The following is a 264,569-nucleotide window of genomic DNA, read 5'->3' as shown; positions in this document are numbered from 1 at the left end:
CAGAGCCACCAACTCTCCCCCTTTCTCCTCTCCTGGTGGCCCAGGTGGGGAGAGAGCCGACGGCAGCAGCTTTCTGTACTCCAAACCTTCTGTTTTGGCTCCTCCTGGTGACCCATCCCTTGCAAATCCAGCAGCTCAGACCTCCACTCCCAGCATTTGACCTCAGCTCTGCAGTGTCTTTAGCCGAGGGTCGGTAGAACAGGCTCTTCCCTTTTAGACCTATGCTCACGGATCAGACGGAAGCAGTGTACGGCCCCGTTGCAGGGCACCCTTCCAATACCAAACTGTAAGGAATGGGAAAGATGCCAGCCTGGGGGGGTGTCCTTCCTGCCCGGCTGGCACTGCTTCCCGCTGCTCCTGCTGCTGGACAGACAGATGCTCGCTGTGTGTCTGCATGCGTGGGACCACGTCGCCTCCCTGGGGATGACACAGGAGCACAGAGATCAGGCTGGGCCCTGACACACAAAGAAGCCATATATTTTTTTCCCAAGCCATCACAGCTCAGAGCATCTAAAATGAAAGTGTCTAACACAACCCCTGGCCAGTAGGGCCTGCTTTTGGGAGGCTTCCCACTGATTTTTGCAGTGGGTTCAGATACGGTCCAGGCAGCATCCAGCAAGCCATGGCTCTTCCCTCCACACACGTCTGGTCCCCCAGTCCATGAGCATTCTCGGCATGGCTTTCCTTGGCAGGGAGGCACAGGGTGACCATCTCTCCCTTCCAAGCTGCTGCCCCCTTTCCCCACCTCCCCTTCCCCCGGGGATCCCTCGTCTGCCTTTATTTATTGGCTCCTGGGAACAGCTGTGTCTGCAGCACCGGGCTCCACCTGAGCCGAAGCCGCTGCACCGTGAACCTGCACTAAGACGTGCGCGTATGACGTATCTTTGGGTTTGTTTGTCGTCTTTGTTATTTTTTTTAATATAAATATTCTGTTTTTTGTATTTTTGTATATTTTAATCTTAAAGAGAGAGAGAGAGAGAGAGAGGACAGAATTACTGCAACTTATTCTCAGGTATTCAAGCAATCTCAGGGATGAAACATCTCTGTGGCCTGTGGGCCGGACAGAGTGGATTTTGTGGGGGTTTCTTCTTTTTTGTTGTGGGGGTTTGTTTTTTAACAGCACAAAGACAGAACAAAGTTTGTATGTAATGCTGGAGTTCTACCTTGCAGCATGTCCCTCGGGGATGGGGTCTTTTATTAAGCTGTATTGTAATGGTCTCTTCCCCGCCCCTCTGTGTTTACCTGCAACTGGGGGCTTTGTGGCTGTGGGTGGGTGATGGGAAGTCAGGCAGGGGTGCCAGGGGTGTCCATGCCGGGGCACTGAAGTCCAAAGACTGTGCCAGCCTGGGGTCCTTATGCTGGCTTTGGCCCGTCTTTCTTCCTCCCTCTCACCGCTGGCCGGGAACCTTCCCCTCTCCCTAGTTTCTGCCCCAAGCCAGCATCTACTCACGGCCCCTCTCATCTCTGTCTCCCCACCACAAACTCCAGAGTCTATCCTGGAAGCTTTTCTGTCTTCTCCAGCTGTAGGCTCTGGAGACCCCTCTTCTGGCCCAGGTCTGTGCCCAGTCATGGGTCAGCAATCAGGCACGGGACCCTGGCCCATGACGGAGGGGTAATGGAGGTACTATGGCTCTGGGAAGGAGGCAGGGATTCATCTGGACTGAGGGCAACAGGGAACCTTGTGTCCTTGCATCCTACAGCCCCTCTCCCTAAGGAAGCAGGAGTCTCCTACAGCACAAGCAGGCGATGAGGTCTGCCCCTCTGAGAGCTCATTCCCTGCCCTGAGGGGAAGTGTTGGCCCCGAGAAGCCTCCTCGTGCCCGACCTCTTCTCCCCAGACTCTTGGGATCCCAGCTGTGCCTGAGACAAGGCCTGTTTGCAGCAGCAGAACTAGGGGTGGGCGAGTGGGACACCGCCCCGCCGGCTTCAAGGGGGCGCCAGAATGGAAGCCCCCAGGGAGCCTGTGCCCAGGGAGCAGGCGCTGGCTGTAGGGACCCTCTCATGCCCCTTCATGCAGCTGCTGCTTCTCTCGCCACCAAATCCACCCGAGCATTGCTGCTGGCGACAGTGATCCCAAGGGCAGTGGCGGCGGCTGCAGGAGCAGGGGCACAGGAGCGTCCACCAGACTTGGAAAACACTGACCTGGGAGCAAACTTTCCTAGTGACACCTCTGCCCCTGTCAACCCAGGTCTAATGGGCTTTCATCCTCAGGGCTACTCTGTGGGAAAGAGGTGACTGGAGCCATGCAAGAAGTGCCCAGGGCCAGTCTTTGAACCCAAGCTCACAGCAAGTCAGGTACACTTGCTCCCTTCCCCGCTCTTACCCCTACCTTTCCCCAGTTGTTACCCAGCCGGGGCTGGGAGGGACTATGGACTCCTGTTTGTATTTCATGAGCTCTGGCTGCAGGCGTGGGGCCTGCTGTGCCCTGCCCTGCCAGGGACAGGACCGTACTGACACAGTGGGATGTTTCAGAGCGTGCGTGTGGTTTTGTAGGTAGTGATAGGCTAGATTTTAGAGCTGGGCAGGAACAGTCAAGGAACGGCTCCAACTTTCCGAACAGGAAGCAGGTGGGCAATCTCTTGGCGGGGGGTCAGGATTGATTTCCCTGTCTGAGACTCCATCGTGCTGCTGGGAGTGTCATACTCGCCTCGCAACCCCCAGTGCTCTGGGATCTATCGGCAGGGGGCCCGATCCTGATCCTGTGGAAGTAGAGAGCCACATTTCCCTTCCATAGGAAAAGCAAGGTGCCCCAAGGGGAAAGGATCAGGCTAGAACACGCGGCCTTGCCCAAGAACAGGGAGAACTGAGCAGCCTGCCCAGATGGCAGGATTGCCTCTCCCACTGGCAGGAGAGACATTTCACCAGCTAATGAGCCAATGCTGAGCTACTTAGATGAACTTGCAGAAGCATAGCTCATTTCTGGACTTGGTGGGTGGAGAGGGTTCCTTGGCTGGGTTCCTGCCCTGCTGCAGCAGTGTTTCTGGTGAGGTGGTGGTGGATCCTTTTGGAGACAAAAGGAATTATTAGGATTTTTTTTTCTTTTAATAGTAACAGGATCGATACAAATCTGCTTCAGGATAACAGCTTCTCTGCCTGAACAGGGTACATGCCATCAAGGGCATTGGGCTGTGTGTGTCTAACCCTGGGTTCTGGCATCCACAGGTGATCCATGGAGGAAACTGTTGACCAGCCCCTGGTGCCCTGGGTGTGCCAGAGGGTGACACTGCCCCTTGTGGGTTTTGGATCTGTCTTGATGAATCGTGTAGAAGTATTTTTTTTCCCATGTAAGCAGTTTGGTGATTTCTAGTGTCTAGTGCGTGTAAATACCTCTGTAAATCTCTCCAGTTCCTTTCAGTATTCTCAATTATTGTTTACAAACTTTAAAAAAAAAATAGGCAAAGCATCTAATGGTTTTTTGGACCAGGAAGACAGGATCTCCCCTGTATTCTCTGCCTTGCACCTCTGCCTCTGCAGGGAGATGGCTTCCAGAGCTGTTGCCCTCCTGTGCTCTGGTAACGAAGCATATCTTAAATGCCACTGCAAGAGAGAATTCCTTGGGCTTCTCCAGAGCAATTGGCATCTTGAGCGCAGAGAACAGCAATTTATTTGTAAAGGAAAGCCACACAGGGGGGATAGATGGACTTTGACACTGTTCAACCGCATCTCCTGTCCTTTCGTCCAAGGCTTGCCAAATACCTCACACTCCTCTCTGTACCTCCATCTGCAAAATGGAGATCTCTGCTGTGGTGCTTCCTACTCCTTGAGAATAGCTTTGCAAATAAATTGCTGCTAGAAGCGTAGCACATCACCCTCTCCTCTGCCGGGGTTGAGTTTGCAGGCGCTGGGTACTATGCATTGGGGGACAGAGTGAATTGCGGGTATTTGATGCTGTCCACGCTCAGGGTCACTGTGGAATAAGGGAGCATTTGAATGTATAAGGGAAAATTGTCCCTCAGGGGATTTCTCCTGCCCTGGTGCAAAAACCTTGAATCAGGTGGCTACAAGATTGTCTACTAGGAGACGGAAGAATGTAACTCCATGTTTACTGCTAGCAACCAAAGCTTGTTTGTGTCAAACTCTTGAATTTTTATGAAGCGGGCGGATGGATGGGTGGGTGGGTGGGTGGGAGGGCATACGAGGGCAATTGTGTTGGGCGTAGGGTTATATCTGAGCTGCAGGACTCTGCTTTCCAGAGAGGCAGTTTCCTGCCAAAATGTCTGCAGTGAGATGGAGAATTCTTATCACTGCCTGATTGGTTTTTTGGGTTGTTTTTTTTTTCCTCCTTTCATTTTTTTGTACCAACCATGTAAAATTGTGGGTATTTTTTTCTTTCCTGGGGAAAAAAAATAAAGAATCTGGGTAAAGGCTGTCAGCGTGCCTGTCTGTTTTTTTACCTTTCTTTACTTCCAGGGATCTGTCATGGTTTCTGAGAAGCAGGTTCCTGAAGCCACAAAAGGTCGCAGGGAGTCAGTTGTTCTTGGTTCTGCTCTATGGAGAAGATCCCACGCTGTTTGTTCTGGATCTCACTGCTGCAGTATCTGAGTGCCGTAATCTTTCCCGGCCCTGCCCTTGCAAAAGAGAGCTCCCTGCCTGCGAAACAGGAATTAGGGTCTACATGGTAGGTTAAGTGGCCTGTCCAGATGCACAGTCTGAGCCAGGATCGAGGCCCAAGTCTTCCGCATCCTATTCTGTGCCCTTCCTGTGAGATCATCCACCTCCTCCATCCTCGCGTTTAAACCCTCATTTATTAATGCAGGTTCCATCTTCTGTAGCATCTACCCCTGAGTCCGCTGGAGTCTGTATGTCAGGGCCTCACTCTCCTCCTGCCCGGAAGGATGCCTAGCCCACCAAGATCTTTCCCATTAGAATTTAAAAGCTATCAAGGGCCTGTCCACTCTGCCTGGCAGGTCTGATAAGAATGTAAGTTTTCCCCAGAGGCCCATGTGGTCCCGCGCTCCATTCCAGAACTGGCTTAATTTTGGCACTGCCCTATTTAGATGCTTATGTGAAGCACCCTGGGCTGAAAGGTGTGAAAGACGAGATCTCTACCGTGGCCTACAAATTAAAACGCCTAGGAAAGCTAGGAGTTGGGAAGGGAATAGCCCATAAAAGGACATTTTGAACAGTACTCAGAACATCCCTACTTTTCTAATAACCACTTGGGAACAAATGCATCCATTTTGAAGTCAATGGCGTTTCATGAAGGTGTCTTTTGAGGTGTGGATTGAGTCTACTGCAGTCCTAGAGCCCAAACCCATACATACCGGGGCCATGATTTTGGTGACTTACCCGAGTCAAGTCTTTTTCAGTGTAGTCTGCTTAAAACTGAGCAAGTTTTCTTAATTGACAGCAATTTGGGTCCTTTCTAGATGTGTGTCGTCTCAGACCACCCCTCACAGCTACTCACGTGGCAGGGAATCTAATTTGCATACATATTTTGTTGTTCTTATATTAAAAAAGAGCAAGGACATGGTGTTGACACGTAGCCTTAACTACAGCCAGTCTAACCACAGAAGGATCTGCTTCCCTTGCACACGTTGCCAGCCCCTGAGCAGCGTGGAAAACATCGAGAAGGGACTTGGTGGAAGCAGGTTTTAAAAAGCAAGATCACTGCTTGTTTTCAGAAGTCAGGTCAGCAAATCTGCTCAGGCCTGGGAGACGTCTCTCCCAAGGTTATCAGGTCCTTCCCTCTGTCAGACTCCGAATGAAAACACATCTGCCTCCAGCATGCAGGGAGGCAAGCTCGGCTCAGTGCTCCTTGAAGCAGGGCCAGGGAAACTTCTGGCTACAGATGAGCCGCTCCCCTGCTGGGCCCCTCTGTGCAAGGGAAGCGCCTTGGTAGGCGCAGCTCAGCAGGGGAGGAGCCCACCCCTCCTCGACCCCTGCCAGCGACTGAGCGCTCTGGATCCCGAGTTTGGAAAATGTTTCTCAGCTATGACTTTCTTCCAACAGAAAATCCCAGACAACTGCACCCAGCCGTGTATCCTCCCCACAGAAAAACGTGGGACAGAGGCCAGAAGGCCGTACCCTAGTGTGCACAACCTCCCCTGCCCTTGAGGGTCCTTCTCGCACTGGATTCAAGCTCCGTATCCCCAGTTGCAGGTCCTCCAGTGTGTGATCTCATAATCAGCGTCACCTCTAAGAAATGTAAATCGCAGAACTGGGCTAGCTAACCTGCCAACCCCCTGGCCTGAGGGCTGCCAACAGCGACTGGGGATTTAGGGGGGGCACAGAAAGGAGCCAGGGCCAAAGCTGACACAGAAACACCCCCTGGCAGGTTTGCCCAGCCCAGGCTGCGGCTGCCAGAGGGGGGCAGGGGCAGTCCCAGAACCCAAAGGGAGCCGATGCCACTAGGGCCCTCCCACGTACAGCCCACCCCACCACGTGGCCGCTTCCCGCCAGCGGGCTGTAGGGGGGCCAGGCCACGCCCCCTCGCCGGCTCTCTACCGCGCATGCGCCGCCTGCCTCCCGTGGCGCGCGGTGATGACGTATGCGGAAGGACACGTCACTCAGCGAGACTCGCGGGCGGTGGCGGAGCGGAAGGTACTGGCGGCGCCGGGTCGGGTTGGGCGGGGCCGGGCCGGAGTCCCGCCCACTCCCTCTTCCCCGGGTCTCGGGATCGTCTGTCCGCCCATCTGCCCTGGGGGGGGGACGGGGCCTGGCGGGCGGGCGGGCTCCGGGCTGTGCCTCCGTCTTCCTGTCTGTGAAATGGGCTCAGGCAGCAGGTTTCCTTGGCAGAGGGGCCGGGGCTTGCTGCTCCCGTGGCTGGCGGGGTTCGAGTTTCCTACGCGGCGCAGCAGAGGTCAGTCGGGATTTATTTGCTGCCTCTGGGAAGAGCGGAGCCGGGGGATCGGGGAGTGGAGCCGGTGGGCAGGGAGGTGACCCTGGCCCCGGCCGGGGCACAGAGCTGGCGTGGGGCTGGTAGCAAGGGAGCGGACACGTCTCACTATCGAGCACGTCCTCCCCCCAGAAGCGTCTCCCGGCTGCTCTGCTCGTCCCCGGCCGAAGGTAAAACGTTCCCCACCGCTGCTTGGGGGAAAGCCGGAGACTTGTCCCATGGTTCAGCGAAGTGCCGCGTACACGATAAACGGGCTCCGCATTCACCGAGCCCCTCTTCGTTCCGTGCGAGTTAGCGCTGGCGGCACAAAGGCTTCACCGCCCGGGAGACTGGAGTCCCCTCCTCCTAGAAAATGGAAATGGCGCAGGCCTCAAAAGCGGCTGAGCCCATTTCACAGAATGGGCCGCTGCGAATGGAGGTGAAAGGGGAGTTCAGTCTCGGGCTGGACGGTACTTGCCTCCTCCGTTGCCCTTTACTGAAGACCGAGGTGGGAACTTTTGTGCTGCCAACGTCTATTCTCTGGGCTTTGTACTGAGACCCGCCAGCTAGTTCTGTGCAGGCGATCACATACGGCGATTACAACTTTCTGGCCGTTCCCAGCCAATACCAGACTTGGCCTGATAAATGGTATCTTGAGAACCCTGTAGCACACTCCTAAGCTTTCCATCCCCTCTAGTTTGTGGACTGTATGTAGTAGACCCACAGCTGCTCGTCGCTCACACATTATGCATTAGTTTGCACCGACTTGAGAAGAAGCAGCAGAGATGAGAAAGCAAAAAATGTAGCTAAAAAGAGTTCAGAAGGCAAAAGAAAGGTTAGGAGAAATTGGCTCAGAGTCTCTTAGAGTTCATGTAGTGATTTTTTTATTTTTTTTATGCTAATAGGATCGTGTTGAAGACATGCACAGCATTAATAGGTGATTAGAAACTAGGCATTTCTACCAGACAGCAACCAGAGTACGCCCTATACCCACACGAAGCAGAGTCCATTATTATGAAATACTCTATGAAAAACATGTCTGTATTTGCTGTCCTTATTTGCTAAGCTTATGGAGTTGAGCCAGGTAATGGAGTACAAAAACCCAAATCCACCTCAGAGTTCTTGCTTTTCAACCTTGAACTCTGGTTCTTACTGAATTGCGGGCCTGTAGGTGAACTGAAGTCGGTGGTTGTTTGAAACTTAGCCTTTGAAACCTAGGTAAGAAGTTCTTTTCCCTCCCAGGCTGGCCACCTGTTAGAGGCTTTTAAGATTTTAGGGTTTGGAACATTTAAGACATTTTTTTTTTAAGATATAATGGCTGTTTGTTATTTTTTTAGGTTATGAGCGTTTGATTATTATTTTTAACCTGTAGTTTCATATGTTGTATATCCCCTGTTTGGTCATGTATGTAACTTCTGTATCTTATTGTTAAGCTTGCTATTAGTATTTTCTTAAATTTACTTCTTGGAGTACTTGATTTTTGTTTTTTTGGGATTTTTTGGTGGGACAGGCTTCTTGGACCTTTCTTGGTCACTAGAACACCTTTAGGGGTAAATGGGTTGCCTGGTCTTTTTCTACTTGTAGTTATTACGTGTAAAATCTCTTATCTGGCTAACTAAAGCTTATTTTCACAAGGTGACTGCTGCTTCAGGTTCAGACAGAATCTTCTGTACGCTTTGCCACTCTTCTCATTTCCATCTCAAAGGAAAAATCTGTCCCTAAGACCATGTCGTGGATCAGGGAAGGAGAGCTGATCCTTGTAGAAAGGTTTTTTGCCAATATCATAAAGGTAAGGGGCAAATCTTAGCACTGTTTATGGTAACCAAGAATCTCAGGCTGGCTTCTCAGCGCTAGAGAACAGAACAAACACTGATTGCTGTTGTGTAAAAATGTTGTGTACAAGAATACATGTTAACACCGACACTGAATGTAGGTTTCAGGGATGGAAAACTCTCTCAGCTTGGGTCTTGCAGAGTAAGCAGGGTAGTAGGTGATGCATGCTAACGGCAAGCTGGGACTCCAGACTTCCAATGTTTTGCAGCTGTTTCTGATCAACACATAGTGGAATTTGAGAGTCTCTTGTTATCCTCTGCTCCTTTATTATCACATCACTTCTTTATTCTCATATCGCAGGCATTTAGCAGCTGACATCACTGGATCTAGACATGCATCTTTTGATTACATAAAACTAGTTTTTCAAATGTTAGAAAACACTCCTATTTAGTCGTTTAGGAAAGAACTGAAGAAGGAATGGAAACAAAGAGGCCAATCTGAATATAATTCTGAAATGTCACCTTATTCTAAAACAAAATATCATAAGAATGCCAGGAAAAGTCTGTGCTGTATGTTGTTGGTTTTGGGGGGGGAGGGGTGTTAAGTTAGTTTTGAAACCTATGCTGTCCTCTCTGTACCCCAGAAAGAGTTGCCACGCCTGGTGAAATTAAATAGAGAAAATACCAACCTTAAGGAAAGTTCTTATATATTTCTGTTTAAATGTGTTGGGTCTATGTAGCTTCTTGTAAACTCTGAAATAGAAATGCTTATTGTGTCAGAAGCACAGAACTTTTAACAGTTTCTTTTTGCAAAGACATAGTAATTATAGTGTTGCTTTATATCCTAAATACATTTGGTTGTCTGTCAGGTAACAGGGTAAGGAAAAGCCAGAGTTGGCTCTTAGCAGATTCTCCTAATGCCTGAAGAAGAGTATTTGTGCCCAAAAGCTTGCAAAGAACTTTTTGCCAGCTATTTAGTTAGTCTAATAAAAGAGATCACATCTGCCCAAAGAACCTTGCCTGCCTATGTCCTTAGACCAACACAGCTACATCCAACAACCCTCTTAGCTGCTAACACTGAGTGCAACTGCTGTAGTGTTTTATATGGAACCTAAACTAATTTAATGAAGATTTTATATATACACTTATATCTCTGCCCTTCTGACTTTCTCTTGTTACCTTTCCTGCCTGCTGCGCTTTCCATCCTCCATCTTTCTGCCACAAACGTACACACTTCAGGGTGGAATCTGCCTAATGCACTTGCCTGCAAAGGGCTGACCCTGCCAGGAACAGGTAGTTTAAGTAAACTAGTTTAAGCTAAGAAATTGGTTGTTAGCTTTCTGGTCTGTCTGGTCTTTCTCCTTGCCATCTAGGCGGGTCCAATGCCCAGGCATATTGCCTTCATCATGGATGGCAATCGCCGTTATGCTCAGAAGTGCCACGTGCAGAGGCAGCAGGGGCATTCGCATGGCTTCGACAAACTAGCAGAGGTGAGGAGAACGTTCTGCGCGGCAGCTTCTGGGTCAGAGAAGTTTGGATATTGAAAGCTGGGATAGAGTTTTCATCAGTGTATTCTCTCCAAGGGCGTCAGCAGGATGGTGGAGATTATCCCCTTAGCTGGAGTAGGGTCTTGCACACAGACCTTGGGGCTCTTGTGTTCCCTTCTCAGGTCTACAGCTCTTTGCCCTGTGGCTTTGGAAAAGTCACTTAATCTCCTAGTTACTCATCTCTAAAACAGAAATAACACCTGCCTTGCTGATCATAAGGCTTCTGTTGTCTGTAAAGCAACTAAAAGCTGTAATGAAATGCAAAATATTATGTACTATCTCCTTTACTCTAGAAGCAGAGCTTTCCCAGGCTGAATGAGAGCTAGGTCTGTTCTGAGATTGAGGTTTGTGGTTTAGGGAGAGTAAACGCTTCCAGTCATGTGTTGAAACATGATGTTGCAGAATCAGACTGTGGGACTCATTACCAGAAGACCTTATTGAGGCGAGGAACTTGCCCATATTCCGAAGATGATTTGGTTGAATCTGGAATCCTTTTTTGGATGGACATCTTTAACTCCTTGTTTCCACTTATTCTTAGCATGGTGATGACCCACAGTGACATTAATGTGTGTAAGGAGGTGCGGTTCTGTGGTGTCCCTGGTGCTTTGGGTAATTCCTCTTTCCTCTTGCAGACACTGCGATGGTGCTGGCATCTGGGTATCCGGGAGGTCACCGTCTATGCGTTTAGCATTGAGAACTTTAAACGTACCAAGGAAGAGGTAGATGGACTGATGGAACTGGCAAGACAAAAATTCATTCGCCTGCTGGAAGAACGGTAAGATCCTCTCAAGCCTGTAAGAGGGTATAAAAAAAATACTGGGCAATAGCCATGAAAGATGCTAAAGGATTGTGGCGTTAAGTCAGTAAAAGCAGCTGTAAATATAACCACAACTGTGGAGCATTTCAGTTGTCTGGTGTGTGACAACTTACTTTCCCTTATGTATCGTGGGCTAGAAAAGTGAAAGCTCTAGCTTTTGTAGCCCAAACAGTTTGCCAGAACTGTACAGACAGGATTGGAGTAACTGGGATGGAAATGCCATCACTCGGGATCTGGTGCATAGGGGAAGCAGGAGAAAGACTGAAATAACAGGGGTTGGTTAGGTCTAAGGTATTCTGAAGATCTGCTTTGCATTGAATTCTAGCCAGTGTTGTCATTCCTCACTCAAGCTCAGGCTGGAACACTCCAGGGATAGTGGTTTTTCCATTCAAAACATCTGTGGTCACATTTGTTTCCCATCTGCATTTGACTTGTCTTCATTGACATTAATTTCTTTTCAGGCTGGAGACTAACTAGGCTGCTATGTAGCTAGCCACTGCCAGTTCTATTCTCCACGCTCATAATTTTTTTTCTTAATTAGTAAAATGGTGGGGGACTCTCAATCGTGGCTGCTTTGTTCGTTTTTTTTTAATGTCATATGCTGGGTTTCAGAGCTAGATGAAAATGCCTTGTCCTTCAGCTAAGATCCTTTTCTAGGTTCTCTTTGGACACTTACCGAATCGCTTCTGTTTGTCAAATTGGTAGTGCTTTTTAATTTCATTTCAGAGGTGCCTGGAGCACTAGAAACGATCACAATCTGGCCATCTATAAGCAGCAGCAAGTGGCAGCAAAGCCCAAAGTATGCCTGATGTTAATTTGGCCTGTGACATCATGACATTCTTCCTCTTAATAGATGTTACAAGTTTCAGGTGTAATTTGAAGGCAGTAGGGTTTCAGCCTGCCTCCCATTAAGACCCCTGCTGTTCTCCTTGTGCTTAGGGACAGCTTGAAGAAGCACGGTGTGTGCATCCGAGTCATTGGGGACCTGCCGCTTCTGCCACTGGATCTTCAGGCATTGATGGCCAAGGCTGTGTTGGCAACCAAGAACTACAACAAGTGAGTAGCAAACAACCATAAGCAGTCCAGAGTTGCTAAAATACTGTATCCACCCTTGGCAGCTGAGATTTCCCTGGACACAGCACACTGTTCCTTTCTGCTTTTTCTGTACATCCTAGGAGTACACAATCATCCATGACAGTTTCTTTTCTCTGTTGCTTTCTCTCTGCTACCTGCAATGCATGGGCGTGGCAGTGTAAGAGTTGTTGCTTTAAAATTGGAGTAGTTTCTGTCATCATTAGAACAGTGGTATAAAATAAGTTTCCTTCATGGTTCTTATTTTTGCTTTTTCAGGTGTTTTGTGAATGTCTGCTTTGCATACACATCAAGACATGAGATCAGCAATGCAGTGAGAGAGATGGCCTGGGGTGTGGAACAAGGACTACTGGAGCCCAGGTGACTCATGTGCTTTCCTAATGGGCTTGGTCTTCCCACTTTCTCCTCGTAGCTTCTGGCATTCCTGTGCAATCTCTTGTGAGCAGGATGGTATAAGAGTTCTTGCTTTAAAATTTGCAATATTTTTCCTCATTTAAACAGTGGTATGAATAAAAGTGGGGAAGCACAACTGCTTTTAAGCAAAAGACTTCAAGGTGAAACATTCTACGCTTGGTATCAAAGAACATAGAAGCAAGATCTGTTAAACAGTAGTCACTCCTGTCCCTCCACCAGAGCTAAACACAAAGTTGGGCGGGGCACGACCTGCAATTTAAAACATGCTGAATGTGATTCTAAAACTAGTCCGTGGAGCACCCGCAAGAGTTGTGCAGAGAACTGGCTGGTCATACACTGGCTACCCAGCAGTGTACTTTATAAAAACACAACCCAAATTGTATTAAAACATTTTCTTAACATTGAGACAGACATTTTTTTTCTCCCCCTGCCCTTTTCAATCCATGCTGTTAATACTACAGACCCTAATTTCTTTCAGAGGCTTCCCTAGCCTGTAGATGTGCCACCTATCATTCATGGGGTGCATCCTCCCCCTGTCACTCGGGTCTGCAGCTGTAGGGTGCTTGTGGATCCTTTGCGTCACCTGGATTCTCGGGTGGTAGCAGTGGTTAGAAGCACCTTTCACCAACCCCATCTGGTGGGAAGACTGTGACCCTTTATTTCAGATTTGGATCTGGCCACCAGTATCCATGCTTTCCTAACCTCAAGGTTAGATTACTGCAGTGTGCTCCAGAGCTGCCCTCAATGACCATCTAGAAGCTGCAGCTGGTGCAGAATGTAGGAACCCACCTTTTGACAAGGATGGGTTGCTGGGACCTCATCACTTCAGAATTCCATCTGTTTTTCAAGTTTTCTTAGCAAAAACACATGGGAAGTTGTTCTCAGCCATTGCTCCTTAGCTTTGGAGCACCTTTCCCCTTGAGGACCACCAGGGCCGGAGCCTGGACATCTTTCAGAAGCAGTATTAGCATGTGGGCAGGCCTTTAGCAGCTGGGGGTTAAGTCCAGGGTATTGTCTAAGGAATTGTGTTATTTATTTTAGCTAGTTTTTATGACTGGTTTCTACTGTAAGCTGTCCTGAGCCTTTTTGGGGGGACAATGACTTGAAAATCAAACCATTAAATGACAAGTAAAGTTGTGAAGGAGACAGTTTTGCCATGTGGGTGCCCTCAAGTAACTGAAACCTGTTTTAAATTTGTAACGTCTGAGGTTTTACTCTGCTTGGCCAAGCTAAAAGTATACCCAGCCAGGAACGCTAAAGCAGTCCGCTATTTTATTGGTATATATGGCTCCATAAAACACTAGTTGTTACTCTTTAACCAAATACATCTGTAAGTGCCTTTTCAAAGTGACGGTAGGCCCACAGTGGGTTGATTTGGTATGTAGCTGACCGACCAGACTAAAGTGGTACAATAAGGGATAATTCTTTGCACATCTTATCCAGAACTGTCGCTTTTTTTTTTTACTTCCATTGGTTGTGAGGATGGCGCACATACCATTCACTAGTTCCAGAGGTTCACCAGCAACCAAATGTCCCTATGATGATATGCCTTTTGCTGGCCCCAAGTGCCATGATAATGAGTTTGGCTTAGAGGCCCGAGTAGGAAATAAACCAGAGTGCCATGTCTGAATTGCATTTGTGTTTATGGCTTCCAGTCTGCATTTGCAACAGGCTTCTCTGTAGCTAGCTATGAAGTCAAACCACAAACGTACTGTGGAGATGGCTCCATCCAGGGTGGAGAAGGGAGTTTCAAAGTGTGTGCTATAAGTGGAGATGTATAATGCTTGTTGACACAATTCTGGACTATTTTATAGAGCACATAGGAGAGGTTTTTAGGGCCAGAACAGCATAGGCTTTTGCAGCTGATCGCGTGATGTCATCCCATCAACTTGTGATTAATGGAATGTTTGTCTGTTTTAGCGATGTCTCAGAGTCATTGCTTGATAAGTGTCTCTACACGAGCAACTCCCCTGACCCAGACCTCCTGATTCGAACCTCTGGAGAAATCCGGCTTAGTGACTTCTTGCTCTGGCAGGTAGGTAATAGCTTTGTCTTATGCAAGTGTAGAATATTTTCAGGCACAATGAAGTTCTTCTGAGCCTTGGGGCCCCCTTCAGAATATCCTTGGAACTTGGCACATCTTGGTAATATGTTGGATGGGCTGTGGCTCCTGTGGTCCTTACTCTTGTGGTCTTTCCAGATTTCCTACCTTTCTTTCCCAAAATTGTGTCCAAGTGTGCAAATTATTGTTCCGAAAGCATTAAACTAGGAGAAAACAAACACAGTCTGCTTCTCAATCTGATGAAGCAGCCAGTTCGCACTTTTTTTCTTCCCTTGCTCATATTCTCTCATTTATGTCATCAAAGGTTTTGTTTTTGTTTTGATTTGTTTTAATGAGTTAGATCCTGGTATTTAATCAGTCAACAGCATTCCTTCCCAAACATCCAGGGTTCACATGTGACATCTATCAGCTAGGAATGTTTTGGAGGAAAACTTTAAAGGGACATTATTCACTTTTTATGAAACTAAATCATACGCAGTAAGTCTCATGAGGTTTAATCTGATGAAGTCCAATTTCATATTTTTCTACTTACTAATATACTAGGGCAGTACTATAAAGTGTGGGCTGCAAACAGTGCAAAGGGATGTTGGAATCAAACTGCTTTCACTTACATTTGTTGTGTTTTCCTTCGGTCCAGATCATTTATAGTTTGTAAACATTAAAAGTCCCTGTTGTCAGCTGTGCAAACAGGTTTGTAGCTCTTCTCTAATAAATTGTGACTTGCTACTGGATTACTCTCCTTTCCCTTTCCAAAGTTCTAGTTACTGCCCAGAAATATATTTCTGACAGGTACTTCTCTGCATACAATTGCCATGTGTCTGCAGTAGTACAAGGAATTAGTTCAATCTTCTGCTTATGTTGGAGAATGGGGGAAATGGCCAAGAAATGGACCAGACATTCTGGAGAAGCTACCAAGTTGGGCTGAGGGCTTGTGTGTATTATTATCAGCATCTCCTGTACAGCTAGACAGCCCCAAAGCAGCAGTTATCCTGATGCTGGCGAAGCTTATTGTGCAGTGTCAGAAGGAAGTGTCTTTTAAAACATGTTTGTGTCGGTGCAACAAAAGGAAATATTTAAATGCTTAGGATTTGACATAGAGGTTAAAACCTTCAAAGAATTTATGGCCATTAGGGTGATCTGGAGAAATAAGCCTCATCCATATTTTGCAGAAAACATGGCAGAGAGGTTAAACAACATTAGAGTTGATGACAAAACCAAGGTTTAACCTGAGCTCCTGGTTCCCAGGTCCATTATACTGCCACTGTATTGGGACTCTCATATTCAATATACAGAATAAATGATGAGTGGATAGCTAGGAATATCACAAATCGTCTTGTGAAAAATGACCCTCGTGTAGAGTCCGTCATATTTTCCAAATGCAGGCTTCAGGAGTCTGGTGCTGCTACAGGTTTTCCTGTATAGCTGTTCTCTTAGAATAGTCCAGAGACAAACTAGATAACATTGAGTCTAACCCTTCCTGTGTATCTTATTAGCGATGGAGAATTCTTGAAATCTCAAAACTGGAAACAGAATTGTATTGACTCTGATTTCCCTGGCTATTTTGGTTTGAATTGAACTAGGGTCCAGTAAGCCCCTGCTTGGGCAGGTCCAGCCTAGACTATGATTGCAGAGCCACATCTCGGTGTGTCTTTCTTCCTTAGGTTATTAAATTTTTGGTAATCTTGCTTTCTGCAGGCAACCCATTCATGCCTGGCATTTCAGCCGGTATTGTGGCCAGAATATACCTTCTGGAGCTTGTTTGAGGCTATCCTTCAGTTCCAAATGAACTACAGTGCCTTAAAGGTAAGTGCACTAGAGAGAAAAAGTCTAGAGCAACATATGTTGTCTATACAGCTGCCCAGTAACATGCTAGAAGCCAGGTGAGCATGGCTTACTCTAATGTTCCCAGCCATACTTTATAATTGTTTGCATAAACCAGTGTTGCATCTAGCTGGAAGATCTTGTTTCAATGATGGGTCATGCTGGAAGTGTCATAGTAATACTCCATGCCAGTAACCCTTTGGTGGACCCGTCAGTTTTGGCAGAACGTTTTGCAAAACCGTGCCTAGCCAACATCATGGCAACTGAGCGCATCTACACGTGCATTAATGCGCTTTAGTTAATGTGCATTCAATCCAGTACCTCCATTGTGAGTACTAGGAAAATGCGCATTGGTCTGTCTTAATGCACTTTAACTAAAGAACACTTTTTTTTTAGTGATGCTTTAATGTGCGTTAAAACGCATATGTAGATACATTCAAAGTTGAAGCCATGATGGTTTGGCTCAATTCAGTTCTAGTTGTCTGACAAAAATTACAGTCTGGAGAGCTGAGGAACTGCCCCATTCAGGTCATTAGCATGTTCAGTCTGAAGCACAACCTTCAAATGCAGTTTGGTAAAAAGATCAGCAACGGAATTGTTAACAGAAGTGTTCCTCGACTTTGGGATTTTGGATAGCACATGACTGTTCCAGCTTCTTCCATAATAATTAGAAAGTGAAAAGTCTCTGTAATGCATCGATAGAATTTGAGTTGAGATACGATTTGGTGATGGAAAATGCGTAAGTAACTAAAACAAAATGTCCTAATCCCTGAGTTGGTGGTATAACAGTATTTGATTACAATGTTTCTTAGTCTAGCTAAAATGTCACTTGCTTGTAATTAACCCTGTCATCATGGTTTTAATCATATATATTTCCAGTTTTCTTGGAGCATTTTTATCCAGGCCCTTCTCAGTTACTTGGAATACTAAAAAATATTGTAAGTGGATCCATGTCAACTAGTTGTCTTCCTGCCTTCAGGTGTGGGGGGGAGGGGGATTTCTTTCAGTTTTAATAGCTGTCAAGTATGAATTAGTAAAACAGTGAAACTGCCTGCAGTTTGAAGCTAGTAGTTAACACCTTAATTTGTTAGACCTGGGCATATTAAGACTAAGGTATTGTGCAGCAATTGGAAATCAGCAGGGGAGTTTTTGCTGAAGAGTGTTAGATTTTATCCAAAGCCTGTGTGGATTTCTCCTTGGAGTTACTTGATTTGTGTTCTTATGTGTTGTTAACCAATATTGTCCTTGTCAGGAAAAAATCTCTAGTTAAAATCAACTACTGCATCTGCATCAAGCTTTGCAAGAACTCCACCTTCCTCAGTTGACAGCACTGTCACTTGTTCTAATTTCCATTGTCTTTACTATTGCCTTAATAACCAAGGTTATTTAACAGCTGCTCTTAATCTTGGGTTAGTGTCCTGTACAGTTATGTAAAACTAATTCAGTTTTCAAGGCCAGCTTTCTCTACACAAGGCATCTGGGGCTGCACATACTGCTGGGTGTGCAGACGAGTCAGGCACAGGAACACATCATTATAAAGGAACTGCTAATCTTAGGAAGGAGTTGAATTCTTGGAGTCCCTTACCACAGAAAGTGTCCAGATGCTTTGTGGAGATGGAGGCTTGCCAGTGGGGATGTAATAATGTTTGGTGGCTTGCCTTAACCCGCAAGGCAGGAGTTATATATTAGGGTCTAGTCAGAACTCTACTTTGGGAAGAAGGTTTCTGCATTTTAGAGGGCTATAACTGGAGACTGTGGAAGCGTGGAAGAGCTGGTGAAATTGAAGATTTTACAGCTAGCAGAAGGGGGATGTATGTTCAGGGCACTTTTTCTTTAGATGTATTCTTCTTTTCTCTCATCTTTGCCCCTCTGCCTCTGCTAGGACCCAGCTGCTTTATTTTTGTCATTTGCCCTTCCAGCCTTGTAGAGCCTGGGGCGGTCTAATCCTAGATGGTGAAGCATGAGGCTGTAGAATACCCCATTCATTGCACTATGAATCGTATAATCATAGGGCTGGAAGGGACCCCAAAGGATCATTGGGTCCAGCCCCCGGCATGAGCAGGAAAGACATCTGGGGTCAGACGACCCCAGCCAGCTGTCTGTCCAGTCTTCTCTTGAAGACCTCTAGGGTAGATGATTGCACCACCACTGGGGGGAGCTTGTTCTATAGTCTGGACACCCTAGTTGTAAAGAAGTTTTTCCTAATGTTCATCCTGACACTGTTTTCCAGGAGTTTGTGGCCATTGTTTCTAGTTTTCCCCCAGGGCGCCCTGGTGAACAGTGGTTCACCAAGCCCCTGATATACACTTCTGATATAGTTGTAAGCTGCAATCAGGTCCCCTCTCAGCCTTCTTTTCTTTAGGCTGAAGAGTCCGAGATCCCTCAGCCTCTCCTCGTATGGCTTGCCATGCAAGTCCCTGATCATGTGGGTGGCCCTTCTCTGGACCCTCTCGAGCTTTAGCACGTTCTTGTTAAAGTGTGGCACGCGGAACTGAACACACTACTCCAGCTGCAGCCGCACCAATGTTGAGTAAAGTGGGAGAATCACTTCTTTGGATTGACCGGAGATGCATCGATTGATGCATGCCAGAGATTTATTGGCCCTAGCGGCTACTGCATCGCACTGCCAGCTCATACTCATGCTGGGGTCTGTTGTTACTCCCAGATCCCTTTCGTTTGTAGTGCTGGGCAGGTTAGCGTGCCCAGCCTGTAGGTTTGCTGGGGTCTTCCTTCCCAGATGCAGCACTTTGCATTTCTCTACGTTGAGCCTCATCTGGTTCTGTTCTGCCCAACGTGCCAGCCTGTCTAAGTCTGCTTGTATCTGCAGCCTATCTGCAGGTGTGTCCGCACAACCCCATATCTGGGTGTCATCCACGAACTTGGCCAGTGGGCTTTTCACCCCCTCATCCAGGTTGTTGATGAAGATATTGAACGGCACTGGACCAAGTACCAACCTCTGGGGTACACCGCTGCCCACATCTCACCAGGACAACACCATTTGGACATCATTTGGACTTTCTTGTGTCCTACCCTGCAACCAGTTTCACACCCACTTGATCCCACAGTTGAACCCAATTATCTATCAGTTTTCTGAGTTAGTACCTTGTGGGATACCAGGTCAAAGGCTTTCTGGAAGTTGAGATATATGATGTCAGCTGCTTTTCTCTCATCCAGGTGACAAGTCACCTGACCATAGAAAAAATGAGGTTGGTCAGACAAGACCTGCCTGTAGTCTACACCTGCAGCGAAGCCATGCTGGCTGTTGTTCAGTATCATGCCTTCTGCAAGTTTGTCACATATAGCCTCTTTGAATGTTTCTAGGATTTTCCCTAGAATAGAAGTGAAGCTAATTGGCCTGTAGTTTCCTGGTTCTTCATACTTCCCCTTCTTGAAGATAGGCACAACATTGGCCCTTTTCCAGTCCTCTGAGATTTCTCCAGAGGCCCATGACTTTTTAAAGACCTTTGCCAGGAGCTCTGCAATTACTTTGGCCAACTCTTGCAGCACTCTTGGGTGGAGTTAATCCGGTCCTGCTGATTTATATGTCTAAGTTCTTTAATTGATCATACACCAGTTCTGTGGCAGTGGTGGGAACAGTGTCAATCCCGCCCTGCTCATTCTGTGCCCCACCTGACATGCTGTTCCCCTTGGTCTTGTGAAAGACCAAGGCAAAGTAGTAATTTAGGAGTTCTGTCTTTTCCTGAGTGGTAGCGACCAGGTATCTTGAGGTATTGAGCAATGGCCCCACACTTCCATTAGTTTTCCTTTTACTCCCTGTGTAGCTAAAGAAGGACTTTTGTTGTCCTTGATTCTTGCAGCTAGTTTTAGTTTGGTTTCTGCCTTAGCTTGCCTAATCTGTTTTCTACAGGTGCGGGCCATTGTCAAGTAGTCTTCCTTAGAGCCTGTCCCAGCTTCCATTGTTTGTACGTCTCTTCCTTTTTCTGTAGGAGGGCTGCAACTTCCCTGCTTAGCCAAGAGGGGTTTTGACCCTTCTGCTGCTTTTTCTCCGTAAGGGAATGGCTTTTCTCTGAGCCTTATGGATTATATCCATAAGGAATGACCATTCTTCTCGTGTTCCCTTTACTTGTGCTTCTTGGTCTCTCAGGGCAATCTCTACTAGTGACCTGAGCTCATTCAGATTTGCATTTTTGAAGTCTAAGACTTCGAGCTTGGTATCTGTTTCGTGAGTCTTGCGGCAGACCGTGAACATAATGATTTCATGGTTTCTATCGCCTAGGCTGCCCTCTGTTTAAGTTGGTCACCAGGTCATCCCCTTTTAGACAGGACCAGGTCAAGAACTGCATTGCCTGTAGTTGGCCTGAGCACCTCCTGAGTCAAAAAACACTCTTTGGTGCTGGTTAGGAAGAATCGTGATCGATCCGAGCTGGCCGAGCACTCCTCCCAGGAGATGTCTGGGTAAGGTGATGATCATGTCCTCTGCACGCGCGGCCTCCATTAGTTCGTGGGCGAACGCTAGATCAAGTTCCTCCTCTTGGTTAGGCAGCCTGTAGTCTACACCTACAGTCGGGTCTCTCTTGCCGCGCCTCCCCCAGAGCTTGACCCAGAGGGTTTCAAGCTATTCTTTTTTGGGGCCAACATCAGCCTGTAGGGAAGTGTACTGCTCCTTCACATAGAGGGCAGCACCCCCACCTGTCTTCCCTACCCGATCCCTTCTATGAAGGACCTAGCCCTTTATGGCTATGCTCCAGTCATGAGAGGAGTCCCACCAGGTCTCTGTGATCCCTACTAGATCATAGTGCCCAGTGGAAAGCAGAAGGACTAATGCCTTCTGCTTGTTCCCCATGCTTCTGGCGTTGGGGTACAGGCACCTAAGTCCTTCTACTGAGGTCACTGGCCACTTGTTGCATTGAAGGGGAGCTGTTTTCTCAACTCCCGTAAGAGCCGCTTGCTTGGTTTCATTGTTGATGGAGCTTTCCTGTATATTGGTCCCCAGGTAGGCTCCAGTTAATGTTTCCTCATCCCCCTGTGATCTTAGTTTAAAGCCATATGGGGGGCTTACACTTCAAAAGAAAAGCTCATAGTTAGCACCTAGCTGAGGGGTGCAGTGCCAAGGCAACTAGAACCTGATTGACTTTATAGCAAGCTCTGAAGATTGCATTGGAATTAATTAGAAAGCTTGTGGTCAGTAAGTCACTTAGAGTGAAATACCAGGTTGTTCATGGTAAAGACTGTAGCATCCTGTCCAGGGAGAGGAATCCTGTGCTGAAATGTGGTTGTCTGTATATTTCAAGCCCACAGCATTCAGCCTGGGGAGCCTCCTCTCAACAGGATCACTTCCGCTCACACCGCCAGCAGTGAGAGAGTTAACAGGCCTGGCATTTTGAATATATTCAGACTCATTGCAGTAACTTGGGGGGAAGTTCACACTTAGGGTTCTTGTTTCTGTCTTGATGCTTGTTTTAAAAGGGTAGCAGGCTCGTGTTGGACAGGTTAGCATCTCAGCTGCAACAGTTAAAAATGCGTTCCTAAAAATACGCTTGCTTTTTGTGGATAATGTCGAAGAGACCATTATAAACCCTCCATCTCCATCAGCACAGTTTTCGAGTGTTCAAAGGCATCAGGACTGCAGACTTCCAAATGGGTTCCTTGCTGCAGCACAAAATTACTATTCTACTGGAACATTTCTATTCTTAATAGTTAAGTGTGCTACTAGAAGGTACTTTTCCATAGCCCATCAAGCTGAGCCTTAAACAGATGTTTTTAGTTTCTGGTGAAGCAAACTGGCACAGGCAGCCGGCCATTTGGTGACAGAATTCCCTTTAAATCATTGCTCTGAATCTTAATAACACCACCTCTGCCCTACTGTGTGAACAGGTCACAACAATTCTGAGATGGCTCAGATAAGAATCACTTGCACATACTTTTTGTAGCTTGCAATCTCTGTTTTAAGCCTGTGGCTTAGGCACCTGAGTTTCTACCACTGTTGGTCAGAGCTTTTTTGAATTTAACTGCTAGTCAATACTATCATCAGACCTGTGTCTTAGCGAGGGGTTCTGCAAAGATTTCCCAGCACGTTCACCTGCCAGTCAAGATTCTGCATAAAAGTACAGGAGATTCACACATGGCTTATTTGTAATTTAATCTACAGATTGATGGCTAAGTAAGCAGAGGCTTATTTCTGCTGCAACCTGTGCTGTATGTCTGGGCATCACGAGAATAGGGATGACCTAAAGGACCAGTAAAATGTTAACACTGCTGCTTTTCACTTTAGAAAGCCAGAGACTTGTACATGGAGGAAAAGACACGGCAGCAGCTGGAAAGGGACCAGGCTTATGTGACAAAGGAGCTGCAACAGGAAGGAGCTGCATCCCGTGGAGATCCTCGGCGCCGACGAATCCTCTTGCAGAAACACACTGCCCTGCGGGAAGAGAGGATCCAGGGCTTTCTGGAGGCTCTAGAGCACAAAAAAATGGACGTCCTTAAAAGACTGTGTACAGTGACAGTGTCTGCATGATCTACATGTTGGGCAGACCTTGTGAGAGGGAATGGCAACAAGGTTAGCAGTAACCCACTCGCCACCCAGAGGATGTGGTTCCACCATGGTCATGTAGGACTGTTTCAATATTTTACAACCCCAGTGGCACTCCCTGAAGCGCAGGAAGCAGAGTACTGTGAAGTGTTCTTGCTCTGTGGGTGCCACTGAGGAAGGTAGCATGTCTAGATGTCTTCCCTCCCTGCCACTAAAGAGGAGAAAGGAATACATGCCAGGCTATATTGTTTCTGCTGCCTAGCACTTTGCAGCTGTGGACATTTTTGTGATGAGATGACTAGACCTAATTTCCAACTCTGTTAGCCCCCCTCGTGAATTGGCTGAGGTAGAGCAGTTTTTTGGCTTTTTTTGTGAAACCTGCCCTGGGCCTTTGTGTCAGCTCCTAATGTCACTTTGCAATGGCAGATCTTTCTGTGAAACGTCCATCTAGTTAGTAACAATATAGATGAACAGCTCTTTAAATGAGATGTGCTATTCCTATTCTGGGTAGAGAACATAATTTACAACATAGAAGAGGAACATGCCAAGTTATGGGAAAGATCATCCACAAGCCAGTTCCTTGTAATTTTTTTTTTCCCTTTATTTCCCCTCCTTGCCTTTTTGCCAGTTCTTGGTATACTCACTACCAGTTTCTGAAAAGCTGTAGCAAATGTAGGTTGCCACAACTGTATTGCAAAGAGGAAAATAAGCAGCACCTCGATTCACATTCTTGTTCCACCATGCTCTCAGCAGTGCCTAAGCAAGCAAGGGTTCATCTTGGGCACAATGTTTTGGAGGAGATTGGGATAAGGGTCAGGGGTAAGGGAGGGCGAGACTGGGAAAGAATCTGATCTGTAACAAAAGAAAATTGTTGCAGAGAGAACGTCTCTAAAGCCAGAGAGATGCTTATCATACACTAAATCATTTAAAAATATTTCCATTCAGCTCCTGAGAGCAAACACAGCCTCAGGTCACGATGCTTTTGGTTCAAGAGAGCAGTCCCTGAAACCACCTCAGTTTAGAGGCGATGTACTAAATTTCAGCAGAGAGATTTTAGGTGGCTGAGAAGTAGTTTGATAAGGGCTAGACTCTGTTTGATACTATATTACCTGTTTTCCAGTCTCCTCCGGCAGGGAGATGCATGAGTTTACCTCCTGTTTTTTTTCCATCTCTAATTTCTGTGCTTTTCTACGGACAAAATCAACTTGAAAATGTCTCCACAATTTTTCTGAGGCACACTCAAATTCACCAGCTCTTGCTGTTTTTTAAAGTGTTCCTTTTTACCTCCAGATGAAAACTAGAAAATGCAGATTTTAAGAGTCTTAAGTGCTGCAAACTCAGCACTTTGAATATGATTGTGAAAAGGATAATTAAGTTGTCAAACCATGAATAAAGCATTTTCATACCAAACATTTTTTAAATAAGCCCAACATTTAAAATATATGGAGCTCTTCTCTGCGGCTTAATGAAGATGACATCAAGATTTAACAAATGCCGTTCCTTAACCTGTGTGCAACTCCCCACTTTATTCCTGTTAAATGGAAAGGATTAGCTGATTTATTTATTTTTTAATCTGAGTAATTTGTGGGTATCCCAAGACCATGTATGAATAAATTGCTTTCCGGTGCCGCCACTTACGTAAGTAGTGAATGCTGTCCTTAAAGAATGCATGGTGAAATGAAAAGGTGGTGGAAGTTGTCACTTCTTATGCCCATATCTAACTGGATTTCATTTGTGGTATGTTTGGTTTTTTCCCCCTTTGTTTTAAGAATTCTTCTGTGGAAATGGTTCTGAGTCTCAGGAAGGTGGATTCTTCTGGACTCTCTTTTGGGGCATCTAGAGTCCTAGCACTGTATTTACGGAAGCCCGACTCCACTGTATCTTTCAGGAGTTGGGGTGGGTGGGGAGGAGAGAGAGGAAGAAAGGGAATGAGTGTGTTCTATGTAATAATATATCTTTTGGCCAAATAAATTATATTTTCAGGTTTATAGTGGAAAGCTGGACAGTCATGAACAGTAGACATATGGCTTCTTAAGATAAGGAAGAGACTGGAAATGGGAAGAGACTGCAGGCAAAGACTGTAAGTATTGTCTTTTAGAAAGTGCCTTTCCAATGAAGGTTAGAAAATGAAGTTGCAAGTCTTTTGCAAGAGTGCAACTTACCTAACTTCACAGTGATATAGAAACCATGAAGACAAATGATGGATACACGTGACTGGAATGGTGTGTTGTGTAGTTGAGAAGCCCTGCTGTGACCTGTAAAGCTTTGTACACCCCTAGTTGTCTCGAGGAGAACATTCTGCTAAGACTCAGAGGAATGAATCTGTGTACCTAAAACCTGGACACACAAGTGTAGCAAACCCGCCTCAGTGACGCTGTCTCTTTCTCAGCGTGGAAGGCGGCAGACTTTACACGTCGTTTAGAATCAATAATAGTCTTCGGCTCTCAAACCTTACCATTTAGATAAACTATTAAAAACAACCTATCTAGTTTAATAGTTTATCTATTTTTTCCACCCATCTTCTCTGGGTTTTAAACACTAGACAGTGACCTCCCTCACTTTAGCTTGAAAACATAAATTTCTTTTTTCAGTTGTGTGCATGTGTGTGTTCTCGTGTGTGTGTGTGTGTGTGTGTGTGTGTGTGTATCCTACCTGTATCTATGTAAAGAAATCACTTTCCACTGCTGCCGCTTATGTAAGTAGTGAATACCGTCCTTAAAGAGTGCATGGTGAAATGAAAAGTTGGTGGAAGTTGTCACTTTTTATGCCTGTATCTATATATAGCTATAGATAGATAAAATTCTTTTTTTTTTATTGTGTGTGTGTGTGTGTGTGTGTGTGTGTGTGTGTGTGTATAATCTAGTACTATATATGTGGTATAAAACAAGAATGTTGTGTGCGCACGTGTGTACGTACACACGTGTGTGTGTGTGTGTATGTAGATGTACACCATTGTGTACATATGGTATAAAACTGTGTGATAGTAAATACGTGTGTGTGTGTGTACATGCACACCACTGTGTACATATGATGGTATAAAACACGTGCGCGTGTGTGTGTGTATGTATTCTCTCTCTTACTGTACACAGACAGGTCTATCTATGTGTGATGCTTGTTTTCAAGTTTCCCTAAGAAGCATCCGACCCACGTCTGGTACCCCGGTACATTTTCTCTCGTGGTACAAGTACGTCCGTGGTGTTTGGGCCTTTCACAGGGATGTCGGTGTCAGCCACGGGGCCACTTCACTGGCTGAGAGATTCCTCCTAAAACGGCTAAGCAGGCAGTGTTTGGTTTGGGGGGGGGCTCTTTTTTTTTTGAAAGGGGGGGAGCATGCTGCCCTGCTCCCCTGCCCAGCGCTGGCCCCCTGGGACAGAGCCACAGCATCTCTGCTTGGCCTGGGTGCTGCTCTGCAGCCCCCCTGCTCACTCGTTGCTCCCGGAGGCTGGTGCTGAAAGAACAGCTCCGCCCCCCCCCCCCGGGCCCCTGCCCCTGCCGAGCTTGGGGGGGGGGGGGCTCCTCTGCAGCGCCATCGCGCTCCTGCCAGGCTGCCCCCACAACCCCGGGGGGGGGGTGCATTGGGGCCATGCAGGGGAGCAGGCAGGGCTCCATCCTCGTTCCCAAACCTCGTGCACGGCGCCCTCGGGGGGGGGGGGGGCAGGGAGGTGGATGCCCGCACCCCCACCCCTAGGGTCCTGCTTGCACCCAGCTGCTTGCAAGGAGGGAAGGGGAAGGGGCAGGAGGGGGCTGCGCGCGCACCTCCCTCCCCTCCGTCTCCCCCTCCCTGCCCGCCTCCCCCGCCCCTCGCGGCTGGGCCCCGCCCCACGTGACCCGCGCGGGCCAATGGGCAGGCGGGGCGGTGGGGATCCGGCTGGAACCGGTTGGGCCGCGTCCGGCTCTATATAAAACTTTATAAACACCCGATTCAAAGCAGTGGGGTCGGCAGCCCGAGCCGCGTGCCCACCCGTCCTCCTGCACCGCCGTCCGGCCCGCACCGAGCTCGCTCGCCCGCCCGCCCGCCGCCGTCACCGCCGCCGCCATGCCCAAGAGAAAGGTACGCGGCCTCGGCCTCTCCGCGGCCTTGAGGCGGAGTGTGAGGAGACGGCAGCGGGGGGGAGGGGTAGAGAAGGAGCGGGGGGGGGGGGAGCAAAAATCTTCATTTTTTATTTATTTATCTATGTATTTTTATTTATTTTCGTACCTCAGGCCGCGGGGCGGGATGGGGGAGGGGCGCGTCCCTCCGGCAGGAGGCCCCAACGGTCGCGGGGGGGGGCGGGGCGGCGCCTAGCGACCGTTACCCTGTGGCGCGCGCGGGGGGAGGGGCGGGGCCGGGGCTGGCTGCAGCCGGTTGGTTTTGGCGGGAGGCGCGCGCGCGCCAGGGGGAAAAGGGCGGGAAGTGGAGGCCCCTGCTGAGGGGGCGCGGGGGGGCGAGTTGCCGCCAAAACCGCCCCCCCTTCACAATGGCGGCTGTTGCCCCCCTTCCCCTCGCGTCCCAGATGCGGGCGGCGCAGGTGGGTCTAAGGGCTGACTTTCTCCTCCCCAGGCTGAAGGAGAGAGCAAGGGCGATAAGGCCAAAGTGAAGGATGAGGTGAGGAGGAGTTCGGGGGGGTCGCTCGGGCGCCACTTTGAAAGATGCGCTGCCGCGGGAGGCCGCAAGACGCGCTCGTCGGTTGTGGGGGGGGGGGGGGGGAGCTTGTTTTGGGTCAGTTTTCTCTTTAACCAATAAATGGCTCTTTTCCACAATTTTAACTCGTTTGTGTGGTGTTTTTTTGTGTGTGTATTTTGTTTTGTTTTGTTTTTTCTCTCTTTTTACAGCCACAGAGGAGATCGGCGAGGTTATCCGCTGTGAGTATCTCGTTCTCGGCGTGCAAGTTGCACAGAAAGTTTTTGCGTGGAAATAGCGGCGGGCTGCGCTGCGCCTCGTCCGCCCGCGTGGGGAGGCAATGCCGGTGCCGGGCAGCTTGGGGAAACGTGCCCGGGGTGTGGTGGTCAGCGCGGGGCGCTCGGGTGCTTCCCCAAAGTTATTTGGACTGTGGGAAAGCGAGGTGTGCTGGGGAAACGCAGAGGAACAACATCTTCTGTCTGTTAGTTTTATCTTTTTAAAAAAGCAACCCGACTTGTTTGCTGTTCCTCACTTCTAGAAACCTGCTCCTCCGAAGCCAGAGGCTAAACCTAAAAAGGCAGCTCCAAAGGTAAATTAGCACCGTGAAAACGCAGCCTGTAGGTACGCTCCGGATTTTTGTGATCTCTTTCATTTTGAGGCCTGGTCCAGGAGTAACAAGTGATTTTTGAGCTTCCAAGCAGTGGCTCGTTAAACCGTGGCGTGGCGACATTCCTGTCTGGTAGATTTAAGTTTTGCTGTCAAACTTTTGTAAGATCTGATCCAATGCTTCGAGGAAAACCTGTTAAGGCTGTAATAAACGCGGTCTTTGATTAAAAACTAAATGTGTGCGTGTATTACACTGGTGATGCTACTCAGCTCTGTTTTCCAGGGTTTTATTACCTCCTTGTGTCCATTAATGGACCGCTTGTAACTGTACAGCTGTACGTTAACGATGCTTATAATTCTAGCAGTGCTAATATTGTCCCACCATTTCTCAGAAGGGTGAGAAGGTACCCAAGGGGAAGAAGGGGAAAGCTGATGCTGGCAAGGAGGGAAACAACCCTGCAGAAAATGGAGATGCCAAAACAGACCAGGTATAAACACAGGTCTAAGAATTTTAGTTCTTCTAATAGGAAATGCTTGTGTAGGCCTGTTCTACATTTTAAAAAAAACATGTTACTTGATTAATTTAGGCCATTTACTAAATAAATAGCTTGAGAGTTCACTCTGGGCTCTGTCCCTAGTCTCATCTTGGCAATTGGTGCAATTAGTTTTTGAAGTTTTCTTATTTACTGTATTGAATTGTTACTGATGCTATATGTGGCTTCATTTAAAAACAAGTGGTATTAGTCTTATGGTAATTTTCAATCTTGCTTCTAAGGCTACCCTTTACATGTGCATCTCACTTCCAAGTGCCATATTTTTAGATCTATGCCACTCCCTTCCCCCCCAATTAAGGCACATACTTTTTTGTTTTGGGAAAGGCAGGATGAAGAAAGGATTTTTCCAGAGTTGTAAGTTGCATAAAGCAGGGACACAGCCTAACCTCAAGTTGGTCGCCCTCTCTCCTGCTCAGGAAAAGGTTACAGTTTTAACCCTTTCACAGTTGAATTGTGAGCAGCTCTTAGCTGCTCAGCCAAAAGCTGAACCTAACAGCTGCTGAAGAATGGATTCTGCGGACAGATCTAAGGTTTTGAAAAAGCTAAGCAATCTGCAAGGATGTGACATGGAGACCCCCAGAGTAGCCAATAAAGAGCCAAACTGCCAAGAAACAATCTAGTAGTGGAACATGAAGTTGATTGAAAAGGAGAGGGTGGTTAGCACTTGTGGAGTGAAGAGCCCGTAGTAGGAATCATGTTGATTATAATGTGCTATTAAGTTGCCAGTGCCCTGCCCCCCCTCCATCTGCCCCTCCCACCATGCAGCTGCTAGAGAGGAGAAGGGGGAAAATGAGCAGCCATCTTACAATGTCTCCATGCTTCTATTCTGAATAGAAAACCAGCTTCCCTGCTTAAGACATGTACCCTCATTTTGAAATGCTAATTTTTGGGGGAGAGGTGTGTGTGGTACGTAAGCAAGTACAGTACATCATTATTTTGACATTGCTGCAGGAAAGCACAGCTTTAAAATCTCCTTAACTTTTGGACACTAGAATGTCTTCCTTCCAGAATCATGTGAAATGAGTGGAAGTCTGTGTATTATTAACAGCTTCTCCTTTTTTCTTTCAGGCACAGAAAGCTGAAGGTGCTGGTGATGCCAAGTGAATTGTGTGAATTTTTGATAACTGTGTACTTCTGGTGACTGTACAGTTTGAAATACTATTTTTTATCAAGTTTTATAACAATGCAGAATTTTGTTTTACTTTTTTTTAAGCTATGTTGTTAGCACACAGAACGCTTTGTTGTTGTGTTTTGGGGGGGCAGTGGGAGCAAATGTCACTTAGTCCATTTCTCAGAACCTGTTTTTAAAAAGGAAAAAAAGACCCCTTGTTTTTTGGAGAGGGGCTCTTCCTGGACACGAGGAGGAAGGATTCCCTGATGTTGCCCATCTGTTTCGGTTTGTGAAATGTATTAGAGTGAACACTGAAACTCCTGACATGCCTGCTGCCAGCTTTAAAACTGCAGTTTGTAATGCCGTTTTCTCATTCCCTTTCTTTGCCTAGAGCTTATCACTCCTAACTGTGGCAAAAGGGGCATGTTTGGGTTTCATCCTAAAATCTAATGCATTATCATTGTTGGGCAATCTAGAATTCCGGTGTCAAAATTGGGAGGTCATAACTCCAAAGGGAGAGTTAGGCTTTCTCTTTTTATATTGTGGATCTTCAGATTAAGGATTCTGCGGTTCTAATTTTGTTTTCTTCTAAAAGTCAGGGTAGGCTCGTGAACAGTTGTTAAACAACATGCTAAATGTGAAAGTGTCCACCCTCACTCTAAACTTTCCCTGTTCAAATATGAAATGAAGATTTTTCATTGGTTTTATAGTAACTCTTACGTTTTGGTAGTCCATGGAGGAGGGGAGTTTGAAAGTTGTTGTAAAATGTTGCAGATTGTAGCCCATGTCCTGCCTGAATTACCATGATTGTTTATGAAAAGTACCTTTAATAAAGCTGGATACGGTTTGGCTTGGACTGTTCTCAATGTATTCCTATTTTCATTGCTTCTGTACTACATTTGATGTGGCAGTATGCCTAAACGATGTACCTGCTGTGTGTATGTGTGTATTTGCACAATCATTAACAAAGTGCACGATGATATTTGTTCTGAATATATCTTTTATGTAAATGCATGAGCAAGTCTACATTCACAGAAAATGGATTTAATCACCTTTTTGCGTTCAAATACAGACAGGTTTCTTCAAGTCGTATCAACTTCAGGTTGCGTTTCAGGGTTATGTGAAGCAGGTAGTTGTAGCGCAGGTTTCTTTTAGTCGCAGTTTGCTTCATGCTGCATTGTTGTGCCTATTGTCTAAACAAGTTAGTGCTAACTAAGATAACAATATCAAAGTCTTAACTTTAATTTTTAACTTGGATTATGCAAAAAATACTAAAATCTATAAATCAGTTTACAATAGGAAGAACAAAATGTTTTAACTTAAAAAAAGAAGCTAAATTTTCATGGTTCATCAGTATTAGTGGTGAACATAAAGCAGGCATGTTGAGTTCAGAAGTATCAATTTGTATGTGCTAGGGCAGTGGTTTTCAAACTTCTAAAGTCATGGATCCCTTTTGCATCACAGAACCCTTACTGCTGAGCTAAAGACTGAGGTGGATCCAGGCAATCTGGCCTGGCCAGGAGGTTGTTGCATTACCCCAGTCTCTGTGGAACCCCGAATGACCAGTTGCAAGGCCCAGGGCTCTGCGACACATACTTTGAAAACCACTGTTTGATGGGTGACCAAACTGAGTTTAAATCCAGAAGAAATAGCTAAAACTTTTTTCTCTGTTATTTATAATCTTTAATTTCCTTCAATTCTTGCTGCTTACTCTAAGAAGTCTTTAATCGTAAATTATTACATGAATGTGGGGGCTGGATGCAGATTATCATCTCTGGCTTGAATAGTTTGAAAATTGTCCTGTAGTCTTTTGGCCTTGTCAGTATTTTGGATTGTGACTAGAAGGGCTGGGAAGTTTGTGTCCACCCCTTCCTCCTCTGCCTTCTGCTCTGTATATTTTTAGGCTTAGTACAGATAGTCAAAAAGACAGAGGCTGAATCCATCCCATCTTTGCAGGTTGAACTGATAAGTGTGGGGATCTGGTTTGTTTTTTTTCTGATTTTCAAAACCCCAGTTTTCTGATTTAGAAAAATGTGGATTTTGGGTTACTTTTTATGATTAAAGTGAAACACCACTAATAGATGGATAGCTATATATAGTGGTTGTTTCATTTTAATCATGGAAAAATGTGGATTTTGGTTTGTTTGGGTTTTTTTAATCCAAAAATAATCCCTGCTGATAAGCAAGGGAACCATGCATTCACTTTTTCATAGATTGTAGAGTTGGAAGGGATCACAAAGGATCATTGTGACCACCGCCCTGCTGCTGGCAGGAAAGAGAACTGAGGTCAGATGACCCCATCTGGGTGACTATCAAGCCTCCTCTTGGAGACCTCCAAATTAGGTGATAGCACCCACCTCTCTTGGGAGCCCATTCCAGATCCTGGCCACTCTTACTGTGAAAAATGTCTTCCTAATGTCTAACCTAAATCTACTCTCCACTAGTTTGCACCCATTATTCCTAGTTACTCCCTGGGGTGCTTTGGTTCTAGAAATGCAGCCACATGCCTGCAGTGGCCCAGACTAGAAGTCGGGCCACTAGAACATGCCTCCCTGCTCAGCTGGAGCAGGTTCTGGGGGAGTGGATTGCAGGGGAGGTCTCAAAGCATCCTGGAAGTCTGGGGGACAGAGTTGAATGAGGAGGGGATCCGGGACACAATAAACGTTTAACCTGAATAAGTTAAGTCTGATACTATATCCATCCAGGTTTATCTTAAACTGGTTTCGGCCATTTTGAAAGCAATTTATGTGCATTGAACAACTGTTATGTTACAGATTTGAACTGGTTTCCAATCACTTATACTGGTTTATGTGTAACTTCTGTTCCTAAGTAGAACACATAAAGGAGACCCTTAGATATGACATCTGCCTCAAGTCTTTTCAGTGGTCTTTTTAATGCTTACAACTGAGAGAAACATCTTAATAAGAAATGCTAATTGTTCAAGTGTCTTGTTCTGGATTTTGTTTTTAAGTTGACACAACCCCCGGCTAAAGTGTTTCAAGTCGGCTCCAGTCTAGTCTTACCTCCTAGTGTCCTGATCTATTTTCTAAGTAAATAAATGTTAGCAAAGCAAGGTAACTTCTTTGTAAACTATCCTCAAGAGCAGTGTGTTTGTATGCTGTAATTCTTTATGCTTTTATTTAGGGGGGCACCGAGGCAGGAATATTCCATATAGGGAAGTACATCCACAGAAATTACTTTGCTTCAAAAATTCCAGACTATTCTACCTTAGATGTTTTTCATGGTAATATATATTCCTTTAAAGCAGGGGTGGGCAAAATGCAGCCTGCCAGGCCAATCTATCTGGCCCGTGGGGCCCCTAAAAGATTTAGAAAATTAACATTTATCTACCCCTGGCTGCCTGTCATGTGGCCTTCAATACCTTGCCAAAACTCAGCAAGCAGCCCTCCGCCCGAAATAATTCCTCGCCCTTGCTTTAAAGGGCACTGCACCTTGGTTACTTCTGGCATGTAGCACTGATAAAAATGATGTTCAGTGTTCTATTGGATGACTCTTGGGCTAGAAAGTGCAAAAAAACATGTCTGTGCCACTTTACTGGTCATTTACCATGTAATCCAGATAGGATAATGAAAGTCATGTCACATGCAAGCTATACTCAGTAAATGGTTGAGAAAAATGGATCTGCACTTCAGATATAAAAATTACCCAAAATCTACTAACAGTTAGCCAAAAGTATTGCTTCCTCTGCTTCTTGAGATTTGTTTGTTTACCAATTGTAAGCAAAGAGGGTTTCACATTAGGAAATTAAATACTCTGAATTGGGTTCATATCCAACTGATTTAATTCTGTGTATCTACTGTTCTTAGGTTGGTTTTACGCTGTCGGCTAGCCTTCCCACTGTTGGAGCTATTGCAAATATTAACAGGTGTATTCAGTCAAAAGTGGCAGCCCAGAAAGGGCTCGAATACAGTCAGATTACTTTCCCCAGTTGTGAACAAGTCAACTATAGAAACAGCTGCTATAAAGCATGGTGAACCAACCAGAAGGGAGCTAGAGGAGCAGATGCTAGAAGCTGCCCTGGAAAAGCTTTGGAGATAAAGGCTGGGAGAAATTTTGGAAAACTTCCAGAAAGTATAGACAGGTGGGGAATGGGAAGGAATGGTCCTCAATTGCTTAACGTGGGATTGCTGGATTGAAACTTCAAAGGGAGGGTGGGATTTGGTTCTCTTCCTTTGCAGAAGGTAAAGTGGCATCAAAGGAGCCAAGAAATAGGGGAAGAGTCCCAAGATTGGGCATGTAGCCCTTTTGGCCTTGAATATAAAACTTCCTGTTACCTTGAGGGTTGTTGGTTGTAGCCATGCTAGTCTGAGGATGTAGGCAGACAAGGTTCTTTGGGCAAATGTATCTTATTAGACCAACTAAGCAGTTGGAAAAATTCTTTGCAAGATTTCCTTTTGGGCACAAACGCCCTTCTTCAGGCATAGGGAGAGTCAGCTGATGTGTGTGTTGGATTCTGTTCCACCCAGGACAGCGCATGCACACCAGCAGACTCTCCCTATGCCTGAAGAAGGGCATTGTGCCCAAAAGGAAAGCTTGTGAAGAAATTTTTCCAACTGTTTAGTTCAGGGATGGGCAAAATGTGACTGTGGGCTGGATGCAGCCTGCCAGGCCCCTTAAAAAAATTAGAAAATTAAATATTAATCTGCCCTAGGCTGCCTGCCATGTTGTCTTCAATGGCTTGCTGAAACTCAGTAAGCAGCCCTCTGCCCAAAATAATTGCTTGCCCCTGGTTTAGTTGGTCTAATAAAAGATACCACATTTGCCCAAAGGACCTTGTCTGCCTGTTACCTTGAATGTTTTTAAACCGTAAACTAGACACATGACTGGTGATAAGACTGCTGCTATGCCAGGCCTGGCCATAAGGAGGTGCCACAGACATGACAAAATAGCGGGGGGGGGGGGGGGGGGGGGGTAAATGTTAGACTACATGGGAGTTCATCTTCCTCCCTGGAGCTGAGTATTTAGGCAAGATCTATCTCTTGACAAGCTTTTGCGTGGTAGAAATTGAAGCATGTATGGGAAGCTAACATGACTTAGGGGGCAAGTCTTTCATATTGTGTTGCTCAGACATTTTCCAAGTTTGTCAGGTTAGAGCCAATCTATCCAAATATTTACAGAAAGATGTGTAGTTTGAATCTTTTAAGTTCCTTTTGGAAGTTTCCCTGATTCCAGCTCTGGAAAATTAATGGCTTGGTTATCAAGTAATGGAAGGTTCATGGTGTGAGTTAAAATTGTAGAGGGTATCTTGCAATAGGATCCTTAAAATCCATGCATCTTCATCTTACTAAGGCAGGAGCTTTCTTTTTAATGAATGATATTAAGAGTGATCTCTAAAGGTGGAGCTGACTTCTGCTTAACAGTGCCTACTTAAATGTTTTAAAAAAATAATAGCATTACAACTGCTTGATTTTTAATTTTTTAACTGAGCTAAAATGTGAGTGGCCTCCCCTTGTCTGTTGCAAAACTGCTGATCAAAGTCCCTGCAAAATATGAAGGAAAAAATCCTGATTCCCTGCCCTCCACCGCACTTTGTATTGGCTCTATCTCCTTAAAAGCACCAGTGCATCCTTTCAGTGCTCTGTATAGGGATGTGTTATATAGATAAAAATCTTAAATTTAAGAAGTAGAAGGAAGTCTAGGGAAAAATCAGTATGCTGCCCACACACACCACATCTTTAGACTGTGATAAATCTACTTCTGCCTTGTGCATCTGTCAGGTGGATTTTGCACTTATGTAGCACCTGGTGTTAAGGATTTCCGCCATTGCACCTGAATTCAGTGGGCGGTTGGGCTTTTGCTGTGGTAGTCTGGAACATACGGAATTGGTTCCCATCTGGAATCCAGCATTTAATCTCTTCCTACATTTATAAAACATCTGAGGTCTTGTTTTGTGGGTGTGTGTGTCCCCCCCCCCCCCCCCCAGACGCTTGTAAGTTGCTCACCGTTTCATTGGGGGTCTTTTAAAATTTTATTTTGACCTATCCTCTTGTAATTTAGGGTCTAGTTTTTTTAGGGTGCTTTTTAGTGAATGAGAAATGGTCTTCTAGTTTTTTTAGCCTCCATGCTTTTACTAAAGTGGCATGGCATACTTTATAAATTATTAACTATTTTCCGAAAATATATTGGGAGATAACTTTTAAAATACCCCTTGCCTACTCAAGAATCCTGAAGCACTTAATACTTGGAGAAATCCTTTAGCTACCTTTGCCTGCCGTAAACGGTCACGCTGTACTCAGCTGGCTGCATGTCAATGTGGAAGACTTCTGAATGGAGAATGTGGGGGACATTTAAGCAGAATGCACCAGCTCTACTCTGAATTTTGTCGGGCTCTGCCCTGACTGAAGTTGATCTCTCAATATTCCACAGGCTGTTTAATCAGCAGTTCTGCATCTTACATTGAAGAAGGAAAAGACAGGCAATGCTCATCACAATCCCTCTTAAAAATAATTACGTTACTGTAGGGACCACCTACATTTCAAAGAAACAAAGAGCTATTGTGCGCAAAATATGGAATGACATTTTTAAAGGGACAGCATTCCCCAAAGTTTCAGTCAGCTTGTGTCCCAACACAAACCTTTAATGATGCAAGACAACGAGTATTCTAAACTGCTTCAGAATGTAGGCTTCGGGCAACAGTCGCTTCCCTCAAAATGCGCCACAGGTAGTTTTCTTACCTGCAGCGACCACAGAATTGGCAGAAAGGTCAAGGACTAAAAATAGAATTACACTGTGGTCTGAATCTTAGAATCATAGAAAATGAGGTTGGGAAGGGACCTCAGGAGGTCACATCTAGTCCAACCCCCTGCTCAAAGCGGGACCAGTCCCAACAAGATCATCCCAACCAAAGCTTTGTCCTGCTGGGTTTTGAAAACCCCCAAGGATGGAGCTTCTACCACCTCTCTGGGTAACCTCCTGCCAGTGTTAGGTTGCATAATTGTCACTTGTATTTTATGTGCAGAGGACCTTGGTCTTTTCTATTTACCTGTGTTGGTCCCAAAAGCAAATAATTATGGAAACAGTGCAATGTTGTTTTATATATTTAAGTGATTAAGACTGGTGATATAGCAAGTCGTGCTATATTCAAGTTCTCTTACTAGTAGCATCTACTTTCTGAGGCTATTGCAGGCTTTCTGAGGCTCTTCCTGAACACAAGGCTTTACTAAGTTCCCAGGAATCTCTGATCGTGTGCTGCTTTTGAGCTTTGCAGATGTATTTGATTCCAGAGCTTTAAATCGGGCTTCTCTTTTCCCTGTAGGTATCGGGCATGCATGGATGTTTGCAAAATCGGAGCCAGGCCATGAGCTTCCAATATAGTCTCATTTTGACTTCGAAATCAAGGCTCTTTGTCCTTGGTTCTTAAGGATTTTCTTATTAATTACCATTTGCATGTTTTGAAAGTGAACTCTACAGGTCAGGTCTTTTTTTTTCCCCCCTATGATAGTTTTTTTTCTGAGGGGATATGAGAGACTTTGCAACATGATTATTTCTCGCTAATGTTCTCCATCTTAATTTCATCAGTCTCTTTCATTAAGAAAAAACATCCTTTCTTAAGAAAAATATGATATTGTCCTTTGAACTTAAAAACGCTGCTTCTACTTGCCACTTATCAGTACCACTGGGGTCTTCGACTGTCTTACACAGGCCAAGGCAGTCACATCTGAGAGTCAATAAGCCAGGACTGAAAAAAGAGGCAAGAGTAGGCCACACACTTTTCAGGCTGGGCCTTGAGGGAGGGCTTGTGTTTGAGTCATCATGAAGGTATGGAACTGTATTGCTATATTTGTTTTCTGCCTTTAATCTGACCATCTCCTCTTGCAATCTCCAGAGTGGTTCAAAGTAGAACTGTCGCCCCCTTATTCACCATCGTGCTCATCCACAGAGCTGGCTCAGTGCTTTGAGTCTGAGCCTGGTCTCCTGCTACCTGATTTTGTGTGAAGGGCAGCTAAAAATGGCTGAGATCTCAGTCCTCCCATGACAGACCCTGAATTGTTCTAGCCTCTATAATAATTTGGTTTGTGCTCAAGTCCCAAGAGCAGTTGAGCCACCGAGGCTACAGCAGCACCATTTCTTAGTTCTCTGGGCAGTGTATCAGGATGTACCTAAAACCTGAATAATTAAACCTAGCGTGAATCATTCTTCCAAGGGACCTCTGTGTCATCAAAATTCGTAAGGTGTTGAAAGCAGGAAAGGTCCTTAATTCAAAGTGTTGGATCTCAAGGCAATTGAATGACACAGTGCTGCTTTACATCTTTCCCATCTTTCACTGGGTTAACCTGCAACTTACTAATAAAATGGTGGGATGCACCAAACAAGCTCTAAGGACAGATGTAAAAAAAAGAACAAGGGAGAAATGAACATTAAAATTCAGTGCAGTTGCATGGTGAATATTGAAAGGTAGGACCATTTGTACTGGAAAGAGTATCAAACTATGACAGAGGGATTTCATTATCCCTGTATCATTCCAGATAGTGGTATCATGCTTAGATGCCAATATCTCCAGACACGGTTGCAGAGTATAGATACACTGACAAAGATTAGCAAATTGAGAATTAAAGCTCTCTTCTTAAGTAGACAATTTATGACTGGTGTCTATTTTCAGTGCAGGGATTGTAAGGAAGGGGAGAGTTGAAACAAGTTCAGCTGGGGCTACTTAGAAAATTAAATAGGATATGAAGAGCTTTGTATAGCAAGAAGTTTGGAAAATCTCTTAAACCAAGAAATAGGGTGGGAAGATAGTTTGGGTCTTTTAATTCTGAGGGATTTTCTTGTACAAGGAAGTGTTTAAAATGCTAAAAAGGGGTATAATGAGCAATTACATATTGAAATTAAGAAGAGTAGAATAAAAAATCACTGGTGGTGGATACAGCACCATTTAAATAGGTCCCTAAAGGAGAACTGCCAAATAAATAAACCGTTGCTTTAAATGCTTAAGACTAGGGTGAAGAAAGATCTAGGAAAACCTGCCATAAGGAGCAACTGCAGAGTAGCTGGCGATGACCTTTGATGTATTGTAATAAGTATTTTCTTATCCTAACTTCTACTGACCTAGGGTACCTGAAGCTGCTTTACCTTTTGCTGTCTGGACTAGCTTTTCAAAATTACACTTTAAAATGTGCTTACCTTTCTAAATAGTTTTTACAGTATAAAGGCAGTGTTTGCTGTTGTTTACTTTCAGATTTCTAATCAAGATTTTCTCTGGTGCCACAGAAGTCCTAAGATCTGGATTCTTCTCATTGTTTTCATTGGGCAAATATTAGCTTGTCTAGGGAGGCTATAGCACAATAGTCGCAAGGAGGCAAGGACGGGGTTACTACTTTAGCTTTCTGGAAATGGGACTAGCAAGGCGCGTCCAGTGACTCGCTGCTCATGGCTGGGGGCCAGTTCAGTGCAGATCCCTGTGGTGGCCCAGGACATCTGGAAGTTCATCTGCCACTGCTTGTCATCCCAGGTGGCCAGGACAGTGAGTACTCACCAGTTCCCACTCTTTTCTGGTCTAGAAGGGCCAATACACAGTTTGGAGTTGCTCCCACAGCAGGTCAGCCTGCCATGTGCTATATGGCCTCAGGCTTCTAGGACATTAAGGTGCTTTGGGAGAAGAAAATGGGGAAGGTTGTTGAGGCACCTTGCCATGGCCCCGGCCATGGGAATCTAGAGACTAGGCCACTACAAAGCATGCTGCAACATGTGCTCTTTCTGACCATCCAGTAATGCTCAACAGCCACACATCTGTCCACATCTGAAAGCACTGCAGTTTGTGATGGCTTCAAACCCCATGACAATTTGTCCCACTCCAAATATTACACCAACGTAATTAGCTCTGTCATCTGTAATCTCCACAAAAGAAGCCAACGGTTGAATGGGTCTTTGGGACTGAATGAAACTTCCTCGCTTCGGAAGTGCAGGCATCCTTGGAAGTCAGATCTGAGAGGCGTTTTCAGGGAAATGTTATATCTGGCAATCTCATTTTATTGACACAGTTTTGTGTAGTCAGGGTTATACTGGGTAGTAGTACTGCTTTCTGATTGGGAGCTGTTTTTATTCCAAGCTTATTCCCCATTTCACCACACGATGGTGCCAGCAAACGTAGAATCACTGCTTGGAGCCATTATAGATCCCAGTCTGCACTTGTGCAGAATCCAAACCATTTTTATAACCAGCTAATGTGCGCTGGTTTTTGCTCTTTATTTTTTTTAGGAGGAAGAAAATGGAGTTCCCTTGACTACTCCCATACTCTTCACTGGGCTGAGTCTGAGAAGAGCAAAACCAGATAAAGGATAACCATGCAACAATGTGAATCTCCATTATGAAACAGATGGTCTGTCGACCTAAGGTACTTAGATTGCCGTATTATCCGAGCATCACACCATGGTTAATGTGTTTACCTTGCAACATGCAAATAAGATGGGAAGTGGTGTTAATGTGTGTTTTAAAGACTCTCCTAACATCATACCGGAAGTCTACGATAGAGCAAGTATTTGAACCCAGCTTTCCCTAAGGGAGTTAGCATAGCATCCCAACCAACCCTCTTCTCCAGGATTTACTACAGCTACTCTCCTGGCACACCCAGATGAGCGGGAACATGCGTTTCCCCAGGGACAAGTAGCAACAGCACACCTTGGGAAGCACCCATGCTACACGCTATGGTGTGCAGCAGGTTCCCAGGTGGAGCAGGGGAGGCTGGGGGCCCCCCCCGGCAGCCTGTCCTGGGGGCCTCAGAGAGCTGCAGCCATAGCACTCCTGCGGCGGGAAGCCTGGCTGGCAGCTAGACCATGGCTTCAGCCAGCCAGGGTCCGGTTTGGGGTGGTACACACTGCTGCCACATGCGCTTCCCTGCTTTTTTTTGGTTTGGTTTTTATTGTCCCCAGGGTCTCCCAGGATCAAAAAACCCCCCTGCACTGCAAGATAGCAGGGCCGGGGACACCTGCATGTGCAGTGTGTGGCACCACACATCTGTGCTCATCTGGACGTACCCTCAGAGTTCAGACTTGGAACTCCTGCTATCCTAATCATGTGTCTTCAATTAGTAGGGGATCCTTTATTTCACATCTAGGCCATTCCAAATATCTCTTTTTGAGATATCTGTGTCACTTTCATGCCAGCTTTTTTTACAAAATAAATGCATTACAACATGTAGGATTTTGAGTTCATAAGGCTTACTGATACCTAACCGAAGCAAATTTTGCTTAGACCTAACTATTCCAGTGATGCAGTTGCTCCAGTAAAAGATATCACCATAAGAAGTCCTTGCCTCTCGCTTCATTCCTGGACTATCATGGCTATCTCTCTCTAGCGCTACCACTAACAAATGTAGACAGCCAATATGAGTGTCGAGAAAGAAGCTTCTCTCTAGTTTCCTCTCAATTTTACTTAAATCTCATGTTTGGCTTAATGTATAAAGTGCTTGTGCATAACTGATGTTTCTTGAGGACTGTACAACAAATAAAACCTTAATTTATTTTAAATATTGCACAGTTTTAAAGGAGACCTGCAAAGGACACCTGGCAAACTTAGGGAACTGGTATTGGAACAGAGGGACTTTTGCCTCTCAAGCACAAGTTTAAGTTCCAGTCTTGAACAGGGATGGTAGTTGTTGCCATCTGATGGAATTAATTTGATAAACTTCAGCCCAAGATCCAGTAGAAGGGCACCTACCCATTTCAGACCTCTCTGGCTGTTAGCATTAACTGTTCCCCCTTGACAGGTTTGCAAAAAGGATGAGGATTGAAAGGGTAATGGAACATTAACTCACCGGCAGGTGGGATTGTCTCCAGGTCAGGGTGGAGCCTGTTCAGTGATCAGCAGCACCTCCCTGAGGCAAACCAGGACAAAACTATTTGTCTTGTACCTACTGATGAAAGGGATGGCGTCAATCCCCAGAGCTGTCAAAACAACAACTTTTACCAGCGCTACATTCATGTGTATTTTCTTGTAAAGTCTATCAAATCAACATGCAGAGGAAATGTGTATTGCCTTGAATTAACCTAACCAATTTGCCCTTCAAACTCTGCTTCCTGAAGTACCTGACTCATGGGGTTATCTCACTGTGATACATACCTTCCTTTGTTGTTTACTGTTTCTAAGCAGCAGTGTACACAACTTAATAAGGTACAAAAGGAAGTGACTGCTTTCAAGAATCAGAGAGATTTTAATGAGACAATTGTGACTTAATCAAACTTCCTCAAAAGAAATACACAACAATGACATGGGCTCTGGATAGACCCAGCTTGCCACTCCCTTTCTACAATTCTCAGCACTTGATTGGTGCAGACATAAGCGGTTTCTAGGCAGGAGGAAAATGATTTTGTAGAGGAAAAAGGAAAACTAAAAATGTGCAGGCTAGCAAAAAACAAGCTCACAGAGTCCCAGGTACTTTGCTATTGAACCCGTGACACAAAGGCATGTTAGACCAAAACCATCCTCAGATGTGAACCACGTACATGCCTCTTACTGAAAAATACTCAAAAAAAATGTAGATCCACTGAAGTGGGTGCCTTGCCATTTGCTGTTATAACACAAATAGCTAGCCTGTGAATATTCACCGTTAACAGGCTGGCGTCAGGTTCTTTTGCATGGGAAAGCTTTGCAGGTTTAAGTGTCAGTTAAATTCATGAATGTTCCAGGAACAGAAATAGCCCCAAAAGGAGCAAATGTTATGCTGGTGGACATTCTGTATTTTTAATGCATGCAAAATAGTTGTGCAGGCTGGCTCAAAAATATGTGTCCATATAGAGCCGCAAAATATTGCTGCACTCTGTAACTGCGTGTGATATCGATAGGATCCTAGAGTCAGCCTGGCTGATCATTCTAGATGGGTGAAAGTGTATAACCTGTGCCCCCACCCACCCAGCCCTGCAGGATTATAATTTATACAGTGCCCAACTTGGGTATAATTGAATCATAAAGGTGAAATGCCCCAGTGCCATCCAGCTCCTTATCACATGATGTTATTCAGCACAAGGTTTATGCACCCACAGCCTGTGTGCACCAGAGCAGGAAGAAGAGAATGATTTATTCTCTAAGGCACTGGATTCCTGCCCAGGTATGGAGCAACTGCAGCCTGGGTATGGAACAGATAGTTCAGAGATTTGGCTTCTTTGCCCTTGGCTTCTGCACAATTGCACCCAACTGCTATGTGCTCTACACCCTTCAGCAACCCTCACATAGTTTGGCCTAGATCAGTGGTTCTCAAACTTTTTTTTTTTTTGCGGACCACTTGAAAATTGCTGAGGGTCTCGGCAGACAACTTAATACACTTTTTTTTGTTCTATAAATCAAAGCACACAACTCATATTTTAATATCAGTAGCCTTATCTTACAAGTACAGGTATTGTTGATTGTTCTGCAACCTTTTTGCGGACCGCCTGAATGGAGCTCGCGGACCAGTGGTGGTCTGCAGACCACAGTTTGAGAACCTCTAGCCTAGAGAAGTTTGCCTTGAAGGTCTCCCTCTATTCATCATACCCAGGGGTATGCTTTACAATACAATTACTACAACACTCTGGCTCTGTTGCAGCTCTCCTGTATTGGAGATAGAATTCACACCCTACATAGAGAGGCCATTCAGAGGCTGCAAATGCTCAACAGTAAGAACTACAGGCCTGGGACCAGAATAGGGCACATACTCCAGCTTCCAAAGCATCTCAAACTGGATTATTATAGTGACTGGGGTTCACCTGCTTTTGCTCTCTTTTATGCAGGTATTTTCCAAGTGAATATTTAAGGACCTAGTATTTTTCCAGTCTCATGTACATGGCAGTGTCCCAGCCTGTCCTTTTCATTACCCATTCATGTCTTTGCTGTGACTGCTACTGAGAGATTGGTTAGTGTTATAATTGGCACCAGTGGTAATGGTGGCTTTGTAAAGGCAATACTTAGCCTATACAAACTGAAACCCACTCCTTCATTTCACAGGGGTCATTTTCAATGGTTCTTATAGCTATCTGAAGGATTTTTACCATACTGCAGAATCCTAACTGATTGAGTAAAGACTCTTGAGTTAAATGACATCTGATACCCAACATTATGTATTACGTTTCCAACACACAGGCCTCATTTCCACTGTCTTACACTATGGTGTTGCTGCAGGACATTTATCTTGACTGTTATGTTTGTGGATTGTCAAGATGAAAGGGGGAAAATGATTCCATGCAGACTTTGAAATAAGTGAGTAAATAATATTGTGGCTCTGGCCCAAGCTCAGAACCAGAGTGCGGGCAAATGTCTCACTAAGCTGCCATAGAAGAGAGTCTTCATTTTCCTACCTTGTGAGTTGTGCTTAAGGCTCATTCCTTTTTCTCATTGAAGTCAATGATAAAACTCATGTTGACTTTCATGAATGTAGGTTTTATAGAACATTTGCTGCCTCTGGCTAAGCTTTTCTCTATATAAAGGAGTGTATATTATGTGGCAATGTAAAGTAAGTCCAATGAAGCTTTTATCTAATCCACCAGGTGCCAAAACATGTGTCCCCAAATTCATGTTTTGCAGATTGCCCTAAGACAAATGGTAAATGCACGCTATTGGCTGAGGACAAGACTGGGAATTTGGAAGATACTGGTTTTACTCTGCAGTTTGCCACTGACTGCCTGCAAGCTCTTTCCTTTGGCCAAATCCTTTCAGGTTTGTGCCATTTATAAAATGGGGACAGTGATATCACCCTTATGAAGCACTTTGAGATCCTTAAATGAAAGGTGCTAAATTAATGCAATATATTATTCATTAAAAAACACACATGCGCACCCCCGATTGTTTTGTTGTATGTGTCTCTTTCTTTGAGAGGTGGTGTGTTTACTTTATGAACTTCTGAATATGAGCTGCAGGGCAGATTTTTATAAGATTAAAAATATATAGTAGAAATTACCTGTTGGACAAATACACTATCAGTAAAACCCCACTAATAGATCTATGTTGTACTTCCCTTCTGGTAACACGGGGATAAGGAATGGAGGCCCAAATGTGAAGGCAAGCTAGCCAAGGAGGGTAAATGAGCTTGTGCCCTTTTTAACTTAAGGTAGGGAAAAGAAGCCTACATTTTTGTACACGTACGTGTGTACACACACACACACACACACACCCATATCCATTTGCTTCCTATCTTTGAAATTCAAGTCTTCTCTACCCTGGGATATTATATAGTGCCTGTAAAAATAGTAGAATGATATTACAATGAGCAAGAAAGAAGGTAGAAGAGAGAGAGTAGTTTTAGTCAAACCTTGGGCTGATTTTGTTGACACTTCTTTAACTTTGCTTTCTACCAGATGTTTTTGAGCTAGGACTTTTTCACTAAAGATTCAACAGTTCCACTTATTTGGTGGATGTATAAGAGCTCAGGGTAAATACTTCTGTGAAATGCAGCCAGCAGATCTTCTATCAGACTTGGGGAAGGCTGGGCTGCATAGTCCTTAGATTTCTAATATAAAGAAACAAGGGGAGAGGGCATGAATCAAGCTATTTTGGGATGAGAAAGGGGACTGTTGGAGACTGTCCACACATCCCTTCCTTTATCCATCAGAAAGAAGATGGCAAAAGACGAATTAAAAAGCAAAATCCTGTTTTAATTTCAGCAAACTTTTTGATCCAATCCCTTTGGGAAAAGCAGCAGCAAAATACAAGCATTGTGTTTTTTGCAGCCACTTTCCCGGTCTGGTGACAGACACGCCTTTGAACCTCAGCAGTGCCAGACAGGAGTCTCACAAGCTCAGCTGTCTTGTTTTGGAAGTAGTGAGGGACTTAGTCACCTGTGATTCTTTCACCAGGTCAGTATATTTCCAGTGTCTTTATACCTGTTTTTGTATCTTGCTCTTTACGTAAGAAAAAAAACCCCACTGTGAAGTGCCACAGTGCACAGTTTGGTCCTAGATACGGTATTTACCGATACTGCCTTTACTTGAGCAGTTCAAGCAGAGATGCACATATGCTGTCTCTGAATCATTTTGGGCAGCTTCTAAAACACTGAACACAGTGAGTGTCTCTGGAGGTCTCAGAACTATTTAAGTGGCACTACCCTATTCCTATGTCTGTCTTTTAGGGAAGGGAGGCAATATGAGCAGAGGGGAAGGACAAGAGGCCGCTCTTGCCAAAAATATTCTCAGTCAGGATCACTACTGGGACTCTGAGAGTGTGATCACTTAGAAAGTGACTAGTAATAACTGAGGGTAGAATCACAGCTCTGTCAATCAGGGAATAAAGTTATTTGCTCTGTGATCTCATTTGCTGCCCAGGATAAGTGGGCAGCGTCTACTCCATTTACTTTGTCATGTAGCTTTCCACTGCAGGTTGAGTTGAGCCAGTCTTTATTGTACTGCAATGCTAAAAGCAAGGAGGGAAAAAGAAAAAAGAAGTATAAATCATGTGAATGTGCCAGTGCAGGGAAATGCCCTGCTGAGACCCATGTGTTTATTCTGTATGGCTGTGTGAATCTGGCTGTCTACACTTAAAGCAAATAAAATCTCTCACCCAGTACCAAGTTATTAAAGCTACAAGAAGATTACACATGGAACATACTTTTCATGATTTGAACAGTTTATCTTGTGGCCAGTCTGGGGACAATGAAAGCAGGGCGTTCAGTTTCACTTTTCTTCATTGCTACTCACAATGTTTCCTTCCCTGTCCTCGCTCGCTGGCATCATCTTGCAGGGAAATGTATGATGAACACATCTGTGTTAATAATTCAACAAAATTTGCCAGGCTCGTTGAATAAATTCTATGCCCTGAATAACTGACCCAGATACAAGATCTGTGCTGTAAATACCATAGGAGAATGCTGACTGTAAAACAATAAAACCCAGGCCATTTCCATGGGCATTGGCCCCCAGTTCTATAAAAACTTCACCTCTGTAAAACCCTGGGCCCTTGTCCACATAACGAGGCCACACTTGATCCAGCTTTTTCCCTTTGAAGAAGAGGCGCTGCAATCAGCTAGGACCTGAAAAAAGCTTTGGACAACTTTTATTAGTTGATAGGGCTAGCCTGAACTTTCCAGTGAGCAGTGAAGTACACACAAGTGTGTGCAGTCAGCAGGCATCCAGGTGAATCCACAGTGATTTATCATGGATCCAAAAGGCTGAATGAGAGGCAAAAAAGCTGATTGAACTATGAAAACTGTCTCTGAAGTCCTCTGAAGCATCCAAGGATAATGGTAGCACTGAAACGCAATTGGTCAGAGCATTGTCAGGCTCACATAGCTGAAATACCAAAGCAGCAAGTCATCTTCCACTCTTTGCTCAGACAGTGCTCAGGAGAGATGTCCAGGCTCTGGATAGATTTGTTTCTCTTTGAGTTTGGATAGCCAGGATTCTGCTCTGAATGGAAATAAGACCAAACCACTCCTCGTTTCGTTGCATCCAGGAAATGGAAGGTAACCGATATCGGGGGAACCTGATGGAGAGATTGTATCCATGACAACCAGCAGATATGGCCTTGGTGTCCAGACAGCTCATGCCTGATTGGTTTCCTTGTAGGTCCCTTTCCATGGGGCACCTACTGCCTCCAGCCTGGGGTTTTGCTCACACAGATGGAAAATTCCCAAATGACAAGAGGCTCTGAGTGGGAACAGTTTAACATATGTGCTGTTAGCAAAACCCTCCTCCTCCTCGGGCTGCATGTGTCCAAGCAAACAAACAAAGCCCCTGGTCTGTGAGCAGGATGCCTAGATGCTATGGTGATACCAGTAATAACAATGACGTACAAGCAGGGGATTGAGTGTGCTCAGTGCTTTGTTTGCACACGCAGAAAGAGCTGGCAGAAGGTGCAGGGATCTGCTCAGTTGATTGGCCCTCTACAAACCAAATACCCTCTTCTAAGGGAGCGAGAGCACAGCGGCCTGGCTTGTGTTCCCCACGATGCTCTGCATCTCTTCATCTGCGGTGATGTATTTTCCGCATTCCAGGGGCTGCCTGGACCTGCCTCTGAAGGCACGGGCATCTCAGGCAGCTGCAACTGCACGCAGCAGGGAGAATGACGGAAAGAAGTTGGTCACAAAAGGAAAAAGCAATCGGCCGTTAAACACGCAGCCAAAGTTTCTCATTTACAGAGCTCCTGTTTTATGTCTCAGATGTGACGCCTGCACCACCACACAAAGGAAAAACGTGTCTCGGATCAAAACGAGGTGACAGATCATCCCACCATGGTGGAAAAACAAAAAGCAGAGCATGTCAGAAACTGTGGTTTCAGGTTAGGATGAGGGTCTGAGGACAGGACCCCAGCTCTGCTGCTGATTTGTAGGCAACCGTCTGGATCGTGGTATATGCATAAGAGACCTAGTTACCAAAACCTTCAGTCCAAATACCTCATGGTATTTTATAGGAGCTACCCCGCTGTGAGTAGCCCCACCATGTTGTCACCAGGCCCTAAAGTCAGGTGCAGCTTATGGTCCTTCCCCAGGACCTCTGATTTAATGCATGACTTATGCCTCAGTTTTCTCAACTACAATCAAGAGGATAGCAGTGCATTAGGAGACTAATTGATTAGTGCATTTTAATAATCACAATTCATAAGGAGTACCAGAAGCTATAATTAAATTAATGTCCAAATGTATGAATAATCCTGACTGTGCTATGTTAGCAACAGCCTAAGTATGAAGACTCATCCTCCAGATTCACGTGTAATCCCATGACACTGACACGAAAAAATGCTTTCAGGATCTGGCCCGCAGTGCAGAAGAGTGCATAGATGATGCCATCTTCAGTCTGTCCTCACATGAACACAGCACACACTGAGTCGCATTCCCTGTCCTCTTCTTTCTGTACCAGGCAGCATGGTTTTTATCTGCCTGTAGCACTGTATGATTGTGTTGTAGGCTGAGAACTGCATGGAAACGTGTGTCTTCCTGAGGCTCACAGGAGAAGGGGCAGCTTGTAGTGAGCTTTGTAACTGCACAAGCAGTGAATATGAAGGTCCAGTGCTTTGGGGGGGTCAGCAATTGGAACAGGGACCAGCCTCACATCTTTCTCTTTGACAGTTGTTTTTTAGTGGCAGTGGTTTTAGTTGGTGCGATTGTCTCACATGTTCCAACTTCCCGAACGAGAAAACATTGTAAACCAGAAACCAGCCAGCCAGCCAGCCAGTTGCAAATGTTGTAAATAAGGCAGATTTGAATATTTAAACTGGAGAAAACAAACAGCAGTGCAGCACTTTGATTGTTCTGTGAATGTAACACTGACAGAAGGAGCTACTTCGCCCTGAAGACCTTCCTTTAGCCATACAAGTAATAACATAACCGAGAACAGCAGGCCTCAGCATTTACCTGAGGAAAATGTTTGGGGAAGGGAAAGATTGTTGAGTAATTGTTTAACCTTTTCCCTCTTAAGTGCTAGGTAAAGAGCTACTTGTTATATAGTATCTTTGTAGGCAGGAAATATGCAAGGGGCCACTTCCTCAATTGAGCTACAAAGAGCACTTTCAATTAATGTTGCCTGGGCTTGCCAGGCAACCAAATAGCATCGTGGTACATAATGCCAACAACCTCTGTTTTGCCTACTGGTTACAGCTGTAGACGGGGATTCAAAGACTATGGGTTTCCGTGACCAGCTCTCCCACAGTTATGTAGCCTTTTTGTGCCTCATCTGTAACTTTGGGGATAATATATAGCTGCCTTTTCAAAGCTCTTTGAGTCTGTAGGTCAAAGGACCTCCCTAAATACAGAGTGCTATCATGTAGGCAGCCTTTCTTGAGTCCAAAAAAAAAAAAAAAAGAAAATAATGAATTTACTGTTATTGTGAGCTGGGACCTGTGTGCTTTAATATTTCTGTTCAGGCTCTATGGCACCCCTGGGTGCAGCACTTTCTGTTCCCTTTACTTTAGGAAATCATCATTCCTGTAAAGCTCTGTAATTTCTGCCTTTTATCAAGCCCACGGTCAGCTTGCCAATCTTTATGCTGCAGAGCATGAAAGACTTTCAGCATCTCAATGAAGCCAATAGGCGATGGAGGCAGGAGCAGGCTCCTTTCTCCTCTCTCTAGTTGAATTACAATATGCTTTGCTCTGTGTTTCAAATACAGTCCCTCTGAGTATTGTCCATTAACCTCCCAATGTGAGCTTGAAAAATTGTCTTATTTTCCTACTGGGTGCTGTGCCACTGAAGTGCTAGAAAAAGACTGTGCCGTAAGCAGAGCACCCCATCCATAGCCACATGCTCACCAACGTTTCCACACAAAAAGAAAACTCGCTTATTTTTTAACATCTTTCCATTGTTTACAACAGCAAAAGTGACCTCTGGGTCAAAGACTTCCCAGCAGTTAATGACCAGCTGGCTTAAGGTTATATATCCTCAGCTGCTCCAGAGGATTGCGAAGGACCTGATCTTCCAGGACCTCCTCTTTGAAGTCAGTAGGAGCTGTGCGCACCAACTGGTGGGAAATGCCCTCTCAGCCTGTCCTTATGATTAAATCTAACACTTTGGTTTGACAGCAGAGTTGGATGAGCCGTGAAGTGCGCAGTGCCTCCTCGACGGGCTTCTCAAAGGTCACTTCAAAGAGACCTAAATATGAACACGGGTAGGTTTGAAACAGTGAAACTGGGAAATGGCTGTTCTGTTCTACTCAGGGTCCTGAGCGCGCCACACCAGGTGTTATTCTGTATGGGCCCATGTATTACAGGCCAATTAAGGAAACATAAAGAAATACAAAAAACGGCATGGACCCCGCAAACAAATCAAAGGACAAAAATCGGACATTAGCTTTGCCGGCTTCCCACCAGTTTGGCGGCACAGCTCTTGTTGACTTCTGCACAGAGGTCCTGTGAGATCAGGTCCCTCTCAATCAACTGGAGCAGCTGAGGATATAACCGTAATCCAGCTGGTCACTAACTGCTGTGAAGTCTGTGACCCAGAGCTTGCTCTTGCTGTTAATAAATAGTGGAAAGATGTTAAAAAATAAGTGAGGGTTTGTTTTTGTTTTTTTATGTGTGGAAACATTGGTAAGCACGTGGCTGTGGATGGGATGCTCTGCTTACAGCACGACTCTTTTTCTAGCGCTTCAGAATGGGGTAGTAGAAAAATAAGACCAGTTTTCAAGCTCACAGTGGGAGGTTAATGGACAAGACCCAGAAGGATTGTCCAGCACTGAGGCTGTCTCTTAACTGATGCTATTCAAAGCAGGTTTGATTCTGCCCCAGCCGAAGAGTTATCATAGGGAGGCCACTATCTGCACTTCTGGCCATGAATGAAAGCTCTGGAGTTAGATGAAATAACCCTACGCGAGACTCATCACAGCTTGCTCTCACAGTAACTGCCATGAAGCCTGGATGTCTATAACAAGCCCTTACCCATATCATTCTGGTTCATTCAGCCTCCCAGGTTTATCGCCCAAGGGGTGGCTTTGAGGAATTATCTTCTTCAGATGACCTCATGCGTGAAACAGATGATACTAACTGACCACATACGATGTTGTGAAGGCTACTTGGAAAGGCCATTAATCTATGTTTTGAAGTGTTTTGAAGATTTACAGTGGGATTTTCAAAAAGCACTTGGCATTGAGCTGATTTAGCTCTCCTAGTTTGGGCTGAATAGATTGTGGGTCTGGGGGCCTTAGGTTGTTAGCTCTTTGGGACAGGAACTGTATCTTTGTGCATTGCACAGAACTGAGCACATTGCTTGGGCTTGTTAAATAGCAAGAGAATACTCTTGGCTGCCATGTTGATGAATATGCTTCTAATCTGCAGCTTGTCTTTTAAAACATACTTATTTAACAAGCAGCTTTATAATGAAATGCAACGGTGGGGTCGCAGAAGACGAGTGTTGAAGCAGTGCAGTACTATGCTCTGCTCAGTACGCATTGTATTTAACAGGGCATTTCTAAAACACCTTTCATCTGAAGATCTCTAGAGCCCCACGAACTTTAGATAAGTCCTTCTCCATTTTATGGAGAGACTGGAAAACAGAGATGTCATGAAAAACAGGGACTGGAAAACAGAGTTCCAACCTGTCCTGCGTATCATTCAATAATCCTCCAGACCCCTGCTTTCTGGTGGCCTTCTCCAGTGTTGGTATATGCAGCGAAGGCAGCAAACAGCTCTGTAAACGCACAGGAGAAGCACCAGGCTCCGGTTGGCTCTCAGTAGGTGCCGGGTGTCTAGCTGCCCTGTGTGCTTCTGGAAATATCCTCTATAAGCAATAATTTTTGTGTCAAGAAGAGAATGTTTAAAACCACCCAAAGCCACAAGGGGATTTCGAATGTAAAACTCCAGGGCTCTGTATGTTCAGGCGTTTTCATCTATATTAGGAAAGATCCTGTCACTGAGGAGCTACCAGTCAAATGGTGCACGTAAATGCCTGTGCATTATCACCAGCTTCGTTGGGATGAAGTGTTGCCACGTGCTGAGAGACTGGTCTGTTTAATGTCCTTAGCTGTATACATCTGCTGACAGTTTGATTTGATCCGTCTTCCTTCCTCTGCCTGTCTTGCACAAGCGAACATGAGGCTTCGTCCCAGCTTCCCTCATAATTGTATCCCTTGAACGTGCTTATCCTTGCCAGGTGTCTACACATTCATAGATCTTAGGGCTAAATAAAACAATTGCGATCTTCTCATCTGACCTCTTCTATAAGTCAGAGAATGACTTTTACCTGTAACTTATGTATGAAGCCTTTGTCTTGTTCTCTAGTATGGGGTTCTGTTTTGGGTTGCTTTCTTGGGAAGCACCCAGCCATAATTTCAAAACTTTAGGAGGTGGAGTCCACCACTTCCCTTGACACCACTTGGAATGACTTAATTGCTTTCACTATTCGACATTTGATCCTTATTCCTACCCTATCCAGCTGCACCTTCAGTTTAGCCTGGTTATGGCCAGTTCTGCAACATCACCCTTGTTTGAAATGTTTTATGGATCTGTCCATCCTACATGACAGACATGCACTCTCCAAATCTTCCCCGCATCGCTTTTGCCCTGGCTTCTTCCCTGTCCCTTCTCACCACCTTCCCAGTGGTAGCATGCAAAAGCCACCTCCGCCGTAGCACCTGTCAGCAAGCACAGCCTTCCCACTTCCTCAGCAGCTGGTTTTTCACAACTCTGTCCCACCACACCTCTGCCTGTTGTCGGGATATTGTGTATGCCACCGTCTTCCCACTTGTACAGTTCTGGAGACCGGTCTGGGTGGAAGACCCTTACACTGCATAAGGCTGTGTGGTGCTGTGGTAGGCGGGGGATTGTATGTTAGGGGCAAGGTGAGAAACTCAGTGGAAAGGGCATGATGCCAGTGGAAATCAGCTGTCCTAAAAGCATAAGAATTGCTGTTTACTGGGACAGACCATAGGTCCCTCTTTGCTGTGGCAGAGAGCGGGGGCTGGAAGGGAGAGCGACCTGGGTCTGACCAGGGGTTTTGCCCCCTGTTCCTCTCTCCCTTGCAGCCTCCAGCATTTCGGGTCTGATTCGGAGGTCGTGCCCCTCACTCTCATGCTCAATAGTGACCCCCAAATATGTGTCCAGTCCCTTTGTGAATGTGGTTGAACTCTCAGCGTCCACCGCCTCTGGTGGCAACGACCCCCAGCCTTTAATGATGCGCTGGGGGAAAACGAACTTCCTTATGTTCATTTTAAACCGACGACCTGCTCGTTTTACCGTGCGACCCCTCGTTCTCATCTTGCGAGCGAGAGCCAGTAACAAATCCCCGTTGACTTCCTCTTCGCCATTTAGTTTTGTGTAAACCCTCGTCATGTCGTCCCCCCCCCCATGGCCTCTCCTTCCCGCACTGAGCAGCTCTGGCCTCATCGGGAAGCCCCTCCATGCCGCTCATCATCCCCGTCGCCCTTCTCTGGGCCTTAAACAACCTGCTGTGAGGCTGGGAGAACGGGCTGGCGTCCAAAGCAATTCAGATGGGAGAGGTTCATAGATTCATAGATGTTAGGGTCGGAAGGGACCTCAATAGATCATCGAGTCCGACCCCCTGCATGGGCAGGAAAGAGTGCTGGGTCTAGATGACCCCAGCTAGATGCTCATCTAACCTCCTCTTGAAGACCCCCAGGGCAGGGGAGAGCACCACCTCCCTTGGGAGCCCGTTCCACACCTTGGCCACTGGAACTGTGAAGTTCTTCCTAATGTCCAGTCTAAGGAGAGGGGTCTAAAGCAGTTCAGGTTGGAGAGGGGTCTAAAAATTCAGATGGGAGAAGAGTCTAAAACAATTCAGGTGGGAGAGGGGTCCAAAGCAGTTCAGGTGTGCGCGGGGTGCCGCGGGGCCGGGGGCACGCACGCGTGCAGCGGGTCCGCTTCCCCACCGCCTGCCGGGGCGCGCCGCGACGGGACGGGAGCGCTGCCAGGAGAAACCCAGAGGGTTTTGTACGAGTCCCAGGTCGAATGAGCCCGCTCGGGTCCGACCCGTGCGAGTCGCCGGTAGCGGGGCCACGTGCGAGCATCCTCCGCTCCGCTCCCCTCCGCTCCCCTCCCCCGGCAGCTTGCGAGGCCGAGGGCGCCCGGGCGGGAGGGCGGGCGGGCTGGCAGCCGCGCTCTGCTCCGCCGGGGCCGGGGGCGGGGCGGGGCGGGGCGGGGGGCGGCGCCGTGCCGGCCGGGCGGAGCCGGCTGCAGCCAATGGAGGTGCGGGGGCCGGCGCCGGGCTCCTCCCCGCCGGGGGAGGCCGGTGCCCAATGGGGGCAGCGGGCGGCGGCTCCGAGCAGCTCGCCGCCGCCGCCGCCGGGATGCCGCTGGCGCAGCTGGGCGACCCGTGGCCCGCCGCCGCCGCCGCCGCCGAGGAGCTGGTGCAGCTGGACGCCGAGGTGAGCCGCGCGCCCGCCGCGAAAGTTTGCAGCGGACAAAGGGTCGGGAGGGAGGGGCTGTGCCCTGTCCTTCCCTTCCCTTCCCTTCCCTCTGCCCGCATCTCTGCGGACACCCCCTCTCACCCCCGCCCCCCACCCGCTTCCCGGAGGGCTTTGGAGGGACGGCGGCGTCGCGCCCGTGTGTCGCCGGCCCCCAGCACCGCGTGCGCCCCGAGGCGCCCGCTTCCCTTTACGGAGGGCAGGACGTCTACCCTGACCGCGGGCCGCCGTCGGGCTCTCGGGCGCGTCCAGCGGAGTTTGGGCTGGCCCCCGCGGCGCCGAGTCGCTTGCTGCGGGGTGGGTCGCGTCCTTGCCTCGGGCGCGATCGTGTCTCGCCGTGCCCGCGGTGCCCCCCGCCGCCCCCTCTCCCGAGCGTGTTCGCGGACACGCGCTGGCACCGGGGCACGTCTCGCGAATCTCCGGGGGGGCTAGAAGCCCCGGGGAGGCGCTCGCGGGTGCACGCTCTCCCCTCCCGCTTAATTCAGGCCTCCGATCGAGGTCTTCAGGGACTTGAATGCCGTCTGCCCTCTTAAGGGTGCCGTAGACCACAGAACCGTCCAAGGCAAAGCGCAGGCGTGGGCAACCACCGTGCCGTCCCACCGTGCTCCTTTGCCCGGTTCCTGCGAACGCGAATCGGCCTCTTCGTGGCACGGTCGCCGCGCGTGGGGTTTTTCGTAAGCCCGGATGCTGTTTCTTCCATCTTGCAAGCTGCCCCTGGACGCGGCAGTGTCGTGCTCTGGGCTCGCAGGCTTTCTCACTAAGGTCGACTGGTCCCGACTCTTTGAGAGAGACTCCTCTGTCTTGCAGGTTTGGGAGGGGGAATGGGTGGTCAGAGCTGCTTTTTCACCAGCCACCTCGCAAGACTTGGACTGGATGCTTCACCCCGCTTGCCTGGCAGCAGGGTCACGGGGCTCCACCTGCCGTGGGCTGGACGGGCACCTGCAGCGGGCTACCAGCATCTGCCGTAAAGCTTTTGGAGCCATTAGGATGCGTGTGCGCACCAGGGTGGGAGAAAAGAGTGAGAACTCATTCTGCAACGATTCAATCTCCCTGCCTGATATCACAGAGTGCTTTCAGGCCTGCCCATTGTGGTGAGGCAGCACAGATCCACAAGATAACAGCGTCACAGTAAAACACGACGGCGCTTTAGGCTGTTTTTTTAAATTTTAAGTTGGGAGGCTTCACGTGAAGCCAGACGACGCGATAAAAATAATGGGAGGGGAGAAGCGAACATCCGTGCCCAGTGCTGTTGGCAGGAGTGAGACTTCTGCTTGATCCTACAGACAGACTGTGTTTTTGTGTCTAATGTCTCGCTGCGGTGCCAACACGGGCAATGCTCTGCGTCTGGTCTGCAGGGGTTGGGTTCTTTTGTCTGCTGCATTTGGCGGTTGGAGGTCTCTGAAGTTTGAGAGAAACAGGGCAGAGAGGGAGCTAATGCAATGGCGCATTCTTGCCTATTGCCTCCCAGGTAGCCTACCCAAAAATGCAAGGTCTCCCTTGCGCTTGGCATCTCTAAAACTCAGTCCTATAGCTTCCGGGATCATTTTATTCTGCAGGCCTGAGTTCATTTGCTAACATCCCAACTAGCTCGAGAGGCGGTAGGTATACCCATGTGCTGGATCTCACGTTGCAGAATGGATGGTGTCAATAGCTTTTTGTTTTGCCTCCAAGATTGACTGCCATCTTCTGCGCCGGATGTCAGCATGTTCCCTCTGCGGCAGCGGAGTATCTGTCTGGCCGTGATTGAAAACCTGAGTCTGAGCCATGCCCTGCATGGGCTGAGGTTACTCCAGGGCAGCGGAAGCAAGTGGTCCCTGCTACGGCAGGAAGGTAGTTAAGAAATGGAAGAGACTTTTCTGGAATGTGAGTTACGTAAATCCCCCTGGGATCCTTGCCACAAATGGGCCTCCTCAAACCTTTGCTCTCTGAGTCACGGCACAGAGGTGTTAGTACGGTGCCGCTGGAGAAATCAGCCCCATTGTTCTGTCACGTTAGTAATCTGGTTCTCCGGTGGTCGCAGTCGGGCCTGTTTGGCACAGCAAGCTGGGGGGCTCCCGCGTGGAGCCCTGAGCTGCCTCCTGGGAAGGGGGACGACTGCACCCCGGGAGCCAAAGTGGAGCACGCTTCAGTGCTGGGGAGCTCCCTGGCAGATCGATCCCCCCCTCACACCACCACCTTCTACCCCTGTGATTCGCAACGCTGTTCTGCGCTCCGGCTGGGACAGCGTGCCAGCACTTGAAAGCAAAGTTGAATGGCTTCATTACCATAGTAATGAAAAGCAGCAGTGCTTTTCTTGAAACTCTTGTTTCATTAGACAAACACACAGCCGCGGAACCGATGTGAAGTTACAACCAACCCCGGTAACTTCAACCTCATTATTTTGCCCATTATACACGTCTTCGCCGAGCACAAGCTATTTGTGCTTGACTGTCTCTTTCAAGCATCTTTGCTGAATAATACATAAAATAACGATGGAAATATAAAGGAAGAGGCTATGCCCTCTCAATCTCTGATACATTTCTCCAGCTCAGCGCAGCCAACTTATTAGTCCTGCAAAGCCCACATGCTGTGTCTGCTTGAATTTTTTTTTTATTTAGTAGGGCTGTTTCTTGTCTCAAAGCCACCCACAGCAAGGTCCTCAAGTTCGATTTCAAAGGCAACGGCAGCAAAACATTTTTTTGTTGTGTCAAATTAGCAAAGACTTCTGACTTAAGGGCTTGATCCTCATTAGAGGAAGTCAGGACTTTGTACAGCCAGGCTTAATTTTAGTGAACAGTGAAACATTTTAGTGAGGAGGTTCCTTTCTTTTGGCTGTGGTACCCTATTTAGACGTCTTAATCCTCTGAAGAGTGACTAGTTGAAACAGGGCTCCAGAAATAGCAAAGGATGTCTTTCCCCACTTCCCCCGCCCCTTACAGCAAATCTGCCATTAGTTCAAGGCTCCACTTTTGCTGACCGCACTAACGAGAGAGTAGCTGTCTTAATGGCAATAAGAGAGCAGGCTTTGTGTCTCTCCTGATCCGGTCTAGGGTAGAAATCTTGGTTCAGAATCGCCCTGGCTGCTGTGTCTAGTTCTGCATATTGCCTTTCGACTCTGCTAAGGCTTACGTTGCATGACAGATTTAAAAAGCAAGATGACCTAAGACAAATATCTCCAAGTTCAGCCTAGGGTGAGAGTTACATAACTATATACATCTGCTTTCTTAACAGAAAACCGTTCTGGAAAAACATCTGGGGAGCGGGGGGGTTAGAGTTCTGTGTGCCTAAAAGGGGCTCTCTGGTGCCTTGCCTTTCAGAAATGAGCTTTGCAAGTCAGGCATCTCTGGAGCAAGTGGCATCTGCAGCTAACACAACAGGTGGCACATCAGGATCCTTTCTTGATCTGCAGTTTGCTCACAGTGACAGCCAGTAGAGAAGCTGTACAGACAAGTCACCGACTCCCAGCAAGATGCTGGTGAGCTGCACTTCTGGGAGTGTGAACTCCTATTTGACCAGTCGGTGGCAGCCCTTTCCAAATTCCCCAGATTTGAGGTCAGAAACTGGTTTTTTTATTTTATTTTTTTTTTTTAGAAATTGCCAAGTCTTTATCTACAATGCTATCACCAGCCCTGCTCTTTTTCTGTGTCGCCTCACCATGAGATCTTTTGGTAACTCTTTGTTCCTAAACCTAAGAGAACAGTTTGTAGCATGAGCGGTGTCCAGCATAGCTTGTGTGTAATATGGTATGAAGGATACAGCATTGAAATAGGGCATTTTAAAGACAAAGCCATTAAACCAGAAAATCCCACAAGCTGTTTGAGCTGTATCTATACAGCAGTGAGCTTACGTGTTATCTGGAGAGGCGGCTGTTCTGTTGGGTACCTGTCTAGTGGAGCTTGCAGCAGATGCAACCGAATGAGGAAGTGAAGGGGTGTTTTGGCTTGGGGTGGGAGAGGAAAAAACTTGGCTGGAAGATGCAAGCTGCTTGAGCGAGTCTAAGGTATACAGCGTTTTGAACAATGGCCTTGTCGGCTAGGTTGAGCTCCTGGTATGAGCCTGCATGAAACAACCCCAGGAACATGTGCTGGCCTTGTTTCTTCTGCTTCTGGGCAGGATTATGTTCCTTCACAAGTAGTGTATGGCAGAATATGTGTGCCCTGATAGGGAGGAAGTATGTGGAAATGCAGCACACCTGTGTACCTGCCAAATCCTTAGGAAACAGGTAGACCCAGAGTGAAAGTTCACCAATGACACCAAACTATGGGGGGTGTGGTCGTGCTCAAAGACAGGCTGGCAGCACAGGCTGACCTGGACAGGCTCGTGAAGTGGGCAGACCTCAACCTGATGTCATTTAATACAGAGAAATGCAAAGTGCTCCATCTGGGGAGAAATAACCCACAACACACTTACAGGCTCGGCAGGGCTCTGCTTGCCAGCACCACAACTGAACGAGACCTGTGCGCCATGATTGACAGCAAAATGGACATGAGCCACTAATGCGATGCCATAACTGGCAAAGCTAAACAAACACTGGTATGCATCCACCGAGGCATCTCGAGCAAGGCAAAGGATGTCGTCCTCCCGCTCTACTCGGCCTTGGGGAGACCGCAGCTGGAGTACGGCGTTCTGGGTGCCGCACTTCAAGAAGGATGTGGGGAAACTCGAGGGAGTCCAGAGGGCCACATGCATGATTAGAGGCCTGGAGACCAAGACATGTGAGGAAAGGCTGAGGGACTTGGGATTGTTCAGCCTGGAGAAGAGAAGACTCAGGTGGGACTGGGTTGCAGCCTTTAAGTATATCGGGGATACAGATCGGGGCTTGGGGGAACATCTATTCACCAAGGCTTCCCAGGGGAGGACTACAGGTAATGGGCACAAACTGCCTGAGGATCGCTTCAGGCTAGGCATAAGGAAAAACTTCTTTACAAGCCAAGTGCTGAAGGTTTGGAAGGGGCTCCTCCCAGATGTGGTAGCCACCCTGGCAATCTTCAAAAAAACATCTTGATGCCCATTTTGCTGGGGTCATTTGATCCCAGCAGTCTTTCCTGCCCAAGTGCATGGGGGCTGAACCCAATGATCTGTAAGGTCCCTTCCAGCCCCTAAAAACTAGGAAAGGGAGAGAAGCCGCTGGGATACACCATCTTCCCTCTCAAGTGCTGCTCCAGGCAAAGTTCAGCTGTGCTTGGCTAATGCCTGCCACCCAAAGACCTGTCTTTAACCCAAAGGCCAACTTGCCTCTACCTCCTCCTGTGGACTGTGGAGGCAGAACTGCTCTTCGAGAGCTGAGTCCCAGGTTGAACAAATCCCGGTCTCCATTACCCTGGAGTTGTGTGCATCAACAAAAGCGATAGGTAGCCCATATTTCAATCCGGTTGTCTGCCTGACGTGCTCAGCCGGTCTCAAATGACTGCTAAATAAGCAGTACTTTCTTCAGCTTAGAAGGGAGCTTCCACCTCTTGTGGGATTCTTTGTGCAGAAACATCCCGGACACAGCTATGTATTTTGAACGCTGATTTATTATTTGTAGTGTGATAGCCAAGCCAATAAACACTAATGCACTTCCAAGTCTTGCTATCCCTAACACAGAGACAGAGGCACCATCTTCTGTGCCAGGAACATACATAAACATAAGATCTTGCTGCATTTCTTAAATATTTTTTTGGTGAGTCAAAGGCCACAGTCCTTCCTTATAAATAGCAGCTTTTGCAATGCCTCGTGAGCACCTGGCTCACTCTTTAGCTGTGGTTTGCTCATTGCTTTCTTCTGACTCTGTGCGGTTGAAAATCCCCTTGCAAGTCAAACCCTTAGACCTGTGCAAAAAGAAACAAAACATCAGCAAGTCCTTTCTAAACAGCTGACTTAAACAAGTACTGCTTTGGCCTCCCTGACCCACACACGCGGGGCCAGCTCATGTGATGGGCAGTTCCAACAGACCTCAAAGTCTGTGCTTATTGAATTGGATGGCTCCTCAGCACATGCTTAATGGGGTGGGGGGGGCACCTACAAATTTGGAGGCTTGCAGCAATTGTCTTCAGAGTCTTTAATGCAGTAGACAAAACTTGGACAGCTCTACTCCAGTGCAAAGCCCTTTGTCAAGAGTTGCCTACAAGCTGGTGCATCTATGTAATAAAACTAATGTGGAAGGTAGAAGAACTGAAACCTAAAATACCTGTTAGATGTGGTGGAAATAAAACCTCTGGAGCATTAAAGGGAGGCTTTTATAGTATCAGATTCTCAGTCATATATGAAGATGAAACAAATGCAAGCTTTTTGCTTTCTTCTCCCCCACCCTTTTTGTGTGCGAGATTAACTTTAAAAAAATGTAGGCGTTCTAAACACCTGGTACGAATCTTGGAAAAGTTATTTTTGCTCTAATTGATTGAAACTTCCCCTGCAATGTTTACTACCCAGCCATTCAAGCGCTGAAGCCCAGATTCCCAAAGGCATGCAGGTGCTTAATTCCCTATTGATTTTCAGTAGTATGTTGGGCATCTAAATAACTTTGACTGGGCCATGAAGACCCTGAAGGTGAAATGAGTATCATTGCTTTGTAGTCCAAACTGAGATGCAAAAAATCTGTTGGAAGAGCACCCACATTGAGCTTCTAAACACCAGGCATCCGTGGTTAAGCAAACATTTCCCACCCATCTTCTCCCCGTTTCTGCTCATCCGTACAGGTTTGGCATCTTGCTGAATTTGACTCCACTTCCATTCCCAGAGCAGCCAGCTGTTTTGAGAAGCCTTTGGTCACTATAGACTGCTAGTCTATGTCCGGACGAGCAAGCACATGCCTGTTGCGGCACCTCAGTGCGGTTTGAGATGCCACAGGAGGCATACCATGAACAAAAACAGTGTTCCCCACACTGCATATTTGCAGCATGGACTCTCAGTTTGATACTGGGAAATCCCGGTACCAAAAAACATCCTGGAAAATCTCTATGGCTGCTGCGTGCTCCTGCTGCTCCACCATGCTGCCTCAGCGTGCTGGGGGAAATAATGGTGGGGCAAGGCTGGAACCAGTGTCTCAGACCCAAGTTCTGTCCCTGGTAAGCAGGGATGTGAGGGTGGGGGTACTGTGGGGTTTCTGAGGGGGTTTGTGGGGGAGGGGTTTGTGGGTCCAATGACCCCCCCGCAGCACACAGCCCCTGGCATTGGCAGCAGTAGCCAGCCAGGCCCCTGGGACGCTCATGACCTGCTGCAAGCACAGCCCCACAGTGGGGCGGCACTGCCTGAGACCCAGAGGCTGCACATGGCCAACAGAGCCAGCCCGACCCACTGGCATGCACCTTTAGATGGGACCAGGAAGGCTCCTGCCACCACCCACAGCTCCCAGGTGCAGTGCTGGGATCCCTGGTTGTGGCAGGAGCCATCCCGTGCTCTTCAAAGGTGGGCATCAGTGGGCCGGGCCAGCTCTGTTTGCCATGTGCAGCCCCCAGGTCTTGGGCAGTGCCGTGCCACCATGGGGCTGTGCCTGCAGCAGGCTATAAGCACCCCAGTGCCCCGGTTGGCTGCTGCTGCCAGCACCAGGGGCTGTGCGCTGCAGGGGGGTAGGCACATGGCAGCCCCCACTCAAACCTACCCCACATCCCCACCCACAAACCTCACATCCCCTCGCACCCAGACGCAACCCCTCCCACACCCTACACACACCCCTTCCCACCCCCCTCCTGCAAAACCCACATCCCCCCCACATCTCACACCCTGCATGCCCAGCTATTAGACATGACGGGACCTGCTGGTGAGAGCTGTGCCTGCAGGGGCAACTGTCCCCACATCTTGGTTAGCAAAAGGGTCAGGGGAGCTCTTATTTTTCTGTGATTAAAAAAACCAAAAGCAAACACCAAAGCATATAGATATTTAGAATGTATTTTATTATGATAATAAAGGTACCGATAGGCTTCCAAATTGCTTTAAAATTGTAACTATATCAATAAACCATTGCCCGACTGATCTCTCTCTCGATCTAGATATAGTGGTGTTTCATTTTAATCATGGAAGAGTGAATTTGGGTTTTTTAATGAGAGAATTTGCAATTTTTAAACAGGGAATACCAGGATTCCTTCTAGTAAGTCAAGTGCTGGGACCCAGGCAAAGGAGCCTGCCCAGGACTGGCACCAGGGGTCCAGCTGGAGGGTAAACGAGGTGGCTGGCCTCCTGGCCATTTGGAGGCAGGAGGACATGCTTCGACAGTTCAAAGCGGGCCACCACAATGAGCACATCTTCCAGGTGATAGCTGCACAGGTGACAGGGCAGGGGCACACATGGCAGCAGTGCTGTACAAAGGCCAATTGTGCAGCCACTGGCAGCTGGCCCAGAGGTGGAGGAGGCTCTGCTGCAGTGCCTGTACCACAGCCCAGGCAGCCCCCGTCCAGGTCTGGCAGATATGGGGCTGCAGATCCAAGGGGTGTCACAGGTGACAGCAGGTCACAGCCAGGCAGCAGCCCCCGCTGCCAGACTGCTGCAGTGGGTAGAGGGTGCAGGGGCCACTCTAGGTTAGGGCTGCTTCAGCAGTCCAGCTGGTACAGGGGGCTAGTGTCCCCATAGATTCATAGATGCTAGGGTCGGAAGGGACCTCAATAGATCATCGAGTCCGACCCCCTGCATAGGCAGGAAAGAGTGCTGGGTCTAGATGACCCCAGCTAGATACTCGTCTAACCTCCTCTTGAAGACCCCCAGGGTAGGGGAGAGCACCACCTCCCTTGGGAGCCCGTTCCAGACCTTGGCCACTCGAACTGTGAAGACGTTCTTCCTAATGTCCAGTCTAAATCTGCTCTCTGCTAGCTTGTGGCCATTATTTCTTGTAACCCCTGGGGGCACCTTGATGAATAAATACTCACCTATTCCCTTCTGTGCCCCCGTGATGAACTTATATCAACTGGCCAGGCCTCAAACTCCTGAGGGCAAGTAGCCCTGAGCTGCTCACCAGGGCAGCTTCTTATACTGCTGGGATCAGCACAGGTGCTAGCCCCAGCCTTCAGCTCCCCCTGACTGCAGATCTGGGAGGAGCTGGGCAAGGTCAATTTGCCTCAAGTGGCACAATTTGCCCCACACCAAAGTGCACGTTTAGGCACGTGTGCTAAGGCACAAATTTCCAGCACAAATTTGTGCCTCTGCTATTTGAGCTGCTGCAAGCGCATGTGCCTGTATGTGTGTTCAGCCATTGTGCCCTCAGTGCAGAAGCCTGGTTAGCAGGATAATGCTTCATGAGTTACAAAAGGCCAAAAGTAACTGAAGTCAAGCAGCTGGGGTGGAAGCTCCATGGAGCAAAGTCAGCAGTGATGTAACTACTATTACTTTTCAGCCTTTCTTAAAATGCATTTACGTAGTAACGGTGTCCCTCCTGGCTTGGGATTCATGCAGTGCATGGTTGTATCCAGGCTCTGTAGTCACTGAGATCTGCCTGCCGGCCAGAGGGGATAAAGCAGTAGCAGGTCCCCTTCTAGTTCAACCTGACACCGGGCTAGCCCTTGCTTTGCAGGCATGCTGAATCTCGAAATGTCACTTGCTTGTGCCATCTTGCAGGGAAACCTGCCACCAAAATACAGCCAGAAACCTGTGAGCAACTTCATTTGGTTTGAAACGCTGAGTGTTTGATCCCCTCCATCTCTCATGCCAGGTAGATGTGGCAAGTGCCGTATCGCCATATCAGTTATCAAACAGCTTCTGATGCGCAGGTAGAGCTCGTTGCTGACACTCCTTAATCCAGGATCCCTTTGCTTTGCAGAATGGACAGGCTGCGCCAGAAGGAGGGAATCATCCATCAAAGGTAACAATCGCAGTATATCCCAGTCTTAAATATCTACTATGTGGGAGTTGTATTGCAGAGCCGACCAGACCACCCTTTCCATAGGGGGGAAAGGGGTGGCTTAAAGAAAGTAAATGTGTGTGGTAGAGGGGCCTGGGTAGGGTCAAATGCATGTGCCTGCCTCCTTTCTTCCCTGCTCTCTCTTTCAGACTCTTCTCAAATTCAGCATCTCAGATGCTCACTCTAAAGAGCTGCTTCAAAATGCCCTGGAGAGGGGCCTAGTGGTGAGACACTTGAGGTGATAGAGCCTCTTTACTTGGCACTGGTTAGGCCTCATCTTGAGTATTATGTGCAGTTTTGGGGTCCGAGTTTTAAAAAGGATATGGAGAAGCAAGAGAGGGTCCAGAGGCAGACGACCAAAAATGATAAAGGGGCTTGAAAGGTAAGTCATATGAGGAGAGGTTGAAGGAAATAGGCATGTTTAGCTTGTGGAAAAGGGGACATGATAGCAGCCTTCAGATACCTGAATTGCTGCCATAAAGAAGCAGGAGAACACCTTTTCTCTCTTGCTGCAAGGAGCAGGACACGGACCAATGGTTTGAGGTTGGGGCAAGGTTGGCTTAGACTGGATATCAGGAAACACTTCTTCACTGTGTCTTGGTTTTTTCATATGGTTTTAGCGCCTTGACCAGACCACTCTGGTTTCTCTTCAACTCGCCAGTCTGGTGTGGCCTTAATATGTGGTCGGGCATAGCAAGCTCTACTGTAACCTGTCCATCTCTGCTAAGGATAGGGTTGTCTGTTGGTGGGTTGCAGAGCTAAATTCCTTTCCTGTTGTCTCAGTTCCTCTTGGCTTTTGAAGGCTCATTGTAAGACTTGCTTCTTTCATCTTCAAACACATGGCTGAGCTGTCTTTCTCTAAATGCATCCGAAGGACAGCAGCTCTCGCTACCCAAATGGTTTTTAAAATGACTGGGATGCCTCTTTGAAGGTGGCGCATTGCACAAAAACCTAATGGATTCAGTTCTGAGCTCAGCTTTAGAGAAAATGAGGTTATAAGGCTTGTGTCCCAAGGTGACTGAAGCTTAATAAAGCTTTCTCCCAGCTTCTGAGCCATACACCTCCCATTATTTGTGCGGTTCTGCAGCAGATGCCACTCTCCAGGGGAGGAGCTGAGGCAGAGAAGGGAAATGGTTGCCTAAGGGCCCCTAACTTGCAGTTGGGAATGGAGCCCAAGGGCCCTGTAGTCTAGTGCCTTGCCCTGAGTCTTTCTGGAGTTGCCCTGGTCTGCATGCCCGAGGCATGGCTAAGAACAGCCCAGTCCGTGCTCAGCAGTTTACAAGTTTGTTTGAAACCTGTCTTCACACGGTCCTGCCAGAACAGCTTCGTAAACCTTGTGTGAACGCTCTTCTGCTAAACAGGAACCATGAAGTACCTGCTACTGAACTGCAAAGTGAATTCTGAAATGCCTTAACCAGCTTAAAACCTTCAGGGAAAGCTTGCAAGTGGGCAGAAGAATCTCCACAGACACTTCCTCGTGTCCCGAGTTTCAGCTGATGCTGGCCCCCAGAGGAGTTAAGGGAGAGAATTTCCCCTTTGTCTGCGTGCCTTGCTAATCTGGATCCATTGAAGGGGAAGAGGTGCAGCACTAGCAGGCGCCTTACTCTGGGCCTTTATTTGCTACCCTCTTGCTGCTAATTCTGTGATGATGACTGCTAAAAACAGCCTTCATCAGCAGACAACAGGGGTTAGTCAAAACCCACAGATGGGTGCGGCCTCTCCCACAGAGATGCAATCTCTATTTGTGGTACAAAAACAAGGGGTGAAGCCTTCTATCCTTGCAGGTAGGAACCTCACCGGATTTAGGGACACATCTTGTATTGCTCATATGTAGCTCTCCTCTCCTTCCCTCTGGCTCTGAGACAAGGCTGATGCTGATGCTGCTTTGCTCGGAGCCCAGTGAAGTGTTCAGTGGACATGACGAGGAGTCTGTATATATCTTTAGCTCTGCTACAGCCTTGCAGTGTGACCTTGACTGAATTGCTTCGCTTCTGCACCCCCACATCTGAGAAAGCATCAGCCCTCTTATAGCTCTAAGACGCATCTTGCGATCATTGTATGTTTTGGCGTCATGCTAAGAACTACTAAACGTGTCACTGTGGGACACTGCGTGGCAAGGGTGTGCTTCTCTCCTGTCCCCCTGAGAGGGTGCCTGCTTGGGGCGAGAGGCAGCCTCCTTTTCCACTGGTCACAGGCAGATGCCTCTTGAGATTGTAGCTGCATCTCGCCTGGTACCCTGCCAAGGATGCACGCTTCGTTTCACAGCATGCCGGGGCTCTTCTTCCTGTTCTCAATGGCAGGAATCCATCAAAGCTTGTGATCATATGTCCCTGTGAGCACCATGTCTTGGGCCCGTTCTGCGAGTACACTGGAAATCCCTGACATGGGGCTGTGGTGCTGGGAGGGGGTCCACACCTCCGCTTCTGACTTCACACCTCCTTCCCCCTCTTGTAGCTAGGGAAATGCTAAGAAGAAGCAAAGAAAACCGCACTGTTTCAGCCTTCAAATCCTCCTTGTGAGGCCCCCACGGGCTAAGACGACAAGCCCTGTGCTGCATAAATGAGCCCGAATCCAACCGGAGTTGTGCTTGCTCTGTGTTGTACAGTCTCAGTCCCTGCCCCAAGAAACTTGCAGTCTGTTGGATGATCCAGTTCACATCCACAGCACTGGGAGATGCTGAGCAGAGCAGGGAGCTTTAGAAAAAGAGGGTTGTATGGATGTGTGTTGCCTTTAAGGAAGGCTGTAACTGCCAGTGCTGCTATTCCTATAAAGGCCAGTATTAAAAATGCAATGGGGCTTTTGCACAGACCACAGCACACGCCGCCAGTGCGAGGGAGTTAATACGCTCCTATGGGATTCTGGGTCACTTGGCAGTGTTTTGTATCGGTGGCACAGGGCTTTCTTTGATGGCTTGTGGAATAGTACCGGCTAACCCCACCATGTCCAGGGCACCCCCCGCCAGCCAGCTAAACTGCTTTGAAGAAGCAAGGTTAAGAGGCCACCATTTCCCCTTTTATCTCCGGTTCCTTTGACTTGCCGCAAGCTACACCCTGGATCAGGGGAGATCTTTTCCACAGCAGTCTCTGGATTAATCCCGTTGTCTTCCTGAACTGGTTCGCTTATCGGTATGAGCTCAGCGCAGATGCTCAGACTGCAGGAAGCTCCCTCCACTGTGGAGTTCGTGCCTGCAAGGGCTTTCCCCCTGCCTGGCACAGAACCAGCTTCTGCTGCTACGGACCAACTTCACAGCTTGCTCTGGGAAATGGAGATGCCTGGGGGGCTGGGCCCGAGGGGCCTTTCAGAGAAACTAATTGGCAGTGTCGGGATTGGCTGAGTGGCAAATCCCGCTCACTTACCTGCTCTTCAGCTTGTCTAATTGCCAGCTTGGCTTGGATGGGTTCTTCCTCAGGGGGCTGGTGATTCCACAGCTGGTTAACAGGAGTCGCAAAGAACTTGAATTCAGCCCTTTTAAGGAGCCTGCATTAAAAACCCTGATTAACGTGCTCAGCTGAGGGCAGGTAGCACACTTGAGAGGCACTAAGTGCAAGGAATTACGCATGGAACAACAATACCCAATTAGTGAAATCACTTCATAATGAGCAGTAGAGGAGCTGACGTACAGTGCAGAGGCTATGCCCACTCATTGCTCTCTGAAAGCAGTGCTAAGGCAGACTGCAGGAACTATCACAGTATTTTCCAGGCGATAATGATCATGCCTCGTGGAAAACAGGGAAAGCAATTGAACAACCCTCGCAGTCTTCAGCTCAACCCTGCAAGAGACCTTTGGAGCCTCAGGGGAGAGGCAGCGCCTGAGCACGGCAGGTACATCAGTGCCGCACCTGGTCTCCATGGCTGAACTGGCTCTCGCACCAGTTGCCTGAGCTGTTGCACACTCAAGGAGCCATAACTGGCATGTAGTGGGGCACCAGAAGTCAGACCGCACTGAGATGAAGAGTTGTCCTGACCATGCAGTGGCCACTCTGGCCACTTGTGCTCTGTTGTGATCTAATTCCAGCCAGGAAGTCACTTAGTCCTCATGTAAGTCCCCCAAATGACACAACTGTTTGACAGAGGAGAAGGCAATAGCTTCTTTCACCTTTTAGCTGATTAGCCTATTGGTTAGGGTAGTTAAGCAGGGAGTGGGAGAACCAGGTTTTATGTCCCCTCCACCCTCAGCCCAGACAGAAGGGGTTTTGAACCCACATCAGGTGACCTATCACCTGAACAAGGGAGAAGAGATTGATGTCATATATCTTGACTTCAAAAAAGCCTTCGATCTGGTTTCCCATGATCACCTCTTGGAGAAACTGGCCAATTGTCGCCTTGGGTCCTCCACGATCCACTGGCTGGAAAACTGGCTCCGTGGTCTGACCCAGAGGGTAGTCATTGATGGAAGTCACTCATCGTGGTGTCCTGTGACCAGTGGGGTCCCCCAGGGCTCTGTCCTTGGACCCATACTGTTCAACATCTTCATTAATGATGTGGACACTGGAGTCAGAAGCGGACTGGCCAAGTTCGCAGATGACACCAAACTTTGGGGCAAAGCATCCACACCAGAAGACAGGCGGGTGATCCAGGCTGATCTGGACAGGCTCAGCAAGTGGGCAGGCAAGAATCTGATGGTGTTCAACACCGATAAATGCAAGGTTCTCCACCTTGGGAAGAAAAACCCGAAGCATCCTTATAGGCTCGGCAGTGCTATGTTGGCTAGCACTATGGAAGAAAGAGACTTGGGGGTCATCATTGACCACAAGATGAACATGAGCCTGCAGTGCGATGCTGCGGCTAGTAAAGCGACCAAAACGCTGGCTTGCATCCATAGATGCTTCTCAAGCAAATCCCGGGACGTCATTCTTCCCTTGTACTTGGCCTTTGTAAGGCCGCAGCTGGAGTACTGCATCCAGTTTTGGGCTCCACAATTCAAAAAGGATGTGGAGAAGCTTGAGAGAGTCCAGAGGAGAGCCACGCGCATGATCAGAGGTCAGGGAAGCAGACCCTACGATGACAGGCTGAGAGCCCTGGGGCTCTTTAGCCTGGAAAATGCAGGCTCAGGGGTGATCTGGTGGCCACCTATAAGTTTATCAGGGGTGACCACCAGTATCTGGGGGAACGTTTGTTCACCAGAGCGCCCCAAGGGATGACGACTAGGTTGAACGGTCGTAAACTACTACAAGATCGTTTCAGGCTAGACATAAGGAAGAATTTCTTTACTGTCCGAGCCCCCAAGGTCTGGAACAGCCTGCCACCGGAGGTGGTTCAAGCGCCTACATTGAACACCTTCAAGAGCAAACTGTATGCTTATCTTGCTGGGATCCTATGACCCCAGCTGACTTCCTGCCCTTTGGGCGGGGGCTGGACTCGATGATCTTCCGAGGTCCCTTCCAGCCCTAATGTCTATGAAATCTAAGCTGCCCTACATAAGTAATCATCCTCTGCCCCAGTCCAAGCTCTGCTCAGGATACCTCCCAGTCTACTTCACTGATCCCTTTGCCTCCTTTAATTCAAGGCCCTGCTCGTTTCCTCCCAGATGGACGTGCTTCTTTCTGTTTGGTAGCAGGGGCTGCCCCTGAAAGCTGGCTGGTGCGGCTACAAGAGGAAAGGGACACAGAGGCTCCTGCTGCTCGTTGGCAGAGGAAGGACGTTTGCCAGGCAGACCGGCACGCACTTTGCTACGCTGGGCCAAGACACGCGCGGCCCCTGCTGACCGAGGCCTCCTGAACCGGAGATGGTGGAGCCCAGCTCTGCCGACTGTATGTGCTGTCGCTGCTGGAAGTGGCTTATCGTTCCGGTCTCAGCACAAATCCTGCTGACAGAAGGGATGCCCAGCCCCACGGTCCTTGCCAATACTGGATGGCTGCTCTAATCCTGGCCTCTTAAAACTAAGGCTTCAAAACCACGCAAACCTAAAGTCCCTTCCCCTCCCCTGTGTTGGGGCAGAGGCCCAGCCTGTTTGTGCAGCTGCTGCAGCTTTCTCCCGGAGTGAGTCGGGGCGTCTGATCCTGCTTTTCGGCAGCTCCGTTCTCTGTCCCGTCACCCACCAGCAGCCCGGCAAAGGTTGATGCAAGGTGCATTCGTCAGGGCCTCTGAAAGAACTGGATGGGACCTGCTATTTGAGCAGGTCAGCAAGAGGACAGCATGAGGCTTTTCTCTGGTCAGACCCAGAACCGGTGGGTGCTTCAGTCCTTATTTAGTCTCTGCATGTTCATCCTGCCACAGTTAAAGCCCTTTGTTTAAACTGGCTGTTCCTTACTCATCGGCTAAAGTAATCAAGTGATCATGCTCTTAATGGGCCTGTTATGCCTGACAGGCGCCTGGCTGTATCCCTGCCAGGGTGTTTGCTGGCGTCCTCGGCAAGCTTGGGCCTTGGGTAATGACGAGGTTCTCCGCGCTATTAGAAACATAACCGCCTGTGCGAGGAGCCTGGCCCCCGAACTGCAGGCTTGCATGAATAATTGAGCAGGGGTCGGTTTACAGGACTCGCACACGAGGAATGCAGCAGCGTTAGCGGCACGGCTGGCAACGCTCGCCCTCCCAGGACTGTACACGGCTAGCTTGACAGCTCAGTCCGAAATTGGGAGCATTTTCCACCCCCCACCTCCCTCCTTTCTTCTGAACATGGATTCACCGTAGCGGCCTCCGCCTGTCTCCGAGCAATTCGATTTACTCTGCTTTCTAGCCGCTGAGGAAGCGTCACTGATGTGCTGTGGCTCTGACGCCATCCTTCTCCCAGGGAGGCAGAGAAGAGAGAGGCTTGAACATGTCAAGGCAGCAGGGTCCCTCCTTCTGGCCCTTCATCCTCTGCATTCCCTGAGCCTGTTCAGCTTTGCTGTTTTGAGGACAGACTGGCACTTTCGCAGAGGGAGCTGCTTGCATGTGCCGTTTGATCTTGGGGAGGCACTCTCATCAATCAGCCTGCGGACTAGGAAGGAAACGTGACCGAGCTGGCACAAACTCTGCGCTTCGCCCCAGTAGGGCTGGAGATGCTGGCACTGGCCCTTCCCTGGGCGAACACGTCCTGTCGCTGTGGCCGTGGTGGGGAGGCAAGGCTGGGGAAGGGTCTGAGCAGAAGTCCGGTGTCCTGGGAAGAAACTGAATAACTCCGGGGTAACGTTTGTTCAAACAAAGGTCCTTGGCCTGGGCCTGTTAGCTGATGCTGCCCAAAACAAATGTACCCTGCCTTGTGCCTGACTTCAGACTAACACAGCTAACGACTTTTCAAAGCCATTCGAGTCCTGAAACTTTCCAGAGACCCTGGTGGAGCCAGATCCAGATCTCTGAAATGTTTTTGCTGAAGATTAAAGCATGTGACACTGAACAGGTGTATGCTACGAACGCGTGCTTTTGTGCCCTGCACACTAAAGATACCAGAGGGTCACTTGGCTTTAATGCTGGCTATCAAGATACCAAACTCGGTGAAGCTTTCACAGTGTTAGAGACGTTTGGCTTTTTATGGAAGCAAAGCATCGTTTATTATTATTATTATTATTATTATTATCATTTATTTTTTTTTACAAGTGGGAAATATCTCCCTGCCCTCTCCCCTGACAGTCGCTGCAGGTGAAATCAAAATGGCTTGTCCCCTCGCTGTGTTCTGCCAGCTGTCAAAGGCAATGCTAAGAAGTCATATGCCAGCCACAGAATCTGATTGAAAGAGCCCGTGGCAGTGAAACGGCACAGAAAGCAACTGGGCAGACAGGCTTGTGCCAGGTGAATAGGGTGATATGCAAACAATAAGCTCAGACTTTGCATTAGCTCCTCTTCTGTACAGCGCTTGTATGTTATAGCCGTGACTCTCTTCATCATGGCTCACTAGTCCTTAGTAAAAACTGTTCAGACCTTCGCCTTCTGTGGACTCTCAGCAAAGGGACTAGGGACCGCTGTGCTCAAAAACAAGCAAACAAATACCCTGCCCACCCTTGCATTTCTTGCTGTGATGATGCTTGGAGGCAAAAACACCATCTTGATCAGCAGCATGACATCTTTTACCTTCCCAATTCTAGCTCAACTCGCACTACAGGCTTGCAACTGAAACAGGAGCGTTCAGTGTCCCTCTTCTAACCACGCTTCGTTAGACTTGGACGCTAATGGCCGGCGTTGTAAGATCCATGACCTCCCTGGAGGAATGACGGCTGCAGAATCGGTTTCAAGAGACAATCAAACTTTTATTTAATTGATCTCCCCACAAGTCCCGTTCGCCACAACTCAGCCTAATGTCAAAGGATTTCTATTCTGCTGATGGAGCCATATTGCAACGGAGCCCAGTCGAGTAATGCATTCTGCAGGACTCTGTTGGAAATAAGATGTTGCTGTAGCTTGTAACTCGGCTTCAGGAATATCAAATTGGCTGATAAAAGGAAGATAAAAGGGCCCTGTTAAACAGGCATTGTGATCTGAGTATTGATTCACTGGGCTAAGAGAAGCAAGGCATTTAACTGAAAAGCTTGAGTACAGGCTGGCCTAGATGTGAAGTATCTGATTACAAAAAATGAAAGGGGCAAGTCATGTTCAATGTTGCTGCCATCAGAGCCTTCTTGCTGGCCTATATACTGAACAGTGCAAGGTCCAAGTGAGCGTGTTGTCTGCTTCTAGCCTCCCTGACCAGCGCTGAACATATCAGAATTTACTTCCTTTGCAGGGAGGGGGTCAGCTTGTGCCAAGGTGCAGTTTGCTCTGCAAATGCTGAGAGAGCTTCCAGCTCTTGTTTGCCAGGAAGGGAATTGGAGACTGCAAAACTTATCTGAAGTGAAAGTTCCCAGTTGAGAGGAACCAGGCAAAACCCACTTGCTGTTACTGTTTTCAAGCCTCACTATCTTCCCAGCACTGGCTGGGCCCTTACCAGGTCTAAGTCCACCCTATCCAAAGTCCTGCATCCTCTTCCTTCAGCTGCTCAGCAACGAAGGGAATAATGTTCTGGCCGTGGGTTGAATTTCACAGCATGGCTTCTAGGAGCATTACCGACAAGGCGTCTGCCATCATGTCACAGCCTGGCAAGAGTGTGCCAGCTCATCTGCTCTTATCAATGCTTCGTATCGCTCGGCCCCGCTCTACGCTGTTCCGGGGAGATCTCGCCGTCTGAGCCGATGGGAACAGTGGGGAACCTGGGCTTGCTTAATTTCCTGTATGACTTATTCATCTACCCGCTGCAGTAGCTCTCCGAGCTGCAGGAGGGTGGGAGAGCAGGAGGACGGTGGCGAGCGTGTGTGTGCAAGCATGCACACGGCTAAACCAGCTAGATAACCTAGGCAAGATCTGTCGGGGCCAAAGGACATTCTTTAAGCGTCCTGCAAGGAACGCTGTCTTCTCTGCCTGTTGTGGGAGGATTATGGCATTCCTACATTCTTGCGATGAAATAAATTCCACATCCCACGGAGGCACTTGGCTAATTTCCCAAACTAGTCTCAGTTCTAGTCGTGCAGCTAGTGTTAGACTCCTTTTTTCTTTTTCCCCATTGCCTTCAGAGGCGCTGTTTCTCCAGTTAGGGCTGGAAAGTTGACAAACTAAATCATGTCCAGACTGAGCCTAGCTTTGCCGTACGGGTGTTGAAGAATAATTCCCCAACGTTTCTCGTCAGGAAGAATCAGGCTGCGATCTTCCTTATCCTGCTTTGCACAACTGAATTTGAGACCAGCCTGACCTTGTTGCCTCTTCAAGTAGTGCCAGTTTGCACAATTCAAAGTCTATCCTTCAGGCTTTCTTAAAATGGAGGGCAACTTCCCTTCCAAAGGTGTGTAATCAGTCGCTCAGGCCTTTCCTTATCTGCAGGCATTTGCAGGTACTTTCCACTACAGTTCCTCACTTTTGTTGCAGGACTTTGCACCTAGCACTGCTCTGGCACAAGCAAGCTGTTAAGGTGGGTGCTTGAATAAACACTCCCTGCAGTTGTATGTTCAGGGCTGACCTTATTGCCAGCTGTTCCCAGCCAGGCGTGGCTGGCAGCACCTTGAAAGGATCACTCCAAACTTGCAAGCGGGAGGAAAGGGACAGGATGGGAAGCTGCTTTCTCTAGTCGTGGTGTCGCTGAGTCTCAAACAAGTCTCAAGAACCTTCTGTATCTTCTTTCAGGTTTCCAAGACACCCGTTTCCCATTATCCGTGACAAGCTGCAGCTTCTCTTCTAGAAAAGAGAAGGCCACTTGGGGGGACACTAGCATTCCTGCCGGCATAGCGCCGTGGCTCACGTGGCCCAGCTGGAGGGAGCATTATGCACTACAGGGGATTTGGGTTGAATACGGAGCTTCTGCCCTGAGACCTCGCGTGGGATTGTGGCCATCAACGTTGCAGGGGGTTGTGGCCTCCTCCCTCCAGCCCTGGGCTGCAGCTGTTCCCTAGGCGGTATTGATCTGCTGATGAGGGGATTTAACAAATCTATTTCCAGAGATGCTGAATCTTGCCACGAGGCCGCTGTAAAATGGGTCCTCTGGCCTTGCTTTAGCAGACACTGCAAAGGTTGCCGCTGCTTTTAAAGCGATTTAAGACTGCCACCTGCTGGCATGAACAGTTATTGGCCTGTATGATCCTGGGCCCAAATCTTGGGGGGTAACATCAGTGGCAGGGACTGATTCATCGAGGACATGTATTTGTCCCCTGACTGCCAGCGCTTGGCATATGTCAGTCCATCCCAAGGCTCCTTGCTTGGAAGTCGTGCTGGTCCATGCTTGCTGTCACGCTGCTTTCCGCTCCTTGCTCAAGAGTGAATACAAGCATCTATTTGTAGCCTCCAGGACTTTACAGCTGTGTGCATTTCCTTCCTGTGACAACTCGATCAGTCCTCTGTGTAATAAGATATTCGGCTTTTTCTTGATGATAAAAATAGCCAACTTTTTCACTGGAGAGCTTGGGGAGGGAGAAAGGAGGGAGTGAGTGTCCAAACGCCATGAAAAAGGGGCTACAACCAGGTGTCTCAGTTTGGCTCTTTCATATGCACACCCAGTTAAAGTGATGCCTACATAATTTTAACTGGACTGGCAGAAAAGTCATTCAAGGGAGTGAGTTTGACTTGGAACATGTCAAATTCCTCTCTGAAAAAGCAGTTATGTTTCCAGTATTATACACTCCACGTGCCCTGGGCCCAAAGCGATGGGTTTTCCTATAGATGAAGTGCATCAGACTGAAAACATAGGACTTCTGCACAAAATGTGTGGTTTGTCTCCTTAATATCAAGAGCTCCTGAACTGCTGCAGCACGGGGACCTAAGCAGTACTTTATTCCTAAGAGTTTGTAGGGAAACAAAACCTTGAGCCAGGTTTCTGATCCAGTCGAAACCTGGAATGACCGACTTCTCCCTTCTTGGTTCAGGTGCTGTACGTGACACCGGAGCGTGCCCTGCGCTCCTACGGAAATGGGGCGCCTTTGCTGACGTCTGACAAAGCCTTGCTATGAAACCTATGCGTGTTTTCCTTCGGGCGCCGTAATGCAGCTGTTCTCTTCATTGGAGGCCATGCTGAGTGAAAGGTGCCTCTTCCTATAGCCGTGCTATTCTCAGTCCTTCCTCCTCATTCTTTCAGGCTAGTAGTGCTTAATCTGAGTTCATAGGCAGGAATCCACCCCTGAAGGCTCCAGCGCTCTTTCACTTGTGTGTTGACTAACAAGAGACTTCTGTCTCCGCAACCACCTCTCCTTGCCCTGCGTGCTCTTCCTGCCTTGCAGTGGTATGCTATTGCTCATCCTGGTGGGGATGGGGACTAGGGCTGCAACCCTGGCAAGTGAAAAGGAGAGAGGGTTATAGTAAGCTCTCTAACTGGAGCGAACAGGCCTGCTGCGGTGTCGTTTAGGAGGATGAGTAGCAAATCCAGGCACTGCAGGCATGTAACTACTCACCAGGGAATAAATCCCAACATGGGAGCAGCACGGAGGCAGCTGCTGCACAGGTGTAGAGCTACCGCAGAGCAAGCCACTTGTGTGGCAAGAAGGGTACCTCCCTTTTTTTCCTTCACGGTAAGAAGCTGTCTGCGTTCACATGCTGGGGTTTTCCTTTTAAAGAGTGCACGCAAGCAAGTCTCCTTTTTTGCCCATCCAGAAAAAATACAGGAGTCTACACATTTCTCCCTCCCCCTCTTTTCGTCACAACTAGCTTCTTTTTAAGAGTTTGGTATCTGAACTAAAATTTAGAAAAGCAGTTGTCTCAACTCTGTGGGAGGCAGGAAGACTCACCCACCCTTGAAGCACGTGTTTGCTAGCAGAGAGATAAGGGGGTTATAACTTTAACACTCGAATGTGGATGAGGGGTTTATGTGGCAACGACCCTGTTAACATTCATCTTGCTCTGCTACATGGGAGTCCAGGGCTTACCTTGACCTGGAAATGTGTGAAACCACAGTTAGGAAAAGCCTATGGCATGTGGTGGTATTTTTCTTCTCTCTCTTCTGGCTTTAAAACACACCATACATTGAAAGTTAGGTCCAGTATCTACGTTTCTTTTTTTTTTTCATTCTAGGCTTTCCAGCCCCTTTCAATCTGTTTCAAAATGAAAAAGCACTTTAAAAAAAATCTGTTTGTACTTTTGGGGAGGGGAACCCCCCCAAACAATATGAAACGGATGTACTTTTGCCAAAGCATCCTACTTAACCTGATTTTTTCTTTGGACATAGTTGCTTTTGGGGGAAGGGAACTTCGCCTAGTTTTAGTGAAAACTGCCTTGTCAACTTGAGACTCTCAACCCCTGTAGCTACCATGTGTTCAGCTTATGTGGCTAGCGAGAAAAAACCGCACCCTCTTTTTTAAGATCTAGTGAAGACAAATTCTCAAAGGTTCAGTAAACAGGATCGCTTGTCCATGCACGCTGCACACCACGGGGAGGACTCCTTCAGGACCACAATCGACTGTCTTCAGGCAACGAGCGTTTCCTAGCACTGAAGGCAACGTGAAACTCTTCCTGGCAAAATAAGTGCTTGAAAGCTCCGGGGAAATCTCCCCTCCTGTTGGCTGAGGAGGGAGCAATTAGCTGCCTAAATAAAGCAAATTGCTATTACTTTTAAGTTGTTCCTATGTGAAGACTCTCTGGGGAGAGAAGAGTTCAATTTTTTTATCTATCTATTTCTTTCTTTCTTTTGGGGTGTGCAGTGGCTGAAGGCTCAAGCCCTGCGCTCTTGCGGGGCAGGGGGGCCAGCATTGAAACGGGAGCAGACGCCGTTCAGTCTCCCAAGGCGGCTTGGGCTGGAGTAGCAGGGGTATGTGGGTAGTCTCCCACAGCTGTGAATCCAGCAGCTGCCTGCACTTTCTGTGGCTTTACTTCCTATTTGTTGCTACTTTGTTTGAAAGCGTGTCCTTGCTTCCTCTCGCCTCCTTCCCTCCTTCCCTTCTAGTTCAGAGAAGTAAAACCTGTTACTTGAGGCCACCTCGCTGCTTCCTCAAGCTCACTTCTCTCTTGGGTCTAAAACCCCCTCTGTGCAAAAGTCTCTCCTTGAGGCCCCGTTCTCTTCTGGTTGGAAGTCATTTGCTAGCCCCTTTCCTCCAGGCAGGCAGACCGACCGACCGGGTATCTATGGATCTGGGTGTGGGCAGCTTCCGCTCAAGCTGTTTAAAGCCCCCAATAGTAAATTTTTTACTGGTTGCACAAAATTTATGCGTGGGCTCCAAATCATATCTGTTTGCCGAATGACGAGTGCTCTGGACCCTGCGTGGTCGGGCTTGAAGTCGACACGTGCTCCTGCTGCTCTGCTTTATGCCTGTAGCATCTTTTACTCGTGTGCGAATCACACAGACAGTTCTTGGGACCCTCTGACCTCCACGTATTGCAAACGACCCTCCTAGGAAGCCTCCTCTGCCGGTTGTTTCCTCTTGCAACGTATTGATCTGAAACAGCTCGCAGGAGCGTGATGGTCTGAAGAGGCCTAGCAGGGATCGGCATCTTCCTGACGCCAGAGCTGCTGTGAAAGTCCCTGGGGTTACTGTCGCCCACCTGGGAACTCTGAACCTCTTGAGGTGTTTGTTTTTTTAATCGCAACCCTCAATAAGCGACGCTGCGTCCAGACCGCACGTGCAATGGGAGTCTCTTGTCCAGTCGCCGCGGCGGAGCTGAACTAGTGCTGCGTGGCTTGCCGCCAGACTGTCTGCCTGGAACATCTCTCTCTGGCATGGGGGCAAGAATCCCACTCCTGGAGCCGGCTGCAACGGCAGCAGATGTCTCCTCTCGGAGAGCAGGTTTTCACACCCCCCGTTTCCTGTTTACGACATGCTGATCCTTCCCCGTTCTCTGCCTGGAACCGATACCGTGATCCCAGCGGAAACTGGATCCCAGCAGGAGACAAAAGTCGTTCTCATTTTGGGGGGGTATTTTTTCCTGATTTTTTTTTTTTTTTTTTTTTAAATTGGGGCTTAGCAAGGTGTCTCCCTTCTTAATGACCCGATATTGCATTGTAGCCTGAACCCCTCACCAGCTGGAATACGGAGTTTGGGCTGGGATGATGGCCGTAGGTCTGGCTGAGCTCCCTGATATCAGTGAATCTACGCAGTTTGCTGCTTAAATGGTCCTCGGATATTTATTTTTTTTTGTCTGTTTCCAATATTTTAAGCAATTCATCCTAATTGTCTCAAAGTCACCAACATCAGAGGTAGAGGGGCAAGGAGTGCCTGCTGTGCTTGCCTCTTGCTGTTGTCCGTGTCCCTACAAACTCACAGGTGGCAGCTCTGCCTTTGACCGCTCCCCTCCAGGCCCACAGCTGCCGTTACGCTGTCACTGTTGTGTGCAGCAGCCGGCAGTGATACGGGTGTCACAAAACCCGACCACTTTTGGCCCTGCCTCCTCCTGCTCTCCCTCCCCTTCTCTGAACCTGCTCCATGCATAGGTGTGTCCATACGCCGTCTGTCCCGGCACAAAAAAAGAGTTGAGATATTCTTAGCCCAGACTACCAAAGTAACTCCCTCTTTGGGTGCAGAAGTACAATCATTCATGCAGCACTAATGCTTGACACGTTCGTAGTTGCTGCCTACTCAAAACGGAGCCCGTGTGTGTTTTGGAGTCTGGTTTTTGTTTCTGTCCCTTAGCAAGATGAGGTGGACCGTTTGCCTTGGAGGACAAGGAGCCCTTTGCTGGATATATCTGGGCTATTTTCCTATTTCTTGTATGGGAAGGGGACTGTTGTATCCCACGTGCAGGTGTGATTGCACAACCGTTTCCGAGCTACTGCATCCCAACTCATGGGATTGCCACTAGCGCACGCTCCTTCTAGAGCTACTTTTACCACAAGTATAAGGCTTGGGAGCTCAAAGCTGAAGTGTTAAACTTGGACTAGTTCAAGTAGTGGACAGAGAGATCATTTAAAGAGCTAGGAAAAGTAGCCAGGTTGGAGTTGTGTGCTGCTGCGGCTAGGCTGCTTCCACAGCTTACAGCACTGGAGACATGCTGATGCTGGTTATTGCCTGCCAGTTTAGTTCAGGACTAGTTGAATTGTGACACTGCCAGGTCATTGCACAGCCTGAAGCCAGGTCCCCGTACTAGAAAGTGGAGCTGGAACTTTTTGCTTTTGGGGAGGATTATTAAAAGGAGCCAGTCCCCCATGAAGGCAAGTCTCTTGCCTTGCAGGCAGCACTGCCAGGGGCATTTGTGACCTTGCATTGTGCAAATATTGACGAAACAGCTGCCTAGCTGCTGACCCCGGAGGGGATTGCTCTTTTGCATATCTGAAATTCAGATGGCTCCCACAGGTGGGAACTAGAAGCGAGTGCCCGAAGAGTTGGGCACAAGCTTCCTCTTGGCAATCCGTGTGAGCGACCGGGGAGGAAGGACGTGTGGGTGTGGGTGTGGGCGGGTGTGCGGGCCCAAGATAAACCCTGCGCAGGGTTGTGAAAACAGATCTTATGACACTCACACACTTGCAACCAGTTAGCCCCCCTGCCACTGAATGGCTTTGAGAGTTTGATTTCTGAAGGGATTTCTGCTTTTAACAAAGACCCCAGGAGGACCCTGGACACAGGGAAACACCAGCTGTTTTGGGAAGCTGCCTTCTTTTCTCCAACCCTTTGCCAGCAGGCTCAGTGCAAGGTGTAAACGCCCACGCGCCCAGGGAAAGCACTTCCTCTGGGCTCTCAGAGCAGGACCGCTCGAACTACTGCCCTCCGAGGGGTCCCCCTTCTCTAGTAGGGGCAGCGTGGCCCATTGGGTGGAAGACCTGGGTTGTAGTCCCAGCTGTACCCCATCTGGTTTCAGCCTTGCTTTCCTTCTCTGTATTGCAGTATTACCACTTTTATAGATAAGGCGGGGGGAGGAATCGTGAAGGATTTTAAGACGCAAAGAGCCATACAAGAGGTTGGTGTTGTCACAAGCGTCTTCATTTGGCCACTGGGTTGTGCAGAGAACGCTCGGTGTAGTTTCCCCATCGACAAACCACAGTTTCCTTTGTGCTGAAACTCCCAAAATACATCCAAGCGACACGCTCGGGTTCTCGGGCCGGGCTCCGGGCTGGGGAGAGCTCTAGGTCAGAGGCCCGTTTGTGAGCTATGGAAGAGTAACCTCCGAGAGTGCTGGAAATGCTGAGGCTTCTCTTTCGCACCAAGCCAAGGATCCAAGAGGCAAGTGCAAGGGTCTGTTTATCAGCTTCACAGAGCTGCTTTGCTCGCAGGGTCGCGGTCTCTCTTTGGTAGGATCTAAGAGGGCAGTCGGACTGGGCAGATACCGGCAGCCAAGTTGCTCTGAAGTTAATTTATCACTTATCTTTCGAAAGGGCTTTTCTCTCCGTGAAAGCGGCTCTCTCTCGAGGACTCTCTTCCATGAGCTGCCAGAGTGCCGAGTGGGTTGGGACCCGAGCGTTCGAGAAGAAACTAGAAAGCAGAGGCCTCTTTCTAGCTGCCTGCAGGAAGGCTGAGCTAGCTCCTAGGGCTTGGCTCCTTGTTTTCCTACGCTCAGATTCAGATGCCCACCGCCGACGTTTATAAAAACGCACAAATTAATCCCTGTCTCTCGCCTGTTTTGTCTTTAAAACTCTAAGAAAAAGGGAAGAGGAGAGCTTGAGAGATTTAAACTCTTTGCTTGGGAAGGCACAATCTGCATCCACAGCCCTTGGTAGCAGGGGCTTGCTAGAGGATGACTAAGGGATCTTAGGCTGTGCAAAAGCAGCTCAGAAGTCTCCTCCTCTCAGACATGCGGGAACTTCCTGGTTTCAAACCTGGCTGCAAGAGGGTGCCACTAATCTTTGGGGAGCAGCAAATGGTCCCCCAAGCCTTCAGGGACTCGATGTAACTGGCTGCAAAAGATGTGGCTGTTAAGTAGCACGTTAAGTTATGCGAGCTTGTGATGAGGCAGAGGTAGCAGGGGCTCTGTTTTACTGCGTTCATTCGGGTGCATCTGTTTTACCCAGTGGCTCGAGAGCCAAGGAGTTAGGGAGCCAGCCAAGCCGACACAAGAACCCGTCTCGTCATGGGCACGACTGGATAATAACCTCTATAAATGGGGGATCACGTTTACCTCCGTGTGGGTGTCTGTCTTGGATACACCTGAAGGAAACTCTTTTAGAGGCTTTGGTTATGACTGTCCAGATGTGACGGGAACCGACAGCAGGGGCTTAAAACTCGGTGAGGGAAGGGCGCGGTTGGTCTCTTCTCCGGATCTGCTCCTGGGCGGTAATCCAGCGAGAAAGCAACGGCAGTGGGGAAGGCTGGGGAGATCTGAAACGAGGCCTCTGCTGTTTGTATTCTGCCCTTTTTCAAGCTTAACTTACCTATTTTTAATTTCCCGTCTCTGCAAACCTCCCCGCCTCCCACCCCGGGTGTGAGTTTCTCGTCTCTCACCCTTCCCAGCGAGTGCCCTACTTTGAAGCTCGGTGTTGATAAACTGCAGACTTCCTGTTGGTATTTGCAGGCCAGGGGAGCTTCTCCTTTCATCAGCTGCTTGAAGGACCTTGAAACTAAGTAGTTAGGCCAAATGGCAGGCCACGCGCTGCCTGGTGCTCTGGGGCACCATACAGCAGCCTCACGGAGGGGAGAAAACAGAAGTTGCAGCTTGTACATCTCTCTTAAGAAAGAAAGCAAGGAAACACAAAAGAAAAGACCCGTGTGGCAGCGCTGCTGCTAATCTAGACCTTGTGACTTGAGCCCGAGAGAGGAAATGCCTCCAATCTGAGAGATTTCTAAAATTATGATTATTTAAACTTCAGCTCATCCTCTCTAGACAGGCTGAAACAGCTGTGCAGGGACTCCCAGATGTGCGGTACCCTTTTACAAAGAATTTCTAACCTTGGGTTCTTCAGATTTTAACCTTCTTGCCTTGAGTCTGTCCGGGTGCAGTCCTGCAGGGCAGGGCAGGCCGTGGCACCCCGGGGTGGCACCGCTCAAGGGTGCTGCGGTACGCCACGCAACGTTAGCACCATTGGGTGCAGAAACACAATTCACAAGGTTAAACCCAGAGATTTCATGTAGGAATACATGGTTTTAAAACAATTCTGACCTGCCGCTGCAGGTTTTGCAACTGCAGAATTGCTCTAGTCTTTTTCCGTAGTTAAAAACGGGGTGAATGAATGTTATTAGTAGCTGTTTAATTAGTAGACTAAGAGTAGGTTATTAATAGACTAAGAGCTGGCATTTTCCAAGTGGTGCCCTGAGCCTGGAAAGAGAAAACCAGTGTTGTAGGGGCAGAGGGAAATGGCCTGCTCTGGAGTGGAGGTATGGCTTAAGCCTTTTCAAATCATTACTGTGGCTCTCTGCGTAAGGGTTCCTCGAACTGGGCCACGTCTGTTTTAAAAGGCCGCCTGGATTGGTACGTCTGCTGCCCAGATGTGGGCTGGAAGCCGGCCAGACGGAGCCACCTCCCCTGCCTGACGTTGCCACAGGGGATGCGCTGAGCTCTGACCCTGAGGTGCTCTGGTCTTTCCCCAAAGAGAAGCCATTCCCCAGTATCCACGTCCCAGATCCCACTGTTGGGCGGGTGGAAATTCAGGCTGATGCCGCAGAGACCGGGAACGGCTCTGGAAGTGTGGCTGCAAGCAGAATTTGGCCCCTAAGGCCAGTGGAAGAACCTAGGACTCTCCTCTATCCCCCAACAGCAGCCGTGATGCTGAGACAGGCGGGTGTGAATAATTAACTTGTGACAGGCTTGTGCCCCTCTCCCCGCCACCCCTGCTGCGCAGAGAAGTCCATAAAGGCCTCTTAAACCCAGCAGCCCCATCATCTTCCCTGGCCGTACTGCAGAGCTCTGAATTGGGGCACCACTGTGCGAGTCCATAAACAGCCTGACCCCTTCTCTTAAACAAGTGCATTAGGAAAAGGTTAATTGAAGATCCCAGACCCTTTGTCCTGACTCTCGTTCTTTGTTCCACAGGCAAAGTCGGACATCACTTGGGTGGAGAGAGACCTCGTGGACTTGGCAGACAAGGTTAGAGCCTGCTACAGCGCCGTACCTCGGAGACCTGTGCGTTAGTTTGCACCTTATCCCATGAGCAAACTCCAGCAGTTTATTTCTAGGCTCTCAGTTCACGTCAGCTGTGAACCATCCTCTCCTCTGACGCTGCGTATAGCCAGCGCGGGCAGACGCCCTCTTTGGACCAGGCTTGCAAACTCCAGAAAGCCTGACAGGCTGGTGGGAGAGCGTGAACAGTGTTTTGCAAGGTGCTCGGTGCAGGGTTTTTCTTTACGACACACCTTCCGTCCCAGTTGACTAGGTAGAGTTGCTAACACGGAAAGCAGATATGAGTCAGGCACTCACGTGACCTCCCGATCATGTCTTCACCCTCCCCCTCCTTCCCCACCCTAACCCTCTTCCCGTGTTGTGAATGTCATCTATTTTTTGAGGTTTTTCTGAAATACTGAGCTGACTTCTATCTCTGTGTCTAAGAATAAAAATACAGCAAGCTAGCTGGCCTGGCAGAGAGAAGGACTGAATTGTTCCTTCATCGCTATCTGCTCATACTTGGTTCTACATCTGATGACTTTTTACTAGAAGTAATTAACCAAATATGAAACCTTTAGTCCTTTGACATCATTTTTTCTGAGCTGGTTCATAACCAGCTTTCTACTGAGGTTTTAGCAAAATACACCAGTCTCTTGTCTCCCTTTCCCGGTGAGGGTTGTCTACCTCTGCACTGCAGCTCAGATTTGATGCCTCCCAATCTTTTCTGGTACCTACGAAACCTCATGGGCCTCAGCCCCTACCTCTTCCCTCTCTGTTGTGCCTTTTGGGGAAGGGGGCATGTGGATTTGAAGTGCTTGTACAACATGGAGCATAAAGGCGCCATTATTCCAGACTGGTCTCATAGCAGAAAAAACAAAGTCATTTAGCTTTTTTCATTATTAGTTAAAATATATCATCGTGGGTGTAGGGAGAAGGAAGGTGGCAAGTGGTCCCAAATGAACAACCCAGCTCCAAACCCTCTGGGGAATTTCCAGCAGTGAATGCAGCTGTTGGCTTGTTTCTAATTGCAACCCGAGCTTAAATTTGTGTGTGTGTATGTGGGGGGGAGGAACAATAGGAGCAACCACCCACCAGAGCAGGTAAGCTGTGAACATCTGCTTAGCCGGTGTGTGGGAAGGCTAACGGGAACGCAGGTAGGAACAATGCCAAAGGCATCGTAGTATTACACGGGGAGCAGCCTTCCTTGAGCTGCGCTGAGTGAGCCCGGACACGGGGGCTGGCCCGGCACAGCACTCTCGACCTTTGACGTGTCTGCCCCTGCCTGCGACTCCCAGCCACGTAGCTACGGGCCTTGCGGTCGACCGATGGGTGGCCGACAGCCTGCAGAGGTGCCTCAGCCTCTCGAGGAATGCATTGGGAGACGATGAGCAAAGCCACCTCCACCTTGGCCACGCGCGAGTCCCTCACGTGGAACCCCAGGGACCGACTCGATCTCGTCCGGCTTCACTGAGACCTCCAGTAGGAGACCACGTCCCTGAGCAGGATACGAGGACAAAGACCCAGACTTTCTGAGCCAGAACGTGCTGCTAGACGGGCTCTCTCTTGACCTGTGGTTTTTATCCCCTGGTCAAAGGATAAGTGACGTTTGAAGGGGGGGACCCCAAATTCCCATCCGGTGGCAAAAAGAGGCCCCAATCCGCAGCCCAGACTGCACACGATGGATCCTGGCAGGGCTGGCACAGGGGCGGGGGGCTCTCTGCACTGGAGGAGGTCCTCGGCACCAGAAGCTGTGAGGTGTGAAACTAACCACAACCTTGACTTGCCGGGGAGTGGGAGTACGCTCTCGCCTCGCTCTGAGCTCCCACACCGTGCACGCGCTGTCACTGCGCATCTGCAGGCTGTGCTGCCACCACCGGCCTCCTCCGTGCTCTCCGGCACGAGTGCCTGAAGCTGCCTCTGCTCCTCCATGAAGCTGTGCCTGTCCCGGCGGCCTGCCATGCTGCTCTAGGAGGTGCCCTGCTGCTGGCGGAGGTGCTATGTGGAAAGGGATGGGACCATGGAGCGGGACCCCAAGTTTCCTCGCATCTGCGCCTTGCTCGCCTTGTGGCTGCCCAGAAAACACCGAGCAAAACCATGCAGCCTGCAGCTGCCCGCCCCTGCCCAGCTCTCCAACTCGGTTAGTACTGCAGCCCTCGGCTGGGAGATGCACTGTCTGTCCTGTGTCTGTTAGCCTGCAGCTCCGCTGAGATGATGTTGGTTGGGGGAACAGTTGCAGCTAGAGAGGGAGGCAGCCTTTTGGGTTTTCTCTCCATCCTTTCCTGCAGGCTTTGGTTTAATTGCATTGCAATAGGAAGCTTCCTTTGCGCAGGTGGAAGCCTAGTGAATGCTGGTGTGGGGATTTAAAGATCTAGTTCTCAGATGGCTGCAGCAGTTGTTGCAGAGCTACCTGACCAGCTGCTCGTTTCGTGGTTTGCCACTAAACAAGTTAAGAAATCTGGCCTCCAACATCCTCAGTGGGAGGCTAACGGACTAGACAGGAGAGGAGCCCCCTTTCAGTAAGGGAGCTTCTAGCTGTTCAGCTAAAGCATCGCTTCGGATAAAAATCTACATTTATCTAACATATTTATCTAACACAAATTGATGTGCTTTAGTTGCCAGATTGTGTGTATGCAAATCTTGAACTGCTTGACTGCCTTGTGGCTCTCCGCGCTAGCTGTGCTCTCATCCAGCTGAACAAATTGGGGCTTACTGTCAGATAAATGGTTTTAAAGCAGGTCCTAACAAGCGTACGCTTCTGCTGGAGGGTCAGTCTGGACTGGCAGCGAGTGTCGCACATCCATAGTGGATTCCTGGATTACAAGCAGAGTGAGTTTGGGGTTCGCATGCCTGAGCTTTAAAGGGATGGCTATTTTAACGAGAGATCTAGTGTAAATTGGTAGTTAAATATTGGCACGATGTTGGTTAGGTTTTTCTCTGGAGCATGTTCATGACACTCCTGCTTTCCTGTTATCTTCAGCTGAGCCAGACTTAAACTACTCCAACAGTGCTGAGCTGGACTAGTAATCTGTCCAGGAAAGGGGATGCTTGCTATGTTTTGGTCACGTACAGCTCAAACTGTTTCCTTAATCATGGGTAGCAAATAGCAGAATAAGTTCAGTCCAGAAAAGTGACTCTGGCCACAAAGAACATGGAAATCTCTGACATTTCCAACTGGAGCCTCTCTTTCTAGATCTTTCAAAGAGCTTGGCTTTTGGGCTCCTTTCCCAGGCCATCTAGATGCTGAGACCGGGATACGGGGGAGCTGTAGGCTACAGCTGTAAAGCAGATTGGATTGCTAGGGATGGAGAGCTGCTTTTCACTGCTGGCTATGCAGCGGTATGAAGAAAGGAGCTGGTGGTTCAGGGCCTGGTGGACTGTTGCCAGCAGTATAAAAGCCACACACTTAATTGACCATGTTATTGAGTCGTCATGAAAATTGCAGACCGAGCGGACTAGGGGGACTGTCTCATCCCTTTCACACCTCTCTGTTCCCTCTGGAGCAAGGCTTGGGGTACACGCTTAGGGAAACAAGCTGGGGAAGCTTGTCGTACTGCCTGGCACTCTGCTGTACCAGTGGCACAGTTAAGGACTTCAGTTTCCACTAGAAGTGAGTGGTTCTCAACCTTGATTGACTCCAAGCACCTCTCAAGGCAGCCGGCTTGTGTTTTGCCCCCATAAAAATGGAGCAGTTCTCCTGGTGCAAAGAAGGTAGGAAGCCCACAGCAGGTCAGAACACTTTTAATCCTATAGGTTCCTAAGTGACATCTGTGGGTTTATCTGTGTCTCCTGTTTGCACACCTCTCCGTGCTAACATTGCGTGGTACCCCGCAGCACCCTTGAAAGGATCTCGAGGCCCCCCCAGGGTGCCATGACCTGCCCTGGTTGAGAATCACGGCTCTAAACAGTGTGGGCTCTTGAAAAAACCAGGCTGCCAAGAACATGAAAACAAAGGCACTTCCTAAACTGAGAGAAAACAGCAGCAAGGGAAGGAAAGGATGCACAGTGCAGCACAGCAGGTCGGCAACCACTTCCGTGGTAAGTCCTTGCTCTCGTCAGCCTGTGAGCTCGAATCCAACCCACGTTGCAGAAAGGGGTGTTGAGCTTTCTGTAAACACTGCGGTAGTAAAACATGGTGACCTGGTCGAGGTTTCCCCTGGGCCAGAGTTCAGTTTCTAAGCACGGCTTTCCATGTGGGGGGACTTTCTTCTCCCCCCACCCCATGGAGAAAGTCAAATATATTATCTAGAAAACTAAAATGTGAAGGGTGATGTCCCTTTTTTAGAGATTTGTTTTGCTTCGTATGTGTATGAAGCGTCTGGTCCAGGTGAGCCCAAGTTTCAGGTTCACCATCTTGCAGGAGGCAGTTCCTCAGGGCTGTGGGTGGGAGGACAGGTGGGAGAAAGGAGTGTTGAAAAGTTGCTCTCTGGCGTCTGCACCTGCCTTTTTTTCCTCGTTTCGTGTTTAGAAGGTAAATGGAAGCTTCTGACTTATCGTCTTCGCTCCATCCTTTTCGCTCTATACAACCGTCTCCTCCGAGTTTCCAGTTCAATACAAGAAGGTGTTTAAACAAATCGTGTGCCAGCGACAGGCTTTGGCTTCTCTTCAGCCTTGAAGTGATGAAGGGTTGTGGCTGTGTAAAAGCCTCCTTCTGTGCAAAAGATGCGCGGTGGCAGAGCTGCTCAGATTTCTGAGCAGATGGGGTTCAGGGAGGATGATCGCTGCCAGCCACGTCCTTGTTTTGACAACAGTGCCTTGTTTTCTGTATAGTGGGAATTTTTTAATGGCATAAACATTCCTAGTTTTGCTACTAATGCTTAACAAGTGAAGCACTCTCAGGAAATGTAGAACAAAGATTGACCTCTGTCGATGAGCAAAATCCAAAGAGCAGGCATTTGAGGAAGAGGCTGTCATGCTTGTAAGATGCCAGGCTGGTTGCTGAAAGCCTTCCAATGTTTCTCGTCCTGGGTACTGATCGGAGGAGAGGCTGCTTGACACAACACAAATAACTCGTTGGCACTCTCGGCTGGGCCAGGCAGCCTTCTCCTCTGCTCTGGAGTGGTTCCTGCTCATGCGTGTGTCTTTCTTTCAGGGCGAAGGCATCGTGAAGGAGATCAACATCACGCACCATGTGAAGGAAGGCTCCGAGAAGGCTGATCCTTCGCAGTTCGAACTTCTCAAGGTCCTGGGACAAGGCTCCTTCGGCAAGGTGAGTGCGCCGCTTGCTACATTTCAATCCCTCAGTCATTTTTCTTTCAGGGCTGCAGAGACCAGGGTGTATTGGGGAAGGCCCTGCTTTCATGATTTCCACCAGCCCTCCACACCTGAACTGCTCGGGTGCAGCCTGCTCAGAGGGCCCCTTCTCGTAGTCCTGGTACCTGCAGAGCTCCCATGAACTCCAGTGTGAATTCTGACAGAGGGGGATGGAGGGGAAGGGATCTTTGCTTGCAGGAGCCTGTATTGCACAGGACAGCGACATCCGGTGCCGTGCAACTGAGTGGCCGCTCAGCTGGATAAAGAAAAATTGGGAGTGCTTTAGTGATTATCGACAGCCTTGACCTCGCGGTGTGCGTAGTCCTCCTTTGTCCACTTTGGAGGGAAAGGAAGCAGCAGCTAAGCCCTCTGCTCTTTCATAGTCCAGATCTATCGAAGATGGTCTTCTGCCTACACCCTGGAGACTGGGTGGTATTGGCCAGGGGCAGTAGCCATCACGATTCCCCAGGTCTGTGAGGATGTGCCTGGCAGTGCGAGCCCTGTCCCTTTGTGCTCTCCTTCATAGTGAAGCCCATGGCTCTGCCAGATGTGCTGCTGTTGTCCAGAGCCAGGCAGCGCTGTGCTGGGACAGGGAAAGAGAGGAAGCTCCAGTGATGCCATTAATCGTGACTCACCATCCAACCCACGCACAGCAGGAAGCCTCCTAGCACAGCAGAGCATTAGCAGACATTGTGTCAGTGCATGCCCCTGTGCTGCACAGACTTACCTGGGCCTGGTGGTACAGGCACCTTGGCCTGGTGGTACAGGCACTGACCTGCCACTTCATGCGAGAGGTAGGTAGTTTGTTCTTAAATAGCTGTCACTTCCCCACTAGGAGTAGAAAGGACCTCAAGTCCTGTCCCCTGCTGTCGTGCCCAGCGTGCCCCACTGGGCGAAGGCTTGCACAGCAGGCAGGGTTGGGGAAGAGCAGTCTAGGAAGTGATGCAGACAGGCTGGGTGAGGGCTGGGGGAATCGCAGTCCTGTCCCCAGCCCTTCCTCGGAGCCCTGAGGGGTTTGGCTTGCAGAGCTTGGTGTGGGACTCCCGGGCCGCAGGCTTAGCTGCCTTTCTGGGGCCACTGTGAGGCTTCTGCTCTAGCAGGTGCTACGACTCCATCCAGATGAATTTTACCACTGGTTGATGTCTCCCTCCTCTGCATGCAGGTCTTCTTAGTGAGAAAGATCACCCCCCCAGATAACAACCACCTCTACGCCATGAAGGTCCTGAAGAAAGCAACCTTGAAAGGTGAGAAGGGCTTTCCCTAGCCTGGTCCTCTTCTGCATGCCAGAAATGAAATGGGAGGTCTGCACTGGCTCCCCACCTTTCCTGGAGGTCTGGAGAGAGCTACCCCTGGCCCCTCCATCTTGGGCACATTTAACAAGAGCTGGTAAAGGCCAGGAGTGTGCAGGGCCCCATGGCCGATTTGGGGGGCACCATCTGTCTGACCTGCAGGCCTCTCTCCACAGTGCGCGATCGGGTGAGGACGAAAATGGAAAGGGACATCCTGGCTGATGTGAACCATCCCTTTGTAGTGAAACTGCACTATGGTGAGTGTGGGGCTAGGTGGGGGCAGGAGCAATGGCACAGGCAACAGCTAAGATGCCTTGAATTCATTCAAAAGAGAAATGAACTGCTTTCATGAGCCTTATCCCAAGCCGATTCCTCCAGGGGCAGCTTGCAGCCGCAGCTGAGATAGCAGATGTTCTCTAGATGGCCCAGCAGCAGGTTCTCATCAAATGCACTCGTGCATCCTCATACCTTCTGGCAGGGGCATGTCGCTAGCAGGAGCAATGTGGAAGGTGCTCTTCTCTGACGAGCAGCCCACATGCCTCCTAACACCTGAACCGCTGCTCCCACCGCCCTACACATACTCTGTCTAAACGCATCTTCCTCTGGGGCTGGGATCCTCTGCCCAGGATGGGGAGATGGAATAATGCAGGAGAGGAAGCTGAGTTTCAAATCCTAGGACGATGTGTGTGAAGCATGGCTGAGTTGGTTGGGCAGCTGCTGCTGACTCCATCCTCTGGACCCTTTGTCTTTCTGCTGCAACTTCTCAAGCCTGATCTCCCACCCCTTCCTTTTCAACGTGGCGTTGGGCTCCTCAGTTTGCTGCTCCTGCTGTAGCTTTTGCTAGAATATCCCATTCCAGGGGTGGGAATAACTAACCAGGCCAGAATTTAACTCCTCCTTTAAAGCAAGGGATCACAGGGACTTCATCCACTGCAAAGCTGCCAGCACTTTGGCATCCCCTTGCAAAAGAGCTGAGCACTGATGCACTGACCTGGAACTGATTTCAAAGACTAAGCATCCTCTTCTGAATTGCCCATGCCCCTTCCAGGATCATAAAAGTCCTGCTGGGAAGGGGCCTGGCAGCACCATGCTAGTCCCCAAGCCTGCCTTGGTTCTGGAGCTGGGAGCAGCGTAGCTGCACGAGGTTGGCACAGTGTTCAAGCAGGCTCAGGGATCTCTCTGCGGTGCTGCCCTGTGCCATCTGGACAACACCCGAGGGGCTCTTGGCAGACATCCAGTCCGAGTGCTGAGTGTGCAGGGGATCTTGATGCTTGGATCTGTCTGCCTTGGTGCCTAGTCTAGTGGGAAGGCAGGACACTAGAGCAGTGGTTATGAACTGTTGTACTAGGATCCATTTGTAAACACGAATGACCAATCCTGACCCAGTGCCCCTCATTCCCGCCCCAGCCCCCCAGTGCCTGGGGTGGGTGTGAGACGTGGGGGGTCCAAGCAGCCCTTTCCCAGCTGGCACTCTCCCAGCCTGCAAGGACAATGCTACGGTTTCCTGGGTTTTTCCCCTTTTAAAGGAGAATCCATTTTTAAAGTTCGTTTGCGACCCTTTCATATATTTTTTGCGATGCACATCTGGGTTGCGACACACGGGTTGAGAAACGCTGCTCTAGAGAACCACTTTGCGCTGGGCCCCTCTGCTGAGGGTGGGCTTAACTGACTCGTGCCGTGGCCTGCGTTTTAGCGTTCCAGACGGAAGGGAAGCTCTATCTCATCCTGGACTTCCTCCGCGGTGGCGACCTCTTCACTCGGCTTTCCAAAGAGGTGAGCGTGCCTGAGCATCGGGATGCACTGCTTGCATCCTCTGTGCCCATGGCCTGAGTCTGGTGGAGGGGAGAACCCGTCTAAGTCAAGGAGACACGTCTGCCAAAAAAAACCCCCAAAAGAACCTCTCTGGCTAATGCTTGTTGAGTTTTGCTTGAGTTTGCAGCAGTGAGGGTCTTCTGTAGGGGAGCAGTGTCTCCTGATGCATCAGAGCAGGGAACAGCAGTCACCTGGATGAGGTGAGGCCTTGCTGAGCAGAGTGGCAAGACTGGCACTTAGGTTCCTCTGCTGCCTTATCCCCTAGCTGCTCAGACTACTTGACTTCCTACAGGGGTCGGGGCGGGGGTGAGGGCAAAGAAGGTGGCTTCAAATAGGGAGCTGGATCACAACAGGTTAATAAGGAACTGCAGCAGGTAAAGATGAGGGGGAACAATAGCTCATGTAAATGAAGATTTTAACGAGCGCAGCCTCGCTGCTTAGCAACCTTTAATTTTGCTGTTTAATTGCTACCTCAGGATGGTGGGGAACTCCAGGCAGCGGCAAGCCTGAAAGGGGTGAGGGGGAGCAAGCTGGCTGGGTGTGTTGGAGGCTGACTGCTTCCTCCAGCATGGCCCAGCGTTGTAACCAGGGGGGCATCTTACCCTTCAGGTCATGTTCACCGAGGAGGATGTGAAGTTCTACCTAGCGGAGCTGGCGCTAGGGCTGGATCACTTGCACAGTCTGGGGATCATCTACAGAGACCTCAAGCCAGAAAAGTACGTGTAACGGCCTCTGTCACGACAGAGCACTGGGCCGGCTTCCCTGCCACAGCCTCCCGCCTGGAGCAGGAGAACAGTCAAGGCTTCTCCCATTAAGGCTAAGCTGTGTAGTACACGTGGGCCGGGCTGCTGGGTAGTAGTAACACACACATTTTGTGTGGAAGCAATCGAGGAGGAGGAGACTCCAGCTGCCTCCCTGCTTCTAAGCAGTCGGGGCCTGGGAGCACCCTGGAGACCACACAAAGCCAATCTCTGGCGGTAACAGTCTCCAAATTCAGCAATAACAGCATTCAGAGCATAGCGGGATACGTAATGCAGGGCTCTGTGCAGAGGCGCACATCAGCTGCACAGCTGAATAACCCTTGTGTGGGAAGTGGTTGGAACGAGGTTCACGGGGAGTCCTGTCCCCAGGGGCTGGAGGGGAGGGAAGCAGGGTCTCGCTGTCCATCGCAAGGACTGAAACGCTGAAGGCTAAAAGTGACCGAGTGACTATTCTGCTTCCAAGTCCTTAAAGCTTCCCCCTGAGACACCGGTTAGGAGACGGGGACAAGCCATATCGCTGATGCACCACATCTGTGCTGCTCACGTCAGTGTTTATTTCTCTTCTTCCTCCTGTAGCATTCTCTTGGATGAAGAAGGGCACATCAAACTCACAGGTAAGGAGATATATATTGTAGCCCTGTTGGTTCAAGAAGTATATATGAACAAAACTCTTGGGTTAGAGGTGATATCTTTTATTAGACCAACTAGTTGGAATTTCACCACTGGTTGATGTCTCCCTCCTCTGCACGCAGGCCTTCTTAGTAAGAAAAATCTTACTAAGTTGGTCTAATAAAAGATATCACCTCTAACCCCAGAGTTTTGTTTGTCAGGTAAGGAGACGCAGTCTCTGCTATGGCAAACTTGGAATGCACAACGCTGGGATTCCCGTGGGCCTGCGCTCTGCCTGTGCATGTTGGCAGCAGGCAGGTACAAGCTCGTGGCTTTTTTTCTTCTGCAGATTTTGGCCTGAGTAAAGAAGCCATAGACCACGAGAAAAAGGCCTATTCCTTCTGCGGCACCGTAGAATACATGGCACCAGAAGTAGTCAACCGTCAGGGTCACTCCCACAGTGCTGACTGGTGGTCGTATGGCGTGTTAATGGTACGGGAACTCACCCTGGCCTTGGAACCCAAATTTCCTGGAACCTGAGAGGTTAAACAGCATGCCTGGGCCGGATGCTCTGCCTCAAACAGAGCTTTCCCAGCTCGGGTCTCGTGAGCGCATGGTTGTTTTCAAGCCCCTTCTGCCAAGCCAGTTGGTGGCCAAGTGCAGGGAACGCTGCAGGACTCCAGGTGCATTCATATCTGTATAAAACTGGCTTTCACCCCCATATCAAGGCACCGGCCTTGCATGCTGGACTGCAAGTGATGCTTGCATATGGTGCTGCCACCTGGCGGACAGTCGGTCCAGGGCCGGTGCTGCAGGCGGTTGCAAAGCTGGATGTGGGGGAAGGTTGGGAAGGGAAAACCCTTCCCCTGCGTTTCTGCAGCGCCAGGCAGTGCTGTGCTGATGCGGCGCCTCTCTTCCCACGCACAAAGCAGTAAAGCTGCCTTAGAGCTCCTAACTAGTCCTTCTGACTAGTCCTGCCGAGAGGCAGAGCGCATTGACTCATGCAGCACCAAGCTAATGCAGCTGTGCAGCTTCCAGAGCTGGTTTGAGCAACATGGCCCAGCGCTGCTGTGCGTCCCCACAGCGCAGCTGTACTGTGCTGCGGCTGCTTCCAGAGATCAGGGGAACTCTGACCCTGCAACCACTCGCCCAAGGGCAGGGGCCAAGAGCTGTTATTCTACGGCTCATCTGCTCTGCGCAGCATAGGTCTGTAGAAGGAGATCCCAGCCAGCTCCACCGGTGCGAATTGACCCCCCCTCACAGCTTTGTGAATCAGGCTAGCTAGAGCACTCCGCTGCTCCTGGCATTTGAGTGAGCTCGGGTATCTTTAGGAGTATATCCCCATGCTGTGTGGACATACCCCTAAAGAGGTAGATGTTGGGCTCCGGTCAGCCCCACTAGAAGGTGGTTGGAACAGTGTTTCCTAAAACATTTTCAGCCGTGAGGATTTCTGAAACGCTTTGCACAAACCTCCGTTAACTGTATTGAGGCTTAGCATCCCAGGATTGTCTGCATAAAGCATGTTGGAGTTTGGAGCCTGTAGCTCTCACTCAAGCATTTGACCTTCTCTTGCTCTTCTTTCCAGTTCGAGATGCTCACGGGTTCCCTGCCATTCCAAGGCAAAGACCGTAAGGAGACCATGACACTCATTCTCAAGTAAGGGAAGCTGGTGTGCCTCGCTGTGTGTCTGAATGGGGGGTTGCTCCTTGTTGCGCTGCCTGTAGGAATGTTTAGGCTTGGCAGAATTTGATTTTTAGGATTTTTTTTTTTTAATAATTTCAATGGATAATCTCGATGTTGATTTTTAAGCATTTATTTTGACTTTTACATTTTCAGGATTGGGGTGTAACTAATGTAACTGCTGTAGGACTGTGGCCAGCTGAGTGGCAGAGCTGCCATCAGTCCCAGCTCTGCTCGCCCATAGCTCCCTCATCCCTTTTGGCCCTTCCTTTTCCTTAGTTCCCGGTCCCCTGGGATGTCTGGGAGTCGCCGGCCAAACTCCAGCCAGCACGGGTCTGTAGGACTGCTCTGTCTGTTGTCTCACGCTCCATCAGCCATCGTTTTTCTTTCATCTCCTTTCTATAAAGTTCAATTATTATCGATGGAAACATTTGTTCTTCAGTCTGCGGCAAAATCGAGGTTTATCAACATTGACTGATTAAAAATTGAATCCTGCCAACCCTAGGAATGTTGCTTGCTGCAGGTTCAACACCGATGTGAAGTACTTGTATTAAACCAGCGTATGTGGAGGGTACCACATTAATGCCCCAGAACAGACTGGTGCTATCCCATTCCTCTCGCCCCATCCTCATCAATACATTAAGTGACTGCGGCATTGATGCCTGCACAGTTGAATGGGTAAAAAACTGGCTGATGGGGCACACCCAGAGAGTGGTGGTGGACGGGTCGTACTCAACCTGGCGAGATGTGAGCAGTGGGGTCCCCCAGGGCTTGGTTCTCGGGCCCGCACTGTTTAACATCTTCGTCAGCGACTTGGACGAGGGGGTGGAAAGCACGCTGTCCAAGTTTGCTGATGACACTAAGAAGTAGGGCGAGGTGGACACACTGGAAGGGAGAGAGAGGCTGCAACTAGATTTAGACAAATTACAAAAGTGGGCAGACGAGAATAGGATGGGGTTCAACGTAGACAAATGCAGGGTGCTGCACCTGGGGAGAAGGAATCCACCGCACACATACAGGCTGGGGAGCTCCCTTCTTGAAAGCACAGAGGCGGAAAGGGATCTCGGAGTCATTATCGACTCCAAGATGAACATGAGCCGCCAATGCCAGACGGCAGCCAGCAAGGCCAGCCAGACCTTGTCGTGCATCCAAAGGTGCATCTCAAGCCGGTCCAGAGAGGTGATCCTCCCCCTCTATGTGGCTTTGGTCAGGCCGCAGTTGGAGTACTGCGTTCAGTACTGGCACCGCACTTTAAAAAGGATGTGGCCAGCCTGGAGAGGGCTCAGAGGAGGCCACCCGCTCGGTGAGAGGGCAGCAGGACAGGCCCTACGAGGAGAGACTGAGGGACCTGAACCTGTTCAGCCTCAGCAAGAGGAGGCTGAGGGGGGACCTGGTGGCTGCCTACAAGCTCATCAGGGGGATCAACAGCAAAAAGACAGAGCCCTTTTCTCGCCAGCACCACCTGGGGTGACGAGGAACAATGGTCATAAGCTGATGGAGAATAGGTTTAGGTTGGAGATCAGAAGGCAATATTTTACAGTTAGGGTGGCCAAAATCTGGAACTAGCTTCCCAGGGAAGTGGTCCTTGCCCATACCTTGGGCAAATTCAAAAGGAGGTTGGACAATCACCTTTCTGGGGTCTTGTGAAGCCAGCATTCATTCCTGCCGGTGGCGGGGGGTCAGGCCAGATGATCTGCTCAGGTCCCTCCTGACCCTAGCTACTATGAAACTATGAATCCCCCCGTGCTAGAGGGAAAGGGCTGGGGTGCTGCAGGTGGATCCTGTCTACTTATTTTTCTAACAACCGATGCATCGCTTCTTTTTTTTTTTTTTTTTTTTCCTGTCTAGAGCAAAGCTGGGCATGCCTCAGTTTCTGAGCTCCGAAGCGCAGAGTCTCCTGCGAGCCCTGTTCAAAAGGAATCCAGCCAACCGATTAGGTAAGACATTCCTAGTCTCTTTGTTTCCAGGCGTGCCTGGCGCTGCATCTTCGCTCCGGTTGTCCCAGCAGGTCCGAGGCACATCTAGACTTATTTTGGCTTCTGTTCTTCTGCCCATCCTGGTACAGCTTAGATGTGAGCTCATCCAGGGGCGGGAAATTATTTCGACTGGAGGTCCACCTAATGAGTTTTAGTGAGTTGTCGAGAGCTGCAAGGGTAGCCCCGCCCCTAGTTGCCATCTTGAGACCAGAAGCCCCACCCCCTAGCCCCTGATCTTTGCCGCCAGAAGTCTCTCCCCTTGCCCCCAGAACTACTCCTTTTGGGAAGGGGGTTTGCCATCTTAAAACTGGAAAAAAAGCAAATTATATACTAAAAATCAAACATTGACCAGGAGTGCAGTGGGGCTTTCTAAGCAGCCCAGGTAGCAGCGGGTCCCGGGTGGGGACTGCACGCGCAGGTCCCCACTGGTACCGCAGCGCTGGGGCCAGTGCCGGCGGCAGCTGGATGGAGCCACCACCACCTGGGCTGCCTAGAAAAGCAGTCCTGCTGTGCAGCTGCCCCAGCTCCGCTGCGTGCCCTTGGGGTGGCAGGACGTGCCACAGCTGGACAGTGCCTGGGCAGGCGGGACCGAGGGACCCGCCATGGGCCGAACGGAGTCCTGCCATGGGCCACATCTGGCCCTCAGGCCATGTTTTGCCCACCCCTGAGCTAATCCCTGCTCACGTTGCTCAGGGGTGACAGCTGTGTTGTGCCGGCTGACAGTAGCCTATCTAGCTGTAAATCCAGAGTGGTTTCTCTTTCAGGTTCTGGTCCCGATGGGGCAGAAGAGATCAAGCGCCATCCTTTCTACTCTACCATCGACTGGAACGTGAGTGCAGAACCCTTCTTCCTGGCTCTGGGATCCTGCGTGTTCTCGAGTGTCCTTCCCACCGACCGGGGGTGGCACACGCAACCGACTCTTACCCCTGCAGTCATATAGCTGGGCTCGGCTACAGATAGAGAGAGATAATCTCATCTATTTCTAAGCATTTCTTTTGATTTTTATTGATTAAAATGTTCAGGGTTGCATGAAATTAGGGCTGTGGGGGGCAGACAATTTATTAATGACAGTATGCTATTATTATAGTGCGGTTTAGCTGCCTGCCGCAACAAAGGTAACTGGTGTAAGACTGCAGACAGCAGAGTTTCCATCAGCCCCAGCTCCACTCGCCTGCCGGTCCCTTGTCCGCTTTGTCACGTCCTCTTCTTTTGTTCCCAGTCCTCTGAGGTTTCTGGGAGTTTCAGTCCAAACCAGTCAGCACGGTTCTGTAGGGCTGCTCCCCCTGGCATCACACCTCCTTCAGCCATCATTTTTCTTATGGCCCCTTTCTATAAATTTTGATTATTAAAGACGGAAATATTTTTTGTCGGCCTGCGAGCGTGAGGCGAAATCAACTTTTATCAACATTTACCAATAAAAATCGAATCCTGCCAAGCCTACGTATCACACAGGCTCGAGGCTATGAACCATCTCTTGCAAGAGGAGGATGTGGAAGTTGATCCGGGGCTTGGCATGGCAGGGGGAGTGTTGAAGACTCATTCCTTTCCAGAAATCTGTCTCCATGGATCTACCAGGGGAACGGCAGGGTTGTACTTCACAGTTCTCCAGTTGAAAGTGTTGGTGGCTCCCACTGGGATATGGGAAATAAGGATTCAGTTACCTTCCTCCCAGGAGCAAATCCAGTTTCTTGGTGCCTCGCTTCCCCAACTGTACTCCCCTCCCTAGCAGGGCTCTTTTGAGGCGTTCGGGTCTTTAGGAAGGGAAGGCATCAAACCATTAGAACAAACCACCACTGATGATAGCAGGGTTTCTCTCAAAGTTATCTTCACAAAGCAACTCAAAGGCTGTGACAGGGAACTCTGTGCAGTTTTGGGCCCCCATGCCAGAAAAGAAGTGGACAAGTTGGAGAGAGTCCAGCGGAGGGCAGTGAAAATTATTTGGGGGCTGGGGCACACGACTGCTGAGGAGAGGCTGAGGGAAATGGGCTGATTTAGTCTGCAGAAGAGAAGACCGAGGAGGGATTTGATAGCAGCCTTCAACTCCCTGCAGGGGGGCTGCAAAGAGGATGGAGCTGGACTGCTCTCAGTGGGGGCAGATGAGAGAACAAGGAGCAATGGGCTCATGTTGCAGCCAGGGAAGTTGAGGTTGGATACAAGGAAAAAAATTATCACTAGGAGTGTGGTGAAGCACTGGAACAGGTTACCTCGAGCAGTTGTGGAGTCTCCATCCTTGGAGGTGTTTAAGACCTGGCTAGACAAAGCCTTGGCTGGGATGATGTAGTTGGGGCTGGTCCTGCTTTGAGCAGCGGTTGGACTAGATGCGACTCCTGAGCTCCCTTCCAGCTCCCATTTTCTATGATTCCTTCAGGGACGGATCAATCGGGTGTAGTATCTGATGCTAGTGTGAGGTGGGAGGAGGTGATAGAGCAGGGACCATCGAGCTTCCTGACCCCCTAGCTTCAAACCAACATCTTGATGTGGGTGAGAGCCACAGGATGCACAACTTCGAAGAGGCGCATCCCCCAAACTGCTGATCTGAGTGCAGCTGCTGCCTTCTTCAAGAGCTGCTTTAAAGCTGGGAGCTGCAGTCTGGCGATGGAGACCGGTAGTGTAAACCACTAAGTGGACCGCTGCTCTTTCCCTTGTCAGCAACTGTCTCCCGGGTAGGGGGAAGTGGGGGAGAAGGGAAGGCAAGCTCCTGTCCCAGATGTGACCACAGATAAACAAAAAATCCTTTCCAATGAGTTTCCCCCTTGATTGCTGAGCTCTAGTCGAACACTGAACTGCCAAGGAGGTCCTGGAAAATCCATCCTCTTGTGAGCATGTGGCCGTATCTACAGGGAAAGTCTCAAACTGCATCCGTGGCCTTTGTTTTCCAGAAGCTGTATCGCAGGGAAATCAAACCCCCCTTCAAACCTGCAGTGGGCCGGCCGGACGACACCTTCTATTTTGACACGGAGTTCACGTCTCGAACGCCAAAAGGTTAGCGGGAGGCTGCTGTGCGGGAGCCTGACACAGGACGCTTTGGCTTTGCTGCCCGTGGTGCTGGGGGGTGCATAACATTGGCTCTCCTGTTCTAGCAGCGCTGGAGAGTGAGGGGCACAGACTCCACACGGTGGAGGGCGAGGGGGCAGAGGCAAATCTGCAGGGTGCTCCCTCAAATAAATTTCCCCGTCACTTAGGGACTAGCCTGAAGTGTGAATGTGGCCTAGAGGAGCTTGGGAGCCTTTTAGTAAGGAGGGGGCGTGGGGAGCGCACTGGCTCTTGGCAGGATGCCGTCGCAGCAAGGTGAATCCTCTCCCTGACCCATTGCAGACTCCCCTGGAATTCCCCCCAGTGCCGGGGCCCATCAGCTCTTCCGTGGGTTCAGTTTTGTGGCAACCGGCATGATGGAGGATGGCAAAGTCAAATCTACCCAAGCACCTTTGAACTCCGTGGTCCAGGTAAGAGGCACAGACCAAGGACAGTCCTGTCTTAAACTGCGGTACTTCCAGCGGGCCCGGGAGCTCTGCATGAGGTCTTCGGGAAAGGCTGAGGGGGAGTTTGGTGTCTTGGAGAAGGAGGAATTTGCTCTTGCGAGTTAAATGGTCGGTTCTTCTGCAGATTCCAGAACGTGTCAGAATTATTGTGTCAGTGGCTGAGCAAGGCTGTGGGTGAGAGCCAAAGAAAAGACGGCTCCTGATCACCCACTACAGGCCAAAAGGCACGGCCCATACTTGGCAGAGACAGATCTCTCCCTAACCACCTGCAGAGAGGTTCAAAACCAAACTTCAACATGCTATAAGGTTCCAAAAATACCCACGGGACTTAGCTAAATCATGCATGTCAGACGTATGGAGCCAGGAGTTTTGAGTCATGCTAGGGCCAGAACAGTCCTATGTCCTGCAGAGAGGCAGGTTGTCAGGGCTCCTGCCTCTCTTGTGTACCCTGGGATTTTTCAAAAGCGCTTTGAGGGAATTAGAGACCCAGATCCCACTGGAAATTCAAAGGTGCCCGAGGGAGTTCAGTACTTAAATCCTGCTGAACATCCAGTCTGAAAGAGTAAGCAAAGCACCCTACATGCTGAAGATCTAGTGAGTCTTCTATAACTTCCCTTGGCTGCTGTATTATATAGCCAAAGCCCCTTCATCTCTGATGTGTGTCACCTGCCCACTGTCCTGGAGGTACACCACCTGCTGATGTGTGGCCATGGGCACAGTTTGGAGCTGGAAGATACTACAGATGCACAAGACGTGATGATGCTAGCACAGCAACTTGTTTGCCCTGGCTTTGCCTCTTTCTCCTACCTGCCGGGGAGTATAAAAAGTCGTGGTGGGGAAGTTGAAAGCAGCCAGTCAGTCCATTCCTATGTTGTTTGTGCTCAGTCGTTATGGTGTAATGAGGTTCTTGAATGTTAAATCTTCCCCCTCGTTTCATTGTCTCGTAGCAGCTGCATGGCAAGAGTCTCCAGTTCACCGATGGCTACATAGTGAAGGAGGCCATCGGCGTGGGCTCCTACTCTGTGTGCAAACGTTGCATTCACAAAGCAACCAACACGGAATACGCAGTCAAGGTCTGAGACCTCCCATCTCACATCTGCACTCCCACGGCCGGGTTTCCTTCTTGCTAATAGTGGCCTGAAGAAGATCTAAAAACAAAGCCTTGCCCTCTTGAGTGCAATGTCAGTGGCTTCTCACGTGGCAGCGTGCTGGATGTCTGCTCTGGGAGGGATGGGGAACCGGCACTCTAGGAGGAGAGTTCAATACTGCGCCTCACTTTGTATTACTCAGGCTCCCTGTCTCGGGTCTTGGGGAACACTTCCAACTTGTCCCAACCTGAAGACAGGCTGCTTGGAACCAGGGGGCTCTAGAACTGGTACTAAGCAAAGAAAAGTTCAAAAGCAAACGTAAAGCAGGCAGTGGGGAGTGGAAGTTGAATAAATCCCTCACCGGGTAGATCCTGCAGCGCGCTCCACTTCTTTCTCCCCACGCTGCTCTGTCCCATCTCCTGCCTTGCAGAAGGACCCCAGCTCTGGCTAACCTTTTTACGCTCGCTCTTGCAGATCATTGATAAGAGCAAACGAGACCCTTCGGAGGAGATGGAGATCCTGCTGCGGTACGGGCAGCACCCCAACATCATCACACTGAAAGATGTAAGTAGAACCTGCGCGGATGGGTTCAGGATACGCCAGAACAGTTGCCTCTTCTAAGCAACCCTCCTCCCTGTCCCCCAGCAGTCTGGTCCGTGGAGACCTCAGAGCTGCTCAGCACGTGCTGAAGGGGAGGGAGAGAGGATTCTTCCTGTGTTGTGTGTAGACTGTGGTGAAGCTCCAAAAGGGAGCTTCAGAGGCACCCGGCTATCCCCTGCCTGCTGCAAAGACTGGCTCAGAGTTGCAGATCTCCTTCCAGCTAGAATCCGGCCGGCTTCCCCTGTGCCCTAGTAGAAGAAGCCGCTCTACAAGGTTTACAGGACAGGGGACACCTGTTATTTTTTGTTGCCACCAGGTCTTCCAGTGCTGAGCTGCGCTTCTTTGATCCCCGCTCTGCTCTAAGTGAGCACGTGCACCATTAAACCAGTTGGTTTCTCGGTGTTGCTTGGTAACCGAGGCTGGGGCAAAGGAAGCTCTCAGCTTGAGCTCGTCAAAACTTGGATTGACTTCAGGTTTTTTTAAGAGCTCGTGAAAGTTCATTCCAACTACCTGAGGCTGAGCAGGCCGTAGTAGGATGCACATAATATCACTCGCTCCTTGTGTGGCTATGAGCAACGCTGTCTGCAGGACTTTGGAAAGCGTGTGTGATCACTTCTGTTTGTAGTGACTCTTCCCTGTATATCTGCCTTGGCAGGTGTATGAGGATGGAAAGTATGTTTATCTGGTGACTGAGCTAATGAGAGGAGGGGAGCTGTTGGACAAAATCCTCCGGCAGAAGTGCTTCTCTGAGCGGGAGGCCAGTTCTGTCCTCCATACGATCTGTAAAACGGTGGAGTATCTGCACTCTCAAGGGGTGAGTAGGAGAGGCTGAGAGCCTGGCCTGTTCCCGTTCAGCTTGGTGAGAAGCAGGCTGGCCCAGAGCTGCTGTTTCCATGAAAGTAGCAGTGCATCGTGTTAGGGTTGATTTCAGTCGTGGAGCCAGTCTGTGCGGTCGCTGTGCTGGAAGGATGACTGTAGTTGCTATGGGAGAAAGATGTTGCAATGGCACCTTCTGCTTTTTCCTTTGCAGGTAGTTCACAGGGACTTGAAACCCAGCAACATCCTCTACGTGGATGAGTCGGGAAACCCGGAAAACATTCGCATCTGCGACTTCGGCTTCGCCAAGCAGCTGAGAGCAGAGAATGGCCTTCTCATGACCCCTTGCTACACCGCAAATTTTGTGGCCCCTGAAGTGAGTGCCTTGTAGCCCGAAACTCTTCTCTATCTCTTGCTGCCTTCCCTCAGGCTGCAAGCCTCCCTGCCTACATCAGCTAACCTGTTAAATATAGAGCAAGCCTGGATCTCATGTTCTGCCAGCGTGGCTGCTTTTGGAGGAGGGGGTAGTAACTCCGCACTGAGGATTTTCACTAATGGATGTTCTGTGACTCCTTTTAACCCTCTCATCCGATCCATGGCGTCTCTAAAAGAGAGACTCATCTATTGTCTTTGTTCACATATATATTTTATTGAAAGCGTTATGCATCTATTGTCTGAAGTGATGGCTGGATTTAAAACCAGAATGAAGATGCTGCAGGATTCACTGATTTTTCTTTCCACCTTCACTCCCCTCTCCTACCCACGCCCGCACACACAATACGACCCCACTTCTGGGTAGTGGTGGGGCTATCGAAGCGGTGCCTCTGTTCCAAAACTCTTGTGTTAAAGGGCAAGTACACTTGCTGTATGCCGTGTGTCATTCACTTAGTCATGATTATGAAGACAAGCTCTGAGTTTTGTTTTGATGCATCTAGGAGGCTCCTTTGGCATCAAAAATCTGATTTGAATCCTTGACTGCGCCTCTGGTGTCATTACATGGCAGAGCCCCAGGAGGAGCCTTGTGCTCAGTTGTGCGAGATCAAACCGCTGCTCAGTTGACGCACTAGGAGCTCTGGTCAGCTGAAGCACCTGAAATCTTTCCCTGTGCTTCCTCTGTTCAGGTACTAAAGCGTCAAGGCTACGACGAGGGCTGTGATATCTGGAGTTTAGGGATACTCCTCTATACGATGCTGGCAGGGTAAGTACCCCCATCTCTTGTCATACAGGTACAGTAAGCAGTGTGATTGCTGCAGTGAGTGATATGTGTCCTTGTTTGTCATTTTAATTCAGGCTGAACTTTTGGTTACTTGGCTGTGAGCAACCTGCAAACTTCTTTTCCCTTTCAGGTACACACCATTTGCCAACGGGCCCAATGACACTCCCGAGGAGATCCTGCTGCGAATAGGAGGCGGGAAGTTCTCTCTCAAAGGGGGAAACTGGGATACAATATCTGATGCAGCCAAGGTAGGATTTAATGCCTGAATAGAGGTGACCAGCTCCAGTCAAGAATGGACAGCCGTAGCTTCCCCACCATTAGCCACTGAGGCTCAGCTACGTCCCCCAAGTATCTCCTGGGCACATCTACCTGGGCAAGCTGTTGTCATTTCTTCTGGGCAGCTGGGCATATCTACGTGGGCAAGCTGCTGCACCCCAGGCCTGGTGGATCTCTCTCCTCTTTCTGAAGTCTTATTCCACGAATGTTTTCTCCAGGATCTGGTATCCAAGATGCTCCATGTTGATCCTCACCAGCGCCTGACTGCCAAGCAAGTCCTGCAGCACCCGTGGATAACACAGAAGGACAGCTTACCCCGGAGCCAACTGACTCACCAGGATGTACAGCTCGTAAAGGTACCGACCGTGGCGTGGTGCTGCTACTCTGGTGCTTTCAGCCTTTTCTAGTCAGAGCAGAGCTCAGGTTTGGGGGTGGTGATCAAGTTTTACCTGCCGGAAGGGCATGAGGCGGATACGGGGGAGATGTGCAAGGCAAAAAGCCAGACTTTGCACAAAAGCTGTTAGGAGACTTCTGATAACCGTTCTCAAAAGGGCTGAACTCCTTGTCCGTGGGAGAGCCTGTCCTGCAGTCATTTTCAGTGGGCTGACATACCTGCATGCCTCTCTCTGGCTGGGTGGGGTCCCGTGACACACCAGTGACCTCTCTTCATCCTTCTCTCCAAGGGAGCGATGGCTGCAACCTATTCTGCATTGAACAGCGCCAAGCCAAGCCCCCAGCTGAAGCCCATTGAGTCCTCCATTCTGGCACAGAGGCGGGTGAAGAAGCTTCCCTCCACCACACTGTAATAAGAGCCTGGGGCAGTCCAGGGCCATGTTTTACGATGCCTTTGCTCCTGATTTTTGCACAAGCTACTGAAGACTGGGAGTGGAAAGGCAGGAGTCAAATAAGGCCTGGAAAGAAGCCCACGTGTGGACTCTTTACCCAACCCATGTCAAGGCCAAGTGCCTTTCTACTTCTGAAAGACCAGCTCCTCTTGTGAGCACGCCTTTACCTATAGGAGCTCACTGTAAAGCCTTTTGTTTAAGGGGGGAAAAAAGTGTAAATTGACGCTGTTTTTAAAAGGATTCTTTTGTGTATATGAGAAGTAGAATGTACAATCCATGTAACGTTGGCACTAACGAGCAGCCCTGGTTCTTGCCTCCTGATGAAGAACCAGGCCTTGATCCTAGATGCATCGCCAGGGCTGGCACAGCTGCAAGTCTGTCTGTCTGTTCTCAGCTTCTCGTCCCCTCCCCAAAGCCAAACCCGTAGTTCTTTCCAGCGCGACCTGTTGTCATAAACTACTCCCCATCTTCACCCTCCTCCCCCTTTGTGTAGAGAGTGTAAAGCCAGTTCTTGAATTCCAGCCTTGTCTTGGTTTGTTTCGACTTTCTTCCCTTCTCCTCACCAAGCTACGTGAGTGCTGTACAAGTGTGTAAGAGTCTGACTCGTGATCAACACCTACCTGGATGTCTGTAGGGTCTGGGTCGTTCCTCCATCCACATGTCTATTCCACCATCACCTCCAGCATTCGTTCAGGATTTTGTCTGCTGAGCAGATGTGGATGTGGCAGAACTCTCCTCTGTAGCAGTGTTGAGGTTCTGGGTTGGTGTTGGTTTCTCTCCCAAATGTTTTGCTTTGCATCACCGATTCTTGCAAAGAGGAAAAAGAAAACCTAATATTTTTCTTATTTAACTTTGTTCTATGGCTTATCTCAGGGTTTCTTTCTGAACTGTACAATAAACTTGTAATTCAGTTGAAGTTTATTTTGCTGACTAAACATTAACTTATTCTGTCGCTAAAGGAATGAACAAGACTAGCCCCTTCCCCTCTGAACTGGGGATGATGGGGATTTTCCCCCTGCCTTTTGAAACTTACACAAAGCTTTTCATCTCTGGAAGCACATCTCCTCCCCATAGATCTCTCTGTGACGAGATAACAAGACATTTCTGCTCGCAACACTGCTTCTGCCACCTTCCCTCCGCAACCAAAAAAATTAGGACTGAGCCACACGAAAGGTGGCGGAATATGGCCTACGGAGGGGAACTCTCGTTTACAAATTAGATCACAATCCTGATTGAAACGAGCCCTCGGCAGGGATTCCTAGCTTTGTTCATTTGAACCTCTGAGACGTTCCGATACAAATAAGAAATGTGTCTGGGATCCTGGCAGCCAGGTCCTCTCCAATGAGGGTGGAAGGGAAGTCTTGAAACGGCAGATGTCCGAGGATGTGGCTGCTATCAGAAAGGGAGCAAGTCTCTCCTAGTGAGTGATTATCGGGTATAGTGGCTGCTCCCATGAAAAGAAGGAAACCTCTTATTTCAGTTTGTCCCAGTAGACTTTAACAGGTCCCTCCAGATTTTTAAATTCCCTTGCAGAAATACACCACTACAATTTTCTTCTCCCTTCTTGATTCCTCCGTCACTTACTATTGTTTTCAGCTAGTTAAAACCTGAGATACTTTAATTAAACGGTGAAAACAGCTGCATTTCCCTGGTCCCCAGTCTCTCTTCTCTTTATAGCGGTGATTCTCAGCCAGGAAGCCATGGTGCAGCAGGGTGCCGTGAGATCCTTTTAGGGGGCTTGCACAATGTTGGCACTGTTAATTATGCAAACACCTCCACAGGATGCAGAAGGTAAACCCAGAGATTTCAAGTAGGCATCCAAAGGGCTGACGTCTTTCTGAGGGTTTTGCAACAGAAGAGTCGCTCTGTTATTTTTCCATAGTCACAAAACAAGTGACAGCCAGGAGCTGGCATTTTCCGAGGGGGCCTGGTGTCTAAAAAGGTCGAGTATCTCTGCTTCGAGGAAGCGCGGGTGTACTTTCCACAGTGACGGATTTGCCTTAAGTTGCTCAGTTCCTATCGGTGCCCCGTGGCCCCACCACCACAGCCGGGCGTGAAGCTTAGCTGCTGAGCTGATTCCTCCTGATGGTCGCCAACAAATGTATCGGGGAAGACCTGCCTCCCTCGGGAAAACTGCCTAGCAGTTACGGCAGAGCAACGATTCACTGTTGTTTAACTGGGCGCTGTATCAAATCTGGACCCAAGGAGTTTTAATCTGGAATTAATGACTCTTTTCCAGAACAGTGTCCACACCAGGTTGTGACGGGATAATGATAATGCCCATCAGGTTCCTCCTGGGGCAGATGTTGGTGACTCTCTTGGGACAGCAGAAACTGAGGTCCTGAAGTCACTGGAGTTATGACCACTTAAAGGTCTCTCTTTGGCCTTGATCTACTCCCTTGTATGTAACGGATGCTTTAAAATGTCTTTTGCTCCAGCTCTGGTGCACGCTATCTGCCCAGATCCCAGCTGAGGAGGCTGCCTTATGTTTACAGCAACTTGCAGAGACTTTGATGTCAGGGACCGTCCCCCCTGCGCTCTTGATGTCTCTCTCAAATGATCTACGTCCTGTACGACATTTTTGGCCCTCAGGGAGCCGATCACAATTATTCTGGAACGCAGCAATGCTTCCTTCCGATCTGGAGTTGAAATATTAGCTGCTAACCAGGCTGGCTGTGTTGTGAAGTGCTGCTCTTACTCGCCAGGCCCAGAACAATACGGGGGGTTTGCGTCGCTCTAGAAACCAAATGTTGGGGTAAGAGCCTAGAGCATGGAGAGAGATGCAAGGAGCCTGCCGTAGCACTCCCCAGCAGTGCTGCTAGCCATTGTCTGCCATGCTGGGCACTGAAATCCGCAAAACTAATTTTGACTCTCTAACTGCCTTGTTAACTTTCTTCTGGCTACTTCTTTATATCTACAACCCCCTGCAATTAAACTGTTTATATACACGCTGAGCACAAGACTTTGCTTTGCTCAGCCAACCAGGGAGAGAGGAAGACCTGTGCTTCAGGGCACGCCTGGTTGGCAAGCTGCCCACGGTTGGGAAGAAATTTTTATTTTTATTCTGTGGATTATTTTGAAACTGCTCTGCAGCGTGTTGCTTATGCCAGCTCCTTCGGGAGCTGGTGCTGGTCCCAGGCGAACAGTAAGTTTCCTAAATGTGAGGGGTACGCACACCCTCGCCCGGAGTCCTGGCTGCAGGAGAGTTCGTGCAGTTCAAGCTCTCGCCTGCTTTGTGTTTGCACGGCCGACCTTCTAGTGCTCCGTCCTCGGAGATGCTTTTAAAGATGGATGGATTCGTTTCTCTGCTTCCTCTCTCCGCCCTGGTACCTGCACGCACTTTTTGGGGAATGGTAAGTTCCTGTCTGTCTTTCGTGTGCACCATTACCCTCTAGCGGCTGAAACAGCCAGCCTTTACCATCCTGTTAGAGGCCAACAGTAGCTCTCAGCCTTTTCTGGACTCGCGGCACCCCTCCGTAACTCTGCCGTGCGCTCTAGTTGGGAATCACTGGATGAGCCTGCTTCAAGTTCAAGGAGAAGAGGCTTTGTTGGACACTATTGCTGTCCTGTGAGATTCAGCAGCTTGTTCCTTTCCTTTTATAAAAGCATCTTACTTTGCACATTTTCTTTCTTCCTCTTAATTTTTTTGTTTCGGTAAATTCTGAACAAAAACCTCCCTTCACCCTTTAGAAGCTGGAGGCCTGTTGCCAAGACCATTTCCTGCTCTGGTTATTAAAATATTATGGTGTTGTGGTCCTAAAGCTTAGCTAACTCAGTGCATTGTTCCTTTGGAAAGTAGCTGCGCTTGCACCAACCTCATTCAGTGAAGAGCCTTCCTTTGACTAGCAGGCTGGTCTAGAGACCTGGGGAGAATGAACAGACATGGAAAAAGCTCGGTTTCGTAGAGTGGGTGCAGCGCTGGTGTCGGCAGCTGATCATTTAGAACTGAAGAGGCGCTTATTTGTGTCATTATAAAATTTGCAGTGGTAAGTGGCTGGATGGTGGGAAGTGGGAGAAGTAATTCTGAGCAGAGAGGGTTGCGTGCTAGGGACAGGTGAGCGGTCTCCCTTTCACGGCTTGTTTTCAGGCTTGAACACGGTGGGGTGGTGGTGAGGAGCAGAAGGGGCAGATCCTTGGCGGGGGGGCATGTAGCTGGAGTCCCTGGAAACCAGACTTCAATTTTTCTTGTAAAGTTTATTTTCATGCTTTTTTATCATCTGGGTCAGGGCAGGAGAGAAGGCCAGTATCCCCATCTTAGGCCTACCCATGTAGTTGTTCCTGGCCTCAGGCTGTCCTTGAGGTCCCTTCCAGCCTTACTTTTCTATGCGTCTACGAGTCTATCGTGTCAGTGCTTTTATACTCAAAATATTGTTTTATATGGACTTTAGAAAGGAATCTGTCCTTTTAGCTACCACAGACCTCTCCTCCCTACACTATCATACCTCTTCTCTTTAGCTAAGCAAGATCTCTCAAGCACGTGTTAACAGCTCGAGTGTCCAGGGTCTGGAATAGACTCTCCCCAGAGGTGGTCCGCTCGCCTACTCTGGATATCTTCAAAAAACATCTGGCCTCTCCCCTTGCTGGGATCATTTGATCCCAGCAGTCTTTCCTGCCCAAGTGCAGGGGGCTGGACCTGATGATCTCGAGGTCCCTTCCAGCCCCTAACATCTGTGGACCCGTGAATCTACGAACCTTACCCCAGCAGGACTTCGGCCACTGAGATCCCCTGCTTCACCTGTGCCAGGGGTGTTATGTCTTGCGGTTGTGTCAGGGTTGGCTGTGTAGTTTTGCTAAGAGATCAGGCAGTGGATTTGCAAGGGATGATCTTGCTTCATGCGAGGGGATAGACTAGATGACTTCTGGAGGTCCCTTCCCTTCCAACTTTTCTAAGATTCGAAGGCTGGAGTTGCAAGGTCAGCCAGCTGAGAGAGGTGATGAGATGGGATGGCAGAGGAGGAATAACTCTTACAGGTATGAACTCTGGCTAATTTTCCAGACACGCAGTGTGGAGCTCCCTGCAATTCTGCGAGACTTCCCAGAACAGCTCTCTGCTGCTCGCGGCATGCAGAGTTTCAGGAAGACAAGTTTGCTTTTTCAAACTTTCTCTTGAACTGCCCCTGCCCCACCAGTCTTCTCGCTGGAAATTGGCTCTGGCCATAGGTGTGCTATAAACACTGTGGCTCCAATCCTGGTGCTGCCTGTCCATCTCCTACAGCAGCCCAGAGCAGGAATAGATGCCGCATGTACAGATTTGAATTTCTGGAGAGCCACCCACCCCTTCAACAGAAGAGTGAGGCCACAGCAAGCAGCTAGCCCATGAGCGCTAGGTTTGAAGAGTTCATCTCAGCTGCATCCTACAGTAGTTTGCAGTTGTGTCCGCAAGAGGGTGTGATGAGTCCGGCTGTTTGCTGCCTGACTGGCCTACAGAGCTAAGAATTTGGTGTGTGGCGCTTCACCGAGAGACGTGACGAGCTTGGGAGCAGGTGACGTACCTCCAGGGAGAGCCCCCAAGCTCAGGTCTGACAAACAAGCCAACCTGTCACTACCCCTACTTACCGGCCATCCACTTTCTCAGTCCTTCCCTCTATCAAAAGGGGGCCTGCCCAGCTCTTGCACACCACAAAAGATGAGCTGCAATGTGTGCATCTTGGCCCGATGTGAAGTCCCCTCACAATTGGGTTGTGCAACCTCCTTGCCGACTTACCTCCTCGGTGAGATGTCCAATTAGACTGTCGTGGAAGCGCTCGTGTGGCTTCTACTGGAAACCCCAGGAAACCTACCCTGTCGGCTTTTCAGAGCAGAGACTTCATCCTGCATTTTTGCCTGGTGCCTCGCAGGCTAGCCCTCCTAATCCTGTCAGCATTTGGATGATGTAAATAATAAATTTGCACAGCAGGGATGGGAAGGGAAATAGCTCAATTAACATATTCATTCCAAGTCAGTGTTTAGAGCGACGGTATTCATTTATAAGCCAGTCATACTCCAAGGAATATATTGCTCTCCTCCAAGAACACCCTTTTGCACCAAGTTTGCTTGGACTTTGCTACAGTACCAAGAAAGCAGCTGGTGAAGGGGAAGAAGCCAAACGGAGTAAGTTTTCTCACCTTGAAGGATTACTTGAGAATACAAGCCAAAATCCTAGTCTTGGGATACAGCTTGGGCCATCAGAATATTCTTAAGAACCCCTATCATCTTCCATTTGTCATATTCGGCCATCAGATTTTCTCGGCAACTCGGTGAAAGCAACTACAGCAGCCCTTCCCATTAGCAAGGCCAAGTTTAAATATAGTTTAAGCACTGAAAAGAACAAAAGGGAGGGGGAGTGCTAATTATACAAAGCCTTTCTACATCAGCTGATCTCACTGATAACTTATCAACAAGCCTAAACTCTGTGTGCCGGGTTGCTCAAATGCCGTCTTGTTGTTTAAACAGCAGATGGTGCAGCAAACCTACAACAGGTGCAACCTCTTCAGCTTAATACAAGAGATCAGAAGAAACAGAAATTCCTCTTTTCCCCAGGGGTGTGTTTTTTTTCTCCAGGCAAACGGCAAGCTGGTCATCTTGGATATTTGCAACAGGAGGAAGGGGGCGGAAAACAAGTTTAAGCCAGGTACATTAAGATAGAAGAAAGCACTTCTGGGTGGGTTTGGTCCCATTCCCTTGGCAGCTTCTTTCTACTATGAGTCTCTGGAAGAGCGAGAGGACGGGAGAAATAGATCGCGGCGTTTTCTCGCACGCTTCAAAATTCTCTGACACCCTTCAGTCATCTCGTGTTCTTCTCAACTCAATGATAGCGCTTTACATCCTCAAAGTACTTTCTACATGTTTAATTACTTCATCATTTAGATTCAAGCCAGAATTCCTCCACTCATCTTTATGACTCAAAATTTCTTAAACTAGTTCAAATGATGTAATTACAGGTAGGGCTTTGTGAGGGCTTCCTTTAGAGAAGCCTCAATTAGCAGGGCCTTATCAATACTGCAGGTGGTGGCTTTGAACATCTGCAAAGTGAAATTTCACCACTGCCCACCCAAGACCATTTTAGTCTGCTCTCCACGTTGAGAGGCTGTCTCCGTCCCAAGATAGAGAACTGGTATTTTCACTGCGTCAGGCAGAGGACAACCGTGTTGTGCTCGTCTCCCTTGCTTTTTACTTACGTGATTTGTACAGTGGTTTTTATTTTCATAAGGTGCTTTTACCACATTTCTAGGACTTTTGGATGAATGGTTGCCTGTAAACACAGGAGATGCTCTGGTCCAGGATCTCTCTTCACGTCCTAGGGTTGTTGCATTTGTAGCATAGACACAACCTCTGGCCACGTCTACCTTAGACCTGAGCCACGTTTGATACCCAGTGACAACCATGACGCCTGCTGCCTTATGTAGTAGGAAAAGTCAGATTTTTGATTAATTCCAGTCCATTTAGAGAAGCATGCAAACACAACCCAAAGGGAAGAGGTAGATAAATAACTGATACTTTAATTTTTTTTCCACAAGTAACTGATGAAAGGTGCTGACTTGACAGGCCTGGAGAGGAAAGTCTCTGCTTGTTTAGAGATCAGGTCTGGCACAGGCAAGCTTTCTCCTGCTTTCCCATTACAATACCTCAAATCAGACTTGCAAAAACCACTTCTGCCTACTGCACCCCCTTCAGCGTGTTCAATGTTTGGCTTCTCTGAGCCCGTAGGGAGGCCTGTTGTAATGATGGATTTTGCAATGTGGATTGAAAGTGGCAACCTAAAGGTGAAAGCCTCTGTATCAAATTACCAGTCGCCTGAGCCATCCAGCCCCCCAGAAATGGACTTTTCACCATCAACAGTGGAAAGATTTGAGTCACATGTTTTGCTTGTCAAGTATCTGCACAGTGAATTAATCCATGCTGCATGGCTTCGTGCTTCAGCGAGAGTTAATGCAGCTGGACAGTATGTAACGATGGCGTTTGTTCTGTAAAAGGGTTTCTTAAAGGAAGACATTAAGCTTGGAAGCAAAATGGTTTTATGGTTTCAGAGCAGGAAGAGGGGGGGGAAAGGCTTTATAGGTCACATGCACATTGTCTTCCTGCAAATGTAATGATTCGATTATAAAGCCTTTCATGGCAATGCTCATTTCTCTATGTTTGTGCAGTGCCCAGCAAAACAGGACCCCACATCTGACTGGGACCTTTGGATGCAGCGGTCATATAAACATTTCCTAACACTGTTCCAGGAACATGTGTGTATTTTCTGCCATTTGGGAGAATTATGTTCAGATTTTACCTTTTTTCTCCTTTTCAGTAACAATAACAACTTAAAGAAAGTTGCCTCGCGGTGGACTCTCAAGTGGTTATATTCTCAGGGTGATGCCTGGATGGTTGTACATAATTCCTCCTGCATGTCTGTAGCAACCCCACATCAGAAGCAGTTTTCCTACAAGGGATGTGCACAATCATCAAGTCTAGATCTGTCCGCACAGTGGTTTTCCACCAATGTAACCCTGCAGAACTGAGCAAAGCGAATCCAGATGTGCAGAGGTGCGACTGAGACAACTGGGGCATCACTTGTGGTCCTTCTGTTTAGACATCCCTGCCTGCAGGTTTGTGGAAGCATTTGAATGTTACTTTGCTTAAATGTTCATAGGTGCCACCACTAGATATTTGATGTTCTGGACTGGATTCACTACTAATTACTAGGTCCAAGCCATTTGTCATCCACGCTCCCACCTTCTGTCCAGTCAAAGTCTGGACTGTATAGTGAACAGACGCTGCCAAAGTCAAGTAAAAAGTATCCAGTGCTGTCCCAGGAAGGGGTCAGGAGCTCTTCTGAGGTTCAAACAGAGCCTTTGTGCTGGATGTATTTCTAATTACTAAAGTAATTCCCAAAGATCCATCTCTCAGATGGGAAAACGTTGAGGGAAAATTGTCAAAAAATGTTGGAAGAGCGATTCTAGAGGTCAGAGGTGTAGGAGAAATACATAGGTGTGACTGCATCACTTGTTGCAGTATTTCCAGATGGAGATGCAGGTTCTCTGCACAAGCACAACAGCCCAGCTCCAGATTCGTGGTGGTGACTCAACTGGTGTGACATTAGATCCACTTGTGCTCCAAAGCAGAATCCGACTCCGTCACTGTCTGCTGCCAGATGGAGCTGTTACCTTAAAAACTTTGTCCTGGCATTTATTGGACCCTCTCTGAAGCTCCTTCAACTGAGACTTGCAGAAAGAAAAGCATTTCTCTTTCCCAGAAAGCTAGAGATATCATTTCTTTCCATAAAAGCGACGTCAGGTGTGAGGCAGAAACCTCTACTGGGCAAGAACCACAGCTGGGAGTCTGGCAAGCCAGGTACCGGTACCAGCTCTGCTGACTGCGAGCTGTGTTAAGTAAAGGGCTTAGTTGTGGTCAGGAACTGTGAAGCCCAACTTTCACGTGGTTAGTCTAGAAATCGAATCCAGATCCCAGCGTTAGAGACCTTGGCTCCTCCTTCAGTGCAAGGGACCCTCCATCCACTCGGGATCCCGGTCTGGAAATCCTCCGAGGATAGGTATTACATCCATCCATAGAAGGAACTGAGTGGGGCTCTCTGGTCTCTTTGAAAATGCAATGAAAAGAACAGATTACCACCTTTGTGTACAGCCTAGTGGTTAGAGCACTTGAAAGACAGAGGGACACCTAGGCTCTTTCTTCACCCACGGTTCCCACCTCCTGACAGAGAGCCATGTTCATCTGACTACCAGCTACGCCGAGGGGGGTCGCTGTCCCACTGAATGCAAGATTCGTGCAGCCACTGAGCTGGGGTTTTCCGGATACCAGAACTGGACTTGGTGCTTATACCTGTTGTAAGACCTGCCTTTATTTTTTGTAACCTTGGTGAAGTCATGTTTCCCTGTGCCCGGTCGGTGCTTGAAGAGCTCTGACTTTTGAAAAAGTATTGTTTTTTAATACAAATTAATCTTTAAAAGCATATGTGCTTAAAAGAATATCTTCTGATTGTGAACGGGGGGTAGGGGGAGAAACTTGTGGAAACCGAGTACCGTGAAGGACGCACATTTATTTTTCAGTTGTAACTGTTGAACAGCAGTTCCCTATCCTCTTCAAAATAATTATGGGGGGGAGGGAAGGGGGGGAATTTGTCTGATCATTTTTATTCATGAGTGCATATAAAAAGGTTAGAGAGACCATAAATATGCTGAGATGGAACTTTTTTCTTCTTTTTTTTGGTAATATCCTAATCATCTGTAGAACGCTCATCAGTACATTAGTTGCACTCATTAGTGCTATTGCCAGTGGTAGCAAGGATATTTTGAAATATCTTTTAATGTTTCTAACCAGTATCAATATAGAGAATAAAGGGAGCGGCAGCGCTGTTCGGGTGGATTTCCATCTCTTCCTCACCCAGGACACCTGCTCCCTCTCCCTCCCCCACCCTTCCAGCTGTCTTTCTGTTTCATTTGTGTCAATTAGAGATTCAGTGCTGCTTGATTTAATTGGCTTGACTTCCCCTCTAATAGAATCCCAACTGGAGACAGGGCACCCAGACAGCTCTCGGCAGGCCGGCCGGCCGACTGACCAGGAAAAGAGCTTCCAAGTCGCTAAGACGGAGCAACAATGGCAGAGCGAATGACAGGCCTAATAGCTCTGCGTTTGGGATGGTTGTAACCTGTTATAGAGCAAGACACAATAACCTCTCTGAATCTGAGTGGAAAGGTCAGTGACTATGTGGGTGATGACACCCTCTCGATAATGTCATCTGAAAGCTTGGGGATGCGTGAATGATTCAAGAATTTAGAGTGCTTTTCATGCACCTTGGACTGACTCTGGTTTTAAATCAGATGAGCTCCTCCCCTGCTGTGTAGTTAGAGACTCCTTATCGGCAGTACAATTGTTATCCTGCTACTAGGCCCGGTTTTGGGTCTCTTGAAGACAACAGCAAAATGCCTGTTGATTTCAGGGGTACAGGATTAGGCCCTTAATTGCTGATTTGCCTCCAGGCAAGGCTGACCTTAGGCACAAGGAAAGTGAATGGCTGATCGGTGTCATGATCCCGTACAAAGGCACCAATATTAAGAATTACACTCTCATCTACTAGGCTTAGCTCTATAAAAGGAGGCCCCATGTAGGAACCGGGAAGTCATTTGTTCTTGAAGGGAAGATGAGATCTACCCATGAGCTGCTCTGCGTGGGTTTCCCGAGCAATTGCTTGCAAATCTATCTGTGCAATATGATACTGTTCCTCAGCTGCAACCCTCCCTTCCTTTTAGACTCTGGTGATACGAAATAGCTCGAGAAGCTAATCCTTTCGTGTTTCTGCCACCCCAACAACAAACCCCAAACCTGCTCTTAAATCACCCTGGCAGCCGGGAACTAAATGTATGTTTGCTTTTTTTTTTTTCCCCCCTAAGCAAAATCAGATCCTGGAAATCAGATCCTCGTGAATGTGCTGCACCAAAGCTACAATCTGAGATTAAATGAATTTATATTAGGGTAGTGGCGGCTTCACAGTTGGAATACAAATGCACTTTTTCTTTCCGTGTGCAGGTGCATCGAGATAAAAAAAACAACCCATAAACCACAAATTAGACACAAGTGTAAATATTGTTACAATTTAGTTTATTACCTCCAAAGTACGTACAGGTTTCTGCATAGAGTGTTTACAAACTTGAGAAGGCCTCCCCCAACTAGATTCAAAATTACATGCTCTCCTTCACAGCTGAAAAAGGGGAAATCAAATTACAGCATTTCTTATTCCATCAAAGGGCATTAGCCCTGACATACTACAGGACTTCGAGAGCTATTACGCCTCGCAGACCTAACTACCGCGCACAGGGCGGCCTTGTGCAAATGCCGATTGGCCGAGGCAAATCAGTTATAACTAAATCATGCTTTTCTTCATGCTAAGGCCGGGCAAGCACGTTTTAGCCTAGACTGGGAAATTTCCGGAGCAGTTGTCCAAGGACGGTGCATTTGCGTGTGTTACATTTCTAGGAAGACAGGTGGTGAGGGGCTGGCACAGGTGACAAAACTCAGTGCTACAGATCTCGAGTGGTAAAACCCCATCCCAGACCTCTCCACTGCCATCGATGCTTCAACAGGAAAGTGCCCAGCACTACAATGAGCGTCCCCTCTTGGCTAGCAAGCACTGCGACTGTTGCCACCAGGCTGGGCAGCCAGGCTGGTGGGCTGATGGGTGGCTGACAATTTTCTGGTTTCAAATTAAACAGAAAACTAAATTAGCAAATTAATTGTTTGCCATGTTTTTCTTAGGCCCTTCTCAGCTGCCTCAGGTCCTGCAGCCAATCCAAAGAGCCCTTTCAGCGCTCTGGAGGAGGAGGTGGAGCTCTGTCTTGGGTTGTGCTATCTACCAAGTGTCAGTCATGTTAATTTTAAATTACTTTTGTACGGCTTGGTGTCAGAACGATTAAAGCATGAAAAGAAAACTGGAACCAGAGAGAAAGTGTGTGTGAATGAAAATTTACCTTGCATTTACTGCAAGGGCATTTACATTTCTCTTTAACTCCTACACCCCGAGAGCTGTGCAAGGCCAGAACTTTTATCTCCTACAGCCTAGCCTGTTGGGGGGATCTGACGTGCAGGTAGGTGCCGTGAATCTTCACAACATGCAAGAAGGCTAGAAAACCCCATGTTTGCAGCATAAAACCCAGTAGGTTCTCTCTCTCTTTCCCTGTGCTGCATTCGCTATTTTGCCCCTACACAGCAATCGGTGACCTAAACTGACAAACCCATGTGCCCCTGAGCAGACATTTTCTCCTTCTCGGTGTCAGGCTTGCAACCATACTTGTTCTATAACAGACACATACTGTCCCTAATAATTATGCTCTCAGCAAATATAAATGCATTATCATATACTGCCTGGTATGTGCGTGAAAAACAAGCGTGCCTTTGACTCCTTCCGCATGCTTTCTCCCTACACGTAGGAACAGTCTAGAGCCAAGTCTTGTGCACTCTCCCACACTTGTATACTAAATCACACAGTAACCCATCCATGCACTTTTTTCATCAGGCAAACCCTGGTTTGGTTTTTTTTTTCATCCCATTCACCATTGCTTTCACCTTCCAACAACTGAACTTCCTGATTAACTGTCATCCAAACATTCTCCTGAAGCTGCTGTTTGCAGGGAGTCAGAGAAACCTATAAAAGGGGGCAACCTGATGTCCCCTGAAAAGATACTACTGGTCAAGATTAACCACTCCTGCCCCCATTTGCTTTAGCATCTCTCCCCATTATACAGATGAACTTCCTTCCATCAAGAACAAGGTTGTAAGCATTTTGAATTCTCTTTTGCTGAAGAAACTGACACCATCTCGGTAAGGCAGACTAGGTTCAAGGCAAGTGAAGTTGACCAAAGACCTCTTCCATTGGATCCACCCGTCTGATCTGTTTAAACAAGTTGCGACTTCCAGGCTCCATATTGCTAATGTTGAGTACATGTACGCGCCACAATATTTGCCCTTTCATGTGCTGCAACTGCATGTCTGTTTGCACGAGCAGGATTTCCTGACATTTTAAAAGTCTTTCCAGCACATTAAAGTAAAGCTCCTTGGACGTAGTTGTTAGCACTAACTCACAGCAAAGAACAATTTCTGTCTCATCAGGTTTTGCAGTGTGAGCACTGCGCTTGGATCACAGGGACGCGCCATTCCAGATCTATCAGAGTCAAGACACAGAAGTTTCTTTTTCATTGATAATGGCAATTCCCTCTGAGGATGAATCTGTTTTTACCTGCAGACTGGCAAACAGGTCCATTTCATTCACATGTCTTCCTTTTTGTGGAAACTCTCACAGGCCTAGTATTAGGTCTGGAAGATAAACAGCAGCTTCTCTTGTAGTGTGAGAGTTTGAGTGGATACCTGTACAGAGCTAGCACTTGCACATCTATGAAATACTAACTTTCAGATACTCCAGGCTGATGACCATAGCTTTCCTTGTTTAATTTTCTTCCCTCATGTGCATTTATAGCAAAAATACATCTATGTAGAAAAAACTCATTCTTAGCTTGCATATCTAATGTTTGGAAGCACAGTGATCTGTTCTGACTTAAGTGACTAAAAAAAAGTTTAAAATGGTTTATTCTAGGAACTGTACCTTTGAATTCCTGCCATTCATTTCAAATGACAATGTCTAACCAAATTTTAATCAATCACATCACTGTCTTGTGTCTCTTCTCTTCTGCGTACACTTGCAGTGTTTTTGGATTTCCATTCTTTATTTGGCTGTACTTTATCTTTTAACCTTGTAAACCCCCTCATGCAATGGGACATCTCGCTGGTAGTGTAAACTGTTCAGCTGGCAGTGGAAAGGATTCCACCCAGGATAAGGATGTGCTATAAATTCCTCAGTGGTAGACATCTTATCCCCTTGAAGAATTTAATCCTGAGATCATTCAAGAAGAATGGTTGTCATGGAGCATGCAGATAAAATGATATTATTTTCCCTTCCCTTATTATTTAAACAACAAAATTACATTTATTACAAAAGAACCAGTGCCAGGATGTGATGAATTCTTGGCAGCTTGGTAAGTTTCTTCCTCCTGAATTGGTTTATAGGACTGTGAAGACAAGACCTGGCATAATCAAATTAGGTTTCTTAGTCTCAATTTTTTTGGACAGGCTAGTTATACTTGCACCAAAGAAAGGCATGTATGGGTAAACTGTTGGCATGTAGCTGATAAACTTTTAGCTTTTAACACTTTCGTGGCAGAAAGAAAGCAGCAAAAGGCTTGTCCAGTAAAAAAAAATTGAGATACAAGATGCTTTGCACTAAGAATGGACTGGAGACTAAAGTTATTTAAGTGCAACACAGACGGAGAGAAATTAGCTAAGAACTTTAGCAAGGATTTGCATGTCAAGGGGCCTGGGAAACACCAGGATAGAGCCAAATAAGGTTGTGATGATTATAATGATGTGCTATTATAATGATGCTTTTTGTGCCTACCCATGAGGTTCTTTCAGCAATTCAGTTATCATTCCCTTTATTTTCTGGATAATGTAACTTGGCTGTAAAAATGCTCACTGAACTGAAATGTGGCACGTGATATCAGTTGCACAGGAAACACAGAAACATTTAAAACATTATTATGTTTAAAAAGCAATTCCTTTTCTTAACCAGTTACATACCCACCTTATAGCCCTTTAGACTGCATTTCTTTATCTCATTAATATGAACGTAATGGGAGACAGGGTCAAAAGCCTCAGTAAAATCAAGGTTCATCACATCCACTGCTCTCCCTCCAGCCAGAGACTGTCACTTTGTCATAGAAGGAAATCAGGTTGGTCAGGCGTGGCTGGCTCTTGGATCCATGTTGGCTGTTCCCAATCATCTTGTTCTCCCACAGGTGCTTAATCAGATTCCTTGATGACCTGCTCCATGATCTTGACAGGCATCAAGGACAGATGGACTGCCTGTAATTCCATCTATCATCTTTCTTCCCTTTCTTAAAAATGAGCATTGTGTTTGCTTCATCCCAGAGGCAAGAAGAGCAAGGCCACAGCAGGTCAGATCTCACCAAATGTTGTCAAGGTGTTCTCACAGAAAATGGCTAATGGCTCTGAAATTATCTCAGCCAATTCTTTCAGTACTCTAGAAGTAACCCTGGGCCTTCCTGGTTTTCTCCCAGTTTCCCTGTGCAATACTTTTAGACTCCTCCTGAGTAATAGAGCCAAATTTTCACTTTTTGTAAGATTCCTTTTTGAGATTCAACTCACTGAAGATCTTGCTGTTTAGCCAAGCTTGTCTTCTGTGCACTTCCTGTCCTTCTTAAGTATTTTGGAATTATACATTTGTCTTTGAGTGCTCCTGTAATAGAACTAATAACATTGTTCTAAAGACATGAGATATTTCTCTGACAGAAAAACAGATACTGGAAATAGCAATGAACTCCGGTCATTAAAGCTCACAAAGGTTTTTAATCATGCAGATTTGGGAAGCATCTGAAATTCTATGCTTTTCTGAATCTATGTGCATTCATTTAAGTTATTTGATGCCACTGCTGCCATCATTTGAAGGGATGGGAGCTTCAAGTCGACAGACTAAACAATCTGCACATTAAACATTTCCTAAAACATACCGGTACGCATCACCACCCTTTGCTTGGCCGATTGTTTATGGCATAGTAGGTAGAACATTGTTGACAGAAGTTATTAATTTATGACTAATCGTTAGGATATTCAGTAGGGCTTAACCTTGCACTCTTTTCTTCTCAGCAGCACAGATTGAAGAGCAGGGGTGGAGAATGCTCCCCCACCCAACTTAGCAGATAGCCAGGCCGTTAGGGTCTGACCTCCCACAGGGTGAGGAAGGCCTAAAACCCTGGTCTTCCACCTCCTTATGAATGCTGTAACCACTAAGCTACTAGGAAAGGTGGGTCACAGCTTCTCTGCCTGTATTTTAAAACAGAAGAGTAAGACCTGCTCAATACTTACCAAGAGCAGATGTAGGCGTCTAACCTCCAGACGGGCTCTGGAGGGTGAGCGCACACGGGTTTAAACTTGTGCCCCTGGCTCTGGCACCTAAGCTCTGGAGAGGAGTGGGAGCTCAGGCACACTCCTGTGCCTAGTATTTCCTACTAACTTAAGATGGCTTTTTACTCCTTCTGTATGTTTTTTGGATCACCCTTGTGGGAAGCCGCTCTCCGCGTTCAATGTACCTAGCACCCAATGCTGTTTTGAATTCCACTCTGGGGACCAGGCACCTAAAAGCTACTGTTTTAGTGCCTAGCATATAGTTACCTAAATCGTCTACTGGACACAGCCCAGGATCTTGTTTAGCCTTCATTATCAGTTTGGACAACAACATTTACATGTAGATTATAGTGGGTCTCTATTAGAATACACGGCCTTGGCCCAAAGGCAATGGATGCTTGCTGAAGATGTTGAGCATCTAGGAGAACTCCGTCATACAACAATTTCCGTGGAAATGCTTGTTCCCTAATAGGATTTGGAAGGATCTACTTGCTAGAATTAATCTTACTTTTCCAGGTAATTCCATTATACGTTGCCTATTTTTATTGGGTGCAAGCCCCAAATCACTGAAACTCTCGCATTAGCAGAGAGAAGGTATATTTGATGGCTAAGAAAATAGCATTGCAACAGTAGAAAAAACCAACAGCTTCACTCTTGCAGGAGTGGTGCAATGGCCTGTGGGAATTGATGTGTCTGGAGACAGTGGCTTATAAAAGGCAACAAGCTGGGGACTGAGAATATAAGGTCTTTATTTTTGGACTGTTGAGCAGAGTAACTAATCTTCATATTCAATGCACGGTACTGCAATACGAAATTGAGAATTACTGTCACTGAGATTACCTGGAGCGTGCGTCTCTGTATCTCTATCAGTAGGCTTTCCCTCCCTTCCTATTTTATTCTTCATTTTTCCAGGGGTGTTAGCTCTGACTTTTCAGTCTTCCTCTCCTCTGGAAATGTGCTTTTTAAAAAAAAAAATAAAAGCAATGTAAAGAAATGAAATGATGCATCATTCACAATTAAGGCTCAAGAGGAAGGCTGGTCCAGTGCTTAGCGTGCCAGCCAAGGGCTCAGGAGCTCCGCTTTCGGGTTTATGCGTTGAGACCTTTGTAAAGTCTGTGCCTCAGTCCCCACCTATAAAACGGTACTATTTCTTTCCAGCACAGAGATATGGTAGGCCTAAACATGCTAAAAATTATGAAGTGCTTGGATACCAAGGTAATGGAAGCTATCCAAAATAGAATTAACCTAAAAAGTCCTGGCACTTCTGAATTCTCATTTAATAGTCATGCTGTGAGTTCTGCTAGTCTTCCAGGACGGCGCGTACTACGATGAGTTTAGTGGAACTTGCCGTATAAACCTAACAGTGGGGACAGAGTCCTGTTCCTAAAAGTGATTCAAGTTCCCTTGCCTTCCTCTGGCCGTGTGCGTGTTTATAGAGCTAGCACCATATACCTGCAGTACCTGCAGTTTGCAGAAAGCCGTCTACAAAATCGGGTCCTAATGTGTTTTAGCCCGGTGAGAAGCACGTTTATTGTTTGGGAGTTGCAGGTGTAAGGAGGTATCGATGCGCGCGTGGATGAGGAACCCACTGTATTTAAAGCGAGCAAAGAAACATGCGTGTGAGGCGTAGCGCTATTATTTACCATCCTTGACGGAAGGAAGGACGTGAGCGTCGGGGGTTATTTTCAACATCTGTATCGGATGCAGGAGCGCATGGGAGACTTGTTGGCGTTCAAGAGAATAATGTTAACATTTCTAGGCATCTATCTAGGTATCAATGCTCATTTTGCCAACGGCATTGTCTCCCTGGCTTTTACCTATGGCACGTTGAGGCTCTTCCTCGCACTTGTGATCGTGCGCCTCGCAGTTGCGCGCGAGGGTTTGAAGTGGCAATCTTGACGCGGCGTCCTTGAGTCAATGGTTGCCCGCAGACGACGGGGACCGGACTCGAACGACGCAGGCGGCCTTTCCCATCTGCTCTTCCCACGACCGGGCGCCGACCCCGGCCTGCAAGCGACACGAAACTGTAAATCGCCGGGAAGATGCAGTTTGCGAAGAGTTTGCGCGCCTCGTCCTTTCTTTTTTCTCCTGGAGAACAGTGGCCGGCGCTGGCGGCCAGGGGGCAGCAAAGGGAGAGATTTTGTCGTCAGGCCGTCGCAGTCGGCGCTCGCAGCCGGATTGTGCGAAACGCTCCTGTACCAGCGTTTCCATTTACAAACTCGGCCTCCCCTCCCCCCGCTCCCACATTAGCTCTCCGCCGCGGCTGCTGCTGCAGCCTGGTATGAAGCGCCTTCCACCTCCCATCCCGCTCGGCTCGGGGGTGGAGGCGGCTCTGCCAGCAGGCGCGTGGGGCTCCCCAGCAAGGCGGGCAAGGGAAGGGGCACCCCGGCACGCAGCGGGGCAGTTGGGGGGTCACCTCACCCAGTAGCTGCCCCCCACTCCCATGTCAATCATCATGACGGGGGGGCCTCCACCACAGCCAAGGGTCATGGGGGGGGGTCCCCCAATCGTAAAGGTCACAAGGTGGGGGGCTTCACCTCAGCCTGCCCCCCATCACCAAAAGTCATGAGGGGTCCCGCAATTATAAAGGTCACCACAGCCTGCCCCAACCAGAAGGGTCCTGGGGGGAGGCTGCCCTAAGGTGGGGGGGAGGGGGCGCTGCCCACTGGAGTTTTGCCCCCGCACGAGGGGGCCGCCCCGCCCCGCCCCCTCCTGAGCGGGAGTTTCCAGGAAGCGCTGAGAGGAGCCGCGGCACCGCGCGCCGCCCCCTCCGCCGGGCCTCGACAAATAGTCCGCGCCTCAGCTCGCCCGGCACACCGCCCCCAACCCCCCCGGCTCGGCCCCGCGCCCAGCCCCGCCGCCTGCGCCCGAAGCGGGGACGGGCCCCGGCACGGACAGCGGCTCGGCCGGGCGGCCCGCGGGCGGGGTGGGGGAGGGGAGGCCGCGCGCGAAGGAGTCCCGACGGCGGCGGCGGACGGGTCCGCGGGGCGAGGCGAGGCGGAGGGAGCGCTCCGCCGGGGACGCAGGGCGAGCGCGAAAACGCGGCGCGGAGCCGGGAGCGGCGCCCGCCGCCAGGGGGAGCCCGGCCCGGCCCGGCCCGGGAAGGGGCAACACCCCGAAACCGCCCTCCGCGCCGCCCCGGCAAGGGCATGGGGAGCGCCCCGCTGTGAGGGGAGCCCGCGCCACCCCGTGAAAGGCATGGAAACACCCCAAGCCTCCCATGTCGCTCTGTGAGAGGCATGAAATGCGCCCCCAGACCCGCGTCCGTTGTGAGGGGAGCCCCCCTGCACCCTCTTCCCACCCCGCCCTCGGCCCTGCAGGGGGAGGGGAAGGGCAACGAGACACTCGCCCCCGAGCCCCGCTCCTGCTCAGGCTTTCCATGGCTCCCCTGCCCCCAGCGCGGGCCGCATGTCTTCCCATTAACCCTGCGGAGGGACGACAAAAGCTCAGCTCCGCTCGGGCTCGGGGCTCCCGCCGCCCGCCGCCCGCGCCGCGAGCCTCGCGTCCTCCCGCGGAGGCCGGGCCGGGCTGGGCGCGAGCAGGCCGAGAGGCGCTGGTGCTCGTGGGCCTCGCCGTGCTCTCCCCACCCCCTCCCGCCCCATCCCCCACTGCAGCGCCCTGCGCGAGCATCCCTCCCATGCCGGCTGGAAGGGGAGGACAGGAGCGCTGATGGGTTTCTCTCAGGCTGGCTGTGTTTCTCCCCCTCCAGCTCCAAGGCCCTGCCTTCAGGCCCCCTCCTAGGCCCTGAAAGGAAAGCTGACGATCCCCCACATATTTTCTTATTCATGACAAAGGTTGTTTTATAGATATGTGTATATATATGTCAGGTTGTGCTTTGAAGGTTTCAAAACATTTGGCTGTATAAGAAGTCCTTGACGCACGCACCCGTTTTGGCCTTAAAGTTCGCCCCTCACTTTTTTCCCCCCCCTCCCTGGATCAGGGAAGGTCAGTTTAACCCCCTTCTGTTTTGAAACCATTCCTCGTTTTAGGAGGAAGCTGCAGTTTTCAAGTCATGGCTGTGCCCGATGCGTGACGGAGCGGGTTTTCGGTCGGTGCGGCGGTTAAACCAGACAGTGGCGCGCGGCGAGGAAGAAGAGCGCTTCGGAGCTGATTAAAGTCATGTAGGAGTTAATGCGAGACTCGCAGGGCATGCGAAGCGAGGGAGACCCTTTAACCAGCTCTGCTGTTCCTTCCACATACCACAAACTTGGAAAGCGGAGATGTGAGCCTTCGATGCTGCAGCAGGAGACTCGTGTAATTGCATCGCAGGTGGATGCTTACTCATTTCATGTGTTATCGTATTCAGAGTACCTGTGAGTTTATCTAGGATTTTTTTTCCTCCCTCCCCACTGGAGGCGTGTTGCGAGACTTCATCTTCTTTCGTCGAGCTTTATTTGCAACAGTTTTGATCTCCCCCACCACCACCCTCATAGTATCGCATCTGTTTTATTTCGCAGATTGGCCTGTGCTGGGGGCAGACTATTTGTGGCAACATCCTAGTTTAGGAACTTTCTGCCTGGGGAACCTGTTGCCAGAAGAGATGAGATCAAAGCCCAGCCTGACTGTATTTAGGCCTAGATGTAAGACCCACCTTTTTAAGAAAACCCCAGGAACTGGATGCTAATAATTAAACAAAAATAAAACTCCTTCACTGCATACACCCCACTTCCACAGCAGTGAACCATTTTTGTTGTGCCTCTTCAGACTTCTTTATTTTGTGTAGTGCTGGGTATCAAAGCAAAAATTGACCTAGGAATGCCTAAATAGTATAAATGACTTTATAACTTACTTATTGAAGAAACTGTGTCTAGTCCCCAACAGGAAATACTCTAATGATCATTTTAATCAAGAGGACCAAAGGTTTTATGCCTCCGCTTCTCCCAACACCTACTTTTCTGTAAGTTTCTTATTCAAATGTTGAATCCTCTTTTAGTATATTGATCAAATATTTATTAGTATCTCTAAGATTTATTCATCTTTATAGAGAGAATGGAGTCTGTTTACTAAGATGGTGTCGTGATGTTGGGGAAATATAATTTAAAAGGGGTAAAGGGAAGTTTTCTTATAGACTCCATGTTCTTTGTATTCATTGTTGGAAAGGTATGCTATAGGAAATGGAAGTGATAAATAAGTTTAATGTTAAAGAAAAGCTTTGTAATAAGAGGGTGCTTTTGGGTAAGAGGATCTGTTTGAGTTTTTTTCAAATTAAAAGAAGAAAAAACTAGGAATTCTTCCACCATTTGTAAAAATATTTTGGTTCAATATTCTTTCAGGGAACTGAAATTTGATTCATCTAGTCTGCCCATGAACATCTGCTGAATAGAATTAAAAAGGCTATGACTTTAAGTTCAGTTATGTTGATATGGTTTGAGCTGGAATTGGCCAAGGCAAAGAAGTAAATTAAATGTGTTTGTAAGTAATTACTCATTTTTTTTTAGATAATGAGCTTGAATGTATTTTCAAACGACAGAAAAACTTCCTTCCTAGTTCTTAAGCAGAGATCCTACAGACTTTAAAGTGGACCATGGATTCCTACCCCTTTGCATCTGTTTAACTCTGATCAAAAATTTGGGGGGGTAAATTTTCAGGTTTTAATGTGTAATGGGAATGTTTTGGGGGAGGCTTGTTCTTTCCATGACTTATTTTTATATAAATAATGAATGCAACGGGACATTTCCCAGCAATATGGTCAGTTGCTTATGCTTGCATCTCACCCACCTGCCTTCAGTTCTTTTTCTATAAATACAGCCTCTTTGACTATCCATAGAAAGTATTTCTTCTGTGTCTCCTACATTTGGCAATGTTTGTGGATTTCTTTCCCCTTTGTATTTATTTCCCTTTCTTTTGATGGCCTTTCTGCAGTCTAATGTTCTTTTTCTAAGCATGGGGGCTGATGAATACTTCAGCTAGAAATTTAGGTCATCCATGATGGGAGGGAGAAAGAGAGAGCTAAAGTAAAAATCCATTTTTTTTTCAATTTCCTTTATTTCCATTTTTTTAAAAGATTTGTCAATTTGAAATCTTTCTGTTTTGTTTTTTCTCTCTCCCTCTGTATAAACTAGGACTATATGTATGTTGTGAAAGCTGTTTAGGGCAAATGATACTGTGATTTCAGAATCAAACCTAAGGGGAGGGGGGGGGGGGGGGAGAGAGAGAGAGAGAGAGAGAGAGAGAGAGAGAGAGAGAGAGAGAGAGAGAGAGAGAGAGAGAGAGAGAGAGAGAGAGAGAGAGAGTGTGTGTGTGTAGTTTCTCTCCCATCTTTACTAGCCTTTCCACTTTCACACCTGCTTTGAGATTTAATCATTCAAATGACAGGTCCTGGAAAAAGAAAAGAAAAACCTTTTCTCATCTGGAGTTAGATGGATTTACCATAATTAATTGTGAATGGACTTGGGTGACTTAATGATTTTTATACTTAAGTCTTAACTCTTCAAGAGATTTCTAGATTGGAGGAAGGACCATAAACAGAGTTCTTAAAATGCTACAGTGGCAGCATTTGAAGAGCTCTGTTTGTGGCTCTTCCTCCAATTTAGAAATCTCTTGAAGAGTAATTTTTGCAAGTAAGGCTTGGACTAGAATTGACCAGGTTGAAGAGACATCAAGGGCACACACCTCTTTGGTAGATCAGGTCCCTACACTGTGACACTTTTTTTCTATAATAAAAATGATATACAGTGCCTTTCGTCATAAAGGTTTCCTAAGTATTTTATTAAAATAACAAAAAACAATAGCACAGAAGTTAAGGTTTTTATGCATTCCCTGCATGGATCTCCACTATTGTGAAAGTTTGCCTTTGGGTGAACTCTGAACTTTGTAGAAAACATTGTCTTACAGTCCCTCACCCCGAGGTTATGAACAGGGTCATGGGCCCAACCACTATTTTGAACCTTCTCGGGGATATGGGCAGCAAGTGGGAATGCATCAGTTGCTACTTCTATCACCTGCCTTCTAGGAAAATGCATATTATCTCTTATTAGCTAAGTTTAGGTTACTAAACCACATTTTGTTCCACTTTTCCTATCAACCCTGCCCGATTCTGTACACTGAATGGGGTAATCAGCTTGGCCTGACCTGGTTGTATCAAAAATACCATTGTAAATTCAGCTGTCAAGTCCTGGACTTAATTTCCTTTTGTTCAGAGAGGAGATTCTCTCTTATCTGACCTGTTCCATCCTTTTTGAGGAGAGAGAGCCATTGAACCAAAGACTCTAGTGCCGCCAGAGTTAGTACTCTATAAAGCACTCATGAGGCCTGCACAAATCCAGTGGGGTACAGGCTGAGGATTAAAGTTAAAGTGATTGCCCTTTAGATTCTAGAAACCTTAGTGTTTCAACATCATGAAAATAGATTTGATATCAGATGGAAGAAGTTATCGGATACCAAATGTATGTTGATATGAGAGGAAGACTGAGAGAATTGTATAAGGGAGGGAACTGGACATATTTAAGTCCATGGGGCCGAATGGGATGCACCCGTGGGTGCTGAGGGATTTGGCTGATGTGGCCATCATCTTTGGAAACTCATGGCGATCAGGAGAGGTCCCAGATGATTGGAAAAGGGAAAACATAATGCCCATATTTAAGAAATGGAAGAAGGAGGATCCAGGGAACTACAGACCACCCTGCTTTGCTTTAGTCCCTGGAAAAATCATGGAGCAGAACTTCAAGGAATCTATTGCTAAGCACTTGGAGGAGAAGAAGGTGATTGGGAACAGTCAGCAGGGATTCACCAGGGGCCAGTCATGCCTGACCAACCTGATTGCCTTCTATGACAAGGCAACTGGCTCTGTGGATGTGGGGAGACCAGCGGGTGTTGTGTACCTTGATTTTAGCAAGGGTTTTGATACAGTCTCCCACAACATTATCCCAGGCAAGCTAAGGAAGTACGGGCTGGATGAAAGGACTGTAAGGTGGATAGAAAACTGGCTGAAGCATCAGGCTTAGAGGGTAGTAATCAATGGCTTGATGTCTAGTTGGCAGCTGGTATCAAGTGGAGGGCCCCAGGGGTTGGTCCTGAGACCGGTTTTGTTCAATGTCTTCATCAATGACCTGGAAGCTGGCATAGAGCGCACCGTCAGCAAATGTGCAGATGACACCAAGCTGGGGGGAGTAGTAGTTGTGCTGGAGGACAGGGCTAGGATTCAGAGTGACCTAGACAAATTGGAGGATTGGGCCAAAAGGAATCTCATGAGGTTGAACAAGGACAAGTGGAAAGTCCTGCACTTAGGACAGAACAATCCCATGCACCAGGGCAGGCTGGGGCTGACTGGCTGGGCAGCAGCTCTTCAGAAAAGGACCTGGGGGAGACAGTGGGCAATAAGCTGAATATGAGCCAGCGGTGTGCCCTTGATGCCAAAACGACTAACAGCATACTGGGCTGCATTGGTAGGAGTGTTGCCAGTAGGTCAAGGAAAGCGATTCTTCCCCTCTATTCAGCACTAGTGAGGCCACATCTGGAGTCCTGTGTCCAGTTTTGGGCCTCTCGCTACAGAAAGGATGTGGACAGATTGGAGAGAATCCAACAGAGGGCAATGAAAATTATTTGGGGGCTGGAGGACATGACTTCTGAGACAAGACTGAGGGAACTGGGCTGATTTAGTCTGGAGAAGAGAAGACTGAGGGGGATTGAATAGCAGACTCCAACTCCCTGCTGGGTGGTTGCAAAGAGGTTGGAGCTGGACTGCTCTCAGTGGGGCCAGATACAGAACAAAGAGCAATGGGCGTCAGTTGCAGCAAGGGAAGTTGAGGTTATATATTAGGAAAAATTTTCTCACTAGAAGGGTAGTAAAACACTGGAACAGGTTAACCAGAAAGCTGATGCAATCTCCATCTTTGGAAGTCTTTAAGACCCAGCTAGACAAAGCTTTGGCTGGGAAGATCTAGTTGGGGCAGATCAGATGAGCATATGTGGAGTGGAAGTGAATGGTTGGGGCCCAGGAATGTTACTGAGCCAATTCACTGTAATTTGACAAACCAGGTTTAGGGGTTTTGCACTCCAGAGGCTCACCTTCGATTTAAAATTGAGCCTCTAACCCTTATAATGGTCAAATAATCTTAAAGGTGTGGCCAGGGGAATAAGTGTTGTCGGCACAGAGCCTGAAACAATAGCTCTGAGAGAGTTATGAACCACTATTAATCTCAAGAAGTTATCTCTGAAGTCTAACAACAAATTAAATGTCAATATTGATCAACAGTGAAAGAGTTAACAAAACTTGCTAGACATAAGAATGGCAATCGTGTTTTGAAGATCTACCGTGAACGGAGTCTCTATCTCATCTCAAGGGGATAGGTTGTGGTTTGTGAGGGAATTATAGAGGATACAACTACTTTTTCCAATTGACCCTTCATTGGGATTGTGCAAACAATGAACAGATTGAGGAGGGTGAGACAAATAACTGAAACAGTGTAAACAGAGAGAAAGGTGAATTTGAGAACACAGTGGAAAGGAAAAATGTAAATGACCATGTGGAAGAGAGGAAAGGGGGAAGAGGAGAATGAAAGGGAAGAAGGGAAGGAGATGGAACACCCACTAGTTGGAATGGGGCTCATCATTAAGGACAGTACAGAGAATTTAGATTGAACAAATCCAGGTCATGACAAAGACAAAGGAAGGTGATATCTTCCTTTGATGCATGATGAAACAAAAAAGTGAAGCTATGGAAATGAAAGGAGAAGCAAGAATGAAAGGGAGGGAAATGTAAGTTATTTATTTGCATATAATGTTATAGTAAGTTAATTATTTTATATTCAACATATAATTTTATAATAAGTTAATGGTTCCATTAGTGTAGTTGAAGTATTCTGAAGGTCCACAATTTGAATGTCTTAGTACAGAAACTCAAATTTGCCAACAACAAATTCTGGGCCTCCCTCCAAATGTTGTTTGAGCGACTGCACCTGGATAAAAATGAGGAAGGGGCACATCTCTGGCAATTCCTTTTCCTCATCCTTCCCTCCCCTATTCTTTTGTTTAGGGCAGCACTTGGTAACCTTTTGCTGCAGTAGGCACCTGCTTCCAATCCACCCCCTGCCGTGGGCCACAAATCTCTCCCCCCCACCCTTGAGAGCACCCAGGCTCTTTGCTAACTCTTGCTGCTGATCCCTGTCCCCAGTAACAATGGAGAGGGGCAAATTCTGCAGTGAGGGTAAGTGCAGGCACAAGAAAGCAACAGGGAAGGCTGCAGAAGGGATGGGCAGTGCAGATCTGGCCCAAGGGCCATAGGTTGCCCACCCCTAATTTAAGACATTAGCTTTTACTGAAAGAGTTTTGAAGCTATGGAGCAGGGCTGTGTCTGTATAGCTGGTCTCCTCCATTTAAGCAGTGCACCTTAGGCTCTTCAGACTCCCATTCCATACACTCAGGCCTAATAGCCCATCCTGCCTTTGCCTGAGTGTTGTATACTACCATTCTTATTGAAAACGAGGGAAAAGTATTCACTTAGGTTTTGGGACTAGGCTGGCTTTTGTTACAAACCCATCCTTACTGCACAGCAACTCCACTTATCTTCTTGTACTCCTACATATATGGCTCAAGAGCCTTTTATTGAGTGTGATGATTTCTTTTGCAAGGTGTGACTCAGTTTGATTTTTAGCAAGTCTTGATTTATCCCTAGCTTTTCGGATTTCCAGGTTTTAGCTTTTTTTGAACAATACCTGTTTCCATGCTCCAGTGTTTCTTTGCTTATGGCTAACATCCTTTTTTGAGCTCATCCCACTCAATCTGGCGCAGCTTTGTAGTTTCTATCTCCTTGCTTGGGATCTAAATTCCAGATATTTTTTGTACCTTTTACTGAAAAAAATTCAAAGCTCCTGCACAGTTAAGTTCTCAAACTCTTCAGTTAAGTTGACTTCACTAACTAGTTCCCTTAGTTTCTCGATATTTACTCTTTCAAAATTGAACGCCCTAGTTAACTACCTGTTTTGCTTTATCCTTCTATTTAATTCAAACAAATCAGTCTAAATTTTTTTTTTACAACTGTCTCTTCTATAATGTCCTCACTGCTTACCATGATGAAGTCTGAATTACCATCGCCTCTTGTTGGTTCAGTGACTGATGATGGAATTTGTTGGTCCTCACATCTAGGAATATTTGGGGCCTATGATTATTATTTTCAAAATATTTTCCCTAATCAATATCTGGAAAGATAATATTTTGCATGATTTTTACAGGGTTCCCAGTAATAGTTCTCTCTCTAATATTAAAGAGATCCCTATATTCATAACCAAGTGTAAGGATCAATAGCACACTCTTGGCACTGCTCTGCTAGAACTTCTATTACAACACTTCTCCAAAGTAATTTTGACCCAGACTGATTCTACTTTATCTGTTTTAACACATTTGATTTCTTTATGGTCTGCTGCGTCATTAACACACAGTACTGTTCCATCACCTTTACTTTGTTTCTACTTAGCCTGAATAGCTCATACCCTTTAATACCTGTGTTCTAGTCATGATTGCTGTTTACCATGTCTCTATAATCCTTATAATATCTAGTTTCATATCCTGCAACAGTGGTTCTAGTTCCTCCATTTTTGCTGCCCAAGCTGCTTGCCTTAGTGTTTAAACATGGGGGGTTTTTTGTCTTTGCCTAGGTTCAGTTTCTTAGCTGAATTGGGTTTAGGCTATAGTCGCCTCACTAACACATGCACCTATCTGATTACTGCTTGCATCAGTATGAGCACTTTTATTCTTGCAGTTTGTACTCTCTGATATTCCTTTATCCTTGACTCTATTTTCTGGCTTTCTCCATTCATTCTGTATCCATGTTATGTTGCACACTGTTCTCAGTCTGTCAGCTATCCTGAACACTCGAGGTCTTTCTCTCTCCACTAGCCTAACCTCCCTTAACTGTTCTCTCTTCTTTCGTTCTGTGTTCTCTTTTAAGCTTTCAGTAGATATTTCATGGAGCAGTGTTATGCTGCTCGGCTTTATGCTCTATGATTTTCATGGCGCATTGCTGGAAATCCAGAGGACTTTTGAGACTCTGGGTCAAACTAACAGACTTCTGTGATTTCTCTCCTGGCACACTTTAATTTTGCCAACGCCCTGTTCAAACTGCTGTCTGGCATCGTGGAAGACAAACTGCTGAGCACCATGGTCATGTCAGTTGTTGTAAACAGTCTGATGCAAGCGTGGATTTCTCCCTTGCTCACACTTGTAGAATGGTAGTCCCATTTTCTCTGCCCATTCCTTTCAAGAGGATACAGTGTTTTCCAAATTATTTCCCTCTAGTATAGGCCCTCTGCAGCCTATACTACACTCTGGGTAATTGGGCTGGTTTTAGGTGGGTGGAAGGCAGGCTAGTAATTGCATGTGTGCCCTTGCAGGCTGTCCTTTATGTTTCAAGATGTAACCTGTGGTGAGTCCTCATGATATATGGAAAAAAAAACCCTTCTTCAATAAGGCAGTGGGCAAACTAGGATAGTATTAGAACGGTGTTTCCCCAGCTAGCCCTGGAGTGGAAGGGAAACGTTAGCAATGTGAACAGAACTAAGGGAACCGCTTTGATTTGAATGTGCGCACCCAAGTCGACCACTGTCCTGGCCTTAAGTCTTTTTTTCAGGACACCTTGAAATCAGCATAAATACACCGTGCAACTGATAGGATCCCACAATAATTGTTCTGAAGTCGAATGCCTTATTATCCTTTAAACTCTCTATGCAGTATGAAATGTGTTTTATAACCTGACTTGAACCATTTATCGAATTCAATCTCAACTTTACTAGAAGCTATGTGCATAAACGAAACTGCGAGTCCGTGTATCTTTCTAGTGATTTCTCTTTTTTTTATCTGCTGTAACAATAACAACAGAATATAGGGCTGGACAGGACCCCAAGAAGTCATTTAATCTGAGGCAGGATAAGTACATCTGGCTTGTCCCTGATAGGCGTTTATCTAAACTGTTCTTAAAAACAGCCCATGAAGAGGATTCCACATCCTTCCTAGGTAACCTGATCCAAAGCCCAACAGTCTTTATAGTTAGAAAACTTTCCTGATATCCAACTTAAATCTTTTTTTTTCTCTCCAAATTAACTCAATTACTACTTGTGCTATCCTCAGTGAACATGCAAAATAACCTGTCATTGTCGTATTTATAACAACCTTGTGAAACATTTTGTACCCCCTCACTGTTCTCTTTTCTAGACTAAACAAGCCCATTCCTTCAACCTTTTCCTATAGATCGTGTTTTCTAGGCTTCCTTTTGCTCACCTCTGCATGCTCTTGGGTTTGCCTATATCTTTTTTAAATACCTAGAACTGGACACACTTCTCCAGCTGAGACCTCATGATCACCTAGTAGAGTGGAATAATTACCTGCTGTTAATATAGCCTAGAATGAGATTTACCTTTTATTGCAGTAGCATCACATTGTTGACTTGCATCCAGGTGGTGGTCCAATATAATCCCCAGATCTTGTTTTCTGCAGTAATGCTATCTAGCCAATCACTCCCCATTTTATATATACTTGCCAAACAACTGATTCTTGAGCCTGCATGGGGTAACATTTTGAGCAGGAGGATGAGTGGGGCTCTAATGAGTGGATGGCAAAGGACAGTAAGCAGGATCTTAAAGTGGGGGTACCAAAGTGGCAAATATGACCTGGGTGTAGGATTTTATACAACAGAAAAATATTACTTCAAAGCTTTGCATTTTCCAGTGTAGATGTTACTTTGACTGAGCTAAGGAAGTGAAGGGGGTTAAATGCTAGTCGGTTGGACAGAGGTTTTTAGGTCTACCCAACAGGGAGACAGATAGCCAATACCTGGAAGAAGTAGTTTAAATCCTCCTGTGCGCTCTGATTGTAATAAAGTGAAGAAAACTGGCAGAGCACCCTCCCACAGCATTGTCAGGTTGGCTGCTGGTGGAGCTCTTCTCTACAATGGTTTCAGTATGACTTTCTATATTGGGTTCTTGTGTAATATGGTTTGTGGCTGTCCTGATGGTGATTGTAAATTTACATGGCATATGCATGGTTCAAGGTAGTTTTGGATGGGTCCTGGGCCTTTGCTGTCTGAAATGCTTGGTGGGCAGTTGCCCACCATCTCATTCTATGGTTTAGTGGTGGCCTTTATATGCAAAACTGCAGTACGGCTCCTCATAGTATGGCTGGCAGTTCTGTCCTGGTCCCTTCTCTTCATGCATTTCCCCTGAAGCTCTTTTGCTTGGCTGTGTAGTAGAAGTGCCCTCTTGCCTTATGTTTTTTTTTCCTGACAGCATCTTGTAGATCAGTGGGGGCAACTTTTTCATTAGGAATGCTACAACTTTGCTCCGCGGCTCCATCCCCTGCCTGCTCCTCTTGCTGCTTCCTGGCCTATTTCCTGCCGTGATGTCTGTCCCCTCCCCAGTTTGCCATGTGTTGCACACACATGGTTTCACTTGTGGCACTTGGGCTGGGGGTTGGCCACCCCTATTGTAGATGACTGCACCTTAGTGACTCTTCTTCCTGTAGGACTGAACATACAGCTCTGTGAGGAGGATCATCAAATCTATTTAGGCTATTTAGATGTCCATATAGAAATACGGGGGTGGGGACTGCTATAGCACATCTGCAGTAGGCTGACAGTATGGAGACTGGTTGATTCTGATATGAAGCAACACAGTTTATAATGGGCAGACAGAAGATGAATAGTAAGGCAGGTATCCACACAAGCCTTAAAGCAAACAAACTCGCTACAGGAGGGAATTGCTCCTGCTTCCAGGAGGATTACTTATTGTGACCTAAGACTTCCAGCAATTCAGATTAAAAGAAAGTTGTGTATATATGCAATATACTTGAAAATATATGTAAGGATATGATCTGTCCCACCGCTTCTACTCACACAACTGGGAAAGTTTTGGGTATCATCTTTTAATGGGTAGAGGGACAGAATGGTTGGGACTAGGAAGTACTGTGGTGGCTGGGTGGTTGCTATTGTGGAAACAATAGAAGCAATAGCAGACTTTCTCTCGGGAGACGGGCAGGGAGCAGGCAATAAAGGCAACTTAAAAGGATTTGGGGTAAAGTTGGGAAAGAAGAAGAAACCAACCAAAGAAATCAAACAGAAAGGAAGAACAGAGAAAGAAAAAGAATTGTGAAATCCATTTAAAAAAGTAAGTGAATGATTTATTTCTACATTAATTGCTTCCTGATCTTTTGTTTAAATATAATAATTAATTTTTCCCCTGAAAAAAATTCGTCTTTCATGACAATGGTTTGGAGCAAGAGTATGGTGAATAGATTTGAGCCTGCGCTATAGCTGCAATAAAGGTTTCCATGTCATCGTTGTTTAGTTATGCCTTGGTATATTTGGCAGGATGGGATAATAGCATATAGGTCTTAGTCCTCAACTAGTTAATATGGGCTAGACAAATGTACAGATAGATTATCATCACCGTGAAAACGCAAGGTAATCTGGTACAAGCAGATAGGATAATTTAGGGATGAATTGAAACAGATGGAAAGAAATGTTACATGTCTGAGCAGTAGATGATTGAAGCTGGCAAAAAGATATAATTGTTTCCTGTTAAGAACACTAGTCTAGTCTACCAGAGAAATTATATGGAGGCAGATCTCTTGTACGTATAGTCTAATGTTGAGAGAATAAGTGTTCAGGAATGCTGAGGAGAAGGTAAAAATATGTAAGGAGTAACAATTGCAACTTCAAAAAGATACAGAAAGGGACTTAAAGGAGGGCATAAAGGACCGCGAAAAATTTTCAGAAACAAATGTAGGGCCAAGCAGAAGTAACTGCTTAGTTGCCCATTGAGAAAATCTGTAAAGTAAATGTAAAGTTAGAATGGGAAAAATGTAGAACATGAATGAACTGCAGCCATTGAGTTATGTACATACTACTGAAGAAAAACAAGATTGATACGATTAAGATTCATTTGAGAATACTAAGAACTCGTAAACAGAAAAAATGACAGGGATTGAGAAACATGATTCTCACCCTCTTGCAGAATCATCCTATAGTTACAAAGTTTCATAGGATTTAAACAAACTGGGATAAAGGTTGCCTATCTCATTTAGTACTTGAAGAATATGTAGCAAAGGCAAAGGGAACTCGATATTGGGAAATGAAAGCCTAGTCTGACTCCATTTCATCCTTCCAGGCTAGTATTAGCAGTAAGGATGCATGAGAACTGGCAAGCAAATGAAAAACAGTTTTATATGGAAATCAAGTAATCAAACTCTAAAACACAGGATGTGTTAGAGCACTGAATGAAGGCTGCACAAGAACTTGTTGAAAAGGTTTGCTGAAATATCGGGAGAAACAGCAGAACTAGAGCTGTCATTTGGACTCTCGAGAACAAAGCCAACTGAAAGAGGGATTTTAAATAGAACTGGAGTTTGGACTCTTGGCTTCTAGGAGCTCTACTGAAAATGCCATGTTTGGAAAAGAAGAAGTGGCTCTGTGGAGATCACAAATACGTTACATTTGGAAAACCTCCAAATGGGTGTAAGAACCTTTGGAAGAGGATGCAGAGGAGAAACTGGCAACTAATATTCATTTTTAGTAAGGGATGGAGGTTGCAGTATGCCAGGGATGTCCACACCATGGCTCTCTGGCAATTGAAATGTGAAGAAAGAGAAATAGTTAAATTAAAATGTTCTGTTGCTTTCTCTTTGCTGGTTTGTTGTTTTCTCTGTTTTAATTTTTGTTCAGTTTTTATTTATTCCAAGTCAATCCACAAGTTATTATTTGAGCCAAGTTCTGTGCAGAGATCATCGATGCAGGGGCATGCGCATCTCCAAAGTTGCGTTCAGCAGCTCGTACTCATGACAAGATTTTGGTCTGCGGCTGGGAGGATTAGGAATTTTGGCCACCTCTGTAAAAAGCAGTGATTCGTGTCTTGTTCAAGAACTTCTGCATTTTGTAAAAGTATTAATATTAAATCGGGGTGACGCTTTTTCTTGCAGCTGGGAGAAAATGGAGCTATAAGAGTTTCAAGAGTTTAGCAACAAAAGTGATAATTTTTCCCTGTCTGTTGCTATTCAAACTCTGAACAGAAAGATTTTGCTGATACCCTTTAAAAATGAGACAGAATCAAGATGGCAGTTGGTATTTGGAAGTAGCAGGTAGAACAAGAAGGAAAGGTCTGAAGACCAGTGCAGTGACAGCAGACAGATTTTCTTGAGCAGATGATATGGATAAAAGTGAAATTCTGAAAAGCTAGGAATTCTGATAATGTCTACGGGAAGAACAGTGTTTAAATACAGAATATGCAAATATAAACTTTTTTTTTTGTTTCTCCAAGTCATGAATTAGTATAATAGGTAATTGCTACTCCACAAATTAGAGCTGGCCTTAGGGAAAATGGCACCCTGGGTGAACTTGTATTTTGATTTGGGATCCTACTACAGCTAGCAGGATAAGAGCCTGTGGACTGCTTGCTCTGGGTTGCAAACAGTAACTGAGTGGAGGCCTTGGTGCATGAACACAGACTGTTCACATCAGCTCAAACCCCTTCACTGAGAGCTGAGAACAGGGGTGTTGCCTGCTTTTTTATCCTGTTCATGCACTGGTCTATGTCTTTATTTTGATAGCAACTAGTTCTTTACCCTTCTCCTGGTCTCGTCTCTATGGAAATCTCATTCTGCAGCCTGCATCTGCAGGCGATGTTTCCCCTAGTGTTTCTTAACATGAGAGAAATGGGCTCTTGAGGACATTCCACTCTTTTTCACAGGAGAAGGGTATGTAACACAACAACGATGTACCTTTTTTCTTACTAGATTGTCTCTAAATCAAAAATGGCCACTTTAAATATTTAGGGAACAGTTCTGAACATTAAGTGAAAAAGACCTAGTGAGATGCTTGTCCTGTTGAAAAGTTTGCTCTTTAAACTAGATTGATCTTCTTCCTCTCTCCCAACCCTGTGTATCCTGCTGGCCCCAAGTTCAACATATGATGGTGTGAATCTTTATTATCATCAATCTTTACTATCATGTATCTATATGATCATCTTGAGGAGTCCTAATATTTTGCTTGCTATGAGATGGTTTGGAAAACCTGACCCAAGAACCAGCTGCTTCTTCCAGCAGTTCTCTATGGAAGTGCAGGCTGCTGCCATGACACTGCATGTGTGCAGGGGTTTGGACCAAGGACTCCTGCTCAATTCTCCAAGTACCGTCTGACACAGAGAATTTGCTGAGCTTGCTGGTATTCCAGAGCCAGGTCAGCCTACAAGCTATTCACTCTCCATATTTCATGCTTCCTTACACTCTTGTGACCTGGATGAAGTTAGCAGGAAATTGAGCAGTGCGCTCTGCTTACTTGAACGAGGAATTTTCAGTCTTGACCCTAACAATCTTCATGCAGTTCCTTTTTTGCATATGTAGTACATAATTAAAAGCTATGTCATTTCTTCGTAAGACCCTTCCTTATTCAAGCAATGGATAGTTATTAAGCAGCTAATGTTATCTTCCTTATTCAGTGTTGGGTCACATTGTATTTGTCAGGAAGCAGGTAAGGCAGGGTGGCACCTTATTAGACACTAACTTATGTTAAAACGCATAGACTTTAGCAACAGTCTGTTTTGTCAGATGCTACGAATTGTGTGTCATGCAAACTCTGCAATGACTACAGAATTATTGATTTCCCCCTGAACTGTTCTTTGGTGCTTATTATTCCAGCATCTGACTACTTTTCTAATATCAATGATTTGACTGCACAACACGTCTGTGAGGCTTTATATTCCCATTTTAAAGGTGGAAGTGAAACAGTTAAGTGGAAAATTAACAAATGTCTATTTTTTTCCCCTTGTGGTGCCTAATTTGAAAAGTGTAAAGACTAATTTTTTCAGACCATGGAGCAAATTAATGTAATCGTATGTGACATAATATAATTCCTGTTGATTTCCGTTGCAGTTTTGAGACTTCAGCACTTCTGCAAGTCAGGTCTCTGGTGTCTGACATGTATGTGTGTGACTAGCACCTGTGCCGTAACCATGAGTTTATTCCTTCCTCTGGCTCCAGAATGGTTTTTCCCCTGTTGTAGTTATTAGAGAAGGGGGAACTTTTTCTGTTTATCATACGTCAGATCTCTTAACTCTGCACATTTTACAAACATGTTCAGACCCTATTAGCTAATTATCAAAGCTATCTGTGAAAAAGATTTCTACAAAAAGCAAACGGCGTTGTTCAATTTTGATCCGCTATGAAGTCCTCTTTTGAAGGGATTTACTGGAAAGCTTGTTACCTGACAACAGATGAATTCAGAGTTTTGTTATTTTTTGTAACTGTTGATAGCTAACTGTTCATCACTAGGACACTGTGCAACAGGTGATCACTGACATCTAAGGAGATGCTTTCCTCATTATTTGCTACTATTACTTGTTTGTCTATACAGCATCTAAAGTATGCAAGATGCTTTCAAGAATATATCAAATATATGGTATGTCTCTGTCCTGAAGAATTCAGTCTAAGAATAAACAGAGTATAACAAGCAAATATAGTCAATAAGAAGGGAGGGAATAGGGAGGTCCAGATTGATATTAATTGATACTCTCAGTGGTGGCATTAACTATGCTGGTGGAAAGCAAGAATCATTAATATTGGTCCTAGCATGTAAGAAACAAAAACAACTGATTTTAAAATATTAGGGGGGTTGAAATGTATGTAATTTTGTCAAAATATACACCATTCATTTAAATGTTAAAACTGTGTGTATGTGTATAAATGGCTTATGCGTGTACAGTGTGCGTTCGTGCATGTGTGTGTGTAAATGCTTGAGTTTATCATAAGTAAATGTACTGACTCATGCTTTCTGAGTTGCTGGTGTCTGAATGGGGTCATCTCAGATACAGCTGTTGCAAGACTCCACTAGAAAACATGCTGCTGTGTGGTGTCTTTAACACTGACCCCATGTATAAAAATGGCTTACAGAGATTGTAGCAGTGAATTGCCCTGGAGAAATCTGGGGGGCAAAGAAATGTTTTCTGTGTTTGAGGATATTTGGGAAAGGATTCTGAGTTGTTTGTGCCAAACCCATTATAGGATTGATTTACTAATTACTCTCACTTTTCTTGCAAAAGAGAGAGAGAGAGATGTTGTGACCTTGGAAGGAAAGGGTGATCACACGCCTCAGAAAGGAAAAATGAAGCCTGCCTATGTCTCAAAAACAATGTGATTTCATATTAAGAGAAAGAAAAGGAGTATGGGAAGAAAGTAGGTGTAGTTTCTGGATCCTTTGTAGGCCTCTGACTCTGAAATCCCCAGAACATGGGTGTAAATATCACACTCTAGCTCTTCAACACAGAATACATCATATTTTGATTTGGCATAATCATTCCATTTGCAATGGCTCAGCCCACTGGAATTAAAAAACCAAAACCAAATGGCAAAGCATTCTTTATCATGATAATTTGTACAGCTCAGGATAATACTGGAGATGAGAAGGATTTCTGTTGACTATAATTAGGCCGATGTGACAACCTTGAATTTTAGGGATCATATAGCAGCTTTCAAGGCGCAGGCACAACAATGATAGAATCATTTCATATTTTAATCGATTCTTTAATCTATTTATTTAATATATCCAAAGCATGCGGTTCTGCTTTTCCTGAAAACCTAACATTTCTGACTCCTATCATTGTTTTGCTGCAGGTGTCTGCAATATTGTCAGTACCTTCAGGGAAGCAATTCTGCCAGGTGTTTGTAGTTATGGTTCTAAAATTCATATTTAGACACCTCACCAAGAAAGGCCTCATCTTCAGCCATGCTGACCTCCAGGAGTCCCAGCAAAGTCAGCTGGCGCTCAAGGTGTTTGGCATTTTTTTGAGACTCAAGCATCTTTTAGGTGCCTAACTATGAAGTTAAGGGCCTAACTTTGAAACTGGCCTTATTTTTAGGCACTGTGTGCTATCATGAGATCCCTGCATACGGACCCTTGTTCCCATGCAGGGTCCCTGTAACTTCAGTGAGATATAAGGGTCCACCCATGTGGATTAAATGATAGGATCAAGATTTGTAAATACTTCTGTATGGATGCATAAAAAATGTTTAAATTGTAAACATTACTGCGGGGAAAGCAGGTTCCCTATCAGGTTCCTTTTTGTTGACTGTTGTCCAAGGCTGATCTATGCCTTTGGTTTTACTGTTTCGGAATACATCAAATCTCAACTTTTGTTGTATTAAACGGTTGAGCAATGCTTATTCCTTCCGTTTTGTCTTGGAAGCAAGAAACATTATCTGCAGAGATGTTTGACAGTTGACTCAATTATAGGTATTTAGGTTTACTTTAGTGTGTTCTTCCTCTTTTAGGAAGTATTTTGGAATTATCTTTTAAAAAAGCAAACAAACATCCTCCTTTCCAAAGCCAGATTTTTAAGCACTTTTCATAGCGCAGAGGCTGCAATGAATTTGTTGTTACTGTGCATTCTGCTCTAGCTGGACATGAATATAGTGGAATCCTGTATAGGATACTGGAATAAAAGTGCAAAATTTTTTTTTTTTTTTGCAGTGTACAAATTCTAACTGTGGATATAATTAACCTCCATTTAGTGACTTTTTCTCTCCCTCTGGCTTGCTCAATCACACTATATTTCTGTCTGTGAATGAATGCATAGATTTTAAATTTTCCTCCAAATTGGGAACTTACATGTATTATGCAAAATGCTGAGTGTGTTGACCCCAGTCCAACAAAGCCAGTGCCTAATTTAAGCATTCAGAGTGCAGATACAATCCCTGAGAATTCTCATGTTTAAAATTAAGCTTGTACTTCAATGTTTTGTTGGTTTAGGGACCTTCCAGGATTGAACCCTATGAGAACGCTGAATTGTTGGAGCTGAATCTCCTACCTTTTGAAAGTGGGATTTAAAAGTTATAATACCATAAATACAGGGAATTTGATATGTAAAGTTGGTGTGCCTGGTTTATTTCTGCCTCTCCTTCAATCCAAGCTCTCCTTCCTGGAGCACTGATGCAGGGTTTGCAGTTCTCAGTAATACTCCAGTCCTGATGCTCCATGTCCATGTTTTCCATCTGCTTTATTCTGTTTGGAAAATGGCAATGTAGAATGTGTTTGGTGTAACCTTAATCCTGACCAGCATCTGGGCTCTGTTTAAAAAAAAAAAAGAAGAAGAAGAAGAAGAAGAAAAAGCCTCTCCTGCAGGCAGGCTTCTGTATGTGCATTTATCCCTAAAGTGGAAACGATTTTTAAACAACAGCAGCAACAATAAAATGCAATAATCCTTTCATTTGAACTGACATGTTAGTTAATGTGTGCAAGCTCTAAGGCTCTTTTCCTGGTCATGTCAACAACTCATAAGTTTTGTCTTTGACATCACATCTGTCCTTGCGCTGACATATGTGATGTCAGAAATGGAGCATAACTTACTCTGTTTTAGAGCAGAAGAACTAAATGCGAGGAAAAAGGCTTTTTTTTTTGGCTTATGAGCAGGCCAAGATAGTAATCTCACAATAACAACAGTCTTGCAAACATAAAACAGTGACAGAGAATGAAAAGTCCTAAATGATGCCCTGCGACATCTTCCTATCAAACTTGAAACAGGCCTTGCTAGAGGTCCCTAACAGTAACACAATTCTATTAAATAGCCTAAATGAAAGGATGGGACTTAATTGTAGTTATTGAATGCTCCCTTTGCTCAAAAAGCTTGCTAAGAAGAATTTTTCCATCTATTTGAGTTGGTCTAATAAAACAAATCAAATTTACCCGAAGTACTTTGTCTGCCTATGGCCTCAGACCAACACGGCTACAACCTACACCCCTTAACTCAAGTCATTTTAGTAATGTTTAATGCTCATTTGTAGTTTTTAGATAAACTAAAGTAGATTATAACATTATATTTGAAAAGGATTGTACAGTTACATCAGTACAGTTCACAAGTTGTGAGCAGAGGCATCATCAGCATACATGCCTCAGTATGATTGTAAGGTTGAAGTCTGGGGACAGATTTCCAAGAGAGCTGTTTCCATCTACACACCAAAAGAAGTAATCAGATTTTCTCCGAAGAACTCACTCAGCGTGCTGGGCAGTGTGGTCTTTTGAAAATCTGGCGCTAGATGTCTCCAGCATCTGAAAACCCTGCATATGACACTGTAATTGTACACCCTGCAGAGTATCCTTATGATTATGCACACGTTAAAATAGCCATTTCATCACAAGTTCCAAACCGTGTAGGTGTGACTCCTAATTACACAGCGCAGAATAATTCTCAACAGCCAATCGCATTTCTTTCATGATTTTTCTCCTGCCACTTCTGCTTTGTATTACCCGACCTAGAAGCCTTTGTAGTGCAGCATCTGCCCTGCCCCTTCAGTTCAGGACTTTGGGCTTCACTCCTGAAACTGCCAGAGAGGTCGCTTCTGAGCACTACAAAGCATTCCCTCCCTCCCAGGGCTTTCAGCTTCTGATGGCCAGAATGGAAAAGCAGGTTTAAATCCTTAACTCGGATGCCCCACGTGGTTTCTTGTTGCGCTTACTGTCAGTGTGGCAATCCAGATCATTTCATACATTAGTCTTGTTACTTCAGTCTCAAACCAGGCCAGTTGTTTTCACCGGTATTAGCCGAAAGCTTAGAAAATCTCTTATTTCTCTTTGGTTCAAGTGACATAGCATTGAAATGATCAATTATAGAGTGAAAAGTCGGCGAAAGACCACCCTTACTAGGCAATTTCCTGCTTGGCCCCTAAGGTTCCCATCATAAACTGAGTACAGTTGTGCTCTACTTTTAATCGATTCCCCCCCACACACCCCCTTAAGTGATATTTTTCAGCCTTTTGAGGGTTTTTAAAGATAACTTTTACTGTTGTAGTGTCTAAATGTGCCTGTCTGAAGAATTGGCTATTTACTGGGATGCAGTAGTAAATGTTTATGTGATCACGGTAAATGGTATGGGTTTGTCCTGTGCACGAGCATTAAGTGCGTGTGTGTGATTTCCTCTCCCCCCATTGTCTCCTTTTCTTTATCACATTCAAAGGGTGGAGCCATGACCACTTATTCTGTGCACAGTGCTTCCAACTACCTCGGGAGAAGGGAATCAGGGCAGCCCAACCCCCCGCGCATCTGAATCTGAATCTTCATATTACATGTCAGGAAATGAAGCGATCGTGTGGGGACGTGCTAGATCTTGCTGTAGTGTTTTGTGGGTGACATGCTGCCTCGTGAGGCTGAGCTCGTTCAGCTGGGGGTGATCGATCTGCTAGAGCTTGTTCTCGCTTTTCTTTTTGAGGCCACTTTTTCAAATGTCTGCAGGAGGCACTCTTCTCTGGGCAAGTGGGTAGAGGCTTGGCAAGTAGCACACGAAAGGATGTGAACCCCTGGGAAAATTCCACTTCCTGTATGCTAATGTTTTTCCTTGAGTCTCTCATGCTCATGTGCTTAATAAGGGATTTGTGCCTGAGGCTACACACACTAACTTTTTCTATAAATGGTCTAGGAAGTGCAGGGGATCGGGCAAAACTCTGATTTTTAGTCGTTTCAGTCCAATATAATCTGCAGCTGCTATCAGCTGTCCGCTTTCTTCCCTCCTTTTCCTTTTTCAACTCTTTTTGCTTTCTGTGTCTTAACGAACTTGCCTTTAAACAAAAGGCTCCATTCCAGATCCATTCCAGAATTGCCGTGAGAAACTTCATAGCAAGCGCTGTCTGTCGCTCTCTCCCTCTTCTCTCCCTCCCTATCTCAGTAAAATGGCAGTGCTAGAGCTGTATGAAAGGGTGAAAAACCCTCTTTCTGAGTGCCTGCCTTTCCTTCTGGCAAATCCCTTGCTCCCATCATGAGTCTCAAACTCGAACTTACCTTAAAACACACTTTGGAAGTAGCAAATGTCACTGGGGTTAATGTTTTTTCCACCCCACTGAAAAAGGAGGACATCAGCTGGGGTGGAAGAAACACAGATGAGCAGACTTGTGCATAGTCAGTAGCTTTCTGGACCACAGCTAACTCATTTGTGATCTCCTCGGTGTTGGGGAGGCAGAAATCCCAGTTCTAAGTACTTGCAATCCCACAAGAGTTTTGCTTAAATAGGAAAACCCAGGCCCAGAGCGTGTGTTTCTCCCTGTTGCTGTTTCAAAGGGCGTTTTTCACTCCGAGAGTGGGTTTTTAGTGCATTACATTTTCTGTGCATGTCAACTAGGAGGGCTCCAACCCTCCAGTGGAGCTCAGCACGGATGAGACATTTCTGTTCCTGATCCAGTGCGGTGCTTTTCAACAACTCCAGTCCAGGTTTTTTTTTGTTTTTAATAGATTCTCTCTTCCTTCTCTAAAAGAATACTCGGCATCAGCAAGACTGGTATCTGTGGTCTCAGTTTGTTTGCATGCACGTAAGTGTGCATTAAATAGCTGCACTTGTCCCTTGCTCGCCTCTCATTATTCCTTGCTTTCTAGATTTTGGTCCAGCTGCAGCTGATCTCTGGGCCAGAAGGACACATTTGCAATTCCACTCGATTTTACTCCTAATGTTGAATTCAGACACAGCCACCCCTCTCGATTAACCCTCGCTTTAGGCTGAAACGAGTCTCTCTCCAACGTCCAGGCGTACAAAAAGTTGTTATTATCTCGCTTGGGCCATTTGAAAGAGAGTCATACTGAAAGAGAGGGCATGGAAGGGGGTTGTTTCAGTTGAATAAATGAATCCCACGTTGCTTAAAGCTATGATTTGTTCTGTTCCACTTTGTACTTCCCTTCTGTTTTTGAGACCCAGCAGGTTGAGAGGTGCATGGCACGGGAAAGATCTGCTGAGTGTGTTGCAAGGCGCGGTTCCACTCCACGCCAAAAGCTCCAGTTCAGATTTTACAGCTCCTGGTGAGGGCTGCTAAAATAATGGATTTCCTTGAGTCAGAGTTGAGTCCACTTTCCTCTCTCAATATGCATCCCAAAGTTTTTCAGCTCACTGTCAAATGTTACTCAAATGTTAACGTTAGATTTTCCAAGTGTGTCGGAAACCTTAGTTTAGTACGGTACCTACGTTCTCGCTTGGTTTTGAAGACCTAGCAAATCCAGTTGAAAATCCACTCCAGCCTTTGAACTTTGCAGCTATGTATGTTCAGTAAACTGACAGAGTTACCTTAGCTCAAACTCCACTTCAGTTTTCACTGTGGAGATCTCTTACTGTGTGCCCCTTTGCCATTGTGGCAGTGCTTGGGAGGGAATAACACCAGACCTCGATATTACTTTCAAATAAGCATTGCCTTGTACAGTGAGCAGTAGATTAAAAACAGTCAGGAAATAAATAATTCAGAAATAATATTAGTGTTTAGCTTCTACAAAGGAGCAATACGAGCTGCTTCTCCTAAGCATGAGAGCATTGAAAATAGTGGAGAGTGTAGGGGCCGACGCACGTCAGGAGATTTACAGAAAACTTTTTTTTTTTTTGAGGGGGGGTGGGTAGAAACTGCTCAGCAACTCCATAGCTACTGTCATGTACTGCAGCTAAGCCTCCATCGCTCCAGTCCATATTTTGCAATGTGCTCTATGAATTATAATAGATTGGTCTCTTCTTGGGTCCAATCTACTCTCGCAGTAGCTTGTGCAGCTCAGTAAAATGGAAGAGCATCCTTATTCCCAAGTCTGAACCTTTCTGCTCAGCATTTTTATTCTTGTTTGCAAGAAGTAGTTCGTGCTTTATTACAGAAACTCTCTCCAGTTCCTACAGTGTGAATCCAGTCCACGTTTGTAGCCTGGTTAAGGGGGCCAGGGATAATGATAAGAACTCTGCTGTGCGCGCGTGTGTGTGTGAGTGTGCGAGAGAGAGACTTTAGTCCCGTTTCCATGTCAACGATTCAGTCCATATTTGCCATCACACAGTTGGCAAGAGCCTCTTTGAGGAGGGAGACTCTACTCCTGTTTCCAGTAGTCTAATCTATCCCAGGTTTCCTAATCTGCCGTGGTGCCAGGTTAAATGGCAGGGCCACCTTCATGAAGGAGATTCCACTCAGTAGGAGCCAACCTAGCGGCAGTGGCCTTCATTGCCATGTGAGAGACCCGAGTGAGACTTTCATCCTGTGGCATCTTACTAAGTGAACTACCTAGGGCCTTCCATGTTTCAGGGATGTATGTGGTAGCTGTGTTGGTCTGAGACAAAAAGAAATGCAAAAACCTAGACCTCTTGGCTCAGAGATGAGACCTTTTATTAGACCAAGTGAAAAACTGCAATAAAAAATTATATATTTTTTGCAGTTTCTCAGTTGGTCTCATAAAAAGTCTCATCTCTGAACCAAGAGCTCTCGAGTTGTGCATTTCTACCGAGGACCTGGCCTTGCTATTGCAGACTGCTTGGGGAGTGGGGAGGAGAAGAGTCTCTCGACGTGGCCTCAGGTCAATAAAGGAGGAGTTTTAGCACGTTTCAGCAAAGCCTTGCCCGGGTCTCTTTGGCTGGAAGGGGCACAGTCACGAGGCTAGACCATGAGGCTGATAAAAGACAAACATTCACAGGTGTTAGGGTTGCCAGAAGACCTTTATTCTCCAAATAGGATGGTAAGGATCTCACAAGGCATCTCGCTAGTTAATAAAATGGCAGGGCCTCATGGAAGAGTCCTAAAATGAGGTAGGGCTTTGCTCTGAAACATTGGTAAAAGGAGCGTCTCCTTGGTGGGGGTGTGCATGGGCACCGGCCAATGTTTTCCACGGCCCCTTTCGCTCTCCGCTTCACAGCGAGCCAAGGTGCTCTTTGGAGAAGGCTCCAAAAGTGCGACGCTGCAGACAGTAGCTGAGAGCAGATACTCGTTGTCTGCCTACAGGAGCCACTAGACTGAAGCCTCACGCCTGCTCTGTCTTTGAAAGACTCGAAGGCATTCAGTCAAAAAAGCAAGGCTTCATTTAATGAGGTAGCCTCCGGCCTGGTTTGTGGGGGAGAAGGAAATCAGGATTGTGTGGACCAAAAGAGTTGGGGATTCAACGAGAGAACTTCCACGATCCTGTTTTTCCTAGTGCGTCATTTTAAGAGATGAAAAAAGAATATCCTCTCTGTCTGCCCGCCGTGGACGTTACATCCTGTCACAGGGCTGGCACAGAGCACGAGGCCTCCTTCATGTGGAGACCGTAACATGGTCTGCTGAGGGAGAGTCGACTCCCCGGCTCAGTCTGGACCTCGCTCTTCGGTCGGACGTCAGATGCCTCTTTGCGAAGAGGGCTCGGGTCACTGTTTCCTCTGAGCAAAGTTTAAAGCCCGCCGCGGTGCCCAGTAAAACGTGAAGGCGTCTTCTTTCAGTCTAGGCCGGCTCAGCGACTGGGACAGGAACGTACTGTCTCCCTTTCCCCTGCGGTCTGCTTCAGAGGCAACACTCCCGGAGCAAGCTTACGGAAATACGCCCCACCATTCTCTGCTGGAGGACGAGTTTCCGTGCGCGGTGTCAGGGCACACAGACATGGGGGGAAGGATTGGGAAGCCAGAGATCTCTGAAATCTTTCTCTGCTCCAGAAAAAGCAACGGCAGCGCTTGCCTGTTGTCAAGAAAAGTCCGGCCCTAAATTCAGTGCTCAGAAACTGCTTCAGGATTTTGTGGCAATTGGCAGAGGACATCTTGAAAGAGAAAGAGTCTCCGATCCAGTTTGTGCCTGGAGAACATTGTAGGTCTGCGGGTTCAGATCGGATTGTAAGATGTTATTTTTTTCCAAAGCAGAGCTGATGCCTACTTTGCAGCCCCCAGCATTTCCCTGGTAGCTCCTAGCGTCTTGGGAGGCCAGTCCTGAGAGGGGCCTTTGGGTGCTGTTCTAATGCAAGGACTAACGTTAGCAACCGTTACATATTATCCCCGTACAATAAATATTAGGAAAAAAGAGAGGCCGAGTCTCTGTCTCCAGGCCAATTTGCTGAGGCGGAATTTGCTCTGTGTTGAACAGTCTATTGTAAACTGGCAAAGCTGCTTTTGTTAGGGAGCCTGCAATGCAGTTTGTGGCTCTAGAATATAGTCTGAATTTTGCTACCCATTGACTTGTGCAAATCCCTATCCCTGCCTCCACCTTCAGACTGAATCCCGTCTAGGTTTTAGTGTCCACGATTCTCCCATCTACGTCGTTAGAAAATATATATTCTACGCTTGGCCGTGAATGCCACTTCTCTTATAGGCTTGAAAGCCCAGATACCCACTGCACGTGCATGGGCGGTACTAGCACTTGTTCAGCGTCTCATCTGTGTCTTGCTTCTTGGGCCTCTGGTCTGCTCATTTGGATGCGCTTTGTGTCACGTGAACTGTGGCTTGCTAGCTATGGATTGCCACCAAAAACCCCTTTCCTGGGTAAACCCGAGGCAGGTAATTGCTGCGGGTGCCTTCTGTTCCCCGTGCCACCGGAGAAGGGAAAGACCGTTCCCACCAGCCCGTCCCTTGTTCAGGAACCCCCGTAGCAAACTCGTTCGACATATATGTACAATCGCGTTTGTTCGGGAAAAGTTCCCCCTTCCAACAAGCATTTCTGAAGTCGGGGGAAGTCTCGTCAACTGGGTTATCAACGCTGATATCACGAAGACTACCACTTCCTAATGCCGGAGACTTGATTTGGCGGTCTAAATTCACTTTTATTTTGATCTAGTTTCATTTTGTTATCGTCTTGGATCACACGCGTGGTTGAGGGAACCGTCGTCCCCGCGGCACGCAACCGCAGCGCTTGGGCTACAGGACTTGGGACAGGGCCTGCTGGCTCCAGGGGGGCTTCGCCTGGGCAGAGAAGACGGTTGTAAGGGGACCCTGAACCACCCCTCGACCCGCTCAGTGCCTGCCAGGGCCATGCGCTGGACACACGTGTATAAAATCACGGGGAACAAGGGCTGGAAGGGGCCTCGGGAGGTCAGAGCGGGGCCACCGGGCCTCCTGCTCCCGCTCTCTCCCCTTCCGCAGGTCTTCAGCGGGGGGTTCGCTGTCCTGACTTAGGGGCTCCGCAAGTGGCACGGGCCCAGCGAGGGGGTGGGGGTGGTGGGGGGCAGCATCTCCGGGGGCAGGGAGCAGAAAGTGGAGTGGGGGTGGACGCAAACAGCACTTCCCAGGACAAACCCTTTGCCAAAAAACCCACCAAAACCCAGTGTTTTGAAGTTGTTTTTAATGTCCTAAGAGCTGGTGGCACTTGCGAGCGAGCGAGGGCGCGGGGGCCGCTCGCCCGAGCTGGGGAAGAAAGAGACTTTCTTTCGGAGCGGCGCATTCCCGTCGCAGTCCGCTCCGATCCGCGCCGGGTTTCGCGGCGGGGGGGAAGGGAAGGGAAGGAAGGGAAGGGAAGGAGCCGAGCCGAGCTGAGCCGAGCCGCCTTTTGTGGCGGCGAAGGGCAGGGCAGGGCAGGGCAGAGCGGAGCGGAGCGGAGCAGAGCAGAGCAGGGCGCCGCTCCGCGGATCCGGATCCGCCGCCGGAGTTGCGAGGCGCCCGGGGCCGGCCGCTCCTCCGCTCTCCTTTGTGACGGGGGGAGGCTCCGCTCCGCGCGGCTCCGCTCCGGCCGGCCGCGCTCCGCTCCGGGTTTGGCAGGCGGCCGCGGCGCTGGGTAAAATGGCAGAGCCGAGCCTCGTGTCGGAGTGAGCCGGAGCGGAGTCGGGCGCTGCTCCTCGGCCCCGCCGTGTCCCGGCCCCCCCCGCCCGCTCGCCCGCCCGCCCTCCTCCCTCGGCCCGGCCCACTCGCCTCGCCTCGCCTCGCCTCGCCTCGCCTCGCGGGCCCGGCGGGGATGAGCCCCGCCTGAGCGGGGAGCAGCGGAGCAGCGCCGCGCCGCGCCGCGCCGGGGCGGGGGGATCATGGCCGCGCAGGTGGCCCCCGCCGCCGCCGGCAGCCTGGGCGCGCCGGCCCCGGCCGAGCTGAAGAAAGCGGAGCGCGAGCAGGACGAGGCGGCGGCGGCGGCAGCAGCAGCGGCAGCCGCGGAGGAGAAGCCGGCGGGCGAGGGCGCCGCCACGGAGGCGCCGGACGAGAGCAACGGCGAGCCCGAGCCGCAGGGCCCCAACGGCAGCGCGGGCCCGCGCGCCCACCCCGACCCGCCCGCCGCAGCCGAGGCCGCCCCGCCGCCGCCGCCACCACCGCCCCCGCCGCCGGCCTACGGCTTCGGGCCGCCCTACGGGCGCGGGGCGCCGGCCGCCGCCGCTGCCTTCCACCAACATGGCGGACAACAAAGCCCTGGCATGGCAGCGCTGCAGAGCGCCGGGCTGGAGCCGGCCTACCCGGGCGCCGCCGCCGCCGCCGCCGCGCCGCACAACTCGCACGAGCACGGCTTCGCCAACCACCAGTACAACTCCTACTACCCGGCCGCCGCCGCCGCCCGCGGCCCCGCCGCCGCCGCCGCCTTCCCGCCGGCCTACGCCCTCGCCGGCTCCCCGCGGGGCGGCGCGGCCAAGCAGCCCCCGCCGCCGCCGCCCCCTCAGCGCCTGGGCGCCGCGGCGGCCGCGCAGCCCAGCGCCACCCCCACGCTCAACCAGCTGCTCACCTCCCCCAGCTCGGCCCGCGCCTACGGCGGCGCCTACCCCGGCGGCGGCGGCGGCGGCGGCGGCGCCGACTACCCGCAGGACGGCGGCAAGGCCCCGCCGGCGCCCGCCGACATGGTGTCCCCGTACGGCGGCGGCGGCGGCAGCGCGGCCTGGCCGCAGAGGAGCCACCACGCGCCCGTGAGCCCCGGCAGCAGCGGCGGCGGCGGCGCGGGGCCAGCCCTCAGCCGCGGCCCGCAGGTGAGTGAGAGGGCGGCTGCCCCCCTCCGGCCCCGGGAGCTGCCATTGTGCCTGCGCGCCCGCGTCTAAAATGGCTGCCTCCCCCCGCCCGCCCGCACGCACGCACCGCCGGCCTTTGTGCCGCGGCCCGGCCCGGGCCCGGGCCCGCGCACCGCCCGGCGCCGGGATTTGAATTATGGAGGTAAAATCCTGCTGTCAAAGCCAGGAGACAGTTGGTCTTAGGTTGACATCCTCTCTGCGCGCTGATTGGCTCCCCCTCGCCTGCTCCTGGCCATTTGTAATTGCCTCTGATGTCATGGCACCGCCATCCCCTCCGCGCATCCCCCGCGCCCGCCTGCACGCCCGCCCGCCCGCCCGCGCGGCGCCCCTCGTCCCCTCAGCCACCGCCTCGGGGGAGGGCCGCGGGAGTCGTGCCCCCCAGCAAGCAGGCGGCTGCTGCCGCGTGGCCTCGGTCGCTCGAGGGCGCCTCGTTCCGGCCTCGGGAGGGCCCGTTTGGCAAGGTGGCTTCTCGGGATCCCCGGGCTTCAGGGCTGTTCTCGCACCCGACCGGGATCGTTTTCGGGAACGCCAGCGGTCTTCGAGCGCTGCGGGGCCCGGCTGCGTTGGGCGCGCCGCCCTTTGGGAGCGGGGCCGGTAAACGCGTCCGTGCGTTTAAGCCGTTTCTCTCGGTGTGATTTTCTTTTCCCCCCCTGTTTGTTGTTAAAGCCCCGGTGGAAAGGCGAGGGCAGGCTGTGGGGGTGCTGCACGGCACTTTTACCCATGTGCGAGTCAGACATTTTGGATCCGGAGCCAAGGGTTACTCACCTCTCGTTCGTATCTGTTCTTACTAGGTTTGAGGAGCCCCCGTCCGTGTGCGCGTCTCGGGCAGCGTTGGCAGACTTGTCTCTCTCCTCTCTGTCCTACCTGCGGAGACATTTGATACTCTAGAGTGTGACTTGCGCCTCCAGCTTTCCCTCCTCCGGCGTGGCTCCGAACTTTCATTTTTTGCTCCTTGATTACTGTCAGTGGTGTCTGCTTCCTCCTCTCCGAGCGCTGCAATCGCCCTCTCCCTTCAGTTGAAGCCCTGCTTCCTGATGAGGGTCTTCTCTCTGCTGCGGTCGCTGCGCTGTCTGCAGGGAAGGAGTAGGGACCCCTCTGGGTAGATATTCCAGTCCGCTTGTCTCGTGTTTGCAGGTAGGATCTTGTGGAAACCAGCAGGAAGGTATTTTATGGAGCAGTCGGGTGCTCTGTCCAAAAGTCCTCCTGGACCCAAACGGGTATGAAGAGGCAGCCAAAGATTAACCAGTCCAGGGAGGCGTGTGAGTGCCGTGGGCTACCAGTGAGAGAGACCACACGATAGGAACCTGTTCTTCCTGGAGGGTGGGAGCCCAGCCCTGCGTTGAACGTCCGAAGTGTGGCTTACAACCGCGTGAGACGCCTGGTCTCGGGTGGTTGGTGAGCGCACGTTTGGTGTCTTGGGAGCGAGTGTGACTTAGCATCAGCGCCGTGTCCAGAAAGTTTTGTGCTCCAAGGATGATCAGAACTCGGAACAGGTACAAATGCCTTCTTGGGTTGTAAACCGCCAAAAGGTTGTTGCCAGGCGTTGAGAAATGGGTTTTCGGGCATTGTCCATGTTCTTGCAGAAAGTTAAATGGCTACGTGTGTGACAGTGCACAGCCAAGCCATGACTTCCTTGCAGTGTCTTGCTGGTCGGAGGATGATAGAGGACTTCGGGCACGAACTGTTGTATTTCTGTCTGAGGCTGCTCAGTCATGCACATGAAGCTTATTTTTTTCCTGAGAGAAGTAAGGATGGGGGGTGGATGTGATGGACCTAACCCAAACCATCTCCAACCAACCCACCAGCCCTAGGAAATTAAAGGTCCTCTAGCTGCAGTCCCGGGGAAGGGGCCTGGGAAGAGTGCTCTTCTGGTTTCTTCCATGAAGTTGTTGTACTTCGGGGAGGAGAGGTTAAGGAGAACAGAGCGGACCTCTCCTTTGCTTCTCCCCATGCATGATGCAGTCAGTGAACTTAGCTGCACTTTGTTCACTAAGTTATTGCTTCATTCTTCTTACCGGTTTGGAGGCCCCTTCTCTGTTGGGACCCGGGAGCACCTGGGCACTTCGGTAACCCCTTGCAGCTCGGTCTGTGGGAGTCCTTCTCGAGAGAGGCCAGTTCTGTATTTGTGTGGACTGGGTCCATGCACGCTTCTGTTTGCTCGAGTGACCTTTCTAACCCGGAGCGGGGCCAGAGATCAGAAGGTCTGTCTTGCAGAGTAGGAACCTAGAGGTCCCTGGCTGACTATGGGGACGACTCGTAGAAAACTTGGAGCTCTTGGGGGAATGAAGGAAGAAGAAATGGACCCTTTTCTGTAGCGTGTGACAGTTTTTGGAAGTAGACCATGGCTTTCTTAAGTTTTTGTAAGGATGGGGCGGGGGGGACGGAAAAAGTCTGTGAAGTGCCCGGGAGGAGAGGCTGCCATCTCTGTAATACAGAGGTGGATGTCTCTCTTGGTACAAACTCACTACAGTCAAAGGCATCTCCTGTAATGAGAGATGTCTTTGGATCGCATTAAACATTCACGTGTTGGATAAACTCCCAATAGGTGCACTGTCATCCAGAGGCCTGTGTTACAAGTTCTGTGAATTCAGTTTAAAAACAATGACATGCTAATAAAAAAGAAAAAAAAAGTATGTTGGGCCCATTGCCATGTAATAGCAGTTCAGTTGTTGACTTAGTTCTCAACTTTAGTAGCAAGCGAAGCATGAAAAATGTTGTTAAAAATATGGTTTTCAAACTAAATTGGCACTAAATGGCTCTGTGCTGCCAATGAGCTGTGATATCTTGGAATCTGAAATTGAGCCCTGGCTCCTGTTGGCTTTTATCGCAGGGTTTTTTCTTGCTCGGTTGTGTATTGTTAGCAGGCCTTGTGTTGCCTGCGAGGTGTAGTAAACATTAGACCTCTCCACAAAAGGGAGAGGTGCCGTTCTTTTGTGGCGTGGGCCTTGCCTCTCAGTCGCCCTCAGGCTTTGTCTGAATCGGAAGAGCGCGCTAATATAATTGCATTGATTTTAAAACGAGCATAATTAATTGGCACGAGCCCCCCTATGGTAGACGCACAGAGTTTAAGCAAGTTTATTCTAAGGTCCGGTTGAGTTAAGCCAGCATGCTTGTCTGCTGTAGACTAGGAGTGGACTCCACTCGCTGTTCATATATTTCTCTTTTGGTTGCTGTTAAGGTGGTGTTTCAGGGCAAGGATGATGCTTTTTTCTGAGGTCCCTGAGTGATGATGAGCTAGTGGGATCTATTGGAGACAGCATGATCTAATAGATAGGAGACCTGAGCGGGAGTCCCAACTGAGCATGCTTTTTTCCCCTAGTCCTTTGCCGACTGTCTCCGTAACCTCAGCTGAAACACTTGATCATTCGGTGCCTGACTGAAGTGGGGTTAATACTTGCTCACGTTAGTAAAATGTGCTGAAATCTATGAATGAAAGGCATTATGAACGCTTATTTATTACCATGCACAGGGTGTTAAGATCCCCTTTTCCTCATCTATTATGTATGGCAACTCCTACAGTGCGACTTTTATTTCCAGGATATTAACAGGGATGTGCTGTCTGGAGGGGGTACGCGGGCGCGCACGCGTGCGTGTGCCTTCATGGACCATTTCTGGCAAGCATCTTTGCTCAACAGTTTTTGAAAACCTTCAGCCAAGTTTCCCTGTTGTTCCACGTAGCAGTTCAGTTCAGCCTTTTCAAAAAAAGGGCTACGACTATGTTTGGTGTTGTGAATGGGATTTAAGGGAAAGGATGAACCAGATGTGCCTGTCTCGCGCAAGCATATCTTGGAAATGGTGGGGCAAGGCACACGCGCAAGTAGTGGGTGTGTTGGGGGGAGAGGGGGGTTGTTTAATACAGTATACCTGTATCTTTAGGGCACTGACCTATATGATTAGAAACTCGGTATCTTCACAATACTCTGGGCTTACGCATAGCACCTTTCATGCTGGGGGCTGGACCTGACGGTCTTCCAAGGTCCCTTCCAGCCTTACAACCTGTGAACCTGAGAGCATTGTTTAATGTCTTCCTGACGGGGTATTAACGTGTAAATGAACAAGACATTTTACAGCCAGGTGTCATGACACAAGCAGCCAAACTCTCTGGATGTTACAGCCCCTTCACCACCTTCTATCCTTGTCCTGGCTGTAGTGCTCAAACAGAGCGCCATCAGCTCGGGAGTCCCACTGCCCGCTGAAGGAGCTGTACCTGCTGTTCTCACAAGTGACACCTGTGTTCGCCGTAATCGAAGTACTAGAGGGAGAGAGGCACGCGCGCTCTTTTCCCAGTTTATGCACTTCATGTGTTTGACAGCCTCTCTGTGTCTAGTCAGTTGGGATGTTCAGGTGCGACTTCTGTCTCCGGCACTGCTCTGAAGAGAAGCGTCGCTGGCGTACCGTTGTCCAGGTCTTGCCAAGAACGTCTGAAACTTTCACGCGGTAGCAAGGCCAAAACCGAAGAGGTAGGCAGATGCAAAGAGAGCCAGAGGGGCTGCCCTGACGATATTTAGCGGTACTGTGAGGCCCTTCCCATTTTCCTCCTGCAGAGACCCCTGGGAATATGGACAGGGAAGCACCATAAACCCCCCTTTTCCCGCTTGCATTTCAAAATGGAAAACTTCAAATGCTAGCTGACTTTAAAAGGCAGGCCACTTATTACTCCCTTTAATGGGCTGACTTCAGCCAATTGAAGCTGATAAATGTCGTTTGTGAGGCCTGCTGTAGGGCTCATGTCCATGGGTTGACAAAGTAGACTGAGCTTCTGCCAGCTGAAGTCCAAACCGTAGCCAGCTAGAGATGAAAGAAGGATGGGATTGGAGAACGGGAGCCACTGCTCAGTGGCCGGTGGGCAAGAGGGGTACGATTGGCACGTGTCGTGTCCGTGCTTCTGCTGTCCATCTGCCTGCGGGTGACAATGGAGAACTGGACAACACTGCCTTTCAGTTCTGCCCCGCTGCTGCCTGGGGAAAGCTGAGCAGCTGCACGGGGACTGGAACTGCTTTCTGCAGGCTCAGGAAGACAATGCTGCATCTGTTAGCATTTGCTTTTGGGAAGGTTGTCTTTATAATATTCATAGCATAAATGTAATCTCTCTTTTTTTAAAAAAAATCTGAAATTCCACAAAGTCCTTCATCTACCAAGGAAAGTTTGCCCCCGGCACATGCATCTTTCCCAGCATTACCCCCTCATGTTGTTGTTTTGCTGCAAAGGAAGCTGAGGCACAGAGGTTATGCATTTTGCCATCTTTGGATGCCCAGTCCTGCCACCTTACCCGTAATTTGTTATTATGTGTTGACAATGTATTAAACCCTATTTTCCGGTGTTTTATGTTTAAGAAACGCAGTGCCCAGCCTGGCCCTGTGAGAGGGAGAGGACTTGGCACTGGCGAGGCTGGAACGGGAGGAGCTGCCTTGCTCTGGTTTGATCTTATGTGCATATTTGGCTTATGCCCGTAGTGACTTAAGCACGTGATGTAAATATGCGCACATGGGCCAGGGAGGGGTTCATATGTCTACTCCTTTCGGCGTACCTGCCCTCCCAGGGTCATAACTCAGCAGCTCAGCAATACAGCTTGGACAAGTTATTGTTCCGTGCAACAGAGAGAGGCATTTGCGAGTCTGGCACGGTCTTCTTTCTGGAGCATTTCTGAGCTTTGTATAAATACTTGCTGAGCTGTCACAATGTCTGTGTGAGCTTTCTGTAGTGACATGTATAAGATGCTATATAATAGTAGGTAAATTTAATAAAAGCTACTCAGTAAACAGTTCCTTTCTTCATCCTTTTACTTTGGAGGTAGTGTGGATGAAACCAGAACCTTCTTTTTGCGTGTGTTGGGGGAAAGGCAAGTAAGGAGGAAAGACCGGCTTGCGGAAAACACGCATCTTGCTCCAGCGGGAGTTCCTCTCCCCGCGCCCGGTTGGTGTATAAGCAGCGCTGATGCGCCATGCTCTTCCATTAAAGTCACTCGCTTGGTTTGCCATAACCTGCATGCTGCTGTTCCAGTTGGAGTTTGGCCGGAGGGGTATTCTTAAGGCCTAAAAAGGAAGTCGCTGGTTAGGTTCTCCCTATTTTTTTACCAACTATTAGTACTGGCAAGGCCCAGGCTGTTCAGGGATAATGTTCTCTCTCACTTGCAACTGCTAAGGGACTATGTCCTGGAGAAGCTGGTAGCCTTTTAATTAAAAAAACCAAAAAAACAACCCAAACTTCTTGTGACTATTTTCTAGGAGCCGTAACTCTTCCATTGTTTGCATGAGGTTGCTGGAATTTCCCAAGGAGAGACTGATGTCATAGAAGTAGCTTTTCTTTGTGTGAAACTTTGTTCAGGTTTGACTCAGAACTTCTGCAAAGCACCTTTCCCCTTCTGATGTCATTGCGATGCTGGCAGCCTGCCCAAGGAATAAGTGAACACTAATATCAAAAAAAGCCGGGCCTGTGTCATCTCTGCTGCTTCATGAGAGTGGGTGACCTCTGGGGTGGAAATGAGTTTGGCTTCCCCCAGTATTTAGCCACCGGCTTGTCTTTTTTTCTTCCACCTTTCCCTGGGGGCATCGGTAGAATTAAGATTGCCCAACTGCTTGCTGTCAGCACATTGTTTTAATGCAGAGGGGCCCAGTACACACGGCTCCTACTGACTTCTCTTGCAGTTGGGTGCGTCGTACTTCTGCGTATCAAGCCCCAGATGTTGCACAGCGGGCACCCAGAAAGTGGTCTGTTCGTGGCCCATGGGCCCCAGACTGGTCTTTTAGGTTTAACAGTCTGGTGGGCAAGTACAGAGCGCAGCTGTCCTGTGTTGTACGGCATTGGCTTGTTTGAATCAAGCGACCGCCGTTTAATTTTCATTCCCGCCGTCCTCTACTTTGTCCTCAACATGTTTTCTGATATTTTTGTAGTAGAAAGGACAAGGATCCTGCAAACAGTTCAGTATGTCCCTGACTTCTTGTACCCGGAGTCTGGCAAGTGTCCTCTGTGTGTGCATAAAGCTACTTTGTGCCCAGGTAACACCTACGGATGTCGAGAGGGGACCAGGCTTAGATGGCTGGAGCATCCTGAGCTTTGGTGATGCTTGAATTTGCAATATTAGTGGTGTTTTCAATCCTCTCTTATGCATTGAACGCATTGCTGAGACTTCTGGATTATCTCTGCTAGGACTGGTTAGTTTTGAATGCAGTCCCTGGGACAGTGCTCTGTCCTGGTCTGGTGCCGTGGTGGTAGATGCAGGTTTGGTTTCTAGTGCTAGACTTTGTGGACGGATTCAGTGGTATCCTGTCTGCTTCCACGGGATCCTCTGTAATTCCATCTTGCTTAGGCCTGATCTAAAGCAGTGTCTTGTCCCAGTTGATTCCTGTTTCTTACACAGGTACAGGTACACACACAGCTAGTATAAATCTGCCCATGCTTTAACTGTGTTGGTTTTTAGGCCAGTAATTGGAATAGTGCAAAAAACATAGCGGCTGAGACCTTAGAAGGAGACAGGATATGATTGCAGGGATACGGGCAACTCCTTGGAAAGGTTGGTTCCTGCTCTGGGATTGGGGGAGTGAAGTTGACCTCGGTGCTGCTGAAACGATCCTGAGCAACCTCTCCACCTCCTAACTTGTCCGCAGCGAAATAACAGTAGCTTGTGCTCCATGTTTCATGGACTCCGCAGTCTTGGACAACACTCAGGAGAGCCAGGTTCATGTGACTTGTTGGGAGGTTGGAGGTTTTTGTCTACAAGGAAAGAACAGCTTTTTTTGGTCCTTTTCCCCGTAGAGTATTAAATTGGTGTAAAACTTGGCCTTAGAGTTGACTCTGTTCCTCAATTAGACACTGAGACGGGGCAGTATTTGGTAGGTAACGTTGGTAGGGTTCCTAGGTAGTGGAGGACACTTCTATCACCGTTACAGTAACTTCCTGAAGGAGTTCCCCTGCTGGGTGGCTCTGTTGACTTGGGTTGTGGGGGCTCTTTTCTGATCTCTTGCCACTTAACACATTGCACAGGGTTCTTCTGTCCGTAGATATCTGATCACTGAAGGATTTTGTTGAAGGAGCTTGGTTGTTCTTGTCTTAACACGTGAACTTGTTCCAGGAGGCCAGGCTTTGGCAGCCCCACACAGTTAGCCTGGTTATGTTTCACTGATCAGGATCCTTTCTGCCTCTCGCTTTGTGCCTTGCTCTCCGAGACTATCAAGGGGTAGATTTAAAGTCCAAATGACTGTAGGACTATGCACCCTGCCCAAGCTTCGAACAGTATCTGGTATTCATTAACTTGATGTCAATAATTAAACTCTAGTACTGAGCTCCCTTGCCACAGAATAGTTTGAAGAAGAGTCTTTTGGTTCTCCAGAAGAGGTATTTAAGTGGCGAAAGCTTTGGAGTTAGTTATGTGTTTTAAAAACCATCTTGTTACTTTTTGACTTGTGTTGGGTACCATTATTAATAAAGTGGAAGGCCCTGCATTTAAGACTCGTTTGCCAAGTAAGCCTGCGCATCAACAGCTTGCCCATACAATTGCAGAAATTGCATTTCTGTACTGCATTAACTGCCAGCATGTTGCGACAGCGGCCCTAGAAGTACCTGGGCTAGACCTCATTGGCCAGGCTGGAGACTTGCCTCATCCGTTCCCCTACTATTGACTTGGCGGTCTGGTCACCTTTGTGTATCTAGTCCTGACTGCTGGGAAGGGCCCCAGAGAACTAATGAAGTATATCCAATACAGCCAGGTACAGTGTCTGTCTTGCACCTGTATCGCACGAATATTCAAGGCCTGGTCTTCAGTACAAAATTTTGCTGGCAAAACTTGAAGTGCCCCTGCGTCCAAAGCACCCCCGCATTGGGGGAGCCTTACTTCTGCCTCTGACCAGCTAATGGGCAGAAGGGATGTGTTGGCCACTCGCACCCCTTCTGTCACATGTCGTAGTCGCTTCAGCAGCTGGTGTCTTATCGGGGTGCACTTGGTGTTCGGGCAGGTCTGCGGCTGAGTGGGGGTCTCCGTGCCTGCACCTACAGGTGCTGTGGTGGCTTTGCTGTCTGTGCCCGGAAGTCCCAGGGCAGAGGGGCTTAAGCATAGACCAGGCGTGAAGTACTTGGAAGGGAACCATTGCCAGTCCCTCGCAAATGTTTGTGCATGTATCCTCGTGGCACCTATGTAAAGTAGGGAAGCGCTGTTACAGCTTGCGCGTGGAGGCCTAGAGGGACCAAACCATGGGCCCAGGGTCACGCAAGACTCCTGTGCCTCAGTAGGGACTTGGAAACCAGGTCTGACAAGTGACTGACCTGCAGGGTCATCCTTTCCTTTTGGGAGTGTGGTCGTGCCTGTACCGTGTGCCCGCCTGGGCTCTGGGACAAACCATCTATTGGAAATGCTGCTTGTGGCCTGAGCAAGGGGAGCACTCTTTTGGGGAGCTGTGGATGGTCTCGGGGAAGCAAAATCTCCAGTTGGCAAGAGCATGCTGCCCATGGTCTGCTGATGCTGAGGTGGGCAACCGATAGCAGTGCAGGAAGAGGGTCTGTTACCATTGTGGAAAATGCCCTACCCAATTAATTTTGATTTTCCAGGGGAAAGGGAGCTAGTGAAAAGACCTGACCGTAGCGGTCAGTGATGATGAGAGCCCGGAGAGGACTGCAGCAGCTAGAAGGGAACAGGCAAATCCACCTGGGTTTACCCACTTGTCTGTACTCCTCAGGGATGCTTCGAGAGCATCTTTTGGGTGCTCCCTCAAGACAGAAGTGAAGAAGCTTGTTTCCACTTGGAGATGGTTTGATTACCTGGCACTGGAGAAGAGGTTTCCCCTTGAAAAAGTTATATGCAGGTTTGATGTTGGGTTGTAAAATCAAATGAAGTGATTGCAGCTCTGTGGAATATGCCAGTGCAGTTCAGTGCTGCTGTCTGATCCAAAAAGACTGCCGGCATCACCCGTTCACACTCTCCACCCGCTCCGTGACCTGGGAGCCTGGAGCCGAGCATTGTCCTAATGCAACTTGCAGGGGGAAAAAAAACTTGAGGCTAATAAGACGCATTAGTGTGAGAGTGCTGGGTACCCGGAAACGCAAGCCTCAGAAAGCTGCTTTTCTGGTTTATTGACTGCCTCCGCGCCCATTAAAAGCGCGTTGCATCGGGAGGTCAATAATATTTGTGCTGGGTAGTGCGCAGGTATTAATGTTAGCTTGGAATTTGGTCGCGCTATGCAGAACATTAAACTGCAAAGGGTTGTCACTGCTGTCAAGGTGTAATAGTCATGTCTCATTTTCCTCTTCTCATTCCAGTCGCCTTGTGGTTTCTTGTTATACCTGTTTCTGAAACCAGTGAAGAGTTTGCAGCGTTGGCTGTTCTTCCTCTCCTGCTGGTGCTGGCGCAGGCGTTAATTTTGGTATCTGCTCACCAGCAGCCAGCACGCTCTTGTCCTTTTAACTTGCAGAGCAACTCCCAGTGTTGACAACTTTTGCTTTTAAAAGCAGCCCATTGTGTCTGGACTGATGGGAGGATAGAAGCTCAAAGCCAGAAGGAAAGGCCGGAGAGAAACAAACAGCAGATTTAGGCTTCAAGATTGCTGTAACCTGGCATTTGGAGCTGATAATTAAAAAAAAAATACCAAACAAAAAACCAAGACACATACTTGCTTCTTTAGTGGCCTGCTCAGGGACCTGTGTCACTGCAGAGCTGGGGTTCTTACAGGACTTGCCAAGCGGAGCATATCTGAGTCGGTCTGGTGCTGCCTTCCTTTTTATCCACGGCTAGGTTGGAGTATCTGTACTGCTCTCAGACGATGCAAACTTGGCTGCAGTTTTGAATTTCTTGCCTACACGGTGTCTGTTTGCCTCCCCCAGCCACCCTTCCCTTCCCGGCATAGACGTGACTGCAGCCCCGCTTTCAGGATGAAAACGAGTCACCTAGGTAGAAATGCTGGTAATCAGTTGTTGTTCGTGATGCTGCTAAGCACGGGTGGCCTCCTTGCCTGGCTCTGGGTGCCTATGATTTCCAGGAGGTGTAATGAATGGCATTGCTGAGTCGGGTGGGAGAAGTCTTCTAGTAGGGGCTTTGTGGAGCATCCAGAGCTGTTGCTTACCTGATCCTGGAGCTGCTTGCTTTCTCTCTCTTCCCCCCCATTGCAAAGGCAGAAGATTTCAGCCTCGCAGGCCTTGTCAGAATTGCTCTGTAAGATAGCTGGGGGTAGGGGCTTGAGTAGTAGCAGGATGCCTGTGATCTTTTTGGATCTGTCCATGGAGATCTTGCTCTTGATGAGCCAAGCAGCAAGATCTGTGACTTTAGGCCATTCTTGGACTTCGGGAGTGCCTGGGAAGGGTGGGATTCTGGGCTACATCGTGGAGCAGCCAGGTTACTACCTCTGCGTGCCTCATTCCTTATATCTAGTCTCTTAATTGCACAAAGGGACAGCAGACGGGTAATCTCAGTTTGCCGGCTATCCCCTCCCAGCTTTTACACACTATTGTGGCCTTCCTCTGTGCTCACTTTATGAACGGCTTGAAAACAGAAGATATTTGGCTCTCTTGCTACTGCAAAAATAAAGGCAATGCAATCCCTTATGGGTACTACAAGTCCCAGCATGCTCTGGGCAAGGCAGCACAGCATGCTGGGATGAGGTAGCCTCCGACAACTGTACCTCTCTTACAGTTGAGCGCGGCTGCATCTTCCACCTTGCAGTGCTGTGCATTTCTATAGGGCCGAGATTGCTGAGGGCCCTTATAGATTTAAAATGCTGCAAACTAAGCCTCCCAGCACCCTGCGCAAGGTAGGTTGTTCCTGTTCTATCCTTGCAGGCGCTCATTCAAGTCCCCTCATCTGGGCAATGCATTCATCCACCTTTTTTATCCTGATTTCAAACAACAAAATCCCTCTCCCCCTGCTCAGATCTGCAGACTTCTAATTGTAATTTTCCTGGGTGCTTGGGAATTTGCAGGGATGTAGTATCCCTTTTTTTACAAGTGAGAAAACTGTGAGGCAGGGGTAAAAGCTGGCTGTGAACAGTCACAAAGCCTGGAATAGCCAGGACCCGTCCCCTGACTGCTCTGCACTTTAGCCAGAGACCATTTTTACCTCCTCACAAGTTGGATGGAGCCCTGAAGCTCATATGAAGTTGGCAACATCATTTTTTCCTGACTAAAGTTTGAGCACCCCTTTCTCCATCGCTTCAGAGCGGGAAGGGGGTGGAAGACGGGGGTTTTATTTTTTCTAACCACCTCCCAGCGGACCTTCCAGGTCGTTTAGGGACACGGGAACCCAACCTCATTTTTCTCCATACCGTGTATGCAGACCACCCATTCTGCCTGTCTTTGCACGGGGGCGTGTGCTGACTCGCGTGCAAGTTTCTCTGTGTCCGTGTGGCAGAAAAGTGGTGTAGAGGGGGAGGGAAAACCTAACGGATGCTGGAGCCTGTCAGGTTTCCACGTGCAGAGAGCTCATAATGGGTTAACTAGACAACCGGTAACTTGGTTTTGGAAACCTGTGTTTTGGGTGCTCCCCGCAGGCCTGAAGACTTCTAGCACCAGCACTTTTTAGTAGCTGCGGGTGTCCTGTGCCTGTGCCCAGTCTTGCTCGTTTGGGATGACGAGCTGGGGTATAGGGAACCCGATGGCTAACGGCGACTGGTGGCTTATGGCTCGCTGTAGCTGTTTGAACACGCGTGTTGGCCAACTTTTGGGGGTGCTTTAAGGTCTGCGTGACATCCAGAGAACGTTTTTATGAAGCAAGGTGATTTGGTCAAGACTCCATCGCTGCTCTGTGATGCAACATGAACGGGTGTTGGTCCCGTCCTCGCTCGGCAAGAGAGGACGAGAGGGATAGAGCCATTCCTGCCCTCCTTCACTTCCATTTTGGAGAGTGGGGAAGGCATCTCACTGTGGGTCCGGAGGGTTCAAATCTCACTCCAGGCTCGTGCTGAAGCCTGCCCCACCGTTAACTTGCTTGTGCTGGGGAGTGAAACCCGGCTGGGTGTTGCCTTAACTAAAGCGAGCCTCAGTGCTTGGGTGAAGGTTTGACCTTGACATTCTTCCAGTTTGAAAGATACTTTGACTATTGTTTTACTCTGGGAATGGGACTTAACCAACATGTGAGCCTGGTTATTATCTCTTCTGTACGATGGGGCTGGTAGAAAATGTCACAGTAAAAAAAATGTTGTCTCTGGTAACCAGTTCCCAGTTGATTATGGTGGGGGGCATAGGACGCTGGTTCAATTTGGAACCTTGTTTAATGTCCGGGAAGGAAGTTAGGTGGCCTTTCTTTGGGAAGGGGAGCACCTTGACATTTTTGTGTTTCCCATGAAGTTATCTTGGATGGCTTCTTTTTGGAAGGGAGGAATCTGTGGGCAACTTGGCTGGGCTGTGTGTCAGTCAAGGTGACTGAAGTCCTGAGATGCGTTGGGGTGAAATGCGTGACTAGTTACGTGAACGTGTCCTCTGAGAGGAAATGATTTGCATCTGTACCAGAAAATCCTAATCTTGTTCAGTTTTTGGTGTCTGCAACTAGTGAAGGAGCCCGCATCTTAACTATCAAGACGCTCACTTGACACCTGCCGTCTATTTACAAGAGCATCAGATAGTTTCACCAGCTGATCCCCACTTCTGAACAACTGCAGTCCTACTTTTACTGACCATCTGAATTAGCTTGTAGAAGTTGGCGTCTTGGCATAGTGACAAAAGCAATAGCTTTAAACTTTCCAATTTGCCTTTGCTGGAAACCAACCTTGTAGGCATTCATGAAAGAATCTCAGGCTTTAGTTAGATGGTAGAAATGTACCTTTTCCTCTTTTGTTTTTTTGTTCTTCTGACCTGGCAAGGTGTGGACAATCATCTGTAGAGAGCATCGTGGGGGCACACCGGGCATCACCCAAGTTTGGGATTTTTCTCCCTTTTCCCATCAGTTTAGAGAGCCGTTGGCAGACTCAACTACTTATGCAAGGACTCTTTTGAAACGTCTTTGATGTCAAACCTTGTTCCCACTGTCATGCTAGATTTTATTTGTTTTTCATACGTCCAGTCTTGCCAGCTGTGTGTATTTTCTGCCTGGGGGTGTACTGAACACCTTTTAAATAAGGGTGTTAGACGGTGCAGAAGTGTGAAGCTCAGCTAGAGAGAGAAGGGTTTTTCTCTGTCTCTTGTCTCTCATGCTGTTTTTATGCTTCACAATTAGTATGGTAGACTCCCATATTTGCACAGCCAGTGCAGGCAAGGCTGGGCCTGTCCGTCTGTCGTCCTTACAAGCGCTGTGTCTACTTGAAACAAGGAAGAACTGCTGTCCTAATAACCAGGCTGCAAAGCTTACCTTGCAACACTGGTTTTTTAGGTATGATGGGAAGATACCCTAGTAATCTAATATGTGGGTCCGTGGAAACTGCAGGTTAACAGAAAACTTAAGTGCAAGTCGTCTCTGGATGTGGCAGTAGCCATGCTGGGGATGAGGGAGCGGTGCAGCTTAAAGTCATGCGGTGTGAGAAGTGCCGGGGCTGGTGTTACCGAGCGATTTACTGGGTGAGAAGGAAATCCTAGAGCTTCGTTAAGCAAAACTTGGTGGGCTGTTTAGAAAGGCTGGAAACGTCACAGGCCAGGGAGAAGAGCTGGAAGCCTGACTTCCAACAACCTGGATCTGCAGCGCGGGGGGAGTCCCTGGTTTCTTCCAGCTTGAGCAGCAGCTCAGAAAAGTTTCCTCTGATGAAGATGTGCACGTTACTAGCAGGGCTTTTTCTGTCCCGTGTGGGTTGGCTCTCGGCAAAGGTGATGTGGTTAATGTGACAGATTTGAAGAGTTCCCTCCGCACCACCAACAGCTGTGATTGTACATCTGGGAGCGACCTGAGCGCTCCTCGCTGGCAGCGGGGGGGAGCGCTTTCTGAAGCGCTGCTTTCTCCTTTGTTGTCAGTGCATGATGAGCGCAGTTCTTCAGCTTCTTGAGGTCTGTGTGTTGGCAGAGGAGTAGAAAATACGCTGCATCCATTTCTGGTCCATCAAAAAGAATAAAAACTTGGGTTTCTTCTAGTTACACGACTGAAGCCTATTAGGCAGAGGCCACATGCTGAAATGCTTTGGTGGCCACCAGTAACTAATCCGCTTTTATGACTGGTAGTGAGAGAGGAGACTTTCACTTCTAGGTCACTGGCTCAAATTTGAACCAGGTTTCTCGTACTCTTTAATTTGTCAGGTTGGGTTTTTCCCCCTCCCTCCTGCCAGCAGCCTACAGAAAGGAGTTGGTCTCCCGTGTGTTTGTGTAGGGCTAGGAATCCCGAATGGCTCTTGGCAGTGTCGGATGCGGGGTGTTCTGGGGGTGCGGACTCGGGCCTTCTCAAAACTACTCTCATTTCTGAGATTTAAGCTCACGGGAAAGACAGTGGGGAACTTTGGGACTGTGAGGGGGCTCGCCGGCTTCCCTTTCCTGAGCCTTTCGACAATTTGAGGAAATGTCAGCTTTGCTCGTGTTTGCTAACATGAAAAAAACACTTCCATGCTGCATCTTATCTGCTCCTACAGGAAGCTTGATTGCAACATTTATCGGAATAAGCGCAGCATTTCCTTCTAAGGGGCTTCCAGAAGTCAGATACTCTCTTGAAACATCTTGTATATTGGAAGATGATTTTTTTATTTTAAACTAAATTCTATTTATTTCAATCTTCTATCCTTCTAGAAGAGACGAGCTTGTTTAAAGAGCGGTGATGAATTATGCCCTGCAATACAGTGCGCTAATCTTTCAGAAGGTGATGGGAGGTAGGGAGTTCACACTGGGATACCGACCTGAACACAACCGGTTACACCTCAAATAGAGCAGGTGCAAGTGCTTCTAGGTGGCAGGTGAACCCTGTTTCCTGATGAATGGGAGCGCTCATTCGTTTCCTCTGACTTTTCAGCTTGAACTTTTCACTGTCAGGTTGGGGAAGAACTAGAAGTTGGCTTAGGTGTTGCAGAGAGCTTGTGAAATACCGGTTGGTGAAGCCATGGGAGAGCAAGCAGACACTAAAAGCCAAGTTGAATGCTAACTCCCTATTTTTCTACCAGGATGGTGTAGCGGTGCAGTCGGCACACTGTGAAAGGTGGGAAGTGCCCATCTGCCTCTGAATTCCTTGGGCCAGCTGCTTAGTTGGTATAAATGTTCATAGTTCAAGTGATGTCGGTTGACAGGCCAGGCCATGATCCGCTCTTTCTTGCATCACGTTCTGCTGATGAGTGCCTGTTCTTTCTATACCCGCCACTCGGATACCATTATGCCCCTCTAATATGAAGCAGGACTAGTGTATTGAGATCTTCCCATGTCTGGCTTGTTCTGATGCACTGGTCTCTGTAGGGTGTCTTAATGTTTTTTTCAAGCTAGGAAGCCCTGTAGAGACTGGTCTTGCCACATCAGGTTTACCGAGCATGTAGGGTCTCCTTGCTAGGGTTAGATGCAACGGCCTTCTTGAATCTGGGGACCTTTCAGAGATGTTTGTAGGCTCCCAGCGCGGCCTGTCGGATTCCAGCGCTTCTGCGAGCTCTTCTAAACCCTCATCACAAGGACACGAAAAAGGAAAGGAAGGACAGAGTTTTTTGTGTCACATCAGCCCGTGATGATGCTTGTTAAGTGTAACGTATGAAACTAGAACTAGCTGCCGCAAAAGAGAAGTTTGCACGTCCCCCGACCGTAGGGCTGTGTTTGTATTTGAGATGGGTTTTTTGCGCAGTTGAGAACCCCTCCGGGGTCGAGACGTACCAGTTGATTGCTTGAATTCAAAGAGCCAAATTCTCTTTACGTTCTGAGTGATCCTTCGCTTGCCAGCTGATCGGGATGCATTTGTGTCTTTTTCTCTGCCTTGGGATAATGTGGCCCATTGTCCCTGAATGGGAGGAAGGCACTGGAAAGTGAAAGCATAAAGCTGCTGATTCGGTATCCTGTTCATGTCAACAGTGCCATAGGTGTTGCCGCTTTGGGGCAGTCGAGGCCCCGTCACTGGCCGGCTGTTTTTGCACACTTGTAGATTTGAGAAAAAGCCACATACTTAAGTTCCTGGGAGCCTGGCCCATTTGTCTTGTCTAAACAGCTAAATCCGATAGGTAGATAAAATCCCCTCCACGCATAAATGCAGAAGAGGTGGCAGGTTTCTGAGTGAGAAATTGATATTTCTCCTTGCTCGTCTCCTGTATTAATTTAGGCCTGACAGTAAGCATAAAACAACCTGCTTTCTGATTTCTCTAGTACCAGAGACTGGTTGTGCCTTTGTGCCTGGGTAACGCGATGCTTGCAGCCGAGGGGGGCGGAAAGGGAGGAAAAAAAAAAAAAAAGAGGACAGTCTTCTGAACAGAAATCTAATTTCTTTCCGTCAGTACTGTGCAGTCCCATCTGGGCTCAGCCGTGGGGAGCTGATGGAAGCTGCATCTGCGAGCGCGCAGAATGGTGTTAATCAGGGTTTTGTTGGTGAGAGCTTTCCTCTGTTTGGTGGCTTGCAGGTCCCAGGGGTTCGGTGGTCCCTGTCCTCCGACCAGCTCGAACGTGGTGGGGTCCAATAGGAGAAGCTGCGGGAACAGCTGCCGCTTCCCCCTGAATTCACAGGAACCGAACGGCCTGAACCGTCTTTGTACAGGAGCTCAGCAGCCAAACAATAGTTTGTGCTCGCAGGGCCATGTGGTGAGGCACGTGACGCGGTGCTGTTTTCTGCCGGGGTCCTTGCCCATCTGTTCTCTCGGCTCTTTCTGGGTTATCAGGCGCAGGTCCAAGTCCTCGCAGGCAGCCAGCCTCATGGCCAAAGATTACGAGCAGTAACCTTCCTGGCAGGGGCGGCGTGGCTTTGCTTTTATGCAGATTAGCCATGTGCTTCTCACTTCAAGGCGTTCCACAGGAAAAGACATTTCCTGTGTTTGGTTCTCAGTGGGCGGCTCCCGCCTCGCTGTGCAGGGCCCGTTGGGCTGGGGCCCGCGAACCGCGAGCACGCTTGGGAGAGGGATTACAGTGCTCGGCCCCCCTTCCCATTCCACCTCCAGTGCTACGTCACCACAACACAACCACACGCGCTCTCATACTGTTGGTGTCATTCATTCAGTGCCAAGATTGCTTTAAAAAATTCCCTTGGCCCCAGTTCAAACAGGAGTACAGCTGGGATGTGTTAGATTTTAGGCAGTCTGCCCTCAATTTGAGATGAGTTATAAATAGCAGTGCCGACTTCCTTAACTACCACTCTCGGAGGTAAAATGCAGGTTAATTACTGTGGGAATCAATTAAGGCTTCTCTCGGTTAAACAGCCAGTGATGCTCTTGATTATTATTATTTTTTTTTTTTAAATCGCAAAAAACGGACACCAGATCTGGGAAGAAAGAAATTGTGGATCCAAGGTGAGACCGTGCGTTCCAAGGAGACCGATTCTGGTGTATGCAGGCGCTGCCCAATAACTGAGCCATGCTATTAGAGGAATTGCACAATTAGCAAATTCAGGGGGGAAAAAAACTCGCCTTCCTCTTCTTGGTGCCCCGTCCTTCCCCGCAGTGAAATATTGCTGTGTAATAAACCGTCGTGCGGATCGCTGGGCTACATCTGGCTGCGGACTGTGTGTTGCCGTTGCTCTCTACCGTCCTGTCTTGCAGTGGGGCTGACCCTTCATTCATTCATGTAGCTCTGCTCTCCCCCTCAGTGCTGCCTTTAGAGAGGTAGCGAGTCGCTCTTTATTTTATTTTTATTCTAAAATGTTGGTTTTCTGGCAGAATCGTGCGTTACTCCTGTACCTGCCTAGACCCTTTAGAAAAGTTTTGCCTGTTGCCTTCCACTTCATCTGTATTGCGAGCATCGCTCCGGACCAGCTGATACTATTTTTGAATGCTGTTCCTGTTTTTACAAGTGGAAAGCTGTTTTGCCCTAGTAGCTGTGAAGCGGATTAGGGTAACTACCTTTTGTGGTGCTGTTTCATCAAAGGGCCCGTCACACTTCCCATTGTGTATCTTGCTTTTGGAGGGCTTTAGAGCTTGGCAGTGTCGGATTGCGTTGGGCTGGTGCCTCCGAGCAGTCTTTCTTAGACCAAATTTGAACAATCCCCTCTTATTTCTGGAAGACTGGTTTATTGTGGGCTTTGTCGCACGTCCTGAAATCCAGCCACTTTGATTTCTTTGGAATTTTGGCAGGGGATGGGCCTCGAACTTGTCAAGGTTGGGTACTTGGAAAGTGCTATTAAACAGCAGAGATCCCGAGATTGCCTCTGTTCTTTCTCCGGTTTGTGTGGACGCAGGGGGTCTGGACTTCACTGATCAAGGAGCAATGCTTCTCTCTCACTTATGTCTCCCTGTGGCAGGGCCTTTGCTTTTGAAGTGTAATCACAGTAATCTACTCCTGTGGTTTCCCATTGAAAGGATTTCCCATGTGTCAGTCCAGAGAAGAATCCCCAGCCTTTTAGCAGTTGAGGTTTGGCATTTCCGTATTTATCCTGAAGTGTTCTTGCAAGCGAACAGGCATTGCTTCCTCTTGGCTTTTCCCATCCCGTATAACACCCGTATACAAAGGATCTGTAGCCCATCCCTCCCAAACCCTTGCCCAGCATTTAGTTGGCTAGGCACCGTGCTGTTCTTTCAGCCCTGCCTGTTCTCTTCTTGAAGCCCATGCAGTTACATTACATAAGAATGGAGATGGACCCTGATGTTCACTTCTTCGACTAGAGGAAGACGGTTGGTGTTAGGGCAGTTAAAACCCTATCAGTGAAAGAGATGCTTAGCCTCCGCCCTCCAAATCTCCCACGGCAGACATGTGCTGTATCAGCGTGAAGGCACACCGCAAAGCAGGTGGATGCGGGTTTGCCTTTGGATTGCTGGCATCAGACGCATATATTCTATTTTTCCTTTTTGCAGAAGTTGAATGTGGTTCACTCAGGGTAAAAGACCAGTAACCAAGGAAGGTTTTGGGTGCAAAGCCTCTTGAGCCGTCAGACTTCCTTTTTGACTCCTGGTAGGGGTCACAGTGTGCCAGATGCTTCCAAGTAAGAGGCCAAGTCCCAGAGGAGCTTTGTCTAAAGATGCGCACTGTACTCCTATTTCAAGTGGTCGAGGGGGTGATTTTTGTCACATCTTGGGACTACAAAGTCACTTTTTCATGGACTGTATGAACCATTCCCGATCGCTCCTCATTCTTACTGTTAGGTGTTAGGGTAGAAGTGCATCCTGCAGGAGGGATTTGAAAGGGGGATGGAAGTAGTGGTAGCTTTGCAGGTGATTATAGGAAAAGGGAGATCTATGCCTAGGACTCGGCACATGGGCTTTCCTTTCAAAGCAGTGAGGCATGTGTGAAAGGCTGGTGGCACTGGCAGAGTGGGAAAAGGTGGTGATAAGATGAAAAAAGCAAAGTAGGAAAGGAGAAGTATGGAGGCAGTGATGAGACATTTGAGCTGATAGGTGAAAAGAGAGGAACCTGAAAGGATTAAACCAGCGATTGACTTGGTTTGAAATAACAGGCCAGGGAAATGATCCTCACAGTAGCACGCCATGTATTAAGGGAGAAAATGTTAGTACGGAGATGATGACAATAATCCAAAGTCCTATGTCTGCAGACACCAAGGAAAGCGAGGGCAGGTCAGTGGATGGCGTGAAGACAACGTGCATGTGTTAAGGCATGCCTAAACCTCGTGGTTGTACCTGTTCCAGAACAAAGTGGTCTTGGATCGCTGCTGCTCACTCCTGAGTGCCAGCAAGCTGAGACCGCGCGTGGTACATCTGAATAGGAGCATCTGCATGGGGCTTAAACTTGCTTAACTGTCTTCATACCTTTCATCCATTTACCCAAACTTTTTTTTTTTCCTAAGCAACCCTGTGTCGATCTGGCACAAATGGGAGTTTATAGCTCTGTGTGCACGTGTTTGGGATTGCAGGGGGTGCTTTATAATGTAGCTAGTGATAGGAGAAAAATTAACCCATACACATAACACTGTGCTCTTTAATTCCTACCCAGTCCTGGGCATGTTACAAGATGCCTTACCTGCAGTGGTGTAGTATCCAGGCTGCATTATACTAGGTATTGGAGATGGGATCCTTTAAATCGAGGTAACTTTCGTTCGATGAGTTCCATGTTAAAACTAGACTCGTGCCCACCTGCATGGAGCTGTCTGAAGTGTGTTGCAGTGTGTGAGCGCTTCTAGGGGAGGGTGGATTCCTCACGCATAATTGCAGTGCTGGTTTGGCTTGTGGGCTTCCTTCGGCTTGCGTCAGGAGCTGCGCAAAACCTGCATGTGCAGGCCTGTAGTGCCACTCCTCAAACACCCGATTGCAGCGAGAAGGTGAAGCAGTAGGAATACCAAACACGGGAAGGGAACGGGCCGGGGGAGATAAAGAGGGTCTCTTGTTAGTCATCAGGAGACAATCAGCCAATTTCTCCTAAATCCAGATTCCAGGTCCAGAGCAACGAAGCTTGAAGACCCTGCGTGGATTTTGGTGCCGCCCGATTTCACACGAGCAAAACCCTTAATATGAAGGACCTTATCTAAAGTCTGTCTTTAGTGCTGCCTTCGGTTAGGCTGAGCAGCTGCTTTCATTTGCAGACTGTATTTTGAGGGAAACTAGGCTGACATTTCTTATGCCTTTTCTTCATGCAGAGATAACGCGTTTAGAAAGTGTGAGTAAAATTGCATTTTTTCCAACTTTTCTCTTGCTTAAGTTATTTCAGGAGTGTGCGCTTACAGCAAACCTGGGAAAAAAACCCCATGTACTTGCATAATTTTTGCAGACTTTGATTGTAAAACTCTACTCTTGGCTCTGGGCTTGGCCCTCATGGCTAATAAGGAAGGGTTTGTTACATGTGTGAAGAAAACTGCTGTAGAAAGAAGTGTCAAAAGACGACGCAAAGCACATGTGTAAAGATGCGTACTAAGAACGCACCTACCTGCAGCTTTCGCAGGCATCGCTGTGCACCCCTAGCACCGGGCACTGAAATAAACCGTTGGGGTAGTGTTAACGGTGCAAATGCACGAGTGTGAATTCTTTACACTGAGAGAGAGACAAACCTGCTTTGCTCAAAGGGGTACTGTTGTAGGAACCATAACTTCTTGACTTCTGTGCGTTCACATTTTAAACTGTAGTATCGTGTTAATGTATCTTTTTGCGCCAAATTTAATTATTTAAATACGTGCAGCCCCGAACTGCTTCATGGTGTGGGCAAAAACCCTTTTGCGGCTTCTGTGAAACAACTGCTCTTCAGTCCCTTAGTGAGATTTAGAAACTGGTCTTCGTTTGTCCTAATGGCTTTCCCACCCCTCTGTGTCTGCAGGCCTCAGCCGAGGTGGCAGAGATTCCTCTGAGTTGGGGAAGTGCGGTGGGAGTCTCTGTAGGGCCGGTGTGGCTGCCTCTCCTCAACTGATGCTGTGTTTTATAATGCGACGGCCGGCAATTCATTAGCCGAGGAGGCGCGGGCCAGCTGGAAGCTTTGCTATGCCCTTTCCTGCTGACCACTTTCTTCATGGCTGTTTGCGTGGAAGGATCGTTTGGGAAATCTTTTCTACGCCAGCAAAATATAGCTCATGTGTCATAACTTACTTTGCAGCCATCAAGCCCAATGGATCAGATGGGGAAGATGAGACCTCAGCCATATGGAGGAAGTAACCCATACGCACAGCAGCAGGGACCTCAGTCAGGGCCGCAGCAAGGACATGGATATCCAGGACAGCCATATGGGCCACAGACTCCCCAGAGATATCCAATGGCGATGCAAGGCAGGACGCAAAGTGCAATGGGCAGCATCTCGTATGCACAGCAGGTAGAGCGTGCAGCCCCTCAGCCCCTCCCCGCTGTAGCCTCCTGTTCCCTGGCTAGATGAATGAAATCTTGAAATGTGGCTTGCTATTGTCTGTGCAGAAGGAACCCATCTTCAAATTCAATTCTGTCCCATCAACAGTTATTGAGGCGAAAAATAGCATTTTTGTTTAGACTGCGTATTATAATGTAGCCTGGTTCCCTGCGTTGTGGACAGGCTCTGTGCAGTCCTTGCTTTCTGGAGAGGTGACAATGGATCTTTTTAGTATTAAAATGGGGGAGGAGGGGAAGAGATGAGGGTGGGTGGGAGGATAGCTGATGCAGTTGTTCCCAACCTTTATTAGACCACGGACCAGAAGTGACCGCGGATTGGCAAACTGCAGACCAGCATACTGCAGAGCAGAAGTGACCCGCAGCCAACCCTTTTCTATGCTGAGTACAAAAAAGGGTTGGCTGCTGGTCCGCAGTTTGCCGGTCGCTTCCAGTCCGGCAGCCAACCTTTGGGCCGTGGTCCGGGGGTTGGGAACCTCTCAGCTAATGGATTAAAACATTGCCTCCATGAACCTTTAACTTGGAGATACAGCTGCCACCCGGAGCAGTGTAAACTTCCGCTCCAGGGCTAGTTGGTTGCTTGGTCCAAGCAGCTCCTGTTGAACTTCTGCAGCATACAAAAGCCTACCTTGGAAGCAAACCCTCCATCTTTTGATGGTTGGTCAAGTCAGTACTGTACCTAAGTCTTCGTGGGTTGTAAAGCTCTCCCAGAAGGAATCTGGCCCACTAGTGATCTTTTTCTGGTGCTTATTTAAGTGGGCGGTGGGATTTCCATTATCTTCCCAATTAACTGCCCTCTGTGGGTGTCTGCAGAAGCTTCTTCTCGGGTGTGCTCTTGTGTTCTGGAACTCTGCTCTCCTCTCTTGTAGATTCCTCCTTACGGACAGCAGGGCCCCAGCGCGTATGGGCAGCAGAGCCAGACTCCATATTACAACCAGCAAGGTCCTCATTCCCAACAGCAGCAGCCTCCATATTCTCAGCAGCCCCCATCCCAGACCCCTCACACCCAGCCTTCTTATCAGCAGCAACAGCAGCCTCAGTCTCAGCCTCCGCAGCTTCAGTCATCCCAGCCTGCATACTCCCAGCAGCAGTCCCAGCCACAGCATCAACAGTCCCCATCTCCGTATCCTCAGCAGCCATCCACAGCCCAGCAGCATCAACCGAGTCAGCCCCCCTACACCCAGCAGCAGTCACAGTCACCCTACCAGCAGCAGCAGACTCCACAGACAGCGTCCTCAGCTCTCTCTCAGCAGTCCTCTTCATACCCTCAGTCACAACCGCAGCAGCAGCAGCAGCAGTCTGCATACTCCCAGCAACGATTCCCACCTCCTCAGGTAGGCCTTCTCCCACGGTCTGTCTGCTCCTATAGGGTTTGCATAAATTGGTTCTCTCTGTATTCAAAACCACTGAAACGCTCTGTAAACATGCAAACTGAATTGTTTGAACTACTAAATGTACAACCTTCCTCGCTGGGACTAGTTCCATGTCTCCCAGCTGTGACGGAGAAACAAGCGGGGCCGTGTAGAGAGAGTCTTCAAGATCACAACGTGGTAGATTGGCACTGCCAATCTAAAAGGCTCCTGATTTGAATGGTTTTCAAACTGGGGGCTGCAGAGTGTCTCCACGTGGTCCACCGACCTACTGTGCTTATCACCATGGCAGAGCATTTCAAGGAATTATACTTCCTGCTGCTCTGGGAGCCCAGACCAAGATTTGTGTAAGATTTTTCTCAAAGCTTTTTATAAATGTGCAAAGGAAACACTGAGTAGCTGCTTTGCTGCTTGGGTGTGGTTTCCCCCTATAAACTAACAAAATTGTAAAACAAATAAAAGGCAGAATAGCCTGCAAACTGACCTAGAGAGAAACGCACGGGAATGGGCTAGGTTAGGTGTTCGGTGTGAAGCCCTGCCCTGCACTTAAAAGCAGAGAAACGTCACCAGTTAAAATCGGCCGGCAAGGTGCGCTGCATTCAGGTGAATTTGTTTTCATTTGATCTTGCTAACAGTTGGATGTTTCTGTGTGCAGCTGGCTAGAAACGTTCCTACAGATGACAAATTTCACATTTCTATTGTGAACTTTATTACGTGAGTAAATGATGCAGGTTAAGAAAAGAAAAGCCCTGCATCTGCCACAGAAAAGCTGTGACATCGGGAAGTTTAAGAGTTTATGTAACAAGAGTGTAGTATGCAAGTGTTAGAGAAATACTGTTTTTATGTTTGATCTGCTAGTACTGAATCATGTTTGGGCTAGGCAGTTAGCTTGGCTTAGCTGTCCCTTGCTAGCCTTGTCCCCTGGGTGGCGTGGGCTGGTGGTAACTTGGTTTCTCTTCCCCGTTTTGAACAAATGTACTTGAGTGGTACACAAACCTTCCTTCTTATGAATTCATAACAGAGCCCATGTCTCACTTCTGTGCTGTGTTACCTTGTGTGTTTCAGGAGTTATCTCAAGACTCATTTGGGTCACAGGCATCATCTGCCCCTTCAATGGCTTCCAGTAAAGGACAAGAAGATATGAACTTGAATCTTCAGTCCAGACCCTCCAGTCTGCCGGTGAGTGGTGAGCTTGTCTGTGAATGACTGGACAAGCAGAGGTGCAGTAGGATACATTAGCACTAGTGGTACTGCAAATGGAAGCAGGGATGCTGGAGACTCCTAAGCCATGTAGCTTTCTGCTGGAGACTGTGTAACTTAAATAACTAGCAGATCTCACGGTATCCCTTGAATACTGTGGCCTAGATGTTCCAGCTTGGGGAAGGGCACTGAATTGCACTCACAGCAGCCTCTGACCTTGTGGGGTCTTTGTATTCCAGTTCAGACTTTTTGGTTAAAAATCTAGTGTCTTTTCTGTGTCAGTGGATCATTGCATTGCTGATTGTGCTCCTTTAGTACAATTGGACTGAATAGTTGGCAAAAAATACTTTTTTTTAGGTCATGGAGTTAAGAAGATCCATTGTAGGTCGTCCCTTCCGCTGCAGGCAGGGGAGGACTGTATCATCCCACCCCAAATCCGCATGCTAAGTTTGCCTTAAGCACTCGGGTACTTGCATGGTTTGTAAATGTGTCTGACTGACATCCAGTCCCCTGGCTCATACTGAGCAAAAGGAGTTCTACCTCAGGTTTAAATGTCCTGGACCAGTGAGGAGAGTTGGAAACCACCCCTTCAAAATCCTGGATGGACCTGCCCAAACAGAGCCATGTCAGCAGCTCAGAATGAAAGTTTGGTTTGTTGAAATCTGTTTGATTTGTTAGTGATTCGGTTACTCCAAATCAGTAAGAGGTAGAAGTGATGGTTTTTCCTCCCCTTGAGCATGAGGCTAAAGCTTCTTCCTAAGCAGCAGCTGGCTTGGTCAAAGGAGGATGAGCTGTATACGTAGCAGAAATTATTTTTGCTTTCTTCAATAGACAATCCAGTTTGTAGGTCTGTGGGTACACCCTTCAAACTAGGATTTTGGATTGCAGGGGGACATTATGTTACCCAAATGCTGAAATGACTCTAGGTTTGATAGCCCACCGGGGTAGGGTTTTTGGCATATTTTTCCTTTTATCATCTAGTTGGTTCTGTTTGGCCCCTGGGTGGCTAGAAGGAAGTTGTTCTGAGGTGTGGGGAAGAATCTTTTTCCGTAGCATGTTTCTTTCCACTCTGCAGATCCTTCCATGTGACCCCTCTTCTGGCTTAGAGCATAGGGAAAGTGAAAGGCACGAAAGCAATTCAGGAAACTGCCCTGACGCTGAACTGGAGGGAGTCGTGTTTAGTAGACTGATGCTAGAAGGATTCAAGAAGACAGTGGGCTCCTTTTGATTCAGATCACAGGAATTAGTGGCTTCTCCTGCACACAGCCAAGTGGAAGCATGCTTATATGCTATAGTGAAATATGGTTTCTCCACGAACCCTTTTTTTCAAGTTCACCTTCTTCAAATGGCTGAAAGAGGATTTCCACTTGTGGTATGGGGGTTGGGGTGGTTTGGGAAGGTGGGAGCTGCATCTTGTTAGAGGCCTGAATTTTAAGACCTCGATTAACTTCTGACGTGCACTGAAGATGACTGTTGTGAGTTCTGCAGCACCCAGAGCCCGGCTCGGTTCAGGTCTTGCATCTGTGGCAGCCGTCTACAGTTGTCAGCCTTTCGTTTCAGCCAAACCTCTTTGCAACCTTTTGTCTCTCTGAGTTTACCAGTAAATCCTCTGAAGCATAAGAGAATCAGTCGGTCCTTACCCCCCAGAGCCAGGTGCATCCCAGGATGCGCTGTTTTCCAGGTGTATGCTAGAATTCACCATCTTCTTTAATGCAAAGGGCACTGGTAATCTTAGCTTCAAGATCTTCACTCCTTGCCTAGTCCTTTACAATGGGACATGCATCAGGCAGTGGCTCAAACAACCATATCCTGGACCAGTGATGCAGGGGGGCCTTGCAAGTGTGTGTTGGCTGGCCCTCTTGCAGTGACTTTTTGCAGGGGTTCTTGACTGAGAGGGCTGGAGGCAGATCTCCCATAGAAGCTAAGCATTATTTTTCTTCTCTGTTCACCTCAAAATTGGTCCATGAGGAGTCCTAAGTCCCTGCTTTTAGTCAAATAAACTTTCCCAAATTGTCATATAAATGCCTTCTATAAAAGTACAGCTGTGGGGCTCTTTGCATGTTTGAAAACCTCCGGGTTGCTTCCTAAGGGCTTGGAAGAACTTGCAGAGTAGCCAGTTACTGTGTTCTTTGGAAACTGGGAGATCTAGGAGATGCAGCATCTTAACTTGCTGCATCTAGGTTGGCCCTGACTAAAACATACCTTGCTGTTTTCTGGGTACCTTTGTTTAGGAAGATTAAATACATTTATTAAATCTTAACAAAGTCTGGAGGCTGTCGTAACGCATAACTCAAGTATAACCATTGAAACGTTGGGCAACAAACGGGGGAGCGTTTCCTTAGCAGGTCTTCCCTCTTTTTAGGAAGCGTCTGTTTCCTCGAGACTAACCACAAACCTGGCAGTACCGACAGGAAAGCTCAGGCAGCCCGACAGTTCTTGCCCGCCTTGTCGAGCTCCGTCTGAGGGGCGGCCAGTTCACCTGGAGGGGTGGTGCCGCTCTGGGTGTCTGCTCAGTAAATTGGAGAACCAGCCCTTGTGCCATTTTTTTGTCTCGTCTGAATCTGAAAGACGGGAATATTGTGAGGGGCTGAAATTCATCAGTGATTTACCTAGTGCCTCGCTTGCAACAGTGTCTCGTCTCCCACATTTTGCCCACATGTCCCTGGGTTTTAATAGTTTTATGTTGTCTTTCCGTTTCAGAACAATGGCCAAGCGGCGTAGGTTTATACGGCACAAGGCAGCAATGTGCCGAGACATGCGGTGGCCTGCATGCTCTGCTTCAATGTCCTGTGTCTAGCTCAGCATTGCTGTGTCCCTTATAAACGCACCCAAAGAGTGCAAGTATATACACTGCAGCTGCTAACGACCCTGGGGCCTTTCAGGATCCAGGACGGTGCCTGCCACGGCCTCATGTTGTTCTGGGCGGAGAACTTTTCTGAGGAGCTTCTAACAGTGCAACCCAACGAAACTTAGATTGCTCACACACGGGAGAACTGAGGATAGTCGTGGCGCCTGGATGTAATAGATGGAATGATCTTGAGTATAAATCTCTTCTTTCCAGGAGATAAGCCTCTGAAATTTAGCAAGAGCTTCTCCCAGGCAAGAAGCCTCCAGTTTTATTTGGCCTTTAACTTCCTGAGGAGCTCGACCCCTGGAGAATGAATCTGAAGATGGTGTCTCCGGCTGGTACTTCACAGCTAGTGTTTGGTTTTTAATCAGGAGGTGCTAGTTTTCTGCAAAGTTTTTAGGTGCAGTCAGAGGGCTCTTTCTTTGCATCCTTTCTTTTGTCCCCTTCCTCTTGCTACAACTGGAGCTATAAATATTCTGACTAGGACTTGCCAGAGCGGGGAGGTGGGGAATGGAAGTTGTCTTTCAACAGGTACTAATTTTCTCGTGCGTGAAAGATCTTACTCCCATGGAGAGTATATTGCACAACCCTTACAAGTCTGGTCTCAGTTCTTTCTGCCTAAGTATACTTCCAGAGTGAGCTCGTCAGCTTCTTAAGGGGTTCGAATACCTGATGCAGGGAAGTGTAGAGTGCCTGGCAGGTGTTTCATTTATCCCTTCCATTGATTTCTCCTCCTTCTTCCCAGATAGGAGACCAGCCATCGAGATACTTACTACACTGAGCTTAGTGTCCCATCTGTGTCCAAGGGGAGTCTAGAGGAGACATTTTTTGCCTCTCTTCAGGAACATTTCTTCAGAAGCTCCTGAATTTCTTAAGGGATGGCTTTCTTTGTCTTCTCCAGGGCTCTTGATGTTCTCTGGTGTTCTTCTGTTGAGACCCAAAGTCTCAAAAGTTGGTTTTCTTACTTATGAGTATTTGATTTTAAGCAGTTCTTTTAGCACCTTAAGGGGTTGCGTGCTTATTTGTAGCAGTGGGAAATAAGAGGCATTGCTTAGACAGAGTTGTTAGCACGAAAAAAGATCTTGAAACTGAAGGGTCCAATGTTTGAAGGAGCAGAGATGTTGGTGGCCCACCAAGGAGCTTGCATGTTGATGCTGTGTAAAAGGAGCATGACAGCAGGATGGAGAGCAAGGTTCCTGGCTGGTGTTGCATTGCTGGAGCTGTGCTGGTTTGTACTAGCTACCCTACCCTCCTCAGTAATTGCTGTCATGTGCACTTGGTCGTTGGTGGAAGGAGAGTTGGGGAAGCTGTGTACCGCTGTGTCATGTTCCAGTAAGTGTAGACTGCCCTTCCTTTCCTGTAGCCCTAAATTGCTACTTGGTTTTCTGCTCTGAAAGAAACTCCCCCCCAGTTCAGAGTTTGGCTTCCTGCACCTGCGTTCCATGTTGGCCAGTCGGCGTACAAGCCCTGTGCTTGTCTAGAGGGGTAGGATACCTTCAGGAGCCTCCCATGGTTCAGGTTAGTTTGCTGAAGGTGAACAGGCTTTTTGGTGGTGGCTCTTCAGGCTGGGCACTGAAGTAGTGCACTGTGTGAGCAGGGTCAGGATGCTGAAGTACAGTTTTATGACAGTCTTCAGGGAGAAACGAATACCAGTTTAACTTGCCTCCTTTTCTGGCTATGATGGAGTTACCTTCACCAATCAGACAAGTTAACAGCCCAAACCTCACAGGGAAGGTGCAGCTGTGGTGTGCCAGCAGACCGCAGCGAGTGCAGGGGACAGCCCAGTATGCCCAGCAACCAGTGTGGGGTCCAGCAAGTGGTTCATCTTCATAAACCTGGCTTCTGATGCTGGTAGCTTGGCCCCCAGAGGAGGAAATAGGGTGCCAGGTCTCCAGGTGTGAACTGCAAGTGCATTTGACTGTTTTTTGGTTTTAGATGAGGAGGGAGGTGGTGGAGGGGTGCTCCAAGCAAACAGGACAAATGTATTGGCCATCACCTGACTCGGGAGGAGTCTTGGCAAAACCTGCCGTTTCAGCACACCCGTGTCTCGCTCCTTGGCCATCAGAAAGGAACCTAGTGCAGTCCCTGTCAGCTCGGAGGCTTTGGAAAACAGGTGCCATGTCTGGCCATTAATAACTTGCCCACGTGCCAAGCATTAGTCGCGGCATTGGGTCTGGCTTGCCCTGAAGACTGTGTTCAAGTAGAACCACTTTGCTACTGGCATTTAGCAGCTGCGCGTGGTCTGGGAGCAGGTCAGGGGGTTTTCTGTGAAGCGGTGTTTCAGTGGAAAGCACTGATTTGTCAGAATTGAAACCGTTTGCGTGAATGTGCCGGTTTTGACAAAACTGAAGCTGAGGAGAGGTTTCCAAGGGCAGGGCAGAAGATACTCTCAAAATTGGCTATGGTAGACAAGCAGCTAGTGTGCCCCTGCCCAGGTTTGAGTCCCTGTGTCAGTGAATGTGAAGTGGGACGGCTCCATCAAGAGAGATTTAAGCTTTCCACTCCAGCAGCTGGTTGATTATGACTTGCTGGGGTAGGGGGGATACCAGTCCAAGGCTTTTTGTGAAAACTTGTGTAGGCTCTTGGTTTTTTACCATGTAGGGTGGGAATCTTTATTATTTTCATCTCAGTTCTTGCACGACAGAAAACCTGTTTCCCACCCATCTCTGCCCATTGCTTGTTTGCCACCAGCTCTTTGGGGGGCTCTGAGCTGTTTCTGTTGATGCCTGAAGAGGATGCAGCAACCAACTCAGACCAAATTGCTGATCCGCCCTTAGCAGTTTTACCTTTGTTGGAGTCTCCAATCTTCAGAGTCAGGGCCTGGATGGATCAGGCTGCTGGAGGTGGAGGAAATGTCCCTGTCTGATTTTTCAGCTCTCAGAATTTGAGTCAGCCTGGTGACTTGGGAGGACAATAAATATTTGCTGCTGAATCTAACGGTGAACCCCCCAGCCTTTCCTTCCTTATTGGGTTTCCTGCTTCACTTTGTTGCTGGACTTTCAGCTCCTATTTCTCACTGTGCTTTTCAACGGGGTCCAGCAAGCTGCAAATACCAAAGCAACATGGCACATGCCTGCAGTGGTGCTGTAGCATGGTGGAAATAACTAGAGAAGGTGCTTTTCTGTGCCAAGCATTTTTCCAAGGTGCACAATTCCTGACCGCTAACATTTGAGGGATCGGAGTAGCTCAGCTTTATGCTGATGTGCGGTGCCTGTGCTGAGAGCAGGAGCTGAATGAATCTTTTTGTAATCTTCCCTCTCCGCGGTGCCTCAAGCATTCTCCTAAGACCTCGCCCCCATGCTCACGTGACTCCCATTCCCTTGCAGTTGTTCTGGAGTCCTCCGCTTTTCAGAGTTTGGATTTCTAAGCTGCCCAGCGTGGGCTCGAGAAACACGAGTATCATGGGCCCCCGGTCACTCCCGCGACACGCTTTCTGCGGGTGACCCAGCCTCTCGGGATTGCTCTGCTGTTTGCCCATGTGGCAATGCCTCTCCTCCCGCCCCTCCCTCCGATGTTGAGCGAAGCTGCTGTGACCTGGTGCTCAGAAGGAAATTCCCCACCCCCACTGCTGTATCAGCCGAGGCTGTGCAGAGCAACGCTCAACCCTGTGCATTTTTTTTTTTCTTTCCTCGCTAGGAGCGGTACCCAATCAGCTTCCAGTTTATAAATCATGCTGCGCTGAGCCACCGATGCAGCCTGCTTCGCGGATGCCTGTGCTTGCAGCAGATTGCTCTATGCTCGGTCCCGGGCCCGTTTCCTGTTTCTATTCTAGTCGCTAGTGGCTCAGCTCTGCTTCCTGCCTGTGTATGTTACACAGATTCCCCTTGCCGGAGCCGTTCGGTTTTGTAGGAACAATTTCAGTTAGAGAATTAACTGAAACGTGAAATGAGCCATCTCCTCTCTGGAGCCGCCGATCTGGGCGGCAGTCGCAGGCTGCCCGAGAGGCGTGCTCGTTTCCTCCTGGTTTTGCAGCTCTTTCAGGCCCTGCTATACTGAACAGGCGGGTCAATGTTTAATCCGGAAATTGCTCCAGGATGACCAGTTCTCATCTTGGATTCCTAACAATGGGCCGTTTTCTCCATCACACTCGCCCACTGAACCAGAATATCCTGGATGTGTGTGGCTATTTAGTTACCCGATGAGAGGAACCTCTCTAGTGTGCTCCTTGAGACATGACCCTCTATGTTAAAGCCCCTCCAGCAAAGTCGGTCACTTCAGAGGGAGGAGATGTGCTACTGGCTTCCCTTTTTACCGCAGGTGGAGACAACTTCACTTCTTTCTTTGGCAGCCTGGTGCGTTGTGCTAAGAGGACTGCCGTCAGCAAAAGACCCCCCCAAACTCGCAAGCATAAGCTCACTGGAGCTTGAAAAAAGGCAGGAGGGGCAAGGAGAAGTTGTAGTGACTTGACCTTCCTCTTTGCAACCTGCTCTGTTCTCTGGGCACCGGGTGGGGAAGGGACACATGGAGGTGTTTGACTTGAGCTGGTACCTTCTTAGTAGGGCCTCTCCTAAGCTCACAAACGACAAGCAGGCTTTTCCTGTATGTGCCAGCAAACTAATGCACACACGTGTGTCAAAAGCGTGCTGGAGAAAAACTTTTTCCCTCATCCCCTGCAGCCCTTGGTTATGGGGGAGCAGGGCAAGTTTAAGGCTTTGTCCATCCAGCCCCGACTTGTAGAGGCAGAGGCTGCCTTGTGAAGGCTGTGTTTGCACCACGGCTTCAGACCCATCCTCCATGGTGAGTGGAGAAGTTGTGTCGCTTGATTTTTGTTATTTTTAATCGGGTCTTTATCCAGGAAGGAAGAAGCCTCTTCATGAGACGGAGTTTCCTGAAATGGCAAAAAATGACTTCTAGTAATGGACTGTTCTGACAACCTCTGACCTCGAGGGCTAGCAGCCATCATTTGTCAGCACGTGGAAGGGGCCTAGTTACCATGGTTATGCTCACTTTTTTTTGTCTTCTACACACTCTTCTCCTTCCCCATCAGCTTGGAGGAGAAAGCCCACTGATTAAGTGTAGCCTCAGTTTTCCAGATCAGCAGCAGAAGCACAGGGATCTCAGCCTGAAAGTGCCGCCTTTGTGAACACACAGCTCGATGCCCATAACAAGTGCAGCAGCAGCCCTTTCGGGGCTTTCTACAGCATTAATTACCTGGAGGCTGTAGCTGGCAAGGAGAAGGGGGCAGGGCACGCAGCGCCCTCTTTTTGGTGGCCTGGTCCACAGGAAGAAATGCCAGCTTTGTCTGGCTTATAAACATCCAACACATTTGGAAACCCTGTCCCTTTTTTTTACAAACTCCCAAACAATCTTTCTCTTCTTTTCACCCTCGCCCACCTCCCAAGATGAGTTTTCTAGCTGCAGTCGCAGTTTCAGTGCTGTTGGAGCCCATTGTAGCGTTGTCAGCCCAGTCTTTTAGTGTGATCTTTCTCCAAATTGGCAGCATGGGCCAGGAGCCTTTTACATATTTCCCGTTTTCGGAATTCCTGGCTTCACTGCATTTCTTTGCCCATCCAGACTTGGATGGTTGGCATGGTGGCGTAATCACATGCTGAGATGACTAAATGCTTCTGGAGTCTGGATTGAACACATCACGGATGGAGAATGCCGTGCAGATGAGGAGGAAGTGGGGCTGGGAACTCGTGTGTGTCCTTGGGGATAGCGACAGCAGCTTACTTTCCTGTTGCTTATATACAGTATCTTTGCAGATGATGAGGGTTTTGACTGCAGAAGACACTGTGTCTCCTGCGTATTGATACAGGGTTGAGATGGGTCTTGGAAGACCTTTTGTGGTTGGTCCTTTGAAACTTTTGCCACTTTCTCCTTTATGCTCTCCTAGCCCAGGACCTTGTTGACTGCTGGATCAGGTCTGCTCTCCTTCCAGATCACACTGACATGGCTCAGAGCATCCCCTAACAGGAATTGCCCAAGTTGGGTGATGTTGGCACTGGCGACCCCCCAAGTTGCGTGGGCTCTTTCTGTGGTCTCTTCTGCTCCAGCTCGCTTGAGGATCAGGTCATCAGACCTGTGCCTTATCTGACGGCAAAGCATGCAGAGCAGCTGGGGCTGAAACCCTTATTTAACTACCGGCCAGTACAGAATTGCCCCAGCAAATGGAAAGAGCCAAAATACAAACACCCTCTACCAGTGCTGTGAACATTTCCTGGGGTATGTTAATGCCAATTAAACACTATAGGGTGCCTTGTAAAAATGAGGGGTGGGGGCAGGCAGGGCTTCTCAAAGGGTTAAGCAAAAACTAGCTTCCAAGGAGTTTGGCCGCTCTGGTTTCCAGGGTCCTGCAGAAGAGATCCACCCCCGGCGCTCCCTGGGGAGGGGGGAGAATGCTGGCGGCCTCCGCGGTGGGGCTTTTCTTTCGGCGACATCTTGTTCTGTGACCGAATCCCATCACCCTTTCCTCTTACTTCATGCTGCCAGTATAGCTTTGACTGTTTTCAGAGAGGGGAGAGGACATGGGATGTGCTGGTGGGCTCAGCATTTTTGGGGAGGTGGGGGTTGTTTTACATTTTATTTGGAGGGGGAAGAGGAGAAGGGGTGGCGGAGAGCAGAAGCAAGAGATGTGATTAAAGCTCCTGCCGAGCAGATCTGTGGGAGTGGAGTATCGACCTCTGAAAAATCAATGGCTGCTGCGGTAGCAGTGCTGGCTGTTTTGCAAGGTCTCCCATTGCAGGAATGTAGTAAAGCCAGCAGCACTTTCCTCCTCTTCCTCCTCTCTGCTGTGTACCTAGGCTCCATCCCAGCAGTCAGACCCACCTAGATTTGCTGAGGTGGATTCGAACAGCAGTTTATTTTTGCAATTAGAGTAAAATTTCTCGTGTGACACCGAGCCCCTCCTCCTCCTGCCAGCCTCCTTTCCAAATGCTCTTTCCCTGCACTGCAGCTAGAGCCAGCAGCTTCTACCAGTTTGTCTAAAGCCAGGCTGGAAGAATGAGCTTTTCAGCTCCCTTTTCAGACAAGGAGACTGTACCAAGGGCTCTTTCCCACATTCTGGTCCCCCTCCTAGATTAGTCCCTGTCAGTAGTGGCCCTACAGAGAAGCCCAAACTCCTTGTGGTGGGGAGGGAAGAAAATATGGACTTGTTATGTAGCAGAGACCTGAATCCTGAGCAGTGTCGTTTTGTTTCTTTTCTCTTTGCAGCAGGGGATGTCGGACCCACTTTTCAGGGCCTGGGTGGATGGGAGGAAGTGTCACACGGGGGGACTTGGAAGCATTTTTAGTTTGTAACCAAGATCTTACAGTTTTTTTCCCCCGAAAGGAGCTGTGTGCACTTCAGGGAGGAGCCTGAGAACTCTGCTTTGTAGCTGCTCGCACATCGTCCTTGTTCAGACCAGTAGACCTGGCTCCCAGTGGGTGACACGTGGGAGGCTAAAACACAATTGGCAGTTACAGTGGAAGCTTTCTTGTCTTCTGGTTGCTGATCTTAGAGGCTAGTAATAAGGGATGCAGGAGAACAGACGAGGCTCTGCTCCGCGCCCAGTGCACAGAAAACCGCCCAAAGGGGTGCGGCATAGCATGGGGTGTAGAGGGGCGCAGACTTCCCTTTCCAGGCTTTTCCCTACTTCCAGCACCAGGAGAAAGTTGCCTCCTAACAAATGACAAACCGCATGCACAAAACCGACGTCTTCCCAACCTGGGAGCTTAACTAATGTAACAGGAAAACAACGTGCTGCAGGGGGACGCATGCTTGCCCTGGTTGTATTTGGGCATTTTGTTATAGCGAAGGTCTGGCAAAGGCAAGTAGAGCCTACAGATGATCACACTATTTTTTTTTAATAGGTTTTTATAAACCTAAATAATTAAAACGTCCCAAAGGTGTTTAGTAAGAATCCAGTTGAATCTTTTTCATTCCCCACGTCTCCTGTCCCACTTCTCCCTGAAGCGCAGGGCATGGGATGGACAGTACCTTGATGTTTTTCAGCAGAAGCTTTGATTTTTCAATCTTGGACTTCAGAAACATTCAGGATTTAGAGAGGAATGCGTTGCAGAGAGCTTCTGAACGGATCTCCTCCGTCTCTCTCGCACCAACCGATGATGATGAGCCATCTAGAAGGTGCTTCTGCTGCTATGAAGAATGGCCTATTATCCTCCACACAATAGCCTATTGTAGAGAGAGCGCGGAGGGAGCCGAGCGGCCCGGTCCACCCTGTGGCAAGTTGTGCGCTTCCAGGATAGAGCGGGCTCCTGGAAATCTGTTTTGGTTATTTCAGCCTTTTTTCGCAGCACCTGCAGGTCTGTGTGGCCTGCTACTGTGGCCTGTCTATTTTTAAAGCAATCACCTGTGCAAGAGGTTGCAAGGAGTTCAGTGCTTGAGATCAGCTTGTGTTGATGATGTTGGTCACAATTTGAATACACAAGGTCTAGTTCGGGCAGTGGCAAGTCCAGGCTCAGCGCACGGGCATCCTTGCCAGATTGTGAAAGGGCAGTTGAGATGAGCGGCCCCTGCGCTCCTCCTGCTCCAACGTTAGTCTGCAAACAAGGTGTTATTTATGGGGAGGCTTCTCTGCTAGCAGCACAGGCCCTCACCCACTGTTTCTTTCACCTAGGCTAATAAAGAGCTATTCTGCAAGGATTTCTGGGCGCTGCTGTCCTGCTTTAATTTGTTGTTGAGGGAGAGGAGAGCCGTCGGCTCTGTTCAAGGGTGGATCAGGTTCCTGTTGTGCGACTCTGGCCGTGCAAAGCTACCTCGGTGGGAGCCGAGGCTCTGGCTGGCAGTGTTTGAAATGTCAGCATTTGAGCGATTGCAGCTACTAGAGATGTTCATCGCTGGGTCGTATGAACTTGAGTAGGAGAAATTCACTTCTTCTTTTTTTTTTTTTTGACTGGGTTTTGTCTAGGTTCAGATACAGCAATACAACCGTGCATTCACTGTGGCATGGAACAGCCCGTTTCCTTCAAAAGCATACAAATCCTGTTTAAGTTGCCAAGACACTCCTTTAAGATAAAGCCAATTTGTTATACTTTCCCTTGTGAACCGTTTGAGTTGTGTTAAGCACTCCGAAGAAAGGAAGCACACAGTAAAATCTCGACCCTGCCTGAATTCTGCTTCCCAACCAACGTCTGTCTTCCAGTTTGGCCCCATAACCCCCAGAAATGTGGGTATTCTTCATTGCAAGGGTGTAGACAGCCCTTTCTACACCCCCATGCTCCCATCTTATGCACCCAGTGCTGTCAGATGTGTAGAAACCTCTGGGTTTTCTTTTTCTTTTTTACAAGGTGCCCAATGTACGGGCTGCGCTCTGGTGTAAATGGGTACATGACCTCTCCAGACCACATTGTGGCTGGAAGTGAATACAGAGTGGCTTGTGGAGGGTAAAATGCCAGACACAGTAATCTCTGTACTAGGGGGATGGTAGTTTGTCACCCAGCTGTGTCCCTTTCTGTAAAATAACTTACTTCGCATTCAAATAAGGGCTCTGAATGTTTACAGTTCTCAAAACCCTTGGAAGAGAAACTGCAGAAAAATGAAGACAGGCTAATAATTGTAATGTTAAAGCAGGTGGTCCAGTTAATCAGCGCACTGAGGATGTCCTTCTCTGTTGAGACGAGCCGGAGAAAAAAGATCATCATGTTTTAATAATTCTCCCATTAGGCCAGCCTCCGACTTCAGCAGCAGTGCTGGTTCTTGGTTTGCAAAAGTCGGCGTGGAAGTGATTTGGTTTACAGGATTTACGAGCTTCACCACGTGCGTCTACACAACTTCCTTGAACTGTATCTATTGATCTGACCGTGCTTTTACCGTCTTTGCATTCGGGCTGCCTCCGTCTTTCCTGACACCCCTGTCCTTCCGGACACATTATTACATGCCCTGACCCCGGGTAGCGGCTGGTTTGTGTTCTGGTCCGTCCCTTCGCTCAGTCAGGACGGCGAAAATCTGGGGCTTTGTTACCCCGGTCTCAGGCCTTTCTTGTCGATTCGCTCTTCTGTTTGCTTAACCGACCGAGCTGGGTCTGCTAGCGAGATGGAGGTTCCCTTTTTTCACACAGAAGGAGCGTCGCTGTTCTCGGCACAGACTACCCGGCTCTCTTGCATCAGTCGTGCTAGGGCTTGCAGCCTATTCCCTGAGATAGGCACGCTCCCTGCCCCTCCTCCTGTGGGTATTGGATTGTGAGATTTCAGGCATGGTTTTGTTGTGGTGTGAAAAGAAGGTGTTAGCTGCGGAGTCCCTGTTTGTCAGCAGTCCTGACAAACCCACGCTGGCATGAGCTAGGATTGGGCAGCCAATCGCAGCTGGAACGGTTATCGTTTCAGAGTCCCTGTGGGCTTCCGCTATCAGGTCACATCCCAAAATAACACTGGGCAGTATTTCAAGTGAAGAAACGAAGGCTTTGGGGCTGCAGCCAGCCTGGAGTGTGAGATTCTGTGCGAAATAGTTGGAATCCCTCCAGCGTTTTTGATCTGCATGGCAGATGAGCAATAAAATGCATAAAAAACACATTGGAAACACGTGAGGAAATTCTCCAGACCCTGACGTTTCCTTCAAGTTGGCAGAGTTACCGCTGTTGATCCTCACCTCCTGTCTCGGCTCGATTGGCTCCGCTTAAGAGGAGGAGGGAAGAGGAGAGCCCTATTAGCGGGGCTGCTGTGTCGTGCTGGGCCTCTCCGAAATCCCCGGAGGGGGCAAATGAAAACCTTGCTGGTGTTTTATTCTCTGGGCCCCATCCAGAACCCGCCGGAGACGACGGATCTCCATGATCCCTGCATTTGGGAGTAGGGCATTTGTGCTAAATCTGTCCTAAAAGCATCACAGAGAGGGAAGTGCTTGGGTTTCTTCCGGATTGCGGCACAATCCAGTAAATGGCGCTTTTAAAGTTTTGTGAGTGTGTCCTGTGGGCATAATTAAAACTACATAATCACATTTTTACATGCGAGAAGATAACTCAACAGGCTGGGGACCAAATGCACCTTTGATTGCAGACCACAGTGCAAGAGCTCTGGTCCCAGGTCTGACGTTTTTCTTTCCCCTTGTCCTGCAGAAGCCACGTTCCCTTGAAAGGTGGAAATGGCACGGGCTGTTTGGGTTTGAACCTTTCATTTCCTTTTTAAATACACTGGTTCTGGTGGAGCGGAGTAGAGGCTGCACTGCTGGAGTGTGGCACGTATCACGTAGCTTCTGGAGGTTCGAGGCTCAGTGTGCGATTTGAAAGCCGTTGTCCTTTTTATATTTATGGGCGTGAATTGTTTTAGCCTCTAAGCTTTATGATCTGGTCATTTTGCAAGAAAAAGCACCTACTGCAGACTTGCACGTCAGCCTTTCAATTAAGGGCTCAACTTCTGATTACTTTTGAAAGCGTAAAGATGATGGGCCTGATTTTCCTCGATGTGTTAGAGGTCCTTTTTGTGTCATGTTAGTAGTGTGAAAGGACATTTAAATTGCATGTGGATACCACCCCGGTATTAACGGATAGGTAAATTACCAAACGGGCTAAATGGATGGAAACCAGTTAGTGTCCAGCTAAGAGTCAGCATCACTTAACTAAGTCAGATGTTTTCAAGTGACTTGCTGCAGTTTAACTTGGCCGTGGTGCAGGGACAAGGCTGAGCACACTGGTTTTAAAGTTTATCCGGTGGTTAGCGTTCAACCTGCTTGCCTGGCTCTGTTTACCCTTTTCTATATTCCCAGTACAGTCGCGTGCCCTCCTGTCTCGGACTTTACTCTGCGTAATTAATGTACGAATGAACATTGTTCATACCACGTACCCTCAAATCCTCCATTTTGAAGAAGCTCCGTCTTCTGCCCACGGGAGATCAGAAGCATCTCTCCCCGCGCTCCTGCTACTGCCAAGAGGGTTTCTCCTCTCGCCTCCCTCGTGCAGCCGCCAAACGCCCATCGCTTGGTCAGCTCAGCATTCGTGTTCTTGGGCATCGTGTCTTCTGGGGGAGGTCTCCCAGCAGACTTCTCAATAGATCGCTGACTGTAGTATATCGAGAACACCTTCAGAGTATTATTTCATTCTCCAAAACATCCCCGAGAGTTTCTGGGAGGGATTTTGAAGATACTTGTGGAGATTTGGACTCTTAATTGCACTTCACTTGAAATGGAAATTGTGCATTCGCATGCTGTCAAAGCCACCTACAATCTCAGCCCGAAAGTATGTTAAAGAGAAACGCCAGTCTCCGTTGGATGGATAGCGGACGTAAGGGCAGAGTAAAGTACGTCCGTGTAACTTTGCTCTGAATTTCATGGCTTTCAGGCATACATTTGGTTACAGCTCTGTCCTAGCACACCTTGTAGCAGAAGTAGCTCGTGCAGCCCCGCGATCTTACTAATGATGTTTTACAAACGTGGGTCCTAGAAAGGACCAAGGGACAGCCACAGTTGGATCCGATACATCAGAGGGGTGTTTTGTGTTGGTACGTAAAAGGATGGATTTCATTCATGGCTCCATGATAGTTTTGCAGTTTAACTTGGGTTAAGTCACTTATATTTTACAGTTAGGGTGGCCAAAATCTGGAACCAGCTTCCCAGGGAGGTGGTCCTTGCCCCTACCTTGGGCAAATTCAAGAGGAGGTTGGACAATCACCTGTCTGGGGTCTTGTGAACCCAGCATCCATTCCTGCCTGTGGCAGGGGGTCAGGCCAGATGATCTGTTCAGGTCCCTCCTGACCCTAGCTACTATGATACTAAGTGAAATATGAAAAGGGAAAATGAAGTAGCGCTCCTGGCTTTGGTTTTAATTTCTTAAAATTAACAAAACCCTGGACACTTTCTGTCCTTTTTTTTAACATCTCTTTAACAGGAAACTCCTGTTTTTAGAGAGTAAATTTAGGTCTTATATGCTTGTCTTTCCTAGAAGGGTCTGACAATTGGAGAAATGAGTAGGACTGTGACATTTACGGTACCAAGCATGCAAAAGCTAAGCAGTTCAGTGGAGGAGGGAGTTTTAGATGCTTCATTCTGGCAGGCAGATTTGTTGAATAAATGCTTCACAAGCATTGGAGAGAAGAGGTATTCGTTCTTTTTTTTAAACGAAGAGATCTAGTAGCATTTCCTTTTCAGTTAAGGAAACTTCCACTGAAGCCAGAGAAAACAAAGCTACAATTCTTTTGACAGGAGGTACAAACGTGACCAGCAAAAGAGGACATGCAAACAGACTGTAAGTCCAATAGTCTCTGAAGGATTGTCTAGTTTCTTGTAAAATTTTAGGGGGAAAAATAAAGAATTGTAGCTTTGTTTTCTCTGGCTAATTTTAAAGCTGCAACTTTAGCTTTCCTATTTAGTGTTGCAGTAGATGCCTAATGTTGCCCAAAACTCGTGTGTTAGGATAATGTGAACAATTTGACTGAACTCATAGACTGCAGAAGAAATGTATTTCATGCTTAATGCAAAATAGTCCTGAAGGCCCAAAATCAGGTACAGACTTTTTTCTTTTCTGTTTTTTTTAGCCCCTTGGGTATGAGCGACTGTGATGATGGCCGTGTGCACAGCACCGTCTTGGGCCATCTTCACTGGGGTGATAAGTTTTTTGGTAGCTTTTGTGCCATAAACCAAATTTACTGCTCGGGCAAGAGACTGGAAAATCATGAAGTCCTGTGAACATTGTTTTTAGCTTTCACCGTAATATAAAGAGCACGTTTTTCTTTGGGAAGATGGCAGGTATAGACACACGCACTAATGGGATTTGCCTGGTAAGAAATGGCCTTCATACAAACTGAGCTGGTACTAAAAGGTGTAGGGGAGCCGTGGGATCTCTAATCCCTGAGAGGTTGATTTATTTCCCCTGTGTCAGACGTGGCAGTTGACAACACTGGTTGGAGTTAAGTCATTTTGGAAAAGCACGACCGAATTCGGAAAAGGCTGAGAGATGATGACTTGCCCAGAGCGCCTGCGCTGGGATGTAGACTGGAGCCCACACATCTGAAGTTGTAGTTTGGGGTTTTGAGCACAATACAACTATCTTGGCTTGGTTTTCTCGCTAGTTATGAGAGCCAGTATAGCAACGCTGCTGCACATGTGCGGTTCCACAGGTACTCAAGAAGTAACTATTATTGAAGTTTAAAAAAATCTGTAAATAGTAAAAGGATGTTAACAGCCATAAAATATATATTTGGAGTGCCGTGTGACTGCTGTCCGTTGATCAGTGCAGGGTATTTGATGCACTGGTGGGCTAGAAATGAATAGAAAGTAATGTCCACGTGATAAGTTGGTCTCCTATTTCAGAGTAAATGTGAAATATAGGTTAACGTGTACCCTGTTGCTAAACCATCATTAGCATCATCCTCTCTGTGATCCCAGCTTCAAGGCTGTTTCTTTTCCTGCTCCTCCAAAAATGGCTTCTCAAAAATGGGTTTCTGAGAAACTTCTCATTCGGATATCTTCTACAAATCAAATGGTGCTGCGTTTCCTAGCCGCAACCCCCCTGCTTTGTCCATTTTATCATCTTTTTTTTAGAGAAAAAAGCTACTTTAAATACTCTTTCACCATAAGAAACACAACCTCAAAGGAGACCCTACAACTTTAGATGATTAAACTCTGTCCTGTTGAACTTCATGCATAGTGTTCAGGTGTGTGTGTGTGTGTGTAAAGTGCCCAGGACTTTGTCTTAGTCTTTCATTGTGCTCTGGCATGTGTCTAAGCATGATCTCTTCGTGCCACAGATTGTCTTTACATCTGTGTCTTGTATAGCACCAAGGATATTAATAATTAACTCTACTTATAGTTACAACTTGTTAGTCAAGAGCTCCCCACATATGCATGCTGCTAAATACAAAACCCCGTGATATATCAGCTTGCTTTCTTTATGCTGCAGTTTTCTAGCTACTCCTGTGCCAATTTAGGGCATTGAAACTAGTTCAAACAGGACTCTGCGCTTGCTTCATTCTCAAGGTGGATGTATGCAGCAGGGAGGGCCTTCTCTGTGTTTTTGCCTTCAGCAAAAACTGAATCTTAGTTCTGTAAAAAGAAATGTGTTCATTTCCAATATCTGTGAAAAAAGGGAAGTGGGCAGCCCAAAGAATGCCTTATGGTTTGCTTTAAATCTCTGTGTCGAGTTTGTTGTATTTTTGTCTGTCTTGAGCTTCCCAACCCATCTGAGGTCTGTGAATGGACTGAGGTTAGACGGGATTTCTCAGACTCTTTCCAAGGGTGAGCCACATCTGATTTTTGTGGACAATCTCTCTTCCTAGTCGAGATCACATGGACTGTCTCTTCTTCCATTTGCAGTCTTGAGCATGTGGTTGTGGCAACCACAGCAGTGCCTTACAAAGGAGAATATATTTTTCTTTTTCTTTTAATGTAATCCAGCATCCCTGGAAACAAGGATGAGAATTAGCACCATGTGGCCAGTCATCTCTTTGGCCCACCAGCAAGCACTCCCCAGACCAGCTGGGGGCTGGGTTCAGGGGTGGGCAGCCAGGGTGAGAGACGTTGTTTCAGTTACTTGGGTCTGTGCCACAGATGTCCTAACGGATGGTAACAAAACCTGGGGTCGTGGACTGCTGTTCGTTGTATGGTTGGGGAGGGGAATGCAGTTGAATTCTGAGAAATTCTGTTTCCATGTGGTGCATGGGAGAGTAGACTGACTTCTGTCCCTTCTTGCGTGTCCTTCTGTGTATTGCAGGACCTGTCTGGGTCAATAGATGATCTCCCCATGGGTACCGAAGGAGCCCTGAGTCCTGGAGTAAGCACGTCAGGGATTTCCAGCAGCCAAGGAGAGCAGAGTAACCCAGCTCAGTCTCCTTTCTCTCCGCATACCTCTCCTCACCTACCAGGAATCAGAGGACCTTCCCCTTCCCCTGTTGGATCTCCTGCCAGCGTTGCTCAGTCCCGTTCTGGCCCGCTCTCACCTGCTGCTGTACCAGGTAACGGTGTCCAGCCTGTGTATACTTTCTCGTGTCTCTACCAGACCTATGAAGAGCCGGATTAAAACGGGCAGTTAAGGAAATCTGTCAGGAGCCAGACTGTTTTGACACTGAGGTTCCTGTGCTAATATTTAGTTGTTTAATGGCCATGACTTGCAAGGAACAGGCTTTTAAATATATGCTGCAAAGCCTTTAGTTGATTAACTGATCATGCCATGGCATGATCTTGTGTGTATTATAAGGAAAAATTAATTTAACTCTTTCCTTCCTCTTCCTTCTCCCTTTGTTTCTCTTCGCCTACCTCCTGTGGACTTTTTTGTAGCTTCAGTATCTATTTACAATGATGGCCTCAAGCCTGTGCACTCTGGATTCTCTTGTATGTGATTCTTGGGGATAACGTGCTTGCTTCTTTCCATGGTGCAGGCAATCAGATGCCACCCCGACCACCCAGCGGGCAGTCGGACAGTATCCTGCATCCTTCCATGAACCAGTCAACCATAGCCCAAGACCGAGGTGTGTGCATGTGGTACAGGTTTCAACTGTACATTTCTGAATGCAAAGCAGGATGTATAAAGGAAAATTATTTGGACTGTGTGCTCTTGAAGCCAATCCCCTTTCACGTGGGAGACACTATTGGATAATATTCTGTTTGAAAGAGCTGCCACAGCTCTGGAGGTTTGGGATGCATCCCAGCAGAGTTGACTGTTACCAGTCTTCCGGATACCGCATGTTGTTTTTTTCTTTTTTAAAGAGGCTAGTTCTCTTCAGCTCCTCTTCTCTTCAAAGAGCATCCTCTCTTCAGCTTTTAAAAGAACTTTCCGAGAGGGTTGCTTTTCCAAGAGCCACGACCTTAAATGTATAGTGTTTTACAACAGTTTTGGGCTCCCAACAGAAGAGCAGAGTTGCTGGGAGAAAGATGAATGTATAGTAAATCAGCATTTGCTAGCTCTTACTACGCAGTGCTGCTGCACACTGCAGATTTTTCCCGGTTAGAGTGGCAGTAGAAAGTGAAATATCGTTGTGAATGTTGGTAACTTTTTAAAATAGCAATTGCTGTAATCTCTCTGCCGGGGCTGTCGCTGGAATGTTTTCTCAGGGAATTCCCTTGAGCGCAGGGCGTGTGTGTAGTAAGCCTTGGGATAATTGTGTCAATAACTGCCTCGTTTGAACGTCTCGTTGATCAGGTTACATGCAGAGGAATCCTCAGATACCCCAGTATAGCTCCCCTCAGCCCGGCTCTGCCTTATCTCCACGTCAGTCTTCTGGTGGACAGATGCATGCTGGGATGGGACCTTATCAGCAGAACTCCATGGGAACCTATGGACCGCAGGGGGCTCAGTATGGGCCTCAAGGTAAGAGCATGGGCCAGCTGTATAGGATGAGAAGCTGACGGACCTTTGCTGCAGGACTGTCGAAAGACGCACGGCCCGTAGCTATTGTCCTTTGTCGTTAACGGATTGCATCCAGAACACTGTGATGTGAAAGGGGCTATGCTTTGTGAGCCTCACTTGAAGATAATGACGGGTCCCACTGCTCAGAGAACTAATTTGCTTGGGTTAGAGAACTTCTTGGTACTAGACTGAAAGCCCTCAGATAGCACATCCAGCACTGGAGACCCGATGATCCTTTTCCTCTTCCAATGGGCTCAGTAGTTCCAAACTACTTTTGAGTTGATGCTGTTGGTTGTTTTAAAACACCGTTTTATGTGGATTAGTTCTAAATACTTTGACTTCATGCAGGTGTGCTAGTATCCCTCCTCACCTTCCTGATCTTTTGTCAGCACCCTTTTAATTGAAGATTTGTGTGGCAAGTCAGATGCTATCTTGCTGAACGCCACCCTTCTCCCCTCTGTCTCTGCAGGAGGCTATCCCAGGCAGCCAAACTACAATGCCATGCCCAATGCCAACTACCCCAGTCCCGGAATGGGAGGAACCATGAACCCGATGGGAGCAGGGAGCCAGATGCATGGCCAGACTGGTGTGCCACCTTATACTGGGCTTCCCCCGGGAAGGATGAGCCATGCAACCATGGGGAACAGGCCCTATGGACCCAACATGGCAAATATGCCTCCTCAGGTGGGAACAGGGATGTGTCCCCCGCCAGGTGGCATGAACCGGAAAGCACAAGAAGCAGCTGCTGCTGCCATGCATGCTGCTGCCAACTCCATTCAGAACAGGTAAGACGCATATTTGCCCTGTGTCTCTGTGTATCCTCAACCCTTTCCTTCTCTTTCCAGCCCCTTTCTCTGGGGCTGACCCTGCATTTAGCCTTCAGAAGGACAGGCCCTCCAAGAAGTCGTTTCCATCACTGAAGGTTTAGGGAGGTACAAATGCAGTGCTTGGCTTCATGACACCTTTGAGTTCAAATGTGGCTTGCAATTTTATGCAGCTTTCCCGTGAGCAAAGATGCCTTGCTTGATTTTGAGACCGTGCCTGCATTAGCTGTTTTGTTGCCCAGGTAGAGTGTAAGATGGAGCATGCCTGTCCTTTTTGCTGCTTTTTGTCAGAGTCAGGGTATGAAACTTAAGTGCTATTCACTTTTTCCTGTGGTCTTGATGAGCACCAGAACAGGGCAAAGCGGGGTTTGGAGTTCAGTACCACAGGGAAGAGCGGCATGATTTGTACAACCAAGCGGAGAGTTATGTTGGATGTGAATGCCACCCAGGGCGGCCAGGAGAGCACATAGGCTGGGATGGCTTAGGTGCCACGGAGAACCGATCACATATCCCGTCTTCAGGTTTTGTATGACCACCTGTTGCCTGATCGTACACAGGACCCTGCTAGTGAAATTTTAAAGTTCCTAGTGGGAGATGTGGAAGCATAGAGGCTTTTTAAAATTGAAAACCAAGTTTCAGTACACTTGAGTTAGTTGAGTAGGATGCTACAGTCTCCACTGCAGAGAGAAATAATGGTTAATTTAGACAGGGTTCAACTTGGGGATCCAGACAAGAGGTAAAATTTTCACAAGTGCTAAAGTCCCACTTTTTCAAAACTGTTTTGAGCCCAGACTCGCTTTTGAAAATAGGGTTTAGACTGTGACGTGGTTTAGGTGTTCGTGGTGGAAAAAGCATTCTTCCTTAGCTTGTTAGTTTTGTTTCGGCTGCAGCAGTGCCTCTGTTAGCAAGCCCATACCAGTACAATACCAGACCCTAATGCTTTTGTTCCCTTCCTCAGGCCACCTGGCTATCCCAACATGAACCAAGGTGGAATGATGGGGACTGGGCCTCCTTATGGACAAGGAATCAACAGTATGGCTGGCATGATAAACCCCCAGGGTGCTCCGTATCCCATGGGAGCGAATATGGCTAACAACTCCGCAGGTAAGCCATTGCTGACCCGCAGCAGTTCACTGGATTTCATGGTACTGGATTGAAATACAGTGTTTGAAGATTCTGTTTAATTTTCTAGGGATGGCAGCAAGTCCTGAGATGATGGGCCTTGGGGATGTCAAACTAACACCTGCAGCTAAAATGAACAACAAGGCAGATGGGACGCCAAAAACAGAATCCAAGTCAAAGGTAAAGCGTGTCTTCCTGTTGTCTTCCCAGGTGTCAGGGAAGTGGGAGATCGTGACCTTTGTACACCAGTTTAATTGAGCATGTGTTCAGGACCACGGTCTAATGGCACAACTGTTCAGTGCCTGACGAGTGCATTCCACTTGCATTTAAAATGATGGCATGATTCTTGAGGGACGGTCTGTGTGGTTGCCTTTTGTCCGCATCCCACCTATGAAATCTGTTTCTCTGTCTGACCCTTTATCATATTACTTATGAAAAGCTGCACCTTCATGGCCCAACCCTGGTGGGGGACCTGATGTCTGCAGCGCTTCTGACCTCACACAGGCAAATTTGCCATTATATTTGGGTGGCAGGTTGCTTCAGAATAGGCTCCAATTCTGCGTTTGGCATTGTTCCCATTTATTATTGTGGTGCTGTTGTAATGGTGCTTGAAGACACCAATCCGGAGCCTGCACACGAGGGGTTGTATGTGCAGACATGTACGATGACGTGGTCTTTGCCCAAGGAGACTGTCATCCTTCCCCTCAAAGTATCAGTGTAAATGTTGCTTTCTCTGTCTTCTGCAACCATGGTCCGTTAGACCAGGAAATCCCATCTCTCCTTTAATAGAGCAAATATAGTGGTCGCGCACCTGCCAAAAACTGATATTTTCTCCTTTCACCCTTTATATTGGTAGGAAACAAATCTGTTGTTATATCAGAGTTCATCTCTAACCTCTGCCATTATGATACAGAATATCGAATGTGCGTTTCCTAAAGATACTGTCTCTACAGCATTCCCCTTCCCTGGTCTTAATGACGTGTAGCAAGGTGAGAACTCCTCAGCTTTCAAAGGCTTTGACCTTCAGAGGGCAGCAGTAGAGGAGGCAAAGTGTTTGTCAGCCCTCCCGTGAGTCTAATATAAATACCATCCTCACAAACACTCCTGTTGGGTCCTTCCCTCTTGGCCATGATGGGGAGAGCTCCCTGCTGAATACGGCATTGAAGGCACATGGTGGTACCGAGAGACCACCTGATTTACTCATGTCTTCCAGTCAGTGGCTACCTTGAATATACGGCAGCAATCGGCATTTGGTGCAAGTGTGTTTTGATGGGCCGGGGCTGACTGATTGCACACACATCTTGGTATTTCCCCCAGCAGTTAGTGCCTGGTGAGTGCCTGTGCAGTATGGTTCAGTTTTCTTCTCTGTGTCTGAGGTTTTCTTTGGAAGATCAGTGCTAGAGTTACAGGGTTCCTGTGCCTTGTGTGGAGTCAAGCTGCTTTGTGTATTGGTGTCTATGCTAGCTCCATTAGTAGTAGATTATTGGTCACTTTTGAACGTCTCCTGTTTTTAATTTGAAGAATGGAAAAGCCTTGGAGCTACAGGTAACCAGGTCAGCCAAGCACAGCTGTAGTCAGGAAAATGAAGTGGTTGGTTGCATAGCCTGACTTAGCTGACCGTGGTATACAGAGGTGCCAAAATGGATCACAGATGTTTCCCCATGCTCTTATAAAACGTGGCCAGCACCTCCCGATGCTTTCTTGAGGCATGGCAGAAGGTCTTGCATGAGGGTTTTCCCACGGCATTCGGAAGACCAAAGCACGAGTTTGCCAAACCACTGAATGTTGAGTTTCTGTCTCACTTGCCTAAGTACAGACCCGTCTCTCTCAGAGAACCTGGCAAGCCAGCTTCATCAAGTCAGTGAAGGTCAGATCAAGGTGGTCTAGGGCACCATAAATATGGCAGAGACTCCCAAGAGACACACCCCTGGAAATGGTGCAGGTATCCAAACTCCTGGACATCTTGTACCCTCCACCGCCTGTGCGCCGGCCTGCTGAAACCCGTGGAATGCACCAGCATCCAGCCATTCTGGCCACGTTCGACCGAGCAGACAGTTTTTTTCAGTCACTTCCAGGAGACTTTTTACCTTCCCAGTACAGGGCTGGGTTTGGTGGTTACGGTACCAGAGACATCAGCGGCATTTGTACATATGTATGCATCGCAGCGCCAGGCGCTTGTAAATGCATTTGTATAAATGGTGAAATGTGTGTCAGCGACTGCACACTTTTTTGAATTAAAACACATTGAAGGTTCAAAGGCACACAGCCGCCATTTTCTGCGCACTGATGTGCATTTCTCCATTTATACAAACGCGTGCAATGCAACACGGGGCGTGTCGGCTCACCTGCTCCGCAGACTCGATGAATCCAGTCTGCTCCAGCGTGCTGGATTTCCGGCGCATCGGAGCAGACAAAGGTGCACGTGTAAATGCTCCAGAACACCAGGGATGTTGGTAACATTTAGCCAGAAAGACTCAAAGTGACTTTTGGATAGGGTGGAATATAAACCTAATAAATAAAACTGTTCAAATGCAAAGTATCAATCTGCCAGTCTTTGGCACGACTAATTACCACGCGTCTCTGTTCAAATACAGTTGTTTTGAATAGGGAGAGTCAGTCTCTCAATCTGAGTCTTCTGTAAGACCATTCACAGGACTAAAGACCCCCTTGTATCCAAAGAACGTCTGAGATATAATCCATGCAGCCTTGACTGATAGTACGAGATGCACCCAACACAACAGCCCGTACTACGGCTAGAGCAGTAGGCGAGAGAAGATCTCCCTGGTGCCAGTCTTCATGGATTCCAAGGAGGGTCTAAACAGCCGAGGACTTTTCCTTTGGAGGGCAATGAACTCTTCAATTCAGACGTGGACGAGGCCCTTCAGAAAAGAAGCAAGCAAGAGCACAGAGCTTGGGAGTGTTCCTTTTGAATTATTGTTCACAATTTCGAAGGGACTCAGGAATTGCCAAGAAAGTAGTGGAAGCTCAATGAAGATAAGCCTTGATCTGTGCTGTTGCTGCATGGCCTCCGTCTTCCCTTTGTCACCAACCTTCAGAGGCTGGCAGAGGCTGTGGGTCGTGACCTATTTGCTGCTTCTCCCACCTTGGGCAGCTGCCTCTTAATTTTGGGACCACCTTGAGCCAGTGGGTTTGGAAATCGTGAAAAGACTATCTTGTTCTTGCACGCACTTTATCTCCCTGCCTACTTTATTTTCAATGACCCTTTTTGCGACTGATTCTGTTAAAACAAAAGGGGGATGTTTCTGCAGACGTTAGCGGTGTAGGAAGTGCCTGTGGAGTTGTGGAAGCAGGATTTTATTCCTGTTATGTTCTCAGCTCAGTGAAAAGTTGGCATCCCATTCTGGACTTCTGACAATTGGTTTTGTGATTTCAAGGTCAGGACAGTAACTTTAGCTTCTACAATTCCCTTGCTAGGTTCTCAAGATTGGTTCATTGTACTTGACCCACAAGAAGCCTGCTTTATATATTCACTTGGTTGATCTGCAGGAATACCTCTCATTCCTAATGGAAAAGTCTTTACTAGTAGAGGAGCCTGTGCTGCAAAAAAATAGCTATGTTTTATGTCAATGGATAAGGGAAAGCACAATAATTTCAGCTCTGAGGCAGGTGCATATTGAATCAAATGTGCCACTTCCCTGGCTTCCGTAGCACCTTGGCAGACCAGCTCAGCAGGCAAACATAAGTGGCCTGTCAAACTCAATCCTGCCAAATGTTCTTTTTTTCCAAGCAGAGATTCCTAGAAATACCCCTGCTAGCTGTGGACCAGGGTGCGTGCATGTCAGACATTTTGTTCCAGAGGCAGTTCAAGCCAAGGTCCCCTGCAAGCTGCTCCTCTCTCTTCTGGGTCATTGGCACCGAGTTGCACCTTGCTTCAAAACTGAAGCCAGATGCAGGGCTGGTCCTGACCGTGGCCTTAGCATAGATCTAGCAATTCCGGTATTTAGGTCTGATGGAAACCTTTCAGTACAGTCCCTCATCATTACTTTGCCTGCCCTGCTGAACCGTGCTGTGAAACGATCTGGTCATGCTCACAAACCCAACTTCAACTCTGTCAGCTTGGACGCTGGCTGGATGATGTCTACTGACAGTGCTGCTCTGTACCCTCCACCTCCCCGTTTAGCATCGGATAACAATCTGGTTGCTCTTTGAGCATCTCAGCGTCAGTTGCTTCCGTTGGCATTGCTCACTCCCCCCTTGCCGAACTGCCTTCCAGCTGTGAAATAATATGGGCTTTGTCAGCTCTGTAGGGTCCCTTTAGCATCAGTACCTGCACATCGCCTTCCTATCCAGGCTGCACTATCATTTACCCTCTGTACCAGTAAGTGCATTGAGGGCCTCTTCCCCTTCTCACCCTCCCTCTTTAAGAAGGCCCTTTAGGCCCCCATTATAGGTGGGATTGAGGGATCCTCCAGTGTGAGCCTTTAGCACCCTGCTTCCCTGAAATACGTATGAAATCCATTTTGGTGGCCATTACATCAGTTTGAAAGGCAGGAGAAAGCATGGCTTGCATGGTCTTTCTGCAGTGTTGTTAAGGATGGACCTTGTCCCAGGTTTCCCAGGTTTTTCAGAACTGTGACCCGTTTTTGTTTTGTTTTTTTTCATCTCCCAAGTCTGCTTCTCAAAACCTGCACTCAGCTTCAAGAAAGACTAAACTTTTACGGTAGTAAGACTGCTGTCTTCATGTAGACAAGACGGACGTTTGGGAATATGCTTAGACTAACAGCTCTCCACAGGAAGGGTGAAGGGCAGGTGCAGTATCATCCTTTTCTGATTTAAGGTCTCTAAGTATATGGAGATTTGTTATAAATTAGCCAGTTCACCCCTTAGTCCGATTATGACTCGGTCTTTCCTGCGTGTTACAAGAATGCCTGTCTCTGGAGTCCGTAGGGCAACTCTGAAGTGAAAAGGGTAGGGGAGATGTTTCTGATGACTGAAGAGCTGGGGGACGGCTCCAGATCATCCTGGAACTTGAATGAAGGCCTGGTCAAAAAATAGCTCCTTCCGTCTTGGAAAGTCATTTTCTTCGTGACAGCGACTTCAGCTCAGACCCGGTGCCGCAGACTTGCCCCACGTTTCTCTAAGTGGTGCTAGAGTTTCTTTAATGATCCTGTTTTCTTCCATCTGCGTGCCCAACCTGGGCACTTTTCCACGTGCATCACCACCAATCCAGGCACCGGTTTTGTTAGCTTTTCTACTTGTGGTGGACTAGAGTCCTTCAAATCTACTTGACATCAGTTTGCTAGCGAGTATTGAGAACAATGGGCCTACACCTCTGTGGATGCCTCATTGTACATGTTTCTATGGCCTGCCTCGTTTGGAACTAGAAAGCCCTCGTTAAAGTTCTCTTTCGGTTAAGTTGAGGCTGCCAGCAGCGCTGCCATGGGTACTTCAGTTGTTGACCTAAAGCTGTTACGTGAACCCTTTGACCCAGACCCTTCTGCAGAACTGCTTGGATTCAGCGTCCAAGAGAGAATTCTGCTTGGGACTCTGCTCCAAATCCAGTTTCCCAGGTGGAGGATAACACACAACTCTCCCTTCCGCTTACCTCCACAACACCCCTCGTCCAGGTACCTCTCGGATATGGTTAGCCGACTCGTTACAGAAAGTTCTTCCTAATTCGCATCCTTTTCTGCAGACAGGAAGGGGGGTTGGCGTCGTCCCATCGGGGTACTTTTCTTTGGTTTCTGGAGGTAAACAAGAGAGGAGGCAGCGAGGGAAGAGATACGTTTCTCTCGAGGCTGCTGGCATTGTGCACAATCTGATCAGAAGCTGCAACAGATTGACTCATTAGGGAAAGAAAAATTTCTAAGGGAAGCGATCCTCTTGCAGGATACGTGCCCACCCACTCTCCTCCCACCAAGTGCTTTGCATCTAGGCTTTATTTTTCTTTGGGGCATGCCTTTTTTTAATTGTGTGTTGATAACTCACTTTGTATTATCTTGTCCTGGAAGCTTCCACTTGCGCAATGGAAGCAACTGCCTGCTTGGAGGGCAGGGTGTATAGCTTGTGGAGTGTGATGGTTGCTGTGAACTCTGGCCTGTGCCTTCTGCTGCTCACGTTGCCTTTGAGGGCAGAGAAGCCCGTAAGAGCGCCACAAACCCGGTGCTAAAATGACAAAGACCTAGGAGTAGGGATCCGGTTAGACCCCTTCAAAGAAACCAAATTGCAGGTGAGTTTCTTGATTAGGAAAACGACTGGCCGTTCTGTGGGTCGTCACCATCTTCTCATCTACCAGCGCTCGGGTCTAGTGTCTGGACAGGTCCCAGGGGAGCACTTTCACCCTGAAGTGTGGTCCGTGGGATTTTGCTGTTCTGCCCCACGTGCAAGCTCAACATTTCACCTGTGTGAATACGCCAACCTTGGGCCTAGGTGTTGGTTTCCACATTTGAATGATACGCAGCTGCCTCTAATGCCACAGCAGAACTTTTTGCTGGTTTATCGTCTGTTTATAATGCTAACTGTGGACTTCGATGTTGAATGTTTTTACACGCTTCTCCATCCTGTGATCTGCTTCCTCCTTCTCCTAGAAGTCCAGTTCCTCTACTACCACCAATGAGAAGATTACCAAATTGTACGAGCTGGGTGGTGAACCAGAAAGGAAGCTTTGGGTAGACCGTTACCTAGCCTTCACCGAAGAGAAAGCGATGGGCATGACCAATCTCCCAGCTGTGGGCAGGAAACCCCTAGACCTTTACCGGCTCTACATCTCCGTAAAGGAGATAGGGGGACTGACTCAGGTGAGCAGCCAGAAGCCAACGAGACGTGATGCAGGCTAAATAATTGTCTGTGTCTGTATAGCGGCCTCAGTTTCTCAACGGCAAGTTACAGGCAACAGGATTCAGGCTTGACTTGCTTCTGTTACGTTAGGTCTGATATTTTTTTACTTTATTTTAATGGTATTTATAAGAGCCAGCTTGCTTAAACCAGCTGAGGCAAACTTTCAGTGCTCCAAGAGAGTTGCCTGTCTTCAGTCTTGCCAGCCAGGGAGCTGCACCAAGCACAGAGAGCAGCTCTGGCACCTCCCAGACTTCTTTATCAGCATTGTTGCATCTGGGCCTTGTGGCTGCTTTCTGTGTGCTGCTTGGTGGTGGCTGCGCCCGGAGGGATGGGTTAATGTTTTTAATCCACGGTTTCAGTCCAGCTGCGGCTGTTAATGATTGCTGCTGCTCTTGTTTACCTGGTACGTGGTGGGGGGAATCGAGCTCTGCCTGATCCTGGAGGGGGTTCTGAAATGGGAAGCGACTTGGATTTAGGTTTTGATCCTGTTGTTTGGTCGTGCAGGTCAACAAAAACAAGAAATGGCGGGAGTTAGCCACCAATCTCAACGTGGGCACGTCTAGCAGCGCAGCCAGTTCTTTGAAGAAGCAGTATATCCAGTGTCTCTATGCCTTTGAGTGCAAGATCGAGCGAGGTGAAGACCCTCCTCCAGATATCTTTGCGGCTGCTGATTCAAAGAAGTCCCAGACTAAGATACAACCTCCATCTCCAGGTGAGTGTAAAGACTGGCTCTGGGGCTGTAGTCACTCAAGCACATCTGTTAATGCCCAACAGACCGGGCCTTATGTGCCATGCAGTCAGCTGGATCCAGACTTTATTGCTAGGCTCTCAGGTCTGCCGCACAGCAGAAGGTCTGTGATGGGTAGATGCGTTCAAAATGGAGGCCTTTACCCAGCTACGTCTGCCAGTAAGTAGTAGCGAGTAAAGCATGTGTTGCGTGGCACGTGCAATTATTCTGTGCTGCCATTGACTCCTGAATTTTCTGCATATATTAACACTGACAATGTATCAGTGTGTCAGGGAAGGTGGGGAGAGAAGGGAGCCTGGAGTTGGCTTTTCAGGGTGATCTCCATGTCTTCTTGCAGCAACACTGGTGACTGCTGAGCTTTGGGACCCTTGCAGAAAAGTAGTGTATTTACATCCACACAAACGGTCCCTTCGTGGTAGCAAATGCTCGAGGGCACTGTGCAGTTGCCCGCCATGTTGGCTGCCTTCTCCTGGCTGGCTGCGAGCGTTAAGGACATTCTTAGCTCTGCTTGCACTTTTCTTTTCTTTTTCCTTTTCTCTGTCAAGTTTATTGAGGCTAGTTGGTGGGGTTTGAGTTTCAGACCTGCTCTGGGGTAAGTTTTAGAGCTGATGGATCAAGTATTCTCTGTTCTGTTGTGCCTAGTTTAGCTTTCTGGAGAGTCTCAGTTCCTGGATGTCACGTCTGATCAAGACGATAAGAAACAGGAGACAAAGGCTGGGCTAAAGCAGTGCATACTTTATTCTCTCATTTCCCTGCAGCCTGATACCCTCTATACTTTTTGTATTAGGTAGGGCCATTCCCTGGTTTGTTGTGGAATGTGTCGGCTCTTTATGCCGCAGCTCATTTGCCTTCAGGTCCTAGTAACGATGAAGACCTGAAAGGCCAGATCCTTGGGTACATCTGTTTAGGATCCCATTGACATGCAGAGGCAAAACAGCGTTGTTTGCTTTGAAAGACTTCACCATAGAGAAGCCTCCTCCTTTGGTTTTGGGAGGGGCATTTTTGTCTAGCTCCGAAGTGTTGGAATAAGCCCTGTTCTGCTACAACTCCAGGCCCGCACATCTGTCGTCAGGGACCTCCTTTGTTCTGATGGCTTCCAGTGCCAGGTAAGGCAGACGGGGGTCTCCCACTTTCCCGAAGCCTGGAAGCTCGGCTCTCTTCAAGTCCTCTTCCCTTCTTGATCAGACGTGCAGGTTCTTCAGTGATCCGTCCACCCCAGCACAGCTTCCCGCTGGCTGGAAGTTGTACTGGGGCTGCAACTGGGGAGCGGGGAGGACAGGAAGAAACAGCAGCGATGTGGGCAGAGCTGGAAGCTTCCCGGCCCCAGCACAGCTTCTTATTGTCCAGCTCTGCGGGCCAGATGTTGCCAACCCCTGCCACATGGAAATGCTTCCGGTTATGGGGGATGTAACAACAGAGTCGCTGTTTTGGGGACTGCCGAGGCACAGCGGTGTGTCTGGGATGTGCTTGGAGCTCCCTGGATGCCACCAGGTCAGGTGAAACTCTGGGAGTTGCTCAATATTCTTCATGCTGTTTTGTGAGTCTTCAGAGGCGGTTTCTTTCCCCGTCCTCTTTCACCCATGGGGCTTTCCTTTAAGTGCTGGTAGTTGGAGGACAATGAGGCCAGCAGATAGCCTTGCTTCCTTAATCCCCATTCTTTCCTTTCTCCAAAAGGCAAGGGTGTGGTTACCACTGTTGTCTTAAGCTCCTCTGTTTGAAGAACCTTCTTCTTTTTTTTTTCTCCCCACCTCTGGCCAACATTCACACAATGACTTGCCTGTACTGGATAGGAATGAACTCGTATCTGATGTCATACATCTGCTTTGCCTGGATACTTTCATGTCTGCCCCGTGTTGCTTCTGATGACTGTAGACAGTTTCAGGAGTTGCTGGTTTGGATTATCGCCTGTCTAAGAAACTTTCAGCTTTTTTTGTTTATAATATATTTGATGGGAAATCCTTCCCCATTGACTAAGGCTTGGCAGTTTCCAACACCGGCATTTCTGAGGTTCTGCAATGGGACAGCACCTTTTCCTGCTCTTCGCTCCCAAGTCTTTGGCTTTTTCTCCCATCAGTAAGAAGTGTGAAGAGCTCTAGGAATGATGATTCTTCCCCTTCTGACAATATACCCCGAGCCCATGGAACAGAAGTAACAGGCCTTGGTTCTCAGTGGGTATTTTGGTTGCAGGGGGAGAAGTGAACAGAAAATCCAAGAACAGACTCATTCCTCCTTGACTTGGAGCTAGGATCTGCTATAGATTAAATTGATCGAGGCCAAAGTTCAGTTTAATTTGTCTGTCGCAGAATGGACAATCTTGATGGCTCTTGATCTCCAAATTATCTTCTGTGCTCACAAGACCTTGTAATCTAGAAAAGCTGTCTTGTATCCCAAGCCAGTCTCTGTGCTGAACTGGATTAATTCTGGTCTCTCAAAATTAGCAAATGTAGAGTTTGGGTAGTTGTTGGAGTAATGTTGTAGCCACGGTGGTCCAGGAAATGAGGGGCAAGGATTTTTGTGGCCAGTACTTTTTATGGGACCAAGTGTTTGGTTGGGTGTCTCTTGGAAATCCAGGAAACAAGTCGTGTTGAAATTCCTCCCTAGATGCGGGGAAGCCGCTCCTTGGGTTGAGAGGAGAGACTCTGCTTCTATTCTGATCTGCTTTTATGCAATCTTTTGGAAACGGATCGGAACTGAAGTCTGCCGTGGTAGGTCCTTGATCAAAGCGCACGTCTTGTGTCCCACTGGCAGCTCTTACCGAATTTATTCGTTCCTCAAGTCATAAAAATTCCTTTAAGGACTCCATTGTTCTTTCCACTGGTCAGGAAAGCTGTCCTGACGTGGGATTTAACTCCACTGCACTCTTCAAGGTTTGTCATGATTTGTCACTTTAAATTTGGCCTCAAGTAGCAATTGAGTTCTACTTAAGCTCGACCACTAATTTCTCCACAGCTTGCTTTCTGAGACCTTCCTCCTATTAGCTGAGGTATGAAGCTGTATCAGGGAGATGTTAAGTGTGTTTGGATAGGGCTAAGGCATTTAGAAAGCCACTTAAAGCTTCTTGTAGCATTTGGAGATCTGTGGAGCAGGGATGCCATTTCCACTTGGTGCCCGTCCAAGTCGATCAGCGTGCCTACATTTTTACTATGTTTGAGCTCGTGTGGTTACATGCAGGTTTGAAGACTCTCCTTTCTAAGGGCGTGGGAACGCTGATGCCCTGCATCGGTGGTGGAAAGCTGGAGGACTGCTGCCTTGGCTTCCCTTTGTCCATTCATGCAGCGCTGCTCTTTTGACTTGTAGAGCTGAGCCGTGATGTAGGAGGGCCAGGATGCAGTCCACGTGTGAACTCCTCGTGCGGTCTTCACTGGGGTTTGTCTGTGGGAACGCGCAGAGGCAGTAGCTGTGGTCTTTTCAGACACGCCTCTACGTTCGTTCTCCTTCCCTCTGCCTCAGAGTTTTCTCAAGGACTCGGACTGGCCAGAAGGAGCGGTGGAGGTTTGGGGCCACGTGGTTGCCCTTCAGACTTGGCCTCAGTCCCTCAAAGGAGCAGTCATGTCCCCGCAGGCGCTGCTATTCTAGCAGGCTCCTCGAAGCTCACCTCAGGGAGCGCCCCACGCATGCACACATGCCGAGCACCCCCTTTCCTGGGAAGCAACCTTGCTGCTTAGCAGCTGAGTAGAGGTTGGTAGGACACTTGGCACTGGGGAAGCATGAGCACTGAGGCAAATTTGTTGAGTGACAGCAATGTGACAGACGCCAGGAGCCCGCTGAAGGCATCTAGTGCTGTGCAGACGCTTCTCCTCTCTTGTGGACAAGGAAATGGTGACTTGACTTTTTCCCCCTTTCCCTGTTCAGAAGGTTGATCTACCATCCGGTTCTTCTACTCGTCCACCGCTGAATCCACGACAGCCGTTCCTATTAGATATTAGGAAAAACCTTCTCACCAGGAGGGTGGTGAAGCACTGGAACTGGCTCCCCAGAGAAGTGGTGGGACCTCCATTCTTGGAGGTTTTGAAGACCTAGCTAGACAAAGCCTTGGCTGGGACGAGATGGTTGGGCTGGTCCTGCTCTGAGCAGGGGTTGGACTAGATGCGACCTCTTGAGGTCCCTTCCAACCTTAATTTTCTGTGATTCTGTTAGCTAAATATATCTAATAGCAAGATCGTTTGACCCTCGCACATCAGGATACAGATTTCACATCCCATGAAGCAGCTGGCTTCTGTGGGCTCTCAGGTGTTGCTTCAGGGTCTTCACCAACTTAAAACGTAAATGGAGGCAAGTCTTATTTCAGCCCTGCCTGGTCGTGAAAACGGAGAAGAATTCGTGCGCTGGAATCGGTTGTTCAGATGAAAACCGGTGGAAGTCTGAGCGATGACTTCTAGCTGTGGCGTCTGTGGAGGCTTTGCCAGTAGTGACAGCGCGCAAGGCAGGGGTGGCCAACCTGCGGCCATTGGGAAGCTGGTCACCGTGTGCTCGTGCAAAGATTCACGGAGACGCATGTTAACTTCTGGAGAGCCGCACGTGGCTCCGGAGCCAGCCGCAGGTTGGCCACCCCTGGCGTAGGGCAATGGGGGTGTCTAGCACAGGTTTCCAATGCAGGATGGGTCCGGGCCATCCTGTACATAAAACTGAGCACGCAGAAAGCCTCTCCAGAGGTGTAAGAGGCTGCTCACCACTTCCTGGGCTGGTCGGCCACGGGTTGCCTCCGGCCTTCTTGGGTTCCTGCATGCGAATGAATGGCTGCCTGTCTCCTGGGCGGCCCAGCACCCAGCGCGGCACTGGCGTGTCTCCAGCTGTTCGTAAATCAGAGCTGGGGGGACGGGACAACGAATGGCAGCGACACGGGGAATGTCTTGCCTCTTCCTGTTGATGTCAGTGCATCTGTAATGCGGTGGAAGCTAGCACTGAATTCCCAGGGGAACGGAGCCGAGCTGAAATGGTAATGAATAGGGAAGGACAGCATGGGGGAGGAGTTCTGAATGAAATTCCCTGCTGAGCTCTGCCCTTCCTTCTGGAGACGTCCCCAGACAGGGAGGAAGGGAGAGACGGACAGGGTGCCAGGAAGGTGGGGTGTAAACAAACATGACCCGCCTCTGACCTCCGAGGATTTTAATGAATAGCTGAAATGAGTCATCAACCCGGCGAGGCTGAAGCAGAGGGCTATCGGGTGCCGGGAATGGTAGCTAATGGAAACGTTAATTAAGAGTTCAGTGCCTGCCAGCTGCGAGGCGTGCAGGGACCTGAGAGGTGACACCGTTGTGGCGGTTCCGCCGGAGGAGTGGAACTCCTCGAGCTGGCACTGCGCTTGCGGGCACGTGGTGGCGTAGGGGTTTCAGCGAGGGTTTGCCACCACCTCTGTGCCCGAACCCACCCGGAGTTCATCTGTAGTTGTGTGCGAGCCAAACGAGAGAGCTCCTGCGTAATAAAATGACTCTTTGGCCGGATGCAGGGGGGTTTCCTCTCCCACCAGAGTTGGCGAGTGGCAGGGTGGGGTAGAGGACAAGAAGGGGCAGGGCTTCTGTCCACCAGGGATGACTGGCTGATGGAGAGATGCTGTCTGCAGCATGGGACAGTGGCGCAGCACCTTCCTGAGATAACCTGGAGAGCTGGTGCACGATGGTGGGAAGGTGTTTAAGAGCCGGGGGGTGGAGGCACAGAGTCGTAAGGATTCTCATTGCTTCATGTACCGTGCACGGAAGTCTGCACCCTGGTACACTGCGCTCATCCCGCCTGCCTGCCTTGCTCACGTTTCAATCCTGGACCTACCTTGCCTTCAGGTGTTTTCTTCTGGGAAGTTTTGGGCAGTCTCTTCTGCCTGGCAGACCCCCTCATGCAACTGCTCTTTCCTTCCAGCGGGTTCAGGCTCCATGCAGGGTCCCCAGACACCTCAGTCCACCAGCAGCTCTATGGCAGAAGGAGGAGACTTGAAACCCCCGACTCCAGCATCAACGCCACACAGTCAGATGCCCCCTTTGTCAGGCATCAGGTATCGCACTGCTGCGAGTGGGAGGGCGTGCGGTGCTCGCCAGGCCTAGGGAGGCTTTTGTCAGTGTGACTGGCTTGTGGGCTGAAGCGAGCATTTGGGTTGGTCTCGGTTTGCAGTAACTCGTGGCAAAGCGGTAGAATTTGCATCTGGGGAACCACAGCTCTTCTCTCTCAGGATTTAGGCTGAGGAGAGGATTACGGAGGGGGGTGGGCATCGTTCTTTGAAATGAGAAGAGGATTTTTTCCTCTCGGTGGGCTCCGTGGGAGGAGTCGTGAGATCCTTCTTTCTGGGGAAGCGAGAAGCTTCAGTGGTGAGGCAGAGAGTGGTCGGTGGCTTTCTCACCACGTGTTCTTGCATTACACCAGGAGCAACTCAGTTGGCCTTCAGGATGCCTTTGCAGATGGCAGTGATCCCACGTTCCAGAAGCGGAACTCCATGACTCCAAATCCAGGGTACCAGCCCAGCATGAATACCTCTGACATGATGGGTCGCATGTCCTACGAGCCAAATAAGGATCCTTATAGCAGTATGAGGAAAGGTGAGGCGGTTCTGGCTTGCCTTCACTTATAGTTCAGGGGCATTGACCCCATCGGATGCCCTAAATGCGCCTTGGGAATATACACCTGTGCTCCCAAGGTCTCTTGTCCTTCTCTGCCAAACGCATCTTCCTGTGCTGATCATCAATTTTTTTCCCCCCTCTTCCAGCTCCTGGAAGTGATCCCTTCCTGTCCTCAGGGCAGGGCCCCAACAGTGCTATGGGTGACCCTTATAATCGTGCTGCAGGTCCCGGAATGGGTAACATGGCCATGGGGCAACGGCAACACTATCCCTATGGAGGGCCTTACGAGCGAGTGAGGTGAGTGCGTGCACCTGCCCGTTGCTGGATTCTGCGCGGTGCAGTGACTGCCCCGGTTGCTTCTTCCCAGCAGGGGAAAGAGCAACATACCTTTGTGTTTGTGCAGGACGGAGGCTGGAATGGGACCCGAGGGCAGCTTGGGCACCGGCACTCCGCAGCCCAACATCTTGCCTTCCACTCCTGACTCGGGGATGTACTCTCCCAGCCGCTATCCACAGCAGCAGCAGCAGCAGCAGCAACAGCCGCAGAGGTAGGTGCACAAAATGGCTTCTGGCAGTTCAATAGAAAACCTCTTGCCAGGGAGGGGGCGTTATTGCTCCACTTGCGCCTCCCAGAAGTCATGCGCTGTTCTCGGTCTCTCTCTGCAGACATGATTCCTATGGCAATCAGTTTTCCACTCAAGGCACATCTTCTGGCAGCCCCTTCCCTAGCCAGCAAACCACCATGTATCAGCAGCAACAGCAGGTGAGTTCTCCCCGAGTCTCCACTTTGGCCGACTGACAAAGATATGGGCGATTTCTTGTCTCTTCTGCTTTGTGCAAATGAGAATGCCCGCCACGATGGCTGTCTGCAGCACTGGATCCTGTTTAGTGTCTCAGTTACATGCTAGTGTAACCTTCCCATAGTCCTGGTAGTTTGCAAGTGGTTAAGTGGGTTTTGTTTGCGCGATGCTGGGTTATGTGCATTCTGGATCGTGTAGAGAGCGCAACAAGGGGTCCTGCTAGCGAGCGTTCTGGGAAGCGGGGGCTCTGCAGATACCAAGAGCCCAGGCAGCTTCGTTTGGTGGTTCCTTCTCTCGTCCTAAGCTTATCTGAACCCCATGGAGTTTCTGTAGCATTAGTTCACAGGCTGGGCGAGCTTGTTCTCTGGTAGCTTTGTGGTGATCCCTTCGCAGTTTTGAGCAGCCGCCTCTGGGTGGGATCCTTCTATGCAAGTCAGAATTTCCTTGGGTATTCTCATATGCTGAGCTGGACATCAGAGATGTTGGACTTCCCTCCAGTCCCTTATTCCCACAAGATTTCTGCTGCTTGGTTTTCTCAAGGAAAAGTTTACTGTAGCTCCTGTTAAGATTATGAAGAGGAGGCTCTTCGTTTGCTCTTCATAGCCATGTTTCTGTCTCTTGTTCCCTCACTGATTTTTGGGTTGTGTCCTGTTTGGCTTGTGAGCCTCAGGAGAAGGCAGTTGCAGAGCTCTGCTAAGGATAATTGCAACTGCACTGCAACCAGAGCCAAAGGCCCGGAGCCAAGGGCTCCAGCTCCTCTGGTACTTCGCTGCTTGCTAGGTCTTCCGTCTGAAGCGGGTTGAGGCGGTAGGACTTCTAGGTAGAAACAGGGCTGGGGCATGAGGGGTCTGGGATTTAGTCTTGGCTCTGATTTTCTTCATACAGGCTTAAAAATGGGGCGGGGATCGTGCTTGCTTTTGTGAGATGACTTGGGATCTCTGACAAAAGGGACAGCTAGAAATTACAAGGCAATTTTTGAGGCTTCAGCGGAAGCTTTACCTACTTCTCATCTGTTTAGTGGGAAAGCAATAAGTTTGGATGTTTGGAAAGGAACTCGAATCCACGCGGAGATTGTTGTGAGGCGAACTTGTACTAAGGATGAGGCTCTTTCACTGGCCCATAGCTTACCCTGAAAGTGTCTTGACATCAGCTAGGAAAGCTCAGGCTGCTGGAAGGGATCCACTGTGGCTTGTAGGTTGTGGTCTCTTCCGAGCTAACATAGGGGGGCTGGTCTCGCCTCGTCCCAGCGTGAGCTGGACCGCAGCATTCGTGTGGTTAGACAACGCAGTGCTGCTTGTTCTGCCACCCGGGTCTTGTTCCCTGTAAATAATGATGTCAACCCCTTCACGTATCTTCCTTGTAGAACTATAAGCGGCCGATGGATGGCACTTACGGTCCCCCTGCCAAACGGCACGAAGGGGAGATGTACAACGTACCGTACAGCGCCGGACAGGGGCAGGCGCAGCAGCAGCTGCCTGCAGCACAGACCCAGCAGCCGAGCCAGCAGCAAACTGCACAGCCTTCTCCGCAACAGGACATGTACAACCAGTATGGGAGCACGTACCCTGCTACTGACCGCCGGCCCGCTGGAGGGCCCCAGAACCAGTTCCCATTCCAGTTCAGCAGAGAGAGGGTCTCGGCCCCCCCAGGCTCAAATGCTCAGCAGAACATGCCGCCTCAGATGATGGGTGGTCCCATCCAGTCTACTCCAGAGGGGCCGCAGCAGGGCACCATGTGGCAAGGGCGCAATGAAATAGGGTACAGCTATCCAAATCGGCAGAGCACTGGCTCGACGCCCCAGGGGCCTGCTTATCATGGAGTAAACCGAACAGATGAAATCCTACATTCAGATCAGAGGGTCAATCACGAGGGCCCGTGGCCTTCCCATGGCAACCGTCAACCTCCTTATGGCCCCGCTGCCCCCGTGCCCCCAATGACGAGACCCCCGCAGTCTAACTACCAGACCCCTCCTAGCATGCAGAATCACATTCCTCAGGTATCCAGCCCAGCACCTCTGCCCAGACCTCTGGAGAACCGCACCTCACCCAGTAAATCTCCGTTCCTGCACTCGGGGATGAAAATGCAGAAGGCAGGACCTCCTGTCCCTGCCTCTCACATAGCACCAGCAGCTGTGCAGCCTCCCATGATACGGAGGGACATCACCTTCCCACCCGGATCAGTGGAAGCTACACAACCTGTGCTGAAGCAGAGGAGACGGCTGACAGCAAAAGATATTGGTAAGAGTGAGCTCCTGCCGCACTAGGGTAGCTTTTGGCCATGGGTATCGGTTAAAGGGGCAGGCCTTGCTTTCGGTAGTAAGCTCTTGAAGCTGTGTATCGACAGTGAAGGACCTCAGGTGGCTCCGAGTCCCATTGTTTTTCTAGCTGTTGTTTTTCAGTAACAGTGGTGATTTCAGTGCAGATGCAGCGCTAGCGGTTGCTGGGACGTGCATTCTGTAAAAGCAGCGATTCTCGGCCTGGGTGCCTGGAGATCCTTTCAAGGGTGCCACACAACGTAAGCACTGCGAGGTGTGCAAGATGAACCCAGATATTTCAAACAGGAATCCGTAGCGTTAAAACCATTCTGACCTGTTGTCTTTCTGAGTTCGTTGCAACAGAAGAATCGCTCTTGTTTTTTCCGTAGTCAGAAATCAAACGAAAACTAAGAGCTGCCATTTTCCGAGGGGCTCCTCGGTCCACCCAGGTTGAGAACTGCTGGTGTAAATCCTCACGAAGTGGGTTCTGCTCTACCTGGAATCAGAAGGCAGTACCGGGGGGCTCTTGTGTTAAACTCTGGAGGCTGGACGTCATATGTTTGTATTACAGGGACTCCTGAAGCCTGGCGGGTGATGATGTCTCTGAAGTCTGGGCTGCTGGCTGAAAGCACGTGGGCCTTAGATACCATAAACATCCTGCTCTATGATGACAACAGCATAATGACCTTCAACCTCAGCCAGGTAGGTGCAGATGCTCTGATAGTGCTTGGAAGGTGACTAGCGTGCGTTGGGGTTTTCCGTGGGCCCGGGAGCAGAGCACAGCTCTGCCCAACACTTGCAGGAAAGTCGCATCCCTGTTGTGCATGTTGGACTGGGGCCGGGTGCAGTGAGGTACACCGCACACCCCGCTGCCTGTTTAGACGTGCAGCTCCCTCCTTTGCATTGCATGCATGCACGTAGCTTTGTCTGGGCTAGTTGTGTTGCCTTTATGGGGAAAGGGGTAGAGGGTCCAAATTCCCCTTGACTGTAAGGCCACCCCATAAGAGGGATGGCTGCCCGTCGTCTTTGGTACTGTACAGTGCCACTCGTCGCATCCAGCTCCAGTCCTTTGCAGCCCAAGGGAATTCCTTACCTTTTCTAAGCTGCCTGTAGTTGGTTGTCTTGTGTGCACGGAGCTGTCGCCTTCCTTTTTGCCCCGCTACAATATTTTCAGTACCGTTTTGCACCGTTGCTTTGCTTTCCCATGTTTGAGAGAAGAAGGATGTGCCCAAGAAGAGGTGTTAGGGGTACCTGATGTGTTTGCTGACTTTCTCAGAGAAAGGGGGGGCCTCCCTTTCTAGCGGTCAGAGTAACAAACTTGTAATGCATGGGTAGCCTAAAAAAGGAGCCAGCCGATTTGCCATTGCTGCTTCAGCTTGTGACCCTCTTCTGCCCGACATCCCCTATCGCTCACGTTGGCTTAACTTGGTCTCTGACTTCTTCCGTGGTTCTTTCTCTCTCTCACAGCTGCCGGGGTTGCTAGAACTCCTGGTGGAATACTTCCGGCGTTGCCTGATTGAAATTTTTGGGATCCTGAAGGAGTATGAGGTGGGAGATCCAGGACAAAGAACACTATTGGATCCCGAAAGGTTCTGCAAGTCTTCAAGTCCCTCTCTTGACGAGGGGGAGTACGAAGAGGAGCCGCAGAGCCCAAACTGTGAGGAGGAAGAGGAGGATGAGGAGGAGGAAGAGGAGGCTGCCTTTGCGAGCAAGGACAAAGCACCCCTGGAGAGCAGCGAGGAGAAGCTGGTCAGCAAGTTTGACAAGCTTCCGGTCAAGATTGTGCAGAAAAATGACCCCTTTGTGGTAGATTATTCCGACAAGCTGGGGCGAGTGCAGGAGTTTGAGAGCGGGTTGCTGCACTGGCGGATCGGCGGGGGAGACACCACGGAGCACATCCAGACCCACTTCGAGAGCAAAATGGAGCTACCTTGGATTCACAGACGAGCTTCCTGCAGCGCTGCCGCAAGAAAACGTTTAGCAGCCGAGAGCAATCCGGGCGCTAGGGAGGGAGAGACCCCTCCATCTGATGGCCCCCCGGAGAAGAGGATAACGGCCACCATGGATGACATGCTTTCGGCCCGGCCAGGGTCCCTGCCGGAGGAAGAGGAAGAGGTCAAAAACTTGGAAGCAGCAAAGGAAAGCAGCAAGTTCCCATTCGGTATCAGTCCAGCTCAGAGCCACAGAAACATCAAAATTCTGGAGGACGAACCTCACAGTAAGGATGAGACGCCCCTGTGCACCCTCCTGGACTGGCAGGACTCTCTTGCCAAACGCTGCATCTGTGTCTCGAATATCATCAGGAGTTTATCGTTTGTGCCGGGCAATGACTTTGAGATGTCTAAACACCCCGGTCTGCTGCTGATTTTAGGGAAACTGATTCTGCTGCATCACAAGCATCCAGAGCGCAAACAGGCACCGCTGACGTATGAGAAAGAAGAGGAGCAGGACCAAGGGGTGAGCTGCAACAAGGTGGAGTGGTGGTGGGACTGCTTGGAGATGCTACGTGAAAACACGCTGGTTACCCTGGCCAACATTTCTGGTCAGTTGGACCTCTCCCCTTACCCAGAAAGCATCTGTTTGCCTATCCTGGATGGACTCCTCCACTGGGCAGTTTGTCCGTCAGCAGAGGCCCAGGATCCCTTCCCGACCTTGGGGCCCAGTGCTGTCCTCTCCCCTCAGAGACTGGTTTTGGAAACACTCAGCAAACTCAGCATCCAGGACAACAACGTGGATTTGATTCTTGCGACTCCCCCCTTCAGTCGCTTGGAGAAGCTCTACAGCACCATGGTGCGTTTCCTCAGTGACAGAAAGAACCCGGTGTGTCGAGAGATGGCCGTGGTACTACTGGCCAACTTGGCACAGGGGGACAGCCTGGCAGCTCGAGCGATTGCTGTGCAGAAGGGCAGCATTGGCAACCTGTTGGGCTTCTTGGAGGACAGCCTGGCAGCCACTCAGTTCCAGCAGAGTCAGGCCAGCTTGATGCACATGCAAAACCCACCCTTTGAGTCGACGAGTGTGGACATGATGCGTCGGGCAGCCCGAGCGCTGCTTGCCCTGGCCAAAGTGGACGAGAACCACTCTGAGTTCACGTTATACGAGTCGCGGCTGTTGGACATCTCCGTGTCGCCTTTGATGAACTCCTTGGTTTCACAAGTTATTTGTGACGTACTGTTTTTAATTGGCCAGTCATGACAGCTGTGGGATGCCTCTACCCCTGGTGTGCGTGTGCGTGAGTGGAGAACTTAGAAACTGACTGTTGCCCTTTATTTATGCAAAACCACCTCAGAATCCACTGTCTGCCCTGCGCTGTCCTGCTTCTCCCGTGGGGAAAGATGTCCCCCTCCCCTCCTCCCCTTCCCCTGCCCTTCAAATTTGTCCTGAACCCCCGGTTCAAGGAGACAGTTCTGCCTACATAGAAGACTTTTTTTTATTTTAACCAAAGTTACTGTCGTTTACAGTGAGTTTGGGGAAAACGACTTGCCGTGTTACCGCATCGACAGGCACCACTTTCATAACTGTTTTTAAATGGTAAACTCTGAAGGACAAAAGTGACTGCTGAACTCTGTGTGGTTTATCGTTGTACATTCACAATCTTGCAGGAATCAAGAAGTTACCAGTTGTGAACAGACCTTGTCCAATGGAGGCCTGTGCAGTAGAGTGTAGAACTTCATGTACTGTACACCTTAAACTGTAAACATACTGTAATAATGTCTCACATTGAAAAGAAAAAAAAAAACGCTGGATCAGCAGCAAGCTGTAGTTTTTAAAAATGTTTTTAGTTAATGTTGAGGAGAAAAAAAGGCTTTTCCCCCAAAGTATCATGTGTGAACCTACAACACCCTGACCTCTTTCTCTCTTCCTCCTTGATTGTATGAATAACCCTGAGATCACCTCTTAGAACTGGTTTTAACCTTTAGCTGCAGCCTGAACGCTGCCACGTGTGTATATATATATGACGTTGTACATTGCACATACCCTCAGATCCCTTGCAGTTTTGTCCCCGTCCTCCCCTCCCCTTTATAGTATGACGAGTTAACGAGTTGATGACCTGCAAAAGCGAGACACAATTATTTAATCTCTTGCCAGACATCTCTCCCTGGAGGATGCTGTACAGGTCTCTGTGTATAAAGTCATTGCTGTCTCAGCAGCCAATCAACTTATAGTTTATTTTTTCCTGTTTTTGTTTTCTTTCTAATCGAGGTGTGAAAAAGTTCTAGGTTCAGTTGAAGTTCCTGATGAAGAAACACAATTGAGATTTTTCAGTGATGAATTCTGCATATTTGTATTTCAGACGATGTAGCTAAAAACTTGATGTAAATTCCTCCCTTTTTTCCTTTTTTGGCTTAATGAATATCATTTATTCAGTATGAAATCTTTATACTATATGTTCCACGTGTTAAGAATAAATGTACATTAAATCTTGGTAAGATGTTTGTGAGGATTTTTATTTTTTTTTTCTTTTCTTTTTTAGTAGAGAAATGGGAAAGCAACTCCAGTCCCATCGAGGCTAGTATTTCACCTTCCAGATCAGCTCTTCTTGCCCCCCGGGCAGTATAGAGAGCTCCAGAGCCCTGTTCCTTGGCAGCATGTGATTTGACCGTGTGTGGGGGGGGCAGAAAATCGTCTCCGTTAACTGTAAGGCTTCGGTTCTCCTTTTCCGTCACGCTGGCCCCGGGGTTAGCGGTGATAAATCCTGAGGGCAGGGAGAATGACTTTTGCCGGGGGGCTGGAGAGCTCAAGAAAAAGACGCTGCTGGGCAAAGAAAGCGAAGGCTAGGAGGAGAGAGGCAGTTGCCTTTCAGTATCTGCAGATGGGAAATTTCAATTAAAAAAAAATTCCCCGTGCATGTGTCTGGTTTTCTTGGAACTGCGCTGTATAGACTGACTTCCCTCAAAGGGAGGGGTTTTCCAGGCTTCTCAAACATCCTCCAAGCCGGCAGCCAACGGTCGGTGTCCAGCACAGTAACCTTTGTGGTGGGCATGAAAACCTGCCCGTTAATAGGCTGGTTGGGCAATGGGCGAGTTTTACTTTCGTTTGCTAGAACGCCGGCCGGTGCCAATGATCTTGGCGTTGTAATGGAAACGGTTCAGAACGGTAATGTCTGAGTTTGAAGGAAAACGGACAAATGACATTACGTAATGCTGCTTCCGTCCAAGAAATCGAATCCTCTCTCCCCCTTGAGACCCAGTTCCATGTTAAACCCTCTGCCCTGCAGTGGGATTTTTTTTTTGGTTCGAATTTCTGGAAGTCCTTGCACCACAGTGGTTATGTTTATTGGTGATTAAACAGATGCTACAAAACCCCAAAGCGTTTGTAATTCCAGTTCTTGCTTGGCTGGTAGGAGAGGGGAATCCCTCCAAACCAATTCCTTGGGAGACCGTAGTAGCAACAGTGACCTCGTACCAAAGAAATCTCTGGCCTTGGACCTGCTTTGCTTTTTGAGAGGCAAGCTGTGCAGAACCGGACCAGACTCGCTCTATCAAGTTGGATGTATTCTTGGCCTGGTGTGCCAATCACTAGTGTTCACCAAGGCATCAAGCGCACGTTTCTGCCCCCAAAGTTATCTTTTGTATGTATAAAGAGGAGTGTGGGTTAATTCAGGGACCCTTAGTTTTTGTCCTATGTCCTAGTAGCTTTGCTTTTAATTCAAACTGAGAATCCTGCATGTGGTTTCAGCAGGCTGCGGCAAACTTGGGAACTCTGAATTGACTCCCTAAATTATTTTTTTTTCTTTGTTTTTAAATGGAAAGACCCTCAGCAGCACGATCACCATGATCGCTTCCAGCAGCATTTGTCCAATGCCTTGTCCTCAGGCAGGCTGTCTCTGTTCACGGTACTGCGGCTGTACGTGTTTCACAGCTCACGGTACTTCAGGAGAGGTAGAGAAGAGTAGCCACCGGTAATAAGCACCCACTCGGGCACCTGAGCAGGGGGAGTCTCCTAGCATCGTGCCCCTAACGAGGTGAGTTTAGCCGTGTGATCTTGCGAAAACGGCGCAAGTGAGCGCAGGCAAGAGATAGGTAAAAATACAAGCACACAAACTGGGCACCTTTTAATTGGGAGCTATTTAAAGAACCAGTTTCCCGACTTTTTACAAAACCGGACTGTAAAAGGACTGGCGTTTCGCCAGTTTGCAGATCTTCCTTGACACCAACCTCCTTTCGTGACCCAGGGAGCTGTGCCGCTTCTCACTAGCGGCATAGCGCGTTTGATTCTCCTGTCTCCCGCACCCGCAGATTGAAAGCAGCTTTGTGAAACCTCCGCCAAGGATGCAACTGCTAACGCCTGTCGTCTTGTCCTTGCAAGAAATCTTAAGTATCATTAAGGAAATAATGCCGGAACATTTTGAAATGCACATTTATAGGATTTCCTTGGAGACAGAAACCTCTTGATCTCTGCGAGATTTTTGCTCAATTTTTTTTTTTTTTAAACTGCTCAAAAATAAAACCTGTAAAGTGCATTCCTAGCAAGCTGGAGTGTGCTTTTTGAGGCACTTGCAATGTTGTGGTTAAGGACAAGGCGATCTCGTTTAGGGAGAAAGCCGAAGCTGATAGGATCTTGCCTACGCTGCAGTGATCTGCGCTACGTGGTCCTTTCCCAGTAAGTGAAGTTCATGACGGCAGAGGGGACACGCGTGTTACTCGATGGCGTGTTGTGGCTAATATCGCATCGTGTGTTTTCGTACGGGCTTTCCGGTTTAAACAGCGCCGAGCAAATCCCATTTCCCCGTGCGGTGCGGGGTCCTGGCGTCGGCGTTCCCGAGCTGCTGCAGCGCGCGCCCCGCCGCGGGGCCGGGAGCCCCGTGCCCGGAAGGTAAGCGCAGCTGCGCTCGTTTTACAGGCCGAGAAACTGAGGCGCAGACGGGCCGGCCGGGGGTCACTCGGCAAGCGGGCGGCCGTGCTGGGAGCGGAGCCCGAGTCCGCTGCGCTTCGCGAGGCGCGCGTCCGGCGCGCTTGTGGACGGTGACGGACTGGGGCCGGTGGACTCGTTTGAACTCTCGCTGCCGTCTGCGTCTCGCCAGGTCTTGCCCGTCCTCGAGGTGGGAGGCTGCGAATTCGACAGGGCCTGGGGTGACGGTGTCCATGTCGGGAGTCTTTGCTACAGCGCGGCGGGGGGCAGCGCGAGGTCTTCGTGTCAGTCGGTGGCTTCATGACACGTGTCCCTGAGCGTTGGGGCGGCGCAGGGCGCGGCGAGGGCCCTTGGCGGGAGTGTTGGCGGCTGCGGGGCTTGGCGTGAGGAGACGCGCTGACACGTGGGGCCAGGCCCAGGGCTGGGGTCAGGGGTCAGAGGTCAGCGCTGCAGTGCCTCCCTCAGGGCGCTTCCTGCCCGCGCCTGGCAGGCCTCCCCGCCCCCACGTGGAAGCCACTAGGCGCCGCACCCGCCCTTCAGCCCTCAACAAAGATGGCGCCCGACGGGTGACGCGCGAGGGCGGCCTCAGCCAGCGCCAGTGCGCTTGCGTAGAAACGCGGCGCGGCACTGCCGGAAGCACTCCCTTTCTTCTTCTTCTTCTGTCTTGCCGCCGCTGCTGCCGGAAGTGCTCGCTGGAGGGCGGAAGTGACGGGAGCGCCTGGGTGGCCACGGGATGGAGTCGGAGCCGCAGCCCCGTGCCGAGCGCTCAGGTGGGGGAGGGGGCGGGAGGGGAGGGGCTCCATCAGGCCCCGCCCCTCCTGCAACCCCCCCCCCAGTGCCGAGACCTCGTGGGGGGGGGGGGGCGTCCTAATTACTGCTCTGCTTTCCGCTCCTACTTCAGGCCCGGTTTGCCGCTCTGCTTTCTGGTCCCTACTCGGGGCCCGAGCTGCTGCTCTGCTTTCTGCTTCCCGCCCACAGCCTCATGCCCAGTCGGTAGCTCTGTTTTCCGCTCGCTGACCTGCGCTGCTGCGCTGCTTTCTGTTCCCCGCCCTGCGCCCCATGCCCGATTCGCTGCTCTGCTTTCTGCTCCTTGCCTTTGTGTCTGCTCCGCTGCTCTGCTTTCTGCTTCCCGCCCCTCCCGGCCTGCCCTTTCGCTGAACAAAACCGGGGCGAGGGGGACGATCTCGGTGCCTCGTCTCTTGTCGTTGTAATTTAAATCCCAGGCGCGGGCCGGGCCGTCCCGACGCGAGTCCAGAGGGAAAGGCGCGAGCGACTTGGTAGAAACCGAGTCTTTGCAAAGTGATTTTTCGTTCAATTTTTTAAAATACACTAAAAGAAAAGGGGGGGGGGGGCTGATCCTGCGCGCTGGCTGCGCTGGGCCCCTTTCACCCCGGCGGCCGCCAGCGCGGCTGCGAGTCGCGACTTTGCCCCTATGAAATCCCTGCTAAATTTGGTCCGGCGTGCCAGGCGCGCGCGCGAGGATGTCACGGTCAATTTTGCTCCAGCCTTGGTTTTGTACAAACAAATAAGCAGTGGAACCGTTCCCAATTTTAGTCCCGGTGTTTAAACAGAGGATGACTTTAAACAGCCCGGTGGCCGCAGCGAAACATTGTCGCCTTGTGCCCGAGTACCAGGAACTGAAATGGGCTGAAAGTAAAACCAACAAGGCTCCCTTTATTACGGAGAAAAACGCAGGCAGTGAGCAGCAGAGATGATGAAAGGCGCAGCGGATTTTTAAAACGCAGTTTGTCTCGTGTAAGGTTTGGGTTAGCGGTTCATAAATGTATCTTTTTCCTTTGAGCGCTCCTTTCATCTGAAGGAATACTGCAAGGCAGCGGAGGTGCCCGGATCGTTGCTTTAGAAGCTGAAACAGGAATCCTGACAGGAGTCCTGTGCGGCCGGAACCCGCTTGCCAGAGCGCGAGGGGCCGATGCCGCGAGTGCCTGCTACCCCCTGGCGGCGAGTGGCGAGCACCGCCGTTTGTACAGATCTGTCCTAATTCATATTTTCATTTCCATGATTTATTTTACATGCATTTTTATTAGCGCTTATGCCTGGTTTGATAGCCTAGTTTTCATGGCTGGGGAAAGAGAATTAATTTCTGAAGACAGGGCTGGTTAGACGTGTTAGACGCGGAGAGAAATGCGTCCTGAATGCTGTATAAGATCTGAATTCTTTTCATAATGATTTGTTAGTTTATCTCTGCTCTTTATTCTCCCTGTCCTGTCTACCCAGGTGTTTTGTGAGCAGGTCGTGATGGTGCTTTTTTGTAGAAAGACGTTCTTGTCCTGCGCTCCCTGCCGACGTGGTGGGTATGAGTTGCAGCTCTTTCTGCACTTCTGATATCGGGTGTGCAGTGTACGACAGGAGCAGGTTTCTTACTGTTTGATTTGAACCTTCCTGACAAATTCATTGCAGGATTTTTACAGCATCTAAAGTGCTCAGACTTTTTTTGCTGCCTTTGTTCTGCGAGATTTGGTAGGATTTAGAGTTGGGTTGAAGCGCCCCCCATTTCTGCCTAGGAGAAAAACAGTACATCTTCCTGACGCGGTACTCTGCGCCCTGTGTTAACTACTTTGTCCAGAAGAAGGGGACAGAGCAAAATCAAACGTGTTGGTGTGTGAGAAAAGAGGAACTGGAATCCACTGGCTAAAGCCTGGAACCAGACCTCAGCAACTTTGGGCTCAGTTTTGCCATGGCCCTGCTGGGTATCCTTGGGCAGGTTCCTCGGTTTTCCCCACCTGTGAAATGGAAATGGAGAAGTGTTGTCATCCCTCAAGGTGCTCTGAGGCCAAATTGATGATAACTGAAGCACTTGTAGAGTTCTCTGTGGGTTTTATAACAACTGGACCAGCACAGGAGCGTGCTGCGCTACGCTGTCAGAACTTAAGGGACACTTGGGGCTTCTGTTTTTCAAAGCAAGAAGCAGCCAGGGGCTACAGGGCCAAGGGAGAAAGCATGGTGTCATTGAAAACAGCATAACGGATCTAGAGGCTGCTTGCTCTGTAGCTGGCCCACAGACGCTGAAAGCATCACGGCTGCCTTGGAAATGTCAGTCCAGAGTGGCAAAGTGTGAATAAATCTTTAAGTCACCTCCTCAAACTGGCTCATTTCCTCCAGTTAAGGTCTGGGAGGTAGAGAGTTCCTGTAGCCACGCAGATGCCCTCACTCTAGTGAATACGGCCCTCTGCCAAACTGTTGGAGACGCACGGAGACGGTGCTCTCTAATGTCGTATCAGGTAAATTGAGTTTTCTGTCCTGTGCAGGGCCCGAGCGCTAAGTACGAGGAGCGTGCGGCAGGCGAGTGAGGGAGTGGGCAGCGAGTTTGGTGCTAGCGAGGTGTGGGCTTGACAGGCCTGAAGGAGTCTGCTTTCCCTCGCAGCCGTTTCCTTGCTGCTCTCTGTGTCTCAGCCCTGCCCGGAGAGCACCCTGTTGGGAAGAGAGAAGCTAGCGGGCTTTGTGTCTGTTTTATAGCTAAATCCAGCAAACCTCGTATGTGCGTGCTTAACTGCAAACCTTTACTTTAGGTCTTCCCGTTTCAGCAAAATGTCTGTTTGAAACTCGGGATTTTACATGCTTTGCTGAACTGGGGCTTGAGCCATTGCCTTTTCAACTGAGACAACCACCAAGGAGGCTTTTGATGTCTGTGCTTGCCCAGTAAGTGGATTAACAGAGTAGACTGTGCCCTCTCCCTCCCGGTCTGTCCAGAGGGAAGAAGCAACGAAGGTGTTTTTTCTGTATGTACATGGTAGGCTGAGGCAGCTTGGCTCTGAGGCCGCGGCGTCTTACAGAAGGGAAGTTCTTGTTCCATGTAGGCTTGCAAACGCGTGCTCATGAAAGATATAGAGTTGGCCATTAAGTAGGTTTCTGTACCGTGCAGCCATGGCCTACCCCAGCAGTACTCTTCAGAATCACAGATCTCTATTTCAGGTGTCAAAAACCGGAGAGAGGATTTCTTCCATGGAAAGCATCGGTGACCCGTCACGGAGGTCAGAATGCAGCTGCTGAAAAGACGAGAGCCCTACCTTCGAGAAGTGCTGCGGTTTGCGGTGTGGTGCAGAGCCCTGACACTCCTGCTCCAGGTAAGCCTCCTGTCAGTGAATCCAGACCAGGTTAATAAACATCGTCTGCATTTCCAGAGTTCACTTTTTAATACTGCAGGGTGCATTGTGAACTGTTGGGATCTTCTTGACTTGATCTTCACATGCAGAGAGCCACGAGGCCAGGCGCACGCAGGGGTCAGGGGGGCGGTCAAGCAGAAGTCTGATATGGTTAATACTTCGTAAAATAATCACATTTCTGTGAATGCACTGCTGCGATACGGGGCTGGGATGACAGCTCCGTGGACTGTAGTCCTCTGTTGATCCGCAGAACAGGTCCAAAGTCTTCCCAAGCAAATTGTTCGCAGGCTTCAGTCCTACAAGCATTCTTTTCTCTAGGCCTGAGATTAGCTCAGTCCTCCCAGGCTGTTCAGTCCTAAATGCATCTGTGAGAATATAACTGACCTCCTTCCAGACATTCGTGGCTTTTGTGTAGGGAAACCAGTCTAATGCTACCAGACAGAGAGCAAATATGAACTGCTTTTGGGCACCGCAGGCTTGAGCTGGATTTGAACCATCAGCTGAGATGATATAGGCTGTACATCCAGATAGCAGTGTCCGTCAGGGACCTGGCTGAGCAAATGCTGCTCTGAAAAACACTTCACACTTATTGTTTTTACATCTCGGTTTACTTTAAACGAACACAACTGGTTCTTGTCTTGTTGATGCCACCACTGAAATCATTGCAAACGGGACACCCCACGTTCCCGGTTTTAAGTGCTAGTGATAGCCCGCTGCCTTTTGGGCTGAGCATTTTCAAGCGCAGAGCAGCGTTGTTAGCTGTCTTAGTCTGAAGTCAGGCGGTGAGGTAGATTTTCACCTTATAGACTAACTGAATCAGGGATGCAGAAGCTTTCAGGTGCTAATCTGAGTAAGTGAGCACTTGCTCACAAAAGTTTCTGCAGATCTGATTCAGTTAGTCTGTAAGGTACATCTCTACCTTGTTTTCAAGGCCCTTCCATTTCAGAGCTCTTACCTTGAGCTTTTTGTTTTTTCTACCACTTAAAACGTGATGACCATCAGCTCACAGAAAGAGTGGCTAGGTGAGAGTTTCTGCACGCTTGTCTTAACAAGGCAGAGGAGGAAGCAGGAGTGATGGGAGCATGGTCTCGCGGCTGGAGAATGAGCCTGGGAGTCAGCTCTTGGCATTTGTCCGTATATTTGTGCCTCTACATTTATTTGCTGCATGAACTTGGATACGTCCCTTCCCTGCTCCATGGCTCAATCTTCCCACCTGTGAAGTGGGAAGTACGGTAGTGTGTAAGTAGCAGGGGCGAGGTGGTGAGACTGCATCGCAGTTTGAGGAGCTAGCTTAGCTGGACAGTGCTACAGAAGTGCTTGGTGTTAGTGCAAAGTGAGTAGGATCAGGTCCGGAGTCACCAGGAGTAAAATGCGCCGTAACTGGCTGCAGGAACACAAGTGCCAGGGAAGAGACCTGCTAGTTCAGCTCCACCCTGCCGGCAGGGGCTGACACAGGACTTGGATTTTTCCCTCCGTGTTCCCCCGAGCTTTGTGCAGTCCAGATGCAAGTGTCCCAAGCGACTGGGAGCTCCACCTGGAGCCATTTCAGTCCAGCAAACCTTGCCATCGGGAACTTTTCCTGATAGTCACCCTGCATGTCTGAGCGCCTCCTTGTACTCCCACATCGGTGTTAATACTCCCCGAGCCCCTGGAGTCTTCCTTCACTGGCCCTGTCTTCAGTAAGAGGCATGGCTAGTTTCAGTTCTCTCCCTCTCTCATCCAGGCCCTGTTTAACCTCCTGGTCCCGGACCACGCTGCAGACGCCTTCTCTCCACCCCGCCTGTCTGAGCCCAGCGTCTGCGACTGGCTGTTGGAGTGGCTGTTGGGAGGCTTGTCACACTGGGATGCAGAGCACTTCTTGTTCGTAGCTGAGCATGGCTATGTGTATGAGCACAACTTTGCCTTCTTCCCCGTGTACCCCCTGAGCATACGAGCGGTGGCAGAGGTCACTCTGTGGCCCCTGCAGGGGCTGCTCTGCCTACGGAGCCGCCTGCTCCTGTCAGCTGTACTTTTAAACGCCCTCTTCTCTGTCCTGGCAGCTGTTGTCCTCTACGAGCTGGGCTGCGTGGTGCTGCAGTGTCGCAGGACAGCCTTCCTCTCTGCCCTCCTCTTCTGCCTCACCCCAGCCAATGTGTTCATGACAGCCGCCTACTCGGAAAGCATGTTTGCCCTCTTGGCGTTCAGTGCCATGTGGCAGCTGGAGAAGGGGCGTAGCTGGACCAGCGGACTGCTTTTCTCCTTTGCTGCTGGCGTGCGCTCCAACGGGGTGATCAATGCTGGCTTCCTGCTCTATTCCCAGAGCAGACGCCTTGCCTTCCAGCTCCAAGCTGGTGCGGGGTCTGTCATGAAACAGGCTCAGGTCTGGAGGCAACTTCTCGGCTTGGCAGCCTCAGTAGTTCTGACGTGTGCTGGCCTCTTTTTACCTCCTGCTTTGTTTCAGTTCTATGCTTACTTGAGATTCTGTGACCCTGATGTCAGCCCTGAACGCGCTGTTCCCCAGCCGCTGTTGCAGCTGGCCGTGGACAAAGGGTATCGCCTAGCAAGCATGACTGGGGTGAAACCTGCTTGGTGCTCCCACCAGGTTCCTATGATCTATTCTTACATTCAAGACGTTTACTGGAACGTGGGCTTTCTGCGATACTTTCAGCTGAAACAGATCCCCAACTTCCTGCTAGCTGCTCCCATCATGATGCTGAGCGCTTGGGCTGCCGGCATCTACCTCACTGCCAATCTCCAGCACTGCTTAACACTTGGCCTGGTGAGGAGAAGGAATAAAAGCGGGGGAGGAGAGGGCGCTGCTAAGCCAGGGGTTGGATTTTGCTCCTCTGGTGTCTTCGTATACGTGGTCCACGCCACTGCTCTCTTGGTATTCGGACTCCTCTGCATGCACGTGCAGGTAAGGTGATCACGGGAACATGTGTAAGTTGTTTCTTCAAGGGAAATAAGTGCTGAGGAGGGGCGGTGGATGGATGGTCAAGGAGACTGAGATACCCTAACCACAGGACAGCGCAGGCTTTTTTGCCTGGAAGCTCTGCCTTTCCCCTCTGGGCTGCTTCCAGATCACAGATCATTTCTTCAGTTTCCAAAGCCGTTTAAGTCATTTCTGTCATTGAGGCTGATCAAAAAGAGGCCGGTGGGTGCCAGGGCTGATGGGAACAGGCCGGGTTACCAGCTTGTTTCTCGTAGGCCATCTGTCGACTGGATGATGTTTCTAACATGCTTATCTCCAGTTGAGCCAAACGGTGCTAATCAGCTCTCGGGGGGGGCCTGACGTTGGGCCACTACCAATTTGGGTGGGATTTGAAATGGTGGCCTGGAAATGAAAGGCTCCGTAGACCCTTGCCAGTCCCTAGAAGTGATTCAGGACTGTTTCCAACACTGCTACCGACTCAAGGAAAGCGGTCGCAGGAACCAGCTTGGGGGAAACCCAGGTATGGGTCGTGAAGCATGAAACAAAACCTCAAGTGGAGGAAGAGCTCGCTAGTTTTACCCTGCCTCTCACTGCTTAAACCGGACTCCGTCTTCTGGACTTGCTGCCCCGCCGCCCCTCGGGCTGACCCCATTGTGCCGCCATGTCCCCAGCACGTGTGTGGACGTGAGTGTCTACGTATGCTCGACAGTCAGAGATTCGTGGAGGACAAGTTTGGTTCTGGGCCTCCAGCCTGGTCGGGGTCTGGAGCGACACAGGGCGCACATGATAAGGGGTGCCGGAACCAGCACTTTGTCCACAGCTCTGTAAGCCATGTGCAGTCCCTTATCTTTCCCAGGAGGCAAACTAGGCATTTTACCAACAGTGCCTTCCCCGTGCAACATGCATTGCATCTGGGAAGGCACTTGGGATCCTTCAGGATGGGATGCCTGCATAAATGGGAAATATCCTTGTTATCCAAGGGTTGGACTTCTCCTTTTCTTGAAGCAAGGACAGGAGAATTTAAATCTCGGGACCTGCTAGCCACTGCACTGCTCAGGCGCTGGGCTCTGGTTCGGTGGACATTTTGTGTAGTACCAGAGGAACTGGGGTGGTTACCGTTTTTACAATCTAGAGGTTATTTGGCTGCTTCCCCGGCTCTCTTTGTTGGGGGACTCTGAGCTGAGAGGCATGTTGCCCTGAGCATAATAAATCCTAGCACCATGAAGTAGGGCGGTATTTCATTCCAGTTGACCAGTAGTCTGAGACAGATTGCCCCTTTCCTTCTGCACAACGGAGGGTGGTTGGATTCACAGACCTGTAATTAGTGCAATTCCTTTTTCCGCTTGTCGTTCTCAGGTCCTAACGCGGCTCCTAGGCTCGTCCTCCCCGGTGCTGTACTGGTTCTCTGCTCACCTGCTCCAGGACAGCGACGCCGTGCTGTGGCGAGAAGGGGATCCCACCCAGACTGCAGCTTCCCTCTCCGAGAGGCCCTGTCTGGGCAGCGCTCTTCTGGGGTTGTTTGGAGCGGGGGTTTCTGAAAACCCCCTTCCGCCATTACTGCTGAATTACAGAAGGAATACCGCCCTGACCAAATGCGTTCTGGGGTACTTCCTGTCCTTCTGGCTCCTGGGACTGATCCTGCATTGCAACTTCTTGCCTTGGACGTAGCTAGAGATTGTGTGTGCACGTGCATTTGGGACCGACTTCCCAAGAGGAGCAGAATTGCTGCTCCGAGTTGTGACTCGCTTTTGACCTTGACGTAAGGGAACTGAAGCTGTTGTCTTTGTTGAGTACAAAGTTACACAGAGCCACCGGTACGTGCACGTTCCTCAAACAGCCGTGCTCGTTTTTGTAACCCCAGTCCATCCTTATTCCAGCCCTCCTTTCTCTCCTTTCTCATTGTCACCGCTCAGCTCGTGGCCAAAATCTGGTTTGTAAACTCTCTGGGGCAGGTAACGTGTCTTTAATTCTTCCATCTTCTGTGCAGCACTTTACCATAATGAATAGGTATCCGATGACACGAGTGGGAAGCCCACTGCTGTCCGAGGAGCCCTATAGCCAACGTGTCTGCCTACAAAATAAAGATCCTGAGAAACTCAAGGAAGCAGCCTTCATCTCCAAGTGAGACGCTTTCCCCTGCACCAGGAATGTCTTGTTCTCTCTGGCCCAGCGCTCCGGGGAGTCCCTTTGTGTGTTGCATGTAACGGCTGGCGTGAAGGAGACACTGGAGTGATCCTCAGGGGAGATGTCACCAAAGGGGTTAGGGTGCTGCTGCTCACAGGGTCTCAAGTGGGCGCGAGTGGAGATTTACTGATGGCGTATGAGCATCATCAGTACACCGTGTGGATTTTGGACCAGGCAGAGGGTTTTTTCTTTGTGAAAGGGCATCTCTCACCTGGAAAATCGCAGAGCCTCGGTAGGGAGGAAGAGAAGCCATGCGATAGGGACAGTCCAGGCAGGGGCAGGGCAGCTGGACATCAAGGGAAAGAAACAGCCATTTCTCCCTGCTGGAAACCATGTGGCCTTCTTCGAGCAAGGCCTTCCGAGCTCTAGCCCTGGCTCGCTGTGTGAGACCACAACCCCTTTTCATGTTAAGGCTGTGGGGCAATTATTGCATCTCTCATGGGTGCCAAACATGACTCAAACAGAACACATTTGAGTATCCAAGTCGCATTTGTTTCCTTGAGTAGTAACATGCTTTATTGGGCTATTCTTCCATTAGACTACAGAAGCTTGGGCCTGGATGTGGGGCCCTGACTGCTGGGTGATCCCGGCATGCGGGAACATCAGGGCGCAGCTCAACGTGGGCAGGACGGCGGCTGCGTAGCCTGCGCTCCCTTAACGTACTTGCTGGGTCGCGCGTGGAAAGACCTGCGACGGGTCACGTCCGTGCCCAGCGCTCCTGCTGTGTGTCTCCGTGGTCAGGCCCTCTGGCCTTAGCATGTGTCCTGCTACGTACCGTGTCGATCCTGAGCTTCTTCCAGGACCTTTTGGACCAGGCTCTCAGCCTGCTTTCCGACGCCCACTCCTTCCCCCGAGAGGCCCCGGCGCGGACTGAGCTGCCCTCGTGCTTGCGCGTGGCCCCGCGACGAGACGGACCTGTGCCTAGAAACAGAGGGGTTTTCTTGCCAAGGCCGCCCTCTCGCCAGCGCTGAACCAACTTCAGACAGGTAGAGAACGAGGCTGTTCCCCGCAGACCGCTTAGCGTTTGCTGGCTTTGGAGGGGGACGGTTTGGGGACGCGCCTGTTCGGGTGGTGCGTAAATACTGCAGGGGTTACGCGATGTTACAGCGTCAAAGCCATTGTGCTGTACAAAGCTATCGTGCAGGCGGGTGCTGAGGCCCGGTGAGGGGTGCGGTGGGGGCGAGGGGCTGAGGCGGGGGAGGAGAGGGCAGCTTTGAGCACGGGATGAACTGTAGCGTTGCGGGCACGTGGGAGCCGGCACAGCGCGCTGGGAGCGTGGACGCCGGAGGCCGCAAGCGAGAGCAGCCGCCGGTCGGTGCTCGGGACGCGGGGGCCGGGCCGGGCGGGAGGAGGGGACGGGGCGGCCTGCCCGGGCGGCGCTTCCGCGGGGGCCGAGCTGCCCGTCCGGCGGGGCCGGGGCCGGGGCCGGGGCCGGGGCCGGGGCCGGGGCCGGGGCGACGCTCCGTGGCGGGGAGCCGCGGACAACAGGTAGGCGGTGCGGGCTGCCGGGGCCGGGGCCGGGGCCGGGGCCGGGGTGGGCGGGCGGGACACGTGCGCGCAGCTGCGGGGAGGCCGGGCCTGGCCGGGAGCCGCTCCACCCACCGGCGGCGGGGCGGGGCGGGGCGGGGCGGCGCGGCGCTGGGGCGGCTCCGCCCGGCCGCGGGCAGCGGGGAGCGGCGGCCCGGGGCGCCATGAAGGCGTGCGAGTACCGGCAGATCCCCCCGGGCGCCGCCGCCCCGGCCCCGACCACGACCACCACCCCGGCCCCGCCGGCCCCCGGTCCCGCCGCCGCCGCCGGCCCCCGGCCCCGCCGCAAGTGGGAGTCGTTCCCGGGCCGCAACCGCTTCTTCTGCGGCGGCCGCCTGATGCTGGCGCGGCACGGCGGCGTCTTCGCGCTCACGCTCGGCCTCGTCCTGGCCACCAGCGCCCTCTTCTTCGCCTTCGAGTGAGTCCCGGCCCGGCCCCGCCATCCCGGCCCGGCCCGGCCCGGCCCCGCCATCCCGGCCCTAACCCGCCTCTCTCCCCTCTCCGCAGCTGCCCCTTCCTCGCCCGCCACCTCACCCCGGCCATCCCCGCCATCGCGGCCCTGCTGCTGCTCTTCGTCCTCAGCTGCCTGCTGCAGACCAGCTTCAGGGACCCGGGCATCCTGCCGCGAGCCACCGCCGCCGAGGCCGCCGACCTGGAGAAGCGCATCGGTGAGGCGGCGCGGGGGGCTCTCTGCGGGCAGGGAAGGGGGCCCGAGCCCTTCGGCGGCTTCGGGACGCCGGGTCGCTGCCGCCTCGGCTTCCCCGTCTGTAAAACGGGTGCGATGCCAGCCTCGTCGCGCGCTGGTTGCGTTTGCAAAGCGCTGGCCGCTCGGGGCGCGTGTGCGGTAGCCCGGGTCGCGTCAGCCCCGCTTGGCTTCAGACGGGCCCGGGGGGAGGAGGAGGCCGGGACGGAGGCTGGGCGCGCTGCTGGCGTGATGGAGCGGCTGGTCCAGGAGCGGAGGTGGCGCCGGCCCAGAGCAGGTGCGGACGTGCACAGCGCCCGGCTCCCCGGTGATGCAGCCGCCGGGTCTGTTGTGCGCGTGCGAGGCAGCCTCTCCGGTCCCGTTGCTGCCGGTTCGCCCGGGAGCCAAAGAAACCAGCTAGAAAGCAGGTAGCCTTTCTTCACGGTCGGTGGCTCGGCCAAACCGACGGGACACTTGCTACACGCGTCCGGCGCTCTCCAGAAAATACCCGTCTGTGTCCGCACGTCTGGGTTTGGCCCATCCGGTCGCAGGCCGGCGCACGGATGCGCAGAGCTGGGCTGTATTGCCTTCTCGGGCCGTTCCCCTTCCACGTTTCGGGACCGTTCGCCTGGCTTGTCAAATCGTGCAGGAGGCCGCACCACGATTGAGAGCCGCTTCCCGGGTGTTGCCTGTGGCCTTCCCGGGACAAGGTGGAGGCAGCCGCAGGCCGCTGTCTGAGCTCTGGGGGGGGAAAGGAGGCGGGGGTTGCGCTCCTGCAGACTCCCGGGCCAGCTTCAGACCTGCTTGTGGTACCGGGAGCGGGGACTTGTCGTGGGTGCTGCGCAGACGTGGGACTGATCCCGCAGTCACGGGCTGGACTCGGGTCCCCTCCTCCCTGCCGGGTCTCGTCCCGCTTGCTGCGTGCGGATGCTGGACGGGCTCTGCTGTAGCGACAGGGAGAAGGTGCGGCGTTCTCTACCGACCCTGCTGCCATGCTGTCTGTGGGGTTCCCGCGAGTACGTGAGCACCGTCGGCGCACGTAATATGTACTTTCCAGCCAGACTTGGGCCAGTCCCGTGCCTGCTCCTGTTCAACTCCAGGAAGACTCGGGTACTTAACTCCCTCCAGCAGCTCCGAAAAGCCCAGCCTCCGCATAAACGAAGAACATCCCGCAGCGCCGCGGAGCGCTGTGCTCAGCCCCCACGCGCCATCTGTCGCTGCGCACCACCCACTCCCTGCGTGTCCCCCTCGCGAGCTCCCCGATCCCCGTAACCGCTGCGTGGCCTTGGTCCGAGGGACACGGCCCTCCGTCACGCCACGTCCTTAATGCCGAGCCGGCCGAGTTGTCGGGGTGCCCGGTGTTGTGTTCTGCGGCAAAGCTATTAATTCACGTGAAGTGATTATCGTATCGTCCAGAGGAATCTTCCTCTTGGGCGAAACCAGGTTAAGATCTGTAGCTCGCGCCGGACGTTTTATTTTGCAGAGGAATGATGTTAGGGTTCGGAATAATGACTTCAGGCACCGGTGCCGTGGAGAGTCGTGACTTGCCACCGGCCTGCTCTGCCTGCAGGCCCTGTATCCGTGGCTTGTGTTTTGGGAGGGGACGAGGGTTGGTATAGTAACAGAGTGCCCGCCTGTGCTTGCGACGGCTGTGTCACAGGCCCGTGCGCGTGTTCCCGAGTAACAGGCGTGCGAGCAAAGCTACTGTGAGACTTGTGAAATCTGTCATCCCTGAACAGTCGTAGGAGAATAATTTCAGGTCGCTGGCTTTCAGACACCCACGAAATGGCTATCTTGGGCTGTTTTACTTGCTGTTTAAAAATACCTACTGCCAGGTGCTGCCTGCCGTGTCAGCTGCCACTCTTAATACAACGCGCTCGTTTTCCCCTTAATGGGCCTGAAATGGTCAGAGCCGTGGTTTTGCAGCCCTGGTAACTGCTTGTGTCATGTGCTCCTTGCAGTGCTTTTTTTCCTTCAAGTGACACGTGCGTTTCCAAAGCCCTCCTCCGTGCACCACCGCCGCTGTGCTGAGGAGATCGGGCACCTTTGGCGACAGGCCTGGAATTCGTCGGGTGCCAGCGCACGCAAATCCATCTGGCCGTGTCCTTAAAATGCCCCAAACTCGGGAGCTGGTGGGAGCCACACTCCCAGCCAAAAGATGCACCGCCAGCCTGCCCCCAGATCCCCAGGGCAGTGCCAGGTCTTCCCTCGCCGTAGCTGTGCTGCTGGTGCCAGGTCCTTGCAGGGGACGCTGCAGATCCCGCTTGTCTGAGGTGGCCGTTTCTTGGCGTCGGTAGCCGTGCTGCACGGACCATTGTCGAAGTCTTGTGTGCTCTCGCGTACGGTGCTACTTCCTCTGGTCGGGACGTGTTAGAGAGCCCCTTTCTTCCCCCCGTGGCACAGAGCAGTGTCGGTGCTACTAGGCACAGCTGCCAAACGCTCAGTATTTCTATAGCACGTCAGCTTCCAGACTGGGGTGGGATTGAACACGGCGCGGCACGGTACAGCCCGACCCGAGGAGGTGGGAAGCCCCCCGGCTCGGCACATCCGGCAGACCTGGGTTTCCCCCGCGTAAGCCTGCCTGTTCCCTCCTCTCTGCCCCGCAGATAGCATGGGCACCTCCACCTACCGCCCGCCCGCCCGCACGATGGAAGTGGTCATAAACAAGTACGTGGTGAAACTGAAGTACTGCTACACCTGCAAAATGTTCCGGCCCCCCAGGACCTCCCACTGCAGCGTCTGCGATAACTGCGTAGGTAAGTCCAGGGCTGGAGACCGGGCATGCCCCCTCGAGGGGACTGGGCATAGGGAGCAGTCCAGCGGGTCCCAGGCTTTCGGGGTCCGCTAGCCCGCTCCTAGAAAAGCTCATAGGGAAGAATTTCCATGGGGCTTGTGAATCTGCCAGAGGTGCGGTGACCCCGACCTGGGAACTGCTAGTTCGGGCCCTTGAGCAAAGGCTTTTCTGCTTCCTCTCAAGAGACTTGGAAAGAAAAATAACAGTTTAGGAGGGGGTTCTCCCACCTCCGCCTGGCCTCACAAGCACACAGTGCCAGGCCAGGGTACAGCACGCTAACGGTGGTGCCAGGTAGGAAGGGTTTCATCAGTACAGTCCCACCTCTTGTTTCAACTCGCCTCCAAGCATCTCTCTGTGAAGTGCTACCCTGTTCTCTCAACCCCTGCTTGGCTACAGTGAAGGAGAGGGCACAGCCAGCCTCCGTCTTCGCCCTTCTGCCCTCCCCTGGGGGGGAGAGAGTTGGAGATTGCAAGAAGTTGTGGGTATATTCCACCCCCTCGCTGGGCATGGGGTCAGAGTGGGATCTGGGTGTGTGGCAGGGAAGTCCTTGACCTAGGCTAGAGTCTAAAGGATCAGCTCACAGAGTTGGCAGGGCTGTCCCTGTTACAGCCACCCGTACCTGCACTGCGGCACCAGGGCCTGGTGTGGAGGCAGCTCTGCCGTCTGCAGGAGCTTTCCTGCTGCCCGTTACAGCTGCTCCCCCGATGGCAGAAGCCTTCTCTTCCCAGGGCTGTGTCCCCACTGGGGTTTGCCAGCCACGGGCCGTGGTCTTCCCCACTCCTGTCTGGCACAGCTCGGCTGGCAGAACTGCGGAACATAGATGAAACTGAGGCGAATGGCAAGTCTGCTGATCACAGGCCCTTCCTTGGCTGGAGCCCTGTCTGAATGCAGGCTCCTGATCCAGTCTTCCCTGTTGTAGAGCTGCAGTGGCTTGGGAACGGATGGACCTACTGACCCAGGGGCTGTCCCCAGATCTCCAGCCCCGTCTAAAAGGGGGGTAGGTGCCAGCAGAGTGTTTGAGAAACCGATGGTTGGCAGGAGGCAGTTCTGCGGAAGGGGATACATAGCATTAGCCCAACCTACTGCGTGGCACGGTCAGCTGTTGTGCTCAGAGCCCTGCAGGAGAACCCGGCATGCTTCTGGGAGCCATTTCTGGCCATTCGGGACTCTGCGTCTGTCCTCTTTAGGCCCTTCTGGAGCAACCCGTCAGCAGAACGTATATGCTGCTGAGATGCAGCCTGGCCCTGTCATGGCTCCGGTCTGTTTTTGCTGGAGCAAGACTGCAAGCTTTGTGCCCTGGCAGATTCCCACCCGGCTCCCTGCATTCCCCTCTGAGCCCCAGCTCGATGGGGTGTTTTCACCCCAGAAGTCTGTTTTGTGTAGTGTGGTCATGGGCGATGTAGGAGCCAGTTGTCTTGTACCAGCGGAGGACTGCATTTCAGCGGTGGCAGTGACTCGTGTTGGTGTCACCAGCACTGCTGCTGCAGGCACCTCAGCCCCCCAGAGATCTAGCTCCTTCTGGAGAGGCAGAAGGGTCTCTGTGCAGATCACTTGTCTTGGGATCCCGACCAACATTTGAGGCTTTGCAATGTGATTTTCCTGATGTTTGAAGCTGCTTTTCTTCTCTGCACAAACGGAGGAAGCTGTCTGATGCACCGGGGCTGGCAGAGCTGAGCGCACGCGGTGCCGCCGGAGGCACAAAACAAACAAATTAGAACAGAATTACGCTCTTTGTTTCCATTGCAGCAGCTACAGATGCTGCGAGTGACAGTAGCTGCCTAAAGCTATATTCAGACACAAAGGGCTTCCAGCTGGGATCCCTTTCCAGTTTAATAGACCTTAAAGGTGCGTGGGCTGCAGAGCCCTGTATCAGTTCAGTGAGAGCGTCCTTTGTTAGTATGTTCTGGACTTAAAGCTTGGGATCAAGTAGGTGGCAAAGGGTTGCTTGCAGCCCCTGGATTCACAGAGGCTCTGCTGAAGGTTTGGCGCTCGGCTGGTGCGTGGGACACGTGGTTCCCTAATGTCATTCCCTCTCCGGTTTCAGAGCGGTTTGATCACCACTGCCCCTGGGTGGGCAACTGCGTGGGGAAGCGCAACTACCGCTACTTCTACGCCTTCATCCTCTCCCTCTCCTTCCTGACGGCCTTCATCTTTGCTTGTGTCATCACCCACATCACTCTGCGTAAGTACGGCATGCCCCCCTCCTGGGAGCCTTCGCTGCGAGCACCTGATTTAGCGTATGCTGAAAAGCAGCTTCTTAGGTCATGTCAGACTAGCTCAAAACTGGGTCTTCCGCTGCTGCATCACCTGGGTGAACCAGATTGAGGGTTGCAGTGAGCTGTAAACCCCTACACCTTGTGAGTGTGGATCTGTATGGCAAATAAGTTCATGTTGGGGCTGCAGTGGGTTGGAGGGCGGGTCTGTGTGTACACACACACCCTGCATCTGCCTTTCATGCCTAGGCCTGGCCTCATTTAGTCCCAAACCTTGTTGAGCACATGCTGCAGCCCAGCATTTCTCAGAGGCTCCATGTGGCTGAAGCTTTGTAGCTGGCTGAGCAGATCTGTGAAGGCTCTTGGGATGGGCATGTACCCCAAGGCAGAACAGGATGGCTAGACGTGGGAAGCTGCCTCCTTGAACTTAGTGCTTTGTCCCATTCAATTCGCAGGCTCTCAGAGACAAGGATTCCTCGACACTCTGAAGGCAACGCCAGCCAGATATCCTTTGGTGCCTGTGGCTTTCTGGGCTAGTCTCCTCTTTGCATATTGGCATGGTCCTGGATCAGGCAGGGCGCTGGGGAAGAACCCTAAAGCTGTAGTGATCTGGGGAGGGTCTCAGTCACCTGCAACATGCTGTAAGCCTTTCCATCAGCGCGCCTCAATGTACCTTCCAAATCTTTGTTGATGTCCTCTCCTTCCTCCTGGGAGGCAGAGGGCAGGCTTCTCTGTCTGCAGAGCTAGTGAGACCCTGGGTTTGGCGCACAGCTGCTCACCGTTGACTTGGGTTTGGAAGGCAAGCTGGCTTCTGGCGTGGGAGGGGATACAGGGAAAAGCAGGGGATGTCCCTGAACTGGCTGCGGTGAGCTGCACCCAGGTGGGGGGTCCTGGAGCCGCGCTGGCAGTGAGGGGAAGGGACCGGCCTGCCTTCTCTGTGCTAAGGGGATGCATTCTCCGTGCTAGGGGCAGGCCAGGTGCTTTCCCTCGGGGTTAGGATGTGCATTCTCCAGGCCTCCCATCCAGCCCTTGTTGGGCACGTCACGGCCTTGTGTGCCTCTCCACGGACAGCATCTCCAGCATGAGGCTCTCCTGTAGTCAGACCACAGGGCTCTCCCTGCTGCGTGGGTTCAAGCCTGGGGTTTCCTTGACTCTTCCCACCGTGCTGGAGCTGGTGATCTGTTTTTTCTCAGTCTGGTCTATTTTGGGCCTCTCAGGTTTTCACACTTACCTAGTCGCCTCCAACCTGACGACGAACGAAGACGTAAGTACTGTGCGCGCCACGTCTTGGCAGAGGGACCAAACGGGTGTGAGCGCCACTTCGGAGCTTGCACTCCATTGCTTTCTAGGCAGCAAAGAGGGGATCCACCCATCTGTTGGTGGCTCACCTTGCAGCAGCGCGGGGGGGGGTTACCTTAACAGTGGATGATGATTACAGAGCAAATAGTTGGCCTTAGGCCACAGGGGTTTGCCTTGTGGTTCAGGTAGTGGGGTAGGGAGTCACAGCTGGGGGGAGGGGGGTGCAGGGCATGCCAGGGAGAGCAGCACAAAGGGTTTGTGCCAAGGCTGACCCAGGGGCTAGTACACTGCAACCTTTGAGCTAGACGCACCCCCCGCCCACCTGCCCCCATGGCTTCGAACATGACCCTACCAGCCAGGAAACTGATTTTAAAATCCCATTTGGTTTAAACTGTGTTAGCTTGAAACTAGACTTGCTTTCCAAACATGCCCTTTGCTGCGGTGGGGAGCTGAGCAGCCGAGGGACAGGCCAGGAGAGGGCTTTGGGTGTTAGGTGCCAACTCACGAGGTCTTGGGTCAGCCCTTCCTTGCCATGGACTTCCTCTAACTGTGGGAAAGTCCCTCAGTCTGTCTCAGTTCCTCCTCTGTAAAGGGCAGAGCGCACGAGGGTGCTGTGGAAAGAGATGCATGAAAGACGGGGGCATGCTCAGAAGCTGTAGCAACAGGACCATGCAGGTGCCTGGCTAAGGTAGACTGGCTCCGTCTCAGACGGAGCAGCTGTATTTCTCTGTTGGCTTCAAGAGGCTCAGCAGCCGTAGTTGTGTTGGGAAGACTCGTATCCCCTGCTGTCAGACACGCAAGCGTGGCTGCAGAGCGAATGGAGGGCATGGCTTCCTCCTCCTGCCTTCAGCCTTGCAGCTGGGGGCCTGCTAGGTCAACAGAAGTCCCTGCGCGGGGCCGAGAGCAGAGCCGAGCCTGGCGCGTGGCCCGTCACTCCCCGCTGCATTGCTCGCACCGCCGGTTCTGCACGGCAGCTGGGGAGGAAGTGGGAACATGATTTGTAAATCCCCGCGCCCTGGCTCTGGCCTGCCCCAGCTCCCACGGCTCCAGCGTCTGAGAGTCCAGAATGATAGTGTCCCCTCCTGCAGGCAGCTCAAGATGGCAAGGACGCCCTCCCATCAGCTGAGCGGCCTGGGAGCTGCCCTAGCCACATGTGCGGTACAGAACTATGCCCCTGCCCTGGAGAGGTCTCAGTCTGAGCGAGACTAACAGGAAGCGATGGTTGCAAAACAAGGTGGAAGCAAGGGCCCCAACCGTGTGTCAGCGTGATGCATGGGCCACAGCGCAGGGAGGGCCTGGCTGTCTGAGACTATGTGTGGGCAGACAGGAAAGCCTCTTGCTGTGGAGACGCCAGGAGCTGAGACAAGGCAGCCAGAGGGCTCTGCAGAGGGATCCTCCCTCGCATCCCATACGCAGCGTGGTTTCTCCTAGCCTGTCTGTCTAGGAAAGGGAAGAGCCCTGCTCCTCCGTGTCACCATGCCTGGTCCTGGAGCCCTTCTGTCACCCCCAGCCTGGGCTGCTTGAGTGGGGCATGGATGGTTCAGGAGACACCCTCCCCTGTGCCCTGGCAGCAGTTGGATGGGTTTGTGCCCTCCACACCTGGTGGTTGGCCCCCACGTCCTAACCTGGGCCTGTCCTTTTGCTTGCAGATCAAAGGCTCGTGGTCAAATAAGAGGGGCTCGGAGTTTGCCAATCCCTACAGCCATAAAAGCATCCTCACAAACTGCTGCGCGGTGCTGTGTGGACCCTTCCACCCCAGGTAAGGGCCTCGTGTCGCTGTCTTTGGGCTTGCTCCTGGCAGCCGGCACTTACACCTGGGGCCACGCGTGGAAGCTGGGGAGGGGCACACTCACGCTGGTGCCCAGGAGGCCTGGTTGCAGATGGGGTAGGGGCTGCTGTGATGCTGGAGCCTCCAGGGGGTGAGGTGACCAGTTGGAGGCTCAGGGGAAGGTCAGGTGAACATGCACATGCGCGTGCCAGCGGGCTTCTTCACCCTCCTCTGAAACCTGCTGCCTCAGGCTACTTCTGCCCTCCTGTCCTGGTGTGAGCAGCGTGGCTGGGATTTCCCCGTGGTGGAGCATGCAGTAGGCAGCTACTAGACATATTTCCTGGGTCAGTGCCTTTCCTTTCTGCAGAGTTAAAAACCGGTGCCATGATGCCTGAACGTTGCTTGGCAGAGAGGCTGCAGGGAGCTGCACTAATCAGCTCTACTTGTTAGCATAAATCCTTCAAGTCCTGACATTGCTGGAAGCTCTGTGGTGACTGAGAGCTATCGAAATGCTACAGTCAGACCAGGGTGAAAGTGGAGCATGTGGCAGGAGCAGAGGCTGTGGTTAAAGAGGATTCTTAGTTTTTTCTAACAGCTGCATGGTGTTGGTGATCACAAAAGGCTTGGGAGCTGCCTTGGCTACCGCCCACCCCTCCTCACTGAGGTTTGGAGGGGTCTTGCTGCACGTGCCCCTGCTACAGCCTCCAGGTTGTCCGGGTGGGACCAGACCTGACATTCCCAATAGGTCAGTGGTGAGAAACAAGCATCAGAGATGCTTTTGGGTCGGCACCTTCCACCCTGGGGTGCCAGCCCAGCTTTTCACTTGGCCACCCCCTTCCTGCCAGGCATGGCTGGAGCGGCTGGACTCCTGCAGTGACTCTCTCTGGCAGCTGTTGTGTAGATCAAACCAGAGGGCATGTGCCAGACTGCGGGCACCCCTGCCCTCCCGGAGAGGAGGGGTGCTGCCATAGCACAAACTGGAGTCCTTGACCTGGTGGCAAGTTGCAGGTGGTTTGGCCACCGTGGCCTTCCAGCAATGCTGCAATTTCCTGGAGATGTCTAGTTCCCCGCCACAGTTGGGCCCACAGTTCCTGTTATAGCAGGAAGAACGCCAGACATCTCGGGTTTCTGCATCGCTGCTGCTGACTTGCATTGGCCAGCAACGCCAGCCCCGGGGGTGCTGCTTTCTGCAGGCCCCGGCATTGCAGAGGCCCCTGGCCCTCACCTTCACTGTTTCAAAGTGTTGACTTTGACTAGCTGATCTTTCCAAGCAAATGGTGATTTGTGCAAGCTCAGGTGCATCGTTTCCCTGCTGCCCGGTCTTCTTAGGCTCGGTGGTCCTGGCAGCCGTGACTCCAAGTCCATCCAAAGCATCAGTCAGGAGGATGCTGCTGGGCAGATTCCAGGCTTGTATCTTGTGCTTGGTTGTTGGATCTCACTCCTCGCAGGGACGTACAGCTCTCAGCCAGCTGACTGCTGTAGGGGAAACTGAATCTCTTCTGTTGGCAGGAAATCGGGGGTGTTACCTGGATGAGGTTTGCTTGTGCAGTTCAGGACTAGGTAAGACAGGCTGGCTTGGATAGAGATGGCCTCCTGAGGGCCCTGCCTTTCCATGGCTGGATGGGCACATGTTGCTTTGTCAGTCTCTTGGGGTTTTAAGGTTTCAGTGTGTTCTGGAGCACAGCTGTGGACGTGGGCAGCTGCTGTCCTGGTGCAGGGTTGGCTCCCTGCGCTGACTCTCTGCAAGGTGGCAGGATCCTACGGGCTGAGTTGAACCTGCTGCGAGGTGCTGGCAGACACGGCTCTAGCGTGCTAATGCTGGGATGCAACGAGGGTCTGAAATCCCCCAGGGCTGGGCGCTGGCTGGCTGCTTCCACAGCAGCTCTGGTCACTAAGACGCAACTCCTGGCGCTAGTTCTTTGAGGAGCTTGGGATTAACTCCTCCCTTCTTGTCTTCTAGTTTAATAGACAGAAGAGGATTTATCCAGCCGGACGTCGGGACCCCATCCAGTCCCAAGAGCGAGGTCCCCTCCTTTGGAGCCAAAAGTGACACCAGCATGGTAGGAGGCATTCCCTAGCGGTGCTGTGCTCTAGCCTGTGCCTGTCATGCCTGTGCCTAGCTCCAGCCAGTACCTTCCCTGTTACTGCCTCCCTGGCCTCAGGCGGCACAGCCCTGTGATGCAGAGCTGCCAAAGACTCAGTCGAGCCATACGTTGCCTTCTTTTTTTTAAATTTATTTATTGTTTTGTTTCACTGTGATAACGGGCCCCCCACGGACTCCGCTGTATCGGCATTGGCGAGCAAACCCCTGTCCTCCGAGGATGGAGGAGGTCTTGGGAAGACCCAGGCTCGGGGTGGTTGCGCCAGAGAGCTGCCACCTCCCCCACCAGCACTGCCAAGTGGGCAGCAGTGTCTCGTGCGTGGGCTGGGGGTGAAACGAGCTCAGCCAGCAGGCCAGCTCCTCGGGTGTCTGCTGTAGCTGGGGGTTTGCTTCCTGGGCTGGTGAAAGTTGGAAGTGGCAGGATTGCCCGTTCTCTCTGCCAGTGCCCCAGTGTTGCCAAAGGCAGCTCTGTGCGTCGTAAGCTGCGGTGCCATCAGGGCCTGGCTTTTCCTCGTCAGCAACCGGATGGCAGACGGGGGAGCCCTCACCAGCTCTCAAGACAGGCTGGCCCACTCTTTGCCTCCAGGGCTCTGTTAGCCAATGACGGGGACATGCAAGGACAGGGGCAGCCCCAGGGGTGCCCCTGAGCTTGGCGATGACTAGAACAAAGTGCAGCACTTGGTGCTTCCCAGGGCGTTGCCCTTCTGTGGTCACCGCTGGATGTCTGGGCAGCACCACGTGGCCAGGAGAGCCTAACCGGTTCCACGGCAGCATCAGGGAGCAGACTTCTGAGAGACGTGGCCGTCCTGAGCAGGGCTATGTTGCGGGACCAGCAAATGCTGGAGTCCGTCAGCATCAGGCCACGCTCTGGCTGCGGGTTGCCAGCCCCGGGATGGCCCCTTCAGAGCAGGGCTGGACGCTGAGCTCCTCTGCCCTCCTGCCGACGGTAGAAGCCATGCTCTGTGCCTCCTGGGCTCCTTGGTGCCAGTGTGTCCATGGGTTAGCCATGCTGGGGCGTGAGTCTCAGACTTGTTAGCAATATGCATCATTAAAAGTTGCTGGGTATTTTTGCACAATTCATAGAGTTTTTTACCAGTGTGTTTTGTATCTGGGTACAGGCGGTGGTAGGGAGCCCTAGCACCAGGCAGGGTTGGTGTTAGCTGGTCTGGACCCTGACCTTCTTCTTCCTCCCCTGCCGACATAAGCAAAGCTGGCTTGTGTGGAAGGGGCTGTGCTGCTGCTGGGATGCTCCGGCCCTGAGGGTCTGAGCAGGTCTCTGGGCTACCGAATTGCTTGAGGCAGGCCAGACGCATGCCCCCACCACGGGCTTCTCAGAGGTCAGCCATCCCCTTCTCCCCTCTGGGTGCCAGCACTGATCGCAGTCCTGTTGTGTTGCTGGCCATGAGATGTTGGCATTTGGGACATGCCCCGCGGTGCCAGGGAAGAGCATGCAGCGTGTCCTGGGCTTCAGGCAGGGCTGCGAGGGAAGCGCTGGCTGAGAAGGTTGCTCCTCCACGGATGGATGGCTGACGGAGAACGTGCCCCTGCCATCTCCGAGATGTTTGTCATCTCCCGAGTTTCTGGCTTCTTGCAGAGATCTCGGTATTGAAGCGAGCCCTGCGTGCTCTTGCCACTAAGAATTCCCATTCGTACTGGGGGAGAGCGGAGGCGCCCTGCCTCGCTTCCCTCTGCTGATGGCAGGGACTGCGTGGCCAGCATATCGAGGCCTGTGAGCTGACCGGTCCTGCGCCCATCGCGGGCCCGGTGCACAAGAGAAGCGTCCCCCACCCCATGCGGTGTCCGGAGGCTGAACTTCTGCCAGAGCCCGGCAGGTGGCCCCCGCAGCCCAGGCACGCAGCAGGCTGGCACGTCTCCGGAGTTGATCTTAGCCTCATTCGCTGCCTCGGGAGAGCAGAGCTGCCTGCCCAGCACCTGTTTCTAACTCGCCTCGTGTTGCCCCTAACGCATCAGCACGGACTCTCCTGTGTTTCAAGGAGACCATTAACATTGCAGGTGTGAGGGCAGGACAGGGCTGCAGCCTTAAGTGCTGGGCTAGGACCGCTGGCCAGTGTGGGGGGCCGAGGGTTGCTGGAGCACTCCAGGGCAGTGGGGAGGGGTCCAGCCCAGCTCTCACATTTTTATTTAACCCCATTCCCTTGTTACTTGCTGTAATAAATTCTATTTTTAAAGAGTTAATTGCTTGGGGTTTTTATTCCCTTGTGATGTGAGGTGGCTCCTGGCTGTAGTTACGCTGTAGCGTGAGGGTCTGTCCGGCGCATGAGGGTAGGCTGTCCCTTTGCGTGGCAAGCCCTGCCTGGCTGCTGCGCTAGCTTCCAGTGGGCAGGGGCGGAAGGTGCCGCCAGCCCCAGCTCCTCCCTGCCTAGAACGTGCCCGGCTTCTCAGGGTTTTGCCATTTCAGCTGCTGAAGTTGACCCAGGTCAACTTGCGCCTTCCTCTTGCGTCCGAGGGGAAGCCTCTCCCTGCCCCAGCCAGCGGTGCCCGAGGAGCTGAGCATGCCCCGAGGCTCAGTCTGCACCAGTGGCAGCTGAGATGCGTAAACTCTGGTGTCTTCCCCAGGAGGATGCCTGCCAGGACTTTGCCATTTCCTGCACAGCCTGATGGGATAGCCTCCCCCCCGGATGTTAGCCCTGCTTTCTGAGGGTTAGCTGGTAAGAAAGCACCTTCCCCTTCCTTCCGGTCCAGTGGCTCATCTCATCTTCACTGCATGACTCGCTCTGTCCATGGATCCATCCGCCCTCTGGTGTGTGCGCACAGCGGGTACCACCGGCCCAGCCTCGCGAGGGGCATCATCTGTGCCGAGCGGCAGAGATTGCCACAGCCTTGGAGGGAGGCTAGGGCGGGCTTTGCCTGGGAGCAGGCAGCCTGAGCCCGAATGGGCATCGCTGAGCAGAGGCGCACAGTGGGGGTGGGTGGCAGAGCTGCTGTGGGGGCAAATGCAAGTCCTGGGCTGGGGCAGGGCTCTGGTGTCGCCTGGGGTGTGAGCGCAGGGGGCCTGGAGCACGCTCCTGGTCTCAGCTCGGCTACCAGCAGAGCCCTACCAGCTAAGTCCCTGCCTCGTCTCTGGAATACGAGGCTCGTCCTTCCCCTGCACCTGTGCCAGAGGCAGGGACCCGCAGAGAGTTCGGCCTGCGGCAGAGACGGTGTTCTCTAGTGACAGGAGGCAGCAGCCCCAGGGACAGCCCCCCTAGCACCTGCGTCGCTGCCCAGCTGGGCCTTCCATGCCTGCTAGAACAGAGCACTGTGAGCAGCCCTGCCCCTGCCTGCCCAGCACAGTCCTGACCGCAGTCTGTGTTTATGGACCCGAGACCAGCAGCCCTGTAGAGGCCCCGCGCCCCTTCCACTGATCTCCTGCAGCGTGTGCGGATGTGAAGTAAGCCGTGTCCCGGCCGTGGCGGCATGTGCAGCGAGCTGCAAGTCTGCACACTCCTGCTGACAGTGTGGCATGGGCACTTTGCACTTTGTCCCCCTCTCTCCCTCTCCCTGCTGCGCTGCCTGGTTCTGCTGGAAGTCGTGCTCCCTCGTGGTCACCTGCTGCATGATGCTCCAGAGCAGCGTTGCTTGGGTCTCATTGCTCAGGTTCTGCCCAGCTGCCCTTTGCCTGCCAGGTTTCACTGGAGACTGGTGCTGTCGGGACCTCGTTCGTGCTGCTACCGTGGGGGGACGGGACGGCGCTGACAGCCCCTTGCGTTCTCCTTCTCTTCCTTTAGCTGGTCGGGATGATCCACTTCTACCTGCTTCTCACTCTGGTCTTCCTTGTACTAACCCTCTCTTTCTCTTCCTCCCTTTTCCTTTCCTTGCCACTGACTGTGGGAAATCCAGTATGTTCAGGGCACTAAAGAGCTCTTGAGGACTGCTGCCCTCTGCCTCTCTTGGAGCAACCCAAGGGAAGCCAAGAGAAAGCGGACGATACCTGAAACTACAGCCATTACCACCACCTGTGCCTCCACTCTCCAGGGCTATGCTACAGCACCGGCTCCCCTCCCACGGCAGGAGAGGGGGGAAAGCTGCCATGCACAAGGGGAAGCCTCTCCAAGCCCCCACCAGGAGCCGGCGCACTCTGCTGTCCTGTGGGTTTGAAGCTTAAAGCCATAAAACCACCTGCTCCGAGTGCAATAACTAGAGTATCTACTGTCTCCTGCTGCCAGAAACACTTGCGCTACTGAGCTGAGGCTGTAGGTGGCTGCCTGCGACTAGCCTTACTCTGCAGTGAAGCATCTCCCCTTCGGTCAGTCCCAGAAGATGTCAGTAGTTATTAGTCAAGCAGCTCCTCTGAACTTAACAGGCTTAGTGCAGCGTTTGCAGCAGGGACACGGGCTGGTAGTTGCTGGCTGTGCTGGCCAACACCCTCCCCAAGCTGCCTTCCTGGCGCACGCAGCCCGAGGCCCCGTCTCGCTGGCAGTCCGTGCGCTCCGAGGTCACCTTTCAGGCAGCGCTCGCCAGTAAGCCCAGCGTTTTCCGCTGTCTTAGGGCAGCTCCCGTTCTCAGGGAAGGGAGTAGAGCGCAGCAGCAGCTTGCCTAGCGTCCGTCCCTGTCCAGCCTCTTCCCCCTGCTACTGCAGTCAGCGTTACCGGGAGCCTGTGCCTAGCAGCAAATGCACTAACGCTCTGGCCACTAGCAAACCGGGTGCGAGGCTTTACAAAGCAGCTAGTGCGAGACGGCCCAGCCCCTGCCTCCTGCCAGCCCCGCACAGGCCGGGGGACTGGAACCGCGTCAGGCCTTTTACTTTTGTAACACAATAAAGTCTCTCCTATTTACTGTACCCGGACCCCTGGCTTTTGTTCCTCCAGGAAGGTGTGCCCCTTCTCTGCCGCTCGTGACTGCACACGTGTTCCCTGGGGGGAGGTGGGGTGTGAATGAGAAGTCTCCTGCTCAGTGATTTCAGGCTGCAAGCCAGGAATATCTAGCTCCCTGGGCTGCTGTGCGCTGGTCCCAGCCACCCGGAGCCTGGCTAGGTGCAAGTGTCAGGTGCTGAGCTTTGCCACTTGTTCAGGCCTCATCCCTGTGAAACCCCAGGTGCTCCCAGTCAGCTCAGAGCCAGGCTGGGTCTTCCTGGAAACCGGATGCAGGGTGAGCTGCACCTGGGAATCAGTCCGCCTTTTTTTCCCCCAAACTACCTGCGTGCTCAGTGCAGGGAGAGAAGGCGGGGGAGGAGGGGTGAGGGGCTGCTGGTTTTGTTGCTTCAGACCCAGGTGTATCTATTTAACTCATCCAACTATCTTGCTGGGATCATTTGACCCCCTGCTGCCTACCTGCCCTTTGGGCAGGGGCTTGGACCCAATGATTTTGCCAGGTCCCTTCAAGCCCTAATGTCTATGAACTGAAATCGGTGACACTGGGGACAGGTGTCTCCAGCTGCTTCCTTCTCAACTGCCCTGTTGCAAAGTTGCTGGTGGACCCGAGAGCTGCAGTTTCGTATAACTGTGGCAAGGGGCTGATCTGTCCAGAGAGGAGCGAGGGTGGGTCAAGAGCAGCAGGGGAAGCCGTGTTGCATGCTGCCGGGGAGCCTGGCACGTCGCAGGACTGAGGGGTGGGTGCAGCAAGGCGCGGCGGGGCTGCGGGCCTTCCAGCCAGGGCGGGAGGGAGTGAGTAGGAAGCCTGTTGTGTTAATGCCAGAGCGGGTCTGCAGCTCTGGCTGTCGGTGCTCGGAGCTGGCCTGATCCACGGGCCCCACTGAATGTCATCACCGCCACGGGGCGTAGCCTGGCCCGCCTCTGCGCACACATCTGTGCACAAACTGGGTCAATTTGTTGGGCACCTTCTTGATGCGTTTGCTGCCGCTTATTGTTCCCGTTCATGCTGAGCTGTTTGTGAAGGGCGTGCCCCAGTCTGGTCCATGCGCTGCCCGGGATGAGAAGGTGAAGTGGGGCCAGCCCAGGCCAAGCCCATCTTGTCATGCTGAGCCCTGTGCCATCCTGGCCCCGTTCTTCCTGCCACGTGCGCCCAGCGACTCGCGTTGGCCTCAGAGGGGAGGGACGGGAAGGCGAGTTGACCAGCTCCAGGCCCGAGAGCCCCTTTTCTTCAGGGTTAACTTGATCCTCTGCTAAAATGGAGGCTTCTGAACAGCTCCTCTGGGTTAGGTCCAGTTCCACCAGCCGGGAGGCAGACGCGTGTGGCAGCATCGGCACTGGCTGCCGGACTGCAGCGGGGCCCTTCCTTTTCCCACGGCAGCGCCACGGCTTTTCTCAGAGCAAACAGGGACACAGATCAGGAAGGAGCTAATTCCTCCCTCCAGCCAGGGAAGAGAGACTGGGGCTCACCCATGCTTGTTCCTTACCTCTCCGCTGGGCTTGGGAGCAGACAGGCTTGCTCAGTTTAATTCTCCAGCGCCGAATGCAGCAAGCATGTGCCCTGCCGCGAGGCCCCTGGTGCAGCGAAGGGATCGCAGAGCTGCCTGAAGGAAAGGCGCCTCGCCTGCCTCCTCTTCAGTCAGCTGCACAGGGCAGGAGGCTGCGCAGACCCTACCGCGCGGCGGGCGAGCCCCCAAAGGGGAAGCAAACCTGGGGGGACATTCACACCTGGGAAGGAATGACGCGGCTGTGGCTAGAGCACGTAGGCACCCACCACGTGGCCTGGCATCCCCTCTGACAGCCCGCAGGCTGCTCCCCCCATAGAGAGCCTGGCACCTGCCGGGTGCTACTTGCCGGCATCTCTTTTGGAAACACTCATTGCTGGTTCCAGCGCACGGCTACTTGGGCGCCTGCAGCACCAGGGTCCCCGTCACCCCCATGGGGCCCCAGTGCAGCATTCAGGCCCCAGAGACGGGGGGACACGGGACAGGGAGTGCAGCACTAGGTGGGACCTGGGAGAACTGGGTTAAAGCCCTGCTCTGACACACATTTCATGCATGAGCTCGGGCGAGTCCCTTTGGCACCAGGCTGCGGTGTTGGGCCGTGGGAGCTGCGTGTGGAAATCTCTCGCAGGTTCTGGGCCTCGGTGCCCGTCTGTGTGACAGCAGGGATCGCTGTGCTGCCCGCTCTGCCCCGGGGTGCCGGGAGGGGCTCAGATCCCTTGGTAATAATTACTCAGGGAGCGGGGAAGGCCTCTAAGCTAATTGCACCCATTGCACCCAGGAAAGCTAAGCACACGTCACGGGGCTCAGCCTCCCCTGGCTCATCCAGGAGGGATTCAGCGCTGTAGCTAGGTCACGGCATTCCCCTCAAATCAGCAGCGAGCTGGTCTGATCTCACTGGGGTGTCACCGGGGCCTTTCAGCAGAGAAGGGCTCAGACGTCAGCTGGGGGGAGACAATCCAGGGCTCTGCGCACGGATGAGTAGCGCCGTGAGTCACGCAGCCAGAACAATTCCTCGGCGCAGTGGGACAGCTGAGTTGCCAGCCCCACCCTCCCCGCAGCGGATAACGTGGAGGATTAGCGCAATGAGTTTGTCACGCCGCGTCCTGGCAGCAGCAGAAAGGAGCAGTCGGCTCCCAGCAAGTGGGAACAAGCTTAATCAGTCTGAGAGTGAAACTGCAGCGTAACTGGAGGAGGAGATTCTAATCAGGGCACATCACGGCGAGAGGCAGCGCAGCGCCGCAGACGGTCCCTTTTCCCTATTTCATCAAAGAGGCTTTGAGCCGGGCCGGTAGCAAAGCGAGAAACCATTGGCTTCTCGGCAGAAGCCGCTGTCCCTGCCTCGCACGCAAGGCCCTGGGGCAGGATGCTGGCTTTGGGAGCCACCAGGCTCTTGCGCTAGTGGCCCTGCGGGCCGGATAGAATAGCCTGGCGAGCCGCACCTGGCCCCTGGGCTGCATTTTCCAATCCCTGCCCTGGACGGTCTAAGATGGGCCTGGACACCCGCTTCCCCCACGCCCATTTGCTCCCTGCACGGAGCCACATGCACCCACCTCTGGTACACAGGCTGGGCTGTCCAAGGCGCTGTCCCTCCCGAAGGAGGAGGATAAAGCATCTTAGTGTTGAAGCAGTCCCCAAAACTAGAGCAAACGGACTGGGGTGACCCTATTCAGTCACACGCTCCTGGTTTGCTCCTCTCCTCTATAGGCAGCTTTATTCTCAGGGTAGAAGAGATGAGCGCAGCATGACTGGTGTCTTATGCCCTGCCTGTTGCCCACAAACCTTCCCCCTTTCCCCTGGAGGAAGGCCACATGCTTCTCAAGGCTTTTTGAGCCGGTGCTGTCATGCAAGTCTGCTCACGGGCCCAGCAGAAGAGGGCATCGAGCTTACTGGGGGGGGGATGTGATGTGATCTGAGCGCAGCAGCGGGAGCCGAAGCTCGTGCAGTCTTAGTCCACCTATAAAACAAGCCCTCTCTGCACTTAGAGAAGTCACTTGTTCTCTCTGCCTCGGTTTCCCCGGCTGCACAAAGACCCAGCTCCCAGAGGAACGAGCCCTTTTGGTATTTGAAGTGGCTGCATCGTGTTAGCTTTCTGCGGTCAGACAAGGTATGTCTCATCAGGCTGAAGCTGCATAGCCGCTCGCTGCTGGGGAGCTAGGGGTGCTAAGCAGAGACCATCTGCACCTGGCAGAGGGGGCAGCTAAAGTCCCCCGGCAGTGAAAGATTTCCTGGCATCTGAAATGGGGGTTAGATCTGCTTGGTCCTCCCTGAGGGCTGATCTCGCTTGAGCAGCGGAGCAAGGCTCCCACGGCCGAAAGAGCCCATCTCTAGGTGCGTGTCCAGCCAGGATGCTCTCCGACCACCTAGAAAGGGTGAGGCGACAGGCCGGGTGGGGCAGGGCGGGGGGCACAGTGCCGGAGCCGGGAGTGCAGAGGCCAGCCTGTGATTGGCAGGCGGCAGGGTGGAGGCCTTGCTGGACCTGGATGTCTCCTCCCTTCGCTGGCACATGGTTAGTGAGCTCCCAGGTGAGTCACTGCCGTTTGCCTTTTAAGGAGCTGCCCGGCTAGGAGGAAGTAGAGGAGGGGCTCAGCCAGGCTTCTCAGCGGCACCCAGCCCTTGCTCCAGGCTCAGACGCTCAGCCAAAAGCAAATCCCGTCCGCGGCACCGAGACAGACTTTGAGGGCTCCCAGGACAACCGCCTGCTCCTTCTCCAACCAGCAGCGCTCCCAGCCATGGCACGAAACCACCAGGTGCAGAAAGCCAAGCTGGCCGAGCAGGCCGAGCGCTACGAGGACATGGCCGACTTCATGAAGGCCGTGGTGGAGCACGGGGACGAGCTGTCCAACGAGGAGCGCAACCTCCTCTCGGTCGCCTACAAGAACGTGGTGGGGTGCCAGCGCTCGGCCTGGAGGGTCGTCTCCAGCATCGAGCACAAGACCGAGGAAGGCGACGACAAAGCGCAGCTGGTGAACGAGTACCGGGAGAAGATCGAGGGCGAGCTGAAGAACGTCTGCAACGTCGTGCTCGGGCTGCTGGACAAGCATCTCATCGCGGAAGCCAGCGATCCGGAGAGCAAGGTCTTCTACCTGAAGATGAAGGGAGACTACTTCCGATACCTGGCTGAGGTGGCCACGGGGGATGACCGCAAAGACGCCATAGACAATGCCCAGAAAGCCTACCAGGAGGCCATGGACATCAGCAAGAAGGAGATGCAGCCCACGAACCCCATCCGCCTGGGGCTGGCCCTCAACTTCTCCGTGTTCCACTACGAGATCGCCAACGCCCCCGAGCAGGCCATCACGCTGGCCAAGACCACCTTCGACGAAGCCATGGGCGACCTGCACACGCTCAACGAAGACTCCTACAAGGACAGCACCCTCATCATGCAGCTGCTCAGGGACAACCTCACGTTATGGACAGCCGAGTGCGCGGGAGAAGATGGCGGCGAAGCCGGGGAAGAGCCCAAGAACTGAACCGCGGCCCGGCGAGCTCCCCACCTCTCGGCCCCTTTTTGGCAGACGTGTCTCGGCTCCACAGCCCGGATCCTGCTAGCAGAGGGGACGTGCCCGCGCGTATGGTATTCGCACATTTTATCTTGCCTTCCCCCGAGGCAGCTTCGGGACAAAACCCCCTTCCCCGGCCCCATCCCGATTTCCACGATACCCCTGGTGGGTGGTTGTTGCTACAGAAGAGCGCTGCTAACTCGGTGTCCTGCCCAGCGTCCTGTATGCTATTGTTAGCATGGGGGGTGTGTATGGAAGGGGGCATCTTAGGCCCCCCCCACCCGCACCCCTTTGCAAAGGGCTGAAGGGTCCCCACTCTTCAGGGCGTTTAAGCAGGGGAATCTGAGGAGCTGGGAACCTGGCCATCGCTCCTGCGGCGTGCTGTGCGGGGTCCCTGTCGCCGCTGCCATGAGCCTTGGTGGGAGAAAGCTGGAGGTGAGGGGCCTGGGGAGGGATTCTTTCTTGCGGGTTAAGAATGATAAACTCGTGGTGCTGCCTGTGTCTGTATTGCCATAGCCGCTGTCTGCCTGTCCCTGCCAATAAAACTTCACCTGCCCCCTGCCTCGGTCGTCCTGGTCGTTACTCTTTGCTGGGCCTGGTGCTGTGGAAGCGGCTGGGTGCAGCCCGTGCCCCCTGGCACATGCCTCTCTGCTGCTGGGTAGGGGCGAGGGGGTTCCAGCTGTGCACATGTCTCGGCACGGCACAGGCCCGGGGCTTTTCCAGGCAGGCTTGTGCATGCCAGGCTGCCTGTCAGTGCGGGTAGCGGGGTGGGGGCGCGGGGAGAGGAGCGAGGTGCCGCAGGGCAGGCCTCGGCAGGAGGCAAGGACCCCACCAGAGCCGCACAGCGGGCGATCCGGTTACAGCGACGAGGGGATGGGGGAGCAGAGCCTTCCTGGGCCTCCGGTGTCTCGGTTCTGGGTAAGCAGGACTCCTGCCCCCGCCTCCAGGGCCGCTATCGGTTGCTTTTGTCCAGCCCGTTGTCCGCCCCAAGCACCATGTGCACATACAGGCCCATGCACACGTGTGCAGGCACCTACATGCATACACACGCCCCACAAAGCTTCTCCCACTAACGTGGCTTTTAAAAGCTGCCGTTTCTCTTGTTTCCTGCGCAGAGCCCGGTCTCCAGAGAAGGGCTCCTCCACCCAGGGCTGACGGCGCCCTGTGACGCGGGGGCTCCGGGGGCTGAGGGTGGCTGCAGCCCTGGACCGAGGCAGCAGAAGCTACAAGCTACAGTCCTAAACCTTCTGCAAAACTCCAGCCAGGCTGGACTTCCCTTGGGTGCAGTATGGAAGTAAAGATGCTCGCAGGAGCTAGGTCTACATCAGAGAGGGGGCAGAGGAGTTGCATCTTCCCAGGATCCCCAGTGGGTCCAGGTGAGCAAGACTTCTGCCCCCACCCCTCTAGGGAACAGTGCCCGTTGCTTTCCTGGGGGCCGCAGCCACCCCAGCACCAGGGGCTGCCCCGTGATCGGTGGGCTCATGCAGGGACTGGGCTGGATACCAGTCTGGGCTGCAGACAGCAGCGGAGACCACATGCAGGGGCAGGCTCACGCCAGCTCCCAGCCCCGCTCGGCGTGGAGGAACATCTCTGTTTGACAGCGCATGGCAGCATTACACAACAGGCCGGGGCGGGAGGTGTCATGCCTAGCTGGAAACGAAGGGCAAGCTGCAGTAAGCAGCTGGAATTGGGCCAGGCCGTGGGATGAGGGTGCCACTACTCAAGCTCCGCAAGCCAGCAGGACCTTGGGACACCTGGCAGTCTGTCATTTCGTGCAAGGCTGAAACACAAGGGCTGGTAGGTAACAGCAGGTCTCTCTAGACACCGGAGCGGTTCAATAGGCGGCAGCGACAGTCCCGGAGCTGCAGGGAAGCCAGGCAGGTGCTGTGACTGCACGGGGCTGCAACCCAGGTGCTGACACGAGGGAAAGCCCAGCTCTTATTCAGCTGGCGCCTTTCCATCCCCGGCCGGTGGAGCATGGGTGTAGCTCCCGCCTGTGCGGCGTTCAGTTTCCCCCGCTAGTTTCAACTTGAAAACTAATTACAATAACACAGTCATGCTACCTTGAGCTATGAGTTCATCAGCGCAAGCGAGGCTGGGCCGGGGCTTTGATGGGCACTGCAGCCTGCTGGAGGCAAGTGATTCAGGAGGCGTCACGGCCCAGCTTGCCCGCACCAGCGGTGGGGAGAGCACTAGCGTCAACGGCCCTGAGTCACCTCCGTGAGTGGCCAAGTGGGGCAGCGGACTGGCCCAGGGGGCTGCACGTGGCCGCCCCACTCCCAACTGGTGCGAATCCGGCATCTAGAGTCATCCAGGCCCGTGGACTGCCCTGGGCTGTCCTTTGCAGCTGGGAGGCCAACCTCTGAGTTGGCACCACCGAGAGCAGAGATCGGCACTCCTTGACACGGTCCTTTCTGTATTACCATGCAGGGCTACCCATCGGTGTCCTGGGAAAGCCCTGGGACAAGCCAGTAGGCACCGCAGAGTGGAAACTGAGGCACAGAGAAGGGAAGAGACGTCCCTGAGGTCACCTAGGGGCAGAGGAGTTGAGAGCAGAGGCTGGATCCTGGACACCCCTCCCCAGTCCCGTGCAAGGCACTACAACCCCAAGAACACGCATGGTTCCTCACACTCATGGCACCGAGTCCCCTCACTCATGGCACAGTCCTCCCTTGCCATGGGCGAGGGAACCAGGGGCCCGCAGAGGCCAGAGCCCCACGTGCAGCCCGAGCACGCCTAGTGCAAGCTGCACAGGCCGGGGCAAGCCGACAAGGAGCACGGCAGTGTAAAGATGCTTTCTGCCGAGCTCAGTTGTTCCAGCATTGAATGTTCCCCAAGGGGTGAGGACCATGCCCCCTGCCCTCACTCCTGGAGGCAGGCCACAAAGTGGAGCAGTGAAGGGCTTCTTGCCCAGCTCTTCTCCACTGTGGCCTTTGGGATGCAGGTTTTGGGTGCTGAGGCTTGGCTCCTTGCAGCTGTGCATCGCCAAGGCCTGGCTTTATCCATGTGCAAGGTGTTCTTGGTGCCCCTTGTGCCCAGGGCTGGGACAAGGTGGCCTCGCTGCCCATGAGACCGAAGGCCTAGGCCTGCCCTGCCAGCATCCCCTGCAGCCTTGAGCCAGCGGTGCTGGCGGAGGGCTGGAGTTCATTGACGGGCTACGTCCGAGGAGCCTGGGCACTGTGGGCCACACGCCTGGCAGCTATGCCAAAAGGGGCCAAACTCTGATGGCGCCAGAGACCGTTGGCCTTTGCTCTCAGGGCCCGTTGGCCGCTACGCCAGGCCCCAGGAGGCCAATGTGCTTCCCTGCACCAGGCCTCCGGCGCAGCGAGGCCGACAGGGTGTGGTGCTGGGTGGAGGCTCCAGCCCCGGCTGTGGGAATCACTGTGCTCCAGTTACCGGTGATGCTGGGTCGGGCACAGCCCGGGTGCTGCCTGGGAAGGGTGTCCGCTCATGTCACGGCGTGGGAGGCCGACTTGCAGGACTCGGAACCGGTTTGCCTGGGATGTGTCACCTGGGGCCCAGCTCAGCCTGCTCCCCGGGGCCCCGCTGCTCCTCTCCACCCCCCGCCATGCAGCTCCCCTCCTGCCCTGCACCCATGGGGTGGGCAGCTGTGCTCAGCCAGGAGGGACCATTGGATGGGCATGTGTCTAGAGCACAAGCCACCTGGCCTCATGGCTAGCCCCAGAACCCAGGCCCACGTGGTTTTGACGGTGTGAGGAGGCCACTAAGGCAAGGGACCTCATGCCTAGAGCTGTGAGCAGCATGACTGGGACAGGAAATCAGTTTGGCTGGAGATGAGCAGAGATCGCCCGTGTGCCGAGGGTCTGGGGCCGCTTCCCAACGAACCCAAGAGGCAGCAGGATGCAGCTGCATTGGCAGGGACCGGTCCTGTGACTGCTCCAGATGGGGTGGGCTGGGAAGAGCAATGCCCAGGGCGTCCCGGACTGCAAGCAGCAGGGCAGCCAGGAGGGCAAGAATAAGGGGAGGCGAACCCGTCCCGCACAGGCTCTGCAGAGCCTGAGCCTGTGACTTGGAGCTCAGCCCCTATCCCCGAGCGCAGAACCCACCTGCTCAGCACTTCTGCAGAGAGCTGAGCAGGGGACGGTCCCAGCCCCAGGCCCAGCCGTGCTTCCTGCCCCCTACCCCTCCCAGGCCACCTCAAGCCCGACGGCTGGGCCAGACTGAGGCAGCTTGGCCCTGGCAGGGGATCTGGGCCTGCTGCACGCACAGCGGGGTGGGATGGCTCCAGGCGAGCGGCCCAGCCTGTTCCCTGTCTCTGCTCCCAGCCTCTCCTGCAGTTGGGGTCCCCTCCCCCAGCCCCGGGAAGAGCCGGTTCCCAGGTGCCTCTCAGGGGAGAACCAGCAGCTCACAGTTGCAGCTGGGATTTCGACAGAGCAGGAACGCTGGCGTTGCCGCACGGAGTGGGAGGCGAAGCTCCCTGCGCCCAGAGCCGGTCTTGCAGCTTTTCCCAGGCCCTGGGGGCTGCAGCTCTGCAAAGTCACTAGTAAGCAGTTTAGGGAAGGTGAGAGGGACGTGGGGCGTGACGGGGACCGGCCCAGCCCAGCCTTTGCTAGCGCAGCTCTTTGCGAGGGGCAGGGATGCTGGGTGGGTCGGGCAAGGATGGCAGCCTGGGACAGAAGCCAAAGCAGAGGGGAGCTTGCCAGCGTGCTCGCTGTCCGAGGCGCCCAGGGCCTGGGCTCCCTCCGGGGCCAGAGGGATGCTCTCCTGCAAGAGGGCCCCAGGGACGGGTGAATCCCAGCCCTTCCCTCTGTCCCTGCCTGTGCAGGGAGGCCAATCTGCTTTCCTACACAACCAGCATGGCTGCATCACCTCCATCTCCAGAGTCCCACCCAGAGCAGGGGCTCGTGGACCTCCAAGCCAGGGGCCAGCCTGCCCTGAGCAGCCCCACTGAGATCCCGGGGCCAGAGGAGGGAATCGAAGCCCAGCTCCAAGTTCCTGGCAGGAAGGCAGTGCCTGGCCAAGCCCATGCGCGCACAGCACACACCGAACAGCCCCCGGCTCCAGCAGGCAGAGCCGCCCCGGGAGCACCCTAAGAGCTCCACCATGCCAGCCCCTTGCAGCCAACCAGGCACCTGGCCTGGGGGGCTGCACTGAGCTGGGCTGCCCACAGACCCCCAGCACATCAGGATCCAACCCGCCGGGGAACAGAGAGGGGCTGCAGGCCCCGGCCGGTGGATCTAACCCCCCCAGTGCCTGGTGACACATTCAGGCTGAGGCCAGTGGTCGCCAGGGCACACGGGGCAGCCCCGTGGCTCCCGCTCCCGTTCCAACAGCCCCGGAGCAGAGCCCAGCTCTGGGAAGGGAAGCTCGCTGCCTCCCCATCTCCCAGAGCTTAGCACAGCCCTGGCAGCGGGCTCTGCCTCTGCTCGGACCCAGGCAGGGTTTGTGTGTTTGGCCCTGACCAAGCCCAAGCTGGGGCTGGGACCAGGCCATGCCTGTGCTGCTCTGACCGAGGTCACGGCAGGAAGGAGCCGCTCCTGGGGCAGCTGTGACCGAAGCTGGGTGGCAGTGATGGCCAGAGGAGCCAGCTGGAAACACCACGGAGCTGCTAAGACAGCACTGCTGGGAGCTCTGGGCATTTCACAGCGGCCACAAGACCCCCAGGTTTCAGGTGTGGGGGAGCAAGCACACAGCACCCCACCAGGGCTCTTTCGTGGCAATAAGATGGCATGAAAGCTGCTGCTCTCTCCTTTTCCCTTTTGCCCCACTCGGAAAAGGACGGGAACAGGCAGGAGGCTGAGAACGGGGTTGTGTAAGATCAGCCGCTGCCGGGAAGGAATGAAGGGATGTGTCAATACACGCCGGAGCCTGGAAGAGACGAGCATGTTCCCCCCGAGCAGCTGGCCCAGGAACTTGGCGGCATCAAAGCCAACTTGCCGCACCCCACCCAGCAACGCGCCGGGAAGGCCCACACCGGGCGGGGGGCAAGGAACCCAGTCGACAGCAGGGCTGAAGTCGCTGCCCCCTGGGATAGGCAGGTGCCTCGACACGGGGGACAGCGGGAGGGGACAGCCCTGTCACTGCAATGCAGGGAATGACCCGGTCTGGGGGCAGGCAGACAAGGTGGGGCTCAGTGGCCTTTACTATTTGAACCACAAAGCCACCTGCACCCTGCTGCGCTTCCCCCCCATGCACTCTCGGTTGTCCCCTGGCCTGAGAGCTGGGGCGCAAGCCCCTCAAGCTGCCTGCACCCCCCTCCACAAAGGGACGCTGGCAGGGCCTTCCTCCTAGACATGCCGAGAAAGGGCCGTGTCCCTACTGAGAGGCTGCTTCGCTGCCTGCTTTTAGCGAAGGGAGCACAGGCAGGATCCCCTGGCATCCGGAGACCAGGCGCCCGCCCAACTCTATCAGCCCTTGGAACAAGCTTCCCCGTGGGTGCAGGGATAGCGCTCCCTGCTGCTGGCTCTCAGACACAGGCCAGAGCGGTCCGTCCACAGCGCGTGATGCAGCAGTGGGGAGGGGGTGGCCCCGCTGCAACCGCGCTGAGCCCATAGCGTGCTGCAGGCAGCGTTACACCCTGCACGACCTGAAGGAACAGGTCCCCGAAGAGAGCAAAGCAAGCAGGCGAGACCTGCGATTTGTGCGGCATGCAGAGCCTGCTTCGGCAGATGAGGACCGATGAAACGGGCTGCTGTCCGTGCAAGCTCGTGCCACTCTGAACCAGTCGGTCTCCGAGGGGCCGCCCTGCCCTGCCCTGCCCTGCCCTGCCCGGTGACTGACATGGCTAAATATCTCTCTGCAAGGTGATGGCGAGAGCCCCGGGACGGGATTCTCCCCCACCTCATGCCATGTCAATGTGTCCTTCAAGTGCCACCTGTGCCACCCCTGCAGATGATCTTTATACCAGGAGACCCGCACACGGGTGAGCCGGTCCCCGTCCGACGTAGCAAGCCGCTGATCTCGCAGGTGCAGGACGGCGTTAGTCAGCCCCAGCCTGGGAGTATCCTTTCACCCCCACCACCCCTGCCCGAGCTGAGCTGTCTCCTGGCTCCGGTAACAACAACAGACCCAACCCATCAGCGCGGCATCCAGCTCTGACAGCACAGGACTTTCCACGGGCCCTTCACAAAGAAATCCCCAAGGCAGCCAGGGAGGAGTGGAAGCACCAAGGCAAACCTCCGAGTAAGAGGCGGCCTGCTGTCAGGTCTCACGTCTGCCCAGGTAGAGCCGCAAACCCGCGGGGACACGGCCAGTTCTGTTCATCTACAGGCCTTGGCAAGCCCTCACGTTGCTTACGGGCACCGAGTGTCATCTCACGAGTGCTTGTGGAAGCAGCAAAGGGCTCGTACCTCCTTTTTATGGAGATACCACTTGTTATCTCCCCTGGTATCTCCCCAGTCACTCAAGAAGCCTGTGGTAGAGCTGGGGTCAGCCCAGCCCAGCCTGTAGCTGTAGACACAAGGCCACGGTCTCGAGTGCCTTTGGTGCTGCTCTGGCCTGGTGGCCATCTGAATCCCCGAGGGAGGAAAGTACTGCTGGCAGAAAGGGAACGAGGCTTGGCGAGAAGGGCGGCGTGCTGGTCCTTCCCGGCGCTCTACGGGCCCCTCCTCGGTTATGGACATGGCGATGTGTGGCATTTATGCCGTCAAAGCAATGCTACTCCTGGACTAGGCACACACAAGGAGGAATGCAGGAGGACCCAAGCACGTACTGGTACCCACTGTGTGTGGCTACTGGCTTCAGGGTCCCAAAACAGGTCTGGCCAAACCCCTGCCTAGCAGGACAGCCAGCTCCCACCTTGTCCCCAAGGAGGGGAGGAAGACAAGGGGACCGCACTTCTGAGTCCCTTCCCCCTCAGAGGGGCTCGAACCCAGGTCTCGCTGACCGCTCAGCGCAAGGAGGCGCAACCCACCATGCCACAGCTCAGCCACGTGCCACCCACCCTTCTCCTGCTCCTTTTCACGCTAAGCCACTAACGCAGTCCCTGAAAAAATGGCTAAAGGAGGAAGCTTCTGCTTCACTGAGAGCAAGGACCCAGGACCCCCTACCTGCCAGGCCAGCAGCCCCCTCACAGGGCCACACAGCCTCTGGCCTGACCCCTTACTCCTGACCCCGCACAGCTCCAGATTCAAAAGGAGAGAGAAGGGCTGTGCCCCACCCCAGAGGCAGATGCCTCGCACTGGCGGGCAGCGGGCACTCGGGACCGGAAAGCGTTGGCAGCACACGCACGGCACCAGGCAATCAGATCTGCTCCCTGCAAGTGAAGGGCTCTGAACGAACACGGGCTCTCTCCATCACAGCAGAGATCACCCGGCACAGTGTGAACCCATGAAGAGCTGGAAGGGGATGAGATGGGGCTCCCGGCTCAGAAGAGAAGGGTAGAGTCGGGGTGCTGGCCTGGGTGAGTGCACTGGTCAAGGTGGCCCATGGCAGGTCAGTCAAGGCAGCTGTGGCAGGAAGCCACCCAGGGCAGAGCTGCAGGAGCCCTATTGTCTCCACCCCACTGTTAACCCTGCACTAAAGGCAGAGGGCTTTGATCTCTGCCTGCCCTGCCCCCTCCATCCCTGGCAGCTGTTCCCACCCCTCTCCCCCCAGGGCAAGGCACTTCAAAAGGCTCA

The 264,569-nt window shown here is 50.1% G+C and overlaps 7 protein-coding genes and 1 long non-coding RNA gene across 20 annotated transcripts; 7 read left to right on the top strand and 1 right to left on the bottom strand.

Moving 5' to 3' along the window:
- Nucleotides 1-6,466: 6,466 nt before the first annotated feature.
- DHDDS (dehydrodolichyl diphosphate synthase subunit) lies at nt 6,467-24,468 on the top strand. Of its 3 annotated transcripts, none has more exons than XM_014610522.3 (9): nt 6,467-6,542; nt 8,452-8,605; nt 9,962-10,078; nt 10,768-10,910; nt 11,892-12,008; nt 12,303-12,404; nt 14,379-14,493; nt 16,216-16,323; nt 22,574-24,468. In XM_014610522.3, exons 2-9 carry the CDS (start codon nt 8,543-8,545, stop codon nt 22,814-22,816), a joined length of 1,008 nt encoding a protein of 335 aa, XP_014466008.1. In that variant the 5' UTR covers nt 6,467-6,542; nt 8,452-8,542; the 3' UTR covers nt 22,817-24,468. The 3 variants fall into 3 exon arrangements, with proteins under 3 accessions (XP_014466008.1, XP_006270267.1, XP_014466007.1); XM_006270205.4 differs by lacking the exon at nt 6,467-6,542 and adding an exon at nt 6,605-6,801; XM_014610521.3 differs by lacking the exon at nt 6,467-6,542 and adding an exon at nt 7,911-8,034.
- A 2,226-nt stretch (nt 24,469-26,694) lies between these two features.
- On the top strand, nt 26,695-30,563 carry HMGN2 (high mobility group nucleosomal binding domain 2). Its single transcript, XM_059729511.1, has 6 exons — nt 26,695-26,882; nt 27,372-27,416; nt 27,644-27,673; nt 27,970-28,020; nt 28,430-28,525; nt 29,660-30,563. The coding sequence occupies exons 1-6, from the start codon at nt 26,868-26,870 to the stop codon at nt 29,693-29,695; spliced, it is 273 nt and encodes a 90-aa protein (XP_059585494.1). The 5' UTR covers nt 26,695-26,867; the 3' UTR covers nt 29,696-30,563.
- A 23,714-nt stretch (nt 30,564-54,277) lies between these two features.
- RPS6KA1 (ribosomal protein S6 kinase A1) lies at nt 54,278-106,179 on the top strand. 4 transcript variants are annotated; one of them, XM_019488927.2, is made up of 23 exons: nt 54,278-54,424; nt 64,167-64,208; nt 83,493-83,546; nt 88,651-88,767; nt 89,974-90,055; nt 90,277-90,357; nt 91,794-91,873; nt 92,522-92,628; nt 93,250-93,287; nt 93,632-93,774; nt 94,868-94,938; nt 96,811-96,899; nt 97,703-97,767; nt 99,818-99,920; nt 100,254-100,381; nt 101,365-101,490; nt 101,980-102,069; nt 102,761-102,919; nt 103,136-103,297; nt 104,043-104,119; nt 104,268-104,385; nt 104,632-104,769; nt 105,097-106,179. In XM_019488927.2, exons 1-23 carry the CDS (start codon nt 54,296-54,298, stop codon nt 105,217-105,219), a joined length of 2,322 nt encoding a protein of 773 aa, XP_019344472.2. In that variant the 5' UTR covers nt 54,278-54,295; the 3' UTR covers nt 105,220-106,179. The 4 variants fall into 4 exon arrangements, with proteins under 4 accessions (XP_019344472.2, XP_019344473.2, XP_019344471.1 ...); XM_019488928.2 differs by lacking the exon at nt 64,167-64,208; XM_019488926.2 differs by lacking the exons at nt 54,278-54,424; nt 64,167-64,208 and adding an exon at nt 80,626-80,752.
- Nucleotides 106,180-116,821: 10,642 nt separating this feature from the next.
- On the bottom strand, nt 116,822-125,030 carry LOC102557727 (uncharacterized). The gene is made up of 2 exons (XR_002090710.2): nt 123,525-125,030; nt 116,822-122,665 (listed from the first exon to the last, which is right to left on the bottom strand). It is a non-coding gene; the product is annotated as an uncharacterized LOC102557727 (long non-coding RNA).
- A 216-nt stretch (nt 125,031-125,246) lies between these two features.
- On the top strand, nt 125,247-222,155 carry ARID1A (AT-rich interaction domain 1A). Of its 3 annotated transcripts, XM_059729498.1 has the most exons (21): nt 125,247-125,501; nt 125,697-126,604; nt 175,757-175,969; nt 176,886-177,350; nt 178,452-178,565; nt 197,007-197,247; nt 197,671-197,760; nt 198,432-198,599; nt 199,108-199,423; nt 200,421-200,566; nt 200,655-200,764; nt 207,133-207,342; nt 207,887-208,094; nt 213,981-214,113; nt 214,479-214,651; nt 214,819-214,969; nt 215,076-215,219; nt 215,338-215,434; nt 216,835-217,708; nt 218,297-218,427; nt 219,193-222,155. In XM_059729498.1, exons 3-21 carry the CDS (start codon nt 175,769-175,771, stop codon nt 220,918-220,920), a joined length of 5,700 nt encoding a protein of 1,899 aa, XP_059585481.1. In that variant the 5' UTR covers nt 125,247-125,501; nt 125,697-126,604; nt 175,757-175,768; the 3' UTR covers nt 220,921-222,155. The 3 variants fall into 3 exon arrangements, with proteins under 3 accessions (XP_059585481.1, XP_059585480.1, XP_059585479.1); XM_059729497.1 differs by lacking the exon at nt 125,247-125,501 and having other exon boundaries at nt 125,530-126,604; XM_059729496.1 differs by lacking the exons at nt 125,247-125,501; nt 125,697-126,604 and adding an exon at nt 151,775-153,265.
- Nucleotides 222,156-225,237: 3,082 nt separating this feature from the next.
- PIGV (phosphatidylinositol glycan anchor biosynthesis class V) lies at nt 225,238-233,709 on the top strand. Of its 4 annotated transcripts, none has more exons than XR_009462911.1 (4): nt 225,238-225,347; nt 228,508-228,659; nt 230,422-232,433; nt 232,966-233,049. XR_009462911.1 is itself a non-coding variant. In XM_006270203.4 (4 exons), the coding sequence occupies exons 2-4, from the start codon at nt 228,573-228,575 to the stop codon at nt 233,275-233,277; spliced, it is 1,572 nt and encodes a 523-aa protein (XP_006270265.1). In that variant the 5' UTR covers nt 225,239-225,347; nt 228,508-228,572; the 3' UTR covers nt 233,278-233,709. The 4 variants fall into 4 exon arrangements, 3 of the variants coding, with proteins under 3 accessions (XP_006270265.1, XP_059585489.1, XP_014465998.1); XM_006270203.4 differs by having other exon boundaries at nt 225,239-225,347; nt 230,422-231,594; nt 232,966-233,709; XM_014610512.3 differs by lacking the exon at nt 225,238-225,347 and adding an exon at nt 225,392-228,234 and having other exon boundaries at nt 230,422-231,594; nt 232,966-233,709.
- A 1,730-nt stretch (nt 233,710-235,439) lies between these two features.
- Nucleotides 235,440-250,957, top strand: ZDHHC18 (zinc finger DHHC-type palmitoyltransferase 18). 3 transcript variants are annotated; one of them, XR_009462912.1, is made up of 10 exons: nt 235,442-235,738; nt 235,828-235,988; nt 238,609-238,758; nt 240,841-240,978; nt 241,465-241,513; nt 242,171-242,273; nt 243,958-244,067; nt 246,037-246,136; nt 248,755-248,846; nt 250,018-250,106. XR_009462912.1 is itself a non-coding variant. In XM_059729507.1 (9 exons), exons 1-9 carry the CDS (start codon nt 235,485-235,487, stop codon nt 250,273-250,275), a joined length of 1,323 nt encoding a protein of 440 aa, XP_059585490.1. In that variant the 5' UTR covers nt 235,440-235,484; the 3' UTR covers nt 250,276-250,957. The 3 variants fall into 3 exon arrangements, 2 of the variants coding, with proteins under 2 accessions (XP_059585490.1, XP_059585491.1); XM_059729507.1 differs by lacking the exon at nt 248,755-248,846 and having other exon boundaries at nt 235,440-235,738; nt 250,018-250,957; XM_059729508.1 differs by lacking the exons at nt 248,755-248,846; nt 250,018-250,106 and having other exon boundaries at nt 235,443-235,738; nt 246,037-248,368.
- Nucleotides 250,958-255,059: 4,102 nt separating this feature from the next.
- Nucleotides 255,060-256,551, top strand: SFN (stratifin). Its single transcript, XM_006270202.4, has one exon. It carries the CDS (start codon nt 255,220-255,222, stop codon nt 255,958-255,960), a length of 741 nt encoding a protein of 246 aa, XP_006270264.1. The 5' UTR covers nt 255,060-255,219; the 3' UTR covers nt 255,961-256,551.
- The last annotated feature ends 8,018 nt before the right edge of the window (nt 256,552-264,569 follow it).

This window comes from Alligator mississippiensis, chromosome 6, assembly GCF_030867095.1.
Source record: "Alligator mississippiensis isolate rAllMis1 chromosome 6, rAllMis1, whole genome shotgun sequence".
NCBI classification, from domain to species: domain Eukaryota; kingdom Metazoa; phylum Chordata; order Crocodylia; family Alligatoridae; genus Alligator; species Alligator mississippiensis.
This window is presented reverse-complemented; position numbering and strand designations above follow the sequence as displayed.

Coding starts and splice junctions, on each gene's coding strand:
- ARID1A (XM_059729496.1), top strand. CDS start 152,348: ATGGCCGCGCAGGTGGCCCCCGCCGCCGCCGGCAGCCTGGGCGCGCCG. Junction 198,600..199,107: donor GGCTCAGTATGGGCCTCAAG/GTAAGAGCATGG, acceptor CTGTCTCTGCAG/GAGGCTATCCCAGGCAGCCA. Junction 208,095..213,980: donor GATACAACCTCCATCTCCAG/GTGAGTGTAAAG, acceptor CTTTCCTTCCAG/CGGGTTCAGGCTCCATGCAG.
- ZDHHC18 (XM_059729507.1), top strand. CDS start 235,485: ATGAAGGCGTGCGAGTACCGGCAGATCCCCCCGGGCGCCGCCGCCCCG. Junction 238,759..240,840: donor CGTCTGCGATAACTGCGTAG/GTAAGTCCAGGG, acceptor CTCCGGTTTCAG/AGCGGTTTGATCACCACTGC. Junction 244,068..246,036: donor TGTGGACCCTTCCACCCCAG/GTAAGGGCCTCG, acceptor CTTGTCTTCTAG/TTTAATAGACAGAAGAGGAT.
- SFN (XM_006270202.4), top strand. CDS start 255,220: ATGGCACGAAACCACCAGGTGCAGAAAGCCAAGCTGGCCGAGCAGGCC.
- PIGV (XM_006270203.4), top strand. CDS start 228,573: ATGCAGCTGCTGAAAAGACGAGAGCCCTACCTTCGAGAAGTGCTGCGG. Junction 228,660..230,421: donor CCCTGACACTCCTGCTCCAG/GTAAGCCTCCTG, acceptor TCTCTCATCCAG/GCCCTGTTTAACCTCCTGGT. Junction 231,595..232,965: donor TCCTCTGCATGCACGTGCAG/GTAAGGTGATCA, acceptor TGTCGTTCTCAG/GTCCTAACGCGGCTCCTAGG.
- HMGN2 (XM_059729511.1), top strand. Junction 27,417..27,643: donor AGGCCAAAGTGAAGGATGAG/GTGAGGAGGAGT, acceptor CTCTTTTTACAG/CCACAGAGGAGATCGGCGAG. Junction 28,526..29,659: donor GAGATGCCAAAACAGACCAG/GTATAAACACAG, acceptor TTTTTCTTTCAG/GCACAGAAAGCTGAAGGTGC.
- RPS6KA1 (XM_019488927.2), top strand. CDS start 54,296: ATGGGGGCAGCGGGCGGCGGCTCCGAGCAGCTCGCCGCCGCCGCCGCC. Junction 88,768..89,973: donor GACAAGGCTCCTTCGGCAAG/GTGAGTGCGCCG, acceptor CTCTGCATGCAG/GTCTTCTTAGTGAGAAAGAT. Junction 104,120..104,267: donor CTCTATACGATGCTGGCAGG/GTAAGTACCCCC, acceptor TTTCCCTTTCAG/GTACACACCATTTGCCAACG.
- DHDDS (XM_014610522.3), top strand. CDS start 8,543: ATGTCGTGGATCAGGGAAGGAGAGCTGATCCTTGTAGAAAGGTTTTTT. Junction 10,911..11,891: donor ATTCGCCTGCTGGAAGAACG/GTAAGATCCTCT, acceptor CCTTGTGCTTAG/GGACAGCTTGAAGAAGCACG. Junction 14,494..16,215: donor GTGACTTCTTGCTCTGGCAG/GTAGGTAATAGC, acceptor TGCTTTCTGCAG/GCAACCCATTCATGCCTGGC.